Source organism: Ochotona curzoniae, unplaced genomic scaffold (assembly GCF_017591425.1).
Source record: "Ochotona curzoniae isolate NIBS_2020 unplaced genomic scaffold, NIBS_Ocur_1.0 scaffold_2453, whole genome shotgun sequence".
In the NCBI taxonomy this organism is placed as follows: domain Eukaryota; kingdom Metazoa; phylum Chordata; class Mammalia; order Lagomorpha; family Ochotonidae; genus Ochotona; species Ochotona curzoniae.
This window is the reverse complement of record NW_024467094.1, coordinates 19,397,032-19,640,824: the sequence shown is the minus strand read 5'-3', so window position 1 is coordinate 19,640,824 and position 243,793 is coordinate 19,397,032. Positions and strand designations below refer to the sequence as shown.

General features: G+C 49.9%; 7 protein-coding genes, 1 non-coding gene and 3 pseudogenes across 13 annotated transcripts; 7 read left to right on the top strand and 4 right to left on the bottom strand.

The window, feature by feature from the left end:
* Window positions 1-228: 228 nt before the first annotated feature.
* LOC121170040 lies at window positions 229-5,588 on the bottom strand (annotated as a pseudogene).
* A 3,227-nt stretch (window positions 5,589-8,815) lies between these two features.
* Window positions 8,816-11,803, top strand: ZNHIT3 (zinc finger HIT-type containing 3). Of its 2 annotated transcripts, XM_041001881.1 has the most exons (5): window positions 8,816-8,939; window positions 9,204-9,235; window positions 10,223-10,306; window positions 11,223-11,303; window positions 11,546-11,803. In XM_041001881.1, the coding sequence occupies exons 1-5, from the start codon at window positions 8,854-8,856 to the stop codon at window positions 11,725-11,727; spliced, it is 465 nt and encodes a 154-aa protein (XP_040857815.1). In that variant the 5' UTR covers window positions 8,816-8,853; the 3' UTR covers window positions 11,728-11,803. The 2 variants fall into 2 exon arrangements, with proteins under 2 accessions (XP_040857815.1, XP_040857816.1); XM_041001882.1 differs by lacking the exons at window positions 10,223-10,306; window positions 11,223-11,303.
* PIGW (phosphatidylinositol glycan anchor biosynthesis class W) lies at window positions 11,260-49,002 on the top strand. The gene is made up of 2 exons (XM_041001880.1): window positions 11,260-11,303; window positions 47,035-49,002. The coding sequence occupies exon 2, from the start codon at window positions 47,057-47,059 to the stop codon at window positions 48,569-48,571; it is 1,515 nt and encodes a 504-aa protein (XP_040857814.1). The 5' UTR covers window positions 11,260-11,303; window positions 47,035-47,056; the 3' UTR covers window positions 48,572-49,002.
* Window positions 12,472-31,828, bottom strand: LOC121170534 (unconventional myosin-XIX-like). The gene is made up of 17 exons (XM_041001879.1): window positions 31,742-31,828; window positions 30,762-30,858; window positions 28,201-28,291; window positions 27,647-27,818; window positions 25,464-25,537; window positions 24,316-24,437; window positions 23,756-23,869; window positions 23,407-23,583; window positions 22,958-23,113; window positions 22,048-22,155; window positions 21,097-21,167; window positions 18,388-18,491; window positions 16,777-16,943; window positions 16,524-16,653; window positions 14,933-15,018; window positions 13,368-13,670; window positions 12,472-12,655 (listed from the first exon to the last, which is right to left on the bottom strand). The coding sequence occupies exons 2-17, from the start codon at window positions 30,834-30,836 to the stop codon at window positions 12,536-12,538; spliced, it is 2,070 nt and encodes a 689-aa protein (XP_040857813.1). The 5' UTR covers window positions 30,837-30,858; window positions 31,742-31,828; the 3' UTR covers window positions 12,472-12,535.
* On the bottom strand, window positions 31,163-44,581 carry LOC121170039 (unconventional myosin-XIX-like). Its single transcript, XM_041000922.1, has 8 exons — window positions 44,533-44,581; window positions 39,357-39,495; window positions 38,850-38,998; window positions 37,152-37,265; window positions 32,990-33,122; window positions 32,373-32,442; window positions 31,674-31,844; window positions 31,163-31,205 (listed from the first exon to the last, which is right to left on the bottom strand). The coding sequence occupies exons 1-8, from the start codon at window positions 44,533-44,535 to the stop codon at window positions 31,163-31,165; spliced, it is 822 nt and encodes a 273-aa protein (XP_040856856.1). The 5' UTR covers window positions 44,536-44,581.
* A 9,275-nt stretch (window positions 49,003-58,277) lies between the features above and the next one.
* Window positions 58,278-96,189, top strand: GGNBP2 (gametogenetin binding protein 2). Of its 4 annotated transcripts, none has more exons than XM_041000241.1 (14): window positions 58,550-58,732; window positions 68,304-68,384; window positions 70,940-71,193; window positions 73,966-74,064; window positions 77,653-77,778; window positions 77,871-77,984; window positions 86,430-86,639; window positions 87,652-87,826; window positions 90,410-90,604; window positions 92,863-93,010; window positions 93,407-93,532; window positions 93,614-93,762; window positions 94,600-94,848; window positions 95,555-96,189. In XM_041000241.1, the coding sequence occupies exons 1-14, from the start codon at window positions 58,640-58,642 to the stop codon at window positions 95,756-95,758; spliced, it is 2,223 nt and encodes a 740-aa protein (XP_040856175.1). In that variant the 5' UTR covers window positions 58,550-58,639; the 3' UTR covers window positions 95,759-96,189. The 4 variants fall into 4 exon arrangements, with proteins under 4 accessions (XP_040856178.1, XP_040856175.1, XP_040856176.1 ...); XM_041000242.1 differs by having other exon boundaries at window positions 58,551-58,732; window positions 86,430-86,633; XM_041000244.1 differs by lacking the exon at window positions 77,653-77,778 and having other exon boundaries at window positions 58,278-58,732; window positions 86,430-86,633.
* LOC121170612 lies at window positions 83,349-83,448 on the bottom strand (annotated as a pseudogene).
* A 3,362-nt stretch (window positions 96,190-99,551) lies between the features above and the next one.
* On the top strand, window positions 99,552-106,599 carry DHRS11 (dehydrogenase/reductase 11). Of its 2 annotated transcripts, XM_041001130.1 has the most exons (7): window positions 99,552-99,833; window positions 102,109-102,318; window positions 104,202-104,296; window positions 104,818-104,947; window positions 105,540-105,632; window positions 105,822-105,887; window positions 106,003-106,599. In XM_041001130.1, the coding sequence occupies exons 1-7, from the start codon at window positions 99,687-99,689 to the stop codon at window positions 106,042-106,044; spliced, it is 783 nt and encodes a 260-aa protein (XP_040857064.1). In that variant the 5' UTR covers window positions 99,552-99,686; the 3' UTR covers window positions 106,045-106,599. The 2 variants fall into 2 exon arrangements, with proteins under 2 accessions (XP_040857064.1, XP_040857065.1); XM_041001131.1 differs by lacking the exon at window positions 105,540-105,632 and having other exon boundaries at window positions 99,648-99,833.
* A 497-nt stretch (window positions 106,600-107,096) lies between these two features.
* MRM1 (mitochondrial rRNA methyltransferase 1) lies at window positions 107,097-109,929 on the top strand. The gene is made up of 5 exons (XM_041001139.1): window positions 107,097-107,807; window positions 108,021-108,114; window positions 109,277-109,409; window positions 109,516-109,635; window positions 109,826-109,929. Exons 1-5 carry the CDS (start codon window positions 107,278-107,280, stop codon window positions 109,918-109,920), a joined length of 972 nt encoding a protein of 323 aa, XP_040857073.1. The 5' UTR covers window positions 107,097-107,277; the 3' UTR covers window positions 109,921-109,929.
* A 66,630-nt stretch (window positions 109,930-176,559) lies between these two features.
* Window positions 176,560-176,666, top strand: LOC121170539. The gene has a single exon (XR_005885972.1). It is a non-coding gene; the product is annotated as a U6 spliceosomal RNA (small nuclear RNA).
* A 3,824-nt stretch (window positions 176,667-180,490) lies between these two features.
* Window positions 180,491-181,332, top strand: LOC121170359 (annotated as a pseudogene).
* The last annotated feature ends 62,461 nt before the right edge of the window (window positions 181,333-243,793 follow it).

Genomic DNA, 243,793 nt, shown 5'->3' with positions numbered 1-243,793 from the left:
GCACCCTCCCTCCTTTCAGGCCCTGAGCAAATGCTGCCCCAGGAAGGATCGGCTTGTGGGTGGGGAAGAGGGGACTTTTGTAGTGATTTCTCCAATTATTTGGGGGGGTCTTTTATAACAATTGATATCTTTTGTTAGGTTTTTTTTTTTTTTTTTTTTGCTACTCAAAGATGACTTTATTATGCACAATACTGGGGATGTCTATGTACTGGGGAGCCATTGCCAGGCTCAGCAGCGGAGTCCCATGCCAATGGCCATTAAGGTCTCCAATATACCACCGCTCTGCATTGTGGTCTTCCCAATGCCACCCATCAGCTCACGACCCACATTCCAATCCTCGGGCAGGAAAAGGTGCCAAGAGCACCCTGGCTGCCACGCCCATGGCACAGCCCATCACAAAGCACATCTTGATGCAGTTGAAGCAGCTGGGTGGGGCTGTCCATAGGGACCCACAGCTACTGGGATCTCGCTCACGGCCTCGGAAGCTAAATGACGTTGGCTTATTATTGTTTTTAAATTGTCTTTGAATAAACAGGAACTTGATGTTTTTTTAATGAATAGTTTTTCGGGTTTTTTTGAAAGATTTGTTTATTTTTATTGGAAAGGTAGATATACATAGAGAAGGAGAGACAGAGAGGAAGATCCGCTGATTCACTTGCCAAGTGGCCACAGCAGCCGATCCAAAGCCAGGAGCCAGGAGCTTCTTCCAGATCTCCCGTGCAGGTGCAGGGTCCCAAGGCTTTGGACTGTCCTGGACTGCTTTCCCAGGCCACAGACAGGGAGCTGGATGGGAAGTGGAGCTGCCAGAATTAGAATTAGCGTCCATATTGGATCCTGGTCCATACAAGACGAAGACTTTAACCACTAGGCCACTGTGCCGGCCTCCATGCTATTATTTTTATATTTATATACATACACCCTGTCTATGAATCATTTCAACGTATTATATTATGATTCGTATAAGGAAGTTGCATTTTGTAATTGCTTTCCTGTTGCAGGGACTTTTGGTTGAAAACAACTGGCCAGCAGGTGTGGGGCTGGCGCTGCTGGCCCTTTCGTTGTTTACTTCTGCCCTGCGTTGTTTACTTCTGCCCTGCGTTGTTTACTTCTCCCCTGCGTGTCCTAGGTGGAAGGTCTTGAAATTCTCTTGACTTTGTGCTTTTTGAAGACTTGACTGTTTTCCTTTAAAGCTTGTTACAGTCTTGTTTTCAGGTAGGAAGATTAAGATTAGCCAATGTGTGAGAAGGGGATGGAAGAAAAACAAAGTACTTGGGAAAGGAATGGAGCCCCTTGGAAAGCAGCGGGAGCTTTACAGCACAAAGCCCGGTGGCCTCCCGCTGACTGGAGAGGGGGTTCCCAAGGAGCATCCTCCGCCTGGCTCCCGGTAAGCCCAGCAAGTAGATAATATGTCATAACTAAACCTCCCAGGGTTTTCACCCCTAGGAAATGCTCTCTTTGGAAGAGGGTTAGGAAGGGGAAGGGGTAGGAAGAAGTAGCCCCCACGCCCAGTGAACCCCAGGCTGAATCCATAACCTTGTTCTACTTCCTTTCCTCTTGTCATGATTATTTGTTTTTTGTTTGTTTGTTTTTAAGATTTATTTATTTTCATTGAAAAGGCAGATATACAGAGGAGGAGAGACAAAGAAAAAGATCTTCTGTCTGCTGGTTTCATTCTCCAATTGGCCACAATGGCCAGAGATGAGCCAATCTGAAGCCAGGAGTCAGCAGCTTCTTCCAGGTCTCCCACATGGGTGCAGGGTCCCAAGCCTTTGGGCCTTCCTCCATTGCTTTTCCAAGCCACAGGCTGGGAGCTGGATGGGAAAGAGGGACCACCAGAATTAGAACCAGCAACCATATGGGATCCCAGTGTGTGTAAGACGAGGACTTTAGCCACTAGGCTACTGTGCTGAGCCATTTTGTTTTGTTTTGTTTTAAGATTTTGTGTTATTTATATGACAGGCAGAGTTACAAAAAGAGGCACCCGCTGGTTCATTCCCCACATGTCTGTAATGACCAGAGCTCGGCCATTGGAAGCCAGGAACTTTATTCAGGTCTCCGACATGGGTTCAGGGGCTCAAGCACTAGGGTCATCTTTTTCTGCTTTCCCAGGTACATGAAGAGGGAGCTGGGTCAGAAGTGGAGCAGCTGGGATTGGAACTGGTGCCCATATCATATAGGATGCTGGCGCTGCAGACAGAGGCTTAACCACAGTGGTACACCACCAACCACCACCACCACTTTATGTATTTGGATGGCAAGGTGACAGAGAGAGAAAACACTTGGGCATCTTTCACTGCTTTTTCTGGTGCATTAGCAAAGAGCTGGATGGGAAGTGGCGCAGCCAGGACTCTGACATCGCAGGTGGCAGGGCCAGCCACCAGCCCCTTTATTCCTTTCTAAGGTCGGTAACTCACAGTGCACTTGGTACCAAGCATTGTGGGAGAAAATGCATCTTGCTCTGCTTTTCAGCTTTTAATTAACAAAAGTTGACTGGGAGGTGACCAAACAAAAGAGCCCAGATAAGAGGAATTTGTGACAGACTGCAGGGTGCCCAGCCTTTGTCTCATCAGAGGAGTCCCTGTTTAACGAACCCCCATCTCAGCCCTTTTCCCCTGTAGTTAATTTGCAAGGCTAAGAGTGTATCAGAGACGCTGGAGCCCCGTTTCCCTGGCTGGGGCCTCTGATGAATGCAGTGTTTCTTGTAACCATCCACTCTCTGGTGTGCCGTCCACGTCCAGTAGCCTGGGCCTAATTTGGTATAGGAACAAAGTAGATTGAACACACACCTCAGTCATCTGAAAATGTGTGTTTGCTACTTTGCTCACAGCTATTCTCCATCTCACATCTGAAATCCTTCTCTTTCATGGGAAGGCCTCTTCCCACAGCGTCTCTGCTAACATGGCCAGTTTCACCACAAAAGCCTTGTAATATTTTGATAAAGATTGTGTTATTTGGGGTGGGCATTGCGGTGCAGTGGGTTAAGCTGCCACTTGGGAATTCTGGCATTGACTCCTGCCTCAGCTTCCTGAGCCAGTGTGCACCTTGGGACGCAGCAGGTCAAGTACTTGGGTCCCTACCACCCACCTGGGACCCTGGGAGGAGTTCCTGGCTCCTGGCTTTGGTTTATCCCAATGACAGTTGATTTGCTCTCTCTCTCTCCTTCCCTCTCTCTGCTTTCCAAATAAATTAAAATAAATAAGCATTTTTGAAAAGTATGTTGCATTATTTTTTTATTGGAAAGTCAGATACACCGAGAGGAGGAGAGACAGAGAGGAATATCTTCTGTTCACTCCCCACGTGGCTGCAATGATTGGAGCTGAGCTGATCCAAAGCCAGGAGGGAGCTTCCTCCAGGTCTTCCACACGGGTGCAGGGTCCCAAGGCTTAGGGCCGTCCTCGACTGCAGGGAGCTGGATGGGAAGTGGAGCTGCCGGGACTAGAACCAGAGCCCATATGGGATCCTGGTCCATGCAAGGCGAGGACTTTAGCCACTAGGCTATGTGCCTGGCCCTGTTGCATTATTTTATAGCTCATTTTGGAGAAAACATTGACATTACACAAAACTGACTAATCTAATTCGTATGTTTGCTGTGAAATAGGTTCTTGTCTTTACACAAGAAAGAACGCTGGCATGAAACAAGGTAGTGGTAAGCAAGCCGGAAGGTTTTCTAGGGCAGGACGGCTGACAGAACAGGCGGATGGCCCCCCCAGATGCCATATGAAGACAGCCCAGCCATTCCGACTGGGGACAGCCAAGATGTGAGAGAGCTGGCATTGAAGGCTGCCAATGGGCGTCCAGCCTGTTCTCAGTGGGCATTTCCAAAGATTGGGGCCCAGTTCCCCCTGCCCCTCGTTCAGCATCTCCCTCTTCTCCTGCACAGAGGGCGTGCTGGGTGTGCAGCGTACAGAATTTCCCAGCATTGTCAGGCTGGGCAGCCCCCTTGCCACCTGGCAGAGCAGATTCTCCCAGGGTGCCTGTCTTGGTGGGGGGGGATGTCTATGCTCACCTGTAGGGTCATGGGGGTCTGGACAGGACTCTGGTTGGAGCCACTTCCCAGCTGTGCTGCTGCTGTGCATCCACAGCTGTACTGATCTCCAGAGGCCCTCGCACAGCACACACAGGTGATGCCTGACTCCCCCACCCCTCACACACACACACCCCAGATGCCTTTCTCCCCTCCCACAGGCCTCCCCCATCCCTCCTTTCTCATTTTTATCCTTCTTAATCTGGTGGCAGAGTCTCCCACATGGGTTCAGGGCCAGAGGCCTTGGGCCATCCTCTATTGCTTTCCCAGGCCACAGGCAGGGAGCTGGACCTGAAGTGGAGCAGCCGGGACTAGAACCATTGCCTATATGGGAGGCTGGTGCTGCTGGTGCTACTGGTGGAGGGTTAGCCTAAGCCGTGGTGCTGACCCTGTTGTTGTTGTTGTTTACTAGCTGCTTTATAAAGAAGCCTTAACCTCTTATTAGAGACCTTCTAGCACCACATGGATATTGGGGTCTGTTTAATCCCTTGCACTGCAGAGTGCTGCACAGTGTCCCTCTAGTTGCTTGATTTTGTAGCCTTCAGCCACTTGCTGTGACAGCCCCAGGTGTCTTTAGATGTGGCCAGCTGTCCTGGGATTCAGGGAGCAGACCTAGTGGAAAGCCACTGCCGTATCAGACATCTTACTGCTATGAGCTTCAGTTGTGTCCCACATATTTTGACTTCTCATGCAGCTACATTTTGAAGGCAAGTGGTTCAGATGGTGACTAAGACACTTGTATCTAAGCTGTGTAAAGCTGCCAGCTGTGGTGCCAGGATCCTATATGGGCACTGGTTGTAGTCTGAGCTGCTCCACTTCCCACCCAGCTCCCTGTTAATATGCCCGGGATGGCAGCCGAAGGTGGTCCAAGTGCTTGGGCCTCTGTACTCCTGGGGGAGATCCAGAAGAAGCTCCTGGATTTTGCCTGGTCCAGCCCGAGCTGTTACAGTCTTCTGGGGGGCATGAATCAGCAAATGAAAGAGATGTCTCTCTCTCTCTCTCAAAATTCTGCCTTTGAAATAAGTTAAAATGAATAAGTTCCATCCTGCGGCGGAGGACCTGCGATTGGTTCCTGGCCGTGGTTCCTGCCCCAGCTTCCTGCTGGTAAGGGTACTGGTGACAGCTCAGATGCTTGAGTCCCTGCTAACCAGATGGGGGACCTGCACTGCTCTTGGCTGCTGGCTTCAGCCACCGGGGGCATTTGAGGAGTGAACCACTGTATGTCACTCCCTGAGGCCCACTGGGCTTTCACCAGGCACCAGCCCTGAGCAGCCATTCTCATTTTGAGGCCAGCTCAGGCCCTGCTTTCCCGCAGGGAGAGTGTGCACCCAGTCGGGGACCGTGCTCTCCACTGCCTCCCCTGGCCGCCAGCAATGCTCCCAGGGTGAGGGTCAGTGTCTGGGCTCGCTGGGCCCTACCGGGCTGCAGACATCAAAGCTCGCAGCGCCCTCTGGCGGCGCTGGGCGGGTCTGGCCCTCTCTGCGCCTCCGGGCTCGCCGCTGACGCTGCGGACACTGCTGCCCTCTGGTGGAGCCCTGGAAACTGCACCCACGGCTCCTGACATGTAAGGTCTGCCATCTGTCCCCTCCGAGCCCAGCACACCCAGGCCAAAGGCGAAAATACCTGAGTCATGAGGCCTGCTGTGTTGGGGTCAGAATGGAGACCCAGAAGTCAGGCTCTATCTGTGTGTCGCAAATAGCTCTTTGAGTTGACAACTGGCTTCCTCTCTGCCTCCCCACTGCCAGACAAGTGCCCAGCCATTCTTGCTAATTAGATGAAGGTGCCCTGGGGGCCAAGTCACACAGGGGGCAGGTCCTTGTGGGTTCCCAAAAGTGGAACAGCCAACATACAAGGGATTCTTTTTTTTAAATATTTATTTATTTTTATTGGAAAGTCAGATATACAGAGAAGAAGATCTTCCACTTGCTGATTCACTCTCCAAGTGGCCACAACGGCTGGAGCCAATCTGAACCCAAGAGCCCATCAGGAGCTTCTTCTGGGTCTCCCATACAGGTGCAGGGTCCCAGGGCTTTGGGCCATCCTCGACTGCTTTCCCAGGCCACAAGCAGGGAGCTGGGCAGGAAGCAGGGCCACCAGGATTAAAACTTGTGCCCATATAGATCCCAGCACTTACAAGGCGAGGACTTTAGCCATTAGGCTACTGCGCCGGGCCCAAGAAGGTGTTCTTGCAGATGAGGGCACACTGGTGGCCTCGAGATCACCAAGGGTTCACTGTCCAGTAGCGGGGTACTTGGTGCACTGAGTCAGTGATAATCATATGCAGGGACTTCTGACTGATGGTCAACAACCAAAGTTTATTAGCAGCAAAAAACTTTTAAAGAGCGAGGATCACGTAAGCATACAGATAGAGGGTTTGAAACAGGATGTGGCTTATTTGCTAGCATGCAGGGGGGTCAGTCAGTAGACAATGTGCTCTTGTAGCAGGCTACTAATAATTAACAGCTTGGGGAGAAGAAGCACCTCTGATCTGTTATCAAGGTTTGAGGATCAGGGAGTTCCAGCAGTCTAACTGCCTCAGAACCTTTGCCCGAGGCTCCCCATCATCCTCTCCAAACACTTGTCTTGCTACAAGGGAGCTCCTCAGTTTCCCGGAGCTTCCTCCCAAGCTTACAGTTCTTGTGTCCTTCCAAGGGCTGTAAAGAGAAGGAGGCCCTTGACAAACATGATTGCTCATCTCTCCAGATCCGCCTGCTGGGAACCCCCTCCATCAGGCCACCCCGTCCTTGGTCAGTGAAATCCATCAGGGTTAGGGTGAGGGGTGAGGCGGGTGGGGGTTCCTAGAATGTAAGGCTGTAACATTCCAGGAGCTCTCATTCTCTCTCTCTCTTTCAGATTTATTTATTCTTATTGGCAAAGCAGATTTACAGAAAAATGTTCCATCCACTATTTCATTCTTCAAGTGGCTGCAATGGCCACAGCTGAGTTCATCTGAAGCCAGGAGCCTCAAGCCTCCTCCGGGTCTCCCACGCAGGTGCAGGGTCCCAAGGCTTTGGGCCGTCCTTGACTGCTTTCCTAAACCACAGGCAGGGAGCTGGATGGGAAGTGGAGCAGCTAGCACACAAACTGGTGCTCGTATGAGATTCATTGCGGCCATGGCAAGGGCCCTAAGGTGTCATGCTTATACTTGGGATGTGCTAACTAATGCCAACACAGCCCTGAGAGTGAGTCAGTTGTCTCTGCCGCCTTGTCCTGCTCTCACTCCATGCCCTCAGCTCCTGGAGAACAGAGTGTGACTTCCAATCTGAGGGGTCCCCAGAGCCAGGGCCAGGCAGGGCACGTGGCCACTGCTCAGTAGTCATCTGTCAGTACTATAGCAAGGTATGTTACGGTATGGTGTGTCAGGCAGCCTGAGACGGCGGCAGCCCCTGTCATAGTCCCTCATACTCTGCTTCCAAATGGCTTCTGGCCAGTGTGCCTGGAAGGTGACAGATAACAGCCCAAGTGCTTAGGTCCCTACTGCCCACCTGGGGGACCAGGATAGTGCCCCTGGCTTCAGCCTGGCCCAGCCCCAGATGTGACAGGCTTCTGGGGAATGAACCAGCAGCTGCAAATTCTTTCTCTGCCTCTCTCTGTCACCCATTCAAATAGAGTAGCTAAAAATAAGAAAACAGGGCCTGGCATGGTTGCCTAGTGGCTAAAGTCCTTGCTTTGCACGCACTGGGATCCCATATGGGCACCGGTTCTAATCCCGGCAGCCACATTTGCCATCCAGCTCCCTGCTTGTGGCCTGGGGAAAGCACTCAGGGACGGCCCAAAGCCTTGGGACCCTGCACCCGCATGGTAGACCTGGAAGAGGATCCTGGCTCCTGGCTTCGAGTTGGCTCAGCACTGGCTGTTGTGGCCACTTGGGGAGTGAATCATAGGATGGAAGATCTTCCTTTCTGTCTCTCCTACTCTGAGTGTATCTGTCTTTCCAATAAAAAATAAATAATGCATCTTTTTTTTTAAAGATTTATTTTTATTATTTTTTTATTGGAAAGGTGGATATACAGAGAGGAGAGACAGAGAGGAAGATCTTCCGTCCGATGATTCACTCCCCAAGTGAGCGCAACGGGCCGAAACTATGCCGATCCGAAGCCAGGAGCCTCTTCTGGGTCTCCCACGGGGGTGCAGGTTCCCAAGGCTTTTTGGGCCGTCCTCGACTGCTTTCCTGGGCCACAGGCAGGGAGCTGGAAGGGAAGCGGGGCTGCCGGGATTAGAACCGGCGCCCATATGGGATCCCGGGCATGCAAGGCGAGGACCTTTAACCACTTGCGCCACCGCGCCGGGCCCAATAATGCATCTTTAATGAGTAAAAGAAGAACACAACAGCCCACATTTGTGCCATCAGCCCTCATCTCTCTTTCCTCAAGGAAGAATGGCCTAGTGGGGCAGAGCAATTGTCCCTGTAGCTCGTGGCCCTCTGGTTGTGGTCTGCTGGCCCGACTGGCTGGCCTGCTCTCCCTTCAGATAAGCTGAGGAGATGGGCGGGAATATCCAAGGTCCTGGCAAGATTCACAGAGTTCGAGCTGGACTGTGAAGGGAGTGTTGTGCTTGATTCTTTCCGACCTGCTTGCTCCCCGCAGCCAGGCGAGGACCGGGACAGGACTTTTCAAACGTGACCTCACTACGGACAGCCTGAGAATCTGCATTCAAGCGCGAATGGAGTGCATCGGCGCTCGTCTCATCACGACTGGGCTCGCACGCGGACGCAATCTATTGCTTTTGCCTGTGCATGCTGAATGGTGATTGGTCCCGGTTTAGGAAGCGGAAGGAGAAGCGCATGCGGACTCGCGGCGGGAGGAGGCGTCGTCGTCGTCGGGAAGGGAATGGCGTCGCTGCGCTGCAGCTCCGTGGTCTGCGTGGTCTGTCTGGAGAAGCCCAAGTACCGCTGCCCGGCCTGCCGCGCGCCCTAGTGAGCGGGGCCGCCCGGGGGAGGGCGGGCGGCGGGCCCGGGAGGCCGAGGGACCGGGGAGGGCGGCGGGCCCGGGAGGCCGAGGGACCGGGGAGGGCGGCGTGGGGCCCGGGAGGCCGAGGGACCGGGGGAGGGCGGCGGGCCCGGGAGCCCCGGGGGGACCGGGGGAGGGCGGGCGGCGTGGGGCCCGGGAGCCCCGGCGGGAGGGCGGGAGGCTCTGGGTCCGGCGGGGTCCCCGGCTGACGCCTGCCCGTCTCCTTGCAGCTGCTCGCTGGCCTGCTTCCGGACGCACCGAGGTGAGCTCCCCGCGCCACGGGCTCCGCGCTCCGGCTCCCCCGGGTCCGAGCTCCCCTCTCCCGGGTCCGAGCGCCCCTCTAAGCCGTGTGTTGGTGGGAACAACGGGCTCGAGGGAAAGCGCTAGACCTGGTCAGGATAAAGAGAAGCCACGGCCGGATAGTCTGTGAGCGTCCCCGCAGTTAGAGAGGGATGTTTATCTGCATCTGAAGAAGCCCAGACACTTTTTTTTTAAGGTTTATTTTTATTTGAAAGAGTGTGTTGGGGGGGTGGGACGGACGTTCATCTGCTGCTTCCCTCCCCAGTTGCCGCACCGGCCCAGGCTGCGTCGGGCCAAGCCGGGTGCTTTCTCTTGCCTCCCTTCTGGGTGCAAAGGCCCAAGCACCTGGGGCCGCCCTGCGCCGCTTTCCCAGGCCGAAGGGAGGTGGAGCAGCTGGGACCCTGTGCATCTAATTCTTAAAAGTTTTAAGTACTTTAAGAAGGGAAGCTCATTAAACGGAATGAGACGTAGCAAGTTGTAAGATTGATTGGTGCTGTAGCGTGTTAAGCCACTGCTTGCCAGCTGGCATGTTGGATCTGAGCACGTGCACCTGTGCACCTGGTCAGCGCGCAGTTGCTCTCGGCCATGTGCTGTGCCTGACCCAGCCTTTCCAGCCCTGGCCCATTCCCACCGCCAGGAATGCTTCCCTTCCCACGCAGCGCCTCTTGGAGGCCTGCGTGTTGTGTCCTGGCCTCCTTGCGGGACCTAGACCAGCTCTCCTCCCTTACCTCTAGCATGGCTCCGTGGCTTCCATCGGAAGCCCACCTGCAAGTTTGGCTTGATGTTTTTGAAGTCTGTGTGCCACTCGGGACAGCCCTGTCTCCCTAGCTGGCCTGCTAGGTGAGATGGCTCACTCTCCCCAACACACACGTACTCATGTACACGTGCCACAAGGTGCTGCGGCCTCCTAGGCCTGGGAGAGCTGATGCCGGACGTGTGTCTCTTTCAGAGAAGTGCAATCCTGAAACTCGACCCGTTGAGAGAAAACGTTCAGCTCTTGCTGCTAAAACTGTGAAGCCGGTGGAGAACCAGGGTGAGTTGGTGGACTTCACAGACAGGATTTCCAACAGGCTAAGCGGGCCACAAGGTGCACAAGTGGGGGAGAGCGAGCTGCAGAGGATGGCTGTGTGACCAGTGTCAGGTGGGCAGAGGGGCAGGGCAGTGTGCTGGGGATGGGACCCTGTCAGAGTTTTGGGGGGGGGGGGGCGTATGGATTTATTTATTGTTTTTTTGGAAAGTAATTTACAATGAAAGGTAAAAGATTTTCCATCCACTGGTTCACTCCCTAAGTGGCTGCAACTGTCAGAGCTAAGCCAATTTGAAGCCAGGAGCCAGAAGCGTCATCTGGGTCTCCCACACGGGTGTAGGATCCCAAGGCTCTGGGCCGTCCTCAACTGCTTTCCCAGGCCACAAGCAGGGAGCAGGGCAAGAAGCAGGGCCGCCAGAATATGAACTGGCACCCATATGGGATCCTGGCTTGTGCAAGGCAGGATTTTAGTCACTAGACAACAGGGCCAGGCCCCCTATAAGAACCTTTTTAAACAAGGTTTATTCATTTGAAGGTGACAGAGAAGAATGTTTTCTTGACCGGTTCACTCCCCAGATGGCGCAGTGTTCAGTGGTCCGGAGCTCCATCTGGCAGGGGCCCTGCTTTCCCAAGGTGGCTTAGCAGGGAGCTGGGTGGGAAAGAAGCAGAGCAGCTGCGGTGATAGCCTAACCTACTGTCCCATACTGCTGGTCTCGGGCACCGCCCTGAGTCACAGCGGGGGCTCCTCCCAAGCCCCAGCAGCCAGGACTGAGCCAGGCTGAAGCCAGGATATCCATTCTGGCCTGCCACGTGGGTGACAGTGCCTAAATGTTTGGGTCAGAATGTCAGCCCAGGCTTTTCCTATTGGAACTGCTGGTCAGATCTGGCCCATGATAAGCAGTTAACTGTTCTGATTCCATAGGTGATGATGACTCCATAGCTGATTTTCTAAATAGTGATGAAGAGGAAGACAGAGTTTCTTTGCAGAATTTGAAGAATTTAGGTAAGTCTGTTGTGTTTATTTCTCTGTCAGGCCTTGAGATACAAAATCATGCTGCATACAGCAGAGAAATGTAAGTCATTAAACGGGGCCTGGCCCTGTAACCTAGTGGCTGAAGTGTTCCCCTTTTCATCTGTGAAGCACTGCGGTTAATTGTGGGTATAAAGGGGATACAACAGTCAACTTGCAGCCATCCCTCTGGTTCCACTTAAATTTGCATTGGCTTTTTTGGGTTACTTGTTAAGGGGACTCTGCTGCGTTAAGAAGCTTGCTGCTGAACCCGCACCTGAGAGAGCTGATCGTCAACCTTGATCAGGGGGACAACAAAGCCAAGCTCATGAGAGACTACATGCAGGAGCCCCTGTTTGTGGAGTTTGCTGACTGCTGTTTGAAAATTGTGGAACCGTCCCGCAGTGACGAGTCTTGACGTGGGTTGTTACACTGTGCGACTCCCAAGGTGCTGCTCCCGCTCCCGGGACCAGCGAGTGAAGCGCCTGAAACAAGGCAGGGAGCGGCAGGACCCAGGCGCCTGAGGTAGGCCGCTCAGCTGCCAGGGCTCAGGGCTCAGGCACATGGAGTGGACTGCAAATGGCAAACCCTTTATACCGAGTAGATGTGACATTCAGATGGTGGTTTTGACAGTTTTATAGTCAGTATACAGTAATGGTAGACATCAGTGGCAGTGTGGATCAAGTGAAACAACAGTATTAAATAATATCAAGACAGAGTGCTTGTTAAATACGTTCATTGTCCTTGATTCTTAAATGTGTTTGAAATTACATTAAATGAGTACTATCATGAAATACTAAGATTTCATTCCTTTTATAAAAGGAACAAATGCAAAACCATCCCCAGCCACCTTGAGGCTGGCTTAGTTTTCTTCAAAAGTGCCTGTAGGGAATGAGGTGCCCTGGAGGTGACAGTCACTACTCCAGGCTGGTGGTCATGGCTTCTGCCAGTTTGATTTGTGCAGGTAGTGCAATGTCAGGTGTGGGTGGCCCTGCCCCCTCACACCCCCCCCCCCGCCACTGCCCCGCCGCCGGAGCTGCAGCCTGGAGAGGAAGGCCTTGGGGCCCTGGCTTTGCTGGCTGCAGCTGTGAATGGAGCTGCTGTGGGAGTAGTTTGGCAGCTGTCTGTGGTTTCGATGTCTTTGGCAAGGCAGTTGGCAGGAACCCCGCAGAAACAAAAGGCACCTAGGATCACCTGGCCAGGTGAAGGATGAGGCTGAGAAGGGGTCATGGCCTGTGTCTGTCCAGCAGAATCTGATTAAAGCCAGTGACATGGCAGGGCCGAGGCTCGGGGCAGATGTCAGCATGGCGCAGGGGAGACTTCTTGCAGTGAAACTTTATCGGGCCCTGGAGGGGGAGGGGGAGGAGAGAGACAGAGAGCTTAACTGCAGTTCTCAGGCCTGCCAGGGCCTAAAGGCACCTTACTGAGTGGATGCAGGAATGGGGGTAGGGAAGCAAAAGCAAGATTAATGTTCTCTTTATCTAACCTGGGACTCTAAAGCAGTTAGCTTGCAGTTAATATTCTTGCTAATCTGCAAGTTTTCTGGATAGATTGTATCTAAATTTGACCTATATTAATCCCTCTGGGATGGCAATACTGTTTCCTTCACTTCCTTGCAATGACCCCGTGGATAGACTGAATATTAGCCCATTCTGTAGGTAAAGAAGTAGGATATTGAAGAGATGTTGCTCCTTGGGCAGTGTCACCCAATGCCTGGGACACAGGACCCAGTCCCTGGGCTTTGGGCAGAACAGCTTTCTCCTCTCCTGAGGCCTGGCTTGCTGGGCTGACAGAAAGGTCAAGTGTGCTGGCTGAGTCTTCCTTGGCCACTCATACAAGACTCAGAACAGGTGCTGTCATATGTAGGGGCAGTTTTTAAAGGCTCTGCAATATTCTCTGCTAAAGCAGAAGAAATGACCCCCTCCTGCAGTGGGCTGGCTTTCCAGCAGGACTGAGGCCCCTGAGGATGCTGAGCTTGGTCTCGCCTTTCTCAGTGGGGTGGGAAGAGGAAGCCAGAACTATTGGGCCAGGGTGGCCATTTTCTCACATGCAGCTTACCTGAGGCAGTGCTCGGATGGACGTGACCCCAGCCTGGCCTTGTGCTGTTTGGATAGTGTAGCCACGAGGGCTGCCTCTGGGGAGCTGAAGGCAGGCACAGACCACTAGTTTCCTCTGAAGGCCACGGACGCCCACACACGCGTTAGCCAGGACCAGTCCGAGGGGCCAGAGGCGGACAATTGCCCCCTGGAGCTTGGTCTGCTCTGGGCGCAGTGGGGAGACGCTCCAGGACTGGGGAGCCACAGCTGAGTATTTTTCTTCTACACCATCCAGTTCTTCAGACGCAAGAAAGGCCATTCTCATCTTTAAAAGAAAATATCATGTTATTGGTACAACTTAAAGCTTTCTATGTTAAATGGAGTTATGGAAAGGGATCTTCATCTGTTTCACTCTTCAGATGGCCACAATGCCAGCACTGGGCCAGGCTGAAGCCAGGAGCTTTTTCCAGTCTCCCACATGGGTGGCAGAGGCCCAGACACTTGAGCCATCCTTGACTGGGAGTTCATGTGAAACGGCCAAAATTCTTCGAGCTAGTACCCTGGTGTTGCGGATGGCAGCTGTATGTACTATACCACAATCATGACTCCTTATCTCACTTTCAGTGGAGGCTTTTTGTTTTGTTGCAAATTCTTACATATCAGCCTCACAGAGTGAAACCATCTGGCTGCCAAGTGCCTTGGGGCATCCCTGCCAGGGGAATCAGGAAGTTCATGGAAAATGAAATTAAAAGCTTATTTTGGAGCAAGAAATGTTGAAATCCTTGCAGTTTTTTCATAATACTCTCCCTGAATGTTAGAGGTTTTTACATATCCGAGACAGCTGTGTCTAGGCCTTATGTATGTTTTAACCTGAGAAATAATCATGTACTCTCTATAAAATCTGGTTCTTAAATAATATATATTTGAGGTACTCACTCTCTAAATGCCTCCTATGACCAGGTAGAAGCTGGGAATTCAGAAGTGAGTGGCAGGGACCAGTTTATTTGAGTCATCAGTAGCAGGAAGCTGCAGCCAGGTACTGAATGAACACAGACAGGCACTCATATTTCATGTGGCTGCCTTGATGACTAGTTTAAATTTGCTTAACCCAGTGACTGCGCTTCCACGGCTCAGTATAGGCTCTTTCAAACTTCCCAGAAGAGCCAGCACCGTGATAGTGAGTTAAGATGTCGCTTGTAACGGTGGCATCCCTTATCAGAGCACTGGTTCCAGTCCAGCTCCCTGCTAGTGTGCCTGGGAAAGCAGCAAAGGTGGCCCAAGAACCTGGGTCCTGCCCCCCGTGTGGGAGACCTGCCTGGGTTTCCTGAGCTCCTGGCTCAGCTGTGGCTGCTATGGTCATTTAGGCACCAGCAGATGGAAGATCTCTTGGGATCCTTTTAAATAAGCAAAGAAATCGTTAAAAACCAGCCAGAGCTACCTTACAGTGTCAGTGGTGTTTGGTCTGACAGGAACACGAGGCCCAGGTAGCTGAAGGATCTGCCTGAGGCATCACTGCTCCAGATCCAGCCTTCCAGACCCACCTGGCCCCGAATCTCCACCTCCCCACCCTGTGGCTGTCGTACTTACTCTCCACTGCCGCCATGCGTGCTTGATGACTGTGGCAGCTTTGTGCAGCCTCTGGATGTGTTTCCGAGTTAACCAGGAACGAGCAGCTAAGAGGGTCCCCAGGAACATGAAAGAGTAGGTATAGTTAGCTGGTGCTGGAACAGTGCCAGTGTGACTGTGAAGTGTGAAGAAATGTTACTGCAGTGAATGGCCACCTTATGCTACAAGGCCCATGGCAGTGGTGTGGTCTGGCCTTGCCAGGGCATCTACAGGCTTGCTCAGAATTCAGTGAATCCACAGCATGCTAATGCTTAAGCTGATGATTTTATAAGCCCCATGAATGACATTACAGATACCCAATGGCTCTTGGCAGGAAAAAAAGGCTTCCAACTCCTAAGGTTTTAAAGTCAAGCCTAGGAATAGTGTCCAGACACCTGGTGTTTTGGCTGGCGGCAGGCCCAGCAGAGTCTCCTCCCCTCTCAGGCTCTTCAAGGGCAAAGCCCAGAGGGCAGGTGGTCCATATCTTTTATAACTACCTGTCTCTTTTAAAAGGATTTATTTCTGTTGGAAAGGCAAACATACAGAGAAGAAAAAGGGCCGGGGGGATCAGCAGGAATTTCCGTCCACTGGTTCATTCCCCAGGTAGCCACAATGGCTAGATCCAAGATGAAGCCAGGAGCCAGGAGTTTCTTCCAGGTCTCCATGCTGGTACACAATCCCAAGGCTTTGGGCCATCCTCTACTGCTTTCCCAGGCCACAAGCAGGGAGTGGGATGGAAGTGGATCAGCCAAAAACACAAACCGGCATCCACATGGGATCCTGGTACGTGCGAGGCAAGTTTTAGCCACTCACTGAGCCATTATGCCGTCCCTGTTTTTTTAAATGCTCAAATGTCATGCTTATTCAGGAATCCACGGGGCAATGCACCACATACTCAAAGAAGCTCCTGGCTCCTGGCTTCAGATCAGTGCAGCTCCATTTGTTGCAGTCACTTGGGGAGTAAATCAGTGGATGGAATTCCTCTTTGTAAATCTTACTTTGCAACAAAAATAAATCTTCAAAAAAAAAAAAGTTCCCCATTACTTCACCAACTCAGGAGCTTTACAGCATTGTCCAGTTCATCAGTAGGTGCACATACACCTTTCAGAGGCTGTGCCGGCTTTCTAGGTAGTTTTAGCATCCAGCAATTTTCTATTTGTCAAAATCTTTACAGGAATGGCCCATTCCCTAGCCATAACTCCATCACTGACAGGTATCTGGACTGTTTCTCATGTTTTTTTGAGTGAATGGTTCACACGTCTTATTTTGATGATTCTAATTCATTTGGTTTTTGTTTTTTTGGCCTCTTCCCAAACCCTGTGCCATGTAGGTGGTGATGGATTTGTCAGAAAGGAGGGGGAGGCCTGTGAAGAGGGAGCTATAGGCCAATTTTCAGCTCCCACCACCTGTGGAGCAGGTTGCCACAAAACTGGATAGCTTGGGAGGAATGATAATCCCAGGGAGCCACAGGCAGCCACTTGTCCTGCAGGAGGTGGAATCTACACTGTAATGGATGGGCCCTGGTACTGCATGAACAGCCGGTGTGCAGCCGCTGGCCAGTAGCCCTACTCACCTGCCTGAATGCACACAGCGGCCTGCCTTCGCCGCTCCTGCTTTCGGTGCTGGTGGCGCTTCCAGCCACGCTGGATGCAACGAGCACATTGTTCCAGCACCTGGACACGCCTATGTTCCAGAAGCTCCAGCTGCAAGAAAGGGCATCTGCTGAGGCCCTCAGCTCCTTCCCTGCCCAAGGAGCAGTCAGACTGTCCTGTTGAGGAGCGTGTACATCTGCCACTGATAGGCTCCCCATCCCCAGACCAGCTTACCACAGAGTTGGTCATGAAGACCTTGGTCTTGCCGCAGTGCACTGAAGCTGCCATGGTGTCGGCGGGCTGGACAGCTGTGGCTGCCGTCTGAGTTAGAGCTGGCGGGATATGGAGAATGTCCTGGAGCAGAGACAGCAGCATGGCCGAGTCTGCCTGTGGGGTCCGTTCTGGGGATGAGAGGTGGCCCAGTCAGTGGCTAGTCACCTCCACAAGCTGGCTGTGGCCTCCCCAGCACCCTGCAGGCTCCAGTACTGCACTTCTTGCCTCCAACCTAACTCCTTTTTGGGGGAGGCTCAGAGTCTCCTGTTGTCCTTCAAGGCTCTGGTTATGCCAGGGAGCCTTACGACTCCCCCCTTGGGGCTGTGTCCTGCAGCTTCCATTGCCATGGGTTCCTTGGGCAGGCTGAAAAAGGGGACTTGGCCCTGCCAAAGCAACTGCAGGTCCCTGTCCCCCCCACTCCCCTTCATGCATGGGAAAAGGAGACAAATTGCAGCCCTGTAAGGGCCCAGGAGTTCTCGCTGCCTGCTGTCTGCCATCCCACAGCACCGACTCCTTCCGAGGATGCATTACCTGAGGCTCTGCCCACCGTTAGGGCCTGCGCCTCTCTGGCTGTCAGAGAAAGAGGCTGGAGAATGAGGAAGAGTAGCAGTCACCCAGGGGCCAAAGCGGTTTGGTAAGAGACAGGAGAGCCAACCATGGAGAGAAGAGAGAAGGGAGAAAGGTGAAAGGAAACAATGTTTCAGGGGGTCTCCTGGACCCTGGGGAAGGCTGTGAGGTGTGGGGAGTATGTAGCTGGGCTGGGGTCCTTGGGGGTTGTACCTCCTAAGGCTCCTCCCCACGGCCTGTCCTAAGCCTCAGTTATGTGCATCTGCAGTCGGCAACCCTCACGTAAGACCTCAGGCCAGACCTTTTCCCAGGTCTAAAGGTTGCCAGGTGCGTCTCAGACACATCCACCCAACAAGTCCAGGGGCCTGGAGCTCGGCTGGCCTCTGCAGGGCTCATCACTACCTCTTCCTTCGGCTTTCTCCACTGACTGGGCCAACTTACTGCTCCCTCAATCTAGCCAGGCACCTCCCTCCAGTTTTTTCCAAACAGTTCCCAACTGTCCCCACATCCCAGGCCTCTTGAGTGGCTTTCAGCCACACTCCCAGGACATTCCACAAGGCCCTGTGTAGTCTCTAGAAAGTATGAGGCTAAGTCCTCCAGCCATCCCAGTGGCACATCCTCATTTACCCAGAGAATAAAGTCTGGGTTCTTCCACTCCCTCCATCACCATTCCGGCCTCACCTCCCACCACCTCCTGTCCTGAAGAGCAGCACTAAGTGACACTGTCACCTCCTGCCTTCAGGCCTCTGTCAGATGACCTCAGCCACGTGGAGAGCCCTGTGCCCGACTGACAGGCCTCTAGGAAGCCATTCCCTAGCCACACCTCAGCACAGCGCTGCCTTTTGCTTTCCATGCTCTTCTCAGTTTCCTCGCTGAGTCCAGGGCCCCAAGAGCAGGGCTGATTTGTTCATCTTTGAACTCACAGCCCCAATGTCTGGGAGGACTCAGAGTGGGTGCTGGGTGTCCTGTGGTTGAACAAATGGTTCACACATGAGCACCACTCACCAGAGCACCCCTTGGCAGGATCTGGGCTGTGGAGGCCTGAGGATGTATGAGGACAGAGCCTTCTCAGTAACCCATACCTTTCCACAAAGTTCTGGTGAGAGATCCTAGAACCAAAGCAAGAGAATGACTTCAATGTTTGCAGGTGCATGGCTGAGATGAGCAGTAACACTGTCAGGGGCTGTCCTAGCCCCACCACGGGGATCAGGTTATCTTCTGGAGAGGAGACTAGGCTCACTTGGTGGGGAGCTTGTGCAGTATATATTTATTTGAAAGGCAGAGATAGAGGATATATAAAGAGAATGCACACGTTCATCTGTTCATTCAGATCTCACATGGCAGGCCCAGCGCAATAGCCTAGGGGCTGAAGTCCTCGCCTTAAGCGTGCCAAGATCCCATATGGGTGCTATTTCTTTCTTTCTTAGGCAAGGCAAGGACTTTAGCTGCTAGGCTACCGTGCTGGGCCCTGGACACTGGTTGTAATCTCTGTGGCCTCATTTCCCATCCTACTCCCTGCTTGTGGCCTGGGAAGGTAGACCAGGACGGCCCAACGCCTTGGGACCACACAGCTGCATGGGAGACCCGGAAGAGGTTCTCGGTTCCTGGCTTCAGATTGGCTCAGCTCGTTGTTGCGGCCACTTGGGGAATGAATCAGCGGATGAAAGATCTTTTCTGTCTCTCTATCCCTCTGTATATCTTACTTTCCAATTATTAATAATAATAACGTAAATCTTTAAAGAAAGTGAGAGAAAGAGAACTCAAATGGCTGCTCTGGCTGGGGCTCAACCAGTCCAAAGCCAGGAGTAAAGAACTCCATCTGAATCCTGCATACGGGTGGCAGCAGCCCAAGTACTTGAGCCATCCCCTGCTGCCTCCCAGGTACAAGAGGGAGCTGCACTGGAAGTCGAGCAGCCCGGGCTAGAACTGGCATTCCTATATGGGACACTGATAGGGATAACCTCCTATATCCTATACCACAATACAAGCCCCCTCTTTTTATTTTTATTTATTTTGAAAGTGTGAGAAGCAGTTCTACAGAAATCCATCCATTGCTTCACTCTACACAAGCGCACAACAGGTTGAAATCAAGAGCTGGGAATTCAGTCCCTATCGCGTTGTTGGAAAAGACCCAAGTACTGCTGCTTCCCAGGGACCTGAAACTCAAACCCAGGGACACTGATAAGGTTGCGATGACCATCATAACAAATGAGACCATTTGTTCTTATTACCTGGCCCTATCCATTGGTTCACTGGCCAAATGCCTGCAAGCCCCAGACTAAGGTGGGCACTGAAAATTCAATGCAGGTTTCTAGCATGACTCAGAGATCCAAATAATCTGAACTATCACCTGCTGCCTTCTAGAATCCACATTAACAAGAAGATGGAACTGGGAGTGGAGCTAGGACTAAAACTTAGGTACTCTAATATGAGATATAGGCACCTCTTTTTTTGGTTGTTTTTTTTTTCTTTAATGTATTTATTGGAAAAGCAGATTTACAGAGAGAAGAGACAGAATCTTCTATCTGCTCGTTCACTCCTCAAATGCACACAACAGCTGGAGCTGAGCCCATCAGAAGCTTCTTCCAGGTCTCCCACACGGGTGCAGGGTCCCGAGGCTTTGGGCCGTCCTCTACTGCTTTCCCAAGCCATAAGCAGGGAGAGGGATGGGAAGCGGGGCTGCTAGGACACGAATTGGTGCGCATATGGGATCCCGGCAGTTGCAAGGGGTGGATTAGCTAATTGAGCCATTGCTCTAGCCCAAGAGATGCAGGCACCTTAACCCTGAGCCTGTATATCCACTCCCTATCCCCTAAGGAGACCGTGTTAAATACAACAGGACTTCCCACTCTTTTACTGGGGTGTTTGCACCCTGCCTCCTTCCAACAGACTGACTGCTTCTAGCATGCGCACATGCTCGGGCATGTCTCACCTGACTTGTGACCCCCCAAAGCTTTCTCCTGGCTTTTCCGCTCCCTATCATGGTACAGCTGATGACATCTGATGTTGTTAACTCTCCCAGTCACTCCTCAAGACTGGTTTCTATCCCTAACTACACTTACAGGACTCTTGGATCAGATCAATTATGTAACCAAATCCAGGGGCCAGTTCCTAGCCATCTTTTTCTGGCCTCTGAGCAGAAGCTGAACTCATCTCTTTGTAGAGAAAGCATTTTCTTTAATTAAAACAAATCTTAGGGCCTGATGTGGTCGCCCAATGGCTAAAGTCCTCGCCTTGAACATGCCAGGATCCCATATGGGTGCCAGTTCTAATCCCAGCAGCTCCACTTCCCATCCAGCTCCCTGCTTGTGGTCTGGGAAAGCAGTCGAGGACGGCCCAAAGCCTTGGGACCCTGCACCCATGTGGGAGACCTGGAGGAAGCTCCTGGTTCCCGGCTTTGGATGAGCTCAGCTCCAGCCACTGTGGCTACTTGGGGAGTGGAGCAGTAGATGGAAGAGCTTTCCCTTTGTCTCTCCTCTCTGTAGATCCTACTTTCCAATAAAAATAGAAATTAAAGTCTTAAAAATATATATATACAAAAAATAAATGGAAAGAGGAAGCTATACCACCCTAGCATTAAAGACAGCCAAAGCAGTAAATACATGTATATTTGAATAAGAGATCTGTAGGTTCAATCTCCAAGTGCCCACAACAGCGAGGGCTGTGCCAGCTCTGCCCGGCACATCTGTCCCTGCTGTGCCCTACCAAACTCACCGAATGGGAAAGCCGGCAGCACTGATGTGAATGGTCTCCACCAGGCCACACGCCTCCAACTGGCTCAGGACCTGCAGTGTGGAGAGATTGGGTACATTGCAGTGGTATGGGGTCAAGCAGGCCAGAAATGCTCAGGCCCACAGTAGCAGGGAGCTGGAGGCAGTGGGGGGATGTGTTGGGGAGGCAGCAAAAACTTATAGGACCTTGAGAAAATGTCCCTACTTGGAAGGGCCCTGTGGGTCCCACATCCCTGTTTGGTTGCATCGTTTCTGACACAATAGAAGCAGGGGTCCTGGTTCTGTATCCCACCCCCAGTGCATGTGTGACCTCACAGGTGGCCATGCAGTACCCATTCTGAGTGTCTTTATTTTTGCCAGGCAATACAGTTGTTTTCAGGGGCCAGGAAGCCTGCACTATGAAGATCCTGAAAGGATCTGAGTACAGGCAGGCCTTCACTAAACTGCCAAATGTTCCTGACTAGACACCAAGACAAGTCTACCTGGCAATGCTGGGACACTCTTAAACACTGTCCAGCACTCATACCTCCACCATACCCCTCCGAGCTTCAAGATCCAAGGAAAGGACAGCTGCTGACTGTGGTGCTTTTGTGCAAACTGAGAAAATCAGAAGTTGCTACCTGCATATGAATTATTAAAAAGACTTGTAGCTTGCTATGAAAGACACCTATTTGGACTGCTTCAGTCTCTTGTAGGGCACGCTGCTTATTGAGCAGAAAGCAAGATGCACTGAAGGCCTTCTTAGCTAACAACGACCTCCTAGAAGTGCACAGACCACACAACCGTATGTGACTGCCCTCCTAGACAGGAATGCTGTCAGGCCCAGCCTGAGATACCCACTCTGGTCATCCCACTTGGCAGTGTCCTACCCTGATGTCCCCATGGGCCTTGTCCACATGGACTCAATACAGAGTGGCTGGCCCAAGGGAATTACCTCTTCCTGGAGGAAGGTCTGTGCCTGGCCCTGGCTGTTGGGCTTGATACAGCGAATGTAGTGCGGGGTAGTGCTGTGGAGGACCTGCAGGAGCTGCTCCAGGGAGGCCTGCAGATGGAGAGACCCGCAATCAGTCAGGGATGGGGCCTGCCTGGAGCCACAGCTGGGCCCTGGGTAGAGGCTGTGTCAGCATCACCAGGCTCCTCACGTGCCTTGGGGTGAACTGCCAGAGGATGCTCGTGGGCAAAGCACACACTTCTGCTGAGCTCTGCTCACTTCTCTCCCCGGCCTCCAGGGGCTGTGCTGGATGACTGACCCTCACTGGACATGTCAGCCTTCTCCCCACAACAATTATCCTGGAGAAAACAGCCTCAACCCCCACCTTCATTCACACAACAGCTGTCACTGATGGCCATCTCGTGTGAGTGGCCAAAGTTGGGCCACATAAGTGCTAATAGAACCTGGTTCCTCTGGGTGCTACTCACGGAGGTGATGGTGAAGCCGAGACTTGCCAGTCAGGATGGTGGGAGTGAGGAGAGTTCAAAGGACAAGGGTCAAGAGCACCCCAGGAAGGTGGTGCAGCATGCACAAGGGCTGAGCCAGGCTAGAAAGCAGCCCAGCAGGAGAGAAGTGGATCGGCTGTCACTGGAGGTAGCAGTCATATGGGAAGAGGGCAGGTCACAGAGGTTTAGATGACTGGCACCCATGTCAGTATAACTGAGACAACCCTGGGCTTCCTGCGATGGCATCACACCTGACGGACGCCTTCGTATCTGCCCTCCACACTGAGGAATAGACCTCATGGGGACCAGGACTCAGCTTTATTCACCGCTGCTGCCCAGCCAGCAGAACCAATCCTGAGAGACTTGTGAGTGAACTGGGCACTTCCTGTCTGCACCACCAGACCTACCTTGAATTTGGATACCACGGTCAATGCAGGGGCCCTGCTCTGGCCTGAGGGCTCCTCCTCCTGGGTCTTCTCTTCAGTGTCAGGAGGAAACAGTACCCGGAGCAAAAGGTCCTGGGATTGCTGCAGGAGTTCAGTCAGCTCAGGGGGAACAGGGTCCTGTTGGGGAGGCACAAAGGTGGCAGGAAGAGTTGTTCCCAGAGATCCCATGGGCCTGTCCCCCACCCAACCCAGCCCTGGAGGATGGCTTTCAGGGAAGTCAAGAGGAGCTGTTCCACTTGGAAACCAAGATGCAAACCCAGTGTAATGTGAGTCACTGCAAGGTCACACTTGATTAGCAGAGACCTCAGGCACAGGGGCCCAAGCTGGTGATGCTGGACTCTGGCAGGAAGCTCAAGAGGACAGCGCAGGATGGGAAACAGCGTGTGTGGAGTGACTCCAGCCAGGCCTACCTTGTTCTTCTCTACCAGGCCTGCTGTGTGGTACCGCACAGGCCCCGCGTAATGCATCACAATGAAGCTGGGCTCCCGGCTGAGCTTGTCCTGGCCCAGGCAGGGACTTCCTGCCAGGGCACTCTCAATGCGCATCTGGAGTTGGGCCGCACTGCTTGGACGATTCAGGCGGCACTCCTGTGATGGGAGTGGGCAGGCCACCATGGGCTCAGTGCAACCCTCACCATCCCCTCCCACGGAGAGGTAACAGTTACCCCAAGAGCCCATTGGGCAGAGCGAGAGAAAGAGGCCAGAAAGGGTAAAGGAGAGTCATCGGGCCCCAGAAGAGCTCCCTGGCTGGCCCGCCCACCTCATTTATGAGGGAGCAGATGCTGATGGGGCTCCCCTCGATGAGATCCAAACATGTCTGGTTGTCCCGGTAGTTGACAAATGACCACTCCAGTCCCTCCTGTGCATACTCTTCCTAGGGTCAGACAAGGAACAGGCTGGGAGAGGGCACTGTGGCCTGGATGGGCCATCTACAAGGGGCTTAGCCTCATACACTGTCCAGAGTGGTGTGGTAGAGTATCTCACAAATACTATTATTACTAGTCAATTAAAAATAGGGAATAGCAATGGTCTTACCCACTTTCCTGTAGCTCTTGACCCTTTGATCCCTAATCAACTATGTAAAGATCATCAAAATTAAAAAAAATTTAAAATAAAAATTGAGAATAGTGCTATGTCATAGCATGCTAAACCTCCACCTGTAATGCTGCCTTTCCAATAAATAAGTCTTAAAGAGGGGAATAAATAAATCATATTAACAATAATAAAATAAAATGAATCAGAATGCTCTTAGTGAGAAGTGACCAGGACCAGAGGGCAGGGAGAAGGTGTCCCCCCGGACCCCAAGTGTCCATCCCTCACCTGCTGAGCTCTTAGGTAGTGGGCCACAAAGTGCTGCTGCAGCTTCTCATTGGTGTAATTGATGCACAACTGTTCCAGACTGTTGTGAGGAAATGACTCAAACCCGTACACGTCCAGCAGGCCTGGGAGGATGGGGGAGAGCCACGGGGCCGCTCAGGAACCTGGGGGTTGGGGCAGGGCAGGCGCACAGGGCAGCTCACACTTGGCAGCCTGGGGATGAGGCTGCGCGTGAGGCACCAGCAAGTAGCAAAGCGACCTCCCCATCCCTGCCTCCCAACATCTGCTTCTCCAGAGCTCCGAGCAGGCAAAACACCCAAATGGCAGGTGGGTGGCCCATATTTGGGTCTGAAGACAGTCCTGATAGATCCCTCTTGCAGGAAAACCAGGTCCCAGGGAGCATTTTCCTTCTCAAATCTAACTAGGAAGGCCTTGGGCTCACCAGCTTAACTCAGGCCTCTAAGCTTTTCTCCCTTCCCTAACTGCTGGCCACACCGGGGTCACAGCTACTTTAGCCTCAGTCATGCCTCTGTGTCCCTGTTAATCATGTACTCTGAGGCCCGGCGGTGTGGCCTAGCAGCTTAAGTCCTTGCCTTGAACACACTGGGATCCCATATGGGCGCTGGTTCTGATCCCAGCAGCTCCACTTCCCATCCAACTCCCTGCTTGTGGCCTGGGAAAGCAGTTGAGGACGGCCCAAAGCCTTGAAACACTGCACCCACATGGGAGACCTGGAGGAGGTTCCTGGTTCCGGGCTTCGAATTGGCACAGCATCGGCCGTTGCGGTCACTTGGGGAGTGAATCATCGGACGGAGGATCTTCCTCTCTGTCTCTCCTCCTCTCTGTATATCTGACTTTGTAATAATAATAAATAAATCTTTAATAAAAAAAAATCATGCACTCTGATCCTCTCCCCCTCAACAACTGTCTTGCGATGGGAGTTAGGGACCTGGGGGAGAAATGGAGCTCCCATAAATGAGTCTAGACAGCTATGGATGGGTCAGACATGGGCAGTGGACAGCAAAAATCTCATTTGTGGGCAGGGCAGACAGATACAAAGAGGGGAAGAGACACAATGGCCACAGGCTCCTGTCTGCCTGCCCTCAGCTTCCCCTTGCTGGAGTGCGCCCAGCAGGACGAGCACCTGCTACCTATGAAAGTGGTCCAGGAGTCAGGGTCTGCGCAGATGCTGCTGTTGATCACCGACACCAGCCAGTCAAAAAGCCTGTGGGGGAAGAGCAGGGGTGCTGCTGAGGGTGACGGGGTGGGGGGCGGTCAGGGCTGCTCCATCAGCCAGCGTGCTATGCTCTGGAGGGTCCTGTGTGCTGTACCTGGCAGGTCAAAGGTAAAATCCTCTTGTGCTCCTTGCTGATCCTGCCTGACCGACAGAGATGCAGGCTGTAGGCACGCCTGTCTCCAAGTGCACACAAACCTGGCCTGTCCTGGCTCCTGGACAGGCAGGGCTGATGGGCAGGCATGGGTATGGTTTGTAAAGGACTGGTCTCACTCAGCTCTAGACACTCCACCTCTGGAGGCAAGAGCTTAAGGTTCTATTACATTCCCTGGAGCCACCAGTCTCTGGAGGTCGACAATGGCTTGCCCCACTTTGGGACCATCCCAGCCCAGAGAAGGCAAAGAACAAGGTGGAAATGTGCACAGCACCATTCAAGGCTGCTTCTTTACTAAATTCCTCAGAGTAATTATAACTTTTTCAGTTTTATAAAGAAAATGGTTTCTCTTTTTTGCCAGTGATTAGGACAATAAGTATTAGGGTTGGTACTGTGGAAGAGAAGAAGCAGCTGCCACTTGCCACACTCACATCTAGTATGAATGTCAATTCCAAGTCCAGGCTACTTCACCTCCAATCCAGGTGCCTCCTAATGTGCCTGAGAAGTGGCCCAAGTACTTAGGCCCCTGTCACCCATAGGCAAGACCCAGACAGAATTCCTGTCTCCTGACTTTGGCCTGACCCAACCTTGGCTCTTGCAGCCATTTGGGGAGTAGACCAGAGATGGAATATCTTTCTCTCTCATGCTCTCTGATAAATTTAAGTAAATATTAAAAATGAAATGACTTAATGCTATAATGATCTAATGATTTCTGTGTGTAAAACACACACACACACACGCCTGGCAAGGTAGCCTAGCAGATAAAGTCCTCGCCTTGCACACGCCAGGATCCCACAGGGTGCCGGTGGTCTCACTTGCCGGCGGCTGATCCAGCTCCCTGCCTGTGGCCTGGGAAAGCAGTAAAGGATGGCCCAAAGCCTTGGGACCCTGCACCTGCATGGGAGACCCAGAGGAACCAGGCTCCTGGCTTCGGATTGGCACAGCTCCAGCTGTTGGTGCCACTTGGGGACTGAATCAATGGACAGATCTTCCTCTCTGTCTCTCCTCTTCTCCGCATATCTGCCTTTCCAGTAAAAGCAAAATCTTAAAAACAAACAAAACAAAACAAAAAAGCCCACACACTTATGGTTATAGGTTCTCTACCTGTGCTTGTCATATTGTACACACATGCAAAGACTTTACAAATCTTTGATGAGAAGTTAGCCTTGAGGCAGTGATAGCTGAGATGTGGGCTAAAATGCCAACAGTCTGAACTAAGCTGCCATGGGCTCTTTCAGCTCAGAGCGCTTGTTCCCTCAGCAGTACCTCCTCTCAGGTGACTGGTCTTTGGCAGGTCCATAAAGCCAGGCACGCCCTCCCTAGAAGTCTGCCCTAGGTCCCCCAGACATGAACACATCCACACACACTCTGCCTTGTCATTGCTGAGGCTTCTGCACCCTTTGAGGCTCCTGCAAGGTACCCTGCAGGTCTCAAAATCCAAGGTTAGGGACAACCCTTAAACACAGGACCAGAGGGCAGAGTCAGCCATGTAACCACAGGGAAAAGCCAGGACCCCCAGGGGCACAGGGTGGGCTCCTGCCCTGAAGAATGGGGGTGCAGGGAGTCACAGGAGCCAGTCATGCAAGGGTCTGCACTGTGAAGGCCAAGATCACCTTTGGGGCCTGCTTTGTGAGTCAAGAGCAGAGCAGGGTTTCCTTACCAATTTATGGTCAAGGTTAAAGCAGGCTCCTGTATTTTAATAGTGAGCTGGATCTCAGCCAGGAACGTGACAACTTCTCTATTCAGTACTCAGAAGGAGAGGCCAGCTCTGCCCAGGTAAGTCCTGGACACTGTGCCTTGCTGTCCCAGGGGTCTGAAATCTGCTTCATTTGGCACCACCCTTCCACCCCCGTTTGCTGGGCCTGTGCCTGTTGTTTGACAGTGTCTGGTCCAATCCCAAAGCGGGGAAACCGTAGGGGAAGGCAGGGCCCAGATTAACTGCTCACCGGGAGTAGACCAGCTTGGCCAGACAGTCTCTGCGAGTGTCGCACTCGGCTCGGGAGCAGGGCTTCTGGAACACCTGCCTCTGCCTGCCTGCCCTGATGGTCCTAATCCGCAGGGTCTCCAGCAGTGTGTCCTCGGGGAGCCGCAGCAGCAAGGCTGACGTCCTGATGGGGCCTGGGAGGGGTGAGTCCTCCTTAAGCAAACCACCCTGCATCCCAGCAGCCCTCTTCCCGAGGCACTGTGAGGTCATCACAGTGGAGCCAGGGCTGGTAAAGCCGGACAGAGGAAACCAAAGTTCTGATAGGCACGCTGCTGTAAGGTCTCCGTAAGGAGCAGAAGCAGGGACCAGTCACTTCAGAAACTCTCCATTCTTGACTTCTCATGTGTCTCACCAGCGATGGGGAGAGGAGTCAGTCACCCAGGGCAGGGCCTACAGTGCACAGCCTCATCAAGGGAACCTCAAGAGAACGCTGACCCATTGGCCTCCCACCTAATCCCAGCAGTGCTGGCTACTTTCCCGGCAGGTCCTGCCTTGCCCCCCGGCCTTGCCCCTTACATTTGGCACTGTCCATCAGGCGGCAGGGCTGGGCTTCATCCTCTGAGTCAGCAAACAAGATATTGCCAAGGTGCAGCAGCCCAGCTAGGACCTAGGGGCAGAAAAGAGTGATTCAGGAGCAGGATTGGACAGGATGAGGGCTGAGCCCGCAAAGAACGGCTCCCTGCTGAGTGTCCTGAGGACAACAGAACAAGAAGCCCCAGCATGGCCCGGTGCAAATTTTTTTTAAGAACTATTTTATTTTTATAGAAAGGCAGATATACAGAGAGGAGGAAAGACAGAGAGGAAGATCTTTTGTCTGCCGATTCACTCCCCAAGTGGCCACAACAGCTGGAGCTGAGCCAATCCAAAGCAGGAGCCAGGAGACTCTTCCGTGTCTCCCATGCGAGTGCAGGGTCTCAAGGCTTTGGGCCGTCCTCGACTGCTTTCCCAGGCCACAAGCAGGGAGCTGGATGGGAAGCGGGGCTGCCGGAACATGAACCAGTGCCCTGTGGGATCCTGGCGCATGCAAGGCAAGGACTTCACCCACTAGGCCACTGCACTGGGCCCAGCTGGGTGCAATTCTATACCCATCACATGCAACCCCTCAGTATTTTCAACAAGAAGACCTATGCCACAATGATGCCCATAACGCAGACGTGACTGCAGGGGTTAAATTCCAAGCCTGAGGAGACCCTTTTGAGAGGAAGGATTAGAACCAGGCAGTCTATGGGCTTGACACAAAGGCTCAGTGGCTAAATCCGCACCTTGCATATGGACACCAGCTTGTGTCCTGGCTGCTCCATTTCCCATCTAGCTCCCTGCTGGTGGCCTGGGAAAGCAGTAGAGGACGGCCCAAAGCCTTAGGACCTTGCACCTGTGTGGGAGACCCAGAAGAGGCTCAAGGCTGCTGGCTCTGGGTAGGTTCAGCTTAGCTGATGCAGCAGCTTAGGAGCGAAAGAGTGGATGGAAGATCTTTCTATCTCCCTCTCTCTGTACGTCTGCCTTTCCAATAAAAAATAAATAAATTTTAAAACAAAGAGCCAGGCAGTCTAACTTCATATGCTTCCCAGGCCCACGCACCAACTGTCCCTTTACACCTCTCCGGGACCACACCTATTGGCTGTGGCCAGGGTTACCTATGTGGGTCCTAACAGCTCAGTCCTGGCCCCCTCTCTGCATTCATGGGATCCGACGGCCCAGGCCAGAGGGAGCGGTGATCTCAGTACACAGGATGCCTCTAAGCCTTCACACTCAGTATTCCACAAGGGTGAACCCTTGAAGCCTTAGACTGGTACTGAGCAAATAGGACCCCTCCCTATTACCCTGTATGGCAACTGACACGGCACCTCCACCTGCTGCTGGCCTTTTGGCCATAACCACACAGGAGAGGACTGATGTGGCTGTGGCAGAGGTTCCAGTCACCCCTAAAGCAGCATGCCTTGGGCCTGTCCTTACGTGCTGTCCTGGTTAAGCTCTAAGTTAGCAGTACCCACACTGGATATAACTCCTTACTGCCAGAGGCAAAGGAAGTCAGTTTCCACTACACTGTCCCCTCTCTGCAGTGGCCTTGCTGTCCTCGCTGCCAACCTGTGCTATTTCCTCCCATTGCTCTGGGGTTGGGAAGAGAGAAGCGAGGGAAGGCAGTCAGTTGCAGTAGCAAAGAGCAGGAGAAGAGAGGACAGATGAGAAAGTTTCAGCCCACCAAGGTCAGAAAGAGGCAGAGACATGGGGCTGAGGGGGCGAGGAGCACACAGAAGGGGAGCATCAGGGGCCAGCACTGCCTAGGCTGCTGCTTACAGAGCCAACATCCCATACTAGAGAGAAATTTTGACTCCTGGCAGTTCCATTTCTGATCCAATTGCCTGCTAGTGTACCTAGGACGGCAGTGGAAGATGGACATGGGTCCCTGCCAGCCACATGAGAGACCAGGATGGAGTTCCTGGCTTTTGGATCTGTGTTGTAGCCATTTGGGGAATGAACAAGATTCCCTCGTCACCCCTGTTGCTTTTTGTTGCTTTGCCTTTTGAACAAACTAGTCAATCTTAAACAACAAGAGCCAGAAAAACAAAACAACTGGTAGGAATGTGAAGTTACTACAACCAGAACTCTGACTCAAGGGCTTTCTGACTGACATGTGTCACCGCACAATGACCTGTGGCCCAACCAGCACGATGCACTGGATCACTGCCCTTGGTGCTCATCTTGGCCCTGACTCAGGCTCCCTGGAGATTGCACAGCACAGCCCTAAGTCCTGGATGCTCAGTGACGGGCGTCACAAGCCTAAGGAAGGCCCTGGTGCAAGGAGCTCCTGTCATCTCTGCCAAATATAGGTGACACATGCGGGCTTTTTTCTCTGACCTGAAAGATGTTGTTCTGGGTGGAGGTGTTGATGCCCAAATGCAGCATGGCTTCCCGGGTCACCTCGAAGCAATCCTCTGAAAAACAATCCATCACAGCCTGGGGTCAGAGCCCCAGATCAGCAAGGGCTGCGAGGGGTAAGGGAGGCAGTCCTCATGCAGGGCAGGGGTGGGGCGGGGTTCCGTTAAGTCAGGCCAGGATACTGGGTGAGGTTCCCCTACCTTCCAAGGTCCTGTCCAGATTAGGCAGCCAGGAAAAGGCAGCTCCTTTGGGGAGGTGCCAGTGAACCCTCTCATCCTCACTGGCTCCTTTGCAGATCTGAGGGGAGAGACGAGTAGGTGCCTGAGCTAGGCGATGGGGATGTAAGGAAAACTGAGGCCCTGTGAGCCTGGAGGTAGACGGAGGAACAAGGAATGGCAACAATGTCCTAAGGCGGAAGGGTCCCTGGAGAAGCCTAGACAGGCACAAGGGCAGGATACAGAGCTTTGAACTTCTCCAGCTTAGTGCAAGACATCCTACTCCAGGAAAGCCTTCAGTCAAAGTCAGCACAGCCCCTGCTCAGAGCCAAGGCAGCCTGGAGTGGCAGACCTAAGAATGCTCCTAATCTGACAAGCGTGGAGCACTAGGCTAACAGGAAAAAGGATAAGCCTGGGGGAGCCATCATTCTGCAAGACAATGGCCATTACAGGGAAGCCCTTGGTATGGCAACAGTAACAAGGCTTCATCCAGAAACACTCCCAACTCTCAAAGACATGCTGGAGGCAAAGTCTAATGGCAGGCAGAGATGCTGCATACTGGGGCTGGGGATGTAGTACAGCATGTTAAGCAGCCACTTAGGACATTTGTATCCAATATGAGTTTTAGTTCAAATCACAGCTGTTCTGTTTCTGATCTAACTTCCTAATATGTCTGGAAAAGCGTAAGATGGTATGAGTGCTTGGGCCCTTGCCACCCATATACAATCTGAGAGTTCTGAGCTTCTGGCTTCAGCCTAGCCAGTCCTCACCTTTATGGTCGCTTAGGGAGTGGACCAGTGATGAAAGAGTTCTTCCTCTGTCTTTAAAATATTTTTACGTGCTGCATAAAGTTAGAATGAATTAGCAGCATGTAAAATGGACAGACATGGAACATACTCAGGGCTCAGAGGCAAATCCACAGACCCATCCCTGCCCTGTACCTCTGAGTTCTGCCTGGCACAAACCTGATAGAAGATGTGGAAGTTCCTCTCGCTGGAAGCCTGGCAGGACACTCGAGTTTTCTCTAGGAGATAGGTCTGGACTGCAGCTCCAGTCATCTGCTGAGCACTGAGCACATGTGGGCAACAGCCCATTAGCTGCCAATTCATTCCTTTGGCATTTATTTGGCATTCACCGTGTAACAATAGACTGCAACTTAGCAAATCCCCCATGCAGCATGAATCCTCTCCATCATGAGGAGAGTCATGAGGGCTACAGTCTACTCAGAATGACTTTGGCAGCTCTGGGACACCCTCTGTACCCAGCTCAGGTGGTCAGGGCCAACAAGCCTGGACTTTTATCACTTCTGGCCTATCCCAAGGTAGGAGTACCAATCCCAGCTTGAAGCTTGAGGAAATGGCCCAAAGAGGTGGCCATCTAGCCAGAAGTCCCTGGACAGGCTAACAGAAAGGAGGAACACTGTCCCAAGATCCCTACATGCACTCCTCTTGTTAGAAGAAGACCACCCTCAGAGTTCAGGGATCCCAGGGAATCCCACCACAAAGATTTTCCTGCACATAGAGGAGGTTCGGGCAGGAAGCTCCTGAGGCACTTTGACTACCCACCCTCCATTGTCCAGGAGGCAGCAAGCATTACCTGTTCAGCTGGAGCTGGATGAACTTCCCAAAGCGACTGCTGTTGCTGTTCCTCAGTGTGCACGCGTTCCCTGCAGATCACACTTATGTTCATGCCACCCCCCGAGGCTTAGGGTTCTCCTGGCCACAGGTCCACTGGAAGCCATATCCCTATCCTCAAGTCCTTATCTCAGTGTCACAAAGGGCAGGGCCAGGGGATGGGCTGTCAGGCTTCAGCCACAGGAGTTCATGAGAGCTCGTTTCCTGGCAAGGAACTGGAGTGAGTGAGCCCCAGCAGCCAGGGGCTTTCTTCTCTGAAGGGGAAGCTGTCATTGGACAACATCTGGCCATTCAGGCCCCCACATGGGCACCGACAACTCTGCATCACAGAGAAGTCCCCTGGTTCTTTGCACCAGAAAACTGGATGGAAAGAGTATTTGGACCACAGGTACCCCAATGTCCCTCCAGCACCATCTCACACGTGCTTAGAGGGAAGATAATGATCAAACGATCTCTCTTAGGAGGTTGAGAGTCTGAGACAATAGACATTCGCCCTTAACCCCGAGAGGGTATTAGAGCACTCCCTCTCCCTGACTGAATGTAGCAAATCCAGGGATGTGGGACTGAGGTAGAGCTCACCGAAAGCTTCCATAACAGGATTGGAGTTCAGAATCCGCTGTTCGATCCTCTCTGCAATCTTGTGGCTCTCCCAGGATGTGGGTGAGGTGGCTACCACAGCATAGAATTTCATCAGGCAGCGAGATGTCCATGTCTGTGGCAGAAACAGTCCTGTGGGACCGAGTCCACAGGCCCTCCTGCGTTTTTTTTTTTTTCTGCTAAGATTTACTTATTTGAAAGATTTACAGAGAAAGAAAAAAACAGATCTTGTATCCATTGGTTCACTCTTGCAGATGGCTGTGATAGCTAAGGCTGGGCCAGGCCAAAGCCAGGAGCTTCATCTGCATATCTCATATGGGCAGCAAGGCTCCCAATACTTGGGCCATCTTCTGCTTTTCCAGGCCCAGGGAGCTGGATCAGAAGCAAAGCAGCTGGGACAAGAACTGGTATTGCAGGCAGCTAAACCACAACTCCAGCTTCCTACTGCTGGTTGCTTTTTTTTTTTTTTCAAAGATTTATTTATATTGGAAAATTGCATTTACAGAGAGAAGGAAGACAGAGAAAAAGATCTTCCATGCACTGGTTCATTCCCCAAGCCAGAGCTGAGCCGACCCAAAGCCAAAGCCAGAAGCTTTTTTGGATCTCCCATGCAGGTACAAGGTCCCAGAACTCTGGACCATCCTCAACTGCTTTCCCAGGCCACAAGCAGGGAGCTGGATGGGAAGTGGAGCCTCCAGGATTAGAACCAGTGCCTTTATGGGATCCCTACACAGTCAAGGCAAGGACCTTAGCCACAAGGCTACTGCTCTGGGCCCAAAATTCTTTTACTTCTAATCATCTGAAGTGGGCATATGTTTAATTTCTAATTTCTCTTTTTATTTTTTTTTCCTGTTATTTATTCAATTTCTCCTGGAAAGACAACTAAATGCAAGTATTACCTATTGACTTTGTATCCTACTAACCTTGGTAAACTTCTCAGAACTTTTGCTGCTACAGTAGCAAGTGTTGATTTTCTAAGTTCTTTAGGTCTTTCTATGAGATAAAACATGTTCCTCTACTTCTATCTTGTTACTGAATTTGTGTAGAATTAGCAACTTTTATTCTTTCAATGTTTGATAGAATTCACAAGTAAAGCAACCTGGCTGTAGGTCTTTACTTACTTATTTATTTTTTATTTTTTTACATATACAGGTTATATTTCTTCATATAGTAACTTCAGTAGTTGTTACCTGAAAATATTTCTCTATTTCATCTGAATTACAATTTGTTGACAAAATATTTCACAAAATGTCCTATCCAAGTTTATTTTATGTTATGGTTTGACTGCAGGATTATATCATTCATCTTTCCAAGTAATAGCATGGATTTCATTTTTTTCTATTGGTTTTGTTCGCTATTTTATTCATTTCCACTTTATTTCCTTCTGTTTTCTTTGGATATAGTCTTTTCCACCTTAGTTTTGTAAGTCTGCTTTAAGCTGAAATGTTTCCCTCAAGTTTGCATGTTGAAGTCATAACTCAAGAGAACATATGCGGATGTCACACGGAGGTGTCACAGCAAGTAAAGGCATCTACATCCTACATGGAGACCAATCCAAGCCTCAGTGGCTCCACTTCCTATACAGCTCCCTTCAAAAATGACTGGGGAAGCAGAAGCTTAGGCTCCTGTCCCATGTGTGAAACACTGAAAAACCTCCAGGCTTTGGAACAGCCCAGTTCCGGACATTTGGAGTAAAACAGCAGCTAGAAGATCTATCTTTCCATCTCTGAGTAACTCTGCCTTTAAAGTAAAAAAATAAATCTTTTGCGCCCAGCATGGTAGCCTAGCAGCTAAAGTCCTCGCCTTGAACACACTGGGATCCCATATTGGCGCCGGTTCTAATCCCAGCGGCCCCACTTCCCATCCAGCTCCCTACTTGTGGCCTAGGAAAGCACTCGAGGACAGCCCAAAGCCTTGGGACCCTGCACCCGTGTGGGAGACCTGGAAAAAGCTCCTGGCTTCGGATCGGCACAGCTCCAGCCGTTGCGCTCACTTGGGGAGTGAACCAGTGCATGGAAGATACTCCTCTCTGTCTCTCCTCCTCTCTGTATATCTGCCTTTCCAATACAAATAAATAAATCTTTAAAAAAAACAAATAGGGCCCGGCGCGGTGGCGCAAGTGGTTAAAGTCCTCGCCTTGCATGCCCGGGATCCCATATGGGCGCCGGTTCTATCCCAACGGCCCCGCTTCCCTTCCAGCTCCCTGCCTGTGGCCCAGGAAAGCAGTCGAGGACGGCCCAAACCTTTGGGACCCTGCACCCGCGTGGGAGACCCGGAAGAGGCTCCTGGCTTCGGATCGGCATAGCATCAGCCATTGTGCTCACTTGGGGATTGTATCATCGGATGGAAGATCTTCCTCTCTGTCTCTCCTCTCTGTATATCCAACTTTCCAATTAAAAAGTAATAAAAATAAATCTAAAAAAAAAAATAAATAAAATAAATAAATAAATTTAAAACTTTAAGTTTATGGAGTGTTTGTATCAGGACCAGGCCTCCTCAGGTGCTGATGCCTGTGCAGTGGACAGCATGCTCAGATGCACACGGGGGACATTACAGCCAGCTCATGTAGGCCAGAAGAGGACACAGAGTACCTTGTCAGAGGACGGAAAGCAAACAGGCTGGACCTCTCTCCTAGCCAAGCTTTGCAGCATGTTTCTGGGCCTAGGAATACGCTGAGGTGCACCTGGTCAGCCAATAGACCTTGGAAAGATTTTCTTAACCCTAGTGCCCCGAAACTGACAACATCTCAGAACTATTGAAACCACTGAAGTAACACCCTTGGAACACTCTTCATCATAGGACTGTCCTCTATCCCTGGGTGCCAATGCAGTTTGAGAACAAGAAGTGATCCTTTCTCCCTCCCCACAGGAAAGGAAGACACAGGAGAAGAAAAAATTGAAACATGTGTCCCCTCTATCTTCCTCCTTACCTCGACCCTTCCACCCTATTCAGAGACCCATGTAGGTATATGTTTTTCTCAACTATGTAAACTTAAAAGGAAAAGAAAATAAATGCTAAAGAAGGACCAGCCTGATGGCTCAATTAGCTGATCTTCTGCCTGCAAACCCTGGCATCCCAAATGGGTACTAGTTCATGTCCTGGCTGCTAAACTTTCCCTTCCCTGGGAAAGCAGTGGAGGATGGCTCAAGCGCTTGGGCCCCTGCACCCATGTAGGAGACCTGGAGGAGGCTCCTAGCTCTGGGCTTCAGATCAGCTCAGCTCCAGCCATTGCAGTCACTTGGGTGGGAAGTGAACTAGTAGATGGAAGATCTTTCTCTCGGTCCCTCCTTCTCTCTGTAAATCTGCTTTTCCAATAAAAATAAATCTTAAAAAAAATAGAAGATATTAAAGAATACAGTCCCTAAAATAAAGCATGAGGTGCTGGTGCCATGGCAGAGTAGGTTAAGCTTCTATCTGTTCCTCCCTCTGCTACTCCTCACTGTCCACAGCCTAGAATGTAACAGGTATGCAGGGTTCAGCAATTCTCATACACATGAAAGATGGTCCCAAAGAAGCCCTGTTAAATGTGCAAAGACTAACCTGTGCCTGCAGCCCCCTTTGACGAGCTCTTTACTCTTTACTCAATCTCGTCCAATTTTCTGCCTTACTTGCTGCAGTTTTGCCATCTAGGAGGCTGTACCTCTGTCCTGCCCCACAGCCCAAAGGATTCAGATAGGCTAATCTAATAAACCCTTTCCCACAGTGACACTGCTGTGTGCCAGGCGTGCCACCAAGTGCTCTGTGTGCACTCACTCACTGAACTCTGACAGAAATCCTATCACCCTCAACCACTTAAGTGAGAGAGCTGTGCTTTGCAGAAGCTCAGTACCGCTCAGGTATGTTCTTAGTCACCATGCTGCAATCGCTTAGAGCTAACTTCTGTTTTATGATGTCATAGCTGGGACAGACCTTTGATGAGCAAATAAATGAAGGCTCAGGGAAGAAAGCATCTGTCCTCCAGGCAGATGCAGCGGCAGAGCCTGGACCGGAAACCCGCTCAAAATCCAGTCTAGTGCTTGTTCATCACTGCATCCTGATCCCAGGCTCAGGTAGTGACTCCACAACAGATCAGCTCTGCCTCCTGCTCCCTTCCCTTCCCCCCAGCCACTTATAAGTTGATCCAACGAGAAAAAGGTCCCCCTACCTTTCCAGCACCACTCTCTCCACTGACAACAATTGACTGGTTGACGGGCTCAATCAGGCTCTTGACATTCCTGTAGGTCTGTTCACCCACAGTGAAGATGTGAGGCTTTAGCTTCTGAAACATGAAGGGGTTAAAAATCATAGGAGGACATGCCTGAGTACAAGGAGTTGTGACATGATGATGACTGAAAAGAGCAATCAGCTAGATGCAATCAATGCTAGATGCTTCCTCCAGAAAAAAAGTTTGGATAAAACAGTTGCTGAATAAAAATTGTAGGAGGTCATGGATTTGGACAAAGGACCTGCACTGGAACCAACAGACCTCACTTATATAGTTTTGCGCAGTAACTGAGCTTCGGCTAGTTGCCAGTTAAGAAAAGTGTAAACAGCTAACTGGTTAATCTATAACCAACTGACTGGTTGGCAGACTAGCAAGTAATTACTCAAGTTTTCTATACCACACTTCTCTTATTCTATAAATAGCATCTGATGTACATCTTTGCTGGGAGTTCTTTCTGGTCTTGAGCAGGCCCAATCCACAATTCTTTGTTATTTTCCTCACATTCACTATACTAAGTCTAATGGACCAAGCAATTTCCCATGTAAGACAGTCTCAGTCAGGTCCAACTCCGAAGCTCCAAAGATGGTTTCACATATTTGCCTTCTCAGCCTAGAAGCTGGCCCTTGGCTAGTCTCCAATGCCATTAACACTTCCTATACTCATTTTCTCTTGCTAAAGTAACCTCATTTTATTGTTGGTGTATGTTACTATATTTTGAAATTTACAAAAAACTTTTTCTAGAAATCACTAAAAGCTATGTGCATGTGCTGTACAAAGAACTTGATATTACATGGGCACCTGAGGTTCAGGGGAGTTAAATAGCCTTTCCAAAGCCACTCAACAAGTACGTACTTCCAGAGCACCTGTTACTAACAGTCCTCAGTGTGCTAGGCATCCAGCTGTGGAAACTGGTAAAACCATGACTTGGCATCTGCGGTGCAGAGCGGCTCTCAGGACAGCCTTCCTGGATTGCACTTGGACACATCCCAGGGCAGGGACTCCTGGACAGCTGGGCTGTGATCAGCTGTGATCTCTTCCTTGCACCTTCTTGAGGGAATGGGCGTCCTCTAGCTGCCTTTGTCCCACTCTCACCTGGGCTGTTACAAAACTTCCAAACGTTGTGCCTCCTTGTCTCACTTCTCTGAACGCAGCCCCCACTGCCACCGACACAAAGCAGCCCTGTGGTGGTCCTTCAGGCCTTCACAGAGGGCCCAGTGGTCCCACTCAGCACCCTCATCTTCTGCCTTCAGCCTGCCAACATCACCCCTGCCTGGGTCACACGATTTTAACAGACAAGCCCATGCTCTGGCTGCACTACCAACCCCACTCCCATCCCTAAAGAATTTCTCTTCTTAGTAGAAAGGAACATCTTCTAAATGTGTAAGCAAACCTTACTTTTTTTTCTAAAAATGGAATTTGCTATATACACAAATATACCTTTGTAAAGTCTTTCCTATTAATACATCTATAAAAATGCTTTCCTTTTTGCCTCTATTTTAGGTTTCAAACCCAATCAAACCAATATTTGTATCCCATTTTTGCAACTTCTGCTTGCGGTCAGTGCCCAAAATTCTAGGAGCTCCTGTTGGGCAGGGCTGTGGCAGCTGTGGGGAGAAGCAGGAGGCGGCCGAGCCTTACCTGGGGCTGTGGTGCGCTGTGGTACTCTCTCATCAATTGTGGCGTATAGAGCTCAGGGACAGGCTTGAAGGGGTTCAGAGCCACTAGGGTGCAGCCAGCGTTGGTGTAGAATGTGTCTGCTGAGTACCGGGCCTGCAGGCACCTCAGGACTGAGGCAGAGACACCGTTAGCAAGCTCCTGCTCAGCTACAAAACCACAGAGGCACATCTGCCTAACAGCCCTCCCTCTGCAATTAACCAAGTGCCAGCAGATCCAGCAGCTCCCTGGTGAACAGATACAAGATCTAATTAAGATGTGCCCCGAATGTCGAATGTCGAGGAAAGCCTGCCCTGGGGAGGCTGGGAGCAGCTGCTAGGCTCCCTGGAGTAGCAGTCTGGAACAGTCCACCTGGCTCCCAGTCAAGATTCTTGCCTGCCTCAGTCTAAATTTGGGGAAGCTACATTCAACACCCTCATCACAACTGCACACTACTGAAGAAGGCACTCCAGAGCTGAGGGAGGCCTGTACCTGTGTCCAGCGTCACCGGATTCACTTTAGTGAGGTCGTCCAGCTGATGCAGTGGAGCCTCCCCACCCAGGAACTCCCACAGGTCTTCACTGAGGGATTCCATGCCTTGAGCACCAAAGCCTGGACTGCGGCCATTAACCTGGAAGGAAATAACATGCAAGCTGTAACTCACACCATGGGCAGGAGCCTCTACAGCAAAGAGCTTTCCACAGTCCCAGCCTGGTAGAGGGTTCAAATCTCAGTCCCATTAGTGCTTGGCCCAATGAGCCACAGCTTTCTTATTTACAAATAAAGGAAAATAAATGAAACTCACAGGTTATTGGGAAGAAAAGCAGAAGTATACAAAGTATTTTATCAGTGCCTTACACACAGTATGAACTCAATAAATGCTATCCCACTCCTTTGTGACTGTTCACCAGGTCAGGAGTAGGCCCACATGGAGGGCTGCTCTCTAAGTACTGCAGGGAAAAAACCAAGAGTTGGGTCCCTTTCCAAAGAGACCATTCAGCTTGCAATGAAAAACAGCTGTCTCAGTCCCGCTTCCCATCCAGCTTCCTGCTTGTGGCTTGGGAATGCAGTAGAGGATGACCAAAACCTTAGGACCCTGCAGCCATATGGGAAATCCAGAAGAGCGCCTGACTCCTGGCTTCAGATCAGCACAGCACCGACCTTTGTGGTCACTTGGGGAGTGAATCACCAGACAGAAGATATTTCTGTGTCTCCTCCTCGCTCTCTATATATGACTTTGCAATTAAAATAAATAAATCTTAGGAAAAAAAAAAAAAAACAGCTGTCTCGTTGCAGAAAGACCAAACCAGGAACTTTTTCCAGGTCTCCCATGCGGGTGCAGGGTCACAAGGCTTTGGGCCATCCTCAATTGCTTTCCCAGGCCACAAGCAGGGAGCTGGATGGGAAGCGGGGCCGTTGGAATTAGACTCAGTGCCCATATTGGATCTCAGTGTGTTCAAGGCGAGGACTTTAACCACTACACTATTGCAGCAGGTCCTCAGCTGCTCTACTTCTGATCCAGCTCCCTGCTAATGCACCCAAGAAAGCAGCAGATGGCCAAAGTGCTTCAGCTCTGGCAACAACATGAGCGACCCGGATGGAGTTCTAGACTCTGGCTCCTGCCTAGCCCAGCCTTTGCTGCTGTGGTCATTTGCAGAATGAACTATCAGACAGAAGACCTCTCATAACTCAGCCTTTCAAATAAATATTCAAAAAGTATGCCTTTAACTGTTTTAAAATACATCGTGGAGTAGGCATTTAGTCTCCTGGTTGAGATGTCTGTGTCCCAATCAGAGTACCTGGATTTAATTAGTAGCCCAGACTACTAATTTTTGCCAATATGAACCCAGGGAGGCAGCATCAACATCCCTGCCACCCATCAGGGAGACCTGCACTGAGCTGCCAACTCCAGGCTTGGCCCAGGCATTCTCCCAGCCATTGTAGGTATTCAGGGAGTAAACAAATGGATGAAGATTCTGTCTCTAGGATGAAAAATAAATAGGAAGCAGGCATTTGGTGCAGTGGTAGAGATGCTGCTGTGGCACCTGCATGTCCTATTGTAGGGCTGAGTTTGAGTCCTGGCTGTGCTTCAGATAACAACTTCATGCTGATGTGCACTTAGGAAGTAGCTGGTGATGGCTCAAGTATTTGGGTCCCTGACACTCATATGGAAGACCTGCATGAAATTCCAGACTCCTGGCTTTGGCTTGTTACCCCTTGGCTGTTGTAGACATTGGGGAAGTAAATCAATCTCTATTTCTTCCTTTCAGATAAAAATAAATTTTTAATATGTTTGGAAAAATATATCTATAATATTCTCTAAAATGTTGCTTTATCTCTGGGTTATGATCTTTTTTAAAATTATGGATAATTTTAGGGCCCAGCATAACGACTCAGTGGTGCTAGGATCCCATATGGACACTGTTTCTTTTTTTTTTTTTTAAGATTTAATTTATTTTTATTACTAAGTCAGTTATACCAAGAGGAGGAGAGAGAGGAAAAGCTTCCATCTGATGATTCACTCCCCAAGTGGCCTCAATGGCCGGTGCTGTAGCCAATCCAAAGCCAGGAGCCAGGAACTTCCTCCAGGTCTCCCACATGGGTGCAGGGTCCCAAAGCTTTGGACTGTCCTTGACTGCTTTCCCAGGCCACAAGCAGAGAGCTGGATGGGAGTTGCGGTTGTTGGGACCAGAACCAGTGCCCATATGGGATACTGGCACGTTCAAGGTGAGGACTTTAGCCACTAGGCCACACCACCGGGCCCTGGACACTGTCTCTGATCCAGCTGCTCAACTTCCCATCCAGAGCAGACAAGCATGTGGGCTTCTTTTCTCTAACTTTCTAAGGTACTTCCCTATTCAAGACTCCAATAGCCTGAGAGCACCGTAAAAGCAGATAACATAGAGCTGCATCAGCTCAGTGTCTGCCCAAAATTAATAAGAGGAAATCCCAGCAAAGAAAGGTGGGCATTCTGACCTAGTGGGTTAACTCACAGGCTGGAATCCCTATCCCTTAAAGGATCCCTGGTTTGAGTCCTAGTTGCTCTAGTTCTGACCCTACTAACGTGGTGGGAAGGCAACAGGAGATGGTCCAAGTGCTTGGGGTCCCTGTACCCACATGGGAATCCTAGATGGAGTTCTTGGTCTCTGGCTTCACCCTGGCCCAGTCACAGCAATTGTGGCCATTTAGGGAGGGAAAAATAACTCTGCCTTTCAAATAAGTAAATCTTTTAAAGAAATCTAGCAAGCATGCCCTGGCGTTATCTCTAGATAAGGTGCTGCACTTGCAGGTTGCCATGAGGAGGCAGAGCTCCACAGCAAAGGTGACTTGGAATCTAAGAGGCCTGGAATAAAGGAGCTTCCACACAGCCTGCAATTTATTAGCTCCCCTCTCTTTTTCCAAACAAGTGACCTCTGGCAATTTTATATAGACTGACCTCTTGACCTGGGCTGTTTTATTTGTATTCTTGTTTTAAATTACTTAATTTATTACTATGTGAAAGGCAGACTTAGGAGACAGAGAGATCTAACTGCTGGTTCACTCCCCAGATGGTCTCAATGACGGGATCAGAGCCAATCTGAAGCTAGGAGCTTCATATTGGCGCAGGGGACCCCAAGGACTTGAGCCATTCTCCACTGCCTTTCCAGGTCATAAGCAGAAAGCTGAATCATAAGCGCAACAGTTGGGACATGAACCAGTATCCATATGGCATGCTGGTGATGCAGGTAGAGGATTATCCTGTTGAGTCACTGTGCCAGCTCCTTTTTAACGCATACCTCCTTTAGAAATTTGAGGCTTCCACTGAGCCTGAACAATTCCATTGACAGGGATAGGCACCAGGAATCCTTCCTGGAAAGCAGCCTGTGGAGTCCCTTACCCATCTCTAGAAAAAAGAGCTATAAACAACAAGAAGACATTCAAATTAGGCGTCAGGAAGAGCTTCTCGCTGATGAGTAAAAAGCAGTGGAATGACTATCATAAGAGAAAAAAACAGACAGGTCTCCCACGTAAGCCTCAGGTGCTTGAAGGCTAAGACTTGACCTGTTGGAACATCCTGCTTCACTGTGGCCAGCCAGGGTTCTGGGTTGCAGGCACAAGGCCTGCTGTCTACCTGGACATGGGAGCGTGGGCTGGAGCATGGTTTCCACCCAGGACTGGAGAAATCTGAAAGGAGTCATCCCAGAGCCTAAGGGGGGAAAGAGCAGACAAAAACCCACACAGAGGAGGGCTTCTCCTGGATGACTCAGCCAGCCTGCTCCTCCCACTAAGCAAAACTGCAATGAGAACTAGGGCAGGCCTGGGCAGAGTGAAAGTCTGTCCTTGCCAATTAGAGGATGGGAGAAACTTTTATGAGTGCCTCCAGAGGATCCCTGGGCTACTTCTTAATGTTTTCCCTGCAGTGAAATGCAAGGGTGTTTTATTACAGGTTTCTGGTTGGCATGGGATGCAAATCTTCTGAGTTAGTGGAGGATGTAGCATACACTAAGGAAACGGAGAGGTCTCATGCCTTATCCTCTCCTCTGGACAATAATGTGCTTTTGCAGCACAGCCAACAGTTGGCAGGGAGAAGCTGGAATCAACTCTTGATGCTCCAGTAACAGCTGATGAGTGGGAGAGAAATCCCAGCTGAATCCCAAGGTGTTTGACTTGGTTAAGCGATATCACCTGCCTTAATTCCTCACCTTGAAAACAGGGATAGTTGGGTTTAGCACGATGGTTCAACTGGCTAATCCTCCCCTTGCAATTGCTGAGATCCTATATGGGCATCAGCTCATGTCCTGGGTGTTTCACTTTCGATCCAGCTCCCTGTGGCCTGGGAAAGCAGTAGAGGATGGCCCAAAGTCTTAGGACCCTGAACCTTGTAGGAAATCTGGAGGAAGCTCCTGGCTCCTGGCTTCGGATTGGCTCAGCTCAGGCCATTGAGGCCATTTGGGAAGTGAACCAGCAGATGAAAGAGCTTTCTATGTTGCTCCTCTCTGTAAAATCTGCCTTCCCAATAAAAATAAAGCTTTAAAAAAAAGAACCTCTCCCCCCCAAAAAATGAAAATGGGGATTGTTAAATCAGGAGGAATGGTTGTGAAGGTCAATGAGGTCATGGTGTGAAAGCATAGGACAAAAGCAAGTGGGAACACTTAAAGGGTCAACCCAGTTTAGCACTGTAACCAAAGGTTGACAATCCATCAGGTGGGAAAGTCCATGATTTAAGACAGGAGAATCTGAGAGGGAGTGTGGTTGGCAGGGCCTAGCTCTGTCTGAATAGTGGTGCCCATCCCTGCTCCCCTCCCTACCGGCCCCCCCAACAAGAAGGAACATGAGGGGTGTCTGAAATGTGTTCACCCTGCTGACTTTCCCTAAGGCGCTGAAGACCGCTAGTGTTCAGAGAACCCAGGGGTAGGGGCTGCCATGGAAACTGGAAAAGGAGCCAGACACTGCCTATACCCTGTCCAAGAGACAGCCATAGTGAAGGCTCTGGAAACTCAAAAGCAAAGTTCTCTCAAGTGCAAGTTCATCTCAGTCAAGAGCGGAGGGCAGGTTAGACACCAACGTTCTTAGCTCCAACAGACTAGAGTGTAAGAGCTCGCCAGCCTCTCCTTGTTTGAAAGAACAGCTTAATATCGAGACCACATGTGCTAAAATAAGGATCCAATGCGCAAATGTTGGTGATTACCATGCAGTGGCAGTTTCCAGCCGAAGTCAGATGAAAGCAGTTTTCTCCAGTTCTTCCAGCTTCAGCTCCAGCTCCTGTCTGCTTTGCGGTTACCAGCCAAGCATTTCTGGAAAGGGTGTGACCACAGTGGGCAGAGGATTCGGTAATGAACGGGTGGAACACAGGGCAAGTGCCAACCTGATGTACGCTCCGCCTCCCACCCAGACTCAGTTTCTTTCTCCCCTAGGACAAGGTCAGTGGGAGGGCAGACACTGAGATTTGGGAAGGGTCCTGGCAGGACAGCCGATCCCGCCCCTATTCCTGGCACGAAGCTGGGACTCTCTGAACCGGCGTGGCCAGGGCTGTGATGCCGCTCCGGAAGCACCTGGTACGGGAAACCCACGTCCTTCCCGGGAAGGTGGATATGACCCCAGCCAAGGACACGGCGGTTCCTGATGCCTCCCAGGGTCAGCCGGCTCCTCCCAGGCCGAGTAGGGCGAGAGCAGGCGCCCAGCCTCAGCCCGCCCGCAGGGACCCTCCCCTGCCAGCACGCTGGAGAGTGACCAGGAAAGGTCCTTGCTGCGGACTAGAGTCAGGAGCTGGGCTAGCTTCTTTCAGGACACGACAGGGTCCCAAGGAAAGAGGAGAGGCAAACGGCTTTTTTGGAAACCAGTCTCCCCTACACCTTCGGGGTGGCGAAGGGCTTCGGATCTGGACTGCAGGTGGCACTCACCGGTCCCACGGCGCAGGCAGCCGAGCGCACAGCCCACGGGCGGGCCGCGTGAGGCGGCGGGAAGAGGCTGGGCGGCGCTGGGAAGGGGCGGGAGCGCCTGGGAAGGGAGCGCGGGCACCGGCGAGCGGCGGCCAGCCTGCGGCTCAGCCGAGACCCGGGGCCGGCGGCCGGCTCCTCCCCCGGGGCGGGGCGCGAACACGCGGAGCCGGGCGCACGTGGCCCACCCGGGACGCGCCGGAGCCGGCTGGCAGGCTCCGTCCCGGAGGAGACGGCTTCTCTAGCGTTAAGATAAGGGTGGCTCGGCAGCCTCCTGCGTGGTTTGGGGAGCCACAGCGTTGTCCGGGCCACGGGTTCTTTCAGAGGAGCTCATCGCGGCAGAATGTGGTGCATGTCCCTCAGACCCCATTACCCTGACAGGGGAGTGCTGTGAGGCGACAGACGGGCCCTATGAGGGGCCAGCCCGAAGCCGGCTCCCGCAAGAACCCAGGCTTTTTGAGTCCCAAGCCGGACAGCAAAGAGGAAGCGGCGACCTATGGGGAACGGGCGCCTCCTGCGCGGGCGCGCGAAGCTTCCCTGCCCGGAAGAGCCGCGGGCCCCGCCTCCGCCGGAAGTGCTGCTAGCCCAGCCGGAAGCCGCTCGCTTCCGGGTGGTCAGCGCGGCGTCCTGAGCCTCCTGGGCGACCACTTGGAACACGCGAGGCGTCAGGGCCTGGCGGAGCGGTGGCAGACGAAAAGGGCTCTTATTTTTAAAGATCAGCCGGTTACGGTGAGGGCTTGTTGCAGGGCCCAGACAGCCCAAAATGCATGTGTGCATTCATTTTGTAGATTCAGTGTGGTTCGTACTGACTAGCGCATTGCAGAGTACCGCTTTTCTGGCGTTGGCATGGGACAGCGCTGCAGTGTGACGGGTTGAATTACCTGCAGTGCCTGGATGTCGGTTTGAAACCCGGCTGCACCATTTCCCATCCAGTTCCCTGCTAATACTGCTGGGAAAGCAGTGGAAGATGGCTCACTTTAGCTCCTGCACCTGCGTGGGAGACCCGGGAGAGGTTCCTAGCGTCGTCCTGGTCCTTGTGGTCATTTGGGGAGAGAACCAGCGCGTGGAGGACTCCTGTCTCTGCGTGTCTATGTAACTCTGCCGGTCAGATAAATCTTTGAAAGAAAAGCAGCTACACCAGTATGTACCTCCATTTATGCCTCCATTTTATGTACCAGTATCTTAGCCTGAAAAATGTGCCTGGTTGAAAACCAGGAAAGGAGTAAGCTGAGATTCGGGTCACTGAATAACTTGGAATTTGTACCAAACTCGTCTAGCAGACCCCAAAGTGCCGATACTCACGCCTTTCTCCTCTTGCCTACATTTAATTGAAAGGCATGGTGCAGGCTATTTTCATGGCTGAGCTTCACAGCAGTTAGTACTATTGCTGTGTAACAGCAGTCCCTGTCTGGTGCTATTCTCAAGTTTACATTTCAAATTCATCTTTGTGTTTCTACCCTATGTTTCTACCCTATGTGTTTCTACTATACCCGAAGCTTTCTAAACAATAGCAGTCTCGTAGTGTTAGTGTGACGAGCCTCTCCTAAGGCATCAGTGTTAAAGTTCATCCCACAAGCCTTGGAAGGAGGAACAACAGGTCGCAGCTTCTGCTCATGGTGTGAGATCATTAGGGTGTAAAGTTCTGCTCTGGAACTTACGGATGATGGTACAGTCATCAGGTGTGTCAGTATGCCAGTTCCACACAAGTGTGGCTTTCCCCTGGTTCATTTCTTTTTGCTCTTGTTTTTTTACAGGAGGAAAAAAAATAAATAAAACATGTCTCAAAAGCAGATGAAGGAGGCCTTTGTGAGTAACCACAATGGAACCAGCGTGCTTGAAGTCACCCAGGGCTTGTGCTATCCGGCGCTCTGCATCCTCTGCAGGGGGCTCCTCATCATTTTCTTGCAGCTCGTGGGTTCTCCTTCAGATACCCGGAGCATGCGATTCTTCATTGACTTTGTCAGCTTCGTAGTTCCTATGGTGGCCACTTTAACTGTTTTGTCTTCCTTTATCATCCTGGAGAATCTCACTGTAATTCTCCTTGGGGCAGGGCTGTTCTATCAGATATATTGGAAAAGGACTTGCTATCCCAGATTACCTGTCCAGAAAATTCTTGAGAAGTTCTTGAAAATTAGCCTAGAATCAGAATACATTCCAGCCGTGTCTTGTTTCCGTGTAGTTAACAGTGTCTTTACTGCCATTGCCATTTTGGCTGTGGACTTCCCACTTTTTCCTAGAAGGTTTGCTAAAGCTGAGCTCTACGGGACAGGAGCAATGGATTATGGAGTGGGCGCCTTTGTTTTTGGAACTGCAATCGTTTGTCCAGAGGTCAGAAAGAGAAAATATTTGGATGGGTCCAGATTTTACTATTTTACAAAGTCCTTGTACTCTGTTTGGCCATTGCTCTTACTCGGAATGGGACGGTTAGTCATTATAAAATCCATAGGCTATCAGGAACATGTAACGGAGTATGGAGTTCACTGGAACTTTTTCTTCACCTTAATAGTTGTGAAAGTGTTAACATCATTGCTTTTGATTGTTCTCCCTCTAAATAAATCCTGGTTTGCAGCCATTAGCACTATTGTATTGTATCAGCTAGCCCTTGACTTTACTCCACTGAAGAGATTAATTCTATATGGCACTGACGGCAGCGGCTCAAGAGTTGGTTTATTTAATGCCAACCGGGAAGGAATAATCTCTACCTTGGGATATGTGGCGATCCACATGGCTGGCTTGCAGACGGGGTTGTTTGTGCTAAAACGCAGATCAGATACCAAATATTGGATAAAAACAGGATGTTGTCTTCTTCTGGCAGCCATTAGCCTCTTTGTATCTCTTCACATCGTTCAAGTAAACATAGAACCAGTGTCTAGAAGAATGGCCAATTTAGCTTTTTGTATCTGGATAGTTGCTTCTAGCTTGATCCTTCTTGGTTGTTTATTACTGGGTGATATGATTTTGAGTTTTGCAAAATTTCTGATGAAAGCAGCTCTGGTACCCTGTTCTTGGGAACTTATCCAGTCACCGACTACAAATAAGAAGCATGCAGGGTCTCTAGTCCCTGGAGCTGATAGAAAAGAACCCAGTTTTTGTTTAATCACAGCTCTGAACAAAAACCAGCTGACTTTTTTCTTGCTCTCAAATGTAACCACTGGCCTGGTCAATCTGACGGTAGACACATTACACAGCAGTACTTTGGGGGCTTTATTTGTTCTTACCTTCTATATGTTCACCAACTGTTTAATTATATACATACTTTATTTGCAAGATAAGACTATTAAGTTCTGGTGAGCAACAGGATGTATGCTTATTTGAGCAGTATTTTATTGGGAAAGAATAAATGAAAAGGTGCTTTGGAGCCCAGTCTCAACTAAATTTTATTATATATATAAAGTGTCAGGCCTTTAACTTCAGTGAGGCTTTAACTTCAATATATGTCCACAGCGCATAAACCAAATCAATAAAAACAATCATAACCTTGTGATTTGTTGTGATTTATTATGATTTATTAAACTGTTAGAATTTGGAAGATTGGAGAATGGGAAGAAGGAATTTTAGTTTCTATGTTAATATCACCTTTTGCCACTTTGTATATTTTCACGGTATTTTACAATGTTTATATTAAATGAAATGTTTATATTTATTTCAGTGTGAACTGCAGATTGTTAATATTTCTTTTCAGCTCTGTTTGAATCTTAATAAAGCCTGTGAATAAGAAAGAAGTGTTTAAAATCAAATGCTTAACATTTTATGAAGTCAGAAAACAGCATAAACTGGGTTGTATAATGTGGTTTACACACAATACAATGTTTCACTTTGGGACTAATTACAAACTTTTGGTACACTTTGCTTAGGGATACAATGAGAAAGTTTTCCTGCATTGGATAGCTACTTTCCTGCTTTCTTGCAATGTAGCAGGGGAAGCAGACAATAAGCAACTGTTATAAACCCGAAGATAAGGTTGCAGAGTGTCCAATCAACTCACCTAGTCAGAAGTCGAAGTGTTGCCACAGATGAAGCCAGGTCCTCCTGGTCTCCCACACTGCTGCAGGGTCCCCCAAGGCTTTGGGCTGTCCTCTACTATTGTCTGAGGTGGCAAGCAAGGAGCTGGATGTGAATTAGAGCTGCCAGGATTAGAACTGATGCCAATATGGGATCCTGGCATGTTCAAGGTGAGGATTTAGCCATTGAGCCATCATGCTGGGCCCTATTTGGCAGGTTATTAAGCCATTTGTACTTGCAACACTAGCACTGGGCTATCAGCACACTGGTTTGAGTCCTATTGATTCTACTTGTCATTTTTTGCTAATGCACCTGAGAACGTATGTGGACCCAGTCATCCACATGGAAAACCCAGCTTTAGTCTAGTCCACCCCCTGGTTGTTGCCATCTGGGGAGTGAGCCAACAGATGAAAGATCTCTCTTTTTCAGGTTAAATAAATTATTATTTAATTTACTTGAAAAAATTGGTGAGAGAGAGGAAAAGAGATTGTCCATCTGCTGGTTTATTCCCCAAATGAACATAATTGCCAGACCTGCACTGGTTCAAAACTTGGAGCCAAGATCTGCTTCCAGGTCCCCACATGGGTAAAGGGTTCCAAGGATTTGGGCCAACTTCCACTGCTTTCTCAGGCCACTCACGTAGAGCTGGATCTTCTGATGTTTCTGTGAAACAGCTGAGAAACAAACCAGTGCCTAGGGCATACTGCGCCACATATGGAGAATTATGCTAAGCCACTGTGCCAATCCCAAGTAGGTAAGTCTTTATTTATTTTTTAGCTCTGTTTTCCAGTAGAAATCCAGTTACTGAAGAAATGGCCATGAATCAGAGTGTTTAGATTATTTTTGGGAGGACTGGTGCTTTGGCATAATGGGTAAAGCCCCCTTTTAAGATTTATTTTTATTGGAAAGGCAAATATATACAGAGAGGAGGAGAGACAGAGAGGAAGATCTTCTGTCTGATGATTCATTCCCCAAATGACCACAATGGCTGGTGCTGCGCCAATCCAAAGCCAGGAGCTCTTCTGGGTCTCCCACGTGGGTGCAGAGTCCCAAGGCTTTAGGCCGTCCTCGACTGCTTTCCCAGGCCACAAACAGGGAGCTGGTTGGGAAGCAAGGCCACTGGGATTAGAACCAGCGACCATATGGGATCCCAGCGTGTTCAAGGCGAGGACTTTAACCACTACACCATTGTACCAGGCCCGGGTAAAGCCTCAATCTGGAATCCCATATGAGCACCGGTTTCAATCCCAGCTGCTCTTCCCACTGTCGGCTCATAAAAAAGTAGAAATCCTAATTACATATCTCCAGGTAACTGTGGCAATTTAACATGCTGTGGGGCCAGTGCAATAGCTCAGCAAGCTAATCCTCTGCCTACATCATTGACTTCCCATATGGACCCTGGTTTGAGTACCTGCTGATTCATGCTTATAGCCTGTGAAAGCAGTGGAAGATGATTCAAGTCCTTGGGCCCCTGTGCCCACATGGGAGACCCGAAAGAAGCTTCTGCCTCCCGGTTTCAGATCAGCTCAATTCTGGCCATTACAACTATTTGGGGAGTAAAGCAGCAGATTGAAGATTTCTTTTTCTTTTTCTTTTTCTTTCTTTGTAAATCTGCCTCTCAAAAAAGATTAAAAACAAATTTATTTAAAAAAAAAAACACATGCTGTTGGTTTTACTACTACATAAAACAATCCTAATACCCATCGATTTTTTTTTTTGGAAACACATACAGAGAGGAAAACCTTCCATCCACTGATTTACTCCCCAAATGGCCACAACATCCAGAGCTGAGCCAATTTGAAGCCAAGAGCCTGAGGCATCCTCCGGGTCTCCCACATGGGTTCAGGGTCCCAAGGCCTTGGGGCTATGCTTGATTGCCAAGCCACAACAGGGAACTAGACAGGAAGTAGAGCTGCCGAGATACAAACCAGCACACACGCGGGATCCCAACATCTATGCAAGGCTACCACGCTGGGCATGTACCCACCAATTTTGTTTTTTAAATATTTAATTATTTTTATTTTTGATGATTTTGACATAGTTGATTAGGATAAAAAGGGTCAAGGGCTACAGGAAAGTGGGTGAGACCACTATTTCCACATTCTCTTTTTCCTTCCTGCAACTGGCACGAGAGGGGGAGATAGGGGAGAAGCCACTCCCAGTCTCCCTACCGCCTCCATATCCTGGGATGAAACAGCCACCCGATGCCATCCCAGTGTCCCTGAAGTGGAGCACGCTCTGAGGGTCTTGCTCAAGAGGTTTTGATAGGGCCCAGCGCAGTGGCCTAGCAGTTAAAGTCCTTGCCTTGCATGCACAGGAATCCAATATGGATGCTGGTTCTAACGCAAGCAGCCCTGCTTCCCATCCAGCTCCCTGCTTGTGGCCTGAGAAAGCCATCAAGGACGGGCCAAAGCCTAGGGACCCTGCACCCACATGGGAGACCCAGAGGAGGTTTCTGGCTCTTGGCTTAGGATCACAGTGACCCACAATAACCCCCACCAGGCCCGCCCCCTGAATTGGTTCCCGTGCTTGCCAGTATCTACGACAGACTGGTCCAGTGTGTCCCACATTCTGTTCATACATGTCAATAAGCATTGCAGCCTAGTTCAACCCAACCAGCCCCACTATCCAGCTCATATGCCTGCCGGCAGGTACCACTCTCTATCTGGCCATACCTGGTTCTCATGCTCACCAGTCAAAGTGGCAACCCAAGAGGGAGGAGCCCACTATTTCCCTACTGGGCCCACTTCCACTCCTGGATCATGCACTCTCTAGGTGGTTCTACAGTTTAACTTGACAGAATTGCCCCCCATGCCAGCCTATGCCAGCTGATGCCGTGGCAAAGCCCAACCAACCTACATTCACTCTGACTTGTCCACGAACCAGTAGGAACAGTCAACCCAGCCTGGCTTCCTCCTGATTCAATTCACATGCAGGCCAACACAGCCTGCATGTTATAGCCCTGCCCATTCTGGCCTGCCCCTAATCCCAGCTAATGAGTATGAGTTGTGTCCAGCAGAGGAGCCCCATGCAACACCCTCTGTCAGGTTCACCCCCTCCCCCTGGGTCTCACGTGTGCTGGTTGGGTGCTGCATCTCTGTCTCACATGGCCCACTTCACCTCAGCATTTGCCAGTGGGTGCTATAGCCTGGCCCAGCCTCACCTACTTCAATTCCAGCTCACTCTGGTGGGGGCTACAGCCTAGTGCAGCCCAGCCGTCTCCCAGCCCTGGCATTCACGTTAACTGGTTTGTGCTGCAGTCTGACCCACGCTCTATTCTGATGCTCAGATTCACCAGTGCATGATATGAACTGGCCTGGCCTGGTTTGCCACAGACCTATGCCAAATGTATGCTGGTGAGTACCATTACCTGGCCTGGTCTGGGCTGCTCTCTTTTTTTGTTCTTGCACTTACCTGCAGGGACTGTGTGTAAATAGAGGAGGCCCCCAAGCTGCTCCATCAGAATCTCTCCCAATGCCAGATCTTGCGCACACCAGTGGGTCCACAGGCCAGTCCTACTTAGTCTACCTCCTGTCCTAGCCATAACAGTAGCCTTTCCTGACTGGCTCTCACCCATTCCGGTTCTTACTGTTGGGTGCTAAGCCCAGCCAATCTTGGCCCACACCCAGACACAGCTCACACAAGGTTCAGCAGTGGAAGAGACCTAGACCAGGCTGTCCTATACCTACCCTGGTTCTCACAAGCACCAGTGGCTGCTGGAGTCTAGCCAAGTCTGGCACATCCCAGACCCAGTTCACACTTGTGCCAAGGGATACTACAGCCATGTCCAGACGAGACCACATCCCCCACTCTGGCCCCGGCACTCACCAGTGGGAACCACAACCCAGCCAGGGTGTCCCCTTAGCTCCCTCACCAGGCTTGTTCCCAGCCACAGATCTCACATGAGCCAGTGGTTCCTCTGACCCAGCTTGGCATAGTCCCTCACCTGTGTTGGCCTTTGCCTTTGGATGCTGAGGCCTGGCCTGATCTGGCGAGTGATCCAACTCTCACTGGTGGGTGCCAACACCTGGCCCTACTCAGTCTGCTCCCATCCCTGCTCATACAAATCGGCAGATGTGACAGCTTAGTCCAGAATGACCTGTGCTCCAGCCTTGTTTCTGCACTTGCCAGTGAGCTAAGGTTTGCTCGGCTATACCCAATCTGCTCTCTTCCAAGACCAACCCATACACTTGCCAATGAATGCAGCTACCTTGCCCAGCTTGTCTGCCCCCCAGGCCTGGACCACATGCTCACCAGAGGGAGCTATGACCCCACAGAACTCTCCAGGTTCCCCCACTTGGCCCACTACCAGACCCAGATCTCACACATGCCAGTGGGTGTTAGGCCTGCCCCTCCATCCTGGTCTTTGTACAGATAGATGAATGTTGTGGCCTGGCCCACCTCACACCCTGTTTAGGATGCACATGTGGGTGCTGCAGCCTGGACCTAGCTAGTCTTTCTCCATCCCAGTACCTGTGAGTGTTGGTGGGTTCCATGGTCACACCTAGCTCAGCCCATCACTACCCCAACTCTTAAGTTAACCAGGGGATTTGTATTTCCATAGGGTTGATTGATCCTTTCAAATATTTATTTAATTGGAAAGGCAGATTTACAGAGAGAAGGAGAGCTATAGAGAGATCTTCCATCCACTGATTCCCTCCCCAAGTGGCCATAATCCAAAGCCAAGAGCCAGGAGCCTTCTCTGGGTCTCTTACACAGGTGCAGGGTCCCAAGGTTTTGGACCATTCTCCACTGCTTTCCCAGGCCACAAGCAGGGAGCTGGAAGGGAAGCAGGGCTGACGGGATTAGAACGTTATTTATATGGGATGCCGGCCCGTGCAAGGCAAGAACTTTAGCCACAAGGCTACCGCACTGGGCCCTGTACCCATCTATTTTTAAGGGCAGAAAAGAAAGTGATGATTGAGTTTAGGAGGTTGTGAAGTAGGACTTTAGCCCATATATGATCTTAAGAAAGTGACTCATATTTTTTAAAAATTTTATACAGTTATAAACTCAGGATTATCTACCACAAATGTCAAAGACAGCCAGTTTTATTTTTATTGAGCATTATGACCAATTGGTTACCAGAACCACACAGAAACAATTTGCTCCCTACGACCTTACCTTGGCTCTGTGAGAATAAAAATCCATTCTGTTTCTTTTAAATTGAGGTGGCATGAAGAATTATATATCATATAAGCCTGACTTTTCTGGGCCTTAGGAAGAAAAAGAATCGTATTTCTGATGATAATTTTTCATAGTTTTAAAGTTAATATTTTAAGAGTTAATATTTTTCATTTGAAAGGAAGACTTTAAGAGAGCGAGAGCATGCCCCTCCATCTGCTGGTTCACCATCCAAATGGTTGCAATGGCCAGGGCTGGGCCAGGCAGGAGCCAGGAGTTTCATCTGGCCTTCCCACATCAAAGTGCCCAAGCACTTTAGCCATCCTTCACTACTTTCCTAGGAGCATTAGCAGGGAGCCAGTTAGAAGAGGAGTAACCAGGTTCCCAGAGTGGTAGCCTAGTGACTAAAGTCCTTACCTTGCATGCAAGGGTATCCCATATTGGCACCGGCTCTAATCCCAGCAGCCTCACTTCCCAACTAGCTCTCTGAAGCCTGGGAAAGCAGTCAAGGACAGCCCAAAGTCTTGGGATCCTGCACCTGTGTGGGAGACCTCCTGGAAGAGGTTCTGGGCTCCTGGCTTTGGATTGGCTCAGCTCCAGCCATTGCGGTCACTTTGGGGAATAAACCAGTGAATGGAAGATCTTCCTCTCTGTCTCTCCTCTTCTCTATAAAATAGACTTTCCAATAAAAATAAATAAATCTTAAAAAAAAGCACTCTAAAATCTAGCAGGATGAAAAGCTTCTGAAAATTATTATTTTTTAAAGATTTATTTATTTTTATTGCAAAGTCAGATATGCAGAGAGCAGGAGAGACAGAAAGATCTTCCATCAGATGATTCACTCCCCAAGTGACCACAATGGCTGGTGCTGCACTGACCCGAAGCCAGGAGCCAGGAGCTTCCACCGGGTCTTCCTCATAGGTGCAGGGGCTCAAGGTTTTGGGCCATTTTTGACTGCTTTCCCAGGCCATAAGCAGGCAGCTGGATGGGAAGTGGAGTTGTTGGAATTAGAATCGTTGCCCATATGGGATCCGGCATGTTCAAAGTGAGGACTTTAGCCGCTAGACCATGGTGCCAGGCCCTTGAAGATTATTTTTTAGTGCATAATTTTCTAAACATTTCCACTTTATAGTACTGATTTTTAAAAAGATCTATTTTATTTTAATTGTAAAGGTAGATATACAGAGAGGAGAAGAGACAGAGAGGAAGATCTTCCGTCCAATGATTCACTCCCTAAGCAGTTGAATGGTCAGAGCTGAGCTATTCTGAAGCTAGAAGCCCGGAGCCTTTTCCAGGTCCCCCATATGAGTGCAGGGTCACAAGGCTTTGAACCTTTTTTTTTTTTTTTAAGATTTATTTATTTTTATTGGAAAGGTGGATATACAAAGAGGAGGAAAGACAGCGAAGAAGATCTCCCATCCAATGGTTTACTCCCCTATTGGCCACAATGGCTGGAGCTGAGCCAGTTGGAAGCCAGGAGCCAGGAGCTCTTCTGGGTCTTCCACATGGGTGCAGGGTTCCAAAGCTTTGGGCCATCCTCACTGCTTTCCCATGCCACAAGCAGGGAGCTGGATGAGGAAGCAGGACTGCCGGGATTAGAACCGATGCCCCTATGGGATCCTGGTGGGTGCAAGGCAAAGATTTTAGCTGCTAGGCTACCGCGCTGAGCCCTACAGTACTGATTTTTATCCCTGTAGCACTCATGCTACCTCCTTCGGAAAGAGCAAAATAATTAACACACCATTCTCTTTTTAGCCTTACACTATCTATTCCCTGAATGTCTACAGCCTGTGCCGCATTTCTTAACACACCTTAAAGTGTGCTCAGGCAGGGAGAGCAAGCTCAGGTGACTCAAGATTGTTGCAGTTTCATTTTATTGTATCCTGACATCTGGCTTTGACTGCCTTTGCAGTCCTCTAGGTAAACACAACCTTCTTTGCTATTACCTTGGCATGCATTCAGTCATAAAACTAGCACGTATTCTGATCAGCTGAGCCGTATCCTTCTCCATGTTCCTTACCAACTCTAATACAAAGTTTCAAAGGTTTCAGGATAGTCACCAGCTCTCGCACCACCCTCACAGGAGCATCTCTGGATTAGAGAACCATTGCTGCCTCTTTTCTTGAGAAGCTTTACAGGAGACACAAGGTTCTCTAGAAGCCATCAATACTTTGATCAGGTGCTCCCCCGTGCCAGGTGCTGCATGCACGTCCCACGGGCTCACCACCCCGCTGTTGTGCCATCCTACCATGGCCCACAGGCATCCATCCTGGCTGGGTAATCACAGCTCTGGGACTGAACAATGCTTCTTCCAAGCTTTATTATGTCACCTGCTCAACAGTGACCACACAATGTCCTCGGTCAACATGGCTACAATGGCACTCTGGGGTTTTCTGCTGTTGAATTTCTAAGCTTTCCTGTGATGACCAAAACACTTTTTCCAAGGTCAGTGTCACAGCCCTGGCCCACTCTACCAGGAAACATTGCTCCACTGTTAAGATCAATCAATTCCAAGAGCAGTAAATGGATTTATCTTTAAAATCCTCAAGGCGTACATGGGCAGAACTCTTCTCGGCAACCATTTTGGCTTTACAGCGGGCCTCTGAAGCCTTCGAGGTAAGCCCTGCGCACCTAGCAGAGGGCAGCCTTTACAGCCGCGCAGTCTCTCGGGAGATGGCCAGGGGGAAGGCCTTTGGCCTGCAGCAGGACTTTATCAAGTTAATATTAACCAAACCCCCAGAAGCTCCTCTGGCTAGGATATAGGATCCACTTTCCCATTTGCCTCTTAAATTGTCTGTCCCCTTGGCGGGATTGCAACGTCCACGACAGATCGGGAATTACTCAGAGGGTCCACTGCTGGGGCGTGACACGGTTCCAGGGTCCTTGTCGTACATCAGTCCTCCCGCCGGGGAAGGAGGATTAACAGGCCTCTAGTCTTGGACAGCAAGGCTCCAGCTTGCCTCTTACCCCTTGGTGCCGGCCACCGGCGCTCTCCCGGGCCTCCGCTCCCTATCACTTACCCCAGTCCAGCTTGGGGGGCGACCGGCCTGGGGCGGCCCTCAGTCAGCTCGGCTCCCCTCGCCCATCCCATCGCTGGAGCGATGGCTCCCAGCCCCTGGCGCAGGAGCAGCCGGCCGGGGAAGGGAGGTTTCGCTGAGGCAGCCCTATTTCGGATTAATTGGGGTGGCGGTGGGGGGGGGTCCCCAGAACCTAGAGCGTGGCCACTCGGCCGGCCCCAAGGATTTCCAGGGCCCAGTCTCGCGAGAGGAGGCGGGACCCGGCCAGCGTTCTCAGCCTCTCCGTCCTCCCTTCCCTCCTCCCTCCCTCCCCCACGCCCCGTGGCGCGAGCGGCTGACTGAGCCTGGAGAGGAAACGGCATTCGGAGCCGCGCTCCCGCCCAGGCCGGCCCCGACGCGGGCCTCGTCAGCCGGTAACGGGGAGCAGAGGCGGGGGTCAGGGAGGCGACCACGAAAAACGGTGAAGGTCAGAACCGAGCAGGGTGAGGAAAGGGTCTGAGCCTTTCCCACCCCACCACCCTCCAGCCCTCCTCCCGGGGACTCTGCAGAACTGAGGCGGGGTCGACCCCTCCCAGGGGCGGGGTCGCGCTGGGCAACTGCAGCCCTGGGGACTGCCTGGGCGGGGCGCGCCGAGGAAGCAGAGGTGGAGAGGGAGTGGAGAAGGGGGTCAGCTAGCTGTGGGCTGGAGGGCGCCCCGGCGGCCGCGGCGGCGGGAAGCGGGCGGGAGTGGAGGTGCGAGTGGGTGGGTGGGGGGGGTCCCCGGGACTGGGCGTGGGGATGCCTCCCTCCAACCCCCCGACCTTCTTCCGACCCGGGACCACGCTGGGTCCTTCCGCCTCTCCTTTGGACCCTGACTGGAGAGGCCGGTGGACCGGGGTGGGGGTGGGAGAGGGACAGGCGAGGGGGGCGGTCCCGCTGGTGCCCGGCGCGGATTGGCTGCGCGCGTGTAGAATCGGGTGATGGGAAACGCAGCCCGGCTCTCCCGTCCCCTCCGGCTCGGCTCCTTCCCCCCTCCCGTGGCGAATGTGCTGCGCGGCGGCGGGCGCTGACGCTCGCGGGGTTTGGCTGTTGCAGGCTGGAGCTGGGAGGAGGAGGAGGAGGCGGCGGCAGCAGCAGCAGGAGCAGCAGCAGGATCCCCAGCAGCAGCAGCAGCAGCAGCAGCAGCTGGGAGGAGGAGGAGGTGGTGGTGACGGTGGCAACGGCAGCGTCGGGGACGATGGCGCGACTGGTGGCAGTGTGCAGGGACGCGGAGGAGGAGTTCCCCTTCGAGAGGAGGCAGATTCCCCTCTACATAGACGACACCCTCACGGTGAGCGCGGCCCGGGCCGCTCCCCTGGCAGCTGTTTCCCCTCCTTCCCCCTCCCCCAGGCCGAGCGCTCGCTGCGCGCCCGGAGAGTGTGTGTGTTGCAACTCCTAGGCGAGGCCTGCTCTCCGGCGAGGCCCCACGAACACGCCTTTGCAGTGGGGTTAGCTCGGTAACCTCTGCCGGCCCCGATCTTCAGACGCCCCTCTCTGCCCTCTCTTGATCCTTAACAGACCCTCCTCTTGCTTGCCCTCCTCCTCTACTTACTGTCCTTCCCGCTTAGGAGACGCCGTTTCGGCCGGAGCACGCGCCTCGGAGAGGGCTGGAAGGCTCTGTTCAGGGCCTAACCCTAACTGGAGCCACCTCCCCTCCGGGAGGCTCGATTGCCTGGAAATGTCGCAGGAGCCCCGCTGCCCGAGTGTTTGCAGGGTTAATACTAAGGCTCTGGCTGTAGGCAGGGCACAGTGACACGCTCCTGCACGGTAAAGATTCCACTGAAGCGATGGGCGTGCGTTGTCAGTAGGCTCGGTGTCGCGTTGCCTGGGTGCGTTGAAACTCTTGAAATGCTTGTGTTGCTAGGCCATGACTCTTAAAAATGGGCCTCCGTGGCACGAGTTATATTCTGGGTGATGGGGGGGTCTTGGTGTAGAGCTGGTGGCGGTACAATATGACATTTCCTTGAGAAGGAAATGGCAGAAATTTGAATTGAATCTGAACAGGAAATGAGTGTAGTTGCTTGCCACTCTTAAGAAATGAGACGATCCTTTTCTGAAGACTTTCTGGAATCTGTATTTTGATGTCCCGAAGCTTTGGAACATGCATCTGCCTGTTTCGATAAGGTGTAGCTATGTGCATATCTTGTCCCCTTTGAATTTTTTTTTTTTTTTTTTTGCTACTTCAAGGCTGCAGAGCAGTTTTGTTACTAAATTGTTTGCAGATACCTACTGAGGTCTCCCCCCCCCCCCCAATTTTATATAAAATGCAAGTCATTGTGGAGATACCAGTCTATGGCTTTCTACTTGCCAGTCTCAATTAAGACTTGATTGAGCTGCAGCACTTTATTTAAAAACTGCAGGGGCTGTTGAATGACTTGATTCGTTAGAACTTTTCAGGTGAAGCCATCCACAATTATCCTAGTCCTAGTGCATGTTTTTCTTCATATGCTGACATAAAGTATGTAGAATTTTATATTATTGTCTTAGAAATTACTTGTATGTCCTGGTTATAATTTCTGTACATTTTGCACTACAATCTTAATGGGCTTATATTTTAAGTAGTTTTTTTTTTTAAAAAACTCTGATCAAATGATGTGTTTCATGTAGCGCTTGTATGGGAGGACATTCATTGATTGTTATTGTTGTTACTGATTTTTTTCCTTTCTTCTTCCCCTTCCAACATAAACATTTTTCTAAAGGGTATAGATTAATGTGGACCTTTTGTGTTTACTGTCCCAAAATGGGCCTTTTGTTTTTAAACCTGAGTTTGGATATAATCTTTCTCTTGAGTATCAGTACAAAAAGCACTCTAACATAAATGTGAGTACTTAAACATTTTTTTTTCCAGACTTTATTGATTCTCTTGCCCATCTTCGTCTTTAAGGTGACTGTAGCACCTTAGCACCTCTTTGAGTCATTACCACTTTAACATGGCTGACTTTGGGGTGCTCTTATACCCTGTTCTTACCACAGTGCTGTGACTTTCCAAAATTTCCCGCACAGATGTGGCCTTGCACTGTGTCTGATGGTGGTTGAATTTTGCATATACTGTTTTGTGTACTGGGGACCTAGGCAAATAAAATTTCAGTTAATTTTAATTATCTCTAACAGTTCACTTGAGTAAAAATACAGTTTTTCTTTGTTTTGTAGTGGGTTTCCATTGTTAGCCAACGAGTGACAGATTCTATTTGCCTTGGTGCTTCTGCACAGTCATTGGATGTAATGAAAATTCTCGTCATAGCTGCACACAGTGTATCGGGACCATTCTTGCACAAAGCACCTGTTGGAGGAGGGGAGCTCTCTGTGTTCAGTGCTGATGTATTAATGGTTTGGTAGCAGTGTGTGTATGAAGTTAACATTTGTTTTGATTTTCGTTCCAAGGGTCCTGTAGGTATTCATTGAGAAAACCTTGTGGGTTTTTTTGTTGTTGTTGTTTTTTGTAAAGTGCAGAAGCTTGCTAGCAACTAAATGTTACAGTCTATTTACAATGTCTATAGTTTATAGTTACAGATTTTTACCATTTTAGTAACGGATGGGTTGTGGGGAAAACCCTAGTCTTAGTTAAATTGGCAGTTGTAGCTTGGATTTGTAAAATGAAATTAAGAAGCTGGTGTGTGAAGAAAACAGCCTCCTCTTTTATGTAATCTGTTGTATCCATATTAAAAAGATTACTGTGTTAGTTTAGTGGATTTGAATACTTGAGCATGACGCTGATATATTAAAAAAAACCTCTTAAGTAAATAGGTGGACTGTAAAGGAAGGTGTTATACTGTGTGATCAAAATGTTATTTACTGTTCTTAGAAATATAAAATAGGGGAATGGGAGTAGGGAATCCTAGAGCTTGTGAAACTGTATGAAAAAACAATAATAAAAATAATTTTTTTAAAGGTTTATTTTTAAAGGTAGATATACAGAGAGGAGGGAAGACAGAGAGGAAGATCTTCCATCTGATGGTTTACTCCCCAAGCAGCCATAGTGGCTGGAGCTGAACCAATCTGAAGCCAGGAACCAGGAGCCTATTCTAGGTCTCCCACGCGGGTGCAGGGTCCCAAAGCTTTGAGCCGTCCTCGACTGCTTTCCCAGGCCACAGGCGGGGAGCTGGATGGGAATTGGGCTGCCGGGATTAGAACCAGCACCTATATGGGATCCTGGCACGTTTAAGGTGAAGATGTTAACCACTATGCTGTCACACCAGGCCCAATAAAAATAATTTTAAAAATAGATTTTAAAAAAGTAAAATAGAGCCCAATGCAGTAGCCTGTTGGCTAAAGTCTTTGCCTTGAATGCACCAGGATCCCATATATGGGTATCAGTTTGTGCCCTGGCTGATTCTCTTCCCATCCAGCTCCCTGCTTGTGGCCTGGGAAAACAATAGAGGATGGCCCAAAGCCTTGGCACCCTGCACCCGCATGGGAGACCTGGAGGAAGCTTGTGGCTCCTGGCTTCAGAGTGGCTTGGCTCTGGCCATTGCAGACACTTCAGGAATGAACCAGCTGATGGAAGGTCTCCCTAGCTCTCCACTGTATATTTGCTTTTCCAATAAAAATAAGTTTTAGGGGAAAAAAGGAAATATAAGACAGTAGGGCTGATGCCGTGGCCTAGTGGGCTAAGCCAGCAGTGCCAGCATCCCATTGGAGCACTGCTTTGAGTTGAGTGGTTCCAGCTCCCTGCGGACAGCCTGGGAAGGCAGGGGGGTAGGGTCCAAATGGTTGGGCTCCTGCATCCACCACAGAGCCGGAAGACGCTCCAGGCTCCTGGCTTTGCACCTCTGCATTTCTGGCTGCCATGAGCATTTGGGCGGTGACCCAGCAGACGGAAGATCTTTGTTACTTTGTTATTCAAATAAAAGTTTTGAAAATTTAAAAAAGTATAAAACATCAGAGTTCATGTAGATTTTATTTCAGAGACACATTTAAAGAGGTACAGTTTAATTATTACTTTTTTTGAAGACAGGGACAGAGAGATCTTCCCACTGATTTACTCTCAGATGACTGCCACAGTCAGGTTCCGGGTCAGGCTCAAGCCAGGAGCCGGGGGCTTAGCACAGATCTCCCTGTGGCTGACAGGGACCCACATGCCTGTGCTATCGTCTCTACTACCTTCCCAGGCGACATACAAGCAGGAAGCTCATTGGAAGCAGAGCTGGAACTCCAGCCCAGGCCCTGTGATCCGGGAGGTGGTGTCCTCACTAACAATGATTAATCCAAGCATCTATCCTAAGTGTTAGAATCTACTTTATTTTGCATTTTTATAGAGTATTTTTGTTTCTTATTGGAAAGGTAATTTAGAAGAGAAAGAAAAATTTTCCATCTGCTGATTCACTCCCCAAGCGGCCTCAACAGCCTGAGCTGAGCTGATTTGAAGCCAGGAGCCAGGAGCCTCTTCCGGGTCTCCTATTCGGGTACAGGGTCCCAAGGCTGTGGGCCATCCTCTATTGCTTTCCCAGGCCACAACAGGGAGCTGGATGTAAAATGGAATAGCTGGGACATGAACTTATGCCCATATGGCATTCTGGCACTTAAGGGAAGAGGATTAGCCCATTGAACCATCACTCTAGGCCCTACATTTTTTTTCCTAATATTTATTTTTTATTGGGAATGCAGATCTACAGAGAGAAGGAGATACAGAGAGACAGAAAGAGCTTCCATCTGCTCATTCTCCCCAAGTGGATCGGAAGTTGAGTAGCCAGGACTCAAATTGACAATAATTTGGGATGCTGGTGTGGCAGGTGGCGGCTTTACTCTGCTATAGTTTGTTTTGCTTTTATTTTTTTGTTTTTTAAATAATTTAAGTCCATACTCCTGATAATCATAAAACGTAATCACAGATCAAGTTGCTTGGGGCAGCCCTTGTAGCACAGCAGGTAAGCCTTGCTCTGGATACCTGTTCCTCATGCTGGGATGCCTGGTTTGAGTTTTGGTTACCCCATGCTTGTGAGCCAGATTCCTGCTAGTATACCTGAGAGGCAGGAGGTGGAGCTGGGAGCACACGTGTGCCTACTGACCACACGACCACACGGGAAGCAGCCGGAGAGCCTGCCTGGGGACGTCAGCCTGGCCCTGCCCTGGCTCTCGCGCTCTCTGCCATTCGGCCCTTCAAATAAATGGATATATATTTTTAAAAGATTTATTTTATCTTTCTTGGAAAGTCAGATTTGCAGAGAGGAGAGAGGAAAGATCTTTCTGCTGATTTACTCTCAAGTGGCTGCAATGGCCGGGGCTGGAGCTGATCCGAAGCCAGGAGCCAAGAGCTTCTTTCAGGTCTCCTACGCAGGTGCAGAGTCCCAAAGCTTTGGAGTGGAGCAGCTGGGACACACACTGGTGCCCACATAGGATCCCAGCATATGCAAGGCAAGGAATTTTGCCACTTGGCTATCGTGCCGGGCCCAAGGATAAATCTTTAAAAACACATTACAGTTAGTCCTACTTTCTAGAAATTAGCAGAATTTGGTGTAATTCTGCATGGATACACACATAGTTGTGGAGTTGATACATTCTGGAACATTTTATGGCCTGTGGGGCCCAGAGCCGTGGCCTAGCGGCTAAAGTCCTCGCCTTGAACACCCGGGATCTCATATGGGCGCTGGTTCTAATTCCAGTGGCTCCACTTCCCATACAGCTCCTTGCTTGTGGCCTGGGAAAACAGTCAAGGACAGCCCATAGCTTTGGGACCCTGCACCAGTGTGGGAGACCTGGAAGAAGTTCCTGGCTCCTGGGTTCGGATTGGCATAGCATCGGCCGTTGCGGCTCACTTGGGGAGTGAATCATTGGAGGGAAGATCTTTTACTCTGTCTCTCCTCCTCTCTGTATATCTGACTTTCCAATAAATAAATCTTTAAAAATAAAAAAGATTTTATGGCCTGTTATTTTCTACCAGATATATTGAGAACATTTTGTCATCCTTAAATATTTTAATAAGTATGATGTTCTGCTGTATTACATTCCATAATAATTCTTCCATTATTGGACTTAGAGAGATTGTAGCCTTATTTGATTGATTGTTTAAATTTATTTAATTGAAAGGTGAAGTTACAGAGAGAAAAATGATGGAAGATAGATTTTTTTCATCTACTGAGTAAGTCCTTCAGTGGCCACAATGGCCAAGGCTGTGCCAATCGAAATCCAGTAGCCTGGAATTCCATTTGGATATTGTATATGGGTGGCAAGAGTTTAAGCTCTTGGTCTTTTTTTTTTTTTAAGATTTATTTATTATTTTTTATTGGAAAATCAGATATACTGAGAAGAGACAGAGAAGAACATCTTCTATCCGCAGCTGTAATGGCTGGAGCTGAGCCGATCTGAAACCAGGAACCAGGAGCCTCTTCTGGGTCTCTGTCTCCCACGTGGGTGCAGGGTCCCAAGGCTTTGGGCCATCCCCGACTGCTTTCCCAGGCCATAAGCAGGGAATGAATCAGAAGTGGAACAGATAGGATTCGAACTGATTCCCAGATGGCATCCAGGTATCACTGGTCAAAGTTTAGCTTGCACACCACTACACTGGCCCCTCATGTGTAAATCTTAGGTTGCAGTTTGTTTTCTCAGATTTCTGTGTGGAGTTTCTGGATCAGTGGATCAGAGTATAAGAGCCTTTGTTATAACATTGTTGATATGTACCACTGAACTGCAATATTTCTTGACTGCATAGTTCACCCTGTAATTCAAACTAATCTAAAAGGAAGTCGAAACTGATACATTTTAAACTGCGAGTTTATAAAAGGTAATGTATGGCAGCCTATGTATGGGGGCATTCAGTGGTTAACATTTGTTAAAAGTTTAGCATTTAATGTTTTATTTCAGCTCTTGATAATTAATTTTGCTGCACGGATGCTGAGCCCGGATACCTAGCCCCATTGGTTTGTTAATGAAGCCTCAGGAGTGCTTTAAGGTTCTCATTTCTAACGTGGAGGGAAAGAAATGGTTGTTCAAGAAGCGGATGTTGGTGCTGTGGGTTGGAGAAGGAAAGGCTCTAGGACTGCATTCAGTCAAGTGGGATTCTGTTTGTTTTTGCCTCAAAGTGTTCTCTATCCTAGTTTCACTCTGAGTATGTAGGAGTTTCCAGTCTTTATCGTGTAGATATGCCTGTTCTAGCACAGTGTGTTTGCTCTCTAGAACATTGTTTTAGTTAAGATCTGACAATGGTACTTTATTTCGTTGTTCTGAAAGCATGTGTTTTAACACTTAGGAAATTGGGTTTTTATCTTTCCTGGCATTTTATCTGTTGAAGCAGCTCTTTTCTTGATGATATTTAACTATGATACTTCTTAAAATCTGGTGTCACAGATCAGTGATTATGCTAATTTTTGGTTCCCATTATGTGACACCTTGAAACAGTTTTAATTTGAAATCCCATTTCCCTTTACAGTGAATTTTTAAGGTTGTAATCTAAAAAATTTATTTCTCATTTATTATATTTTTATTACTATTGGAAAGTCAGATTTACAGAGAATAGGAAAAACCAGAGAAGATCTTCCATCTGTTGATTACTTCTCAAGTGGCTGGAGTTGAGATTATCCGGAACCAGGATCTTCGGGGTCTCCCACGCGGGTGCAGGGTGCCAAGGCTTTGGGCCGTCCTTTTCTGCTTTCCCAGGCCACAGGCAGGGAGCTGGGTGAAAAGTGGAATAGCTTGGAATGAACCAGTACTCATATGGGAGCCAGCACTTGTAAGACACTAGGCTATTGCACCCAGGCTTGCCTGAATTAAATAAAAGATGTATATATTTATTTGAAAGGCAGAGTTAGAGAGAGAAAGCGATCTTCCACCTACCTTTTCACTCCCCAAATGGCTGCAACATTTGGGGCCGGAATAGGCCTTAGCCAGGAACTTCTTCCTGATCTTCACTGTGCTTCCTTGTGAGTAGTAGGAACCCACGTACTTGGGCCATCTTTTGCTTTCCCAGGCACATTAGCAGGTAGCTGAATTGGCAGTGGAGCACAGAGGATGACTTTGCAGGCAGTGGCTTTGTAATACTGGTCCCATAAGTTTTTAAAATTCTTCCTTCCTTTCTTCCTTCCTTCCTTCCTTCCTTCCTTCCTTCCTTCCTTCCTTCCTTCCTTCCTTCCTTCCTTCCTCTCTCTCTCTTTTTCTTTCTCTCTCTCTCTCTTTCTTTCTTACTTACTTATTTTTTTTACCTTTATTTATGATTATTGGAAAGTCCAATATACAGAAGGAAGGAGAGACAGAGAGAAAGATTTTCTGTCTGCTGATTCACTCCCCAAATGGTCACAACAGCTGGAGCTGCACCGATCTGAAGCCGGGAGCCAGGAGCCTCCTCTGGGTCTCCCACACCTGTGCAGGGTCCCACACGGGCCATCCTCGACTGCTTTCCCAGGTCAGAAGAAGGGAGCTGGATGGGAAGCGTGGTGTCCAGGATTAGAACCAGTGCATATATGGGATCTCGGCCCGTGCAGGGCAAGGACTTTAGCTGCTAGGCTACCTTGCGGGGTCCATCATTTTCTTATATATTTGAAAACAAAGAAAGATCACCTGTTCTTCCTAGATGACTGTAATAGCCAGGTCTGAATCAAGCCCAAGCCCGGAACCTGGATCTAGGCCACACCGCCGGGCCCAGAGGTGTGCATTTTTAAAACAATTGAAGATTTACACGTATTCCATAAGTACAAAGAATGACAGAAAGTAACAGATTATTTTACTTAAAAATGATGTTAGTGGCCATTGTAACAAACACTTGAAAATATAATCCTAAAACAATGTTGTGAGATGCCTACTAAAAAAGTATTACCTAGGGGCCCAGAGCCATGGCCTGGCAGCTAAAGTCCTCGCCTTGAATGTGCTGGGATCCCATATGGGCGCCGGTTCTAATCCCGGCAGCCCATTTCCCATCCAGCTCCCTGCTTGTGGCCTGGGAAAGCGGTCAAGGACGGCTCAAAGCCTTGGGACCCTGCACCCGTGTGGGAGACCTGGAGGAGGAAGTTCCTTGCTCCTGACTTAGGATCGGCATAGCACCAGCCATTGGGGTCACTTGGGGAGTGAATCATTGGACAGAAGATCTTCCTCTCTGTCTCTCCTGCTCTCTGCATATCTGACTTTGCAATAAAAATATAATAAATCTTCAAAAAAAACACTAAAGTATTACCTAATCTCATTGTACAAATAAGGAAGTGGGAAAGACTGAATTATGTATATCAAGTTAAATTTTCTTGTGCTGTGCTGACATCCCATTCTGGCACTGATTAAGTAACCACTGGTTGACTTCCACTCCAGCTCCATGCTGTTGTGCCTGAAAAAGCAGTGGAAGATGGCCTAAATGCTTCGGCCCCTGCTCGCATGTGGCAGACCAGCTTGACTCAGCTCTGACTGTAGCAGTCAGTCATTTAGGGAGGAAACCAACAGATGGGAGATTTCTGTTTCTCTTGCCTCTGCCCCTATAACTCTGCCTTTCAAATAAATAATTTGTTTTTTTAGTTAAAAAGAGAAAAACAGAAAGGGATCTTCCATCTGCCAGTCCCAGGCACCTTAGCAGGAAGCAGGATCAGAATTGGAACAGCTGGGACTCAAACCAATGTCTGTATGGGATGCTAACACCACAGGCAAAGGGTTAACTCACTGTGCCACAGCACTGACTCCATAAAATAGATTTTATGAAGAAAATTCAGGAAACGAGTTAGTTTCCTAGAGTTAGAGAAATTGTTTCAATGTTAGAGCTTGTTTCTGAAGTCTTGTCTAACTTCAGTGTCCTTGTTCCTAATGACTGTATCATTTAGAAACTTGTATGTTTTAGATTTTTTAAAGATAATTCTAGCTTTTGGGGTCTGTTTTTGGCCTATGACTTCATAAAATAGGCTACATCAGATGTTGGAAGAGGATGAAATAGTTTATTTCTGTTCTGTTTACTTTTTCAGATGGTGATGGAATTTCCTGACAATGTGTTAAACCTTGATGGGCATCAGAACAATGGTGCGCAACTAAAGCAGTTCATTCAGGTAATTTTTACAATTGGTGCTTTTGTTGGTGTGTGTGTGTGTGTTAAAGTTCGTTATTAATAATAATTTTTCCGAGTACTACCCAGGTCTGCAGGGTATACTGACACTGCTTTCTCTTTGACTGCTACAGTCAGTACAGTTATGTACCTGACTTTTAGTCCTATTGAGATTGTGCAGTTCTTAATTTCAGCGGGCCATCTTTCCCAGTTCTTTAAAGAGAAGAGTATACAGCTTTTTGTTAAGAATCTGTATGTTAAAAAAAAAAAAAAACTGTAGGTTTTCCTCCATAGTAATTATTTTAAGTTTATAAAATTAATCCATTGGGAGAGGGAAGGGAAAGCCCAGCATCAACTAAATTATATCAAAAAAACAATTAAAAAAAGTTAATTCATTGTGAACTGATTTTTTATGTATCTCATGAGATTTGAAGTATTTTAAAAATATGCTTAAAAATGTGCTTAAGATACAGACGGTAACTTGTTTGTTTATTTCAAAACTGTTGCTTTCTTTAAAGAAAGTAGAATGAAATACAAATAGTAAATATTTTAGTAAATATGACAGTGTTGATTTTAGTACAATTTTTAACTCCCATCAGTTAGAAGCTACTGACTGGAGTTTTACCCATTTTTCTCCAGCCATGATCTTCAGTCACTTTTTAAAAAAATTTTATATAAATTTTATTTTTTATAATGATTACATGTTGGATCAGGGTGGAAAGATCGAGATGTAGGGAAAATTGGGTATATTGATTGCTTCTAAATTTGCTATTTCTTGTTTCTGGGGGGAGGAGAGAGATAAAAGGGGAAACCACTCACTACTTTCCCCACATCCCAGTTCCCAGGGATGAGGAACTGCCACCTCATATCAACCCAGAGTCTCAGTGTTACATGTTCCCAGGGTTCTGTCCAGGTGGTTTGGACAGTTCTGAAATGCTGTCGATTTCACCGACCCGAGGATGATGTCACCCTCCCAATGTCCATTGGCTCCATTCGCTGAGACTTTTTTGCTGTCATTGTTTGGGGTAGTTGTCCAGTTAGTTCTGTTCTTCTGCTACAGCACCGAATGAGCTTCCATATTCTCCTTTTTTTTTTTTTAAGATTTATTTATTTATTGGAAAGTCATATATACAGAGAGGAGGAAAGACAGAGAGGAAGATCTTCCATCCGATGATTCACTCCCCAAGTGAGTGCAACGGTCGATGTTATGCCGATCTGAAGCCAGGATCCAGGAACTTCTTCCAGGTCTCCCACATGGGTGCAGAGTCCCAAAGCTTTGGGCAGTCCTTGACTGCTTTCCCAGGCCACAAGCAGGGAGCTGGATGGGAAGTCAAGCTGCCGGGATTAGAACCAGCGCCCATATGGTATTCCGGCACATTCAAGGGGACTTAAGCCACTAGGCCACGGCTCTGGGCCCCATATTCTCCTTTTACAACAGGGCCTGTTTCCACTGCTCCACCTTTTTCATTAAGTAGGACATGTTCTTGCAGGCGAGTCCAAGGACCCAGGCTAGGCGTGTCAAGTGTTGCTGGATTCCCCACCCCTGAGGCTCATGAACTCAACACCCACCAAGAAGGCAGGCCCCAGGATCTGGGTCCACGACCTAAACCCCACCGGTTCCCCCATCCCTGGGGCTCAGAAACCCAGCCCCAATCATGCAGGTGGACCCCAGGACATGAGCCAAATTATCTGAGCCCTGGGATCCCCCATCCCTGGGACCCACAAACCCAGGCTCCACTGGGCCCAGGCTGGCATGACTTGCCTCGCCTCAGTGTCTGCAATCTTATTGTGCAACCTGGCCTAGTCTAGTCTGCCCCCTGTTCCAGCTCCTGTTGGTGGGTGCTGCAGCCTGTCCAACACTGTCTGATTGCTGTTCTGGTCCTAAGGTGAACTGGCTAGTGTTGTGGCTCCTCCTGCTCCCTGCCCTGGTTTCTCAGTCACTTTCCTGCTTTGTTAAACCAACAGATAACATTCTCACATACCTTCATGTTAGTTACTCACTGTAGGCTCCTGTGTAGGTAAGATAGGCTTTATTCTCTCCCGCTAATCAATAATACAGCTGTCCAGACCTTCAGGTTGAGATTCACTGCTCTGCATGATCACCATCCTGACTTGACTTCTGTGGTTAAACATAGTGTATTGTTGAAAAATAAAGAAGGAAAGGCATAATAAAGCTGAGTTGTGCCTGTATTTTTTTAAATCTTTCTTTACTTCCTCTTTTTTTTTTTTCCAGGTGAGAGTGCTAGAGTTAATACTTGTAATACAAGCCCTGAATTTCTAGATGCAGGCTTCCTTTTGCTGTGCTGGGACATATACTGTTTAATGTTGGCACTCTAAGCAGAATTTCTTACATTCTAAGTTCTGCATTAGGGAAACTTATGAAATCAACTCAGGGTAGTGTGGACAAAGTGTTATTACCTTGCTTTTTAAAATTCAGTTGCAAATATAGGTGTCCAGACTATTTTGCACGGGATAGGAACCAGTATAACAAAGAATAATTTTATGTCTTTCTTAAGGCCTTTTCATTTTTTTCTCTCTCTCTTCTTTTTTTTTTCTCAGCGACATAGTATGCTTAAGCAACAAGACCTAGGTATTGCCATGGTGGTGACATCACGTGAAGTCCTAAGTGCACTTTCTCAGCTCGTGCCATGTGTTGGCTGTCGGCGCAGTGTGGAGCGCCTCTTTTCCCAGCTTGTAGAGTCCGGAAATCCTGCCCTGGAACCACTGACTGTGGGACCCAAGGGGGTCCTATCTGTAACCCGAAGTTGCATGACGGATGCAAAGAAGCTGTATACGTTATTTTATGTACATGGGTACGTATAATCATTGAGTGGAAAATGAGTTTGTTCAATTTTTTAAAACAGCTTGATGACAGTGGTAGCTTTCTCTCTTAAGAGGGGTGGGGAGGGAATTATTTTATGATTTCTATGTGCCAGTGAATATACAGCTTGTGCTTTCGTGTGAGGTGAGAGAGATATAAACAAATGATTTATTAGGTACATTAAGTTAGGAAAAAGTAAACAGTAAAAGGACTAGAGAATGAGTGACAAGCATTCAATTTTGAGGGCAATTAGGAAAGACTCTTCTGATAAAATGACCTTGACTATAACTTGAATGAAGAGAAAGGGAGCCGAATAGTGATCTGGAGGTAGACAGAGAAGAAATTAAGAAGTGATGAGTGAGGTGTTGCTTTTGTGTCCGTGTGGGACACATCTAAGGAAAAGCAGGGGATCTGCTCTGGCTGCAGCCAGATGGATAAAGGGAACAGTAGTAAAAGATGGTCCTGAAGACCTTTGTTTTTCCTTGTAGTGAGACAGGAAACTTTGGTAGAGTCCTGAGCAGGTGCGAGTGATACAGTGTGACTTGAAGTTTGACCGAGAAGAAGGTGATGTGGGACGGAAGTGTACAAAGGCAGGGGTTGGGAGCACAGAAATAGAAGGCATTCAGTGCCCAGTGCCTGCAACGGTGGGGATGGAGACCAGGAGTGGCTGTGAAGGTAGTGAGACATGGTGGAATCGTGGATATAGTTTGAGGAATAAGCCAACAAGGTATTGGGTAGATTAGTTGTGAAGAAAGGCATCGAGAATGATTCGTTGTCTGTAAGGTAGACAGTTTCTGTGTGCTGAGATTAGCAAGACTTAAGGAACAGTTTTTCAGGTCTCACTTTTGAATGTGTTAAGTTTGAGGTACCAGATGGACATTTATGAAAAGTTCAGAGAAGTCTGGCCTAGAGTATAAATTTGTTTTAATTCATAGTTATCATTCAGTGACTATGAATAGGAAAGGAGAAGTGGTCTAGGAACTAAACCTGGAGTAGATAGGAGACACTCTGGATTTTTTTTTTTTTTTTTAGTTTTAAAGCAAGATTTATTAGAAAAGTTGAGAAAGGAAACTCCTGTCCTAGTGACGGGAGGGGGCTCTGAGATAGTTAAGACCCTTATCCCCTGCCATAGTGGCAGGAGGAAAAGTAAAAAGACCCTAGTCCTCTACCATAGTGGCAAGAGGAAAAGTGAAAATGACCCTGGAATTTTAAGATTTATTTGTTTATCTGCTGGTTCATTACCTAAATGGCTGCTCAATAGCCAAGACTGGGCCAAGCAAATGCCAGTAGCTACATCTAGGTCTGCTACGTGCGTAGCAGGTGTCCAAAAGCTTGGTTCATCTTTTGCTGCTTTCCTAGGCAGGGAGCTGGGTCAGAAGTGACACAGCCAGGCCGGGCGTGATGGCTTAGTAGCTAAAGTCCTTGCCTTGAATGTGCTGGGATCCCATATGGGCACCAGTTCTAATCCCGGCAGCTTGACTTCCCATCCAGCTCCCTGCTTGTGGCCTGGGAAAGCAGTTGAGGATGGCCCAAAGCTTTGGGACCCTGCACCTGTGTAGGAGACCCGGAAGAAGTTCCTGGCTCCTGGCTTTGGATTGGCATAGCACTGGCTATTGCGCACACTTGGGGAGTGAATCATCGGACGGAAGATCTTCCTCTCAGTCTCTCCTGCTTTTTGTATATATGACTTTCCAAAAAATAAATAAATCTTAAAAAAAAAAAAAAGTGGCACAGCCAGGACACAAAGCGCCACTGATATGGAATGCTGACATTACAGATGGCAGCTTTACCTGCCCAACACCGGCCCAAGGTTTTGGAGTTTGATTTTGCCTAGGGAAAGAAGCCTAGAAGTTTTTTGTTTTGTTTTGTTTTGTTTTTTAACATTTATTTTTATTGGAAAGTTAGATTTACAGAGAGGAGGAGAGACAGAAAGATCTTCGATCTGCTGGTTTACTCCCCAGATGGCTGCAACAGCTGGAGCCAAACCAGCTTCCTCAGGGTTTCCCATGCGGGTGCAGGGTCCCAAGGCTTTGGTCCATCCTTGACTGCTTTCCCAGGCCACAAACAGGGAGCTGGATGGGAATTCTGGCAGCCGGGACACAAACTCGTGCCCATATGGGATCTTGGTGCTTGAAAGAGGAGGATTAGCCAGTTGAGCCATTGCTGGGCCCACCTTGGAGCTGTCTTAGCAGAGAAATCACATAATCTGTGTTGATGTTTTAAAAGAGACTCACTAGCTGCTAGAATATAAAGGCAAGAGTTAGCACAAGGAGACCCTGTAGGAGGCTGCCAATTACAGTTGGCTAAGCAAGGGGTTGGGAGGTTGGATAAGCATGTTGATGGAGGTGATAAGTGATTAGATTCTAGATTTATTCAAAAGAGTTGGTGGGTTTTGCTAATTGCTTGGATGTAGAGTGTAGATACCAGCAGTAATAGTCCATATTTGTATAAAATTTCCATTGATGGCATATGATTGGTGATATTATGTCTTTAGATAATGATGTCAACTAAGGAAGGGTAGCCAAGAGTTGTGTAGGACGTGGATTCCCGCCGGGGACACTGGGACTGAGAGATAAAGTGTGGAGAAAAAGTGCAGAGAAGAATAGGGTCAGCCTCCAAACTAGTTTGATATTCTGGAAATAGAGAGGAAGGATGAATGTGGAAGTTGCTTGGGTTTAGAATTTCTTTAGTAATAAATATTCAAGGTAGATGTTAATATTTACTTTAAATATACATCAGACCCTTATGTTGTATTTTTAATCAGGTCCAAACTAAATGACATGATAGATGCTATTCCAAAAAGTAAGAAGAACAAAAGATGTCAGTTGCACTCCTTAGATACCCATAAGCCAAAACCTTTGGGGTAAGTAGAATTGAATAATAAGATAGTTTGTCGTCATTAAAATTATAGATGCTCATGTTTTGTTTTAAAAATGCACTGCTAGTTTTAGTTGCTAAATTTATAGTCTGTGACATGGGTTGAAATTATTATGTCCCCCATAACCTGTAGTCCTTTTGGCATTGAAATATAGAGGGTCACCAAACAGTTTTGATCTTAAACTTTTTTTCCTTGTATAAGTTATGTTTAGAGGAAAATGGTTGAAATCTTTGTATTGATATTTATATAAGTAATAGTAAAGTTTTTAAAGTAGTGATATCATTCTTTGATCTGTATTATAGTCATAATATATAAACAATTTTTCTTTCTTTTTTCCTGTCCTTTATAATTGAACAAGGATTTTTTAAAAATCTTGAGTCATTTACAGCTATGTTTCTTTATGTAACAAATTTGCAGTTTTCTTGTTGGTTAGTTGCTACAGTATTTAAGGCCAGTAACAGAATATGCCCTACAAAATTGCGTGGGGAGGGGATGGCAAGGAGAATTCATGGAATTTGAAGGGAGTTTCTAAAAAAAGTAACATTTTTTCCCTAAGAGAATGAGGTGATACAAAACTGTAGTTATGAATTAAAGTTAATTTTTTAATAACTCATTGGTGTCAATGGCAGCCCTGTCACAGGCATTTTCTTCTCTAATATAAAGACTTGGATGTTTAAGTAGTACTGTGTTAATCTTTTAGCCAAGGTTTTTGTTTTTGCTTTGGCTTGTTCTTGAAACAGGAAAACTGTTAGAAAATTTAACTTTAACTACTGACAAACAGAAAATCTAAAGACAAACCAAACTATGTATCTTCACCCAGATTCATTTATATACCTTTTTATTTGTTCAAGTATTTTAAAGCAGATCTGAAGGCTCATGTATTCTACTTGTGTCCATGTTTCTAAATACAGGGACATTTTCTTTCATAACCATACTGTCATTATAACAGTTAATAGGTTTAACTGTAATATTCTAACATATCATTCATATTCCTATTTCCCATGTCTGAAAAAGTCTTTATGGTAGTAAGTGTCCAACAGCCACTCGCTGCACGATCCCTAATTGTAGAAGAACGCTAAGCCAGTAAAGCTCCACACAGCCTAAAGTCGGTTTCTAAGAATACTTGCTGTCTACACACTGGACCTATCAACCTTCAGAGAATTTCTGACTCTCTTAAATGCAAAATTTAGTGTGATTTTTTTTTTTTTTGCTTAGAGAATAACCTATTGGCTTGAAGCACAGGGTGGTGGTATGGTGCAGTGAAAGCTTGCCTTGTACTTGTTGTTGCATTATCCATTGAGGAGCTAAAATGCAGTGGATACCCCCATGTCTTGCACACTGGTACTATTGCTTCCACCCTGTGCAGACCCGTCCTTCCACCTTTGCTCTCAAGTCCATCTCCTGATTTGTCCTCAGCGATTTTGCTGTGTTAGCAGTCTACCTGCTAAATTGATGTTCAGCTGTGCTTGCATATCTCTCAACTTAAAAATTCAGGAAGCAAACCCCCTCGGGTCTTCATAACCTCCTCTGTCTATGATCCTAATACATGGGAAGTTGAATGTTTTAGAAGGTTGTTTGCTGGATATGGAATCAGTATGAGGTTTATTTTAAGCAGTGTCTCTTAATCAAGAGAGGTGCCTTTATTCCCACGAGCTTTGTGGATGGCAGGCCAGGCAGTAGTTTGCTTAACCAAGACTCCTCCAACTTGACTTCCATTACCCTCAGTTTGGTCTGTTTCCATGTTAAATCCTCATCGCCGAGTTTTTTTGTTTAGACTTTTTCCAGGGAAATGATGATAGGGTTGGTAAGTTTTCTGCCTAATAAGTAGCAGCCATCTAGGTCATCATGTATGGGAGTATGTTCATATCCACCCAAGTAAACCTAGGTGGTTGTCATCTGAGAATAAGTTTGAGATCCAAAGGAGAGGGCTAGGCCAAAGTTGTAGGATTAAAGCTGATAATTCTGGATTGTTTTAGAGAGTGATATACAAGACAACCTAGAGGAAAAGAGGAGAATAAAAGGATGAATGTGGAGGAACATTCAAATAGATTGTGGAAGAAAAGCCAGGAAAAGAAACTTGAGAGTGGCCAGGTACAGTTGTGTTCCTAGAAGGTCTGATCAGCAGTATTGAGGACTCAAAAGTGGACATTGGACTTGGCAACACTGTGGTAACTGGTGGTCTTCATGGGCAGAGCTAGTGGTTGAATGGAAGCAGATGCCAGATCAGATGGATGAAAAAGTGAATGCAGTGTAATGTATTGGATTAAGCTGAAAATGGAAAACACTGGCAGGTAGAACAAGGAAGTGGAAGGGAAGGATATGTTTTCAGAAAGCTTTATTTCAAAGGAGTTTCATAAAATCATAAGATTTATAAAGATAATGGATGAAACACTGACTTGAGTAGTGAAACTTTTACAAAGCTTAATTTTACACTGATGCAATCATATTTTGATAAATTTTCCCCAGTTCTGATTGTGCTTGATGAACCTTTTGCTCGAGTACAAGAAACTTGAGTTTGAAAGTTAATTTGGCTCCAGGGTATTACTCCAGCTTTACTAGATAAAGAGGAAGTATGCAAATTGAGAGTAGGAGGGAGTAAAACACAAGATAGAGCAGGAGTTGAGCTTTGAGTTGCCAAAAGTAAGGGAAGCTAAAACTTGGCGTGAGAGGGAGTAGGGAATTGTGTGTGTGACTTTGTGTATTGGGCAGGAGATTGAGAAGGTACCTGCTAAGCTGTACAGAGTAGGGTAATTCAAGGTTTGCAGATTTTTTCCATCTCAAGTATCCAGGATATGGATAGGACTGTAGTGAGATCTGCAGGTGATGAGGCAGGAGGAGCCTGATGTTCAGAATCATGAAAAATCATCTTTTCCTTGAGGAAAATACAAACAGTTCTCTTAAAATGCATATCTGCCAATGAACAAACTATATGACCAGTACCACATTGAAGCCTGTAGGGCAGGGGAGTTGGGGAAGTTTTTACTATTTTTTTAAAAAAGTTATTTGTGTAGTACTTAACTACTAATTTAGGCTCTGTGTTCTTTGTAGTATGCTATCTTCATTTTAGTAAATATAAGATTTATTTGATATGATTAGATTAACCTGTTGTTTTTTTTCCCATCACCATATTTGTAAATGTAAATGAAGATAAGAGTTATGTTGTCTTGTACTAGTTATAAGAATGACAGAAATAAATAATTTCTAATCATATAAATCAATCAAGACCTCTTAGAATTTTCAATTTATGGAAGATTGTTTAGAGATCAAAATATTTTGTCATTTCTTCTAGTGTTTTTGACGTCAGAATATTCTTAGTATATTTACTCGTTAAATACTTAAAAATATATTAAGCAGTTGCTATCTGAATAACTAAAATGTTACTGAATTTTATCAGGTAAACATGCTAGTTAAGTAAACATTTTTATATTAAGATATAAACATGTTTAACATTTAATATGATTAATCAATTCATAAGCTAATATCTTAATGCATTAAATAATTATTTTGATTTAGATTGTAGACATTATTGCTTCAGTTTATCTCAGTGTCACTAAGTTTTGTACTGTGCTGCAGTGAAGGGAGCAGTAGCAGTGTCAGTTCAGAGAAGTTAAGTACAGATAAGAGAAGTAGTGAAGACCACAGGAAGGACAGCAAGTGTAGGATCATTTTCCATTATGGACCTTTCCAGGGAACAGCCAGGTAAAATCAAGCAATCCTTTACTCTTGCCTTTTTTTAAACGTTTTGCCCTTTGATATTTGTTTCCTTTCACTAATACTTGCTCTTCCTGCAGAGGTTGTTGGATGGATGTATGGGAACTAATGTCCCAGGAATGCAGAGATGAAGTAGTTTTAATTGACTCTAGTTGTCTTTTAGAAACTCTAGAAACATACCTGCGGAAGCACAGGTAAGTCTGAAGGCCATTACACTGCAGTATGGAAACTGCTGTCAGTCATCAACAAGTGCCCTCTGACCTCCTTTATATAACAGTATTCTAACCTTTCCATTAATACTTGCTACTAGGCAGAGCTTAATGTAGTGAGTGTAGGCTGTTTCTGTATGGAAAGACTCTCAGTATTTTCTTGAATTAAGCCAGCATATCGCTCTCCTTTTTTTTTTTTTTTTTTTGCAATTTTAACCTGATGTTTCCAGATTATTCTTTCAAGAAACAGAATAACTGAATTGAATAAAGTGTATTTCATTACTTGAGAAACTCTGATGTTACTTGAATCATTTGAAGATGATGTTTTTCAAAGTTAAAATAGGGTTGTTGTGTTTTTTTTCTTTAAGATTTATTTCCTTGTTATTATTTGAAAGCCAGAATTACAGAGAGAGGAGAGACAGATCTTCCATCTGCTAGTTCACTCCCCACCTGACTACAACAGCCAGAGCAGGGCCTATATGAGTTAGCTCCAGAAGCCAGGAGCTTCTTCTGGATCTTCCTCATGATTACAGGGGCCCAAGAACTTGGGCTATTCTCCACTGCTTTCCCAGACACATCATCAGGGTGCTGGACTGGAAGTGGAGCAGCTGCGACATGAACCAGTGCCCCTCTGGGATGTTGACACAGCCATGGTGCTGGCCTCAAAAAGAGCAGTTTTTTTGCTTAGTATTTTGAAGTATTTTATAATTGTCAAAAGATTTATACAGTTGGAAAATATATGCTTCATATACTAAAAAAGTAACTTCAGATTTTTCTTTTTAGAAAACTACTTTTACAAAGGAATTTTCTAAGTGTCATTAACATTTGGAAATTCGTAGGGAGGGAGAGTGCAGTAGGAAAGGAAGCTGGTAAGGGAGCCATCTAGAAATGGCATTCTTGGGGGGAGTTCTGCTGTAAGTTTGTCACATGTTGGATTTGTGGTTATGTGTTTTTTGACTTTGAGACAATTTTCCTTTGGGGGCGTTTCTCAAAAACATAACAGAATGATAGAAACTGTTGTTACTGGGATTGATATTCATTTACATGGCAATGAGCCAATGACTTACTGCATACTAATTTTATTAGATGTTTTTCATTTCTTAATTAAAAACTTCCGAATTGCCTTTTTAGGTGATAGTAGATTACTTGAAGTTTTAGGAGACTTTATAGATGTAAAACAGACTCTTCTTCTGTGTGAATTAATGTTAATGGAAAGATTGACACTGTTGAATGATATTACTACTAATCATAATAATATTATGGAGTTTTTTAGAATTGTTACAGATGTTTTCTTTGTTTTTTTGCGAGTTTTTTTTTTTTTTTTTGTATTTTTAAAGATTCATGTATTTGTTGCAAATACAGACTTATTGAGAGAGGGAGAGTCAGAGATTTTCCATCTTGCGTTTGCTGGTTTACTCCCCAAATTCCTTCAACGGTTGGGGCTGGGCCAGGTCAAAGCCAGAAGCCTGGAACTCTATCCAGGCCTCCTGTGTTGGTTGCAGGGAGCCAAGCATTTGGGCCATCTTCCACTGCTTTTACAGGCACATTAGCAGGGAGCTGAATTGGAAGTGGATCAGCCAGGACCTGAACCAATGCTTGTATGGGATGTCAGTGTCACAGACAGTGGCTTAATACACTGCACCTCAGCACCAGCCCAATGTTTTACATTTTTAAGAAGGTAGAGTCCATTTTATCAATATCATAAGGATGGGAAAACAGTATTATCAAGAGAATAATTAATGGAGATGACATCGAATCTGGATTGTGCTAATTATAGCTTTGTATGAGGTACTTGACTTTTCTGTGTATAAGCACTTGGGCTCTGCTTTCCCAGGCACATTAGTAGGGAACATGGATTGGAAATGAGTCAGCTGTAACTTGAGGCAGTGCACATATGGGATGCTGCCAATGCCAGCATCAATTTAATCAGCTGTTCTACAATACCATTCTGTTGTTATCTCTGTGTTCACTTTTTCATCCCCTAAAATACTTTCTTGTTGTTGTTTCGTTTTCCTTTTAAATATGTATTTTATTTATATGAAAGGCACGGTTACAAAGAGAGAGGGAGAGTCATAGAGATCTTCCAATTTGTTGGTTCATTCCTCAGATGACTGGACCAGGCCAGACCAAAGCCAGGAGCCAGGTCTACCACATGGGTACAGGACCTGAGCTTTAAAGTTATCCTTTGTTTCTTTCCCAACACATTACTAGAGAGCTGGATCAGAAGTTGAACAGGGGCCCAGAGGCGTGGCCTAGTGGCTAAAGTCCTCGCCTTGAACGCACCGGGATCCCATATGGGCACCGGTTCTAATCCTGACAGCTCCACTTCCCATCCAGTTCCCTGCTTGTGGCCTGGGAAAGCAGTTGAGGACGGCCCAATGCTTTGGGATCCTGCACCGTGTGGGAGACCTGGAGGAAGTTCCTGGCTCGTTGGCTCCGGATTGGCACAGCACTGGCCATTGTGCTCACTTGGGGAATGAATCATCGGATGGAAGATCTTCTGTCTCTTCTCCTCTCTGTATATCTGACTTTGTAATAAAAACAAATAAATGTTAAAACAAAAAGAAGTTGAACAGTTGGGACTCAAACCATTGTTCGTGTTGGATGCCAGCATTGGAGGCAGCAGTTTAATTTGCTACATCACAATGCTATTCCGTTGTTCTTTTTTTTTTTTTTCTCAAAATCTTTACTACTTTTTTATTTAAGAAAGGGAGAGAGAGAGATATCCTATTAGCTGGTTTACTCCCCAAATTGCCACAACGGCTGAAGCCAGGGACTTCCTCCAGGTCTCCTATGTGGGTGCAGGAGCTCAAGCACTTGATCTATTCTCCACTGCTTTCCCAGACCAATAACAGGGAGTTGGATTGGAAGTGGAGCAGCTGGGAATTGAACCAGCACCCCTATGGAATGCCAGTGCCACAGACAGTGCCATGACTCTGGCCTCTGCTTTGTTTGTTTGTTTGTGTTAATTTTACTTATTTGAGAAGCTAAAAGAGACATTTCTCATGTATTGGTTCAGGTCCCTCAGGTACTTCCTATCACTAGGCATGGCACAGGCTGATAACTCAGTGTAGGTTTCCCTTGTGAGTAGCAAGGACTCAGCTACTTGAGCCATCACATGCCGCCACATTGGGTGTGTATTTGCAGTAATACAAATAGAATAGAGATCAGGGCCAGGACTTAAATTCAGGTATTTCAATAGGGAACATGAGCATCCCAAGCAGCATCTTAACATTTACACCAAAATCTTGGAAGGCAGCATAGATCAACCATCTGCTGGTTACTCACAAAATGGTCATAATAGTTAAGTCTGGGCTATGCTGAGAACAGGAATCAAGAACTCCATCTAGGTGTGTTAACATGGATGGCAGGAACCCAAGTACTTGGACTAACATCTGCTGCCTGCTAGGAAGCTGGATCAGAAGTGGAGTTGGGCCTGTGCTAGGCACTGATACAAAGATGTCAGTATCCCAAGTGGTTGCTCAACTCCCATGATTATTTTAGATACCTCAATGTAGATAGGATCATACAGTGTTGGAATTTCTGTGATGGCTCATTTCACTGGGTATGATGTACTCAAAGTTCATTTGTGTTGTAACTGTAATGACAGAACTTCCCTGTTTTAAAGGTGAAAAATATTATGTTTTGTCATAATTTCTTAGGCTTGTTAATTATTTGTATGTTATTAGTAGAGAAGTGTCTGTTTAATCCCTGTGCTCACTTTTAAATTGGGTTATTTATTTATTTTGGATACCAAATTGCGGAAGTTTTATATCATTGTTTCTCCCCAGTTCTAGAAGGTTTATGGTTTCATGATTGTCAGTCAATTTTGAGCTTATTTTAAAGTTTCTTTTATTTAGAGACAGAGAGAGAAGGCTCAGATTTGCTGGCATAGTTCCCAAATGCTCTCCACAGCTGGGATGTTTCAGGTCAAGTCTAGAAGTCAGAAACTCAATCAGGACTACCATGTGGGTGGCTGAGATCCAGTCTGTTAGCTTTCACAGTCTGCATTAGTAGGAGTTGGAATTGGAAGAAGAGCCAAGACTCTGACACTCCCATATGGGATTTGGATGTTTGTTTTTTAAGTAAGGTCTATTTATGTATATTGGAAAATCAGATACACAGAGAGAAAGATCTTCCTTATACTGATTCACTCGCTAAGTGGCCGCAATGGCCAGAACTGAGCTGATCTGAAGCTAGGAGACTGGAGCCTCTTCTGATCTCCTATGGGGGTACCCCTAGGGTCCCCAGGCCTTGGACTGTCCTCCACTGCTTTCCCAGGCCACAAACAGCTGGCTGCAAAGTGGAGCAGTCAGGATACAAACCAGCGCCCATGAAGGATCCTGGTGCACATGCAAGGCAAGGATTGGGATGTGGATGTTCTCAGCAGTGGTTTAATCATTAGCCCATAGTTGCCTCTCCTTTTGTCAGTTGTTACAGGTTGATTTATCTGGAAGGTAGAGAGTTGCACAGATACAGAGAAGTAAAGAAATTTTCCATCTGGTGGTTCATTCCCACAATAACCAGGGCTGGGCCAGGCTGAACCTAGGAGCTTCATCTATGTCTCCCATGTGAGTGGCAGGGTCCCAAACACATAGACCATCTTTTGCTGCTTTTCCCAAGCTATTAGCCTGAGACCTGGATTGGAAGTGGAGCAGCCTGGACGCCCAAGTAGAGTGTGTGTGATATGCCACCATCACAGGTAGCAGTGAACGAGCAGATGGAAAAATTGGAAGGAGAGAGATATCTTCCATCCATTGGTTTATTCACCAGATGGCCACAACAGCTGCAGTTGAGCTAGTCAGCAGCCGGGAACAACTTCTGGATTTCTCACGTGGATGCAGGGTACCAAGGGCATGAGCCATCTTCTGCTGTTTTCCTAGGCTGTAGTAGGGACCTAGATTGGAAGTGGAGCAATTAGGACAAGAACTGGTGCCTTACTTGGGCTGCTGCTGCCACAGGCAGAGGCTTAGACCTAATACGCCATGGCGCTGAACCTGGAAACTTAATTTTTCTACTGTTGGATCAAAAAGATGTGCATTACTGATGCATGGCAGTAAAAGGCTAAATGTTGCAGTAAAAAGTAAAAAAAGAAAAAAAAAAAAAGAAAAAGCAGAGTTGGTAGGAATGCAGAGGAGGAATTTTAAGATGGAAAACATAATATACATATTTGCTTTAGAAAAATTACTTGAGTGTGAAAGAAGCATTAATAGTAGGAAGAATTATAAATAAGTCATTTAAGACTTAGACCAAGGTTGTGCGAAGTAATTGATATGAAGAGAGCTACAGGTAATACAGAAACAACAGAAGTGATACAGGTTGACCACACTTCTGCTGTGTGGTCTAGGGAGAGGTTGCAATGAACTGATTTCCAGCCAGGATAATTTTGTGAATAGTATTACCCTAACAGACACTACACTTGATCTTAGCCAAAAGGCCAAGAAGTGATTGTTACTCTGGGAAGAAAGTGAAAGGGAGCATAGAAACATAGAGAATAATGTTGCCCTTCAGCAGTGAGTTTAAGGTGTTGCCTATTTTATCAACAAGTCCAGCCCTCAGTAAAATTAGAGACTAGAGGGGCCAGTGCAATGGCTTAATTGGCTGATCCCCTTCAATCCCATATGCACACTGGTTCCTGGTGCTGACTGCTCCAGTTCCCATCCAGCTCCCTACTTATAGTCTGGGAAAGCAGTGGAGGATGGCTCAAAGCCTTGAGACCCTGAATCGCTGTGGGAGGCCCAGTAAAAGCTCCTGGCTTTGGATCAGCCTAGCTCCAATCATTGCAGCTATTTGGAGAGTAAACCAGTGGATGGAAGATCTTTTTTCTGTCTCTCCTCTCTGTAAATCTGCCTTTCCAATAAAAATAAATAAATCTTTAAAAACAAAATAAAAGGAACAGACTTGAACATAGACTACAGAGTCATCTTAAGAATTAGGGGGTGGACCCGGCATGGTGGCGCAAGTGGTTGAGGTCCTTGCCTTGCACGCCCGGGATCCCATATGGGCGCCAGTTCTAATCCTGGCAGCTCCGCTTCCCTTCCAGCTCCCTGCCTGTGGCCTGGGAAAGCAGTCGAGGACGGCCCAAAGTTTTGGGAACCTGCACCCGCGCGGGAGACCCGGAAGAGGCTCCTGGCTTCGGATCGGCATAGTATCGGCTGTTGTGCTCACTTGGGGAGTGAATCATCGGACGGAAGATCTTCCTCTCTGTCTCTCCTCTCTGTATATCCGCCTTTCCAATAAAAAAAAATAATAATAAAAATAAATCTTAAAAAAAAAAAAAGAATTAGGGGGTGATGGTGCAATAGCCTAGTGGCTAAAGTCCTCATCTTGCACGCAGTGGGATCCCATATTGTGTACCAGTCCTAATCTCGGTGGCCTGGCCTTTCCATCCAGCTCTCTGCTTGTGGCCTGGGAAAGCAGTCGAGGACGGCCCAAAGCCTTGGGACCCTGTACCCACGTGGGAACCCAATGGAAGCTACTGGCTCCTGCCTTTGGATCTGCTCAGCTGCAGCTGTTGTAGCCACTTGGGAGTGAATCATCAGACAGAAGTCTTCTTCTCTGTCTCTCCTCCTCTGTGTATATCTGATTTTCCAATAGAAATAAATAAATCTTAAAAACAAATTTTTAAAAAAATGTATTTATTTTAGGCTTGGTATGGTCGCTTAGTGGCTAAATCCTTACCTTGTAAATGCTGAAATCCATTATGAGCACCAATTCGTGTCCTGGCTACTCCCTTTTCATCAAGCTCCCTGCTTATGGCCTGGGAAAGCAATAGAAAGTGGCCCAAAGCCTTGGGACCCTGCACCCACGTGGGAGACCTGGAAGAATCTCTTGGCTCCTGGCTTCAGATCTGCTCAGCCCTGGCGATTGTGGCCACTTGGGGAGTGAACCAGCAGATGGAGGATTTTTCTGTCTTCTTCTCTCCGTAAATCTTATCTGCCTTTCCTATAAAAATAAATAAATCTTAGGCTGTTCTCCACTGCTTTTCCAGGTATATAACTGGGAAACTGGATTGGAAGTAGAGCTTCCCGGACTCAAGTTGTTCCCATGCGGGATTCCAGCATTACAGCTGGTGACTGTAACCCACTGTACCAGGACTCTGGTCCCTTTGTAAATGTCCTAAAGCTAGGGAAGTGCTGAGCTCATATGGCAGATGTATTTTAGCCAAAGAGATCACAATTTCCTTCCTCTTTTACAACTGATCTCAGAGAGCTAATTGCTCATACTGGTTTTGAGTAGCTCTATCTGAAATGCTTGGGACTAGAATAATTTTGAATTTTAGATTTTTTTCTTTGTTTTGTGATACTTGCATATACATATGAGCCATAATGTGGTAGGACCAAGGTCTAAGTACAAAATGCGTTAGTTTAGTAGAGACCTTACTCACATAACTTGCTTACCTGTCACTTAAGCTCAAGTGCAGTAAGCTGTGGGGTTTTATATATTCCCAAATGAGGAACGCTCAGTCTGTGAGTCTGGTGTTTCACCACATCAGCTTCTTAGGGATTCGAAGTTACAGAAACAATGTTCTTTTTTCTTTATGGCTGATCAGTTTTTGGTTTCTGAAAGAGATGTCTTTTATAGGCTCTTCTTTTGTCATAAGAAAGAAAACACTTTATTTATTTTAAGATTTATTTTTATTGGAAAGTCAGATATACAAAGAGGAGGAGAGACAGAAAGATCTTCTGTCCGTTTATTTACTCCCTAAGTGGCTGCAACAGCTGGAGCTGAACCGATCCAAAGCCAGGAGGCAAGAGCCAGGAGCTTCTTCTGGGTCTCCCATGAGAGAGTAGAGTCCAGGGCTTTGGGCCATCCTCTTCTTTCCCAGCCACGAGCAGGGAACTGGATGAGAAGTAGAGCAGCTGGGACATGAAGTGGCACCCATATGGGATCTTGGTGTGTGCAAGGCAAGAATTTCAGCCACTAGGCTACTGTGCGGGGTCCTCTCTTCACTCTTACAACCCCATTACAAATGCTAAACTAGTGATATATTAAAATGCAGTAAAAATTTGAATCAGGATTCATGGGCTGAAGATAGCAGTTATTTCAGAGACCTGAAGGAGAGGATGCTTTTCTAAGGATCAGTAACTTGTTTCCTTTGCTTTGTACCTGACTTGTGTGAACAGCTCAGCTTGGTAGCTCTTATGTGTTGGGCATGTGTTTCATGAAATAGCAGGTATATACGGCCTCATTCTTTTAGTCCACATGCTCCTCTAGTTTAACAGGCATTTGCCATTGAGGATTTAGCTATAGTGATATGCTACCTGAATTTGTGTTTACCTTAAGTTTATGTGTTTTAATGTGTGTATGGAGGTTTTTAAAATGCTGTAGGTGGGAGGGGCATGCCATTGTCTAGTACACTGTTGCTGTATGTTGCAAGAAATGATTTCATAGCCAGTTCGTTAATTTTGAGACTTTTCTTTTCAATAGGTTTTGTACTGATTGCAAAAACAAAGTCCTCCGAGCCTACAATATCCTTATTGGTGAACTTGATTGCAGCAAAGAGAAAGGCTACTGTGCTGCACTTTATGAAGGCCTACGGTGCTGTCCACACGAGCGTCACATACATGTCTGCTGTGAAACAGACTTCATTGCACATCTTTTGGGTCGTGCTGAGCCAGAGTTCGCAGGAGGGTATGAGTATGTAGTTTGCTAGAATGGGCTATCTAGCGCTTTGCTTCATTTTATTACTGAAAATTCATTTCCATCACCACCTGTAGCAATACATATGACATACGTATAAATTAAGATGTGCCTGTAAATATTTTGCTTTTTGAAGATATGCATTTAATTGAATGCAAATAGGGAACAACTATTTTTATGATGTTGGGTTCAGTCCCCTGCACCTTCTTGCTTGAAGCCAGACAGGTTTTTTTTTTGGCTTTCATTATTATTATTATCATTTTCCCTTGAAAATGATTAAAAGAAACTTTTTTTCTATGTGTGCACTACTATATTTACATCTGTTCACATTGATTTTTGCATAGAAGTGAGATCTTTGCAGCATGGGTTAAGAAATGCCTTATTTATTATAATTCACGAACTGTATTATGTTTGTTGTCTAAGATACCAGCATGGTTGCGAAAATAAAATATTTTAGAAAAAGTTGTTCACAGAATAAAATACCTGTTTACCTTTGTGTTTTATGTTTAAATATCTGCTTTCTGGTCGACATTTTAAAAAACAAAAACTCCTTTCCCATTGAAATTCTGTGAACCCTTGTACAAAAGCTGGCCTGAAGGCTTTTGTCCACAATGGAATCATGCCGACTTTGTCTTTTTCTGTTCCATCTCAAAACAGGCAAGCCAAGCAAGAAAACAAATAGGCATCTTGCTATAATTGAAGATGAAAGCAATTATCATGCCTGTGCATGAGTTCTTGTGCCCTAATCTGCTTAGAACCAGTTCCTGAATTGCCTTGTTTTTAGCAGTATTAGGACTGAATTCTACTTGCATGTGTATTCCTCATGGGTTATATCTGTGTATATATTACTATTTGCATATATATTTAAACTGAGTGTAAATGTATTGTCGTGAAGTTATTATAGGTGATAAAGATGTATTTAAAATCAGAACTTACAGATGGGTTGCCCGTCTTTTACTGCCTACACTTAGGAAGGTTTTAGGAATTAACGTGTGGTTTATTCTTGAAGGCGAAGAGAAAGACATGCTAAGACAATAGATATAGCTCAAGAAGAAGTTCTGACCTGCTTGGGAATACATCTTTACGAACGATTGCATCGAATCTGGCAGAAGCTGCGGGCGGAAGAGCAGACATGGCAGATGCTTTTCTATCTCGGCGTTGATGCTTTACGCAAGAGTTTTGAGGTAAGCGCTCTGCACTGCTAGTTATCGGGATCGCCTCTCAGACGTGTGCCTTGGAAGGCAGCAGGTGGCTGTGCAAGTACTTGAGTGCTGTCACGTGTACAAAAGACTGGAAACAGTGTCTGGGTTCCTGGTTTTGAACTGGCCCAAGTCTGACTGTGGCGGATATTTGGAGAATGAACTAACAGATGGAAAATCTCACTGTCTACTTTTCAAACAACAGTAAATGTAGGGCCCGGCACAGTAGCCCAGCAGCAAAAGTCCTCCCCTTGTGTGCACCAGGATGTACCAGTTCTAATCACAGCAGCCCTGCTTCCCATCCAGTTCCCTGCCTGTGGACTGGGAAAGCGCTCGAGGACGGCCCAAAACCTTGAGACTCTGTATCTGTAGAAGGCCCTATGGAAGATGCTCCTGGTTCTTGGCTTCAGATTGGCGCAGCTCCCGCTGTTGTGGTCACTTATGGAGTGAACCAGGGAATGAAGATCTTCCTCTCTGTTTGTCCTCCTCTTTGTGCACAGACAAAATAAATCTTTAAAAATAAATGCAGATTGGGGCCCGGCGCGATGGCGCAGTGGTTAAGGTCCTCGCCTTGCACGCCCGGGATCCCATACGGATGCCAGTTCTAATCCTGGCGGCCCCGCTTCCCTTCCAGCTCCCTGCCTGTGGCCCGGGAAAGCAGTCGAGGACAGCCCAAAGCTTTGGGACCCTGCACCCATGTGGGAGACCCAGAAGAGGCTCCTGGCTTCGGATCGGCATAGCATCGGCCATTGTGCTCACTTGGGGAGTGAATCATCAGACGGAAGATCTTCCTCTCTGTCTCTCCTCTCTGTATATCCGCCTTTCCAATAAAAAATAAAATAAATCTTTAAAATAAATAAATAAAATAAATGCAGATTGCACAGTCAGGTTATTGGGTTGAATCTTCATGTAAGCCCTGAAATGCTGAGGAGGCTTTAATCTATTAATGTAGTTTTGTGGCTCTGCATAAAATTGTGGAAAACAGATTTGGATTTTTTTTTTAAGACTTATTTATTTTTATTGGAAAATCAGATATACAGAGAGGAGGAGAGACAGAGAAGAAGACTTCTGCCCGATGATTCATTCTCTAAGTGGCCACAACAGTGGAGCTGAGCTGAGCTGATCTGGAGCCAGGAGCCTCTTCCAGGTCTCCCACGTGGGTGCAGGGTCCCAAGGCTTTGGGCCGTCCTCGACTGCTTTCTTAGGCCACAAGCAGGGAGCTGGATGGGAAGCAGGGCTGCCAAGATTAGAACCGGTGTCCACAGGAGATCTCGGCACTTAGAAGGGGAGGACTAGCCACTAGGCTATGGCGCTGGGCCCAAATTTTTCTTTTTGTTTAATTTATTACTCCCCAGCCTTGTTTTTTGGACTTTCTCAGAGTAGAAAACTGAAGTTATTGATTAAAAAGATATTGCTAATGACAATATAGTGGTTGAATGGCTACTTGGGATGCCCACAAGCCATATTGGAATGCCTGGTTTGAATCCTGGCTGTTTGATTTTCACTCCAACTTCCTGATAATGTGCGCCTAGGGAGGCATATGTTGATTACCCAAAGACTTGGATCCATAGTACTCAGAGTGAGCTCCAAGGTCCCGGTAGAAACTTGTTTTTGGAAGCCATAGAGAAGGAGGGGAGGAGAAAGCAAGAATCGATCTTCTTTCTGTCCACTAGTTCTCTCCTCAGATGGCCACAATAGTTAGGGCTGAGTCATGTGGAAGCCAGGAGTTTCATGAGTTTTTATCAAATGGGTGGCAAGAAATCCAAACACTTGGGGCATTTTCTGTTGCTTCCCCAGGCCGTTGAGTGGGCAACTGGGTTGGAAGTGAGCAGCTGGGATCCAAACTCATGCCCATATGGGATGTAAGCATTGCAGGTGCCAGCTTAAACCACTACCAGCACAGTGCCAGCCCCTTTAACATGCTCCTAAAAAGGAGCTTTATGGCCTACAGAAGAAGTGCTTCGTCCCACTGGACATCAGCAGGCATAGAATCAGGAAAGGCTTCTAATCTTGGGTAGTATTGTTTTTAGTGCTTGTATTCTATACTATGAAATAAAGATTTGGCTAGAGAACATTCTGTATATAGCAAGGTATGATTGTAAAGTTTTAACCAGCTCAGCAGTACCTTTTGAAAATGGGCTGTAAGCGGTGAACCTGTTGTGGAGAGGCAGAATAGGGTTTTAGTACCTGAACAGACATCTCCTGCAGGGCCTTCAGAGATTAGATTGTGTAGTCAGGTTAGATATTCTTCGCTGTGTGGTAAATGAAGGATTGTTTCGGTGTGCTGAAATTCTGGTTTTATAACTGGAATGTTGTCTGTTTGGTGTCGTAGTGCATGTCAGTATGTGTGACCCATAGGGATTCATATTACTGGTTGACTTAATACTGTGTCATCATTTAATATATTACAACTTATGCTCTTTATGTGGATTCTCTGGCAAAATTGTAACATGAAGTATTAGTTCTGTATTCGTGGTATCATTTAAGTTTGACCACGAGGCACCGCCATGGAAAAAACAAATTAAGTTTGGTCCAATATTGACTCAGAACTTTTTTTTCCCTTTGCAGATGACTGTGGAAAAAGTGCAGGGTATTAGCCGACTGGAACAGCTCTGTGAAGAATTCTCAGAGGAGGAACGAGTAAGAGAACTCAAGCAAGAGAAGAAACGCCAGAAACGAAAGAACAGACGAAAAAATAAGTGTGTGTGTGATATTCCTGCTCCCTTACAAACAGCAGATGAAAAGGAAGTAAGCCAAGAGAAGGTAGTGTTCCTTAATACCGACTTGTGAATGTGTCACTTCAGATGGAAGTAGTGCCTTGCTGGAGTTGGGCGTTTCACTGGGCTTTTCTAGACCTGAACTCCTACTGCCGACTTCCTGACTTTTTCCCCACTGTAATGTTACTGTATTTGCTTTTTAATGTTTTTTTTTTTTTAAAGATTTATTTATTTGTTGGAAAGTCAGATATACTGAGAGGAGGAGAGACAGAGAACAAGATCTTCCATCCGATGATTCACTCCCCAAGTGAGCCGCAACGGCCAGTGCTATGCCGATCTGAAGCCAGGATCCAGGAGCTTCTTCCAGGTCTCCCACATGCATGCACAGTCCCAAGGCTTTGGGCCGTCCTGGACTGCTTTTCCAGGCCACAAGCAGGGAGCTGGATGGGAAGTGGAGCTTCCGGGACTAGAACTGGCATCCATATGGGATCCTGGCACATTCAAGGCGAGGACTTTAGCCAATAGTCCACACCGCCGGGCCCATGTATTTCCTTTTATAAAGGCTGTGCTGAGTGGTTGCCTGTTCTGTTCACCTGACCTTCTCTTAGATCAAAGACAAAATGTTGTGAAAAGTTAAGTTCTTTGTGACTTAGAGCAGTACCAGATTTCTATCTCAGGATCTGTTTACATTCTTAAAATTTAAAGTGACTAATAAGCTTTTGTTTATTAGGCTTATATTAAGAAGCCTAATTATATTATATTATATTAGAAGTTAAGATGGGGGTCTGGCACAATGGTGTAGTGGTTAAGGTCCTTGCCTTGAACATACCGGGATCCCATATTGGCGCCGGTTCTAATCCTGGCAGCTCCACTTCCCATCTAGTTCCCTGCTTGTGGCCTGGGAAAGCAGTTGAGGACGGCCCAAAGCTTTGGGACCCTGCACCCCCGTGGGAGACCCAGAAGAGGCTCCTGGCTTCGGATCAGCATAGCATCGGCCATTGCGCTCACTTGGGGAGTGAATCATCGGATGGACGATCTTCCTCTTTGTCTCTCCTCTCTGAATATCAGCCTTTCCAATAAAAAAATAATAAAAGTAAATATTTGAAAAAAAAAAAGAAAAAATAAAAAGATCTTCCATTGTGACACAAACCAGGCTATATGGGATACCAGTGGTTGTAGGTGGAGGAATAGCCAGCAGAGCTAGCTCACCAACCCCAAGAAGGAGCTTTTTGTTTGTTTTTTAATATTCTTATTTTTATTGGAAAGGCAGGTAAACAGAAACAGATCTTCATAATTTAAAAAAATCTATTTGTGATTGATATCTAATGAAATTAATGTTTTTACTACTTTTTCAAATACTTTTTTAAATGTTTATTTTTATTGGAAAAGCAGATGTGCAGAGAGGAGGAGAGACAGAGAGGAAGATCATCTGTCCGTTGAATCACTCCCCAAGTAGCCACAACAGCCGGAGATGAGCCAATCCAAAGCCAGGAGCCAGGAACTTCTTCCCAACTGCCGGGATTAGAACCTGTACCCATATGGGATCCTGGTGCATACAAGGCGAGGACTTTAGCCACTAGGCTATTGTGCCAGACCGCAAATAAATTTCTAAATACCATTTTATTTATTTTTGCCAAGAGTGTTTAAATGAAGAATACAGTGATTGTTAGTACACTTTGGTTCCCGTTGCTCTGATTTGTGCCAAGGCATCATCAGCGTTACCCACCATTGCCTTTTTATTATCATCCTGATGAAAAGGTCAAATACTATCTTAGAATTATGATAAAAGGTAGTTTTTGTATAGGCGTTTGGCCTACTGGTTATGCTGTTGCTTGGAACAGCTATGTATTTCATATTGGAGTACCTGGGTTCAATTCCTGGATCTCCATCCCTGTTCCAGCTTCCCCCTAACGCACACCTCCTGGGAGAAACAGGTCCGTGCCACCCGCTCGGGAGAATCAGGTTGAGTTCCTGGTGCTGACTGCTGCTGCTGTGGGCATTTGAGAAATGAACTGGCAGATAAGAGTTTTCTGTCCATTTGTGTCTCCACTCTGACTCGTACCAAAAGAAGAACTAATTTTGATGTAGGAAATGTCTCTTTCTGGGATGAATAGACCAGACTGCTGTCCTTTAACTCTTGCCTTATAGTCTTATATGGGCTTAATGATTTTTCATGAGAATAGTCCCTGAAACTGTTAGCTTTGTAACTTTTATCTAATTTGTTAATATTAAGGAAATTAAAATGTAACCATTCTGGTTAATATATATAAAACTTTTACTCTCTCTTAATATTGATTCTCAAAGGAAACAGACTTTATAGAAAATAGCTGCAAAGCCTGTGGTAGCACTGAAGATGGTAATAGTTGCGTAGAAGTAATTGTTACCAATGAAAATACATCATGTACCTGTCCCAGCAGTGGCAATCTTTTGGGGTCCCCTAAAATAAAGAAAGGTATGTAAAATACTATTTTTTTTTCTTTTACAAATTAACTCTTCACACCCTAATCAACTATGTAGAAATCATCAAAAAATAAAATAAATAAATAAATAACTCTTCAGTCTGTTCTCTTAAATGTAAGATTTTACTAAAGATTATGGAATCTAGAAAACTGCTTTGTAAGCCCCAAAATACCTTGTTATTTAACTAGATGCTTATGTGTGTTCTTTGATTTATTATTTGACAGAAACAATAAAGTATGAATCCCTAATCATACCTTTGTTTAAATTACTTTCTATTTGCAATAAGTCAATAATTTTGAAATTTTTCTGTGGTTCCCAGGTGGTTCTCCCCTTGTCCTAATATATTTACTGGCTTGTTAATTCCACGTCTCCCCTGATCTGTTCTCAGGGTTATCTCCCCACTGTAATGGTAGTGATTGTGGATATTCATCTAGCATGGAAGGAAGTGAGACGGGTTCTCGAGAGGGTTCTGATGTTGCCTGCACTGAAGGCATTTGCAATCACGATGAACATGGTAAGGGCAGGTTTCTGGTCAGGGCGGCGGTTTCTGCGCGGCTGATGGAAACATGCAAATGAGGACTGTTGACCCCTGCAGGTGACGAGTCCTGCGTCCATCACTGCGAAGACAAAGAGGAGGATGGCGATAGTTGTGTTGAATGTTGGGCAAATTCTGAGGAGAACAATACGAAAGGAAAAAATAAAAAGAAGAAAAAGAAAAGCAAGATGTTGAAATGTGATGAACATGTAAGTGTCATGATTTATAGTTTTAAACCTTTGCTGTTAAGAGGAGACCAGCATATTTTCCTTGAAGTGACACATGTGCCACTTAGCTGCTAGGATGTATGGTTTGGGGGTGAATGTTCTGTGTAGTTCCATTGGTTGCTTCTCTTGTAATTGTGGAAAATGGGTAAGGACCGTGAAGAGGGAAAGGAAGGAGAGGAGGTGATCATTTACTTGTTCAACAGTCCATCTAAGTCATACATCCGAATCTTTTCGTCATTTTTTAAACAGTTATTTATTGGAAAGTCAGATATACAGAGAGGAAGCTCTATTCGCTGATTTTACTCCCCAAGTGGCTGCAACGGCCAGAGCTGCGCTGATGCAAAGCCAGGAGCTTCTTCCAGGTCTCCCACGTGGGTGCAGCTTCCCAAGGCTGCTTTCCCAGGCCACGAGCAGGGAGCTGGATGGGAAGTGGAGCTGCTGGGATTAGAACCGGCACCAATATGGGATCCCAGCAGATGCAAGGCAGTGGGCCCCATAATTTTTTTATTTTAAATAGCTGTGTATACTCTGGTTTCTCTTCAGATTGTATGAATCTTTCACCTTTTAATTAGCTGTGTGGGTTTGTACAGTTTCTCTTTCCCATCTATAAAATGGGATAATTGTTCCTATCATATTAGGTTCGATAAAGATGAAGTGTTTCTGTATTGGCAAGTTAGCATAGTTTCTGGCAGATAATAAGTGCCTAGTAAACACTGGTTGCTACTACGTAATATTCCTGCTAATGATTTCACACTCGGTCACCGCAGTCTTCGCAGAATAATCATCGTTAGTTCCTGCTTTTTCGTTCTCTGATTTCAGATCCAAAAGCTTGGAGGCTGTCTTACAGATCCTGGTCATCGAGAGAGCTCAGGAAACACCGTGCACACAGTGTTCCATCGCGACAAGACCAAAGACGCACATCCTGAGAGCTGCTGCAGCTCCGACAAGGCTGGGCAGCCGCTGCCATGGTTTGAGCATAGGAAAAATGTACCCCAGTTTGCAGAACCTCCAGAAACGTCATTTGGTCCTGATTCCGGAAAAGGTGCCAAGAGTTTAGTTGAACTCCTTGTAAGTAATCTGTGATGTGTTACAGGCGATTGCTTGTACGTGGTATGGAAGAGAAGAGCTTGAGAAATGAGAAGTAGTATTTTCTTATTCGTTAGTGACTTCATTTCTGCCCATCCACACGCGGTCTACTCAGAAGCATCTGCTGAGCACATTTTCCTGGCTGCTTCTGTTACAAAGGTGTGGACGAGACTGGTTGGGGGAAGTGATAGCATTATGCCTAAGAATGTGCCTTTCCGAAGGCTGATTTCTGGTCACCTCTTGGGACCAGGAAAGAATGTGGAATCTGAAATAGAGCTTGCTTTCTAGGTTGGAAAACACACTGACTCCAGTTCCTAAGAATTACATGAATTATCTGAGGTACATAGTGCAGTGTGTGATCCTTTGAAGAACAGGAACGGGAAGAGGATGGCGAAGTCTTCTTAAAATTTAGTAACCAGCTATAGCCATCTCCAATCAGTCGTCTTTTCAAGGCAAAAATATAGTGCTAAAATCCATATGTATGTATGTAAAGATAAGTTCAGTTTGGGTTTTATTTTCTATACTTTTGAAGATGGAATGACATGATGTTTATTCTGTGAACACTCCAATTAAAAGCTTTTATGACTGAATTGAACCGGCAAAGCTTCAATTTTTAGCTGTTCTCCATCAGCATAGCATTTTTGCATTCTTAAATCGTAGTCTTAACTATTACCACTTTAATTTGCAGGATGAATCTGAATGTACTTCAGATGAGGAAATCTTTATCTCACAAGATGAAATACAGTCATTTATGGCTAATAACCAGTCGTTCTACAGCAATAGAGAACAATACCGACAGCATCTGAAGGAGAAATTTAATAAATACTGCCGCTTAAATGATCACAAGAGGCCCATCTGTAGTGGCTGGTTGACAACGGCTGGAGCAAATTAAATAAATAAAATAGCTCTGTCTTTCAATGAAACACTCAAGATGACTACTGCGCCTTCTCTTTCAAACAAAACTCTTAATTTAGTGACTTATGGCAAAATTTCATCTTAAATCAATGTGATTCTTTGTTGTTTTGGGAGACGGTGGCGGTACCCTCATTAGTTGGTTCCTTCTTCAGGCTTGTGTCTCTAGTCGCGTGGCTGCACAGGCCGACCATATGATTTAAGCCATCTCTTCTCATTAAATGTTTCTCTTCCTGTGAGACTTACTAAAGCAACTTAGTGGCAAAAAGTAATGTTGTACTTATACTTCTGTACAGAAATGACAATGAGCTGAATATATGGTTTTACAAAGTAGACATCCACTTGAGAAATGTTTGGATGTAATGTTAAAGCGCAATGTGCAAAATTTAAAATAAAGAATATTTATTAATACTCATAGTAGAATTTGGTGTACATGTCTTTGTTTCATGTCTGGCAGTACCTCAGTATTTGCCACTTGTGGACTTGGTGGACTTAGCTAACTAGTGTTGACCCTAGGGCGAAGAACAGATGAATGTAAAGATAACAGGTTGTTGAAGACAGAATCTTTCCCTTAATGAGGATCAGCAACTGAGAAAAGCTGTTTCCAGTCTTTTGAAGCGAATAAAGTTGTTGTGATAACTTTAAATGCTGGCTAGCATCTTTTTACTGGAACTTGAACTGCTAGTATTTAAAGTTCCTAATCATGTGCCTCTAAGCACCTCTTAAATTTAGAAGTTAATATTGACCTAGAAGAGTGAAAAACAACTGAACAGAATTATAGCCAAGGGTTGTATGATAAATGGTCACCCAGTGGATCAGCAGTGGTTACTAAGATGGATCAGAAAGTTGCAGAGAACTGACTACATTGTGGCCTAAGTGCATGAACTTGCACTGAATTGTGAACTGACACTGTTGCCTGCTTGCCAACAGTAGAGTCTCTGGTCTGAGTGAAGTACTGAATGAGATTTCCCTAGGAGGAGATTTGCTGCCATGTGGGTTTCAGTAAACGTGTGTTTCATATTTGGTGTCAGATGATAAGACAGTGAATGCTTCTGGGAAGAGGAGACAGCTTTGATTTTGAAAAGCAGAGTTAGAGAAAGTGACAGAGTGACATTATCCATCTACTGGTTCATTCTCCAAATGGCTGCAGTGGCTGGGGCTGGGCCGGGCCAAAACTATTAGCTGGAACCTTTATCTGGGTTTCTCAAGGGAGTGCAGGGGCACAAAAACCTGGATCCTGTTGTGCTGATTTCCCAGGTGCATTAGCAAGGAGCTGGATCAGAAATGGAATAGCCGGGACTTGAACCAATACCCACAGGGAAATGCCAGCGTGACAGAGTGGCTATACCTGCCACGCCGTTGTAGCATTTCCTTTAATCAGATTTCAAGTAGAAAACCAGCAGAAGTTTAGATTTGATTTTTGTAGTTGTGGCATCTCAAAGTCTTTCAGACACATAAGTGTTGTGTGCGGATTGGGACAGAGGGGAGAATGAGCAGCTCTCCTGGCCCTGTCTGCTTTCATACTGGAATCCATGAAGAGCAGCTGTGGACTTCTGCAGCTATTGGTTCTGAGACCGCTGCAGTCCAGGGTTGGTTTTGTTTTCATTGTTTTCTTTGGGGCCAAAGGGGGTAGGTAAAATGCTGATTGAGTGAGAGGAAAGCCATGTTTTACATCTACTTCATTGCTTTCTGGCAAGAAGTTTTTCAGAAAGATGAGGAGATACTTGAAAAAGTTCCTGGAAGGGTGGGCAGGTAGTATAGCGGTAAGTCACTTGGACTGCCTGGTTCAAGCCTTGGCTGCTGTACCTCTAAGCCTCCTGTGAATGCCTGGGAGTAGCAGGTGATGCAAGTCCTCAAGTCCCTGCCATCCATGCGCAAGATGGATGAAGCTCCTGGTGTCCGGCTTCAGCCTAGCTCAGCCCCAGCTTTCAAGACTACTTGGGGAGTGGACAAGCAAGTAGCAGGTTGTCTCTGCATCTTCCATCTAACTGCCTTTCAAATAAACCTTAAAAATTAAGTCCATGCAGTTTCTTCATGACATTTTTCATAGAATTATTAAAAACCTATTATTGAGGATGGGGCTCTGGCATAGTTGGCTAAGCCCTGAGGTATGAGCATCCCACATGGATGCCTGTTTAAGTCCCAGCTGCTCCACTTATGATCTAGCTCCCTGCTTTATGCTTGCGCAAGTAGAGGATGGTCCCAGTCCTTGGCCCCCTGCACCGTGGTAGGAGACCTAGAAGAAGCTCCTGGCTTCAGGTTGGCCCAGGCTCTGGTCATTGCAGCTGTTGGGGAGTGAACCAGCAGACTGAGGATTCTCTGTCTTTTTACAATTCTGCCTTTCAAAAACAAAACTTTGAGAAGACCTTTTGTTTAAGCTTTCAAGTATTTTGACAGACCACTCCAAATGACCAGAGAGTAAAGTGAGCTGTACTCTGAACAAAAATAACCCTGAGAAGGATGGGAATAAGGACTGGTTAACACATCCTTGGCCTAATCAGACTGTGCTGGGTCCAACTATGCATCATCTTGCTGTCTTAATGTACTTATCTAATTTTTAAAAAGATTTATCATTTTATTAGAAAGTCAGATTTACAGAAAGAAGGAGAGACAGAATAATCTTCCATCTGCTGAATCACTCCCTAAGCGATCCAAAGCCAGGAGCCACGAGCTTCTTCTGGGTCTCCCACATGGGTGTAGGGTCCCAAGGGTTTGGGCCGTCCTCCACTGCCCTCCCAGTCCACAAGCAGGGAGCTGGATAGAAAGTGAAACAGTTGGGTTGAACCAGTGCCCATGTGGGATCCCAGCACATGTAAGGCAAGGACTTTAGCCACTAGGCTTCTATGCCAGGTCCTGTTTTTAATTTTAAAAAAGGTGTGTTTTTTTAAATGATATTAGTATGAAAACAATGGTATTACCCACTTTCCTGTAGCCCTTGACCCTTTGCACCCTAAGTAACTAAGATGATTAAAATAAATAAGTTTTTTTAAAAAAAGGTGTATTTTTGTTAGGAAGGCAAATTTATAGAGGAGAGACAGATTCGCCTACTGGTTCACTCCCCAAATAGCTGGCTGGAGCTAAGCCAATCTGAAGCTAGGATCCAGGAGCTTCTGGGTCTCACCCTCTACTGCTTTCCCAGGACACAAGCAGGGAGCTGGTTGGAAGTGCAGCAGCCGAGACAACAGGAGTCACCCATATTGTACCCTGCTTTTTTGCAAGGGGAGGAATAGCCAGCTGAGCCATTGTGCCAGGCCCTACGTATACATATACTTTAATGTGGAGATGAGTTTTGCCTCACATGTGGCTGTCGGATCATGCATTTAAAATGTCAGAGTAAGCAGTAATGTTAATTATGCATATCCTGATGGCTTTGCTGAGATGTTGGGCCATGTAGGGCCAGAATATTCCAGTATACATGTACCGTATGCTTCCATTTTTAACCATTCAACTCTTTTTGGCAAAGAGATAAGGTGCAGAGTTCTTCCCAATAGTAAATCCAGCCTTTTCTGGGCATAATTCTTGCAGTCACTGACCAGAGTCGCTCTGAGGGTCCCTAATTAATTCCTCGTGCTGACCTCAGGAACAAGGAGGCCTGAGGCGCGCGTCCCCGGGGCTGCAGAGCAGGAGCGCTCAGGCCAGGACGGCCACAAACCGCCGGGACCGGTTCCCTGCGCAGGCCGGGGCGGGCGGGGCCGGAAGGGGCGGAGCGGCCGGCCTCCGGCGGGATGTGGCCGGGCGCCCAGGACCGGAGGGCGGAGGCCGGCCAGCATGGGGGCGGGTCGAGTCGCGGCTCGGACGCGAGCGGGTTGGCGGCGGCCAGGGAGCGGCCGAGCCTCGGTGACCCTGGGCGGAGCTCGGCGGTGCCAGTGCTCGGCTTGCGGAGCGAGGTGGGCGGGCGGCTCGGGACCATGGCCAGGGCCGGCATGGAGCGGTGGCGTGACCGGCTGGCACTGGTGACGGGAGCCTCGGGGGGCATCGGCGCGGCCGTGGCTCGGGCCCTGGTCCAGCAGGGCCTCAAGGTGGTGGGTTGTGCCCGCACCGTGGGCAACATCGAGGTAAGGCCCGGCCCGGGAGGCGGGGGACGTTTCCGCGGGGTCGGGCCCTGGGCCGTGGGGGAGGGGTGGGCCGGAGCCGGGCAGTGACCCTGTCCTCCCTTGCCAGCTGCCCAGGGTCAGCTGCAGCGGGCTCGAGGGCAGGCGGGAGGGATGCCTAGTGGGGAAGGCCTGTTGGATCGCTTAGGGAGGACTTCTTCCTTGGCATCAACTCGTGACTGCCCGTGCACCAGCCAACCAGATCTCTGACCCCTGACCCTGTCCCACACTTCTGCCTGGAACATTGGCCCGAGGAAAAGTGGAGACAGAGCCCATGGCCTTGCTAGGCGGCCAGGGAACGGGGAAAATGCTTTCCATGCTGGGTGATAGGGTCCCAAGCGCTCCCTGAGTTCCCCGGTAGTAGTGGCTAGAGGTTTTGAGTTTGGATCCAGGAGTGGCCCAGGAGCTTCTCTGAGGCTCCCGCTCTCCACTTTCCTCATTGGAGAGCTAACCGTTGAGTGTGAGGGATGTGAGGGATATTCCTTGTGATATTCCTTCCTCAAATTAATTGTCTCAGGTGGCACTTAATAGGTGGAAAGGACAAGGGGCGTGTAGGCCCCAAGGGGTGAAAGCAGTGTGGGTCTGGAGCTCTTGGCTTTTCCCATGGGGTGGGGACCCCAGGGAGCCTCCCCCCCAAAACTATAAGCAGCAAGGGCCCAGAGAACAATGAGGTGAAGTGGGCTCTTTGGGAGCGAGGAGAGCACTTTCCATGCCCGATTATCTTGGGGTTTGCCCTGGCGAGATTACCCTGAGGGTTCTGGGCAGTGCTTAGCAGCAGCGCTGTATCTGCCACAGCTCAAAGTCCCGGGCGGGGAAAGGGTAAGGCCTCTTTGGGTGGGGGCAGGGGCAGAAGGTGTCCAGGAAGGAGGACTGTCCCCTCCCAAGCTACCGGCCAAAGGTACGCTTTATAACCTCCCAGATAATCCCAAGGTCATCTGGCTTCACCAGTGCCCCGCTCTGCCCCTGCCTGTCCCCTGACTCCCGAGGAACTCGGATCCCAGCCCCAGCCAGCCTGGGGTGGGACCTTCAGCTCCCCTCACTGTGGAGGCACTCTGGCCTTCTCTTCTGTCCCCCTGCTCCTTCCCGGCCAGGAGCCCTGAGCCCCGTGATGACTCCCCCATCATGACACCTCTGATGGGAAGGTGCTGAGAGGAGTTCAGATCCTGTGAGGTTGGGTTGGGCGGCAAGGGGAAGATGGGCCAGGTGGCACAGGGTGCAAGAAGGCAAGACGATAACACCTGAGGTGGTTATCGTGAGAGAGGGTTTCCCAGGCCTAGAGGACACACCTTTTGAACTCAGGGAGTTAAAGCAGAAAAGGCACTCCTAGGTCACCTGGTTAGCCTGGGTTTATTCTTAGCTTGATTTGGGAGCAGGAAGGGGAATCTGTGCCAGGACAGCTGGCCAAGCTGGCCTTCCTCTAGGGCGCCCTGCGCCGTCCCCCCTCCCACACACCGAGGCCATCCCCTTCCTGGGGCTCGAGTGCCCAGTCCCTGGAGTCCAAGACCAGGCAGCCGTGTTCTCGCAGCTTCCAAAGGCCAGCTCCCCTGTGGTCAGCTGTCAGTGGAGCTGCTCTCAAAACTCCCTCAGTGAACCGAGGAGGGGGCACAGGAATAGCTCCATGCCACCTGCCATTTGATCTGCTTCGCAGCTTCTCTGGATAAACCTTGGGGTGGAGGGTGGGGTGTCAGGGTTTGGAGGGAGGAAGTCAGGGTCAGGGGGTGGGCAGGGAGAGCAGAGCCTGAAGGTCGTGGCTCTTCTGGAGGGTGTGACTGAGCAGCCCGAGACACCCAGTGTAGCCTGTGAGGGAAGGTGACAGAGCTGAGCCCTTCTGGCAGGGTTGGTTGACACTGTGGGGAAGAGAATGTTGAGCCCTGGAGCTTGGTGGCTCTTGGCACCCACAGGAGAAGCATGAGATCAGGTGACAGGTGCCTCTTTGCCCAAGGGCAGAGGAGGCGCTTGTGCTGTGGAAGAGGTAGAAAAGCTTGCCTGTTGTCAGGGCCGGGGTGCCCTCCTTAGACCCACAGCCGCTGCTCTCCTCACTCTGTTCCCTGCTGCCCTCAGGGGGTGCTCTCATGCCCTGGACTGTGACCAAAGAGGATGAGCTCTGGGCACAGGCAGTCCCGATGCCCTGTGGGGCTGAAAGGTGGCTGAGTGGCAAGGGAGGCGGGAGGTGTGTGTCGGGGTGTGGCGGTGTGGGAGTGAGCAGCTCACCCAGTTAGACCCCTGTTGGGTTTCATAGGAGCTGGCCGCTGAATGTAAGAGTGCAGGCTACCCCGGGACTTTGATCCCCTACAGATGCGACCTGTCCAACGAGGAGGACATCCTGTCTATGTTCTCGGCTATCCGCTCCCAGCACAGCGGCGTGGACATCTGCGTCAACAATGCCGGCCTGGCACGGGCTGACACCCTGCTCTCAGGCAGCACCAGCGGCTGGAAGGAAATGCTCAATGTAAGAGTTCCAGGCCTGGGAAGGAGGACCCCGGGGCTCAGGGGACCTGCAGGGGCTTAGCTGGGGCATCCCCTTGGCTCTTGCTGCTTGCCCAGCAGTCGATAGCTGATTGGCCCCTTGCTTCGGACTTGTCGTTTCCTGGGGTTGGTTCTCAAAGTCTGGGCCAATTTCTTTGTGTTTGAAAAGAGAGCAGTGTGGGGGAGACTGCTGACCATTGAGTGTCCCTACGTGTTGCTCTGTGGGCGTTTGGTTGCGAGGTTTTATGTGAAGACCAGGAACAAAGGCCCACCCGTGAGTGTGACTTCAGGCAGCTTGGCCGTCCCCTCTGAGCCTCAGTCTCATCACACGTCATTGAAGTGGACACTTACATCCACTCTGAGATCAGACAGGTGGCCCGGAGAGGTCTGTAGGGACTGGAAGAACACGCAGCCCCTGCCCAAGGAGCTGCCCATGGCAGTGTGGGCACAGGGCGGCAGGCCAGACCTCAGTACCTCTCCCAGAGGGGTGGCAAGTGTATTGGTTTCACACCTCACCTCTCCCATTCACTGAACGACACTTCCAGAAGGGCAGAATATTTTCGTCTTGCTCTCTGCTTTAGCTCCAGCCTGTATTTCTGAGATGAACAAAGTTTTCTAGTGTGTATTGGGCAGGTATTACAACGCTTCAAAGCTGTGCAGGGGCAAACACAGCCTTCAGGTCACAGGTTTTTTGCCTGTGCGCTGTGGGGTGAGACCAGCACAGAAAGTATCCAGAAAACTTGAAAGCACAGCGTAAACACCATGCTCTCCCTCAGAATCCATTCTATCCGATAGATGCTTGCGATAGATGCTTGCGGCTGGAGAGGAAGCCGTGGGCGGAGAAAGTGAAGCCCTCGTCCAGGAGAGCCTTCTAGGGGTGACCATCATGGTCCCTGCTGTTGTGGGAGCATCTGCAAACCTAGGCCCGCGTTCACCCAGGTGTGACTGCAGACCGTGTAGGGCCCCTTCCAGCAGGAGCACCCTCTGAGTCTGTTGGGGTCCTCAATCCCCTGGACACAGGAGATGCCCCAGTGTGGTCCCGAGGCATCCACTTCTCCTCCCTCCGCCCTCACAGATGGACGTTTATGTCCCACACAGCCACCCCACTAAGAAGATTAGCAGCAGGGCTGAGTAGGCCCCGGTCCCAGGCCTCCTCGTCCTTTCTGCCAAGAGCACTGGGCAGGTTCATACTGCGCATGCCTTGTCCTTCGTGCCCCTGGCTCTGGCACCTGATAAAGCAGATGCATCTAATCTCTCAGGTACCCACGCCCTGCTTCCCCAGAGGAGAGGCCTGAGGACCTGCTGACAGCTTTATCTCTGCTGGCCTCACGGGTGGGGCGGCCCAGGCGCCACCAGCAGGCACTTCTTCAGGCCTCCATGCCAGCAAGGGCAGGGACCTGGAGCTTCTGTGCCTGGGCAGCAGAATACAGGCCCCGGGGAGCAGCTCAGGCTGTCTATGGGCACCTGTGGGCAGTGTGGAGAAGCAGGAGGGGAGCATGGCTGGAGAGCTGAGGAGCTGAAGGGGCTTGTGACCATGCTTGCAGCCGTGTTAGGGAGGATGTCCAGCTTCCCAGGAGGGTGAGGAGCCAGAGCTGGGGTAGAGAGTAGGGACTTGGGGAAGGGAAGATGGTTCCCTGAGGTAGAGGTCCCAGCTGCTCTGCAGAGGAGACAGCTGGGAGTGTCCCAGCTCAGGAAAGAGTGTTTGCTGGAGTGTGGAGCATCAGCCAGGAGAGCAGCTGCTTCTGCTGGCAGTTGTGGGTGGTGGCTGCAGCAGGGCGTGTAGGGTCGGGATGACCCACACCCATCCCCTGCTGCTGCTCAGTGGCCCCCGGCTGGAGACATCCCATTGCCTCCCCTGGTCCACAGGTCAATGTGCTGGCCTTGAGCATCTGCACCCGGGAAGCCTACCAGTCCATGAAGGAGCGCGGGGTGGATGATGGCCACATCATCAACATCAACAGGTGAGGGCAGCTGGCCAGTGTGACCTGCCGCAGCTCACTTAGGATCTTAAAATACCCACGTGGCACAATGCTCGTGGAGGGAAGGTATGACAGGGTCAAGTGTGAGCCGCTGGTTGGCTGGGGTAGGCCGCTCGGCCTGTCCCTCTAGGTGCAGTGTGGTGGCTGTCCTGGGGCTGACAGCCCCAGTGCTCAGGCCATGCCTGAGCCTTACTCCTGCTCAGAGCAAGGCTGGGGGGTTTGAGGGCAGATGTGGCCTGTGTTTGAACCACATCAGTGAACACCCACATAAGGCTAAGAGGCTAAGTGACACGCTGCATCCTGTGGTCACTACAGGATGCCTTCAGGGAGGAAGAGGTGGTCAGGAGCTGCTTGAAGAACAAGTTGGCTGACTGGGCTGGAGCTTGCCCCAGAGAGCCCCTCTAGGTGGCTTCTGCTTGGTGGGGCTGGCCTGATGGGTACACAGGGGACACCGCTGCTCTCCTTGGGGCCTCACCTGCTATCCCTCCCCTCCCTCCACCCAGCATGTCCGGCCACCGAGTGGTACCCCAGTCTGTGACCCACTTCTATAGCGCCACCAAGTACGCTGTCACCGCACTGACAGAGGGACTGAGGCAAGAGCTGCGGGAGGCCCAGAGCCACATCCGGGCCACGGTGAGGGTGTGGCTAGCCCTGATGGGGCCAGGGTGGGCAGAGACCCCTGCCCCATGCTCATGGATGCCTAGCAAGCCCACATCCAGGCCCTGGGTGGAGCCACAGTGGTCCTGGGCAGAGCCTCTGTGCACCTGGCTCTGCACACCTCATTCCTCATTTCCCTCATTTGGAAGTCAGTGGCCAGACTTGGAATCCGGGTAGGAGGGGCTGACCTGAGGGGAACATGGTGGGAGGAACCTAGCAGAAGCAGGGGCCAGAACAGCAGGTGCACAGTAGCTAGAAACCAGGAAGACTGCATGACCCAGGGCAAGTCCCTGAACCTCGCAGAGCCCCACCTTCTCATCCATCAAGTGGAGCTGATATTTACTTGGTTCCAAGGCCTCTAGGGACACGTTTTTGTAGAACATGTACTTGCCACACAGGAAGGGCTCTGTAGCATGCATCTCAGTCACTGTTGCAATGGCCGCATGGTGGGAGGCGGCAGTGGCGGGTCGCCAACTGGCTGCGCTGGCTGTACTCTCCCGCGGTTCCCCGGATTCTTCCCACCTCCCGGTAAAGCTCAGCCCCTGAGCAGCCCCTTCTGCTGGCCCAGTGTATCTCTCCAGGCCTGGTGGAGACACAGTTCGCCTTCAGACTCCATGACAAGGACCCTGAGAAAGCAGCCGCCACCTATGGGCACATCAAGGTGGGGCTTCCCTCTAGGCCTGTTGACACCACCTGATCCCTCATTGCAGGCAAAGGGAACCTGGCCAGTCAGCTTGTCACCCTTCCTTGAGGGCTGGGGTGGGAATACAAGGACCAGGGAAGGGCTTGGGCACCCGAGGGGACGGGGGTCCCCTGCATCTTGGTCTGAACCCCTGCCCGGTGCTCTCAGTGTCTGAAAGCCGAGGATGTGGCTGAGGCTGTTGTCTTCGTCCTCAGTGCCCCTCCGCACGTCCACGTGAGTGTCCTTGGGCGTCTGTCCCTTGGAGGAGACCAGAGGAAGGGACCAGGGAGGTGTGAAGGGGGTGGGGAGCTGGGGGGCCCGGCTGCCCCAAGCCTTGTGCCTTCCACAGATCGGAGACATCCAGATGAGACCCACAGAGCAGGTGACCTAGTGTCCTGCCTGGAGTGCCTCCCGCCCCCACCCTTCAAAGCTTGGCTCCTGCCTCTGGATTTTAGATGTTGATTTCTGCACCCATGGATCTCACTCCTATCCCCACTCCCACCAAGGGCAAAAAATTTTGTTGGAGGTTTTTGTATCATCTTATTGTTTCCATTGCAGATGTGACAAAAATGAACTGGGGCGGGGGATTGACTGATTGACTGTCCCCTTGCTCTTGAGCAGCCTTTGCTGTCCTCCGTCTCTCCCTCTGCTCTGGGGGAGGGGCTGAGGTCCACAGGGGTGCTTCCTGTCCTCTTGCACTCCCCGTGGGGGCAGAGGGAGGCCCTCGCCTTCTCTCTGTTTTATCCTGTGCTCCAGGCTTCCTCTACTCCCTGCCCCACTGCTCCCACTGCACCCCCTCTCCCTCCTTCCCCGCTCTCCCTTCCAATCTTGGCATCTGGGCCACCTGAGGGGGTCATCACTCACTTCTGTCCATGGTGGCAGAGTGCCAGGGCTTGGCTCCCAGTGGATTTCACTGTGATCATTAAAGAAAAATCACACCCACCCATCTTGGTTTCAGAAGTCTCTGTGTTCCGGGAGCCTGGCTGGCAGAATTTCCTCCAGGTGAGGGGAAGCTGGGTGGCTCTGAGGCTTGCCCCCTGCGCGTGGGCAGCCTCAGGGGAGGGGCTGGGCTCCTAGGGTCTTTAGCATGGGTAGGAATTTGCCAAAGACACAGAGTAGACAGCTGAATGTGCAGGCTGCAGTCCAGGATGTGCAGGCGCTGTGCAGACACAGAAGTCCATGTGGGAGCGGGCTGGGCTGGGAGAGACAGCTCCTGCCCGGATCACTCAGGAGGACACTCTGCCGCCAAGGAATAGAAGGTTGTTGTTGGGGTCCTGCCGACTAGTGACAAAAGGTCCCCGGGGAAACCGCCATCCCCTGAAAGTGCCACTTGAACATGAGGAACGTCTCATCCCCTGAAAGTGCCTCCGGCTAGTGTGGGGATCCCGGGGTCTCCAAGGTCACGGAAGAGGGGGACAGCGCTGGGCGCGCGGAGGCTGTCGCCGCTCAGCCAGGCCCGCAGAGGGCGCTGTGGCTTCGCCCGGGAGCCAGGCCTGTGCGAGACGCCGCCGGACGCGGAAGCGGCGGAGGGGCGCGTCTCTGTCGGGCGCCCCGCATCCCGGGGCCTGCGGGCGAGCGCCGGCGGACGTAGCAGGGGCCCCCGTGTGCGCAGGGCCGCAGGGGCATGGCACTGCTCCTAGCCCTCCGGGCTGGCCTGGGCACCCGCCCCTTGTGCCAGGCGGCGCGGCGTGGGCCGCGGCCTGGCGGAGAGGAGCTCGGCCGCCTGCCGATGGATGACCTGGCGCCCGGCCCGCGGCGGGAGCTGCTGTTCGGCCTGTCCCCGTGCCTCCTGGCCCTGCGGGCCGCCCGCCGCCGCGTGGCGCGGCTCCTGCTGCAAGCCGGCCGGGCCGGGCTGCAGGGGGAGCGGGCTGAGCTGCTCCGGGAGGCCGAGGCGCGGGACATCCCGGTACTACGGCCCAGGCGGCAGAAGTTGGACGCCCTGTGCGGCTACCAGGTCCACCAGGGCGTGTGCATGGAAGTGAGCCCTCTGCGGCCCCGGCCCTGGACGGAGACCATGGAGGCGGACCCAGGCGACGTCCCCCAGCAGCTGTGGCTCGTCCTCGAGGGGCTCCAGGACCCCCGGAATCTGGGGGCGGTGCTGCGCTCTGCTCACTTCCTCGGGGTGGATAAGATCGTCACCAGCCGGAGAAACAGGCACGAAGGCCCCTGTTCCCCCCTGGGGGCTCCAATAGGGGCTCAGCCTTAGTTTCTCACCCCGCAGCCCCTTGGCCCCTTCCCCAGCTAGTCCCCCACACCCCCCCACCCCCCGATCCCTAACATTCTCCCCTAATCTTTGGAGCCCGGGGAGGGAAAGGCGCTGGGCCGGAGACCACCCAGCCTAATGTAGGAAAATGGGGACCCTTGCAGCTGCCCGCTCACGCCGGTGGTCAGCAAGGCCAGCGCAGGGGCTGTGGAGGTGATGGACGTGTTCTCTACCGATGACCTAGCCGGTTTTTTACAGGTAATGGCGGGCGACATGGGGAAGGCAGCGAGGTGAGCTGGCGGAGCCCCTGCAAGGGCTTTCGGCCGGCACTGATGGGTTAGAGGACGCAGTAGGGACTTTGCTGTCCCTTTGGGAAGGGGAGCGTCCTAGACACAGGGAGCCCTCTGTGAAGGTGGAGACTTGAGGTGGGATGCAGGACTTCCCTAGGCTCAGGCTCTGCCGCTACCTCAGCCTTCCTGTTCCCTGCCTAGTCTTCAGCAGAGGACAGAAAGTCTGGGACACCCCGAAAGGATCTTTGAGCGAAGGGAGCTCTCCGCCCTCCATCTAGGAAGGCTCCCAGATGTTTTAAACAGCGCGGGTTTGGGGGTGCCTGCACCTGTCCTCAGCTGCGCTCTCCGTGGTGGACACTAGGGGGCAGCGTTGTTCCGCACTGGCAGAACCCCCACCTCCCCCGACAGCCTTGAGGAGGGGAGACCTCGGCCCCGCGCGTGAGCATGTGTGTACCATGCAGCCCTGATTTCAGTTTTTTTTTTTTCTAGTAACAGTTGAAAAAAATAAAAACAGGCAAAATAACTTCAGTCATGTATTTTGACATGTAGCCATCAGGAATATTAACAGATTCTTTTATAGTTCTCTGTAAAGACGTTAACCCACACGTTCCTACTGCTGAGTAACCACCTGCGGCTGCTGGCCACTGCTGTGTCTCTGGCTTTGCCTTCGTGTAGGGGAACCCCCTTCAGGGGAACTCTGGCCAAGCCTGATGGGAGATGGGGTCCACTGTCCTCAGTTCCCTGGGCAAGTGAACAAACAAGCCAAAGACACCTGCCTGAGCCCCCCTGTCTGAGCACCAGGGGCCACACCAGCCCCTTCCCCTGGACATCTGGCCCCTAGGGCCTGGCTCCTCCTGGAGGTACCTGTCCACCTGCCACGGCATGCAGTGTCCCTCCCTCTGTTTATCTCCTCTGAGCCAAAGCCTGTCCTGTCACCAGGCCCTCCCCCTTTGCTGCAGCCCCGGGGGCGGCCTCAGCCCACGCCTTTCCTCTCTCCCAGTCACCTTTGCTGATTTCAGCAGATGCCAGTGGTGGTCTGGTCGGAGCCCTTTGCTGCTCTCTCTTCGTTTCTCTCACATCTCCTGTGTCTGGAGAACCTCAGTGCCACTGTGCCTCCTTCCCCCTCACAGGCCAGAGCGCAGCAGGGCTGGCTTGTGGCTGGCACAGTCAGGTCGCCGGGGCCTGAGACTGCCCACACCCCTGAGAGACCCGTCACCAATTGTCTGGAGTTCCTGTGGGACCAGCCCACACTGCTAGTCCTGGGTAGGTGACTGCCCCGCCCCCCTGTGCTCAGCTGCAAGGGTTCTGGGTTCTGGGTCCCAGGGGGATCCCATTGGAACACCCTAACCCTGTGCCCTGCGCCTCGCAGGGAACGAGGGCTCTGGGCTGTCCCCTGAGGTGCAGGCCTGCTGCCAGGTGCTCCTTACCATCCTGCCCGGCCGCCCGCTGCCCGCTGGGCTCGAGTCGCTTAATGTCTCCGTGGCTGCAGGTGAGTCGGGTTCCACCCCTGCTGGTCACACAGCTACAGCTTCTCTCCCCTGCCCTCAGCAGCCCACCTCACTGTGGCTGGGTTGCTGCGCACACAGTGGAGAACAGCTTCTAGGGCTGAAACAAGGGGCTTCCTGCGTGCCCCTTCCCCTCCCCACCTGCCTTTCTTCCCCGCATCCTCCTATCTCCAGGGATTCTTCTGCACTCCATCTGCAGCCAGAGGAAGATGTTTCCTGCACACAGGGAGAGAGGGCAGCTTCTCACAGAACCCCCCACGCACAGCTGAAGGACCAAGGGCAGCCCGGTGGGCAGGGTTGCCGTCAGGCTCAGGCAAGCCAGGCCCAAGTGGCGGCTGCCCCTGGGCGGTCAGGATGTGTGCTCGCAGCCCCCAATGGCCTGTGTCTCGCCTGGGTGTTGACCACAGGCCCCGGAAGTGCAGTCTCCTGCTTTGGTGTTGGACTTGCCGCTGGAGCTGGGAGTTTATTCATTCCTGGGATGGGCCAGGACAGGGAGTTAAGTGTCCTCCCAAGCATCACTGGACGCCGCAGGGGAGTGGCAGGGGTCAGGGTGATGAAGGTATGAGTGCCATGGAGCCTGAGGTCTTCTGGTGCAGAGGCCACCACACTGTGGCCTTGGGTTCACGTCCTCACATCTGTGTGCCTGGTGGCCTGCACCTACCTCATAGACTGTTCCACCGAACCAATAAAGCTTGGCAGGCAGCTCAGTGAGTGGGTGATTCTCTCTGATCTCCATTAGGTGGCAGCCTCGCTCTGTGGCCCACAGCCTTTGAGGTCACCTGGAGCATGGGTGGCAAGAAGCAAAAGGCCAGCACCATCCACCTCCCGTCCACCAGTTCTGCGGTTCCAGTCCACCTCAGCACAGGGAACCATCCAACGGGCAAAGCCCTGTGCCTGGTGCCTATGAGGACCGTGAGGTACCCAGACCAGTTATCCCACCTCCCTGAGGTGCCACAGACAGGGCAGGAGCACCAGTGTGAGCACTGAAACTCGGGACAACGCCAGAGTGGACGCCAGAGGTGGAATGCGATAGAGCCAGGCCACATCTTGGCATCAGGATTCATCCTGTTTGAAAAGGTAGAGGGAGTGAGATCTGTATCTGTTGGTTCTCTTTGCCCAGACACACTCAGCAGGGCAGAGCCAGGCCAAAGCCAGGAGTGCCACCCTGAGGAGCTGGGACCCAAGTATTTGAGCCACCACCTACTGCCTCCCAGGGTGTAGGACTTGACCAGGCTCCCTGATACGGTATGTAGGCATCCGAAGTGGCATCTTGATGGCCGTGCCCAGTGTCCATCCGACTTCAGCGTGCACCCGAGACCCTGTCACCAGAGATGTCACACCTGCAGCGTCTGGGCTAGCTGCGCTGTGTGCTGGAGGACACCGCCATCGCTGGTGCCACTGCCCTACCCAGGAAGCTGCCTCATTCCCCACCTGTGTATCTGGGTCCATGCCAGGACTGCCTTCCTACACGCCTAAGGGGCTTCCCAGGTGTTTTGCATGGCTTCTCGCTCAACAGGAGACTCAGAAAATAAGAGAACAGTGTCAGAAGTGTTCTGCACACCTCAGGACCAGCACTGATAATCCGAGCCCACTGTGACCATTAATTTTACATACTAGCTGGACTGGGCCACTGGGTGCCCAGATGTTGAGGTAAGGGCCTTGATTCTGGATGGAGATGAACATTGAAATCAGTAGGGTGGGCAAGTGTTGAGAATGCCAATCAAGATGGCTACATCCTGTGTCAGAGTCACCTGGGTCTGAACTGGTTCCAGCTGCTTGCTAACACCCCGGGGAGGCAGTGGTCACGGCTGGAGTAGTGGACTCGCTGCTGTCCACAGGATGTCCAGTAGATGGTTGTTCCCACAGCCCAGCTTCAGGCTGACCCATGCCTGAGTATGGGAGACATTTAGGCAGCTGACCAGCAGATGGAAGCTAGCTGTCTCCCCGCCTCTCACATAAATGTAGGTGTCAACAGACAGAAAAGCAGTGGGTAGCCCTCACACGGGTACGAGAGGGCCTATATTGAAGACAGATGGGAGGGAAGCCTCCCTGTTTTGGGGTCAAGTGCCTTGCTGGGTCCTGAGGCTCCCGGCCCTCCAATGAGACAGACACTGGGTGCACCTTGGCCTTTGGAGTGTCGAGACTCAGACTGGAGCAAGACCTGAGGCTCATCTGCCCTGCCTGCATGGCTCGTCCGGAGGCTTGCCCGCCTGTGTCATGGGCCACTTGCTTCTAGTAAATCTGCATGCACACACACATCCCTGTTGTTTCTCTGAGAACCAAGGCAGATGTTCCAGTGACCCCTCCATGTAGGGGAGCAGCTACTGGGGCTCCAGGGCCCCTACCCTGCCAGTGAACTCCTGTCTCACCTGCCCTGGGCATGATGTTCAGCAGCTTTTTGTGCCTGATGGTTTGGAAGGTCCTGACCCTGGGCTGATGGCCAGTCAGACCTGGGGCTCTTCCCTGGGCAGCAGGCTCACTTCAACCAAAGGGAGTCAACTGAGGCTGTAGATTCACACAGGCTCACACTAAGGCAGGTCATGTGGGCAGTTCATACCCAGGCAGTTCCAAGCTAGGTAAGGGTGAAGGTGGGAGGGGGTCAAGGAGTGGGGAGCAGGGATGAGATTGGAATTCCGTCTGTGGCGTCTGCTGCCAGCTCAGTGCTGGCCTGGAGACATTGTTAGGTAAGGGCAAGTTCATGATCCGGGAGATGGAGTAGCTGGGGCCTTGTCTGCAGGGGCTGGGTGGGAGGTCCATCTGACCCCTGCAGGGCAGGCCCAGGACACAGCCAGAGGAGGGGACAGCAGTGGCTATGGGCAAGCCCTGGTTCTTGCTTGGATTCCCATGAGGTACATGTGGGCACGCCGCTCAAGTTCCAAGCCCGTCTTCTGTGAAATGAGGATAGCCAATGGTGTCCACTTCGGAGTCTGTGCTATAGGTTGTAGGAGACCAGTGCCTCACAGAAAGTCCCCAGGCCCGTGCAGGAGGCTGCTGGCCTTTCCCACCAGCACCAGCACCTACCTGCTGTGCACCTAGAGTTGATGGCGTTGGGCAGTGCTCCCCTGCTCGCCTGGCCCCTTTCACCGGCCACACCCGATGGCTGGTTGACACCTACAGGCGCCCTGAGAGAAGTCTGCCTAAAACACCCTTGCTAGGACTGGATTTTTTTGGCAGGAAACTAAATTGTCAGTTCCCCAACCCCCAGGCTGGGGCTCTAAACCAGCTTCCTTCCCCGCAGAGGCAGGCACCAGGGAGCCCTGCAGTTTGTGAATGTAATCAACCCTGAGGTCTCTCACTTCCACAGGTGCAATTAGCATGCCCATCTGCTAATCCCTGATTAACCATGTTTACAAACAGGGGACTCCACTCAGCAGCTCAGCTCCTCTGCGTCCCGGAGTGAGGAGGCAGGGGTCTTCCAGCCACCTCTCCTGCTTTTTCAGACGCCCCCCACCACACCAAGCAGAAACCCCTCTGCCTGGCTGTGGGCAGAGCTGGGGTGCCCTCCTCCTCTGCTCCCTGGCCCAGTTCTCACTGCACACGCGGGGGAGGGAGATCTATAAAGGGTTAGTCTCCAGGCAGCTGTGGGAGCCCAGATGTCAGTTAGGATCCTCCTTGTTCTTCTGTCTTCCAGAACTTCAGGGCATGTTTAGTGGGCACGCTGTCCACACTCACCATCCCCATGCTGGCTCCAGGACCACACGTGGGTCTCCCGTGTGGAATCCCTGTGCACGAGGAACACTGGCTTCTGAGTAAGTCCTGAGTGTTGGGCCTGCTTTAGGCCAGTTGCTGGATGGCACCTCAGTCTCCCATCTGTAAAATGGAGATGCAAATGGGACTTAGCATGCAGGTTGAAGGTTTCCATCCAGGGGAGGACTGATGGTGGGATGGACACGCAAGATTTCACACAGTGCTGGGCACAGTAGTTGCCCAGTAAATATGAAGTTTTTGTTGCGATGAAAATAACAGAATGAAAGGAGGCTTCTGATTCCCTCCTTCACTTTCCAACCTCAACCTCCTCCACCCCTCCCCCAGGGGGGAGGGCAGGTCCCAGCTCATTACTGGTGGGGCTGGGGTGGAGGTGTCAGATTGGAAGCCTAGGTCTGTTCACAGCTTCTCCGTTTCATTAACACTTCCCCAGGGGGTCTCCAACTCATCCTGCTCGGGGAGCTGCTCCAGAAAGTTCTGCCTCCCACCCAGCCCAGAGCCCCTGGTTCCCAGCCTCCCCATAGAGGTCCCACAGAGGGAAGGGATTTTGTTTCCACTCAAGGACCTGTCACTATCCCCCTTTCCTGAGAGTCATGGTGTCCCAGCTGCCCCTCCCCGACCAGCCTCTACCCTAATGGGTCTCCAACTACCCCCAATCCCCCCATTCAGCCCTATTTTCTCTTCCTTGGGAAACTCCTCTAAATTGCCAGCCAGGTGGCCCCAGCAGGTGCCTCTTCTGTTAGCCAGCACTGCATACTTCCCCAGGGGTCAGCATGGTGCCTGCCAAACGTCAGCTCTCCATAATTGGCAGTCCTTGTTAGAATTTCACCGTGGGCAAGACCGCTGCTCTTGGAATTAACTTTCCAAACGAGGGCTGAACGAGAGCCTTGTTCAGCTGCCTGGGTGAGGGGGGACGGCGACAGGAATGAGCATGGTCTGCTCTCACATCCTTGTTCCAGCCTAGGAGAGCCAGGGGGCTGCCCCTACCAATCAGCACCCCAGAGATTTACTCTCCAAGGGCCTCTGCTAAACGAGCTTCCTGTCTAGCACACTCCAGGGAGGCTTTATGGAAATGCCTGTCCTTGGCCCCTGCCCTGGGCCTCTCGGTCACAAGATTGCATTTCTAAGACCACCCTTCACCAGCTGCTTCCAGCGGCCAAGAAGGGCTGGGCTTCCTGGCTTTCTGCTGAGGCCTTGTTTTATCTGCACCCCTCCCCGCCAAGGCATGCCCCTTTAGAGGGAGGAGTCTTGAGTCCGTGGGCTCAGACCCTTCCTGACAGTGGTCTTCCGTGCCTTGGCACTCTCCGCCAGCTCCCACAAGCTCTGCAGACACATGCCCCACCCCCTGGACTGTCCAGGCAGGAGCTGGCATGGCTCCCGGATCCTAACACAGCTCCAGGTCTCGCTGGTGTCTAAGTGTGATCTTGGACAAACAAGTGAATCCTGAGGCTGCAAACGAATTTCCTCAGCGCCTTTGCAGCCGGCCTGAACCTTCCACGTTCACAGAACACAGGAGGAGAAAGGTCACAACTGACCTCCCTCCCACTCCAAGTTGTAGCTGCTCTCGCTTCTCGGAGACCCAGGGGTCTCTCTGAGGGCTGGAAAAGGGGTGTTGTATGGATCCCTTCCTCTACCCTGACACTCTTCTGGGGCCATTTGCTTCCAGGCCTTGCAGGGATGTCCCACAGGCAGGGACATCTGATCTCATCTAGAGCAGAGCCCCAGCAGCTTCACCGCCTCAGTGGGTGGGTGTGGGGTGTGGGTGCTATGTGCTAAGAGCACACACCATTGCCACTTTTACTTTATAGACAGGAAGCTGAGCCCCTGCAGAGCAGGTGCATAGCTTGCCCAAGACTGTGCCTTGAGGTCAGAAGGTTTGGCAGGTAAGACAGAGCTGGGCTCACTCAGGAAAAGGTCTGCAGCCCAGCTCCAGCTGCAAGGCCAGACCTGGTCTGGACACAACTGACTCCCCCTACCTCCCCTCCTGTCCCCTGCCTCGACCGTACCCTTGGCCCCCCACACAATACCACCCATCTATCTCTAAGTGCAGCGTGCAGGCCAGTGCTCAGGCAGGGCACAGTGCTGCAAAGAGCTTTGACCTCCATGAACACTCGGCCTGGGTTCCAGTGTTTACTCTGCTCCTCATAGTTTCCTCCCTGCGGCACAGAGCCAGGAACCACCCTTCTCCAGGGTGTTGTGGGGCTTCAGAGATGATGCCCTCAGCAGCCCGTCCTCAGGACCTTCTCAGCTGCCGTGGGGGGCCGCCTCCCTCCGGTCTGCCACTTGGTCCATCCTGCCTCAGCATTAGCTGCTTCCTTGTTCCCACCGCTCCCCCTGGGATTAGCTCCAATTTCACTCTTTGTCCTGGTGCCTACCATGGCTGGGTCACCCTGTGACTGCCCCCCTGTTCCCTGTCGCTGGGCTGTAGCTACATACTCTGCCTACCCCGCCCCCTACCCTTCCTGTGACCCCCAATACCCCAGGGGCAGGTCGATGGCAGCCATGGCTTATCAATTGTGGTGGGCAGCCAAGTGTGGCTGCTTGCGGGGGGAGGGGGGCAGGCAGTATTGACAGGCAAAGTTGGTGCTGAGCAACCGCAGCAGCTGGGTGCCTGGGGCTGCAGGGAGGTCCCCCCACAACCCCGCCCTGCTCTACCACTGGGAGTCCTGAAACCTGCAGGCCTCCACCAGGAGAGGAGTGGGCAACAGGGGCAGAGGCCAAAAGGCCAAGGCTAGGCCTTGCTGCCATTTCACAGGTATTTATTGAGCACCTACTATGTGCCAACTTGAGGTTACAGCAGTGTGCAAGTTGTAATGACAACCAATGTGTAAAACTGCATGGTAGGAGCCGGGGGCTTGGCGCTGAGGTCGGGAAGCTCAGTATAGGCTCTAGGGAAGGTGAGCTTCTGCCAGAGGCCTGCAGAGAGGGTTGTCCCAGCCCAGGCTCCTGGAGACCTGGAGCAGGAAAAGGCACAGCAGGTGAAGACACGGCTCTTGCCCGGCCATCCAGGTGCTGCTTGCCAACAGAATGTAGGACACACAGACTTGGGGAGCCTGGCACATGCTTGGTTCAGGTCCCAGCTCTGTGGCTTTGGGTGATTTCTGTAACTTCTCTGATCCTAAATTCTTCAACAAAGCAAGAAATTCCTAGTAGAGTTTTCTAAACTGATCTGAAGCCAGGAACCTGGAGCTTCATCTGGGTCTCCCATGCGGGTGCAGGGTCCCAAAGCTTTGGGGTAAAAACATGCACTATTGCCGCAAGCAGGGAATTGGAAAGCGGGGCTTCTGGGATTAGAACTGGCACCCATATAGGACCCTGGCACATGCAAGGTGAGGACTTCAGCCACTAGGCTACTGTGCTAGGCCCCTGTGGCATCTTGCAGTGTGTTTCTGGGTGCCTGGATCTGTCCACCTCTGTAGGAGTCTGTGTGTATGTGTGTCTGTCTGCAGGGAGAGTGGCTTGCCTGGCATTGAACTCTGCCTGCTGGGGAGCCAGTGAGTCCAGAGGAGGGACTGAACTCAGAATAGACCCAAGGGTTAGTTCCATCCTGGGACCCCAGGTGTGTCTGCCCCCTCCTCCCTGGTCATCTCTATGTCCTCTGATGCTGGTGGGTATTTATTTGGGGTTTGGTTTTTAGGGGTGTTGATAGAAGATTGGGTGTGAATTCTTAGCATGATCTAATGTTCTGCTGAATGATTTATTCATTTGAACAGCAGAGTTACAGAGGGAGAGCTTCTATCAGCTGGTTCACTCCCCAGATGGCCGCAATGGCCAGAGGTGAGCCATGCCCAAGCAGAAGCCTCTTCCTGCATTTGAGCCATTTGCCGCCATTTTCCCAGGCACTGGCAGGGAGCTGGATGGAAAGTAGAACTAGTACTCCGATTTGGGATGCTGGTGTTGCACGCAGCAACTTAACCTGCAGCTCCAGCACCAGCCCTGGTGGGGTGTCCTGGTGGACCTGTTGCAGTCCTAGGGGTGAGGCATGGGCTTTGTGTGTGGACTCCCTGTGGCTGTCCCAGCTAGCGTCGCACGGGTCGCCCTGTGAGTTCACAGACAGACCCACATGCTTCTCCTGCTGCCCTACACAGAGGAGAGGAAGCCGTTCTCCCAGTTCCAGTGACAGGCCAGATTTATGGTGCTGGGAGACATAGTTAGGCCTGAGACACTTTGGTTGTGTTAATTATGGAAATCTAAAGATAATCTATATTTAATGCTGAATTTTGTCAAATTTGCTAAAGAATTAGGGGAGCGTGTGCAAACAGTGACACTTCAATGAAGAACAAGGTGCAATTAAACTCTGAAATTTACAGTGGAATAATTGGAGAGCGTGACAAATACAGTTATCAGCAGCAACTAATTAGGGGTCTGCTCGAGGTTTCTGGGCTTGATTAATCTCGCCTGGATGCTAATAAGTTCTGTGAGGCAGATGGGCTGGGCTGCCACTCGCCTCCTTTCCACCCCTCTCTTGGGGTGACAACGTGAGCCACTTGCTGTCTCTGTACAGCTAGGTCTGAGGGGAGTCTGGTTCCCCACTCCTACCTCAGGACCCCCTGAGCATCCCTGCTCCTCAGGCAAACGGGGCTTACACTGGTTGGTAAGTTCCACCTGGTGTTTCACTTGGGCCTGTCTGGGGTCAGGCGAGAGGGGATGGGAGCTGGGCTTTAGGGTCTTGCCATCTTAGTGCCTTTGCTGCCAAGTAGCTCATTCTGAGCCTTCCTCCTCTCCCCAGATGATGGCCTATGGGAAGGGGTGCAGAGCCTTGCCTGCTCCGGCACAGGACTCCCCAGCCAGGCCTCTACAGATCTTCCTTGCTGTGGACTGGGCTGACATAGGACCCTGCTGGAATGCGACAAGGGTCCTGAGTGCTGCCGGGAAGCCCAGGGTTGAATCTGGCACCACACCGACTGCTTGTCCCTGCCACCCTGTCCTGCAACTGCCCTGGGGAGCCTCCTTTCTACAGCACTTCTTCCAACAACCGGGTGCTCAGTTGGGGCTTCCCTGGGCACGAGATGGGGTCTGCCAGTCCTGTACCTCGGCCCCCTCCTGAGCAGCCCCTGCGTCTGCGCCTGCCTTTGCTGCGATAGGCTGGGGGCTTGCAGCGAGCGCAGGGCGAGCTGCTCCTCCTTTCACCTGGGCCTGCAGGTTCCGGGCAAGAGACCGACTTCCACAAGGAGGCAGGTGGCTTCCATCAGCTCTCAGTTCCCCTTCCCACCTCCTGAGGAGTTTTGGGACCCCTGGTTGTATCCTTACTGGGTCAAGTCTTGTTTATTTCTGGTATAAGAGAGTTGAGACTGGCCTGCACCCTTACATCAAGACCTGGGGGCCAGGCAGGACTGGCTTGAGACTCCAGCTCTCCCTCCACCTCTTTTCCTTTTTTTTTTTTTTTAAAGATTTATTTATTTATTGGAAAGTCAGATATACAGAGAGGAGGAGAGACAGAGAAGATCTTCTGTCCGATGATTCACTCCCCAAGTGAGTGCAACGGCCGATGCTATGCCGATCCGAAGCCAGGATCCAGGAACTTCCTCCAGGTCTCCCACGCAGGTGCAGGGTTCCAAAGCTTTGGGCCGTCCTCGACTGCTTTCCCAGGCCACAAGCAGGGAGCTGGAAGGGAAGTGGAGCTGCCGGGATTAGAACCAGTGCCCATATGGGATTCTGGCACATTCAAGGCGAGGACTTTAGCCGCTAGGCCACGCCTCCGGGCCCCACCTCTTTTCCTTTCTTACAATGAAGGCAAGGTTTATGTATTTTGAAAGGCAGAGGGACACACAGAGAGGAGACAGATAAGCAGATGGAGGTCCCAGCTGCTAGTTCACTCCCCAGACAGCCAGGGTGAAAGCAGGCATTCCTGCATGGCTGACAAGGACACGGCCTGCTGAGCTGCCACGTTGCACATCGCATCAAGGGCCAGGCCAGGACTTGAACCTGGCCATTCCAATATGGGATGCTCTAGGGGCCCCAAACTGCGGTATAGCTCCTGAGCCCTGCCTCCCTGCAATGCTCAGAGTGAAGGAAGGAGGCCCAGGTGAGAGCCAGGGCAGAGGGTTTTACCCACCCCCCACCCCACCATCTGCATTCAGGCAGGGGGACCTGCCAGTTTGAGGCCTGGTAGGCAGGGGTAAGCAAAGGGCTTTGCAAAGTGCCTGGCGAGGCCAGAGGTATTGTTGCTGTTAGTGAGGGACCCGTGCTGGGGTGGAACTGTGTGTGTGGGGTAGGGGGAGATGCTTCCATCAGTCTCCTTGACTATATCCTACTATATCCTCTTGTGGAACAATATGCTTAGCATGGGAACCTGATTGTGGCCTGTCCCTTTTCAGAAACTTTCAATGAGGTGGTGCGGTGGTGCAGTACATGAATCCTCCGCCCACTAAGACTGGCATCCCATACAGGTACTGATTCTTATCCAGGCTGCTCCACTTCCTATCCAGCTCCCTACTTATGGCCTGGAAAAGCAGTGGAGGAAGGCTCAAGTTTTTGGGCCCCTGCACCCGTGTGGGAGATCCGGAAGAAGCTCCTGGTTCCCAGCTTCAGATCAACTCAGCCCTGGCTGTCGCAACCATTTGGGGGTGAACCAGGAAATGGAAGATCTCTCTTCTATTTCAAAAAAATAAACAAATAAATCTCCCTGTTGGCACCAAATGAAGTATAAAATACTTATTGGCCTGGCAGTGAGAGCTATCCACCATCTTCCTGCACCTGGTTCCTATGTGGCTACTTCCTCTTGGCCTTTTGAAACCCCTTTGACCTTGAAGCTCCTTTTAGCACTGTGGGGGCTGGGAGGCAGAAATCCAAGCATCTCCAGGGAGGCCCAGCTCAGGGCTCAGTGCCTTCCAAAGCCTCCAAGCTTGGTGCTCCCAGACACACCTGCCTGTTCTCCCCCAGCCCCATCATTGGCCACTGGCCCTCCTGGCGCCTTGTGTCGGCGTCGGCCACCTCCACCAGAGTGGACCCTATGGTGGGCTGCTCACCTCTCAGGTCCAGCCTGTGCCTGCACTTGGGCAGTGAGGGACCCGGGACAAAGCTGACGGCCTAGAAGTGTGGAGGGAAGTGACAGGAGATCTCCTGTCCACTGTGCTCTCCTCAGATATGCTTTGGCCAGCCCCTCTGAGGTGCCGGGCTCCTTCCTAGGGCGCCTCCGGCTTCTGGAGGTGGCTGGCAGTAATGGCGCCGTTGCCATGGAAACGCTGACTTGCTGCCTGCAGGGCCCCAGCCTGTGCCAGCCACTGCCATTGACCTCACTTAGGATGATTACTTTTCGGCAAATAAAATGATTGTCTTAATAAAGAGGCTGCTTGTCCTCGTCCCTACCCCCAGGCTTGGCCTGTCCCCCATCCCTACCCCTTGAAGTGAGTTATTCACTGAGGCCCTCTCTGTGTTGCTATAAAGCAACTTTCTGTATTTACTGTCTATTTGAAAGCTGGGTATGGACAGAGGTCTTCCATCTGCTGGTTCACTCTTCAAATGCTGGCTGGGAGCTAGAACTCCAGCCAGCCCCTGCTGCCTCCCAGGGTGGGCATTAGGAGGGAGCAGGGACGCAAACCAGGCACTGCCACGTGGGCTGTGAACATCACGAGTGGTGTAACTGCCATGCCACAATGCCCTCTCCCCCTCACACTCAATCCTCGCCTCTTGCTCCCCACCCTTTGTGGATGTGGATGGGGTCTTGCTGGGGTAATGTTATCCATCCTTGGACAGGTGTGTGTGTGTGTGTGAAGATCTATTTATTTATTTGAAAGGAGAGAGAGGAAATTCAGATCTTCCACCTGCTGATTCACTTCCCCAATGGGCCCCTACAGCCAGAGCTGAGCCAGTCCAAAGCCAGGGGCCTCTTTTGGGTCCACCTCGTGGGTGCAGGGTCTCAAGGCTTTGGGCCATCCTCTACTGCTTTCCACACCGCAAGCAGGGAGCTGGTTGGCAAGTGGAGCAGCCAGGACACTAACTGGTGCCTGTATGGGAGGCAAACACAGCAGGTGGAGGCCTCTGGACGTGTGTGTAAACACCCAGGCCTCCCCAGCTGTTATCCGTTCTGTTTGCTGAGGATCTCCTGTGTGTCACACGCAGCAAACCGGGGAAATAAGCCTGAGAGGCTTCGGCTGAATCCCTCAAGATCCCACAGCGGGGCGGAGCCAGGATTCCAGCCAGGATTCCAGCCAGGATTCCAACCATGATTTGCCTGACTTTCTGCCTGGCCCACAGAGAGTGGGCAGAGATTGAGCAGAAGAGGAAGGAGGGAGTGAGCGAGCGAGCCAGTGAGCTATCAGGTGCAAGGCTCAGGCTTCAGACACAGGTGGGGCCTTTCCCAGGGTTAGGGTGTCCCAGCCCCGCTTGGGAGCTGAAATCAGAGCCCTGGGGTGCTCTCATCCTGTGACCCGGCCTGTCCTTCCAAGGGCGGGGGGCGGCCTGCATCACCTCCTCGTTGGATTACAAGTGTCATGGAGACACTGTTGGAAGTCTACCGGTGAAACCCCAGGCTACCGACTCCTCTCCCTATTCCACCCCTCCATGCAGGGCTGGGGACCTTATTGCCATTAAAGGCCATCTGGCTATTTATGTCTTCATGTCCGGGCCATACACAATTACCAACTTCAAACCCTGACTGCTAGAGAGTCACTGAACTTCCAGTGTGTTCCCCATCAGTTCCCCCGGCTCGCCCAGGACGGTGAGTGACCCGGCTGAGGTGTCCAGCAGGCACACTAGGTGGCGCTCTGACACCGGCCAATGCCCCGAGTTCCCTGCAGCCCCGCGGCCAGAGGGCAGGGCGGGAAGGCTCTGAGGGAGAGCCGGCTCCTGGGGCCTGACACCCGGGATCAGAGGGGGCACGGGGATACCCTGCTGCCCCCGCCCCCACTCCTGGTCCCTTCCTGGGACCCCCGCCAGCAAGGGCTGAATTCGTGGCAGTGGGAGCGGCAGGGACCCTGGAGGAGAGGACTGGACGCTCACCCGGGGGGAGCCCCCCATGCCCCACCTCCTGCAGGTGAGAGCGAGGGAGATTTGCCGCCTCGCGCTGGGACTGCAGCAGGCCTTGGCCACACTGACCGGATGGACATAGGGACTCGCACCGGTGTTTGGCTGTGTCTTAGCCGCAGGCCATCGGCCACCTCCTTCAGACCCCGACTTGCTGTTCTGCGGAGCCGGCAGCGCCATCTCTGCCTTCAGAGTGGCAGGCACGTTAAATTGGCTCTTTACCCCTCAGGCGTCACTGTTCCAACTTGCAGCCCTCTCCCCGTGGCTTGCCATCCTGCAGAAGGGGAGCCTTGCCTCTGTCTGGCCTGTGGGCCCAGCTGACACTCAGGGTTGCTGACTGCTGGATGCCCTGGGAGATGGAGGCTGCTGGAGTAGGCTGGGGCTGCTGAGTCTGCCCGGTGTCTCATCTCTCCTGTGTCTGGGCTGGGAGATGGTTCCCCAGCACCCCTTGGAGGTGGGGGGGCAGGTTCAGGGGGCAGGCATGCCCCAATGTCTCTTTATGAACCGTCTGCTGCCCCCCTTTCCCTCTTACCTGATACAGGTGGGGAAACTGAGGCACAGAGGTACCATGGGGATGAACCACAGATCCCTGAGTGCTGGTTGGCTTGGGGGACTGAGTCCCCAGCCCCCATTGGGTGGCCTGAGGGGATCTAGTGCCATGCACCCCAAGAGGAGAGGTCTCCAGGGCTGGCTGAAGGGTGTGCCAGGAGTTAGGAGAGAGGTGATGGGGAGGCCGGGGAGGGGCAAGGGTGGTGTGGCAGGCCTTCCATGGAGGCTCCTCTAGTCTCCTGCTGTGGCTAAGTCCCTGTCTCACCATCTGCATGGCTCCCCAGGGAGTGCTGGAAAGGCCACCTCAGTGGCTGCTGCCCTCTAACGACCATGAACCACTGTGCTGGTGGCATCAGTGCTGTATGGCCCCAAAGCAGCTCTGCTCATCATACTGCAGCTGCGGGCTCCTGGTTGGATAGGTGGGTTCCTCACCCCCACGGCCCCCTTCCTGGTGTCCTGTGTGATTCAAACCCATGCACAGAGCCACTTGCATGCAATGAAGTGGGGGCTATGCATGCCGATGCCTGTGCTGATGTGAGAAACCCCACTGCTGGCCCCAGTCCCTCTCACGGGTCTCCTGAACCCAGGTGAACCCCTGGCAGCTGTGTGGTGGCTGTGCAGCCCCTGTGTCCTTCAGGGCAGGCACCAGGGCACTGGGAGAGGCATGCAGCCAAAGGCCCAGCTCTGGCTGAGAACTGCTTCTCTGCAGAGGCCCTAGGGAAGTGAGGAGCTAAACCTTCCTCTGAGGCTGAGATGGGCCAATCCTTTCTCCACAGCCAGCTCCAAGCGGGGGGCTGGCCGGGGCCATGCTGCAGGGGCTGCAGCCCCATGCCCCTGGGTGCACTGTTCCCCCCATACACTACTCCCCTGCACCCCACGCTGTGTCTGCCCTCACCTGGCCCAATTCCTGCTACCAAGCTACAGAAAAACCCAGGGAGAGCAGCCAGTTGTAGAGTTGGGGTCTGTCCCAGACGTTTGCTCTAAAGCGATCTTAGTGCATAGGTGTAAGGCGTGCCATGGTGTTGCAGGAAATATTCAGGTAGTGCAACTGTCACTCTGCTGAGGCAGATGCACTCATGTAGTTACCCTGCTTTGTGTTGTGGCAAGAGCAGCAGAAATATACTCAACGCTGTGAAAATCCCAAACTCAGAGAAATTTTTTTTGACTTGATAGCCTCAGGTTGTACATTCGGTTTATGGACTTTTTGATTATTATCATTTTATGTTACAGTTTCACAGGCTCTGGGATTTCCCTTACTCCCATCCAATATCCCCTCCCCCCTCTGAGTTCCCCTATATAATTATTATAGTATAGTTCTTTATAAACAATCATATGTCCATCATTGCAGGCACAGACAATGGTAGAGAGTCCAGCATCCTATTGTCAAGATATAGTTAACAGTTTCATTGGGAGTCCATCTTTGGTCTGGAAGTAGAAATGCATACTGTATTATATCCTCACACCTGGATATGATAATCTGGCTTATGGACTTTTATGAATGTTTTTCTTATAATTTTACAGGGAAAGAGAACCGAATAAGTGAGTTTCCAGTCACAAGTTCACTCCCTAAGTGCCTGCAGCGGCTAGGGCTGAGACAGGCTGAAGCCAGGAAGCTGGGAGTACATCTGGTTCTCCCAAATACTAGGGCTGTCACCTCTGCTCCTCCCAGGAGGTATGTAGTAGAAAGTGAGGGACAGGGTTGGAGAGAAAAAGGGAGAGAGAGAGAGATAATTCATTTTCATCCATGTTTTACTTCCCAGATGCTGAAGCTAAGAGCCAGGAACTTGGTCCAGGTTTTCCACATGGGTGGCGGGAACCCCAGTCCTTGGGCCATTACCTGCTACTTCCCAGTGGGTACATCAGTGGGAGCTGGCACCAGGAGTGGAGCTGAGATTTGAGCTCAGGCCTGTGAACTGGGTGGTATCTTAGCAGCCATGAGAAGCTCGTGTCCTCCAGAGACTTGGACTGCAGTGCTCCTGGCTTCCCGAGTCGGTGAGAAGGTGGCTGCTCCCCTCCAGTGGCGCTTGCTGGTTCCTGTGGCTGCCCAGTCCAAGTCCAGTGTGTCTGCCCAATCGGACAGCTGAGTAAGGGAACCAGGCAGGACTCAGCTTGGTCTGACAGGCAGAGAGCCCAAGGGGAAGGCGCCCCGGGGAGGCTTGGGATGAGGGCTCCTGTTCTAAGGAGCTTTTCTTCAGCACGGAGCAGTAGGTGGCAGTGTGGGCCCAATTCCTTGATCCTGGGGTCTCCTGGGTAGGGCCAAGGGGAAGGGAGGAGGGTTTTCCTCTGGGGTTGGGGAACATACCTGTTAGATGAGGAGCTTCCTCTCGGGGCGGGGGGGGGGGGACGGGGACGGACACACCTATCAGAGGTCTCAAACTGAGGATGGCCTGGGGAGGTTTGTGGACTTTACCCCCAGCTGCTTTGAAAACTCATCTGTTTTCAAAGTATGGATTTGTTGATGTAAGAGGCAGAGAGACACAGAGAGAGGGTAAGCTCCCGCTGCGTGCCCACTGCCCAATGCCCATGATGGCCCTGGCTGGGCTAAGGCTAAACATGGGACCTGCAGACCCATTCCAGGTATCCTGTGAGTGGGTGAGTGGCAGGAACTCAATTACTCAAGCTCTGGCAGCTGGGTCTTCTGGGGGCCATTGGATTCCAACTGGGGGGAGGCTGGAGTCAGGAGCCAGAACTGAGAAACAAGCCCAGACCCTCTGGTGTGGACAGCAGGCATCTTCCCCGCCAGGTCCCAGGCCACACATACAGGTCACTGATGGAGCGCTGGGGTGAAGGCAGAAGGGCAGATGAGCAAGACACCTCCGGCCAGGGCACAAGGTTTGACAACCCCAGAGTACAGGCAAGAAAGAAAGCTGGGAAATGTCAGGAAAGCCTTGGGAAAGAGGGAGTGGCATTGAACTAGGGTGCGTGCCTCAGGCATGTGTGTGGAGAAGGGCACACAGTACCTGGAGGGAGGGATGGGCAGAGGCCCTGGGGTGGGCAAGCTGGGGCCACCGCCACCCCAGGCTGCCAGACAAGGCTACCCTCTTGGGGTGGAAGGCAGACTCATGCTGCCTGGAGCTGGCCCAGTGCATGGGCTACACAAGCTGAAGTGGGCTGAGAGTCCCTGGATTGTGCTCCTTCAGGGTGGCAGAGTCCCTTGGGTTTCCCCTGCAGACCCCAGAGCCGCAGCTCAAGCATGCCCTTCCACCCCCACCAGAAACCTTCACTTCTCCTCTCCTCCCCCAGCTCCTTACATAAGGCTCCACAGCCCCACTCATCCCTCCAGAAGACAGGGGCTGCTGGAGGAACACTGGAGGAATGAGGTCCGCAACCTGTCCTAGAAGCGAGAGAGGTAACGTCTAGGGTTGTGGTTCTGCCCTGAGTGCGCAGCAGCAGACGCCCGAGGGAGAGATTCCGTTCCTGCCAGACACAGGTCAAGCGGTGCCCGTGACACCGCGCTCTGGCCAGGAGGTGGTGTCTGGGTAGCAGAGGGGGAGGGGAGAGGGAAGAAGGAGAGAGAGGAGGAGGAGAGGAAGGGGACAAAGAGGAGAAAGTGAGGAGCGTGAGGAAGAAGAGGAAAGGGAGGCAGGGGGGAAGGAGGGGGAGGCGAGAAGGGTCGGCTGTGGCTGTCGTCTCCTGCTGCCTGAGGTGAGGGCTGAGGCGCGGCCGGAGCGATCTGGACCTGTTTCCCACCCTGCTCTGCCTCCCGCTCCTTCTGTGGTCTCTGCTGGCATGAGACAAGCCCCAGGAGCCTCCAGAGGGCGTCTGTGCTTCCCGGGGTCGCCCAGTGTGCCGGTGCTGTCTTCCTCCTTGCTTCACACTGACCTTGGTCCTTCTCTCTCTTCCTCCCTTCATTCCTTCCTTTTCTTAAAAATAGGCACTTTATTATATTCTTAAATATATTCTCATTATTTTTGAAAGGAAGTGGGGAGAGAGAGAGAGATTGAGAGAGATTGTATGTCTGCTTGTTTGCTCCTTTAATACCCACAGCAGCCAGGGCGGACTAGGCCAGGTCCAAGCTAGGAGCCAGGAACTCCACCAAGGTCCTTCAGACGCCATGGGCCCAGCACTGAGGGCCATCCCCTGCTGCCTCCCCACGGACACAGCAGTAGGTGGCTGGAGTCAGAAATGGAGCTGGACTCTGGAGTCAGAGATTTGAGCCCAGTTCTCTGGACTTTCCAAATGGTCTCATGACCACTCTGTGGACAGCTAGCTCTGAGCTCATGCTGCCCACGCCTGTCACTGAGCACCTAGCCCTACCCAGGAGTCTGGGGAGCCCATGTTTATCTCCCTCTGCACTTGCAGAGCTCAGCTGGTCTTCATGCTCCACAGAAAATCAAGGTTCTAGTCTCCCTCCTTACAAACTTTTTTTTTTTTAAGAGTTATTTTTACTTGAAAGTCAGAGTTATGCAGAGAGGAGAGAAGGAGGGAGAGTCAGATCTTCCATTGCTGGCTTACTACCCAAATGGCCACAAAGACCAGAACTGAGCCAGCCCTGAGCCAAGAGCTTTTTTTGAAAATCTTGCCTGGGTAGTTTCCCATGCCATCCTCTGATGATTCCCCATGCCATAAACAGGGAGTTGAATGAGAAGTGAAGCAGCTAGGACTTGAACTGGTGCCTATGTGGGATGCTAGCCCTGCAGGTAGAAGATTAGCTTGCTATGCCTCCACACCAGCCCCACAAACAGCTTTTGCTTATAAGGACTCCAGAGGTGTCCTTATTTTCCACAGATTCCTGTGCTAATCAGTTCTTCCTGGGTCTGTGCTGCTCTCAGGGACTTCCCTGTTAGCAAGCACTGCCAAGTCCATGGCACTGTATAGCACCTTGCACAGCTGTGATTTGGTCCAGGCCGTCACCCTGCCAGCACTGGACACAGGGTGCTGGTCTCCTTTTACAAGTGGGACAACTGGAGGCCCATGTTGTGGCATAGCCAGTTAAGCTGCTCCCTGTGGCACTGGCATTCCAGTTCAAGTCCTGGCTGATCCATTTCCTATGCAGTCTTCTGCTAATGCAGCTGGGAAGGAAGTAGGAAATGATCCATGATGTGCTTGGATCCCTGCATCCATGTGGGAGACCAAGATGGAATTCTGGACTTCTAGCTTGGGCCTGTGCCAACCCTTAACTGCTGTGGCCGTGTGGGAATTGAGCCTGTGAATAGAAGATGTTTGTCTCATTATCACTCTGCCTTTCAAAAGAAAGAGAGAGAGAGGGAAGGGAGAGAGAGAGAGAGAGAGAAAGAAAGAGAAAGAGAAATCTATCTTTAAGACAAACCCACAAATGTGACAATGGAGCACAGATGTCTGGCAGTATTGAAGATGCTGCTATGGATGCCTGTGCCTGACACAGCAACCTGTGTTTAAGTCCTGACTTCACACCCAATTCAACCATTCCTGTCAATGTGTGCCCTGGGCCAGGAGGACTTCTAGGCTCCTGGCTTCTGCCTGGCCCAGCCCTGGCTGTTGTAGGCACTGAGGAGTGGACCAGCAAATTTGAGAATTCTCTCTCTCTTTCTCTGTGTTGCTCAAATAAAGAAACTAAACAAACGAGACAACCAAGGCATTTGAACCCAGCCCTTCTGCCTGAACGGTGTGTCTCAGTGGGTTTGTCCTCCCTGGGTGCCCTGCTTTTGCTGGCTGTGGACACATACGGGCATTCCAAGGTGGCAGGGCTGTTGTCCCATCTGGTGAGTGGCCCTGTGGCATTCCATGACACTGATGGATGGTTGCATTGCTGTGTCACTCTCTTGTTGTTGGGTAGGGGAGAGGTGCCTAATTTCTTGCTATAATAAATGTAACTGCTGTGAGCATTTTGTTCACATGAGTTTGGTTGTCACTCACCCCTGGTGCGTCTTGTGAGCAGGGTCAGGAGTGGAGCCATGGCTCTGCCACTCAGCCTGGGCTGCTACCTGATGTTTTGACCCAAAGCATGGCCACTGCATGGATGGGTGGCAGCCTCTTCTTGTGGCTGATTTAGACTAATTTCTAGCCAAAAGGGGTTACAAGACCCCTGGAAGGGCCAGCACATGGGCCCACTATAAATTTAGCGTGTGCCCATGTGACAAAGTCTGGATCTATGTTACTGACTCGTAGCAGGCTCCTCTCAGCATGCCTCAGGGCTGCCACCTCCAGGACCAGGCCTGAAACGAGGATTTGGGGCGGGCATCTGCCTCGGACCTCAGCCAGAAGACCAGCATTGGTATCAGCTGGTTTAATGTAACCCTGCTAATCCATTTCTGAAAAGAAGCGACAAGACTGAGAGTTTAAACACGAATAAGTAGTATAACCATAGAACACATTCTTCTGCTTGGTGCAAGGCCCACGTTTTCTGAACAAAGCAGGTGATTTAACAGAGGACTCTGCAGCAGATCACTATTTTAATTCCAGTGGAAGGGAGGCTGGTGGTTCAGGTGGCCCTGGCAGTGAGGCTCCTGGGGGACTGGCACAGGAGGGAAGCCCAGGCTCCGGTCAGTGTGGAGGAACAAGGAGGGCTACAGCCTCCTGCTCCAGCGGGGGGAGCGGGGAGGACGGTGAAGGGGGAGCAGGCAGCGCTGTGCTGGGGGTCAGGGAGGGATTCCTGTGGCGTTCCAGGCGCCTGAGCCAGGCTGCCTCCTGGTTTTGCAAAGCCTGGATATTAATAAGGGTGATTAGTAACCATGACGTGTGAATAATAAGGGGATGGTTAATTGTCCTGGTTATGATGAACAGTAGTCACTGGGAGAGGGTGGAGGTGCTGGGACCCCCAGCACACCACACACACCCGTGCACACACACGCACACAAATGGATTGTTTTCAGCTGCCGCTTGTGACACTGCCAAGGCAGTCAGCATGAGTGGGACCCAGGATTCTTAAAAACAAAACCGAGTAAAGCAGAATTTTAAAGTCCGTTGATGATTTCCTCTGATAAAATTATAAGCACATGTTTCCCGCAGACAGTCTGGAAGGTACAGAAGAAAACCCTGTCAACTTTTTGATGTATTTTGTTCTGATCTTTTCTTCAATGCTTCCCTAGGCATCACCATCAAGTGTATTTATGATAAAGCCTAATTAGGACTGCAGTTGGCATGGTATTTGGTACCTTGCTTGTTTTCTTTTTCTATTAGAAGAATCTCAAATGAGGTAATTTTCTTTTTCTTTTAAACTTAGGTACTTCATGTGCACCTCTCCAGGTCATTAAATGGTTTTCAAGAAGGAAACTATCTTCTTGAAAAACAGATGTTTATTTTTCTGACAGTTAATTGAGGGTTTCCAGCAGCTGACTCCCTTCCTGAGCACAGCCAGGGGCCCCTGCCACAGCCAGTCTGTGGTCCTGGAGACATCTTGGAACCCTCCCGGGCCTTGCTATCCCCATGTGTACGAGGACAAGACAGTACCTGCAGCTTGCTCCTCTCTCAGAGGGGCCGAGACACAAGCCCACTCAGGAAGCTGGGAAACACTGACTGCCTTCCAGTGGGCAGTGGAGGGGTCAGGGGACTGGCTTGGCCCATCACTGCCCATGTGACTAGCTTGGTGTGTGTGCTGTGGCATGGCACTTGGCAGTCTCTCATGTCCTTGGAGCTTCCGGTTGTGAGCTCCTGTCACAGGCTGTGGGGGCTTCACTGTGCACATGTAGGACCCCTGTTCGCGCCTCCCAGGCCTCACTCTTGAGGAAAATGTGGTGAGCGGAGCCATGGACCTGTGTCCCTCGGTTGGATCACTCTGGACAGAATAGCTTCTGCCTTGATAAATGCTCAATTGTGAAAGAAACTACAGGACAGGGAATGCTGGCCAGACCTCAGGGTTTTCCCATGGACACCAAGGAGCCTCACACTGCCTTGGACAAAACTCAGCTGTTTGGGACCCCCGCAGCCAACATGCACTGAAGGGGGATGGGCTCCAAGGACCCCTGGAACTTTATGCTTCTCACTTTGTGTCCTTTCTTTTTTAAAAATCTTTTAAAAAATTTATTATTATTATTATTATTTATTTATTTTTGTTGGAAAGTCATATATACAGAGAGGAAGAAGACAGAGAGGAAGATCTTCCATCTGATGATGGAATGGCCAAAACTGAGCTGATCCAAAGCCAGGAGCCAGGAGCTTCTTCCAGGTCTCCCACATGGGTGCAGGGTCCCAAGGTTGCTTTGGGCTGTCCTTGACTGCTTTCCCAGGCCACAAGCAGGGAGCTGGTTGGGAAGTGGGGCTGACAGGACAGAAACCATTGCCAATATGGAATCCTGGCACGAGCAAGGATAGGACTTTAGCCACTATGCTACGGAGCCAGACCCTTGTCACTTTGTTTCTTGTGCTATTTTTTAGATGTTTGTATTTGAAAGGCAGACTTACAGAAAGAAGGAGAGACAGAGAGAGACATCTTCCATCTGCTGGTTCACTCCCCAGATCACTGCAGTGCCTGAAGCTGAGCCAATCCAACTCTGGCTACAAGGAGTTTCTTCCGGGTCTCCCACGTGGGTGCAGGGCCTCAAAGCTTTGGGCCATCTTCCACTGCTTTCCCAGGCTGTAAGCATGGAATGGAATTGGAAGAGGAGCAACTGGGACATGAACTGGCATTCATATGGGATGCTGGTGCCACATGCACAAGATTAGCATGCTATGCTACTGTGCTGGCCCCATGTATTTTTTTATTGTTATCCTTTCCTATTTTTTACTGACATGGAAGATCAGAAAATATCATTGCATTTTATTTATTGTGCTAAAATACATGTATCATAAATGGCTCCATGTATTTTTGTTTTTGTTTGAAGGGCAAAGTGGCGGAGAAAAACAAAGAGAGGGATCTTCTATCCACTGGTTAATTCCCCAAATACCTGCAACAGCCACAACTGGACCAGGCCAAAGCCAGGAGCCAGGAACTCCACTGGGACTCAGTGCTAGGGCCATCACCTACTGCTGCCCCAGGAAGCTGGGTTGGGAGTGGAGGTGGGGCTGGCTCTCAGGCACTCTGATCTGGGTTACAGGCATCCCAAGTGGTGGCTTAACCCCGTTGTGAACAACACCCAATGCTTTTGTATAATTTTCATTCATGAGTTCATTCACCTACATGAAAAATAAGTGGAATTACCCACTATATTCCCTACTAGCTCTGTGACCACGGGTGAGGTGCTTTTCCTTCCTGCCCTCAGTGTGTTGATCTGTGAAATGGATCCCTTACAATGATGCCTGAATATAATGTTGCTGGGAGCTATGAGGTGAAAAGCAGAATGCTTGCAGCCAGTCCTGGGACAGTGAGCACTCAGGATCCATGAGTTCTCATGGTAGGCACCATCACACTTGCGCCCACTCCTATCACGTGCCAACAACAGAACACAGAAGGGAGTACAGGCTCAGCCGCCACTGAGCCCCGTGTGTGGGCCATGTGCCCCGAGGCTCCTCCCTCTGGGTGAGGGGGACAGCCAGTCCTCCATCCATTCTTGCCATCACTGCAGCAGCTCCCCAAGACCCAAAAGCTGGCCAACCCTTCCCATCCCCCCTCTGCTGCGGTAGCACACAGACTGCTTGGAGAGGTGACAAAAAATTAAAATTAAAGCTAAATTAAAAAGAAGATTCCCATTTCCTCTCCCCATCGCACTTTCCACCTTAATTTTATCGCATCTTCCTTCTCGTTTTATTGACTTTTAGAAGCATTGCCATAAGATTTAGTGTGGAGCGCGAGGAGGGGGTAATAAATGTGAAGCTCCTCCTGCCTCCAATTAATTCTATCCAAGGCTGGGGATGAGCAGAGAGGAGGGGCATGCCCTGGGGTGAAGGCCCAGAGGGCAGGAGCTGGGGTCCACTACCTGGAGAGGGAGGAGATCCCTCCCCGGTCGGGCTGCGGGGGTGGGGCTTCTGTCCTCTTCCTGGACTGGTCCCCAGAAGACTGGGATAAGGGACCCAGGTCACATGGGCTGACTCCCCTGGCCAGAAAATGAGAGATTTTCTACTCTTCCCTGGTCCCCTCCCCGAAAGCCCTACCCTTCCTTCCTGGGCTGAAGATTCCCCACCCACCAGATCTTTATTTAATTTTATTTTATTTCATGCTCTGTTGGCACAAAGGCATTTCCTCCCTTCCTTCTTGCTCTGTTTATCTTTCTCCTGCTGCCCCCACCCCATCTCTCATATCATTTTCACCCTCCCATGGTGACGCTGCGTGTTTGTAATTTTCTCCTGACCCTAATGCTTCCAGTTTCCACTCAGTATTTAAGCAGAGCAAGACAGAGGTAAGTGGCAAATAAACAGCAGTTCCTCTTTATGCTGCCAATTCTGGTTGCTGCTGGAGATGCTGCCCCCAAGTGAACTCTGCTTCCGCAGCCAAGGGGAGGGGTGCTTGCCTGCCCACGGCCTCCAATGGAGGGGTCCCCTGCAGGAGTGGGTGGTGAATGTGCAGGGTGTGGAGAGCTGGCCTCTGAAGCATTTTTCCCCTCACCTTAAACAGACCCTTCTCTTCTTCCCTTGCTTTGACCTTTCACCTTTACGGGCAGGGGTTCTGTCATCCCTGGCCAGCACTGGGTCTTGCTAGAAATTCAATTTCTCCAACCAGTCCTGACCAACTGAGTCAGACACTGCGAGTAGAATCCACCAGCCCATGATTTAAAAACACACACACAAAACAACTCTAGTGAGGTACACTTTACATACGTGAAATTCTCCCATCATTAAATCTGCCATAGTATCTTTAGCACAGCGGGTTGAGTTGTGGCAACATCAGGTGTAGGTTGCAGAACATTTTTGTCACCCCAGTAACTGGTAACAGTTTATCTCCTTGTCCCCAGCCTTGTCCCCCTATCACAAAGCTACTTTCTGTCCCTGGGAAATCTGCCTTCTCTGGAGAATCTTTTGAGTTTGGCTTCTTTTACTTAGCACACATTTTGTTTCATTTTGCTGATTTATAGATTATAGAGATGTAATTCACATGCCATTCAATGTACCTCCCTTTTATTTATTTTTATTTAATTTTAGTTATTTGAAAGGCAGTTACCACACACACAGAGAAATGGCTTTTGGTATATTTGTGGAGTTGTGCACTCATCACCACAATCCATTTTTGTAAGAGATTTATTTTTATTGGAAAGGCAGATTACATTTATGGAGAAAAGGAGAGACAGAGAAAAAGATCTTCTGTCTGTCTGCTTGATTATTTCCCAAGTGGCTGCAATGGCCAGAGCCAGGAGCCAGAAACCTCCTCTGGGTCTCCATGTGGGTGCAGGGTCTCAAGGCCTTAGGCCATCCTGCATTGCTTTCCCAGGCCACAGGTAGGCAGCCAGATGGCAAGTGGAGCAGCCAGATCACAAACCAGGGCCCACATGGGGTTCTGGTACCTGCAAGGTGAGGATTTAGCCATTGAGCCATTGTACTGGGCCCACCACAATCCATTCTGTAAAAATTATTGAAAGGCAGACAGAGAGAGAGAAAGAGAGCTTTTCATGTGCTGGCTCTCTCCCCAAATGCTCACAATAGCCAAGGCTGGGCCAGCTTGGAGGTGGAAGCCAGAAACTCCAACAGGGTCCTCCCCCATGGGTGGCAGGGACTCACCTCCTGCCTCTCAGGGTACACATTAGGCGGAAGCTGGAATCACAGGTGGAGCAGGGGGTCGGGGAGGAACTCAGGAGTTCCCATGGGGGATGAAGTGTCCCAAGCAGCAGCCTCACCAGCCAGCCAAACACCCACTCCCACCACAGTTAATTTTAGAACATCTTCGTTACCCATAAAACAAACACTCTACTGGGGTGAGTGCTGTGGTGCAGTGGGTTAAGCCAATGCTCGGTATGCCTACATCCTATAGCAGAGTGCCTGGTGTTGCGTCCTGCCTCTGCTTCTGATCCAGTTTCCTGCACACCCCAGGAGACAACAGGGAGATGGCTCAAGGACCTAGGGCCTGCCACTCACATGGGAGACCTGGATGGAGTTCTGGGCTCCTGGCCTCGGCCTTGGCCCAGTCTCAACTGTGTGGACATTTGGGGAGTGATTCAGCGATATTCTCCAGAAGAGAGAAAGATATTCCATTCTTCTCCTTTTCTTCTCTTACCACTGCCTTAAAAAAATAACTAAATGAAACAATTCTTTAAAAAAAGACAGGAGGCCTGTGCCTCTCAGCTGTGGTCTCCACATTCCTTTCTCTTGCCTCCTGTAGACAGTCCCTCAGCTCCCTGCCGTCTCTGGAGACTGGGAGGGCATAGAAACGGGACTGCACAGATGTTAGCCGCCTTTTGGTCCGGCCTCTTGCACTTGGCCCGTTTTCCAGGTCCATCCACTCCGTCACATTGTTGGGCCTCTTGTATTGCTTCGTGGCAGGTCAGCCATTCTCATTTAGTGGACACTGGGGTGTTCTCACCCTGACCATCACTGACAACACCAACAGAGGGTGCTCAATGTGTTGCTCCCTCACGGCTTTCCACATCAAGTCTCCTCCATCCACCCCATCCTCATGCACCCCTTAGCAAAGGTTCACGGTGCATTGACTGTGTGTGCTGGGCACAGGTCCGGGTGGGCACACTTCCGGCTGTGGAAGATAACGCCCGGGTGGGTCTCCGACTCACTCAGTGTTGACATTTGCACCTCCTGGGTCCCAGGCTCCTGTGGGGGGAATCCATTACCTTATCCGGCCCCCCTGAATAAACCCAGCAGGCTGCAAGCCCATACACACACCAGCCTTGTGGGGCGGAACCTGAAGTGAGGCTGTTCCTTCACTGGCCGGCTTTCTCAGCTGTCCCGGCTGCCCTTCAGAACCACCCGGAACCCGGAGGGTGAGCACATTTCCGCCCTGACTACAGGTCCCCACCTTGCTGCTCTTGTGCTACGGTAGGTCAATCATATTCAGTCTTCTAATTTTTTCCCTCAGCTTCCACACCCTGGCCACCTGTGTCCCTTCATCCCTTCGCAGGCCGGCTCTGCTTTGTTCCCCTCCATACCACCGCAACACTGCCCTGTCCCCCATCGGAGCTCTGTCAGACCTAGGGCACTCGAGCCAAGGGCTCTTTGTAGAAACCCGTGAAAATGCCAGGGTTTTTGGAGCTGCCCTGTCCAGCAGGGCCGGGTCCACGGCGTAGTAGCTGTGCAGGTTGCTTCTCAGCCTGGGGTGCGGCCTGCACCCCCCACTCCCCGGCCTTTTCAGGAGGCTTTGCTCCGCGCCTAGACCCCAACTCCGGAGTATCGCGTTCTCCCTGTCCGCTGTGGCCGAGGTGTCCCTCAGGCTGGGCGCCCCGGTGTGTGTGTTGGGGTGTGGGGGGCGGTGACACCCGCTCGTCCTCCGGCCATGCGCTCTGCAGCAGGGTGGCCTCGGTCGGCTGAGGGAACCGCTCCTTCTCCTGTTGCTCTGTCTTGGCTCCCCTCTCTGCGCCGCCTCCCGGGCAGCGCGCCCCCTCATTCCCGCTCCTCTTCTTTTGCTCAGACCAAAGGGAGGGCCGCCGGGCGCGCCCTTGCCAGCCATGAATATTCACCAGCCCCGGGAGGCCGGCGCACGGCTCCCTGGCAGGCGCGGCCCGCCTCGGGTCCCCGCAGCCCCGCAAGGACAGGGCCGGCTGCGGCGTGTTCTGTTTTCCCTTCTTAAGGACCTCACGGCGTCCCCTGCGGCACCTGGGACTTGGCGTTGCCTTGGTCGCCCTCTGGGTTACTTCTGCCTCTCCCTACCTATCCCTTACCCATACTTTTAGTAGGGACTTCGGGGTCGGGGCGCCGTCACGGGGAGCGAACATGTGCCTTATGAATTAAGAGACTTAGTCACTTGTGGAATGACTTGGTTTTATAGCGACTTCCTCTCTGACTGAGTGATGTTGCATGCATTGGTTGTATTTATAACTTAATAGCTTTTCTCAATTTTATTATACTTTTTATGATACTTGTGGCTTTATGGGACTTCATAATTTTTCTCAGATTCATTAAATTCAGCTGAAGGTGGAGCTAATGAGGGGGTAGCAGGCCCCAGATACCAGGATGGCAGGTAACAGATGGGGTGCTGCTCCTCCCACCCCCCTGCAGCTCCTACCTCCCCCTCCTCTCTGCCACAGGGCCTCTGCAGGTGACCTGGACTTCCTGTTCTCCCCACCCCTATTCTGGGATGGGAAATCCCAGGAGCCCCTGTCTGAGAGAGTCCTGGCTGTTTCCCAGGCAGAAACAGGTGCCATGGCTTCCCCTAGTTTCCCCCTTGTTGGAGAACTGGGTCGGCTCTAGTACTCCTTACCTCCAGGACTCACTCCCAGAAGCCGAAACACTGCCATGCTAGCTAGGCCATGTGCCTCACTACAGATGGGGAGGCCGAGGCTCAGCCAAAGGCCCTTGAGCAACCAGAGGCTGGCAGAGCCCCTTCGGATGCCTCCAGTCAGGGCCTGTTGCTGCTGCCCTCCTCGGACTCCAAGGCCTGAATTCACATTCTGTAGACAGAGCACTGGCATTGACGGACCCCTCGTTGTGTCCTGCTAGAGCAGCTGCTGGCCTTGACCTCATTGTCCAGATGAGGCACAGAGAGAGACGACACCATGTGCCCAGGAAATAGCGGTGCCGCAGGAGAGCGACTCAATGCTCTGGCCACGGCTGAAAATTTGCACTCACAGCCAAATTGGTGCTTTGCAAATGGTCCTGATGATTGCTTTGTCCAGCAGCTCATTTTTTCTGGGAGGAGGTGGGTAGGAAAAGCTAACAATTCAGAGGACAGATCAGTCAAAACAGGGGTTTCCTAGTTCTGGAACTGTGATCTTGCTGAAGGGAGGGGAGCTGGGTTAGCTGTGGGTGGACTGGAAGGAGGGGGTGGGTAGCAGTGCTCTCTGGGTCTCTGCCCCCCTTCACGTGTAAGGGGCCCGGGATGGTAGTGACTGCTTTTGGAGGCTGGTTTTGATCCAGTGCTGGTCCCTGCCCTGCTCGGAGCCTTGTAGGGGCCTGGGCAGTTCTTGTTTCTGAGGCACAGGACATTGAAAAGTGAACATCAGACAGCACTGTGAAAGCATCATCTGATTTACTTGCCGCCTTTAACACTTGTTTTAACTTTTTAATTATTTCAATTTATTTGGAAAACAGAAAGAGATAGATTGGTCTCCCATTATTGGCTTACTCTTCAAATGCCTGCCAGGATGAAGTCAGGAGCTGAGAAGTCAAGCTGTGATCCCCACATGGGTGGCAGAGTCCTAGGTACAGAGCCTTCCCCTGCTGCCTCCCAGGGTGTGCATTAGCAGGGAACTAGATCAGGTTCAGAGCCGGGGCTCAAACCTAGGTACTCTGACAGAGGTTAGGTATCAACTGCTGCATCACATGCCTGCCCCACGTTAACACTTGTAACTCACTAAAGACAATGCCTATATCTGCAGTTCACACAGTCATCTCAGGGTTTAAAAAACGATGAAGTTGGCACCAGTGTGGTGGAACAGTGGGCTGAGGTGCTGCCTGTGACACTGGCATCTAATGAGAGTACTACTTCAGATCCTAGCTGCTCCACTTCCTTTTTAAAAATGTATAAGTACAAATATATATATATATATATATATAGTATAAATACTTCTTTATTGCAGTTAAAAGAGAGAAAGAGGATCTTCCATTCACTGGTTTACTTGCCAAATGGCCACAACAGCCAGAGGTGGCCAGGCCAAAGGAAGTAGCTCTATCCCATATCCTGTGTGGAAGCAGGGGCCCAAGCACTTAGGCCGTACATATTCTGCTGTTTTCCTAGCTAGATTGGGAGTAGAACAACCAGGAACTGAACTGGCACGCATATGTTGGCTTAATCTAGTACACCACAACACTGGCCAATATCTACTCCACTTCTAGTGCAGCTCCCTGCTAATGTACCTGGCACAGAAGTGGTCTTTGCACCTTGGTGGGGCAGGGCCCCTGGAGATCTTGCTGGGCTGAGGGGTGGCATGAGGTAGCTGTGTCCAGAGACCACTGAGACTATTTTAGTTGAGTGTTTTTATTTTTTTTTTCCTCCATGAGTAAAATTAATATTCCTTTAACAGAGTCCCTGGATTGACTTTGGGTTGTTAGTCACTTCCTCAGTCTGTAGGTACTTCTCAGGTCTGGCGCTCATGTGGCATGTGATGACGTGGGGTATGTGTGTGTGACTGGCTCCCAGAAGACAGTGGTGGAAAGGACATGAAGTTGGGCACTGGATTCAGATCCAGAGCCAATCTTGAGCCGTATCACAGTTCGCTCATCTGTGAAAGATGGGAAATAAACTCTGCGCTCTGCAAGCATGGTGATGACAGGAGAGACCTAAGAATAAAATGCCGCCACCCCTCATATCCTTCATGCATGCTGGAGGAACTCTGCCAGGGTGTTGGACAAAGACACAGGATATCCAGGCAAACAGACAATTGTTGGCCGGCTGCCTCGGCCGGCGCCTTTGGCCTGCCCCAGGGTTGGGCCCCAGCTTCTCGTGCCTGGACCCCCTGGCACAGATCTGGAGTACAGGACCCTCAAGATGCATTTGTAATTTTTATTGTTATATCTTTTAATTTTATTTTGCTTTCCCCGCTGTCTTGAGCAGGGGCGATAGGGAGCTGGTATTTATGGCTGTTCCACGACCTACCTCTTGGAATGTATGTATCAGTTAATTTAATCTCCCCTGGTTTTATTTAAACTGTTTTTCCTGATTCACTCTCTTCAGTTCTCCATCTGCAACTCTCCCTCCCCGTTTCCCCCATCCCTGCCCCTCCCCTCTCACCCCAGCCCTTGTTCTGGGCCTGCCCCTTCCTTCCTGGCTCTCTCTCCATCTCCACTTCTCTCTTCCCCCTCCTGCCTGGGGCGTGGACACTGCTCCTGGGTTCTGAGGTTGCCGCTGAGCCTTTCCCAGGCTTCTCTCTCTGCCCCGTTGCCTGATTGACGTTTACAAATTACCCAGCTGAAAGTGTTCAATCCCTGACCCGCCTGTTTCTGTTCAGCAATGAGTGAGATTTGCAAGCATTTTGTCATATAATTACTGCAAATCCCTTGAAAATTTCCACAACAAGGCCAGATGAATGGTAATTTAGGGGGCCTCCAGCCCTTAGTCGCCTTGCCAGATGAATTCGGAGGCCAGAGGTGCAAACCAGCCCCTGAGTCCTTCACATTTATTTATTTATTTGTTTGGTATGAGGACTTGCTTCTTGATCGTTTTGTTTATTTCCCCTAGAGATTTCTGGGAGAAAACTTGACTGGCTCAGACACACACACACATACACACACACTTCTCCACCTCCTCTTTGTGTGTGTGCTGTAAAATATTTGGATTGGGAGATTTATTTGCTTTACACGAGTGTATTTGTGCTGATTTTATTGTATTGACTGGGTGCATTTTTTTCCTGCATTCCACTACAGTTTTATTGTGTGCCAGTTGCTGGCATACATCACCCACATTGTTTTCCGTAAAAATTACGCCCTGTTTCCCTGTGTCCTGATAGGACTTGCTGTGCTGGTACCTAAGTACAGATGAGCTGGAGCAGCCAGATGCCAGGGACTGCTCTGTAGAGGCAGGGTTGGGCACAAAAATGGGTACATGGGGTGTCTGTAAGAACCCTGTTTTTGTGTGGGTTTCCTGCCCGCTTTCACAGAAGTCCAGGCGGGGTTGCTGGGAGCGTTTATAGGCCTTGCAGGATCCACAGTGGACCCTGAGGAACATAGGGGAGGCCAGAAATTACAGGAGGCATGAATTGTGGGGTAGTGACTTGGGGAGCAGGACTACAATGAACCTGGGGAGGGCCTTGGGAAGCCTCTAACCTGTGGCCGTAAACCCATGGAGGACTTGAGGAAGTCAACGGCTGCCCAGAGTCCAGCAGCTGATGGTTAGGTGAGCAGCTGCCTTTTCCTTCTTTTTTTTTTTTTTTAAAGATTTATTTTTTTATTATTTTTTCATTGGAAAGGCGGACATACAGAGAGGAGAGAGAGACAAAGAGGAAGATCTTCCGTCCGATGATTCACTCCCCAAGTGAGCGCAACAGCCGATACTATGCCAATCCGAAGCCAGGAGCCCCCTCCGGGTCTCCCACGCGGGTGCAGGGTCCCAAAGCCCCGGGCCGTCCTCGACTGCTTTCCCAGGCCACAGGCAGGGAGCTGGAAGGGAAGCAGGGCTGCCGGGATTAGAACCGGCACCCATATGGGATCCCGGGCGTGCAAGGCGAGGACCTTTAACCACTTGCGCCACCGTGCCGGGCCCCTTTTCCTTCTTTGCCCAGGGCTAGTTACGAAGCTAGGGTCTGACTTCTGGGCATCGTCTGGCCTGCCTGGCTTCTCCATGATGTGTGACCTGTGTGTCGTCTGAGCCTGTAAGTGTGCATCTGTGTGCATGTGGCAGGTAGATGGCCGTAGGCATATACCATGGACAAGGTGGATCACCTCATGTTGGCCTGGATCCCTGCTCGCTACCAAGCTGATAATGGACTCGGCCTGTGGGCTCCCCATCCAGTTCTCTTGCCTGTTGGCTCCCAAAGCTGCCTCCACTGTGGCCATGTTTGCCGGAGGCTTGCAGGTGGATTTGGGCCTGACCTCTCTCTAGACTTCCTTGGCCATGTACTCACTTGTGTGAGCAGTTGGATTTAGACATTTCAGTCCCATCCCTTCTACACCATGTAGGAGAAGTGGAAGCTTGTATTATTTGCTGGAAACGAGACTGGCAGTAAGATGATTTTACCTATGGCCAGGTCCCCTATCTGAGGGGAGGCTATGCTGTCCTGTCTGGAAATGGTCTCCCATGGATTTTTGCCACCTCCTCTTTCTAGTTCATGGCTTCCGTGTCAGCTCCAGCTCTCCATGTTCCTCTGGAAGGAAGCTGGTCATGGCAGAGGCTGGGACTTGTCTGAGTGTGGGGAATCTGGCCCAGGCCCAGCCCTGGGTGATTGTGTAGACCTGGCAACCTCTGCGGACGTGACTATGGATGCCCCCTGCTGCTCAATAGGCCCCATAGGCAGCAGCCTGTGCTCTGGCCTGCTGCATGCATGTGCTTGCAGGTGTGTCTGAACAGGGCAGCTTGCCAGCCCACAGGCTTGGGTGTTAGAGGGTACAGGGTGTGAAGGCACCTGTGTGTGCTGACATATGCCCCCACTGGGCACACATATGGTGTTACTGCATGGATCTTGGGGTTGGGCAGCCTAATAATATAATCAGTACTGCAGTCAAACTGGAGGCAGCCTGTGTTCCCTCCCACACCTGGAGCTCATATTCCTAAAGCCCGCGTCTGTGCTCAGCATAGGCCCTGTGGCTTAGGCGCCTAACATTGAGTGTCCTGAGCCTAGACTTCTCTTTCCAACTTCCTTAAGAGGAAGGCAGACTGTGGTGGTTTCTAGCTTTCTGCTCCTGCTGTGACTGTGACTTAAGGCAGCTGCTTTCCTTCCAGGAGCTCTGGGTTCTAGTTTCTCTAGCTTAGGGAGCATTCTAGCCCCAACCTAGGGCTATTTGCTGATCCCTAGACCTTGGTCCCAGAAGCCTTCTGCCCAGAGCCCTGTCGTATCCTGAAGAGGACAACCTGGGCCCTCCCCTCTTTACAACTACCAAGGATATGTGCAGAAAGTCTGGAATTCGGGTTTGGCTTGGAAACTTTTTATTTGAGAGGCACAATTATATAGAGAAGAGGAGAGGTCTTCCATCTGCTGTTCATTTCCCAAATGGCTGTAACAGCTGGGGCAGGGCCAGGCCAAAACCAGGAGCTTCTTCTGGGTCTCCCACATGGGTACAAAGCCCAGGCACTTGGGGCTTCTTTGGTTGCCTTTCTAGGCCTTTAGCAGGGAGCTGGATGGAAAATGGAGCATCTGGGTCTTAAAACTGGCATCCATATGGGTTGTTGGCACTGCAGTCATAGCTTAACTGGCTACACTACAGAGCTGGTTCTGACTAGGAAGCTTTAAGGAATCTCCTGGGTATCTCCCCAGCCCTAGTCCTACACATGCACTCCCTGTTGATGTCTACTCGCGATGACCAAGTTGGTTCATCCCAACCAACCCGGAGCAACTGTCTCTGGGGCAGGTGAAGATTGGAGGGGAAGGGTTGGCAGATGAGAAGGCAGGACTGCTGGGTATTCTTGTGGATTCTCTGTTTTTCAAGGTTTATTTATCTATGTGAAAATCAAAGTTATCTATAAAGAGGAAGAAATAAAGGCATCCCATCTGCTAATTCGTTTCCCCATATGGCTAGAGCAGTTAAGCCTGGGCAAGGGTGAAGCCAGCACCCAGGAGCTTCTTCCAGGTCTCAGTGTGTGTAGTAGGTGTCTAAGCATTTGGGTCTTTCTCTGCTGCTTTCCCAGGCCTTTAGCAAGGAGCTGGTTCGGAAGTAAAGCAGCTATACAATGTCTTCACTGCTGGGAATTCTTAAACTGAGATGGGTATGGTTCCTCTGGTGCGAAGCTCTTGATTCCCTATCCCCTGACAAAGAAACAGAAAGAGAAACAGAAGACAATGCTGGGAGGCAAGTATCCATATCTGGGGCCCAGCTTCAGATCCCTCTCACTAAATCGACACCCTCAATGGTGTGGACAGAGCTTGGTGGTAACCAGGGCAACCCTCCTTTCTCCCTCATTTCCAGTTAATGCCCCTGAAGAGCTCTCCAGGGCCAGCGACTCACTACATAATTATCCCTGGAGGTAATGGGCTTGGAGAGGTTGGTTGGTTGCGGCGTGGGTAGGAACCAGGGCAGTGCAGGACCAGGGGTATATCCATATTCAGGGAGCAGAAGGACAGCATGTGGGCTCTGGGCAAGCATGGGTCTCGGCTGCCAACCCATGTCCCACCATTGCACACTTGCTTTTCCCACCATTACACAGACCTGCTAATCCAGAGAGGCCAATTCTGTGATGACAGCAGGCAGGAACTTTACAAAGTTGATGGAAAAGGGATGTTCATATTGGTGCGAAACGTATGGAAAAATGCACATGATGAAAAAGCATCATGTGTGGACTTCAACATATTTTGTGCACCAAAATGAACTACAACTCATGTTTTTTGAGAACTTTTTGAAGTACTGTGTGCTGGAATTTCCTTGCTTGAAGCCTTCTTCCAGGGGTTGGATTTGAGGCCTGGGCTTGTCTCCTAGTTTCTGATTTGGACCCGAGTGTCTGGTGGATGTGTGCCTGTCTGATGTGGGGAGAGGCAGGACATGGTCCTTCTCTGCCTTGTGGAACTTCAGTTCTTCCGTGGAGGCAGGGGCGTGGGGTGGCACAGGGGTGTGCGGTCAGGGCCTTCCCCATCAGGAGGACAGCGCCTTTGGTTTATGGCCTCATCCCCAGTGTCCTGGCTGGAGGGAGCCGGAGAGTATGTGGTGAGTTCAGCCAGATATATGCACAGAGAGGATACCAGGTGGGAGTGGGCTAAGTTAGGTGAGGCATCTTGGAGGATGGAGGTACCTGGTTGCAAAGTGAGGCTGGGGGCAGTGTCCAAAGGCCACCAGCTTTTGGATGCCCCTCTGCCTCCTGCCAACCTATTGCAGCTTCACAAATTTGCATTTAAATAGAGATTTTTTTTTTTAAATGAGAAGGACCCAAGGGAGCCCCCAGACTATTAAGTTTTCTTCTGGGGGGTGTGCAGAGCCTTCTCCATGTGCCCTTCCCCCTGCCAGATGAGACCTGGCTCTGACAAGCTGAGGGCACATGTGGGGGAATAATGGGGCTAGTGTTCCTGGGAGGACAGAGGAATGTGTGGTTCTTGATCCCAGTAGTCCTCCTCCTAGGTCTGCAGCACCACCCTTGACTCCTGTCCCCTCTGTGTGCCTGACTGGCAGGCCCCTTGCAGGTTATGGGCTGCAGACCATGGCAGCAGAACCTATGTGTCCACCGTTGTGGTCGTAGGATATGAATTGTGGCTCTGCCCTGCTCAGGCTTATAGTCACTCAGCTTCTCTGGGCCTCATCCATGGAATGGGGATGATGACTGCATCCTTGGGGGTGGGGCGAAACAAGGTGAGTCCTTGGGAAGCACCACCCTTTTTGCTGGGGGTACCTCAGAGAGTGGGTCTGAACAATGTGGCTGGCTGGCATCAGTCTACAGAATGACGCTGTTGGAGTGAAAGGAGTTGGGTTGCAGGAGATAGGGGTTCCTTTCCTGTGACTTTAGTGACACACTGATGGCTTTCCTGACTGTGGCTTGACTGTCCCTCAACTGGCAGGTGGGGATTCTGCGTGTGCACACTCACCTCAGAGGGCTTTTGTGAACATCAGATGATCCACTAGTTGCTCAGAGACTCACTCCCCTTCTTCCTACCTCGCCCTGTTAGGCAGCTGGAAAATTGGGTTTGGAGCTCGGGGAAGATACAGGTGGTCTAGGAGGCTCCGGAGGAGATCCCTGGGGGGTTCTGAGGGCCATCATCAGGGGCTTTGGGCAGCTGGGAGCCCTCAATAGAAAGGGGGCTGTGTCTACCCTATGCCACCTCCTCCTGGATAGCCCAATGATTGTGATGAGGCCACGGCTGCTGGCTGAGGAGCCTGGGAGGGATGTGGCAGGTGAAGAATCAGATGCAGGTAGCTGTCTCCACCCTCCCTCTCCCCTGGCACCTCTTCACTGGTGCTGGCAGGATAAAATGAGTTGTGACAGGACCCTGCCACTTGGGATGGACCTGGGAGGGTAACTGAATGGGCCTTGGGGTGGGTGGGGATGTGTGGGAGTGGATGTTTGAGAGAGGAACACATGTGGACACAGGCATTGTTGTGCATTTTGATCCACCTGCTCCCTCCCCACCCCCAGCCTCATGCTGGTGGGCCTAGGTCAGTCCTGGCACCTCAGCCACCAGTGTCATTCAAGTGACAAGTTGCTTGAGTAGCAACAGCGTGGGTTGTTTTTTGGCTTCTAGGATATTTCCTTTCTTCCCTTTAAAATATTTATTTATTTGTTTGTTTATTTAAAAGACTGGCACAGAGAGGGAGAGAGAGGAAGCGAGAGAGAGAGCATGTTTTCGTCAGCAGTTCACTTGCCAAATGGCTGCAACAGCTGGGGCTGGACCAGGCTGAAGCCAGAACCAGAACTGCATCAGGATCTCCTATGTAAGGAGACAGGGGTCCAAGCACTTGAACCATATTCTATTGTTTTCCCAGGCACATTAACAGGGAGCTAGGTGGGAAGTGGAGCAGCCTGGACTGGAAGCAGTGACATTGTAAGTGGCAGCTTAAGCCCACCCCTGGATCCCTCCTTCCTTCCATCCTGCCTTCCTTTTTGTTTCTCATCTTCCTTCACAGCTGCCCCAGTTTCTAGTTGCTTTGTTTCCTTTTAGGGAAAGGATGTCTTACAGAATGGAAGAGCGCCTCCTGCAGGCCCTGGCTAGCTCAGAAGGTGACTGTGAGAACTGGGGAAGGACCCTGCTCTGTGGGTATGGGCTGTGGCTACTGAGAGTGTTTCTGTAAACACCAAAAGGATGGGCACAGCCTCCTTCTAGAGCCTGGCTTGGCCAGTAAATCAAAGGCTGACCTTTGACCCTCCCTTGCCCCCTTTTTGCAGTGAACAACCTGTACACCCATACAAGACTGTCCTTCAGCCCTCTTCTGTCTCCCCCTGAGAAGCTACTTGTGTGTACTTCATACCCACATCTCTCTATTTCCCATCTTTTCTCTGCTCCCTCTTCAATGCCTTTCTCCTCTTTCTCTTCCTGCCACTCACCATTACAGATGTTACATACAAGGTTTTCTCCCTGTGTGTCACTGTTGTTGCCTGAAGCAGGTGTACTGTGTCCCTGGTGGTGCTCCTCCTTGTGTGACTGGGGATCTCTCTCAGCTCTTCCGGGCTCCCAGACTGCTCCTGACCCAAGCTTAGAAGCAGCAGAACCCCAAAAGGCTAAGTTCTATAACCCTGTACCCCTCTTAACTTCTGCCTGCCCTATCTGCTGTGACACCATCTCCCCCCAGGGCTGAAAAAGGCAAATCTGGGGCCACCTCATCCGGCCCTGCCTTGCCTTCTGGGCCTTGAGATGAGTTTGCTTCTCTTTCCCTCCTCAGGGCAGAGCTGGGAGGGCAGGGCTGGGGGGGGGGGGGGGGGCAGGGGAGCCTGAGGTACAGGGGCTGGCGGCCCCTGGGAGCCCTTTGCACAAGGACAGAGGCAGCGCCAGCTGCTGCCCGGAGGAAATATTCCCTGCAGCCAGAGTGGCCGTCTTGTATTCTAAGTGGCCCTTATTTATCGCATCCTCCTGGGCTCCGTTCGTGGCAAATGATGATAAAAGACAGCAATGAGGGGGAGGGGAGCCCAGTGGGGGCTGTTCCCGGCTGGCCCTGCAGCTGTCAGAGATGGCAGCGCCAGGGGAGGCTCAGACACACAGTGACCCATGGGCACGGCGACATGCAGGCACAGCAACAGCTATGCACAAGGGTATGTACACCCCCCCTCCCCCAGTGACAGGGACACACGTAGACCCAGCCTCAACAAAGACATGTCCGCAAACATTACATGCCCAGTGATACCCACAACTGTGAACATACAGTTGGACACTTCCAGTGATATACCCACCCAGCATGCATGCTCAGCAGAGTTTACATTATGACATAGCAAGTAAAGCCACCACCTGCAATATCAGCATCCCACAGGGTACTTGTTCAAGAACTGGCTATTCCACTTCTCATTCAGCTTTCTGCTAATGATCTGGGAAAGCAATGGAAGATGGCCAAAGTGCATGTAGCCCTGCTACCCACATGGGAAACTCAGCTGAAGCTCCTAGCTTCGGCTTGGCCCAGTCTTTGGGGGAGTGAACCAGGAGAAAGGAGATCTCCCTCTCTCTCTGTCTCTCTGTAACTCTGCCCTTGAAATATATAAATCATGGGCCCACCACAGAGGCCTAGCAGCTAAAGTCCTGTCCTTTCACACACTGGGATCCCATATAGATGCCGGTTCTAATCCTGGCAGCCCCGCTTCCCATCCAGCTCCCTGCTTGCGCCCTGGGAAAGCAGTCAAGAATGGCCTAAAGCCTTGGGACCCTGCACCTGTGTGGGAGACCCAGAGGAGGAGGCTCCTGGCTCCTGGCTTCAGATTGGCTCAGCTCCAGCTTTTGCAATCACTTGGGGAGTGAATCAATGGATGGAAGATCTTCCTCTCTATTTCTGTTCCTCTTTGTATATCTGACTTTGCAATAAAATATTTAAATATATGTTTATATATATGCAAGTCTTAAAAAAACATGTCCTGTGATTGACACACGTTGCCAGCATGTACATGTGGTAGGAACACATACACTGGTTTGGCTGATGTGCAGTCACATGCCTACCACAGATGCTCACTCTTGCCAGTGTGATACCCCTTGTTCTCATGGGGCCTCCAGCTCCAGTGTGACTCTGTGCTGATGTCTGCCTCAACCCATGTGTGTGTGCCCCCAGATTGGGTCACTCTCTTCATGTGCTCTCCATCCCACATACATGTAACCCAGTATATGAGTGGATGTATGTACTTCATTGCCCAACTTGGGGGAAAGGCATGAAATCTGATCTTACATGCAGAAATAAATGTGGAACAGATTGTAGTCAGAACTGTAAGATGTGGGATGATGACTCTGAGGAAACACAGTGACCTCTATGACCTTGGGCTAGGCATGGCTTTTCTTTCTTTCTTTCTTTCTTTTTTTTTTTTGGAGGGCAGAAATCACAGGGGAGAGATGAGAGAGAGAGCTCTTCTTTTTGCTGGTTCACTCCTCACATGTTGCAATGGCTGGAAAGGCTGGAACTGGACTGGTCCAAAACTAAGAACTTCTTCTGGGTCTCTGGATCAGAAGTGGAGCAGCCAGGACTAGAACCAGTGCTCATATGGGATGCTGCACCACAGGCAGAGGACCAATGTGCTACACCATGGCGCTGGCTCCTGGGTGCGGATTCCTTAGGTGGCCACGGTCTCAGGCTGGAACTGCCTTGCATTTGCCACAGGCTTGGGAGCAGGAAGACCTCTCCCTGACTCTGTCTCCTTGTGTGACCGACTGTGGTCACTTTGGTGAGTCACATATGTTCTGCAGGCTCAGGTACCTTACTGTTTAGCAAAACTGTGTTCCCACCTCCCTCACTGTCTGCCCGTGAAATCCAAAGGACCAGTGGTTGTGAGACACTGTGCCACAGCTCTGGTGAGCCCTGCGCAGGTCTCACAGACTGCAACTACACCTGCGCACATGGAGCCCCCTTTTCCCCCGCCCTGCAGCCTACGCCCCACAGGCTTTCCTTCCTCATGCTCAGGAAGCCAGGGGAACAGCATGTGGGATGCCGTCCCTTGCCCTCATCCCACACCCTGTTCCACATCAGCTGCCCAGTGCCAATCAGACTCCCTGCCTGGCCTCAGCCCATTAGTACAGCTCCCTGGGGGAATCTATTTTTTAAAGGTTATTAGCAGATTATTGGTTCTTTATCAACCTCAGGCCCCAATCTCCAATCTCCCAATGAAACCATTGTCGCCTAATAAGATGCACTTGATAATCTTGGCATGAAGGCAGGGAAGGGCCTCAAGGGGGTGGGGGCAGCTGGAAGGAGGGAAGGGTTAACGGCACCACCCCAGCCCCCACCCCTGGGCCCTCAAATAGCTGAACTACTGTATGTTGTAGTTTTCAACTGCAAATCATCTTTAATAGCAGACATCACGGGATGGCTCATTACATTAAGCTATTTTTCATGCTATCTCCTGTAATATCCTCTAATCCAATGCGTTTCAAATCACCTCGGGCTAAAATAAGAGACATAGCGATGTAATAGCCTAGTGTATTAGTGGGTTAATTGCCCTGTTGTACTCTTTCTAGTAGCTATCTCTGGAATGACTTCTATATTAATTGTAAATTGCTTAATACATTTAACTCCTTGCCACCGCCCCCTTCACCTAACGAAGCAGGCCTCCACCCAGCTGCTTTTTGGGAGGGAGTGGGATCATGTGGGGTTTGTGGGTGCTCAGGTCCAGGTGGGAAGGGCGAGCTTGGAATCTACCTCTTAGTAGTCTAATGAAGGGACAGGTATGAGATCAGCATTTACTGAGCACCTACTATATGCCAGGCCCTGAGCTAGGCCTTTTCAGCAAACACTGCCTCAAGAGAGCCTCGCACAACACTAGGTCAAGTGTGGCCAGCCAGGTCATGGGCAAGCCTGGTCAGCAAGGGAGAGATATGGCCCTCGACCTGAGACAGAGGGAGGTGGGAACAGTGTGGGGCAGGGGAAGTGCTGGTCTGATGCAGGCTCAGCAGTGGGGGCCTGCCCCTCTGAGGCAGGGTCAGCTCTCAACCTTGGGGAGCCCCACGCTGATGAAGAGCTCTTGAACTTTAGGAATGTTGTCCCTGTTCTGGCTGCATGCACTCAATCTTGTGGGATGCCTTGACCTAGGAAATTCCCTGTTGGATTTGAAAAACACAGTTTGTGTCCTGGGGGAAACAGTCAGATGGAGGAGACACTGATGTACGCAGGAAACAGAAATGAGCTGATAGGTAGAGCAAGGAGACCCTGCACGCAGGACCCCGGCCTGCCCTGCGTCACAGCGCAGGGCGCGATGCCTCCCCTCCCTCCCTAGGCTGTTGTCTGCACTGCTTCTCACCCCTCCCTCGCAGCTGGCAGGTGAGAGCACCTCAGGACAGGGCAGGGACATGCTCTTGGTCATGGTTCTAGCTCTCATCCCAGCATCCTTGTCCTGCTTTCCTTTTTCTGAAGAGGCCCCAGAGGCCTGTGGGAAGGACCAGTGCCTCAGGCCTCTCCTGTGTCCTCATTTCCCCTCTTTCCTTTTCTACATAGAAAAGTGGGAATCCTAGGGGGAAAGAGAGATCAAAAAGAGAAGAGGAGGTGAAGGAAGGAAGCAGGCCTGAAGAAGAAAGGCCAGAACAAGGCACCAGTACGGGTTTCTGCAACACAGCACTTGCTGACTTCTATTGCAGAGGAAGGGACTCGGGCAGGGGGGAAATGGACGCATGGCTTATGCTGAATATCCTAAAATGACTGGCAGTCCAGAACTTGATCCAGGTCTCCCAGGTGGATAGCAGGGACCCATTACGTGCTGTCTCCCAGGGGTGCATCAGCTTGAAGCTGGCACAGGAGAGGAGATGGGACTGGAAGCCTGGGCAGTGATGTGACAGGATCTCAGGCCTTCTTAACTGCTGGTCCAAACCGACCCCTCTTGTCCATCCCTATACATGCATGTGCTGGAGGCACCGAGAGAAGCAGTGACAGGGGCGAGGGCTAGGAAAGGCCCATGAGAGTGTAGCCAGGTGAGCTGAGTTGGAGGCTCCTTTCTCTTAGTTGTCACCTCAGCTCTGGGGGCATTGGGGCTGTCATTGCTTGTGCCCTTGGGCAGATATTGCGTTCAGGACAGGGGAAGGAAAGCGGGGAGGGCAGGAGGAAGGCACAGGGGTGCAGTGTGGGCGACAGGGTTCGGCTGCAGCGCTGTGGTTCTCAGCCGGTGCGGCTGCAGCAGGGTGAGCAGTGGTGAGCGGTGGTGCTTTGTTGGCCGCTGCTCGCAACCTTGAGCGGGGCGCGGCGACAGTGATTTAGGTGCTGGCGCTGGAGCGTGAAGGTAAATGGCCACATTTCACCGGCAGGAGGTGAGCCAGAGGCGCCTGCCCGGCCTCCCCCAAGGCCCGGGAGCCGCCCCCTCCCAGAAGAGCCACTGGTTCCCTGCGCCCCTCTGTGCGGACTCCCTCACTCCGGGGCACGCAGTGTCCCCCTCCTGCACAAGCTTCCCGCTGAGGGTTGGGGGCTGTGGGGCTGCTGGCCGCAGGGTCACGTCTTGGCTTCTCTGTGGGCCCCACAAGCAAGAGTGGAAACCGACACTCAGGACATGCTGGACTTGCAACGACCTGGCTGGACTGGGGTGGCAGAAGTTAGGGGTCTGGGTCCCTGAGCTCCCCATGCTGTTTTACCCCCCAGGAGCTTTGGGATCTCGGGGAGACATGGGGGTGGGATGCTGTGAGGTCAGGGGGCTTTGGCTCCAATAAATTCCATCCTCTGTGCCTGGAGGGGCTGATTTGAACAAGTAATATGGGTTCGTCAGTGTCTACTAAGAGAGGCAGTGTTTGGGCCAAAGTTTCCCTCCCCAGAGTCTCACCAAGCGCTGAGCCCCTGGAGTCCATCCAAGGCAGCTAGCTGTGTGTGGGATGTGGGGCCCACTAAAGTCATTCTCTCAGCCGTTTTGCTGATAACAGGGGGAAAGGAAGGGATTCTGTAGGGCAAGTGGGAATCAGGGCCAGAACCTGGCCTGCTGTGGGGCTGCAGGACAAGGCAGGCAACAAGCAGGTCCAGGAGGCAGAGGCCCAGGGCGTGGGGCTGGCAGGACCAGGATACCTCCAGCCCCTGCAAGTCTATATGGTGTGTGTGGGGCGAGGCCCCTGGACTTTGAGTGGTCTTCTACTGCTTCCCTAGGCCACAAGCAGGGAGCTGGATGGGAAGTGGAACAGCCGGAATACAAACTGGTGCCCATATGGGATTCTGGCACATGAAAGGCTAGGACTTTAGCCACTAGACTATTGTGCTGGGCTTTCTCCCCTCCTCTTTTTTTTTTTTTTTAAATATTTATTTTATTTATTTGAAAGGGAGAGATTTTCCAACTGCTGGTTCACTGCCCACATAGACCACAATAGACACGGTGTGGCCTGGGCTGAAGCTAGGAGCTTCATCCTGGTCTTCCATGTGGGTGCCCAAGCACTTAGGGCTAGCCTCTGCTGCTTTCCCAAGAGCATTAGCAGGGAGCAACATCAGGAACTTGGACCTGGTGCCCATATGGAATGGGCTTAACCCACTACACTATAGCTTCTAGTAATGGAACTGAGGCTAAGCTCCCAGGCTGTAGACTCCATTGCTGAGGGGTGGCGGGGCTGGGATGGGATTTAGTTTCAGTGATCCTAGAGAGTCTTCTTGCTGCAACCCAGCACCACTGCCTGTGTTGGAGGGGAGAGCAGGTGGCTGCTGAGAGCACAACAGTGGGATAACTGGCTTTGGCCTGCCTGGTGTAGGCTCCCAGGGACAGTTCCGAGGAGTCTGGGAAGGGTAAGGTTCTTGGCTGGCCTTATGATTTCCAGGAGTCTGTGGGCTCCCCCAGCCTTACACATAGAGGAGGCAGGGCAGACAGATGAGGGCTGCTGTGTGTCCTGTGGTCCCGCAGAGGTAGTCATGGGGCAGGAGGCAGGTGTGGCCATCTGGGGAGTCTGTCCTCCCTGAGTGTGAGCCTAACAGACACAGGGCCAGGGTGCTCAGCAGGCTCGGGTGGTGGGGGAGTGAGGTCGGGAAAAAAAGTGATTTTTATTGATTACTTCTTGTATGCTTATGATAGTGAACCACCTTCTCTTAGCCCCAAAAGCTGCTAGGAGCTGTAGGAACTGCTAACTCCATTTGACAGATGAATAAACAGAAGCTCGGGCTCCCCTCAGCAGAGCCTCTCCTGCTTCCTGGGGAATGAGGGCGTGGCATGAGCATAGGTTCTAGTCCTTTTCATCATAGCTTAGGGCCTGGCACATGGAAGCCTCTGGCAGATAGTGGCTCATGTGGTTGTTCTTGGTTTGAGGGAATAGAAATTTCAGGCTGGACTCCCATTGGAGAGCATGAGCTGGGATGGGACAGACCAGACCAGGCAGGGCTGCAACACCTGTGGGCCTCATGTGAACTGGATCAGGGAAAAGCCAGGCTAGGCTGACTATTCCTCCTGGTGCAAGCATAAATTAGAGTGGGTATGGTTGGTTGGGTTTTGCTGCAGCATCAGCTGGCAGAGGTTGACACTGGGGGCTAAACCTGTCAAGTTAAACCACAAAATCACTTGGAGAGTGCATAATCCGGGGGTGGGAGTGGCCTAGGAGGGAAATAGTGGGCACCTCCCTCTTGGATTGCCACTCCCACTGGAGGGCATGAAAACCAGGATGGGGACAGGAGTGGCTAGACAGAACAGTACTCGCCAGTATAGGTGTGGGCTGGATGATAGGGCAGGTTGGGTTGTACTAGGCTTTAATGTCCATTGATATGTACGAGAGCTAAATGGGATGTGGGATGGACTGAACAAGTCTGGGGTACATACTGCCAAGCATGGGAATAAGGGAAGGGGCAGGCCTGATGGGGGTAATGGGGAGTCACCCCAACTAGGCTGCAACTCCCACTGGTTTGCGTGAGGGCCGAGTATGAAGTTGGCAGAATCGGATTGGACTGCAACACCCATCGATCCGTGTGGAACACAGGGTTGGAAACGGAACTGACCCAGCAATTGCAACCACCAGCATGTGCATGAGCTGATTGGGGCAATGACTGTGCCAGACCCTGTATTGGCAAACACACACAAGAATCAGGTCTGGGATCATCTCAGATGAAGTTTCTCTGGGGATCCCTCCAACTGAACTGCTGATTTCAGAACCCCAATCATAAAGAGACTATGTCAGCCAGTGGATTCTGGAGAGATTTCCTCATGCTTGGAGTGGTGAGACTGGCAGCAATTCAGAACTATTGAACTATCAAAAATACATGAGCAGGACCCTTGGAGAATGCCCCACATCAGGGACCTGGGATGGGTGGGAGGCTGGGTGGGGCTTTTCCCCTTACCCTGGATACAGAAAAAAAAAATAATATTAATGTGGAAACAATGGTTTTATCCACTTTCCTGTAGCTCTTGACCCTTTGTGCCCTAATCAACTATGTAAAGATTACCAAAATAAAATAATTTTAAAAATTAAAAAAAAATTCAAGCTGGAACCCCTTTGCCCTTTCATCCATGGTCTGTTCTGCTGCAAGAGCCAGCAGCCCTGTCTTCATACCTGCAGTCTCAGGGTACACCTCTAATGCACCTGCAGTCTTGGGTACACCTCTAAAGTACCTGCTTTTGAATCAGCTTTGGTGCCTGTGACTTGGCCCTTCGCTTTGGAGAGATGCATGTGGGAGCAAGTGTGTTCCTGTGAACATGGCTGAGGGGAGCAGCTGACTGTGGAAATATATCCTAGGATGGAGAGGGCCAGGCAAATAGCAAGGAAGGGTTCTTGAACAGACTCCCTGGGCCCCAAGAAGGATCCAATCCTACATTCAGGGTTTTCCCAGCCTCTGTCAGAGTGGGGAGCTTTAGGTCTCTACTCCTGCCCCATCATTTTGGGGAAAAGAAATGAAAGGCAGAAAGGAATGCAGGGTGGGGAAGAAAGAGTAAACGAGAAAGAACTCATCCACTGGTTTGCTCCCCCAAATGTGTATCAGCCAGGGCTGGTCCAGGCCATCTAGATCTCCCACTTGAGTAGAGGGCCCATGTACTTGAACCATTATCTATCACCTTCCTTAAGCACATCAGCAGGAAGCTAGACTGAAAGTGGAGCAACTGGGACTCAAACTGGTACTCCAGTATGGGATGTGCGCATCTCAAGTAGCTGCTTAACCCACTGTACCACTATGGCCACCATTTCTGGGTTAATACACTCTTATCAGTGGAGATCAGCCATCCACACTCAACTCTTTCCCTTCCCTTGTCATCATCAAGGTGACACAGCTGGTCTTTTTCCTCTTTCTGAGTCTCCTGAATCTTCACCCTTTCTCCAAGTCACTGACTGACACTGCCACACTTGCTGAACACCTCAGATTCTACTTGGTCCAGCCCCATCTTTTGACAGCTAAGAAAAGGGAGTTCCAGAGGCAGAGTAACTTGCACAAGGTCACACAATGAGTGAGTGGCAGCCTATAGCCCCCAGATGCTGCTGGCAAAAGCAGCTGGTGAGAAGTGAGGGGTGTCCCCTCCTTTTTCCTGGGGTTTCCAGTCCAAGCATGAACCACACCCCAATCCCCCACCTCACACATCAGGTGAAATTGTCTTAATGCAGCAAATTGTGTATACACATGTAAGCAAATATCTTCTCAAATGATCTCTTATCACCAAGCAGGCTGCAACGACCATGATGCTCACCGGCTGGAGGGCCCTGTTTGTCTGTCAATCTGCTGATGAGGGGGAGGGGGCAGGAAAGGGGCCTGGCTGACACCAAAAATAAACCAGCAGAGCGGGGATGGTTGTCGCAAGGGGCAGAGCGGAGTTGTCAGGCGGCGAGAGCTTGTGAGGCGGCAGGACGATAATGTGGCATGACACTTCTGAAATGAGCGGCCCGTTGCCATGGTGAGCAGCCAGGAGGGACCGGCTCTCCCGAGGCTGAAATAAAACACGCTTTAAATGATGTTTGATTAGAATTTAGATCATGTAACCGAATACCTTGGTCCTTCTCTCTCCGAGCTTTTCTGCTTTTCTTCTCCATCCTCCTCGTCTTCCCTCCACTCCCCACCCTGGGTAGACATACTCACACCCTGTGCGGTGTGCAGGGGTGCAGACGGGCTCTCATGCACGCGGAGCTGTGTCCTGATAGATAGCTGTGCACACAGACACATGTGCACACTCGCATGCCCATCCCCTGCTCTCTGCCTAGTTGTTCCCTGCCTCAGTTCCCTTAGCTTGCAGCCATGCTGGGGCACCCCTTGTACGATCACTGCCCTGGGCTGGCATTCTCTGCTTGAGTCTCAGTTCTTCTGCCCCAGTAGCAGCAGTGGTGAAACAATCCAAAGGATACCCGACTCTTGTTTGGGTAGCCTTTTATCCTCTGTGAAGCTCTCTAAGTTGCACCTCATACTGCTGTAGCCTTTGGCCTAGTAGTGATCATACCCATGGATGGGGAAGCTGAGGCTCAGAGAGAATTGTGCTGTTTGAAAACAGCACTGTGTTATGTTGGAGCCCAATTTCTAGGGAGTGCTGCCTGATGGGGGGCACTGCTGCTGGTTCTTTGGTGGTGGTGGTGGGGTTGATCCTGTAGGGCCACCTGATGCCGTATGGAATAGGCAAGCAGAGGCCTTCTCTGGGAGCTCTACTGCCTTTGCTGCCTTGGCAAGGCCATCATTATTCTTAGTAGCCCAGTGACCCAGCCCAACTCTGTCCTCAGCAGTCAAGCCATCCCTACCTTCTGCGTGTTCCTGCTGAGTGCCCTGACTCTCAGTGTAGAACCAGGCCCCAGGTCCACCTTCACCAGGGCAGGTTTGTAGGGTAGGAGGGGTGGAGACAGATAGATGCATGAGCACACACACAAATACGTGTACATGTGCACACACATGCTCACAATCTCCTCCAGTGCCACATGTGAACTGCTCTGAGGGAGGTGGGGACAGAGTGCTCAGGGAGTGTCAGGTCGGGGTCTCCTTGGGGTCAGTGGGGATCAAGAAGACTTTGAGGGGGACATGTTTGAAGACACACTAGGAGTTCTCCAGATTCCAGGGCAAAGGAGGCCCCCCTTTTTCTTACAGGCTGATGGCTGCTCCCTGGGGGCTGGGTGGGTCAAGCCAGGCTTGTGAAAGGCAGCAACTGGACCCATATGTGCGCTTCCCAGATGAGAGCTTCCTGAGGTAGCTTGGTCTCCATTTTTTTAGTCTTTTCTTCACATCTAAGTGTTTATTTCTTTGCATGTCCTGTGTGCCCTGTGACGTCAGGGACCCCCCTCCTGCCTCTTGGCTGCACCGACTGTGTAGCAGAATTAGAGTTGAGGGAGCATTTGCTGTGTGTTTGGCCTTGTGCTCAGTGCTTTATAGGCAGTGAATTCCTGAAATCTTTTCCCCATTCCACAGATGGGAAAACTGAGAGCTTCTAAGGTTCATTGACTTGTTCAATGTCACACGGACCTACAAGGGATGGGACGGGATGCAGATGTAGGCCGTGTGACTCTGAAGACCACGGAGCCCTGGGCTCTTGCTGGTGGACTTCATATGTGAGTTCTGAGGCTCAGCTGCCTCATGGTCTGCAGAGAGAGAGGCAGGGCTGGGCGAGCCCAGGACCTAGGCTTTGAAGAAGCCATCAGGTACCTTCTTCTTCTTTTTTCCTAAAGGTTTATCTATTTTTATTGGAAAGGCATATTTACAAAGAGAAGGAGAGACAAAGATCTTGTGACAGCTGGCTTATTCCCCAAGTGGCCACAATAGCCGGAGTTGGGCCCATCTGAAGCTAGGAGCCAGGAGCTTTCTTCAGGTCTCCCATGCTGGTGCCTTCTAAGGAAGGGGAGAGCGGGTGAAGAGCTGGTTAGGAGTGAAGCCACAGACACGTCCAAGACCCTGAGGGAAGGCTGCAGAAACACACAGGTCTGGCGATTTCATTGGCCAAGGTTAGAGAAGGACATAGGAAGAAGAGGCCAGCTATGGTCAGTGGCAGAGGGGTGAGTGAGGCAGGCGGGGCAGCACGAGGTCCAGCTGCCACCTGAGACAGGCAAGGAGTATTTGTTCTGCCCAGGACCTGATAGGTATTTATGACATCATTGTGGGCCACACAAAACTACCAGCTTCATATGAGCCTGCTCTACATGTGTGAGATATAGACTCCTGCCTGCATTGGCTTTGGTAGGTAGGGCTGGGCCAAATGATGTTGCTGGCTGGACATTCCCCTCAAGCTAGCTCTCCTCCCTCATCCTCTGGTTGCTCCCAGCCCTGGGGTCCTGCCCCTTACTTGGGGCCCCCACATTGCCCGGACCTATGGCAAGGATCTCTCTGGCCAGGTCTCCCGTCTTGTTTGTTTCACCTCTGTCTGCCTGGCCACCATGGACCTTCCAGTAATGTGTTATTTCTATGCCCTCAAACCTTCCATGGGCTAAAGTGTGGACCACTCCCCTCCCAGCTCTAGCTCCTGTGTGGTCTGACCCTGGCCAGCCTTTTTGGCCTTGCCCACATCCTCCTGTATCATATTGGCCAGTTCTTGGCATTTCTCCCCCCCTTTTTATTTTTAAAGAATTATTTATTTAAGAGAGAGATACAGAGGGTGAAGCAGAGATACACAGAGAGATCTGCCATTACTGGTTCACTGCCCAGGGGCCTGCAGCATTGGGACTGGCCAGGCTGAAGCCAAGATCTGGGGATTCCTTTTGTTTCACGCTCATGGGTGGCAGAAACCCGGAGCCATGATTGTTGTCTCCAAGGTGTGCGTTCACAGGAAGCTGGCATTGGAAGCAAAGCTGGGACTCAAATCCCGGCACTGTGATGTGGAACATCAACCCCCCGGTAATGTCTTGACCACTGTACCAAAGGCCTGCTCCATGTGCTTTCTTAGCTGTGTTGTGACACACACAGAAGGATCCCTGCCAGTGTCCTGTCGCAGCCCTCATCGGTGCTAGCTCTAGGCTTCCTGCCGTGGCCTACCCTCCCTGGCACACACGAGTCAGACCTTGGGCATCCCCAGCTCGACTGTCAGCTCCTCTGGGGGCAGATTCTGGGTGGTAAAAGCTGTGGCTTGATTAATCTGAGGCTGGCAGCTAGCTATTATAGCACCCATCAGCCTCCTGTGGTCCTGAAAGTCCCCCAGCCTTAACCCTTCTTTCTTTCCATGGAAGTTTCCTTGTTGGATTTGCTCTTGGCGGTACAGGTATGGGCAGGGAGGAAAAGTAAAGGAAGCCCAAAGATCCTGGATTAATTTTCTTCAGCAAATTGGAGCAGAGGGCTAGGGCTGGGAGGTCCAGGCATCTGCAGGCCAAGTTTGTGGGTACCGCAGGGGAGACTGAGACCCCCAAGGCCATGCCTTTGGAAGCAGGAGGAGATGGGCAGAGAGGACTTTGTCTTCGGAGTGTAATTGCTGTCACTTGAGAGAGAGAAGAGTATATCTGGCCCTGACCTGGACTTTTAACCCTTGTCTTCTGAGCCTAGAGTTATATCTTAGCATGGGGCCACCATAGTCATTGAGCTTCATGTTTGGGGGCTGTAGGAGACTCGCTAGGCTAGAACATAGATCTGTTAACTCCATTCTGTGGAGTCTGGGGTGGCCCCAGCCAAGGTCTCTGGGGCCATGCAAGCCCAACAGTGGTTGGATTCTGTAACATGGGAAGGGCCTTCTGTGAGGCCTGCAGTAGGAGGATGGGATGGACCAGGGTGACTGTACTACCTGTCATGAGGTCCAGTGAGTAGTATGTTCTTGATGGCACAGTTCACGGCACCTGTGAGCTTCGGCCTGTTGGCATGTGTGATCTTGTAGGTGAAGGGGTCGCCTTAGGTGGGCATGCTTCACACTACAAGAGCAGCCTGGGCTTGGGTCCCCAGTCCAAATGGCTGCAGGGGAACCTCTTCATCTTGCTTGATCCCTCATCCAGCCAGCAGCTGTGGGTTCAGGAGTCCCCTTGGATTACTTGAGGGTTTCACAAAAGTGACAGTGATCTGAAGTCCAGTCCAATGTTCACATAGGAGCTGGGGTGGCAAAGGGGTCAGTAAGCCCTGCAGCAAAACAAGTCTGGGAGGAGTGGCCTGTGCAAGACTGGCCCTCGGCCCCAGGCAGCTCCAACCATTTTGCTGAGAGCCTCGCCTGGGGGGCATTGGCCCATGGGCTTGGGTGAGGCCTTGGGCCTGCTGAGACAGCCACCTATAGGACTCAAGATACAGCCTCTCCAAAAATTTTGAATGGTCAGTGAGTGGAGCTCTACGTGACCCTGGGGAGAAAAAAAACCATGCCCCACCCCCACCCCCTGCCCCACCAGCCTATGAAGGATACCACAGCTGACCCCTGCACTGGGGTGGGGAGAAGATGGTCCTGGCAGGCAGGGACAGTCATTCCTGCTTTCCAGGATTCCTTGAGAATGTACTTAGCATCCACATCTCCCAGCACTGAATGGGAATGGTAACAAAAGCAGCAACTCCCACTTACTGAGGTCTTGCCAGCCTCTGTTCCGAGCACTTTATCGGATGTGATCCTGCCCCACAACAGCTCTTTGTTGGGCAGCTAGCTGATGATGTTCCTGAGGTCACAGAGCTAGGCAGCAGTGCTGACCCAGTCCCACCTGGTGCAGCGCTTCCCTGTGTGATGGCTCAGGAAGTAACACTGAGTCCTTCTGGGGAGACCCAGCAGAAGGGATCTGGTTTGTTGCATAGCCGGCTGGGCCAAGGGCCCCTCCCTCCTGTGGACTGGAGATATGAATTTCAGTCCTAGTGTTACTCTGTGGGCAAGTTGGTTCATCTGTAAAATGGGCAGATCAATGTGGCCACATGCCCTGTTTCCTGTAAACCCCAGTTTCCCTTCCGAGTACTAACCAGGCCCAACCCTGCTTAGCTTCTGAGATCAGATGAGATCAGGTGTGTTCAGGGTGGTATGGCCGTAGGCTCCTGTAAACCCCAGTACAGCCTCACATGGCTGGCATTGTCTCCTTCCGTTCATAGTGTCAGGGGGTGGTTGGGTCTCAGAAGAATTAAGTTCATTCCTCATGGCCACACTGGAGGGAGCTAATTCTGGAACTTGTAGTCTCCCTGTACCTCCCCATTGCTCAGAGTGTGGGATGCTAAGCCTCGCTTCTGGGGGTACTCAGAACTGTCGTATAGAAAATAGAGTTCCTGACTTGCCCGTGCTTGGAGATGACCGAATTCAGCAAGGTTACACAGACCCTGTGCTGCAGGCCTTCTCAGAGTGTGTGGGCTACCAGCTCAGACGGAGAACAGGGAGAGCAAAGTTAGTGTGAGCCACTGGGCCTAGGAGATGCTCAAAGGGGAGAGTGTTCCTTGAAAGGCATGCTAAGCCTCATTCTGCTGCTTTCTTGACAGTGGTGGTGAAGATGGAGACTACAGCAGGAACACATGGAGAGATCATCACCATCAAGAGAAGCTGGGTCTTTGTTGAGCTATTACATTTCTACCCATTTTTAAACATTTTTATGTCAGAGAGGGAGAAGGGGAGAAGGAAGGAGGGGGTGACAGAAAGAGGATAAGAGATTAAAAAAAAAAAAGAGAAATAGATAGGTTTCTCACTTGCTGTTTCACTCCCAAAATGCCTGAAGTAGCCAGGGGTGAGCCTGGCAAAACGGGGAGCCCAGGCATCAGTGTGGGTCTTTCACATGAGTAGGAGAGATTCAGCTACCTGGACTGCCAGTGATTGCCTTTCAGGGTGCATGCGCAGGAAGCTGGATTAGAAAAGGAAGAGTTGGGACTCAAACCGCATTCTGATATGGGATGTGGGAGTCTCAAAGAAAATTTGCTTCCCATTCCCTCTCAGTCTAAGTGCTCAGAATCATTTCTTTTTTAAAAAAGGTTTATTTTTATTGGAAAGGCAGCTTTTATGCAGAAAGAAGGAGAGAGAGAGAGGTCTTTCATCCACTGGCTCACTCCCCAAATAGCCACAAGGGCCAGAGCCGAGTTGATCTGAAACTGGGGACCAGGAGCTTCTTCCAGGTCTCCCATGTGTGTGCATGGGGCCAAAGACTTGGACCATCCTTCTCTGCTTTCCCAGACCATAAGTGGGGAGCTGGATCAGAAATACAACAGCTGGGACACAAACCAATACTCATATGGGATGCTGGTGCTAGCAGACAGACGATTAGCCTGTATGCTACCATGTTGGTCCCTGAATCATTTCTTTAAATATATTTTTAAAATGTTATTTGTGAGGCTGGTGTGGTGATATATCAGGCGAAGCCTCTGCCTGCAACACTGGTATCCCATATGGGTGCTGGTTTGAGTCCTGGCAGCTCCCCTTCACCCAGCTCCCTGCTAATGGCTTGGGGAAGCAGCAGAGGATGGCCCAACTCCTCAGGCCCCTTCACCAACTTGGGAGACCTAGAAGAGGCTCCTGGCTTTGTGCTAGCCCGGCTTAGGGATTGAACCAACAGATGCAGGCTTTCTCTGACTCTCCTCTCTCTAACTCTGCTTTTCAAATAAAAATAAATCTCTCAAAAATTTTTTGAAAGCCAAAGAGACATAGACACAGTCAAAGCAATTGACTCGCTGTCAGAATGCCTGCAACAGCAGGAGTTGGGCCAGGCCAAAGCCAGGAGCCAGAACTCAATCTGAGGCTCTCACCAACTGAGCTGTCATTTGCTGCCTGCCAGGATGGGGAGTGAGGCTGTTCCTGCAACAGTGGTGGCAAGGATCCCAGCAGTATCTTGCCTGCTGTGTATTGAATGCCTATCTGCTTGGTTTTCTTTCTTGAGCATAGAGCAGGTCCAGCTTGTAGGTGTCCAATGCCTTCTGCCTGTAGTTCCTTGGTTCTCACCTCCAAGCCTGTGCTGGGGCTGCACCCTCTGGCTGACCCTCACCTCCCAGCTGTCCTGAGGAAAGTGAGAGGGGCTTGATAGGGGGCAGCAGTGGGGCTGGCGTCTGGCAGTACCAGTGTCTCTTGCCTCCACTCCTATAGTGCCTGCCTTCACAGACAGAACCCCAATGCCCTCACCCCAGGGCCCCACCACCCATACAGGCAACCTTGTGGCACTGAGTGTATCATACACTGGGCATTGTGAGGGAAGGGTGTGTTATAATGCACTGCACACCTTTTTTAAAGAGGATACTAGTTTTTTTTTTTTTTTAAAGATTTATTTATTTATTGGAAAGTCAGATATACAGAGAGGAAGAGAGACAGAGAGGAAGATCTTCCGTCCAATGATTCACTCTCCAAGTGAGCGCAATGGCCGATGCTGTGCCGATCCGAAGCCAGGAGCCAGGAACTTCTTCCAGGTATCCCACACGGGTGCAGGGTCCCTAAGCTTTGGGCTATCCTCCACTGCTTTCCCAGGCCACAAGCAGGGAGCTGGAAGGGAAGTGGAGCTGCCGGGATTAGAACCGGTGCCCATATGGGATTCTGGCGCGTTCTAGGCGAGGACTTTAGCCGCTAGGCCATGCTGCCGGGCCCCTAGTTTTTTTTTTTTTTTAAAGATTTATTTATTCTGGGGGTCCAGCACAGTTAAGATTTATTTATTTTTATCGGAAAGGCAAATATACAGAGAGAAGCAGATACAGAGAGAAAGATTTTCCATCTGCTGGTTCACTCCCCAAGTGCCCGCAATGGCCCAAGCTGAGCTGATCCAAAGCAGGAACTTCCTCTGGGCCTCCCACGCAGGCACAGAGTCCCAACGCTTTGGGCCATCCTCAACTACCTTCCCAGGTCACAGGCAGGGAGCTGGAAGGGAAGTGGAGCAGTTGGGATTAGAGCCAGTACCCATATGGGATCCTGGGGCGAGGACTTTAGCCACTAGGCTACCACGCTGGACCTGAGGATACTATTTTTTTTTTTTTAAGAATTTTATTTATTTGAAAGGCAGAGTGATGAAAAGAGGGAGATCTTCCATCTACTAGTTCATTCCCTAAATGCTTGTAATTGTTCAGGCTGAACCAAGCAATGGCAGGAGCCAGGAGCTTCTTCCAAGTCTGCCTGGGTGCAGGGACCTAAGCACTTGGGCCATGTGCTGTTATTTTCCAAAGTGCATTAAAAGGGAGCTGAATGGGAAGTGAAGCAACCGTGGCTCCAATATGGGATCCATGTCACAAATGGCTCAACCTGCTGTGCCAAATGGATTTTTAAAGAAAATTCAACCTTACTTGAGGTATAAATTATATTCCATAAACCCACCTGTTATATTTTTTGAAAATTCTTCATTATAATTTTTCTGCATGAAACATAGAGCGTAACTATGTACAGAAAAATGCCCATATCATCTGTGGTTGCCTAGAACACCCCTGTGTGTGCTGCGTCCAGCCCTGGCTCACTGTCCTGGCTTCTAAAAAATAAAACTAGTGAGATTTCTTTTGCTCCCTTCCTCCCAATCAGTCCTCTCTGCATCTGTCTGCCTGTCTGGCCCTTCCTTGCTGAATCTTTCTCACTCCTCTTTGCTTTCCTATTGGTTCCAATTCCAAATATCAGTTGAGGTTTATAGTGAGAGGCACAGCAAGAGTGAATGGAAAAGCCTTCCCAATATTGCCCTGTGAGGCGGTGAGCAGTGGGCTCAGGAGTCCTGGCTGGGCCACTGTTGGGTGGGTGGGGAGAACAATTTGTGATCACTCCATTCAGTGCCCCTTTTTCCTCACCTGGGACATGAGAGTAACACTGTGAGTTACTTCAGAGATAAGGGGATGAAGAGGTGAGGCAGTGGGCCTGGCGCAGTAGCCCAGCAGCTAAAGTCCTCGCCTTGCACGTGCCGAGATCCCATATGGGCACCAATTTGTGTCCCAGCAGTCTTGTTTACCATCCAGCTCTCTGCTTGTGGCCTGGGAAAGCAGTCAGGCATGGCCCAAAGCCTTGGGACCCTACACCTGTGTGGAGACGCGCAAGAAGCTCCGGGCTCCCGGCTTGCTCCTGGCTTCAGATTGGTTCAGCTCTGGCTGTTGTGGCCCCTTGGGGGAATGAATCAATGGACAGAAGATTTTCCTGTCTTTCCTCTTCTTTGTATATCTGACCTTCCAATAAAAATTAAAAAAAAAATTCTAAAAAAGAAATAAAGAAAAGTGGTAACTTAAAAAAAAAAAAAAGTGAGGTGTTTCACCTGCTGTCTGCGGGCTTGCCTGCCCACAACCAGGGGAACCTGTTTGGACTGACAGGGTAAGGGAGGAGACTCTTAGCCACTTGGTGGGCGCCTACTACCCCTGGAACTTTGCCGAGCCTCTATGTTGCTGGCTAAGGCTGTGCGCAGGGTAAGGCAGGTGGGACCCCAGGGGAGGGAGCCAGGACTGGGTGCTGGGGCCAAGCTGCCCCTTGGATGGGTGCCCAGCACGTCAGCATTGGGAGCCCCCAGCAGAGTCGGGTGGGGCAGTGCCAGGTGTATCCTTTCATAGGTGCCTTGCAGCCTGTCACTTCTGTGTGTCGTGTGGCAGGAGCTCAGACATCCCTTGGCCTGGGATATCCCTACCTTGACCCACGAGTTCCCTGGACCAGCTCAGACATGTGTCTTGGTTTTGTCCCAAACTCTGGAGAGTCTGACAAATTTTCTTTCCTCGCTTCCAGCTATGTTATTTAAAGTAATTAACCTTAATTTATAAATTTTTATATCAAACTGCCTTTTAACTTTTAGAACTGGCAGGAGCAGCCTTATCCCTGGGCTCCTAATAGTTCTCCATTTAATCAAAATTCATCCATCAGGTTCCAGTGTTAAATCATCTTTTAATTGGGAGTTACATTCTGGTTAATAGTTTTATAATTCGCCTCCTCTAATAGTTTTTACCACAGGGATCTTGACTCCATTTTTCCTCACTCTGTTATCGCCAGCGTGTGAGTCTGTGCCCCGCCTCTTTGGCCTCTGCTGGTCGTCTCTTTTGTTCTTGGTGGTCTCATTAATCCCAAGAAGAGTTCGCTTTCTTCCATATTACTGCATTAGAGGGTGCTGTGGCCTCCCAGTGTCCACCATCTTCCAGGCTGTAGCCAGAGCCGGCTCCTCCCTAAGACAGAGCGGAAGTGAAAGAGAGCGAGGCATGGTGACAGAGAGCCAGAATGTAGGAGCAAATATGCTGGAAATCCAGGCTCATGGCACAGGAAGGAAAGCAGAGGGGACTAGGAACAGCTCAGACCTGGCTGTGACTCCCAACACCACCTGCAGCCAGGATTAAAGGGATGGGAAGGCAAGTGGTCCTGCCTGAGACTCCAGAGGGGCCAAGCGAGCGGCTGGGCCGCAGGATACTGCAAGAGGGCCTGCAGGGTTGCTGGAGATCAGTGGGGAAGTCTGTGTCCACTCCTGGATACTCAGGGCTGCTTCCCTGGTGTTATAGTCAAGTGTCATTGGGCCTCTGGGGTGGATGCTTTTGGACCAAAAGAAAGAGGAACCTGAGAGAAAGGAGAGGGAGAGGAAGGGTGGGAAAAGACAAGAGAGGAAAAGAAGGGGGAGAGAGTGGGGAAGGGAAGGATTGGGGCATCCTGTCCAGGGCTTGGTCTGTGAGCCGGCCCAGCCTTTGTGGATGCGTATACATACACAGGCATACACATGTGCTCACACACACTTACGCAGGTGCATACATGCGCAGGCTAGCAAACAAAGAGCAGTGCAGATGGCAGGGGAGGCTGGGCTGTGGCCAGGGCTGAGGCATCCGGGGGTAAGCTGGGTGGACCTGGCCTGAGGTGACTCAGGAGCTAATAGAGAATATTTTAAAACCCTACCTGGCCCTACCTGGCCTCATCTCACATCCTGTACTTGTTTAAACTTATGAGTTCTTTTAAAAAATTACTTAAGGATGTAGACAGACAGGCAGAGTTCCCATCTGCTGCTTTATTCCCCAAATGCCCGCAGTGGTTGAGACTGGGCCAGGCTGAAGCTAGGAATTCAGTTGAGGTTTGCTCTATGGATGGCAGGGACCCAACAACTTGAGCCACTACTGCTGCCTCTTGCGGGGCACATCTGGGAGTTGGAGTCAGGAGCCAGGGCTCAGAAACAAACCCGGGTTCCTCATTGTGAGGCATAGATGTCCTAAGCCTGTGTCTTAACTGCTGGACCAGATGCCTGCCTGCTCACAAGGCCTGTGATATTCCTCCTTCCCAAAGACAGTCTAACCCCTTCCTCTGGAGTGTGGACTCCCTCTAACATGTGTTATTCAGAGGGTAGCATGGACAGGCACTGGGGCTCTTGCTTTGAGCTTTTAGGGATCACAGTTGATCAGAGGGAAGCCAGCTGCCGTTTCACAAGGACATGCCTGCTGTGCTGTGGTGAGACCTGGGTGGCAAGGAACTGGGACATCTGCCTGCACCCTTGGCAAGTGACTCTACTCCTGGTGGATCCTGTAGCCGTGTCTAACACCTGAGTCACACCTGCTACCTAAGGGATCCCGACTCACGCCCCTGGTCAAGCTGCACCCACATCCCTGACCTCAGCAGCTGTGGGAGATGATAAAGGTTTCTTGTTGAAGGTGCTGCAATTCAGGGAGAGGCACATATTTGCTTATGCAGCAACAGAGAAGAATACAGAGGCTGATGCTTGAGACACCTCTTTCCATGTTGGAGTACCTAAGCTTGACACTCAGCTTGGCTCATGACTCCAGCTTGCTGCCAGTGCAGACCCTGGGAGGCAACGGTGATGGCTTGAGTAATTGGGTTCCTGCCACCCATGTTGGAGACCCGGGTGGGGTTCCTGCCTCCCAGCTTTAGCAGCTGCAGTCCCAGATACTACAGGCATTTGAGAAGCGAGCCAGTGGCTAGGAGCTCAATTTCTCTTTGTTTCTCCAAAAAGCTAAAAGCTCCCACGGTGACTCCAGTGGGCATCCATGGGTGGAGAACCACAGCCTTAAGACAGGGATATGTGTGCATTGGATTGTCCTTGCCATGTGTGTGTCTGTGCCTGTACAGGGCAGGTGGCATCATGTCACAGCATTGGCCAGGGTGTCTAAGTTACCAGCACCTCCTCATGTGTGTCCTGTGATGAATAAGTTAGTGAAGTAGCCCCAGGGCCTGTGTCGGGGACAGGCTCAAGGAGGCCAGACCCGTGGTGCTGTTCAGCCCTTCCCTTAGGTGAGCCCCTCTGAGCTTGGCGTTCCCTGCTTGTGCGGTATTTGAGCTGTCTGTCTGCCCCTGGCCTGCCTGCCTTCTTGCATGCCTCTGGCTGTATTTTGGTAGTATTGGAAATGTTGTAATGGTTCTTGGTGATTTCACCTGCAGCAGAGCAATGGAGATAGCAAAATGTGGTTTCCTGAGCAGGAAGGTCTGCCCTGGAGGACAATTTTAGTTACAGCTGCGGTGGGGCTTGGGGTTTGAGGCTGGCAGTCATGGGAGGCATGAGCACCAAGGCCCAGCAGATAGAGCCACATAAACTGTTTTTGAGAGTAGGAGAGACCCAGGCTGCCTCAGCCTCTGTCTTGCCGGGCAGCACTAAGAGCCTGCTCTGAACCTGGCGTCTGGGAGACCTTTAACAAAAGCCACCAAATCTCTACAGAACTCTGTTCCTCCCATTGCTTGGTGAGGGAAGGGAGGGTTGCTTTGAGTCCCTGAACTCACTGGAGCCAGAGATGGAGAATGGCTGGAAAAGTAGTGCTGTGGGTATGAGCAGGCAGAGATTTTCTTGCTCCATTTGGCTGGGTGCTCTCACAGAGCTCCCCAATCAAGATCCTTGTTTCACTAGAATAAACTGGAAGAAATACATACATTAAAAAAAAAAAAACCTGATTTGTCTGCAAGGCGGGAAGGGGGAGGGGGAAGAAAGTTGGGGGAAGGGGAGAGAGAGAGAGAAAGAGAGAGATAGAGAGATCTTTATCTGCCAGTTCCAAATGCCCTCAATAGCCTGAAACTCAGTTTGAATCTCTCCTGTGGGAAGCACGGACCCGAGTCCTTGAGCCATCAATCTTCTGCTTCCCAGGGTGCGCTTCTGTAGGAAGCTGGAGCAGAAGCAGCAGGGCAGCAGGGACACTCTATCCCAGGCATGCGGATATGGGCTGTGGGTATTCCAAGCAGTATAGCCAATGCCTGCCTGCTGTCGCCCCCCCACCCAACATTTATGAACCCTTCTTCAAATGCTAGGTACCATGCCCACACCACAGAAGCGACGAGAAGCACCTTCTGGGCACCAGTACTGGGTGCTGAGTGACTCAGGCTTGTAGGTAGCTGGAGAGACAGAAGTGGTGTCTCCCCACCCCCTGTGCAAGGGGTGGTGCCACAGCTTCTGGCTGTTGAGTAACTTGTTTAAGGTCACACAGGAGGAGAATCATCTGGTCACTGTGCGAACTCACCTGTTTCTGCCACCTTAGCCACATTTCTGTTCCCTCTGTTCCGTCAATTCCTGTTGGAGTCCACAGGCCCTCCTGGGAGCCCAGAGCTGTTACACAGGAGCAGCTGAGATTTCCTTCCTCCTGCAGGTGCCCAACTTCATCTCCACCGTTGCAGGGCTGCCAGAGCAGGCTTCCTCCTGGTTCTGTGACCCCCTCATCCCCACGGGACACAGACACCTTTGGGTCTTACTGTCTGTTTCCCCTTTGCTTTGAGACTTTTGGTGTCCTTTCTTTGAGCCACTGGTCTCTGGGGCTTGCATGGGGGGAAGCTTTGGAAGGTATAGAATTACTGCTAGGAGTGTTCTTGCTCAGGCCCAAAGTCCTGGGGACTGGGGTGTCTGTCCCTGCTAGATAAGGAGTTGCAGTCCCCAGAGTATGGCATTCGACCCTAGCCTTCACCATTGGCAGGTAAACTCCAGCTGAGCCTATTTCATGGATGGAGCAGCTGAGCCTCTGGGAGCTGGAGTTAGACCCTTTCCTTTTGGTCCAGGGGCAATGAGACCAAGTCTGACATGCCCAGTGGGCCTGGCTGGATCTGGTCTCTGGCAGAAAGAGGGAGTTGGGGAAGCAGAGATAGAACCCCCAGTGTGGGCTATGGACCAGAGAGCCTCTGAGTGTTAGTAGGAGTCTGAGACGGGGATGCAGAGCTGGATTGGGGCATGTGGTCACCGTGTTTCAGCTGCTGCAGCAAGCCTGGCATTCATCCCCATGTATTGGCAGGTGGCTGTCCAGCACTGTGCCAGGGCCAGTCTCTGATTAGCCTCCTGCCTTTTCACGAGGCCCTGGCATGATAGAATGGCTGAGAGGAAAACAGAAGGACCTGGTAGCAGAGGGGTGGGTGATGGGGAAATCCCAGGGCTTTCAGGGCTGAAAGAGAGAAGGGGGAGAAGGAGAGGAAGCTCTCAGGAGGCCCCAGGAAGCTTTTGCTGCTTCTGAGAGGGGCCCTACTGTTGTAGCTACTGAGGGGGCAGGCAGAGGCAAAGCTTGGGTCTTCAAGGAAGAGTCAGGGCTCAGGGGAATAATCTGCATGGCTGTGTTGGGGAGGAGGTTCAGCTTCTCCCTTGCTTAGGGAACAGAATATACAGACAGGGCTGCCCCAGGCCTGAGCTCTGCGTCTTTTCCTGCTCCAATGCAGGGCCTCCCTTCTCTCACAAACCCCCCTACTCTCTGACCTTAGCACAGGAGAAGCTGCTGGTCTCTGAAACATGTTAGGGATGCCCTCTGTCGGGGGAAACTGAGGCGTGGGCACAGCTTTGCCTCAGGCTCACGTAGGTAAAGCAGGGTTCATCTCCTTAGCCTAGGTGCCATCATGAGTGATAGTACAAGCCTGGCCCAGTGAGCCAGTCCTGCCTGATGCAGGGCGTCTATTGACCCTGAGAGGGGAGACAGTGGAGCCAGGCGATCCTTGTCTGCCAACACCATGCACATGACTCTCAGGGGGAGAAGTGGGACTTGTAGGCTGTGAGTGAACAGGGTAAAGCTTCCCAGGCCTTCTGACTCATCCTTGTCTGTGAAGCAGGAATGATAATTCCAGTTTGTGTGTGTGTCTGTTTAAGATTTATTTATTGAGAAGGCAGAGTTATATGCAAAGAGGGAGAGGGAGAAACAGATCTTCTGTCTGCTGGTTTATTTCTCAGATGGCTATGATGGCCAGGCCAGAGCCAGGAACTCCATCTGGATCTCCACATGGGTTCAGGGCTCCAAGTACTTGGGCTCTCTTCTGCTGCTTTCCCAGATGCATGAGCAGAGAGCTGGATTGGAAGTGGAACAGCTAGGATTCAACATTCATATGGGATGCCAGCAGCACAGGTGGTGACTTAACACACTGTACCACAACAGCTGTCCCACTTACTCATTTTGTACATGAGGTTTACCCAAAAGTGATGAAATTGCCTGGGATGGCTCAGAAAGAATTCAAGATTGGAATCCAGGTTTGCTTCCAACGTCTAGGCTCTTTCATGTTGTCATGTGCAGGGGGGAGGAGTGGAAGCAGAGGGAGAGAACAGCGTGGGGCAGGGAAGGGGGCTGCTGGAGTGTAGAGGGCAGAATGGGCACCCATGCCGTCATGTCCTGGTGGGGTTTAGCTTTGCCACTTGCTAGTATCTTTGTAATGGTCCGCTCCTCCTCCTCTTTGAGCCACAAGTAAAGCCAGTGGCTTTTGATGAATGAATAAATGACAGAATATGGGGCAGGGAAGAACAAGCCCCTTATTTTCACTGGAGTCGGGGTTGCAGTGTGGAGTCCCTGTGGGGACATGAGCCCTGGATCTCGGCCTCTCTCAGCTTACCTGAGTAAATCCCCTAGCCATCCTTGGGCATCTTGCTGGGGACCAAGAAATCTGCTGATGAGGGTGGTGCATGCACCTGCTGTGGCCCCATTTGGCTCTTTCTCCCCTGAGACGTCACCCTGGGATCTCTCCATCCCAGCCAGGTTAGTTGCTGTTAATTAAACCAATTGTGGACTTGATAGCCATCCCATTAACATGTCTCCTACACCCATTCATCATGGAGCAGGGGAATGAGGGGCTGGGGCTTCACTGGGGGACAGAGGGTCCTGAAACCCTCACTTGGAAGGGAGGGGGACAGAGAGGCTCCAGCCCCTCCCTGTTCCTCCAGGGGAGTTGCATAAGTGTTCTCCCAGCCTCAGAATTTCTACATGCTGCTGTCTTAACTGCCTGGGCTCCTGGTAAAGGCCTTTTGGATGCCTTGACCTTGACCTTGGAGCTGCTGTTACTGGAACCTCAGGAGTAGGGCCAGGAACAGATGGAAGTGGTGGTGGCTGTAGTAGGCAGGAGGTGGAGGTCAGGGGCTCCATAGCAAGAGCAGAATGGCACTGGACTTCAGTCAGGGCTACAGCCAGAGAGCCGGGCTTACCCTGCTCCACCCTCCCACACCTGCCAGTTCTGTCCCCTCTGTAGCTTTATGGGGTCAGGTGGGGCTCCCAGAAGCCTTCCCAGGAGGTGAAGGGACATTGGGGCAGATGCTGGGCCCTGACAGATCTGCTCTGAGGACGCGTGGGCCTCTCCCTGTGCCTTTTCCCCTGTCCCCTTTCTCCCTGCTGGCCCTGGCCCCTCCCCCAGCATCTGGGGCCAGCTGGGGCCTAGAGAGAGCACGCCAGGGTGGGGCCATCTGAAGGTGCATAAATCATTATTGGCCAAGACCTCAGCCCTGAGCACCGGGTGGAGGCTGCTGCTCGTGGTTCAGGCCAGGGCATAAATCATAATTCTCCTACAATAGATCCTTTTGCAGCCGCCATCAGGAAAACTGTGTTGGTTTTATCGATTTTTTGACACGGGGGCCTAGGCAGCGGGCGGCTCCTGAATCATTATGAAATGAAACTGATTAGGAATTCATGGAATACTAAATAAACTTTACGAGCCCGTTGTAAGTTTTTTGATGCATGGGGAGCGGAAAATGAAAACTAATGATATAAAAATTACACAGCGTGCTGAGTATTATTATACTGCTATTGATTTGTTTCAAACTGTACATCAAAATCGAAGAGGGCTGGGGCGACTCCTGCAGACCTGCTGGGGGCTTTGGGCTCACCAGGCCTGCACGGCTTCTTCCCCTCTTGTGCTTTGCTTCCTTTCTTCTCTTTCCTCTTGCTCCCTGCTCTGTAATCTTACTCCCTTTCCAAGAAAGACCCCAGGGACCCCCACAGGGCAGCATCCTGTACAGCCTAGACCTTGGACCCTGTCTCAGGCTGAATACCTTGGCTTGCGCTGGTTTCTCTCTGAAACAGGGTTTTCCACCTGTTTGTTTGTTTTCACCTCTCCCTTCTCCAATATTGTCCCTCCCTCCACTGCCGCTCCTCATCCCTCTAGTGGGAACTGGGACTTGAGGTGTGATGTCCTTGCTGAGAAGAACTTTGGGACACAAGGGGTGCAAAGGCTAGATGAACCAATGCACATTTTATTGAATTTTTCTGGGGCAACTCATACTAATTTTTTGCAGGGCCAGCAGGTAGGTAAGTTACTAGTTAACTAAACAATAGCATACAAGCTACTCTAATAATAGATCACAAGGGATTTGGGGAACAATCACCAGGCTCTGAGCAGTAGGATAAGTAAACATGAGTTACAGGAACTAATAGTGGTAAACAAACAGATCTAACTAGAAATGGAATCTAACAGAACTTTGTACTCAGATACATTCATGGCACAATCACTAAAGGAAGAGGAAGATGATAATGAAGACATCTCACAACTTCCCAGGTAGTCCACAATTCTCAGCAGAAAGTCTTCTTTCTGCTACATTCTTTTTTTTTTTTCCAGATTTATTTATTTTTATTGGAAAGTCAGATAGAGAGGAGGAAAGACAGAGAGGAAGATCCTCTGTCCATTGATTCACTCCCCAAGTGACTGCAACGGCTGATCTGGAGCCAGGAACCTCTTCCAGGTCTCCCACACAGGTGCAGGGTCCCAAGGCTTTAGGCCATCCTTGACTGCTTTCCCAGGCCACAAGCAGGGAGCTGGTTGGGAAGTGGGACTGCTGGGATTAGAACTGGCGCAATATGGGATCTTGGCACGTTCAAGGCAAGGATTTTAGCTGCTAGTACGCCAGGCCCTCTGCTACATTCTTGGGCTGCCGAGAATGTCTTAGATTCAGGGTCTCTTGGGCATCTGGTGGCCTGGTTGGGGGGCAGGTCTCCACAATTAGTAACTCTTTACACCTCACCCCCCACCCCCGGCCTTTGGTGAAGGACACTGACTCTGGGAGAAGCCAGTGGTTTTGTGGTTAGCACTTTGCTGTGTTAAGCTTTAGTGTATCCCTGAGCCCCTCTGGGTGTTGTTTCAGATGGGACTCATTAGACTAGGATTTTTCAGAGTGTTGTTTGTTGACAGTTGGCATGTTATCCTCAGAGTGAGTTAAAAATACGTAGTCTTGGGGCCAGCGGTGTGGTATAATGAGTTGTCACTACTTGCACTGCTGGCGTTCTATATGAGTCTCTGTTCAAACTCTGGTGGCTCCAATTCCCATCCGACTCCCTGTTAATGTGCCTTGGAGAGCAGCAGAAGACAGCCCAAGTCCTTGGGCTCCTGCACCTAGGTAGGAGACCTAGAAGCATCTCCTGGCTTCAGCCTGGCCCAGCCCTGGCTGCTGTGACCCTTTGGGGAGTAAACCAGTGAATGGAAGATTCTGTCTCTCCATATCTCTACATAGCTTTATCTTTCAAATAAATAAAATAAATATTTTAAAAAAATTAGGTCCTAGGTACCTCCTTGGTTGAACTAGCCCCAAATCTCAGGGAGGGGAGATCTTGAAATCTGTATTTTATTTTATATATTTTTCATACTTGAAATATTTTATTATTTATTTATTTATTGGAAATGGAGCAACAGGGACTAGAACCGGCACTCTATTATGGGGACACAGATGGCAGCTTAACTCAATGTATCACAATGCCAGCCCAGGAATCTGTATTTTACTGTGTTCTCCTGTGACTCCTGTGCATGGGACACCTGTGCCCAGAGGAGACACATGGGAGCTACTTGTCCCATTGGGCTATTGGAGACAGTCTTGCCACTGTCTGTGACCAGTGCCTTGTGTATTTGCCGGATTGTGACAATTCCTGATGCCAAAACAAGCTATCTCCACTGAGGTTGGTTGCGTGCTCTTGCTACATATCCACTGGGCTTGACAGTGATTCTGCTGCATACAGCTTCCTTCCAGAACCACTCAGTATGAAACACGTTGATGGTGGGAGAAGATGTTTTGCTGGGACACAACATGCATCATTCCATCTTCCGTTCATTTGCCAAAGCGAGCCGTCTGGGCATATCCCTCATCAGGATAGTGGGAGTGCAGCTCCCTGAGATGCGGTGCCAAATTGACTCTGAGGGGTGCTAGGGCACAAATCTGGCTCTTGGGGGCCTTGCTGTCTCTGGGAAAACAGCAATGCTATGCATCTGCTCTGCCTGCAGCCATTTTTAGAACTGGATATAGTAGTCAGGAGGGACACTATTTTGGGTCTGACATTGTGACATGGTAGGCTAAAGTACCACCTGCATCAGAGGCATCCTATAAGAGCACCAAGGCCTGGCTGGTCCATTTCTGATTCAGTTCACTGCTGATATGCCCAGGAAAGAGCAGAAGATGGCCCAAATACTTGGGTCCCCAGCACTCATGTGGGAGTTCTAGGCACTTGGCTTGTAATTTCTGCCTGGCCCTATCCAGATGCTATGGCCGTTTTGAGAATGATAAAAGATCGTTCTCCCCCTGTCTCTTTGCTACTCTGCATTTCAAATAAATCTTAAAACACTCTTTAAAGTTTATTTATTTGAGAGGCAGAGAGATAGATGGAGGTACAGAGCTCCTATTCATTGGTTCACTCCCCAAAATGTCCACAATGGCTGGGGCTGCTCTGAGGCCAAAGGGGACTGAGCACTCCAATCTCACATGAGTGGCAGGAACCCAATTACTAGAATCATCTTTGCTGCCTCTCAGGGTCTGCATTAGCAAGTCTGGAGTTAGGAGCCTGAGTCGGGTTTCAAACCCAGGTACCAGTGTGGGACTTGGGCGTCTTAACCAGCATCTGAGCTGCTAGGCCAAACGCCCACCACAGGACAAAGAGCCTTAAGGTTTGCATTTGACTCTCAGTTCTGCGCATAGCTGGCAGTGTGGTCTTGGATAAATTACTATGTTTATCTGGGATTCAGTTTCTTCCACTGTCAAAGATAAATTTGGACTCATTTCATCAGTAATTCCTTCCAGGAAGCTAGAATGGGCAGCTTGGGGCCCGGTGCGGTGGCCTAGTAGCAAAAGTCCTTTCCTTGCACATGCTGGAATCCCATATGGGCACCAGGTCTAATCCTGGAAGCTCCACTTCCCATCCAGCTTCCTGCTTGTGGCCTGGAAAAGCAGTCGAGGGTGGCCTAATGCCTTGGACAGAAGATCTTCCTCTCTGTCTCTCCTCTCTGTATATCTGACTTTGTAATAAAAATGAATAAATCTTTTAAAAAAAAAGTTATGGGGTGTGACTGGGCCCCTTCATGGAGTCTGGGGTGCTACCCACATTGAATTTAGATGTGGCTGTGAGTGGGCCATCCGTTCATTCCCGAGCGTATTGACTGCAGAATTGAGTGCTACAAGTAAGAAGGAGTTTAGCTATTATTCTTCTACTGGTTTGATTTAATGTTCGGTTTACTCCTGTTCCTCCTCCTCCTCTCATCAGTCTGGCATTTGCATAGTGCTTCCCTGCAGTTTTTATAAGTTTTCCCTCCTGTAACTCCCTGCCTGGGCCCATGGGTGGCTGCAGGGCATTTTGGTGCCCTGGGTGGGAGGCATCTTCCTCCTTTCCACCCAGACTTCTTGCTCATTTCCCGCCCCCATGGGGCTCCTGGCCCTCTGGGAACCTGGGAGCTTCCTGCTGCCTGGTGGCCTTTGAAGTAGATGGGGTCTCATTGTGCTCATGAAAAAGTCCTCCTACCTCCTTTCCAGGTACCTATGCCCTCCCGTTCAGGGGCTTAAGGCAGTACCTCAAAATCCTTCAGGTTTGTGCTTGATTTAGCAGCACATATACTAAAATTGGAGCAATACAGAGAAGATTATCATGGCCCCTGTGCAAGGATGACACAGAGATTCATGAAAATCCTTCAGGTTCAAGTACTGCTCAGCGGCAAGGCGGTCATGGTTGTCCCCTATGTCCCTTGCTGTCTCTTTTGTTATAGCCTCTTGTTTCCCCCCACCCCCTAGAAGCCCTACAGGCCTCAGGGCATATGGGATACCTGACTTATGTCCCTCAGAAGGCAACCTGAGCAAGGACTGAGTGCAAGTGGCTTATCTGCCCCAGAGGGGCAGGCATGGGTGGTAAAGCTGTGAATGTAGGTGGCAGATGATGGAATGTCACCTGCCCAGGGATGCTAGTGGCAGAAAACTGGGAGCCAGCTTACATGAAGCACCTGCCAAGTACCACCAGCCTTGGAGTGTGTGGGACTAACATGTTTGCTTGCAGTGGCTGATGACCATTTTGTTTGTTTGTTTTGTTTATTATTTTTTCTTTATTTTTAATAATCTTTACATAGTTAATTAGGACACAAAGGTTCAAGGGCTATAGGAGAGTGGGTAAGACTATTATTTCCTCATCATATTTTTTTCTTGTATTGGGGTAAAGGGAGAGATAAAGGGAGAAGCCCTATCCAGTCTCCCACCCATCTCAGGTCCCCAAAGTGGGACATACTCCGGGGATCCTACTCAAGTGGTTTTGATAGTTCAACAGTTCTGAATTGCTGCCAGTCTTGCCATTCCAAGCACAATAAGGTCGCTGAAGAATCCACTGATTGACATAGTCCATCTTAGAGTCTCCATTTGCCCTGTTTTTCACTGCCAACATATGGCTAGGGTAGTTGATTGATTTGTTCTGTCCTCTGTCTTTTCATGGTTAGGTTCTGAGTCTGGCAGTTCGATTGGGGAGATCCCCAAAGAAACTTTGTCTGAGGTGATCCCAGACCAGATACTTACGTGTACTTGGGAAGTACAGGGCTCAGTACAGTCCATCACCCTGATCAGCTGGTGGTTGCAGTTGCTGGGTTGGTTCTGTTCCCAGCCCTGTCTTCCACTGGAACCAATGGGTGTTGCAGCCCAGCCTGATTCTGCCCAGCACACACTCGGCCTTCACATAAACCAGTGGGAGCTGCAGCCTAGTCGGAGCGACCCACAATAGCCCCCATGTTTGTTTGTTTGTTTGTTTTAATTTATTTTTAAAATGATCTTACTTGTTTGTTTTTTAACCTTTCAATTCCTAGTTACCAAGTGCTATACATGTCTCCTGGTTGTAACACCTACAGTTATAGGAAAAAGATCACCTTTCACACTCACCCACTGTCTTTGTTATAGTCAGTTCTTCCAACAGTCTCTCCTCAGGGGGAAGGGTACCAGCATTTCTATTTCACAGATGAAAAAACAGAGGCTCAGTGGGGTTGAAGGACATGCCTGGGGAGGAGGGAGGGCATGTGTCCCCAAGTAGCAAGGCCAGGATTTGAACTCAGGTTTGCTTCTCCCTATTTTTTGGTGGTAAGTCCCTGCATCGGGCGCTGGGTGAAGCTACAGATGTCCTTGGAAGGCTCTCTTGCTTCTGAGGTTCTGTCTCGTTAGCCGCCACTCACCCCACCCCTCCGCCCCCCGACTGCCAAGCAAAGAAGTCCTTTCCTCCTCCTCAGGTGGCTTGTGGCAGATTACTTAGCGCGTGACACGGCGTGTCTGTGTCACTGTTCCCGGGCGGAATTAAATCAGGGCAGGAAAATATTAATTTGGAGTTGGGGATGGAGGCCGCTCCTTTCCAATTACTCTCCACCCCGTCAGGCTTATCCTGGCGCAAACAAGGAAGGAGGCTGGATTAATTGCTTTGGACTCTACCCCACTCCAGTCCCAATTACTGGGCCGGCTTGGCTCCCAGCATTATGAAGCACACTGCTGTGCAGGAAATTGTGTGAAATTTTAACGGATTTCCAGATGCAATAATGGAGCCCAGGATTTGGGGCCGGTGGTTGCTGGGCGCTGGGTCTTGTGTGCCTTGGTGGAGGTTTACACAGTATGGGGTTTCTTTGTGTGTTAAAGGATCATTTGGTTAACCCCCAAGCCCAGGGCCACCAGAACTGTTCAGCTCCCCAATCCTGCAGATGACAAGGAAACCTATTGCTGTGGTAACAACCCCGACCCTGTCCCTGAGCCTTCTATGCAGGAGGTTCAGCTACAGGGTCTGTACAGCTCAGCTTTTCACGTTATCCTGTGACAGAGGACTCGGCAAGCTGCAGCTATCCATGCAGGATTTACCAGCACATTCAAGGCTTGAACCCAGGGCTGTCTCCACAGTTCCCTGCGTTTTCTGACCTCACTCTGCTTCCTTCCTCTCTCCTTCAGGATGTATTGTTCACTGTCTCTTCCCTGCTCACAGCTCAGGGTCCTGTCTTGTTCTGTTGCTGCATCTTCAGCCACTGTCAGGGAACCTGGCACCTTGTAAGCACCTGTGAAATCTTTATTGAGCTGCCTTGAACTTGGCCCAGCATCTGGAGTTCAGGAGGAGTGGGAGTAGGTTGGTGGCTATGGATTGGCAGCAGTGGGTCTTGTGTGAGCCCACGTGGAACCTGCTGGGTGTCAGGACTGTGTGAGTGCTTTGCACGGATGGCTTTCTTGGTCGTGACCCTTGGCTTGCTTATGACTGAGAGCTGCAGGGCAAAGTGCAGCACAAGGAGTGGCCTTGCCTTGGGTCACCCAGGAACCTGGTTTGGTTCTGTTGGTGGGAGCTGGCAAGGCCTGGGGGTGTGGGTTGCATGCCCTTTAAAGCCATATGCCTATAGTTTAACTGTTGCATAAAATCCTGTTCACAGATGTAGTACATCCAGTCAGTAGGTGTGGGATGCTCAGGCCAAGAAGGGACCTTGGGATGCTGCCCTATTTCTTGGCTTGAGCAGCTCTTGCAGGAGCTTCCAGGAGGAAAGTCAGTTAATATCCCTCCCCTAAGTTCAATTTTGTGGAGAAGGAAGCCAAGGCACAGAAAGGACAGTGATTTGCCCTGAGTCACACAGCACATGGATCCAGCCTGGACACCTCTGCCGTAGTAATCACACCAGGGATGTATTGCGGGGCCTTGTCCCCTGGTGCTGGCCTAATTTGTATTTCCAAGCATCTGAGTCTTGTATTACTTCATTACTCCTAACTCTAGTGCAGGGAGCTGGAGACCCTTGGGAGAGGCCCCGAGGGTGTAGTGGTGGAAGTGGACAATGCTGAAGCTGGGGCCTGTCTTACAGTTGTTAACCCTGCACTTCTAGGACAGGAGGGCAGCTTCCTAGCTCATCCCTACCGATCTACCTATCTTTCTTTCTTTCTTTCTTTCTTTCTTTCTTTCTTTCTTTCTTTCTTTCTTTCTTTCTTTCTTTCTTCCTTTCTTCCTTTCTTCCTTTCTTCCTTTCTTCCTTTCTTCCTTTCTTTCAGATTTATTTATTTCTACTTAAAAGTGTTACAGAGAGAGACAGGGAGAGACACAGAGAGATAACCTCCATCTGCTGGTTTACCCTCCAAATGACCAATATGGCTGGAATTGGCTGGTCGGAAATTGTGGGCCAGGAGCTTCAGCTGGGTTTCCTGCATGGGTGAAGGGGCCTATGGACCTGGGCCATCCTCCGCTGACTTCCCAGGACATAAGCTGGGTACTAGATCAGAAGTGAAGAAGCCAGGACACAAACCAGTACCCATATGAGATGCCAGCACTGCAGGTGAAGCATTAGCCTGATATGTCACCACACCAGACAGGTTCCCACTCATCTTTATCCCCAGTGTTTGTAGCAAGCCCAAGAGGACCAAACTGTCCACTCAATTGCCAGCTCTTTATCTGCCCCTCAGCCCTTTCTGGTCTCCTGCCTTTGTCTGCAGTTGTGAACAAAATAGGAGACACCTTTTGGTCAGATCCACCATCTTCCAGTAATTTGCCAAGATGATGAACACAAAAGGAAAGAAAAAAGGTACCTGTTATGTATTCTCCAAGCCTTTTAGGAAACATGGAGCTGTTCTTTTGGCTGCAGACATGTGCATTTACAAAAAAAAAAAAAAAAAAAAAAAAAAAAAAAAAAAGAGAGAAAGAGACATTATAGACCAAGGGAATGGGTACTGTTCAAAAGCCCCATAAATGTTATAATGGCAAAACTGGAAGAGTCTGTAATGTTACCCAGCATGCTGTTGGCATTGTTGTAAACAAACAAGGGCAAGTGCAATAGCTCAACTGGCTAATCTTCTAAGCACAGCGTGCCACATGGGCACTGGTTCATGTCCTGCCTGCTCTGCTTTCCATCTGGCTCCCTGATTATGGCCTGGGAAAGCAGTGGAGGATGGCCCAAGTCATTGGAACTCTGAACCCATATGGAAGACCAGGAGGAAGCTCTTCGCTTCTGGCTTCGAATTGGCTCACCTCCGGCAATTGCAGCCATTTGGGGAGTGAATCAGTGGATGGAAGATCTTTTTGTCTGTAAATCTGCTTTTCAAATAAAAATAAATGTATCTTTAAAAAAGATACTTGTCAAGAGAATAAATATGCGCATTGAACATATTAAACATTCTAAGAGCTGAGACAGTTTCCTGAAATGGGTGGAAGAAAATGATTAGTAAAAGAAGAAAGCCAAAGGGAAAGGCACCTAGGTTCATCTAAAACCTAGTCTGCCCCACCCAGAGTGGGCCACCTTGTCAGAACCCATGGAAAGGAGCCTGAGCTGTTGGAACCATGTATGAATTCATGGCATAATAAGGGAAAGAAAAATAAAAGACCTCAGGACTCTTAAAAAAGAAGAAGAAAAAGAAAAAAAAAAGAAGAGGAGGAGACAAAACCTAACCTGCTTATTATTATTATTTAAAATCGGGTGCCTCAACGTCTCTAATTAAATGCAATATTGAGCTCTGCCATGGCAAAGAGGAAAACATGGTGACTTCATATTTTATACAGTTTACCAAGAGGGTGCCTCATTTCTTCCTGGGCTTATTTTTTAGAAAGTTACTTCATATGGTGAAGAAGGCCTTGGAGTGACACAGGGGCTAGGGCCTCCGTTTTCCCAGGCAGCTCACACAGGGACATCTACCTGGTCAGGGCAGTTATTTGACTGTCTAACAGGGGCAGTTTCTCCCAATGGCAAGAGGTGGCCAGGGGTCTACTGGGCTGTGGGGACTTCAGTCTGTGTGCAGCTGCCTCTAGAGGCTGTGGTGCTATTATAACCCATACTGAGAAAACTCCAAAAAAGCTGCCTGGCAGATATAGGCAGCTGGACAGGAGGCAATAGTAATGGAGTAGGAGACACAGTGGCCAATAGTGGCCAGTGACCATGGAAAATGAGAGTTCCTGTCTCAAGGGCCAACTGCCAAAGGGAGAAAAAGTGAGGTGCTGGAGGGATATGCCATTACAGGAGATTGAATTTGCATCCCAACCTCCCACATCTGGAGGAGTTTCTTGCAGGAGTTTCCTGGGAGGAGCTGTGGCTCCACTACTCCACACCCCAACATAGCAATGGCTCTTATGAGGTCTGGATTGAGAGTTGGGTGGGCACCAGAGGATGGCTGCAGAAGAGTGGAGCGGGGGGGAGGGGGACAGAGCTGAAGCCATGGTTTTGAGACAAGCACAGTAGAGTGGAGCAGGGGCAGGGCACTGTGCAGCTGATGGCCTAGACAGACTTTTGGGGGCGGAGGGGTTGGGGAGCAAAGGAAGGGATCTGGACGTAGGCCAGGTTGCTGGAGGATGGAGCGCTGGTGGGGGGAGGCAGGTAGGGGCCATCATTAGCTGTCTGAGTCCTGCCTGCCCCGTGAGCAAAGAATTCACATGAGCAGGGTATGCCTCCTTAATGGCTGTCATTTGTTTAAGAAACAGGCCCTCTACACCCACCCCACTTCCAGCCAGCAGCACAACCAGGAGCAGCTGTATCCATTAACAACCTCCTCCTGGTTAGGGGAGAGCAGTGTCCCTTAAAATGGAGTTTGTTGTAGAACAATCTGGAAGATTAGTTGGCAAAGCCCCATCCCTAGGTACTGCACAATCATTTGCATTTCTTTCTTTAATATTTGTTTATTTATTTTTATTTGAAAGGTAGAGTTACAGAAAAAAGGAGAAAGAGAGAGAGGAGAGAGAGAGACCTTCTGTCTGTTGGTTCACTCCACAAATGTCTGCAACTGCTGGAGCTGAGCCAATCTAAAGCCAGGAGCCAGTAGCTTCCTTTAGGTCTCCCACATGGTGCAGGAGCCCAAGGACTTGGGTCATCTTTTGCTGCTTTCCTAGGCCATAAGCAGGGAGCTAGATTGGAAGTTGAGCAGCCCATGCTGCTCATGAACCAGCACCCATATGGGATGCTGGTGCCACAGGTAGAAGCTTAGCCTACTAAGCCATGGCACTGACCCCCATTTGCATTTCTAATAAGTGACCAGGTGGATGTTGATGCTACTGGCTTGGTGAAATCCAGTAGCAGAGTCCATGTCCCAAGTAGCTCCATCCCAGCCCTCTTTCTCACCTATCCACTGTCCAAGTCGTCTGTACCAGTGTGGAAGGGGCCTAACCTCCAGAGAGGGCTGGGCAATTCCAGCAGCTTGACTGCTGGACAACCTCTGACCCCTCTGAGCAGGGCACTGAGGGTGTGTGCTTGCCGCATTCTTGGCCCCAAGAGGGGCCCACGGAAACCTGGGCTGTAAGTCTTTTGCTCACACTCCGCCTAGCAAGAGAGGTCATGTGAGTGCTTGGTCCCGGGCAGCTGGGCAGCAGCAGGAGGGGCCCTCAGTACAGGGATCTGGCTCTGCAGCTCTGCCAGGGCCTCCATCCAGAGAGCCTGTTTGCACCTGTGTCACGGCGAGCTCAGGAAACCTAATTAGCTAGTTTGGTGTTTTATAATTAGGTCCTTTAAAAGAATTCATAGGTGGTGATAATAAGCCCATTTAGAAATCTATTAAGCTTTGGAGAAGTTGAAGGGGAACCTTGTAACTGTGCACAGTTGCTTTCCCTGTCTCCACCTTGTCGCTGTTCCCTGGTACTTCTTCCTGTCCCTCTCCTCATGGCATCCACAGAGCTGTGTAGACCCTGTCCCATCTCAGCACCAGGGCTAAGTGCTTGCTGTACACCAGGAAGCGTGGCATAGGAACTGATTCACGTCATTCCCCTGCAGCCATCAGAGAGGTGGGCACCATTGTGGTATCCATTGCATAGGTGAGGAAACTGGATGGCAGAGTCCAAGAACCCATCTGAAGCTACATGCCCTTCAGTAGCTGAGCCAGATGTTGAACCTGGGCTGTCTGACTCCTCACCCTTCACTAAGTCCCATGTTTTTTTTTAAAGATTTATTTTTTTATTATTTTTTTTTATTGGAAAGGTGGATATACAGAGAGGAGAGACAGAGAGGAAGATCTTTCGTCCGATGATTCACTCCCCAAGTGAGTGCAACGGCCGATACTATGCCGATCCGAAGCCAGGAGCAAGAAACCTTCTCCGGGTCTCCCACGTGGGTGCAGGGTCCCAAGGCTTTGGGCCATCCTCGACTGCTTTCCCAGGCCACAGGCAGGGAGCTGGATGGGAAATGGGGCTGCCGGGACAGAACCGGCGACCATATGGGATCCCGGGCGTGCAAGGCGAGGACCTTTAACCACTGCGCCACCGCGCCGGGCCCGTCCCATGTTTTTTAACTTGCAGCCTCCACTCACCCACAGCCAAGCACATTGTTTCTCTGTTTTCTCAGATCTGAGACTTCTGATGAGTGTTGCTTTCCCAGCAACTCTTGCTGTCTAGCTTCCTGACACAGTAGTGAATGATGGCAGGTATAGTGCTTCTTTTCCTCCCCTCCTTCCTCCTCCTCTGGTCCTGCATATCCAAAGGTTCAGTCAGCCAGGGTCCTTGAAGACTCTACTCTCTGCATTAGAGCCCTATCCTCTTTGGTCACCCCGTTTGTTTCCCACCCAGCCCTTGTCAAGTATATCTTCTGGAAGCATGCACACTTGCTTATTATTGCCTGTCTCTTCTCATTAGGATGCAAACACTACCAGGTCCTGCATGGGTTCCCAGTACCACGGAGCAGGGCTCCTGCATGTTGAACCTGACTCAGTTTCCTAAACTGTTAAATGGGGACCATTGCTCCTCTATAGAGTACTGAAGGGCCTGGGATGCAACAGGTGTTATAGCCACTTCTTTCTACTCCTCCAGTCTCCCTGAAGGAAAGTAGTGAAACACCCAGTGATGTTTGACTACACTAACAGTGCAGGATCCTGGGGTGGATCCCCTTGTTTATAGCACCGAGAGTTAGAGTTCTCCTGCAAAGCCAATGAGCCCTCCTAGATTTACTTACTTTGGAAATGTGGTGTTTTTGTTTGTTCTGGGCTCTGTGACTGTGGGCCACGGAGTGTGTTTAACTGTAGGGATATATTAGTATTAGTATCTTCTTAGGGAAGTTTATCATTACAGGATTGGAGTGAGGAAGCATGGCAATGAGGAAGCAGCTGAGTGTGCCCGCTGGCCACAGAGCTGGTTTAGGCTCAGGCACCCTCCACTTGCCAGCTGCATGACTGTCAAGACAAGTTTGGGATCTCTCTAGGACTGGGTTTCTCTGCTGCATACTGGGGAGTGGTGAAGGTGGAAATAGTGTACCTGTTTCATAGCAAAGCAGCCTGTTAAATGATGTTTCAGGCCTGGTGTGATGGCTAAAACTTCACCTTGCAAGCACTGAGCCAGGGTCCCATAGAGGCACTGGTTCATGTCCTGCTGCTCTACTTCTGATCAAGCTCCTTGCTTATGGCCTGGGAAAACAGTAGGGGATGGCCCAAAGACTTGGGACCCTGCACCCGTGTGGGAGACCCAGAAGTAGCTCCTGGCTCCTGGCTTTGAATCAGCTCAGCTCCAGTTGTTGTGGCTATTTGCAGAGTGACCCAGCTGTTGGAAAATCTTTATATCTCCTCTCCGTAACTCTGATCTGCCTTTCCAATAAAAATAAATGAGTCTTAAAAAAATAAATGATGTTTCAATGTCATTTTTTCTATAAAGACCCTTGGACACTTACTGTGTGCCAAGCAGCATTCTGTGTTCTGGTGTTGGATGTTCCAAGGGACTTACATTCTAGGGAAGACACTGCATGTAATACTCTCAAAATAGTGCTCTGTAAGTGCTGGCCAACAAAGGAGCTCTGCACAATGGCATGGCTATGGAGATAGGACCTGCTTCCACAGTCTCATCAGTGGAGAAGATGCACACACATGCACACACAGTGGATACACCTACATGTATGATTTTGATCTAGAGCAGGAGTTGAAGGTGCTCCTTTTTCATGAGCTGGAAATCCAGTGCATATATGGGGGTGTGCGTGTGTGTGTGTGTGTGTGTAGGCTGAGTTACCAGGGTCTGGAGAGAGAAGCTAATTTGTGTGTGTGTGTGTGTGTGTGTGTGTGTTTGTCTGTCTGTCTGTCTGTCTGGGATTTCAGTGTGTGTATGTGATTGGGATTCTGGGGTATGTGTGTGTGTTGGGAATGGATATATGTGTGCTGAGCCCATCTGTAGACAGGTCTCAGCTTCATCATTCCATGCACTCTCTTACATGCACGTTTCCTTTCCACACTCAGCTGTTTCTCACAGCGGTCCCTTCTGGTCTGCTCGCCGCCCCCATCCCCACCTCTGGAAGATCTGCAAATTCTATCCATGCTTCAAGGCAACCCTCACAACTCGAACTGTTCAGTGAGGGGAAAGCAGTCCTCCATTCTCCATATTCCTCCCCTTTCACTGCTGCCCTGTCCCTTCCTCCTTGCAGCCTCTGACCCCCTCATTTGTTTCTCTCCCCCTGCTGAGCCACGGGCCCTTCCAGGCACAGATCTTGTCCACTTCATCCCTGAATCCTCTGGATCACACCCTGCCCCAGAAGCACGTTCTCAACAGGCACTTCTTAAGCACAATTTCTTCTGAATTGTTATATTTTTCTGACAGGGGTCTTGTCTGGAGCTGTGCATGTGCGGTGGCTCCTGTATACATGCTGCCTTCGTGTACTGTCACATGTGTCCACGGGACCCAGTGGACGTTTTGGGTGTGTGTAGGGTACAGTGGCAGCCCAGTGCCCAGTGATGGATGAGGGGGGTGGAGGTGACTTTCCCAGGGGAAGATTAGCGCCTGGCAGCTATGATTTGTCTTGTGCCCTCCTGTCCTTTTGCTGGGCCCCACTGCAGAGTCATTCATTACAGAGACTGCTGTCACAGGCTGGGGGCAGGGACTGAGCAATGTATGTGTGTAGGGTGTGGGGAGGTGTTGGACCCTTCCCCTAGGGGACATGCTCATGTCTGAGACCAGAGCCCACTGTATGCCCAGGCAGCAGGCCTCTGGAGTCAAGTGAAGAGGACCCAGTTGCAACTCATCTTCTATGACAGCCTCACACCCAGGAAGGGGCATTGATTCCCCTGGCAGATGTTGTCACCCAATACCCAATATCCTCCTCTCCCTTGGAGGAGCTCCCATTGCTGGGCAAGGAAACTGCGCAGAGGGAATGGAAGCTAGTGAGATGGCTGCCCTCCATGTGCCACCTTAGGGTAAGTGACAAGCCACAAGGTGGATGGAGAGAACACTGACCTCTGGGGTTGGAAATGGAGGCTTAAGTCCTGGCTGTAGTCCCAATTAGCGTTTTGGCTAATTTAAACCTGCCACAATCTCACTGCCCACATCTGTAGAATGGGGCTGATGATATGTCCTCCAACTGTGGAGCTGGATTTAAAGGTGATGAATCTGTCAGTGTACTTTTTAAACTAGAAGGTGCTGGTTTGATGGGCGGAGACAATGCTTCTTCCATGGTGCTGCAGGTTGGGGTGGGCTGTACAGTCACATGAAACCCCACATTCTATGATCCTTTGTGGTTTACATTGCAGTCATACTCTTTGTACTTCATTTTAAATTATGGTTTTGTAATATTTACTTATTTGAAAGGCAGAGTTAAAGAAAGGAAGGTAGAGAGAGAGAGGAATCTTTCATGTATTCGTTTACCCCCGCCAATGATCCCAATTCGGAACCACAGTGCTGGTCCCCTCTTTCTATTTCTCAACTCTGACAACGACTGCAAGCCAGGTCAAGGCAGACGCTGTTACATTCTGTGTTGCGGGGCTGGAAGAACAGCTCAGAATACTAACGACTTGCCCAAGGTCCCTCAGTTGTAGAAGGCCTAGAATGTGAGTTGGCTTCCTTCTGATACCCAGTCCCATAGGTACCTTCCCTGCAGTTACATTCAGAGGCCCTCCTCTGTTGCTGTGCCCTCCATTGTCTCTGCTGTGGTCTAGGGGACCCTCATCCCCTCAGACTTCCCTCCTGAAAATAAAAGCAGTATCCTCCCCCAGGTATAAATGGGTATAGTAATGACTGAACTGTCTCCCCTACTCCCTGTCCCCACTCTTTCACTGTGCCAACTGTTTTTGAAGGCAATGGTGTCAGGGCAGGAAGAATAAGGAGAGAGAGAGAGAGAATCTGTAGGTTTGAGAGTGTAGAGATGGAGAGGAGAGCAAGTTGAGATTTCCCAGGTGCTCTTATGCAAATCTGGCAGGCTAAAAGCTGAATTCATATGGTAAGAAAAGAAGGAGAAAATAGCAGAATGGGAGAAAAAAGGCAGGAAAGAAAGGAGGGAGGAAAGGAGGAAAAGGAATGGAAGTTGAGATAGAGAATATGGAGAGTGTATAAGGGAAAGGGGAAAGAAAAAGGAATGAAGAATAGGACAGAAGGAACTGGAGAGGTGAGGCAGGAGGAATAAAAAAAGGAGAAGGAGGAGGCTAGAGGCTGGGGAGGACATAGCGGGGGCAGAATGGCGGGGGTGGGAGGAAGCCAGCTCTGCTGTGGCAAGGGGTGGGAGATTGAAGGCTGCATCGCAGCAGGCAGTGGAGGAGAGGAATAAGTCATAAACGCTGTGGGGGCAAAGGTCAAATATAGACTGATGGCTCCATTGTTTCCCAGCCTTCAAGGAGGACCCTGTTGGGGGTTTGCTGAGATGCTTAACTCTTCCCTGCCCAGCCTTTTGATGGTAATGTTGGGGTGGGGAGGCAGAGGGAGAAAATCACGTGTGTGTGTGTGTGTGTGTGTGTGTGTGTGTGTGTTGAGTTCAGGTAGAGGGAAGGAGTGAAGATTAGTGGGTTGCAGTCGGGTTGGACGGGGGACCCTTAAGGTTTGGAACTGAACCCTGGGGGCAGGGGATCAGCATCATCTGCCTGTCACTTCATAGGAGGCAGAAATCACTGAAAAATGTCACATCTCTTTTTCTACCCTCCGTGGTCCCTGTTTACGTCTCCTTGCAACGTGATGGGAATGGGGGTGGGGGTGTTTGGCCTGGAAAGAAGGAAGTTCCTAGATTGTAATTGTTGAGTAACACCTGTCATTGTCAAGAGTGATAATAAATGCTCTTAGTAATCTAAAGCAAATATTTACTAAATAAGGAAAATGAGATGTCAATTAATGCTTATCAACACATTAATATGGCAGTTGGCAGCTGTCTGATTCCTCCACATCTCTCTTTGGAAATAGATACTGGCCAGAAGGATTTGGCTATAAAGTGACTCTTGCTGGCTGAAAAAGCCAGAAGTTGGTTAGAAACCAGGCAAGAGGAAAATATGCAATAATGGGAAAGGCATTCAGAACCATGGACAGTCCCCAGATGGGTTCCCCAGAATCTGCTTTCTGCTGGGGGTGCTGTCACCTTAGATTCTTTAGACCCTACCCAAGAGAGAGCTGGGTATCTGGGGGTGCCAAATGTTGACTTCTCTTGGGCTACAACTCTTCCCCCGACCCTCTATGATGTATAGACTGACAAAGGACTTAATGCTGTGAATACATAAAGCTGTGGAGGCCTGGGCGGTGGAGGGTGACAGCTGCCCTTTAATGCTTGGCTTTTTAAAGATCATGGTAGAGTTCAGAAAGTATAGTCATGAGGTTTAATGATTTAATGGGGACGACTGGGGAGCAAAAATAGTTACTGCGCCCTGGGGAAAAGTGACTCCTCATACATATTACTTTAGCCTAATGGCCTATAACGCCCTCCCCCTGAGCCTGCGGGGGGAGTCACGCTACATAGCCGCTGTAATACCGAATGGCCTGATTAAATGCATATTAAACAATACTAAATTGGGGAAAAAAAGGCGGAGGTGTTGCTCAATGTGTTTATTCACTTCTGTAGGGGGAAGGTAGGGCTCCTTCTCTGGTGGTAGATGGGAGAAGTCCTCTAGCCTGCTCCCCAGAAGATGTGGAGTCCCAATGAGAGAGAGAGGTGGGAAGCCAAGTTCTTTTGGAAGAATATTTGAGAGGGGACACCTCCAAAATGGGAGAAGATGCCAGACCTTAAGAATCTTGAAGCCAGGAATAAGAGTCGTGCCGACTCACTGTCCCAATAGGTCATATGTGTGCCCAGTGGGAGACTTGGCCTTATATATGGATTTGATTCGAATCAGTCCTTTGCTGAGAGGTTGTTTTTCTATAAATCCTGGGGTTGCTCATGGATTCTTGGGCCTACTGGGATGATCTCCTTAACCACTCCCCTCTATCAGTATGGCCCTAGATATCAGTTCTAAGATTCTGGTTAGCTGACAAGATCTTCCACAGACCATGGATGCAAAGCAGGATCATGTGGAAGATGATGTCTTTTTCTCCCCAGTGTCTGTACTGAGTATCCCCAAGAAAGAATATTCTGACTCCATGTCCCCCCCCCTTTAAAAAAAAGAAAAAGAAAACTACCCAAGTAACTCCAGTGGTATTCAAAATTGAAGTTCAGTTCAGTAGACTGTGAGAGCTGAGTTACTTCAGTGTGACCTGGTTTAATTTCTTTACTTCATGAACAAGGAGTTGAGGCCCAGTGAGGCCATGGCTTCTCCATGACCTGTAGAGATGGAATAGGCTCTTGGATCTCAACCTAGTTCTTTTAACATTGCATCCTTACCTTCATTTTGGTGGGATAAATAGGGCCAGTGTCAGAGTTAGTGACAGTGAAGGATGAACATCTGGCCTCTGAAGCTGTGTTCTCCACACACACCAAATCAACAAACGGACCAGGAAGAGGGATTCCTTGGTCAGCTGACTTTGGCTAAGATGCCAGCACCTGTGGTTTTCCATCTCCTCAAAACCTTCCAGACCATGTCTCCGACTGTGGGTTCTATAGGCCCTGGCTCACCCATGGCCTCATCTACTACAGCATTAGGTGGCTGGGTACCAGAGCCCTGGTGCTGGGATTAAAGTCTTGTGCCTGTCATTCTGGGTAAGTTAAGCAGCCTCTAAGTGCTTGAATTTTCTCATTTGTAAAAGGTTATGATATAAGGATTAAATAAGCTAATATATAAATAGTAAAAGCAATGTCTGGTATATAGTGATTGCTATGTAGGTGGTGACTACTGTTGTTTTAATATTTTAAATCTGTCTCATTATGTTTTGCAATGCATTAAATAGCTTGTGTATTTACATCTGATTTTCAATTTGAAGTTCATTAACAACGGATTCTAGGTTCTGTATCTTAAAGATTTGGTTCTCTCAGGGTTTTTTTTAAAAGTATTTTATTTATTTATTTGAAAGATAGAATGACACAGAGATGGAAAGACAGATAGAGAATGGAATCTTCCATTCACTAGTTCACTTCCCAAATGGCTACAACAGTCAGATCTGGGCCAGGTTGAAGTCTGGAGCCAGGAACCAGAGGCCAAGAACTTCATCCGGATCTCCCAAATGGGAGGAATTGGCCTAAGTTCTTGAGCTATCACCTGCTGCCTTCTAGACACATTATTAGGAAGCCAGATTGAAAGCTGTGCAGCCAGGACTCGAACCGGCACTCCATCATGAATGCAGGTGTCACAAGCTGTGACTTAGCCTACCCCATCACTCAGGTTCTGCATGGTCTCAGTTTCTAGTCAAGATTCTTTAAGTCCAAAAGCTGTTACCCCCAAGTGGATGAGGAAGAAGGCTTCTGAAGGGAGGATAAGGATTGTGTCAGGAGGATAGTTATGTAGACTTTCATATCCAGCCAAGGGTCCAACATGAAGATTCTATATGTGTTCCTGTGATTTTGGAACATTTGAGAGTACTTCATTAGGTGGTGATGGATGCTGGACCAGCAAATGCCTCTGATAAGTGAGTGTTAAATAAAAAGGAGTCTATTTTTTAAGAGGCAGAGTAACAGAGAAAGAGAAAAGAGAGGAAGAGGTGTTATCCATTCACTGATTAAGTCCTCAAATGCCCACAACGGCTGGGGCTGGGCCAGGCTAAAGCCAGGAACCGGGAACTCCATCCCAGGCTCCACTGTGAGTGGCAGGAACCCATGTACTTTGGCCATCATCTGCTGCCTGCTAGGCACATTAACAGGATTCGTAGTGGAGACTGGATTTGATCTTAAGCATTTTGCTGTGGGATGCAGGCATTTAAAGCAGTGACTTAATTCTCTGCACTCAGTGTCCACATCTGGAAAGCAGTCTGGCTTCTGCCTTCCTGGTAGACTAATGGGGACACACAAGGAGACATACAGAGTCTGACTTTATTGAGTCACAGTCTGATTTCTAGGGAGGCTTCTGGTTTGTTTGCTATTGATTGGGATATAGTGTTACAGGCCTGGAAACCATATGAGGCATGGGCTGCAGTCCACGAGGCTCTTCCCTGTTCCTGGGAAACACCCAGGGATAATGAGGCAGGAGTGTGGATCTCATGGAAGGCACTGTTTGGTACCTTCCAGACATTCAGGTTTCTGACATACAGGATAGCCTGAGAGTAGCTGTACCCATCTTGTCGTCATGATCTTTCCCAAGCTTTCTGTCCTCAATTCATGCTGCTCCTTAGACGACTTCTGTTTTGTCTTTCTGTCTTCCAGTTCCCAACTCTTTTATTCCATGTCACTTCCTGTTTTTTTTTTTTAATTAAAAAAAATTGCAAAGTCAGATATACAGAGAGGAGGAGAGACAGGAAGATCTCTCATCTGCTGATTCACTCACCAAGTGGCCACATTGGCTGGAGCTGAGCTGATTTGAAGCCAGGAGCCAGGAACTTCTTCCGGGTCTCCCACATGGGTGCAAGGTCCCAAGGCTTTGGGTTGTTCTCCACTGCTTTCCCAAGTCACAAGTAGGGAGCTGGATGGGAAGTGGGGTGCTGGGATTAGAACTGACACACATATGGGATTCCAACACGTGTAAAGTGAGGACTTTAGCCGCTAGGCTACCACGCCGGGCCTGTCACTGCCTTTTAAAAGCACTTCTCCAAGTTTTCCATTTCCTTCCTTCATTAGCCTGATCACAAACTACATGGTACCACTGTTTCTTAGACTCTTCATGGCTTAGCCACCAGACTCGAAGTTCCTGTGGCTCTTTACCAAACCAACTGACGCACATCTCATGCTCTAATACCTAATATCAGGCCTGTCCTGGAATTGGCAAGTATTACAAAACAGGTGGAGGAAAGTTTGAATAAATGCACAAGTGTTCTTATCTATTCTAAAGACCACATGCAGCCAGAAGGCAAGAGTTAGCCTTCCATACACCTGTCCTGAAAGACTTAAAAGAGATGGAAAGCATCCCACGGAGCAAGTTAGTGGCAGGAAGCTCCAGCTCCACACCATTCCCTTGGGGGAAGGAGAAAGAAAAGGAGACTGTATTGGTCCCTCCCTCTTGTCCCACCAGAGACGCCTCCACACACGGTGTCACTCATACAGCCCCAACTGCCTGTTCTCGTCCCCTCTTCCTCCCTCAACTGCATTTAAAATAAATGCCCAATAAATAAATAAAAAAAAGCCCTCCTCTCCCTGTCACTGCACAGGGCAGACCCTCCCACCCCCAGGTCCCTGACGCTCTTAGATTTTTCTGCTGCCACGTTCCACCCTGAGCCATGTCTTCTAGTATTTTGCTTTCAAATTGTGTCTCCTGCCATTTGTGCCACATTTAAAATGCTAACAGTACAGAATGTCATTTACAGAACCGGGGCGTTTGCTCCGGAAAATTAATTTGACTTATTCCTTCTGCCTGTTCCTATCTCCAGGCCAATATTATGCTACTCATTCTACAAGAGTAATACTTAATGAATAGGACTATTAATAATGTCAAGGTCCGCGGGGGCCTGGCGGCTAACGGATAGGCGTAGACGGAAGGAACCCATCACCTGACTCCTGGTTTAATGTCCCATGAAAATATCAGGCACTGCAGTGTAATTATGGAGCAGGGAGAGGCGAGTGGATGACGACCCAGAGTTTCTTAAATATTTTTCAAATTAGTTGATGCTTTTCCTTTTGAGGGAGGAGGGTGTTTATCTCCCCTATCTCCCCCCTCCATTTTAAGTTTGGTCTGGAAGGGGAGTGGGCTTGTTTTTACTAAAAATCTGCACATACAAACAGAGAAGACACTGCATAGTACACAGATTTTAATAGCTGTTGAGATACTGTGTTCCATATGAGAAGGGGCAGAGAAGGGTTTGGGTTTTCATTTAGCAAAACAAAACAGAAACGGAAAGTGGAATCCAAGCATCTGATTTATAGAACATCTCAGTGACGCTCCCTCCCTGCTTTATTCTCCAGCCCCATTGAAGCGCATGGACTCACAGAGCTAGCAGCACTTTTGAGAGAGAGAGAATGAGAACCCCCTTGTCCCAACCCCATCTGCATGCCCAGCCCTCCCCCATTACTCCCTACCCACAATCCTGAGAGATAGGCCCTTGCTAGACAGGTTTTTCTTTGCTGGGAGCCTGATTTCCTTCAAGTCCTAAGATTATGATTCTGGCTTGGCCCATATGACTGCTTTTATAGGACTGGATCAGCAGGGTTGAGCAGGAGAGGAGAGAGGCAACAGAGGGGTCTGAGACTGGGGGCAAGGAAATTGGAGTTGGAATCCTGCATGTCAGTCTCATCTCACATACAGGAAGGGGATAAGGATATCTGCTTTGCAGGGTGGTAGTGAGGCTATGAGATAATGGGTGTGAAGGGCCTCAGGCCATAGCTGGCACACGCAGGGAGATGATAATGTTCATCCCTTTTGTCCAGTTCACAGATGGCGCAGTCAGACACAGTCATGGCAGGGACCAATTGCCTCTTGCTGGTGCAGGGTTGAACAAAGGATATGTACCAAGAGGCCCTGAGGAGTGCATGTTGTGCAGGAACTCCCAGGGCAATGAGGGGGAGACATGTGCTCAAGGAACCCCAAGTCCACTCTAACGACAGAGAATCAGAGCCTCCAGACCAATCAAGGCTTTTAGTCTAGTAATGAAACCCTTCTGTTTGAGGAGCTCCCAGTCTTATGGAAGAAAGATTATGAGATGGTCCCAGCTTCTGATCTGGGAAGCATTGTAGTCTAATGGAGGAAGCCCAATTTCTGGTAAGGACTGGGAGTTTCTCACCTTGTTGGGGAAAAAAGACCATATTCCATAAGGCATCCTAGGTATAGGAGATATCATCCATGTTCTGGGGCTTCCCAGTTTGTCAGATGTCAGTGAACAGTTCGTGCTCACAAAAGCTCCAAATTGCTGAGAGCCATACAAACCTGAACTTAGTAAAATCCCAGTCTAATGGGGAAGATACAGTCTGCCTTGGAGAGACTGTAGTTCAATGAGATAATTAAGGTGGCTTGAAGAAGACCCAGCCAATGGAAGAGACAAGAGCCAGGGCTCAGGAGCCCAAAGGTGGAGGTGAGGAGACAGGCCCTTTGCCCTTGGGGATGGTCAGTGTGAAGAAAATATGGCGCTGGAAACCTTGGTCATTTGATCTGATTGAAGGGACAGGTTCCCACCCTAGTGCAGCTTCTATCTTTCACAGGAATGGCCAGGCAAGTAAAGGTAAGTGAATAGCAGCAGCTCCAAAGGAGGGGGAAGCCCAAGCCACTGGGCTCAGCTGGCAAGAAGTCAGTCCGAGCCCACGCCGAGTGGGAGATGCCGGAGAAGGCTGGACCTGCGGCTGGATCATCCAGGCTAAACTGCAAGCAGGCGGTCCCACCCTTTTTCCTTGGCTTCTGAGGAGCCTCTTTTCAGTACCACGGGCAGCGACCGCCGCATCTCTCAGTCCAGGGCCCTGGCTGGAGGGGCGGGTGCAGGGCTCCAAGTCTCTCTCGGCAAGTATCTGTCTCCCCCATGCGTCCGTAGCTCCGCAAATGAGGCCTCGCTCAGCGTCCGCACTGTCGTCCGCCCCTGCCAAGATGGGGAATTCTTCCCCGAACACTCCTGCCAACTCCAGGGCCTGGAAGGCTGCCAGGGCTTCCTCCTAGCGTCAGATCAGGAGAGCAAGACAAGTGTGTGTGTGTGTGTGTGTGTGTGTGTGTGTGTGTGTGTGTGTGTGTGTGTTGGGGGAGGCAGAGTGTCGGTTTGGGGGAGATGGCAGAGTGAGGCTCATTTTGCTCCTTAGCCCTGGGACACTTGGGACTAGCTGGGGTAAGTCACATCCTGAGCCCCTGCTGTCCAGTTGGCACACCTCCTAGGCTGGTCAGGCCTGAATATGCAGCAGATTTCAAATTCCCCTCCCCCAATCCGGAGCTGCATACCGGAGAGTCTATGCAAGAGGCACCCTCTGTAGGGATCACTGGGGAGCCCCATCGCATGCCACCTCAGGGTCAGGAGACCAGGGGCCCTATGGACAACACAGTGCCCAGCCTCTCCACACCATCTCCCTGGTTAGGGCCCTTGACATCTTCCACAATGGACCTACTCATGGCTCCTGTTCCTTTGTGCACCAGAGCACACGCAGATCCAGCTGATTCCATCAGATCCTACTCCTTCCACTTCTCCTACCCTGGCTGCTCACAAGATAGGGACAGGGGCCAAAGGGGCTGAACACGGACAGCCACCCGCTGTTGCCCCTACCCCATCTTCATAAAAGGCAACAAGGAAATCAGCAAAAAGAGGGGATAAAGGGGCCAAATAAAAAGTAATAAAGTCATCCCATTAATAAGTATTCTGATGGTATCATCAGAATTCACAGCTGGGCCAAGAAAGAGGTGGAGGGAGGGGCTGGGAGAAGCCGACTGTGGGGGCTTCTTGTCCCTCACCCTCAGGTGAGAGAAGAAGGTGCCTCCTGCCAAGTTCCCGTTTTTCTGGCTCGCTTTTTTTTTATGGGGCATCCTGAGTGTAAAAAATATGACTCGCCTTTATAGTGCTCCAACAGCAATGAAGCTATAAAATTATGAACAGTTTTTATGACGGCTATTCGGGGGATGCTTTTATATTGATGGTATACAGCCTGAATCTGTCTTTTTTTGCATCCCACCCCCTTCCCTGGGAGGGGAGGGGAAGTCTGTGTAACTATTTTTCATGCATTTAATATATTAATTATCCGGTAAATGCTCCCCAGGCTGTGCTCGGGACATTGGAGAGTGACAGGTTCTCAGCGAGCCTCCGAAGGCAGCGCATCAGCCTGCAGTGTATTATGTCGGCGAGGTCAGGGTGGGGTTAATGTAACTTTTTATTTGCTGATTTTTCATAGGCAGGAGCAAAGCTGGGATGGAGGGAGGGAGGGAGGGTGAGAGAAGGATGGAGGGAGGAGGGGAGGGAGGAGAAGGTGCCAGGAGAGCAGAGATAATGGCGAGGCAGATCCCTCCACCCCCAACTCACCTCTGTCAATGCCAGGAGGTTTGATTAGGTAAGAAAGGAGCAGTGGCTTCTTCTGCAGGCCCGGGTGCCCCATGTCCCTGGTGGTGTTCTGGGGCACCAAGCTTCCAATACAGCCTGTGCCCTTGAACATGGACACAGCTTCACTCTCTGAAACCAAAATGAGGGTCTTGGGCCTGGGAAAAAGCCCCAAAGGTTACCTGCAGAGCGTCTGGTCATCTTGCTTTTGTACATTCTGTGTGGACATGTGCACACGTGGGCTGTCTTTGTCACTGGGTCTGCATTGTTCCTGCTGCTCTCACTCAGCAGATTCTCTGGTAGATGTCCATTCACAAAGGTTGACTTCTGGTGATTAAACAAGGGGAAAGATGAATGGTTTTCTTTGGCCATGGTGTCTCTGTCAGTGACACCAATGGGCTCTTATGCCTAGAGCTGAGACCCTGCCCACCCTGCAGGAAAGATCTGTCAGACAATCTATCCTTCCCTGAAAACACAGGGTGCCCAGGGGCAAGGTGACTGCTGGGCCAGTGTGTGCTCCAAGAGAGTGAAAGTTGGTGCTTAGATCCAGCTGCAGCTCCTTTGTTCCCTGGCCTCCTGCCCCAGCCCTGCCACCTGCCGGCCCCAGGAGGACAGCACAGCTGGACTTTGTCATTTGTTACTGCTCTATGTTCCCCAATACCTAACTTCTGGCTCCCTAACTTTTGAAGCATCTCTTTGTTGTCTTTGTAGAGTTAGTTTTTAAAAGAAGTATTTTTTTTGAAAGGTACGGTGTGTGTGTATGAGAGAGGGAGAAAGAAAATACGAATCTTCCTTCTGTTGGTTCACTCCCTAAACAACAGCCAGGTGGAAGCCAGGAACCACAAACTCCATTTGGGTTTCCCATGTGGGTGGTAGGTACTTGAGCTGTCATCTGTTGCCTTCTCAATTTCATTAGCAGGAAACAAGTGAATCAGAAATGAAGCAGCTAGGGGCTCAAACCCAAGTTCTGATAATGGGATGCTGGCATCACAAGTGATGGCTTAACTTATTGCACCACAATACTGGCCCCCACTTGTCTTATTTGACTGTAAAATATTTTAATCATTCAGAAAAATAAAAGCATTGTTGTTAGTGCTGCTGTTGTTATTTTATGATCAGTGCAGGCACTTTTGTGTGTTAGGGCAGGACAAGGGCTGCCCCTGCTGAGGCAGGAGTGCAGATGCTGGAGTTCAGGGCATTGGTGCTTCTAAACATGCCGTGTGGTGCGCCCTTTTCCTTCACCAAAGGAGGCCCTGCATGTCTACTCACCTTCACCTCATGAGACAAGTGTGTGTATGTGCATGTGCGTGCATGCACATGTGAGTGTGTGACTTCCCCAAGAAGAGAACAGCTCCAGTTCTAGAAGCAGACAGCCTAGATTCAGGACTTTGCATTGTCAGTCTCTGCTCTGTGACCTTGCAGACCTTCTTTGCTGCTTTCAGACCTTATAAAATTAATTATATGAGGAGAATCTTACAGGAATATTGTAAATATTTAAAAAGTTGAGATGTGTGAAGTGGTTGGTAGAAACACTACTGCTATTGTTATTATTGCTTTTAGATTCTACCCACTCCCACCCATTCACCTTTTGTTTGCATATAAAAAGTGTTTATTTTCATATTATTTGAGAAGCAGAGAGAGAGAGAGAGAGATCATTCATTCACTGATTTACTCCTCAAATGTCCACAAGAGCTAAAAGCCAGGAGTCCAGAACTTCATGAGTCTCCCAGGTGTGTGGCAGAGCCCCAAGTACTACCACCTCGCTGGGTGCACATCAGCAGGAAGTTGGACAGGCAGCAGAAGAACCCAGATACAAGCCAGGCACTGTGATGTGGAAAGCAAGCATTCCAAGTAGCTTCGCTGAATGCCAGTTCCACTGCCCATGTTTGGTGCAGCCTAACCCCTGTGGTATTTCCCTTCCCATAACACTAGCAAATCCTGCATTCCAAGAGGCTGTTTCCGTTAGGCACATGGCCTGACTTATACTGTGCTATGAATAGATGGGCAGTGGTGTATAATTATGGCCTCCAAAGCCAAGGTCAGTAGTATATACCATTGTCATCTTTATCAAGTCAGTGTGCAGAGTAGCAGTATTATTGGGCACTGTCTTAAAGGCTGGAGGCATCACATGCATTGCTTCATTTATCTTTCTCAATGACCCAATAGAGTGTGTAGAGTATTAAACCATGTCACAGGGAGGATTCCAGGATCAGGAACTCAGTCAGTGACAGGCCAGCCTAGGGTCATCTGGGTGGAATGGTTGGAATTTAAGGTCACCTGACTGTGAAGCTCTTATGCTTTCCTTTCCTTGGGTTCTGTTTTTAGGAAAGGGCAGGAGTAGCAGTCTGGCCTGCTGGAGCTGGCCTGCTATCTGCAGGCCCTGAGGAGGGACTGTGGGGTTCACAGGAATGAGAGCTTTGCTGCTCAGGTGGAGACTGGAGAACATTTTAGGGAAATAAGATATTTAGCAATGGCAGACAGAGGGGACCTCAAAAAGTGTGAAGAAAGTGGAATTAAAACATGTTTGGTGCAAAAAAACCCACACTTCTTAAAGAAATGATATATTTATTTTTCAGGCAGTTACAGAGGGAAAAGAGAGAAAGATCTTCCTTCTGCTGGTTCATTGCCCAAATGGTTGCAATGGCCAGGGCCAGGTGCTTCAGCTAGGTCTCCCACATGGGTGCAGGGGCTCAAGCTCTTGAAACATCCTTTGCTGCTTGCTTACCCATATACAACAGCAGGAAGCTGAACTGGAAGTGGAGTTGCTAGAGCTTGAATCAGTGCCAGAATGGGATGCCAGCATTGCAGGTGGTAGCTTAATGTGTTATCTCTCAGTGTTGGTCCCAGGTGCCAAAAATTTTTTGAAGCCTGTGTCTTCGAGGGGTCTTAAAAATTTGAGAAAGATGCATGTAATTTCCCATAAGCTTTATGGAGTTCTCTTGTAGTAGTAGCAGCAGTAGCAGCAGTAGCAGCAGCAGCAGCAGCAGGGGCGATGATGGTACCTCTCCTACCACTGGTGCTATGGTTAACAACATCTATCACATCAACCAGTTAGGTTGCAGGGAACTTACTGGTAGAAGAATTTACCTTGGAACTGAGATGAAAAGGTATGTCCACCATGTGCCTGCTGTTTCACAGTTCTCTCATATATTTGGGATTCTTTGACCATTTCGGTGTATATGAATTCGCTGGCCCTTTAAAAATTTTTAAATTTTACTCAAGTACTTGATAAGAGTCTCTTTTTAAAAATGTATTTATTGGGGCCCAGTGTAATGGCTCAGTGGTTAAATCCTCACCTTGCATGTCCCAGGATCCCATATGGGCACCAGTTTGTGTTCCGGCTGCTCTACTTCTCATCCAGCTCCCTGCTTATAGTCTGGGAAAGCAGTAGAAAAGTCCCAAAACCTTGGGACCCTGCACCTGCCATGAGTTCTTGGCTCCTGGCTGTGGATAGGCTCAGTTCTGGCTATTGCAGCCATTTGGGGAATGAATCAGCAGATGAAAGATCTGTCTCTCTTCTCTGTAAATCTGTTTTTCCAATAAAAATAAATAAATATCTTTAAAAATGTATTTATTTGGAGCTGGCACTGTGACACAGCTAGTAAAGCTGCTATCTGTGGCACCCACATATCATATGAGTGCTGGTTCAAGTCCTGACTGCTCCACTTCCCATGTAGTTCCCTGCTAATGTACCTGGGAAAGCAGCAGAAGATGGCCCAGGTGTTTGGGCCCCTGCACCTGCCTGGGAGACCTGAAAGAAGCTCCTGGCTCCTGACTTCAGATTGGTATAGCTTTGTCCATTGTGAACATTTGGGGAATGAACCAGTAGATGGAAGATCTCTCTCTTCACTTCTCCCTCCCCATCTTTCTCTGTAACTCTACCTTTCAAAAATTTTATTTATTATTTCAGAGAGCAAGAGAAAGAGAGGGAGAGAGAGAGAGAGAGAATGCATAAGACAGCAAGAGAGTCACCATCTATTGACCTACCCTGAACACAGTCAGGACTGGGCCAGGCTGAACCTGACCCAAGTCTCCCATGTAGGTGCCGAGGAACCAACCACATGAGCTGTTACTGTTGCCCCCATGTTCTGCCCAGTTAGGAAGTGGGGCCAGGAATCAGAAGCAGCACTGATCCCAGGTACTCTGATATGGGACATGGGTGTCCAGCTGTCAGGCCAGACACTTGTTGCTGCTGAGAATTTTGTACCTTTCAAATTTCCACAATTCTGCCCTGTCTACCAAGGGGTGGTGAGCTCTCTCTAAAGCATGCGAGAAGGCTCATTTTCTTACACCTGTGCCTTTAATGGCCATTACATATGTATTTTTCCCTTGTGCTGGTGTATGTATTAGTTTCCATGATTACTCCTGAGCTGGGGACCTTTATACTTCCTTGCCGCCTTTTTCCTATCTTCTTTGTTCTTTTTTTTCTCATGGATAGATATGCTTTGCCTGGTTTTGATTGGGTGGGTGGGTTTTTATATTAATTTTCAGATAATAAAACAATTGATGCTAAATAAAGAACATGGGGAGACACAGAGAATAAAGTGCCATTAAATATTCAAAGACAACAGTTGGTATGATTTTTGTTCATTTTTGCCTCTGTATTTTTTCTATGCAAATATGTGTATTTCACACCTGATTCTTAGCATAACATGGAACATATGCTTTTTATTTATTTCTATATTTTAAGGGTTGTTTATTTTCATTGGAAAGGCAGATCAAATCTATGTAGAGAAGTAGAGACAGACAGAAAGGTCTTCTGTCCATTGGTTTACTCCCTAACTGGCTGCAAATGTTGCAGCTAAGCTGATCCAAAGCCAGGAACCAGTAGCTTTTTCCAGGTCACCCACATGGGTGCAGGGTCCCAAGGCCTTGGGCCATTCTCTACTGCTTTCCCAGGCCACAAGCAGGGAGCTGAATGGAAAATGGAACAGCCAGGGCACGAATCTGTGCCCACAAGGCATTCTGGCACTTGCAAGGTGAGAATTTAGTCATTGAGCCATCGCACAGGGCCCACATAGAGTTAAAAAAATAATAATAAATTGACCTTTGGTTTGGCCTTGGTATAATCAGTAAATCTGCCACCTATGATGCCAGCATTCTATGGGAGTGCCAGATCACGACTTAGCTGCTACCTGCTAATAGTATAGGAAAAAGCAGGGGAAGTTGACCTACTTGTTTGGTCCCTTGCTGTGCTTGCTGGAGATGAAGTTCTTGCTCCTGGCTCCAGCCTTGCCTGGTCCTCACCATTGTGGCAAGCTGGGGAGTGAACCAGCAGATTGAAGATCTCTCTCTCCCCACTCTGTACTGTAACACTTTAAAATTAATACATACATAAATATGTCTTTTTAAAAATAAAAAGTCACATAAACTTACCTTTTATTTATTTTGTAAAGAATTATTTGTTTTTATTGGAAAGGCAGATCAGATTTACGGAGAGAAGGAGAGATGGAAAGATTTTCCACCTACTGGTTCACTCCCCAAATGACTGCAATGGCTGGAGCTGAGCCAATCTGTAGCCAGGAGCCAGGACCTTCTTCCTGGTCTCCCACACTGGTGTAGCGTCCGAGGCTTTGGGCCATAAACAGGGAGCTGGATAGGAAGTAGAGCAGCCTGGATTAGAACTGGCACCCATATGGGATCCTGGGACAATGCAAAGTGAGGTTTTAGCCATTGAACCATTGTAACAGGCCCTTACCTTTTATTTATTTTTTTTTTTATTTTTTATTTTTTTAATTTTTTTTTCCATTGGAAAGGCGGATATACACAGAGGAGAGACAGAGAGGAAGATCTTTCATCCGATGATTCACTCCCCAAGTGAGTGCAACGGCCGATGCTATGCCGGTCCGAAGCCAGGAGCCTTTTCCGGGTCTCCCACACGGGTGCAGGGTCCCAAAGCTTTGGGCTGTCCTCGACTGCCTTCCTGGGCCACAGGCAGGGAGCTGGAAGGGAAGCGGGGCTGCCGGGATTAGAACCGGCGCCCATATGGGATCCCGGGGTGCAAGGCGAGGACCTTTAGCCACTTGCGCCACCGCGCCGGGCCCCCTTACCTTTTATTTTTAAAATGATTTATCTACTGGAAAGACAACATGACACACAGAGAAAGAGAGGAGAGGGAAATGTATCTTCGCTCACTGGTTCACTCCCTGGATGGCTGCATTAGTCAGGAGCCAGGAGCTTCATTCTGGTATCCCACATGGTGCCAGGGGTTTAGTACTTGGACTATCATCTGCTGTCTTCTCGGTGCGCTAGTAGGAAATTGGATTGGAAATGGATTGAAGACCAATTGAGACTTGAATCTGCATTCCCTTATGGATTTCAACTTTGCAAACAGTTGTTTAACCTAATGTGCCACAATGTTGGCACCTTAACTTATTCTGTAATTGTTTTTTTTTCTAATAACTTTTAAAAAATGTTACTTTTTAAGATTTATTTATTCAGTTGAATGGAAGGGTGACAAAGACAGAGTGACAAGAGGGAAAAAGAGATCTTTCATCCTCTGGTTCACTCCCTTAATGACTGACAGCTGTGTTTGACACAGACTGGAGCCAGGAACTTAGAGTTCCATCTAGGTATCCCATGTGGGAGATAGGAGCCCAAGTACTTGGACCATCTTCTACTGCTTCTTCAGGTGCCTTAGCAGGACTGCATCAGAAGCAGAACAGCCAGGACTAGAACCAGCACTTACATGGGGTGCCAGCATCACAGGTGGTAGCTTAAACCACTATGCCTCAACACCAGACCCTTTCCAGGAACTGTTCAAAAATATGTATTTATAAAGCCGTCGTTTAAATTATTTAGTTTTAAAGGCAGAGAGACATACAGATTGAGAAGGATGGAAATCTCTCACTCTCTCTGGAGAAGAAATCAGTCATCCATTGGTTCACTCTCTGAATGTCTGCAGCCTCTGGGTCTGGGTCTGGGCCAGGTCAAGGCTAGGACTTCTGCACCTACTCCGCATCTTCCACATGGCTGGCAGGGATCCAAGAACCTGTGCCATCATCTGCTCCCTCCCAGGATGTGCAGTAGTGGGAAGCTGGGATAGAAGCAAAGTGGGGACTTGAGCCTAGTCACTCTGATATGGCATTCAGACTTCCAAAGCAGCGTCTCCACCAGTAGACTACCACACCTGGCCCTGCAGACTCTCCTGCACCTTTTTCCTGTTTGACATTACAAAAGGCACGTTTCCTGTGCTATTATGTGCTATTACATAATTTAAACACAGTTTTTATGTTTGTTTAGTAATGATCAAATTAATATGTCAAAATTTATCTTTTTAATCAGTGCAGGTTGTTTCCAATTTGCCACTATTATAAATAATGCCACAGTGAACATCGTATGTGAATCTCTGTCCTTATCTTTGATCATTTCCTTAGGATAGACTGCCTGAAGTGGACGTACAGGGTCACAATAAAGGTTTTTTTTTTTTTATCTTTCTTGCCAAATTGCTTTCTGGAAGTATTCTATCAATTTATAGCCTCACTAACGATGTATAAGATATACATTTAAGTGTACAATTAAAAAGATAACACATTTCGGTTGGGAAGTAAATATCTTATTATTGCTTTAATCTTTTGTTTAAAAAGATTTGTTTATTTTTATTGGAAAGTCAGATATACAGAGAGGAGAGATAGAGAGGAAGATCTTCCATCTGCTGATTCATTACCAAAGTGGCTGCAACGGCTGGGGCTGAGTTGATATGAAGTCAGGAGCTTCTTTTGGTGCAGGGTCCCAAGGCTTTGGGCTATCCTTGACTGCTTTCCTAGGCCACAAAAAGGGAGCTGGATGGAAGTGGGGCCACTGGGATTTGAACTGGTGCCCATATGGGAACCCAGCACATGTAAGACAAGGGCTTTAGCCACTAGGCTACCACGTCAGGCTCTTGCCTTAATCTCCATGGTTCTTTGCAATGAACTTGACATGGTTTCTACCTTCCTTGGCCATTATAAATTGTTTATTTCCCACACCAGAATATCTAGGTTCATTTCCCAGTTCCAGTTCCTAACTCCAGCTTCCTACTAATGCAGACCCTGGGAGGCAGCCTGTGATTGCCCCACGTAGCTGGTTCTGTCATCCATGTAGGAGGCCTGGATTGAATTCCTGATTCTCAGTTTTGGCCCTGCCTCAACCCAGCCATTGTGGGCATTTGGAGAGTGAGCCAGGATGGGATAGGAGCTCTGTCTGTTTTGTTCCTTCTCTATCTATCTCCTAAGAAATACTGTACTTAAACTATGTGTTGAGTCCATTTTCTGGATGAAGCAGGTAAAGTTAGGTCACAGAACATGACACTGGCCTAAAGTGACAGAGCTTTGCTCCAGACTGATTCAGTCTGAAGGCAGGACTCTGAGTTCTTTACTCTGCAGCCTCCTCCTAAGCCCACGGGGTCCTTTGTCTCTTTATCCAGTATAATGGGTAGCATAGTCTTAAGTGTTCAGCAAGCACTTCTTGGACAGAGATGCTCCCAAGATGTTTCTCCTGTAATGTGAAGGTTTTGAAATGCTTGCTGATTTATTTTTCTTTCCCCTTAGTTTCCCTTCCCCTCCTTCCTCAGTGCCTCTGTTCCAGTGGATTCAGGCAGGTACAAAGTGGACATCGTGGAGATGATTGGATTTTGCTCTTCAAAAGTTTGGATTTTGGGGGAAGTAGATGATGTTTCTAGGATGGGAGTTCTGTCTTGCTGTGCTTCAGAGGATGGGGCTTGAACCCAGAACTCTGAGAGCCAGGAGAACACGTCTGAGGGGTGGTGACCAGATGAGAGGCCCACACCAGCCCGAGGAGGAGGAGAATTGCTAAGGTGCCATCCACCATCATCTAAAAGAACACAGAGTCGAGTGCCACATGGGCAAGAAAGAGGTTCTCTTAGCAGATGTGAGCAATATTCAGCCTGCAGGCCATGTAAGGCTATTGAAATCATGTGGTCTGGCTCTGCCAAGACCACTGTAGGCAGGACTCAAAATTTAGTAAATCTATAGTGGTCTAATGTGTAAGCTAATAATTTTGTATAGTCTTCAAATGATGTGATCATGTTCCAAATGGCCTTCAGCAAACTAAAGGTCCCCCTTCCCTGTGAGATTGCCTAGGCAAGTACCAAGTGAGTGATCCCATGGTTGTCCACCACTTCTCCCCAAATCACAGCACTATATAAGCCCCCTGTAATTTAGATGTAAATGTAGGGGCAGTGCAAGAGCATGGAGGAAACCAGAAATGACCATGACCACTACCGGTGAAATGAGAAATGAAATTGCATTAAAGGAAAAGAATGTTCCATCTTACACCTGGGGCATTCCCCAGGCTCTCCTATCCTAGACACATGTTCAGGGCTGAAGAGGATTCAAGGTTGCATTGTCCTCTGAGTGTGGAGGAGGATACCAGGAACCCCATGTTGCTCAGGGAGGGTGGTGTGGACGTTTGTGTGTTCACATGCTGGAACCAGAAGAGCAGACAAACATCAGAGACCAGAGTTAGAGGGACTGGTGCATGTTTTTCCCACCTTTATGTCTAGGTGGGCTGCAGAGGCCCCTTGTAGGCAGACCTGGGATCTTTCTGGATATATTGTGCATGCAGATAGGAGCTTGACTGAGACCCACAATTCCACTCCATTGGCCATGACAATGATTGTGGCCTGAAAAACTTTCAGAGTAGATATGACTGGTGGCCACATCACTGACTCCCCGAAGGCTGTCTCAGCAGCAGCAGCACTGTTCCCTGGACAGCCTACAAGACGATTGAGCCATGAGACGAGCCCACTGACGAAGGAAAAGGAAGGGGCTCTGCTGGAGGAAATTGCTCATCAGTACCCCTGTCAATCAACCTCTGCCTGTCCAGGACAATAGACTTGGCTTTGCCATGGTAGCCACTGCTGGAGTTTGGCTGTGGGGGAAGATAGATACAGGGCAGCTGCCTGTGCTAAGGACTGAAAAGGCCTGGGTTTCAGTTAGCACTCTCGTCAGTTTGGGCAGACAGCCCAAGTACCTTCCCAGCTCCCGTGTGCTCTCCTAGGAGCCACACGCTTATGACGAGGGCCCTTGGTAACCTCCCATGGCTTTCCCTAAGGATCCCTTATCCTATTTCACTAGCAGCAGCCTCATCCAGTCTGAGCTGCCACCCAATGTCACCCGTGGAAATCCCATTATCCCATGAAAATGATGTGATTCAATGCAATTAGGATAAGGAGAGACTTGGGGGCAGCCGCCAATGGTAGCATGGCATTGCTACCATAAGAAACTAGAGGCTGTTTAACTGTCAGGAAGCCTGGGTGTTCCCCCTCAGCCCAATGGGCTCCATGCTGATTCTAGGCCTGTGGTCAACCCTCCACCTTTCATGAAGCTGAGTAGCCTACATTTCTGGCAAAACTTTCCATGAGGCTTTTCCTTTGAGAGTGAGAAGGTTAGGGCTGGCTATGGGGTGGTTCATAAACCATTGGTTCTGAGGTCAGCATTCTTTTTAGTTATTTTCATTTATGTTTTACTATTTATTTGAGAGGGAGAACGATACAGAGGAACTCTGATCCATAGGGTCATTCCTCAAATGCCTGCCCCACCAGCACCATAGCTGGCAGCTGGGAATGCAATCCTGATCTTCCATGTGACTGACAGAAAACCAACTGCTTGATCCATTGCCTGCACCCTCGTGGGGGTAACATTAGCAAGGAAGCTGGAGTCAGGAGCAGGAGCGAGGGATTGAATCCTGGACCTCTGATAAGGCATGGAGGAATGTCTTGGGGCCAGCATCGTGGTACAGCAGGTTAAGTTGCTACCTGTAAGGATTATCTAGTTCCTGGGAAGGCAGAGATCATGGCCCAAGTGCTTGAGACACTGCCATCTGCTTGCGAGATCCAAATGAAGTTCTGGGTTCCTGGCTTTGGCCTGGCCCAGCTCCAGCTATTGAGGTCATCTGGGGAGCAAACCAGTGGAGAGATATGGGCTTAACTGCTTGGGCCACACATCTGTCCTTTCCTTGTGTTGTGATTGGAATTGTTCCCGTGAAAAATCCCCTGGGTGACAGCCTTCCCTGGACACATTCTTCCTGAGTCTTGAGGACACTGCTGAGGCAGGGGTGGCAGATGTTCTTGTACCTTTTGAATCTCTATCTCATCCCTCTCTCTCACCACTTCCTAGTCCAAGCCTTGGCCAACACTAGGTTTTCCTAAACCCACACTGATTCTAGGCATGCAGTTGGGTGAGTGGATTTTTATACCTGGGGAACCCTGTTGAGGTACAGATGTGGCATGTACCCAGCTATACAGCAGACACTGTGGGGGCCGACAGCTCTCCTGATTGCTGTTCTTATGGATATCTTTTGTTTACTTTTGAATCTCATGTAAATTTACTCATACCATTTGTATCTCCTGTGTGGAGCCTTTTCACATAGTGTGCATCAATAGGTCATACTTCTTCATTGCTGTATAATGTGTGTAAAGTGTGGTTTTTCCATAATTCATTTTCCTGTTCTATAATTGTTGCACATTTGAGTAGTTTCCAGCTGTTAGCTATTACAAATAAAACTTTTGTCTTTGGGTGGACCTTAGGAACTTAGGGTACATTTATGTTTATTTTTAAAAAAACAGGTTACTAAAATTTTTTAAAATATATTTTTGGGAGGTAGACACAGAGCCAGATAGAGAACCCTCATCCACTGGTTTGCTCCCCAAATAAATGCTCGCAATGCCTGAAACTGAAATTGGAAACCAGAAACTCAGGCTAGGTCTCCTGCATGGGTAGCAGGAACCTAATTACTTCAGCCATCACCACTGCCTCTCAGGGTCTGTACCAGTGAATGTCTAGCCAGAGGCAGGAATGGAACCCAGGCACTATGATGTGGGTCGCAGATATCGCACCTGGTATCTGAACCATGGGATCGGACGACTGCCCTGCTCCACTTTTCAGCTTTCATAAATACTACCAAGTGTTTTTTTCCCACAGGGGTTGCAGCAATTTGCCTTCTCATGAGTGGTGCACATGAGTTCCTCTTGCTTCCTACCCTTACTAGCTTTAGGAATTGCAACCTTTTAGATGTCAGCCCCTTGGATGGGTGTGTAGGAGAATGTCATAGTGGTAGTGCTTTTCTTTTCTTTGATGAACAATGATGTTCTTCATTTCTTCATTGCAAGACAGTGTTTATGTTCTCCTGGATGGCTATGAAGGATTCCTACACTCTTGTTTCTGCTTTGGGCCTCTCCAATCGCCTCTGTCCAGTAAACTACAACATAAAGTTGGGTCTGGCCATTCTCTTTCCTAAAACCCAACTTTGGCTATCCTCTGCCCTTTGAGCCAAGGGCCAGAGCCTTGACCTGTCCCCAGCTGACTAGGGGTCCTGTCCACCTCGCCAGCCTCAGCCACAGCCTTTCTTGCTCTCGCATTCCTGCTTTGCTTGTCTTTTTCTCCCAGGGTTTATTTCATTTGTTTCCAGGATTTTGCTATTATAAGTAAATTCACATCTTTCTTTTTCCCAGTCCTTCTCACATTTTATAATTGTATACTAATGTGATTATTTAATTCATGTCTACTGGACCATAGGCACAAATTCTGCTCTTAATTCATTTTATGGTATCTGAAGTTCCTCATGTCATTCCCAACATATAATGTCAGCCCTGACATACAATGATCGGGTGCTTGCGAATGAAAACATGGCTAAGGAAAGTGTCCTCACATTTGAGACCTAGACTAGAAGCCAATGCTTCTAAAAGTTAATGTTCTAAGAAACAAATGCTCTTGGCTGTCATTTTTGCACAATTCTAGTATAAGAATTGCTATGGTGCCAGCAATAGTATCTGTTTCACATACCACTGCATCTCCAGTGCTCAGTCTGATAACTGGATACAGGAGACAGTTGACACTGGTAGGATTCACAGCTAACTATTGGTGGAATTAAAATACTGTTAGCCTAAGCTAGTAGAAAGAAATGTCAGCTCCAAGGAAAAGCAGGGTCTATGGGACTGTCCACGTGTTTTCATTTTGCTGGGATTTTATGGGACTGAGCACTTTTCAGTGAGATGCCTGGTGCCTGGAACTGTGTTACAGGCTAAATGACATTTACTGAAACCTCAGGAGTCCTAACTTGCTCTGGCTACACCTAGGCAGGCCGACTTTGCTTGTCTTCTTGGGGAAGAAGTCAGCTTGGATCATAAGGCACAGAAACCAGAGGATGCTCAAAAGGCCACCAGGAGCCCACCATAGAAAATTAGGACTTTATTCACTATTGGCAGGCAAATTGGTGTTGCTCCTTGCAAATGAATCTTATTTGTCCACCATCAGGTCTTATCTGCTCAGCGAGGCAGGTCCCGCTGCCGCACTGGGGAGCAGGTGGGTTCCAGGGATGGCAGCTCGGTAGAAGTAATAAAGTGGTGCTTCTTTTCCAATTGTTTCTCACGGAGCCCTCTTCGTAATGCAGATGGATTGTCCTCCAACCCTACGCTGGGCCTGATCAAGTAAGGGGGGCTTGTTTGAGCTAGCTCCTGCAATTGTGGCAGGAACACAGGGATATCCACAGCAAAACTGACTGGCCCTCCACTGTCCAGGAATGCTGTCCTGTCCAGGCAGTGGCAAGGCTTGAAGGTGGGTGAGATGAGGGGGCACCAGGCTTCCAGCTGCCTGGTCTGGTGCATTCCGGAGCCACAGGCTTGTCGTATCTCCCTTTGATGGGGAGGTGTTCCCTGTGGCTTCAGGCTTTGTGGCAGGAGGGGTTTGTTGAGCCTCTGAGGTCCACCCACCCAGCCACAGTCCCCAGGAACCCCTCAGGGATGCGGCTTGCCTCCCACCCTTCTTGTGGCCTGACTCAAGTTTTTGGTGCCAGTAGCTCCTTGGCTGTGAGCTCCTTGTGGGCATTGTTTTGACCAGCAGAGAGAGTCCGAGGTTCTGGCTGCTGGTGGAGAAGTTGGCACCCAGGGACCCACCTCAGACTGCCAGGGCCGACAGCCAGAGTCTTGACTCAGCTCACAACCCTCTGCAAAGTCTTGTGTAAAGGGCTAGGCTCCCCTACCCCAGGGAGCCAGGCCAGCCTTATGCACCCCAACCCACACTCTCTTTCCTTTCGATTTCTGCTGTGGTGTTAGTTTTCCTCTTGGCCCCATCTCCTCTCTGCCCCTCTCCTGCATCTCTATCCCCCCAGACCCATCTACCCCTCCACCCCATCTGACTGCCGATTGAAAAGGCCTGAAAATAATGTGAAATAATATAGTTTATCACCCAGAGGCTGCTGACAGGCAGCGCGGCCACCTCTGCAAACAGGCAGGGAGGCAGGGAGGGCTAGGAAATTATAGGCTGCACAAAGGAGAAAAAGTTAAAGTGAGAGCTCCATAAAAGAAAGTGGAACTATTATGGCGCAAAATGCCAACTCATTACAAAGCGGCCAAATCAGAGAGAAATACGGCGCTGCCTGTAATAGCAGTTTACAAGGGAACATTGTACCGCAACACAAGAGACGCTGCTATAATTTGCTCTAACAACTCCAATTATCCCTTTTATTGATTTGGCAACACATTTAATAGGAGTAGCCACACCTCTTCTGTTACAAATCATTAAAGGTGTTGAACGGTGTAATTTTAAAATTGTCCTCCCACAGTTGTCAGTATGACAGCATAATTCCCCCTGATTTCAGCTATGTAAACACCGAGGCACAGTCATTTCCCCCTTACAAGGCCAGAGATGTTGTCAGCCTGGGGTTTTTGTGCAGAAACATCCATTTAATACCTATCTTTTTTCCTCCAGCCGCCTCTCCTAATTGCAGTCAGGTTTGGTTTAGTTGTGATGCGTTTTTTCCTTTTCTCTCTCATTCTTTCCCTTTTCTCTTCCTACTAGGAGATGTGTGTGATGGGGGCAGTCGGGGGAGGGAAATAAACAGGCAGTTGGGCCTGCTCTTTCTTCCCCAGGCAGCCTTAATTGCTACTTAAGCCTTCGCCTCGCACTTAACATCGCGGGCCAGGAGCAGCGTGCCCCCTCCTCGCGCGCGTCCCCGCCCCACCAGGGAGGTCCGGGGCGCGCACGCGCTCTCGGCGGAGCTGGTGTGCAAGCGGCCACGGCAGCGCACCCCGGGGCGGGGAGGACCTGGTGGTCTGCATCTGGAGAGGGCCGGCAGAGAGCAAGAACCAAGGGAACCTGGGCCGGGGCTTACCGCACAGAGCCGGTCTACCCTGAAGATGCCATTGGTGTGGCCGTTTTGTTCTGCATCTGTCGCTTCTGCAGGTTTTGTCTCCCTCAGAAGATGTTGGTTGCTTGGAAGGAGCATTGCATTAGGAGAGAGGCCATAGACAGTGGGTGACACGGTTGCTCAGGTGGTAGGAATGGAAGGCAAGTGACTATGGTGGGGTGTGGTGGGTCCCCGAGCCTGTGCCCTTAGATGGGCGGTGGGGGAGCCTGGAGGGCTGGGGTGGACTCCGCCCTCCCTCTCCCATTCCTTTTCCCAGGCATATACCTAGACCCTCCTCATTCCCTGCTGTGGGCAGGGCTACACTCCTGCTAGGTACAGTGCCAGGTGCTGTGGAGGCCAGGGGTGTAGCTTCTGGAGTCGAGACCTTTTTCCAAACATCTTGTGCAAATTCCCACACCTTTGCTGTTTCCCCCTTTGGTGGCGCTGGGTCCAGGGCCTCTGTGAGGGAACTGCCCCAGGCTGCTTAGTGGGGAAACGGAATGAAGTGGACAGGTGACTGACACTCTTAAGGCCAGGCAGGAACTGTACTCTGCAGGGGGGGCAGCTGAAGGGCTTTTGGTTTGGGGTAGAAGACGCTGACCTAGGCATCATGGTCACTGACCTAGCTGTGGGCTTGCTTGAGACAGTCTGCAAGAGTTGGATCCTCGGCCTTGGCTCTCAGGACCCTTGGCAGCCTGTCCCAGTTTACCTTTCCTTGTTGTCTGCTTACACGTCTGCAGACCTGTTGGCCTTTGGCAGAACCTGCCATGCCAGTCAGGGAGAAAGCTGAACTATCTCCAAGTTTCTCTCTAGCATCCCACAGGGAAAACCTTGGGGTCACCTGAGGGCAGATGTTCTGGAAGGCAGAGGTGGTGATATATGTGCCCAGCTGAGCACTTGCTTGTGTCTCAGAGTTTCCCTTCCTTCCCATAGCACCACTGAGTTTCTCTGGGATTTTTCGCCCTTCCTCTGACTTTGTGTTTCTCTGGGCCTATTTGATGCATCTGTTTTGCTCCCTGTATTTCAGTTGCTGTTTCTATGCTTCCTATCTCCACCAGACCCTGAGCTCCGGGAGGGTGAAGATTGTCTTTGAGCTCCCTGTGCCTGCACACAAACGGGTTCTTCTGCTCCCATCCCTCTGCTGTCAGCCTTTTCTGGGTCTCAGTGACTCTAGCAGCTTGTTCTGAGGCTCAGTGTAGAGCTTTTTCTGATTTGCACGTGTGTGTTTCTTAGGACATTTCTCCTCTGTCCATCTACCTCTGTCTTCAGATTTATTGATCCGCAGTAATGTCTCTGTCCCTTTATCCCCCTCCAGATCCCTCCCTGCCTGCTGGTCCCAGACATGGAGCATGAGGGCTGCTGTGTCGTGAGCAGGTGTCCCCTGCTCTGTCACATTGCAGCTGTTAGGCTTCCAAATCTGTGTGTCTCTCCACACAGGGAAGCTTCTCCCAGACTGCATCACAAGAGGCTGTGAACACATGAAATTGATCACTTCTGCTTCCCAGCCTAGAACAAGAGAGAGCTGTGGTCTTCTAAGTCTCTTCCTGTCATTGTGACCCCAATCACAGCACCTGCCCTTCTCTAATTTGCCCATGTCAGAAGAGGGGGGAAGGGAAGGCTGATGTCCGAAGAAGAAATCCCATTAGGGGAGCCTGAGCCAAGTTATTAGTAGTTAAGATATAATTGGAGTTGGTGAATAATCTCATCCAATTCATCATGCATTTATGGCACACCCAGCTGTGTGACCCTGAGTGAGGTGCTTCACCTCTCTGACAAAGTAAGACCTCAGTGTTTGCCAAGGTCCTCTGGATTTCTGTAGTTTTGAACTTGTTGAAATTGGAAGGAATATTTGTGCACTCAACTCTGATAACTTACTACTGCTTCTCTCTTGGGAGGCATTCATACTTTGTCTCTAAGTTGTAAGCTTGCCTGAATTCCCCACCAAACTCTATACCCCTAGGAATAGGTAATGTAGAGCAACAATTGGGAGGCCACGAGGGTTTGAGTCCTAGCTCTGCTTCTATTCAGCTTCTTGCTCATGTGTACCCTGGAAGGCAGCAGGTGACAGAGACCCAGATGGAGTTTGACGCTCCTGGCTTTGGCCTGTCTCAGCCTTAGCTATTCCATGTATTTGGGAAGTGAACCAGTATATGGAAAACTCTGTTTCTTTGTGTCACCTACCTTTTAAATCTATAACGTTAGAAGATAACAAAGTAAAAATATTACGTAGAAGAAGAATAAAAATACCTTTAAAAAATTAGGGACTAAGGACCAGGTTTATGACACAGTGGGTTAAAATGCCATATGTGATGGCATCCTATATGGGTGCCTGTTTGAGTCTGGGCTGCTCCACTTCTGATCCAGCTCCCTGACAAAAGTAGCTTAGGAGAAGCAGTGGAAGATGGCCTGAGTCCTTGGGCCCCTGCCATCCGTGTAGAAGACCTGGATGAAGCTCCTGGTTCCTGCTTTCAGCCTGGCTCAGACCTGGCCACTGGGGCCATTTGGGGAATGAACAAGTAAATGGAAGACATTGCACTATCTCTTTCTAACTCTTCCAAATAAAATGACAAACAGAGACTTGCACTTGGCGTCTCAGTTAAGTTACTCCTTGGGACACTCCATAACCCATGTCAGAGTCTTCTTTCAATCCAGCTTCCTGCTGGGGCAGCAGGCCTTGGCTCAGATTCTTGGGTCCCTACCACCTGTGTGGGAGATGGAGATTGAGGTCCAGGCTTTTGGGTTTTAACATTTGGGGATTAAGCCAGAAAATGGATTCTCTATCTCTCTGTCCCTCTGTCTTTCAAATAAAAATGAAAGAAATAATTAAAAGAAAAAAAAAGCAAAACTGAGGTACATAGACCAAAAAAGTCCTCTATACTTACCTGTTTGCCATAGTTAGGTGCCATGTGTACAGTAGGCAGATACAGCCGTTTCATGAATGGATGACTGAATGATTAAATCCCAGGCACTGTGATTAATAAAGAAGAAAGAGCATTTATTAGAAAGCCTTGCACCATTTTTTTTTAAGCTGCATTGCACCATTTGAGGCTGGAGGGCATTGCAGTGACTTATAAACTTGAGTTCCTCAGCTTCTTCCTCAGTAATACGCAAATGATAACACCTACCACGTAAGAATAAACAAACAAACAAAAAAAGATTTGTTTGACAAGCAGAGTTACAGAAACAGAGGAATCTTCCATCTACTTGTTTGTTCCTCAAATAGCAGCAACAGCCAGAACAAGGCCAGGCCAAAACCAGCAGCCAGGGACTTGTCAAGGTGTAGGTGTAGAGATCCAAGCACTTGGTTTATCTTTTGCTCTTTTCCCAGGTATATTAGTAGGGAGTTAGATAGGAAGTAGAGTAGCCAGGACTCAAACTGACACCCATATTGCAGGTAGCAGCTTAACGTGCTGTGCCACTATGCCAGATCCCACATTAAGGTTGTCTAAGGGTTAAACGCAGTATGACGTGTAGCTTGATCCTTGTTCAGTGTGTGGCCCAGAGTGGACGCTCACTGTGCATTCCTGCTCTGACAGCAGAGAGTAGGAAGCACGCTCTGAGGGTCTCAGGAGGGGAAGACTCAGGACTGGGTGCTGTTTGGGATTGAGGCCAGGGGATGAGGATCCACATTGCTTGGGTTTGATCCAGCTTTCTTGTTCCCTGTGGCTTTTCAGCATCTTTTCTCTTCCCTATCCTCCCAACACACAAAGGCAAACACCAGGTGCTCAGATAGTACTTGATGAGTTAATGAATACAATGAAGCCTCTTTGTGGCTTGAGACACTGGCTCCCAAACAAGACTGAACCATCGGGGATCTTTCAAAAAATCTGCTTTCCTGCTGCCAAGTGATCAGTCTTTCACATACATTTGAAAATAACCATTATCTGACTGTAAGATAGAAGAACTAAAGGATGGACTGCTATTTAAGCATTACTGACAAAAACCCATGCTCTGGCCGGTGTTCCACTCCTTTGCTCAGCTACAGAGAGCTGCTTTTCAGGCTCACATTGCACACGGGTGAGGAAGGATGGGAGTTCCAGGCAGGCTGGGAAGGGGGAGCTGCAGGCAGGCAGAAAGCGAAGGCTACCTAAAAAAACTGCAGAAATGAGCTGGTGATTGAGGCCCGGCCTCAGCCAAAATGCCAACCCGTGGAAGATCCCCAACTGCCCACTCCCCAGCTTTGAGGAGAGACCCAGGAGCTGACAAAAGAGGCTTTATTTCCATATTCTGGCTCAGCTCAGCCTCAGTTTCCCATAAAAAATAAAGGCATCGGGAGGATGACATTCCTATAATAGCGAGTCAATGAAAGCTACTCTGGGAGCTTTGAGATGTTCTCGGCACGTGGGTTATTGAGTCTGCTATGCTTGTCATTCAGAGGCATAGCTTCAGTTTAAATATGACTGATCCATGCTGAGTCCCTACTCTGTGCCAGCCCCGAACCATTACTCTTTCCATTTGAAAGAGTAATGTGACAAGGGTCTGGCTGGGGTGGCTGAGTGCCCACGCTGTGGGAGTGTAGGGGGCACTCAGGGCACTGGCTGCCCCTGGTATGCCCAGCTGATCATCTGTGTGCCCTGCAGCCTCCCTGGAGTGTAGGATGCCTCTTCCTTGAATCCTTCTCTGGGGCTCCTTGGAAGGCTTTATTCTGGTAAATTCTCACATCTCTCAAAGTGATCTGTTCTTTGCAATGGACTTTGCTTTGCCTCTTCTCAGGCAGTGTGCTTTCCTGGAGTTCTCACCCCACTGTGAGTGTGTGTATGAGAGAGAGAGACAGAGAGAGAGAGCGTGTGCTTGTGACAGAGTTACTGGAGGAGGAATGCATGCCCCTGTTCTCAGGTAGGAGCTGGAAGGCTGAGCCCTCAGCCTGTGCTGCAGCCTTAGCCTGGTCCCAGCCCTGTAGGGAATGCAGTGGGCAGTGCCTGCCCTCAAGGAGCCCACAGCCTGGTGAAGTAAAGGTGTGCTTCTTATGCGTGAGAAGGAGCTAGCAGGAGAGGCAGAAAGAGGAGCGGAGATCTGCTACCTCTAGCCACGTCCCAGGAGTCCAGAACCAATTTCCACTCCCAGGGGCCATGTTCTACCACTCCTGGGTGCTGGCTGCACCAAGGCAGGTGTGGACTTGCATGTCCCCCAGTGGGAACACGGGCAGTCCTGAGGTCCCCAGGGCCAAGAGGGGTTAAGCTGATGGCAGAGAAAAGTTTGTGGTGTCAGCAACCCTTTTCTCTCTCCCTCTCCCTCCTCCCGCATTCCGCCCCCCCTCCAGCCTCCAACCCCATCTTCCTCCTCCTGTCCTGCTCCTCCTCCCTTTTCCATTTGGAAGAAGGAGGCTTGCTGTCTTTGTATTTTAACTGTAGCAAAAAGATTAAATTGTTTACGAGCCGGGAGCCTCGGCTGGCTGGATGAGCCGGAAGAGACAAAGATAGACATTCTAATTCTCCCCTGTTCTCGGCCTCCGTCCCCCTGGCTGCTGCTAATTCTTTTATCTGCCCCCAACACTCCAGGCATTATGTGCATTCATAAAAAAGGGGGGGAGTGCAGAGAGCCCTCGCGAAGCCAGCAAAATTACTGTTCTCGGTGCGCTTTCTCCGATAGCAATCTCTTGAATGCTGATTACTTTCCCCCTCTCCCCTGCCCCCTCCCCCTCCCCAGCACCCAACATAAGTTGGTCTTTAACCCTTTATCTTTAGCAAGCAGAAAGACATGGAAAACATCTCACTCAGTGGGTGGAAAAAAAAAAAGCCAGGTTGGGGGGGGGGGTATGGGAGGGAAAGAGAAAAAAAAAAAAACAGCACAGAGAAGAATTACTGTTATCTCACCACCAGAAGAGGAACAGCAGAGATAAGGGCAGCCTGAAGAATTAAAAGAAACGTAGGGTTGGGGGCTCTAAATTCACGCTGAAGCCGGCTGTATTTGTCTGTCACGGGGGTTCATAATTTTCCGAGGTTGTTGTGATAGACTTATTGTGTGGACTGCATAGAAAACTCATCAGCATTTGTTGCCTCCCAGCATTATTGTCAGAGGTAACTGCGTGTCTATAGACTGGGGGAGATAATGGCTGGAGCAGACAGCAGATAAAGCCTGGGCTCTTCTCATTAAGGACTATCTGCACCTCCGCAGGCTGGCCAGCCAAGCCACCAGGGCGTCAGAGCCGGGTATACGTTAGGCGATGGTGGCTGCGACATTCGGCACTGCTCCCCCCTCCTCCATGGCTCAGCAGGAAGAGGGGGTGTCTGTCAAAGGCGTGCTCCCCACCTTCGCCTGAGCACCTGGAGGGTTCGTGCAATGTGCTTAGCAGCAGAGATGCCACATGGGGTTGGAGGGCGTTCAGGGTCCCAGTCTCAGATTGCACAGACTGGGAAATGGAGGCCTGGAGCAGTGAAAGGCTCTCGACCTGCCGAGGCAGGACAGGGCATGCTCCTGATTCTGGGGTCTTCATTCTGGTCCAGGTCTCACCCGAGAAGTTGCTGAGATAGCACCTTCTGTTAGGAGATACGCAGGAGTGCAGACTCCCAGTGCCTATATTATCTTAGTCCCTCCCTCCCACCCTCTCGCCCTCCTTGTTCTTCTGGAGAGTAATGTGGAGCCACACCAGGCAGGTGCAGGCTGTGTGTGGTACTCCAGTGGTACTCTCCCAGCCCCTTCTTCTCCAGTGGTACTGGTAAAAGGGAGCAGGCCAGTGTGGTAGAGAGGCTCGCAAACGGCCTCAAGCCAGGCTGCCACCAAACCCCATAGTGAGAGTGGAGGCCCTGGGACAGCCAAGCGGTTCTGTGCAGTTTGGGACAAGAACTCTGTTCAGTGGGGATGACATTAATGTAGCCCACTTGGTAGAGTGCTGGTAAGGCCTCCAAGATGATTGATGTCAGAAGGCTCATTAGCACAACGCCCAGACATACTGAGTGCTCGGTGAACCTGCTGTTATTGTGCAGTGACTCTTCTCCGGTGGCCTTGAGAGAGTTCAGTGCAGCTCAGCACTCTTTCATGGGGCCCACAGTGGGGCTCCAAGGAGAGTTATCTGAGCTGGGAGGGCCTCATCTTGGTCTCCTGCTCCCATAAAGGCAAGAGGCTCTGCTGGTGTCTTGAGTCTAGCTCACTTGTGTTGCCAGAGGAGAAACTGGGGCTTGGAGAAGAAAAGGAACTTGTCCGAGGTAAACCACAACAGAACAGGACAGAGGCTGGGGGTCCAGGCCACGGAGGGCTGCTTTCTTTTGCAGCCTCTGCCTCCTCCTGCTTCTGCCTGGGAGGCTGCAGGCCCGAGGGAATCCTGCTGCTTACAGCTGTGTGCAAGGTAGGGCGGGGCCAAGAGGGACCTGGGACCCAAGTCTGTACTGAGGCTATTCCCTTCTGTAACTCCTTCAGAATGAGCAGGGCCAGTATTAGGAGGGTGAACATTTTTAGCAGCTGATCCATCTCTGGCACTGGGTTTGTCTAAGGTCAATGTTATCAGCACAGGGGTTTAATGAGGGTGTTAGGGCTCCTACCAGAACAGGGAGAGGGGTCTCTGTGTACCAGGGGACACAGAGGTTGTATGGATAGCAAGAAGCCACCTTGGGCTCTCTGACTAGTAGAGAAAAAAACAACTACAAATTCTTGCTAACAGCCTACGTCACAGGAGTGAGCTACAGGGGTGGGTGCAGATGGTCCAGGGACCAGTTGTCAAACCTTGAAGATCAGAAGACAGACCAGGCCAGGAAGGACCTTCCATGTGGAACAGCCTGTGCAAAGACCTGGAGGCCAGGAGGAACACTCAAGAGGAAGAGGGAGGAAGGGGTATGTGCTTGGAGGTGGAGGACATGTTGGGGAGTGTCATGGCAGGAACTGAGGCTTCAGCCAGTTCATCATGGCCCACGGCATCCCAAGGAGCTGGAAACGGAAACGTTCACCTCCAGAATCACACCCCACCAAACCGCTGCCTCACCCCTCACTGTCCCTCATCCCTGCTGCTGCTGCTCCAGGGTGGTGATTCCTGAGGGCAGAGTGTACAGGAGGGGCACAACACACAGAGGAGAGAACATGGACTGTGGGATGCCAGCCCTCCCTATGGAATAGTCAGGTCTCCTGCAGCCTGTGTAGCCTGGGCCATCAGGCAGCCACCTCCCTGGTGTCAGCTTTGTCCTCTGCAAAGGGAAGACAATACCTCTCTCAAATGATTGCAAGGATGATATGAGGATGGATGGCATTTGTGGCCTTAAAACCAACACCTTCCCCCACCCCATCTCTCTTTTCCTGCCCTGTGCTTGGCCAGCTTTCTGGGACCTCTGTCCTTGCCCTCAGGTGATGCTCACCTGCAGGTTGTCCCCACCTTTGGGGCCTCAGGCTCAGTTACTTGTGTCTGAATTGAATCTGAGATATTCCCCTCCTCTTGTGTTGGCTCCTGCCAGTAACACCCACCTAGGCAGAACACCTGGCACATGCTAGCCCAACCTGGCTTTGGTCAGCATCCCCCAGGCTTCACATGATCCTGACCTCAAATTGTCCCTGATACTGTCCTGGCCCTCCAGACCAGATATGTCCGTCTCTGGAACATAGCTAGCTATAAGGAGGTCCCAGCTCCTGGAAGGGCTGTACTTGGGTTGGATGGAAGTGGAGACTCTGGCCACCAGTGGATCGCAGGTGCAGCTTGGCTGAGTTAGGGCTGAGTCCCTGGTTAACTGTGTGGCTGTGGGTAAGACACTGTCCCTCTCTGGGCCTCAGGTTCCCAGATCATCAGAGAGGATCCGTTTCTAATGCCCAACTGGACTCCTCCAGCCTTGAATTCTGGGGAGGAGGGGCAGATGGCCCATGGTAAAGGTCTTACGCTCCCTCCTCAGCGGCAATGGCAGCGGCAGTGAAGGGGGCTTGCGGGGGAGCTTCTGCCCGCGCAGCCCCGCCCCCGCCGGCTCCACCAGAACCCCGCTCCCTCCGCCCCCTCCGTGGGATTTACAATGGGCTGAATTCATTTGCATGACAAAATTGGCTCGGGTATCCAAGTGTTGCGGGAAGACAAGTGTAACATTACCCAGAACAAGCAGCCGGGAGGAAGGTTACCGCCGACAAGGAGGGAACACGCCGCCCGCCCACCCGCTGTCTCTGCCAACCTCATCTCCGAGGCGCGCGGGCGGGCGCGGGGGGCTCCCCGAGGGCGGTGGGGTGGTAGGGACTGGAGAGGAGCAGTCGCGGAGAGGAGGGGAGACTGCGGGGCGCAACTGAAGGGCGGTGGTCGGGGTGACTGCACGGCTTCCGTCTCTGTTGTCTTTTTCACTCTTAAAAGGAAGGCTTTCCTTGGTTGTTTCTGGATGCCTCCAGCCTGTACCTGGTCCCACAGATGTCTCTTCATGTAGTGGGCTGGAGAACCCAAGAACCTTCCAAAGTGTATCTCTGCATGCTTCTTTTCATCTGCAGTCACCATCAATCCACCCACCCACCCACCCTCCAGCCAGCCATCATCAGCTCACCACTCCCTACCCAGCCGTTCACCTGTGCGCATACCTGCTCATCTTTCTGCATGTCCACCCACCCCACCCACTCACCCATGCATTCCTCTGTGCACCGGTCCAGCTCCGCACTAGGCACCCTCCCTCCGTCTCCTCACCCACCTGCCAGTGCCCTTTGGCATGCACTCGTGCAACCTCCCATCTGCACGGATGACATGCATTCGGAGGGCCAGGGCCAGGACTGGATGTTTCCCTGAGTCTCTGCTTGCTTGTTGATAAAATAATAATAGCAAGATCCACCTAACAGGCTTGATCCTGGCCCAGAGGAAAGGCCAGATGAGTGCTCTCCATTGTTAATCTTCTTAGGCAACCGGCAATTTAAAGGTAAATAAAACAGGGCTGCTGCTCTGAAAGGAAGCCGGACTATCCTATGGGGAAGGGAGCTGAGAAAGCTGCTGTCAGGGTCCTCTGGGGATGAGTATCTGTGGGGAGACAGCTCAGGCATCCTCTCATCTGAGACTCTGCTTAAGAGGTGGTAGGAAGGGCTGCATTGTGCGTAGAACACCATAAAACCACTACTTGTGATGCTGGCATCCCACTCAGGTGTCGGTCCCTATCCAGCTCTCTGCTAGTGGCCTGGGAAAAGCAGCATAGGATGGCCCAAGTGCTTAGGTCCCTACACCTACATATAAGACCTACATGACACTCCTGGTTTCAGTGCTGCCCAGCTGTGGCCATTGTAGCCATTTGGGTAGTGAACCAGTGGAGGAAACATCTTTCTTTCTTCCTCTCTGTAATTCTGCCTCTCACATGAATAAGTAACTAATTTATTACTTTTTTCTTAAAAAAAAAAAAAAGAAGTTGTAAGGACAAGCAGGCATAGCCTGTCTGTGTACAGACAAGGAAACAGAGGCTAAGTTAGGCTAAAGGACTGTGTATGCCGTAGCACTGCACAGAGACCCTGATCACTGTTGCCTTCTGCTGTGGGGATGTTCTGGAACCTGGGCTTTGCTCCCCTACTGCCTGCAGGTGGCAAGATACTCCACCAGCAGAGCAGAGCTGTCCAGACTTCTAGAAGAAGACAATGGCTTAGCTCGGGGATTCACTCAGCCCTGGGTCTGTTCTCAATCCCTCATTTTCTCATTTATTTATTTATCCATTTATTTTTAATATTTATTTACTTCTATGAAAGACAGAGAGACAGAGATGGGGTGGGATGGGGAGAGGGAGAGAGAGAGAGTCTGCTGGCTCACTCCCCAAATGGCCACAATGGCCAAGGTTGAGCCAAGATGAAGCCATGGGCTTCTTCTGGGTCTCCCACATAGGTTTAGGGCCCTAAGAACTCAGGCTATCCTCTGCTGCTTTGCCAAGCACATTAGCAGGGAGCTAGATCAGAAGTGGACTAGCTGGGACTCCATGCAGGATGTGGGTGTCCCCAGGTGGTGGCTGAATCCAATGCAACTCAACACTTGCTCCTCAGTTTCCCACCTAAGGAAAGACATTGGTGAGTAGGAGCTGGCCAGGTGAGGCGGGCCACTCAGGTGACTGGGGACATCCATTTGGCCTCTGGAACTGAGGCCCGAATGGTCCATTTCTAGCTATGCTGTGGGAAGCAACAGGGACCTCTGGCCTCAGCAGAGAGTGTGGACTGTATTTAGTCCACATGAAGGTCTGGGATGGAGCTGTGCTCCACTTAGTCCCAAGGCATGAGCCTGTGGAAGCTACATTTGATCATTTACATGCATAGTGATCTGTTCCTTGCTCTCACAGCTGTTCTTGGTGAAGCCTTCGATTTCTTGTGATTTAAAGTTCTAAGACAGGGCCCAGTGTGATAGTGTAGTGGCTGAAGTCCTTGCCTTGAGCATGCCGGGATCCCATATAGATGTTGGTTCTAATCCTGGTGGCCCTGCTTCCCATCCAGCTCCCTCCTTGTGGCCTGGAAAGGCAGTCGAGGACAGCCCAAATTCTTGGAACCCTGCGCCCATGTGGGAGACCTGGAAGAGACCTGGAAGAAGTTTCTGGCTCCTGGCTTTGGATTGGCACAGCTCTGACTGTTGTGGCTGCTTGGGGAGTGAACCATCAGACGGAGGATATTCCTCTCTGTCTCTTCCTCTCTGTGTATCTGCCTTTCCAATAAAAATAAATAAATCTTAAAAAAAAAAAAAAGAAAAACAAATAGAGTTCTAGGACAGAGAAGGGATCCCAGGAAGTAGAAGGACTAAGGCCTTTGAGGCTGGGGAGACCCAAGTTCAAAATCCAGGTGTCACCCAGTACCAGCTGCCTGACACTGGGTGCGTCACCAGCAGTCTTTAAGCTCTGTTCAAAAATTGGGACTGACCCCTTTTCCTCACAGTGTGTAAGAATTAAGCATCCACTATCCATTGTACAGCATGTTTGGTCAGCCGGTTTCACAGTACATTCATGAGACAGGTCCTTAAGACCTATTGTTTGAAAGAGGGTTAGAGAGATAGGGAGAGAGAGAAATACAGAGAGATCTTCCATTCTTTAGTTCACCTCTCAAATGGCTGCAATAGCCAAAGCCAGGAGCCTGGAGATTCTTCCTAGTATCCCATGTGAGTATCAAGGGTCCAAGAACTTGGGCCATCCTCGGCTGCTTTCCCAGGAGCATTAGCAGGGAGCTGGATGGGAAGCAGAGCAGCAATGAGTCAAACTGCCATCCATAGGAATGCTGGTGTTGTAGGTGGCAGTCTTACCTATTATGCCACAAAATGGGCATAACTTTTAATTTTTAACTTGTAGAAAAGCTGCAAGCACTAAAAAGTGTTCATGTTAACCTCTTACCCAGTTTCTCCTGTTGTCGCCTTAGGTCCTTTGAGTTGTAATAATTTCCATAGATGGCACTGTGCTGTGACGTACTTACTGACAGCATGGGAATGTCCAAGCTGGGTGTCTTCCCCATACTGGAATGAAGACAGGACAGGCCTAGCTCCTCAATTTCCCTAGCTAAGGAGACATGGTAGGCTCAGCCCCAGTGTCCTACCTCCAGCAGCTTGTGTCTGCCACTGCCAGATGCTCCCAGACATCCTATATGTGCCCAGTGCATGGGAGGCACACAGAAATGCTCTGTTCCCCCGGGACTGGGAAGTCCTGTGCATGCTAGGTATGGCTGCTAGCTGTTTGTGGCCCTGAGTCTCCTCAGCTATAGAGTTAAGAGTGAGTGCAGAATGGGGGGGATGCTGTTGCTAGAAAGTTACTTCTGCAATTGCTATGGGTCTCTCCTCTTCCATGGTTTGGAGAAAATTATATTCCTCAAAAATAGGTGCAGGGGCCAGTACTGAGATGCAGCAAGTTGAACTGCTGCCTCAGATGCCAGTATCCAATTTGAGTATCACTTGAGTTCTGGTTGCTCTGCTTCTAATCCATCTCCCTGATAAGGCACCTGGGAAAGCAGGAGAAGATGGCCCAAGTGCTTGGTTCCTTACCACCCGTGTGGTGACCTGTATGGAATTCTTAGATTGTGGCTTTGGCCTGGCCCAGGCCTAGCCATTGTGGTCATTAGGAGAGTGAACCATCAGATGAAAGATGGATGGAAGATTGCTCTTTCTCTCTAACTCTCCTTTTATTATAAATAAACTTTTTTTTTTTTGTAACTGTGTGAAACCTAAGTGCTAGCACCCATGAACATGACCTTATTAGGGAGTAGTTTCTTGGCAGATATGATTAAGCTTCTTGAGATGAGATCATCCTAAATTTAGCATGCTCTCTGAATCTGATGACCGATGTCCTTATAAGAAAGGGGAGACATACAGAAACCCAGAGAAGTGGGCTGTGTGGAGCAGAGACGGATGGTGGGATGGTTTAACTATAATCCAAGGAAGGTCATGGTTGTCAGCAGCCACCAGAAACTGGGAGAAAGGCATAGAAGACCTCCAGAGGAATCTCCAGGAACCATTCCTGCTCCCACTCTTATGTCAGACTTGAGGCCTCAGGAACTGCAAGAGAGCATGTGCCAGCTGATTACAGCTGCTGAGTTGGCTGTGTACGGCTGTAGCTGGGGTGCCCAATCCCCCCAGTCCCTTCGGATTCTGGCTCACACCCACCTGATGGCAGGACTCTTGGCAGCCTGTTAGGCTGCAAGGACATCGCCCATCTTTGCCCCTCAGCCCAGGGATCACACAGGGACATTTCAGTTGTGGTGGCTGGGCCTGGATCAGGATGGACTGCAACATCCATTGGCTTGTGTAGAAGAAAAGGCTGAAAGCAGAACTGATCCAGCAGTTGCAACCACCAACATGTGCATAAGCTGATTGGAGTGACAGACTGTGCCGGACCCTGTACTGGCATGCACACACAAGAATCAGGCCTGGGATCACCTCAGATGAACATTCTTTGGGGATCTCTCCAACTGAACTGCTGATCTCAGAACCCCAACCATGAAGAGAAGTGCAGGTTCCATGTCTGGCCATGGAGTGCATGTGTCAAAGCTGAGCCTCCCCAGAGGCTCAGACAGCAGTAGACAGCATAACCAGGTGCACATGGAAGCTATGGCAGTCTGTTGGAACCTGAAGAGGACACCTAGTACCACAACAGAGGATGGAGGACAAAACATACAACCAACTACCCAGCCTCATGTTGGCAGTGAAAATCTGGGTTAACAGAGACTCTACTATAGACTGTTATCAGGCAGTGGATTCTGGAGAGATTTCATCATGCTTGGAATGGTGAGACTGGCAGCAATTCAGAACTGTTGAACTATCAAAACCGTTTGAGCAGTGTCCTCGGAGCATGCCCCAGGTTGGGAACCCTGGGATGGGTGGGAGACTGGGTGGGGCATCTCCCTTTATATTTTCCCTTACCCCAGATACAGGAGAGAGAAAAAGAGAAAGAGAGAGAGAGAGAAAGAGAGAGAAAAAGAAAAAAAAAGTCTCCATCAGGAACAGCAGCATCCCACATGGGCATTAGTCTTGGCTGTTCCATTTCCAATCAAGCTCCCTGCTAATTCACTCAAGAAAGCATTAGAAGATGGTTCATGTGGGAGACTAGGAAGACGCTCTTGGGTCCTGGCTTTGGTCTGGCCCAACCCTGGCCATTGCAGTCATTTGGGGAATGAACCAACAGATGGCAGATCTCTCTCTCTCTCACTATCTCTTACTGTAACTTTGCCTTTCAAATAAATAAATCTTTAAAGTACCAACACTGTTAAAAAAAAAAAAAAGAAAGAAAGAATCTGGAATCTGCCTGTTCGGCCTCCACAGCTTGGTGGAGTTGCAGGGAGTAGAGGCGGTGCTAACCTTTACCTGTTCCCATAACCAGGCCCACAGGCAGAGATCTCAGGAAACTCTGTGATCCATCCTGACCCCTAAGCACCCCTGTTGTGATGCCACTTTCGCAGCTACTTGGGTAAATGGGAGTTGAGGACCATAGGAGGAACTGCCTCAGTGTCAGCAGGATGCAGGGCTAGGACAACTGAGATGCCATCCTCGGTTCTGCAAGCCCTGCTTCACCCACCCACACACCACCTCTTCCTCCAAGTCCTATCACCATTCTTCTTGGTCCTCCTGCATGGTAGCTGAGTAATGGCCACCAGTCACACTGTGTGCAGAGGCCTGTTCTGTGTGGTCTGTTTTTGCTCATCTCAGCACGGCTGCTTCTGCAGTGAAGTCACAAGCCCCTGGATATTGGGAAGTGTCCTGGGAAGTTAGCAAGTGTCCATGTCTGGCTCCAGCCTGACCATTGTGATGTGACCATCAGGAGTATGCCCTGGGTGTGGAGGATTCAGGAGATTGTGTTGTAGCCATTGAAGAGGACGCTGATGCATGGGAGAGCAAGACCCCCGTGATGGTGTGTTCCACCCCTGACACCTGCACCACAACCTTCTCAGACAAGAGGCTGTGTGGTCTGTGCAGGGTGTATGGGCATAGGAACATATGTTTGCTTTCTTCCTCTGTTAAACTGGGAGTGGGCTGTGGAGACAGAGAGATGAGTGAGTATAGGAGAGCATGCATTGGACAAAGAAGTATGTGTGAGAGAGATGTGTGTAAGTGTGATTGTATGTGTGAGGTGTGTGTCTGTACTTGTGTATGTGAGATTGTGTTTGTATTAGTGTGTGTGAGAGAGGTACATGTGAGGGATGTGTTTACACTTATGTATGTGAGTGGGCATATTGTGAGAGGTGAACTTACATTTGTGTGTGACAGAGGTGTGTGTGTGTGAGTGTATGTATGAGGGGCATGTCTATTTGTGTGTGAGAGATGAGTATACCTGAAGGATGTGCTTGTACTTGTGTGTGTGAGTGGGTATATTATGAGTGTGTTTGTACTTGTGTGAGAGAGATGAGCTCATGTGTGAAGGGTATGTCTGTACTCTGTATGTGTTTGGTCAGGGCTGGGGCTTTGTCTCCTGGGCTTGATATACAAGAAAGGGCTCTCTGGTGGGGGGTGGGAGTCCCTGGATGGCCTGAGAGGGGAAAGGGGGGGAGGGCAGGGCTGCCCATTAATGCTGCCACCTGGGGGGGTGCAGATAAGTGGCCCCAGGAGGCCGGGCTTGGACCCACTAACTAGCTTGTTGCCATGGGGACGCTGGCTGTGAATACAGCCTGCAAGACCAGCTTGAGACTCCCCTTCCTGGCAGGTGGAGACCCCCAGCCGGGAGTGTTTGTCTGGGGAGGGAACCGAAGGGCTGTTCCCCCCCCCACAGTTTCTTTACTGACAGTTCCTACTCTCCTCAGGGGGGCTCTCCTAAGTTAGGGAAGGAAAGGGTCACCTCTATCTTCCTGATGTGGGGAACAGCGGACCTCCTGGATGGCAGGTGGGTGACCATGGCCACAGCATGGCCACCCATTGGGACCCCAACCTCTTGCTGCCACTGGGGATACTGAGGAGGTGGGACTGTCCCCAGAGGAGTGGCACATTTCTGTGAGGATAATCATTCTTGGTGGGCTACACATGGAATCAGGAGCTTGAGGGCCTTTATCAGAAAAACTTGGGCATGCTTCAAACGAGAAAAAGAGAGAGAAAGAGAGCTATCTTAATGAGCCTGAGGACCTGCTCCAAGGCAGGAATTGTGAGCTGTTCCCATCTAGTTTCACCTGTCCCCTCTGTCTCCTCCACCCCTCCTTCTCCTCTGCCTCATGGGGCCTCAACTTCTTGCTGTGACAAAGATACCTGCTTCTTCCAAGGGCTGTAAGGAGATTCTGGGAGTTCAGTCCTGGGACTCGGTGGGGACTCAGTAAGTGTTGACAATGATCATGGAGTTTTCTATCTCATGTGTGGGGAAACTGAGGCTCAGGAGGGGACTGGGTAGGGACACTTGCCCAAGGTCACAGCAGCAAAGCTAGGATAGAAGAGCAGATTTTCAGGTGTCTGTGCAACATAGCCCCTCTCACTCTCTCCAACCTTGCTCCACACTGCAAATGGAAATGACGTAGGAGGTGACGTCTAGTCTGTTTTTCCCTAGCATCAGTGGCATGGCCTGGGGCCTGCAGCCGAACAGATAATGAACATAGACATCACTGGGCTTGGCTCCAAGCGCTCGTCCCCTCTGGGGCATCAGCTTCCCAATATGTATCATAAAGGCATTAACCTCTACTTTGTCTGCAAGACATTTTCTAAGTCCTGCTTTACTCATACAGGGATCAAGAACCTGGCAATGTAGGGGATCCTTGAGGCCGACAGGTAGTTTCACAGCTGCCCAAGACCCCTGGTTGCAGGATGACATGGGGGTAAAGGCAGTTGTCCCGTAAGTTGTGACTTGTACATTTTTTTTAAAGATTTATTTTATTTTTATTGGAAAGGCTGATATACAGAGAGGAGAAACAGAGAGGAAGATCCTCCACCCGATGATTCACTCCCCAAGTGAGCGCAACGGCCAGTGCCGAACCAATCCAAAACCAGGAGCCTCTTCCAGGTCTCCCACACGGGTGCAGGGTCCCAAAGCTTTGGGCCATCCTCGACTGCCTTCCCAGGCCACAGGAAGGGAGTTCGATGGGAAGTGGGGCTGCCAGGGATCCCGGGAGTGCAAGGCGAGGACCTTAACCACTGCACCATCGTGCCGGGCCCGACTTGTACATTTTTAAAAAGATTTGTTTGTTTTGTTGGAAAGGCAGAGCTACATAGAGAAGGAAAGATACAGATAAAGTTCATTCCCCACGTAGCCTCAACGGCCAGAGCTAAATTGACCTGAAGCCAGGAGCCAGGAACTTCTGCTAGGCCTCCCATATGGATGCAGAATTTCAAGCACTTCCCATCCTCTGCTGCTTTCCCAAGCCACAAGCAGGGATCTGGATGGGAAGTGGAGCATCTAAGACATGAGCTGGCACCTAATGGGATCCCAGCGGTTGCAATGGGGAGGATTAGCTAATTGAGCCACTGTACTGGGTCTGTGACTTATACATTCTAAGTGCCACACAAGTGAAACAAAATTTCACTGACATAGTGAATAGAACAACCAGATAGATCAGTAAGGAACCAGAAGATGTCAAAGTCAATATTAACCAATTCGACCTAACACATACTGCTTTTTAATAGTGATCTATTGAACATTCTACCCTGTATGAGAAGAGTATTCATGGAGATTACTCAGGCACTCAAGGAGCATTCAGGTATGAATCACATCACAATAAATTTAAAAACACGGAAATCATCATAGAGGTCTCCCACATATTTGGTTAACTTAATTCCTAAGTATTTAAGATCCTTCACCACTATTTTAAAGGGGACCGTACTTACAACTTTTTTTTTTCAGCCAGGGAGTTATTTATGTATACTAGTGCCACTGATTTGCATTGATTAAGTTTGTATCCTGTTACCCTGCCAAAATCTCTTATGAGTTCCAATAATAGTCTCTTGACTGAGTCTTTTGATTTTCCTATGTAAAGAATTATGTCATCTGCAAACAGGGATAATTTCAATTCTTCATTTCCAATTTGAATTCTTTTAATTCATTTTCTTGCCTAATAGGTCTGGCAGGACTTCCAATACTAGCATTGGAATAGCATTGATGAAAGTGGACATCCTTGTTTAGTTCTAGATCTTAGTGGAAAAAAGCTTCTAGTCTTTCTCTATTTAGTATGATGCTGGCGTTGGGTTTTTCGTATATTGCTTTGATTGTGTTGTAAAATGTTCCTTCTATGCCTATCTTGCTTAAGGTTTTTAGCACAAAGTGGTTTTGGATTTTATCATATGCCTTCTCTGTATCTATTGAGATGGTCATATGGCTCTTACTTTTCAGTTTGTTGATGTGGTGTATCACATTTATTGATTTGCAAATATTAAAATTTGCAAATATTGCATGCTAGGGATGAATCCAACCTGGTCTGGGTAAATGTTCTGTCTGATGTGCTTTTGGGTCCTGTTGGCTAGCATTTTGTTTGTTTTCTCTTATTAAATTATTCACTGTGTCATAGATCATATGGTAGCATCATTCTCTCCAAGAAAGTTTTTTGTTTTATTTTTCATTTCTTCATTGACATATTGGTCATTTAGTAGCATGTTATTTAACTCCCTGGTGTTGTAAATTTTTAAACATTATTTCTGTTGTTTATTTTGTTTCATGGCTTTTCATTTAAGGTAATGTATAGTAACTGTATAATAGAGATTATCATATTCAGATGTGAAGATGCAATGCAGTTTGCATCTCTACTGCCAAATCAAAGATGGACTCCCAATGAAACTGTTAAATATATCTTGACAATAGCATGCTGGACTATCTGCCATTGATCATACTTGCAGTGTTAGGGTACACTTAAATAGCAGATTGATGGATTTATGACTGCTAATGAAGGACTATAAACTACTGTAATAATATAGGGTAAATTACTGGAGAGGAGAAGGGAATTTGGGGAGGGGATAAGGGAAATCCCAGAGCCTATGGAATTATATCATAAAATAAAAATTAAAAATATTGAAATCATGCAAAGTGTGCTTTCTGAGGATAGTGGAATGAAATTAGAAATTTGGGAGGGGGGCCCAGTACAAAGTCTCAATGGCTAAATCTTTACCTTGTAAGCATCAGGATCCCATATGGGTGCCAGTTTGTGTCCCAGATGCTCTACTTCCCATCCAGCTCCTTGCTTATGGCCTGGGAAAGCAGTAGAGGATGACCCAAAACCTTGGGATCCTGTACCCACATGGGAGAACCTAGAAGAAGTTCCTGGCTTTGTATTGGCTTAGCTCTGGCCATTGTGGCCATTTGGGGAGTAAACCAGTAGATGGAAGATCTTTGTCTCTCCTCTCCATAAATATGATCTGCCTTTTCAATTAAAAATATCTTTTAAAAAGATTTATTTATTTTTATTGGAAAGTCAGATATACAGAGGAGGAGATACAGAGGGGAAGATCTTCCATCCGATGATTCACTCCCCAAGAGACCGCAAAGGCCAGAGCTGTGCCGATCCAAAGTCAGGAGTCAAGAGCTTCTTCCAGGTCTCCCATGCAGGTGCAGGATCCCGAGGTCTTGGGCCATCCTTGACTGCTGCACTGAGCCCCCAAAATAAGCAAATCTTTAAGAAAAAAAAAAAAGACATTGGAAATTTGGGATCTACTCAAATATCAACAAAACCAACAGACAAAAAAAAATTCTCAGCAGAAGTAGAAAATGTTTTGAGATGAATGCAAATGAGTACACAGCATGCCAAAACTTACAGGATGCAGCAAGTGCAGTGCTCAGAGGGAAATTAGTAACTGTTCAGGAGCAGCAGGAACATAGAATGTCTCAACTCAGTCAGTGAACCTCCCACCTGCTTAGGGAAAGGAGAGCAAATTAAATCCAAAAGAAGCAAATAATGAAGATCAGAATAGAGGTAATCGGATAAATTAGAAACTAGGAAGACAGAAAATCAACAAAACCAAAAGCTGGCTCTTTGAAAAGATAAACAGAATTGGCAAACCACTGGCTGTAATCATGAGTGAAAGTGAAGAACTTACTACTGAGTTGATAGAAATAGAAGGGATTATAAAATGTGACTGATAGAGTTGAAAGAAGCTTCATAGTATTCCTAGAGAAATGGAAAGAACCATTAGAAATGGTTACCATGGGTGCCTTTAAGAGAATAGAGCTGGGAGAGTGGAGCTGGGCATATCTTTTGTATTACAGGCACTAACTTTTGTGTGTGTGTGAATGTTTTTATTCCAAAATACAACATTTTGGAGTAAGTAAATTTTAAAAAGTGTGTCTCAGGAGGGTCCCGTGGAGCTGCCAGCCATCAAGAGTTAGAACCTGGGGCCTGGCGCGGTGGCGCAGTGGTTAAGGTCCTCGCCTTGCACGCCCGGGATCCCATATGGGCCCTGGTTCTATCCTGGCAGCCCCGCTTCCCTTCCAGCTCCCTGCCTGTGGCCCGGGAAAGCAGTCAAGGACGGCCCAAAGCTTTGGGACCCTTCACCCACGTGGGAGACCCGAAAGAGGCTCCTGGCTTCGGATCGGCATAGCATCGGCCGTTGTGCTCACTTGGGGAGTGAATCATCGGATGGAAGATCTTCCTCTCTGTCTCTCCTCTCTGTATATCAGCCTTTCCAATAAAAAAATAATAAAAATAAATCTTTAGAAAAAAAAAAAGAGTTAGAACCTGGCGGGGAGGCGATTAGCTTAGTTGTTACAATGAACACCCTCTGCATCAGAGTGCCAGGTTCAGCTCCCAGTTCTGGCTCCCCACTCCAGCTTCCTGCCAGTATATACACGCTGGGAGGCAGATGTGAGGGCTCAAGCTAGTGAATTCCTGCCATTCATTTTGGAAATCCGGATCACATTCCTCGATCCTGGCTTTGGCTCTGGATTTTGCTGATATTTGAGAAATGAACCAGCTGTTGAGAGTTCCTGTCCATCGGACTCCTTTTTCTAAAAAGAAGAAAAAGAAGAAGAAGAAGAAAAATAAGAGTTAAACTAATCTCAGCTTCCCAAAAGTTCCTCTCATGACTTTGATGTCAAATTCATTGCTTTCCTTGAGTTTTGTCGTGTCTAGTCCAGCTTTGGATTTATATAGACAGTCATACAGCAGGACCTCTTTTGGGTCCTGCTTCTTGCATTTCTCATATGAGTGAGATTTCCCCATGTTGCAAAGAAAATGCAACAGTTGGCTCATTTTCTTTATTGTATTGTATTCCGCCTGTGAGCACACCGCTGTTTATGTGTCCTTTCAGCTTTTGATGAAATGGGTTTTTAAAAAGCCCTGCAAATGAAGATAAATTGATAAACAAAATATCTTCCATAAAATGCAAATTACAATTAGAATTCAACAAATGTTACTTTAGCACTTGTTTCTTTCCATATTCTTTTCTAGTCTGTCATGAAGCCAGTTGAGGTCTCAGGAAAAGAAGGCTATGTAAGCTGCATCCCCAAAGGGTCCAAATCTGAGTGCTCTCCGTGCCCCCATGGGATTCTGTCATCCACCCTCCTCTCCCATTTTCAGCCTCAAATGAGGGCGGTCCCACAGATGAAGCCCTCTCCGCACCTTCTGCCCCAGGTCTGCAGCTCCCAGAGTGCGGACAAGTGCACATCCAGGTAGCCAGGTGAGAGCATGCGCCGTGCCCAGACACACATGTGGGCACCTGTGCATGTCCCAGAGGTGGCGGTGCCTGTGGACACTTGACCAGTAGGTGAGGTCTGTGCACAGTGAAGTTGGTGGAAACACAGAAGGGGCGAGGGCTGGGGTAGGGGGGGAATCTCCTCATTTCTGAAGAAATGTCCCAGATTAGATTTGTAAATCAAAAACCAATATATAACATGCAAGAATTGATCTGTTTTATATTCCTCAGTTACATTTTTGTGAAGCACATTTAGAAGATTTAGAACGTATTTGCGCCTGCTGGTTGGGCCATTATATGCTTGAGTTCATACATCTATTTGTGAGGCTATAAAACAGGCATCGACTACCATGTAAATTGTGTTCTCCACAATAAATTATATGCATACTTGCAAAAATACATAACGGCCGTGGCTGGGCCAACGCGGCTGGAATACTAATGAGGGCGAAAGTTGCTTTGTCCCTCTTCTCTGGCCTAATTTAGCCTCTACATCAAAAATTATGTAGGAAAAATCACTTTATCCTCTCACTGAGAAATAAAATAGCACTCATGGGCACCCTCATCTCTTCCCACCCCCCTTCCTTTTAACCGAACACGACCATTTTCATACTAATTTTAGTTGCTGCAGGTTTACGGGGAGGAGGCCTGGCTCAGCTGAAAGTGGGGAGTCACTGGCTGGCTGCATGCCTGAGAGGGCTGTTGAAGCTGACATGTGCACACACAGACACACACATGCACACACACGGCACATACATGCGTGTGCATCCCCTTCCTATCCTCTGAATCCCCTTGTGCCAGTGCATGTCTACCACAGCCCCACATGTCAACATGCAGCCCTGCCCTGCCCTGCCCCAACACATGTTTCACAAGTATTTGCGCATGTGGTATAGATCCATTGCCTCCCTACCCAAGACAAACTTGGACACATGTGAACACCCTGGGGAATTCAGTGCAGTTCAGTTCAATCCAACAAACACTGATTGAGCACTTGCTGTATGCTGTGGATTGTATTTGGCACAGGGAATATTGAGGTTTTTGTTTTTTTTTTTTTTTTTTTAAGGAGTCATGCCAAATTGAGTGAAACTATTTCTTTTTTTTTTTTAAGATTTATTTTATTTTAATTACAAAGTCAGATATACAGAGAGGAGGAGAGATAGATAGGAAGTGGAGCTGCCAGGATTAGAACCGGCAACCTTATGGGATCCCGGTGCATTCAAGGAGAGGCCCTTAGCCACTAGGCCACGCCACCAGGCCCGAATTGTTTTTTTTTTTTTTAAAGATAAGATCTCAGCTCAGCGTTCAGGGCATCATACAGCTTTGTGAATACATGCAGAGAAATCAGGATGCTGAGGGCTGAAGCAAAGGCAGAGCACACACACATACCTGCTCACACGGTGGTCAGCATGCATGTTCTCCAATATTTGCATGTTCTCATACACACACACACCTGTGTGGTTATTCACACAGTAGCCTCCACAGGTTCATTATGCATGCATAACACACACCTCCTGGCTTGGCACACGTGTCCATCAGCGCATTCTGCCATGCTTACCACACTGCACGCTGAGGCCTGCCCTGCCTTTGACTTCCCTGAAAGCCTGAGTCGCCTCATGCCTGCCTGGCTTGCTCAGCTCTCAGCTCTTGTGGCTGTACTTCCTTGTTGGAATTAGAGCTGCTGCCGGTGCTGGGTTGGCTGGTGTTCCTTTCACTTTCTCCAGTGTCTGTGCCCCAAGTTCCATCCTGCTGGGAGCCATCCAGAGGGCTCACAGGAGGAGAAATAGATACAAGGAAGATCTCACGAGATAAGGTGGATGAGTCTCCATCTTTTCCTATGCCCCGGAAGGAGGCACAAGGTGGTAATTACTTATATTTCTCCAATGTTTTTGTTTCAAAACATTTTCTTTGAGGGGGATAGAGCTCCAATCCATTGGTTCACTCCCCAGATCTCCACAGTGGCCCTGGGCTGGGAATGAGACTCAGGTCTTCCATGCAGGTGGCAGAGTCCCAACTACTTGAGCCACCACTGTTGCTTTCCAAGGTCTGTACTAGCAGAAAGCTGGAATCAGGAGCCAGAAATGAGAATCAAATCTAGCTTCTCTGATATGAAATATCGATGTCTCAGTTGGTAGCCCAGTTTACCCTTTTTTACTATTTGATTTTATAAAAGCCTGATTTATTTATTTAAAAAGGCTTTAAATTAAATGATGAAAGAGGAACATACACACACCCTTTTCCTTCTGCTTTTCATTCCCCAGATTCCCTCAACAGCTGGGACTAGGTCAAGCCAAAGCCAGGAGCGCTCTGTCTGGGTCTTTCACGCAGGGGGCAGGAACCCAACCACAATCCCTTCCTTCCAGGCATTTTAGCAAGAAGGTAGATTGGAAGCATGAAGTAGCTGGGCTCAAGCCAGGCACTCTGAAAGAGTATGTGGGTGTCTCAAGAGGAAGCTTAACTCCTGGGCCACAAAGCCCACTCCAACCCGTTTCTAACATGTGGGATTTGGACGGTATCTATGGCCTTCTAATGTCCAGTTTGTTTCTCAAGAAGTTAGGCTTCTGTCCAGGTCAGGGAATACTGGACCACTGCAGAGATGGCCCCCAACTGGACAGGGGCTCAGGCCAGCTCTAAGTTCCAGGCCTAAGGAGAGCCTTAGTCATCGGGGCAGAGACAAGGCAGAGGACTGATGAGAGCAGGCAGGAGTGTCCAGGAAAGGAGGATCAGCGATCTGGGTGGAGGAGCGCAGTCTTGGTAGGAAAGGGACCAGGATCTGATTCAACTCCACTCAGATAGTTACAGGTGCCAGACAAAATCCAAGTGGGGCTTCTGTGTATCCTCAGATATCGGCAGGGTTGCTGTAGGGTGTAGGGTAGGGGTTCCTCTGCATGACCCAGTGGATAGAACTAGGACAGAGAGAAAGTGGGTGAAGCGCCAAGGAGACAGCCAGCCTTTGGTTCAATACAGAGATCAATGCGATTTGCGTATGTGTGTGCAGTGTGTGTGGTGTGATTTCTGCTACTGCATGTTAGGCTCCTTTTATTTCATCTACTTCTTTGTATCTTGTTCTATTGCTCCTTCATGCCACACTATTTCCTCTTTATCTCTTTGAATAGAAAATATTTTCTGTTTTGTTAAAAGAACTCTCATTGAGAAACAAGTACAAAATAAATAAATAAAAATAATTTTTAAAAAGATAAAAAGAATTTAAAAAAAAGGGAGAGAGAGAGAGAGAAACAAGTACTAGAGGCCTGTGATAGTAAATTTGAATTGGTCAAAGGTGTACAAGGAAAAGCAGCTCTCTCTCATTCTTGGACCCTCCTCCAGGTTTGTGGTCATCTGGCTTCTACCTCTGAAAATAACCACAGTGAGCAGTTTTAATGTGTCCATTCAGAAATATACTGTTCAAACAAGTATACCTGTCGGTCAGCCTTCCCTTGTCTGTCGGTATCTCTGTCTGCCTCTCTCTCAAGTTTTATCTCTCTTTCTTTTATTTGAATACAAGTAGGAGCATAACATTCAACCTGATGTATGTGTCCCTTCCCAACCTAACTGTGTAGCTTGAAACAAAAGTTTCTCATTAGGAGGTCCTAGGCAAGGGCCTGGCATGATGGCTCAATGGCTAAATCCTCACCTTGCATGCTCCAGAATCTCATATGGGCACCAATTCATATCCCACCAATTCATAACTCCTCCACCTCCCTGCTTGTGGCCCTGGGAAAGCAAGATGGCCCAAAGCCTTGAGACCCTGCATCTACGTGGGAGACCCAGAAGAGACTCCTGGCTCCTGACTTCAGATCAGCTCAGCTCTAACCATTGCAGCCAGCTGGGGAGTGAACTAATGGATGTAAGATCTTTCTCTCTGTCTTTCCTTCTCTCTGTAACTGTCTTTCTAATAAAAAACAAATCTTAAATTTAAAAAAGGAGGTCCCAGCCAATAGCCTGGGTTGCAGTCCCTGCATTGAAGATGCAGAACCCAGGCTAGCTGAGCAATCTGAATCAGGGAGATGGGCAAGCCAAGCCTGCAGTTAAGAGGGGAGCTCAGATTCCTGCCTTCCAAGGCTCTTGCTATCCATTGGCTTCCTTGACACAAAGAGAGCAACTCTTTGTCCTGCTTCTTTCCCTTTTTTTCCCTACTCTTCCAACACCCACTCCCTCCCCTGCCAGGTCAGGGTCACCAGTGCCTCAAGCTGCCCAGCACTGGCTTCCAGCCTTTCTGTAATTGACAAGAACTCCCCAGTGACAACCCCTCTCAGTGCCAGCCACATGCCGCTAAACTCCAAATTAAGAGGCCCAGCCAAGATTTCTGTCTTATTCCACCTACACCCCTGGGACCAATTGCCCCTCACTGCAGGCTGGGAATGGAACTAGAAGTTTGGATTTGGGAAGGGGGGTGAAAGGGGTGGGCCTCCAAAGCTGGGGCCTCCATGCTCCAGAGAGATGTGCGTGTCCTACCATGCAGCTTAAGACTTCTCCAAAACACCGTTCCCCCAAATCCAATAAAATTGCAAATTTCACTGTATTTCACAATATCCTAAATAAACATGAACAGCATGCGTTGCTCTTCTTCACATCAAATATTAATCTGCCCATGGCCAGCGCCCGCTCCCCCGCGTGTGTGCACACACTGGGTAAACACGGGCGAGATGGTGATGCCAGACCTTCCCTTCTCTTCCTCAAGTCGAGAGCATGACAAATTTTTCTCCTAATTACACCTGCCACTGTTTGCCTTCTAATACTGTAAATCCTCCATCACATAGTTTTTCAGATTCGAGATTAGGTTCTTTCCCTGCTGTACAAATGATTGGCGAGGGCGGGGTGGGGACATGAGGGCTGTGTGACCCAGCTTTCCTTATTGTTCCATGAGGGTCCTGGAGCTGGGGAAGATCAGTATGCCCATGTGCCTAACTGTCCTTTGGGTGGGAAACACATTCTGAGGTGGCAGTGGGGAGGAGGCAGGGAGGCAGTATAGATGCAATAGCTGCTAAGCTGCTTTGTCAGCCCTTTAGACACCCAGGAATCCTGGGGTTGATTTAGATCCTGCACTGGCAAGGAACTGACAAATGGGGTGTTTAGTGCAATATGCAACCCAGAGAAGGTGGACAGACAACTGTGGCTCCCCACCCCTCTGCATGGTCTTCCCTGTCCTGGACCATAAAAGAGGACTTCCTGCTAGTCGCCCATCCCACCACATTCCTCTCCAAGTGGCCACAGCTTGTCCGTCACAGCAGGTTGTACTGCAAACCCTGGAACTTCCCGCCAGGTCTGACCCCAGCCCTCTGCACTAGTCTTCTGCCTTCTGCCCCCCACCCCCTTCTCTGGCCTTGTGTCCAAGCCTGCCCAGGGTCTGTGTCCACCCACTCTAAACTTGGCTCCGGGCCCTAAGCCTCTTCAGATGTGCTTTGCACACTGTCGCCTTTGTTTCTCTGCTGGAGCTGCACCTGAACACCTTCCAAAGTGGCAGCTTTCTGTCCTGGTGTCCCCCTGAGGACACCACTCCTTGAAGCCTTCTGGAGTCCACCAGATGTTCTAAATCCTGCCCTCCCTTATGCTCCCATGGGACTGGTGGCTGTGGGGTTTGGGCTCAGACTGTTGTCTTGAGGTTGTTTTGGAGGGGTCGTGGGGACCTTTGAAGTGGGGTTCAGATCTTCAGCATCTGTCCCCTCAATGTCCCTTAGTTTCCAAACCTTGACACTGCAGGTGAATGATGCTTGCTGGGGCATGTGTGTTTGGAGGCTTTAGGCTGCTCCTAACCTTTGGCCCCAACCACCTGTTCCACTTAAACAAGGTATGCAGCTGCCTAGCCCAGCAGAGAGCACAGAGCTCTGACCAGCACCAGGGGATACACCTCTCAAGGCCACAGCATGGAGGGGAAGATGAGGTGGCATCTCCTACCCTAGCCTGTGCCAGCTGCTTTCCCCGAGACTGCACAGTCAGAGGGAGTTTCCTGCCAGGTGTCTGTGTGTCTAGATGCCCAGGCTGGATGCTTCACCCCCGAATCATTCATGGCGATCCTGGCACCTACATGGTCATTCTTCTCCAGTGATGAGTGCTGGTGGCGGCTTTGTCCTGCCTCTTCTGCTTGGTTCCCACAGGCCTTTTCTTGCCTCTGGGGACACCTCAACCCCTTGGCAAGGGAGAGAACCCCAGCCCTGAGTGGACCTCATGAGGTCTGCATCTTTTCAAAATCCCCCTGGAGTTGTTCTTAAAGTCTTCTTTCAGTCAGCTTTCAGCTTGAATAATAACTGTCCCTGGCCCTGTCCCCTCCCCACACATTTCACCTTCACAGGGCCCAGAGAAATTTCCCTAATTAATTAACTCCTCTGCAGCCTGCCCTCCATGTCATCGGGTGATTAATCGTCCCTATGACTTTAAATCCAGGGGCGGAGGGAAGCTGGCCATGGTGGACGCCAGAGGCAGGAATGTAAGGCAGGGGCACCCCGCAGGCCTTTCCTGAGCTTGGGATACCCTCCCCCGCCACCTCACCCCCATTCTTGCCCTTGCCCAGGGCCTGCCTGAGGGGTCCCAGAGTCTGCTCACAAATGTACCCATCAATAAACGGTCGATGAGTCTCAAATACAAGGCTGTGAGAACTGGGGCATTCCAGGAAGGACCTGGGGTTTGTGCCTATCCTACAGGCTGCACAGCAGGGTCATGGTTAAGAGGTTAGGAAGAGCAGAGTTCTAATTTTGACTGCCTTTTTCTAGCTGCATAACTTGGGGGCTGCTCGCTCAGTCTTCCTGGACCTCACTGTTCTTACCCATCTCATGGGTCCTAGAAGTATCCCTGCCTCTCAGGCTAGCCAGGCCAGGCAGATGAAATAAGACCACACGTGCCAGCTCAGACCAACAGGGCTGGAGAGTGGGGTCCAGACACTGGGTGGCTTTTGAAGAGAGAACTGCCCAGATTTCTGGTTGGGAGGATGGGAGAGAAGACTCAAGGCTGCTGAAGCTGGAGAGCTGAGCTACTTCTGAGCTGGAGGGCAGAAGGAGGGCAGGTTTCTTTTGTACAAGAAGTGCTCAGGTTACCGCCCCAGGTGTTAGCCCCCAGGCCTTTTCTCTCTGCCCACCAGCATTTACTGCAGGCAGTTCTTCACTTGAACCCCACGTGGGACCTGTCAGAGAGGTTCATGTGCATACCCACACACAGGGGTGCAGACCTACATGCGAGGACTCCGTCCTACTGCTGAGGTAGGAAAGACCAAAGAGTCAGAGGCTTCTCCTGTGTCTGATCCCTAATGTACTTAACTGGGAAGTGGGGACCAAAATTTTGGAAGGGTCCTGGGCTGGGTGGAGCTATGTCAGCCGGAGCTGAAATGGCCACATGTTGTAGTGAGGTAGGAAAAGAGTGGACAGTCAGCAGGGTGGGTGTTTGGGCTCCTGGGAGATGGGGTGGGCTGTCGGCGGGGTGGTGTGGTCCAGGGACAGTTGAGGGATAGGTTCAACAGATGCTGGAGGCTGGCAGGCCTTTGGGGGTGCGGGGGAGGTGGGGTGCCGGGTACTTGCAGGTGTGCCCTGGGGTTGTGACGAGCCTTTAGGGTACACTGAGCCCTCTCTGGTAAGCCCTCATCTGACCCTTGCCACCTCCTCTCCAGTCCCTCTCCTCTCATTCCTCAAGGCTCCTGTGCTGTGACAGCCATTGGCCTTCTCACTTTCGCTTCTCTAATCAAAGGCCCTCCCAGTGAAGACACACCTCCACCCCACCCGCTGCATCCTTCGCTTCTCTGGCTTCCTTTCTTCCCATTGTGCTTGTCACCATCCTTCATGTACTCCCCTCGTTTTTGTTTATTGTGTCTTCTTGCATCAGAACTCAAGCTCTGTGAGGGTGGGAACATGTGTTGCTACTCTGTGTTCTGTTGCAGGAGTGCACACACTTCAGAGGCGTGCAGTTCAGTGGCTGTGGTGTGCCATTGTCACCGCCATCTACACCAGAAGCCTAACAAAATGTTTTCCCTTTATTGCCTTGAGAGACAGAGAGACAGTGAGAGCCCCCATCTGCTGGTTCTCTCTCCAGCTGCCTGCATGGGCCAAAGCTGAGATGAAGCCAATGCTAGGAACCAGGAACTTATCTCTGCTCTCCCACATGGGTGGCAGGAACCCAAGGACTTCAGCGGTCACCTGCTGTTACAAGGTCTCTGTTGGCAAGGAATTGGAATAGGGAGCCCAGGCTGGGAGTTAAGCCCAGTGGTATCTGGACATCTTGACTGGTGTCTTAATTGCTGGACCAAACACCCACCCACTTACTCTGTTCCTTTCATCATCCCCAGGAGAAGCTGCATGTCCCTTAAGCCATTACTCATTTTCTCCTCTTCCCAGTAACCTCTCCTATTTTCTGTCTCTGGATTTACCTCTTCTAGCTACCCTCTGTAAGGGGAATTTATATATTTGTCCTTCTGTGCCTGACTTTTTTTATTTAGCACACTGTGTTTTAGGTTTATGCAGAAATCGTGTTTTGTTTAGATCCTCGTGCTTAGCACCAAGCTTGGTGACTCTGTCCATGTGCAATCATACATGTTTGGTGAGTGAGTGAGTGAATGGGAAGTGATGAATTTGGCTTTGCCTTTACTTTGGATCTGCTGTATTTGAACTGCTGGAGGAGCATCACATAGGAAAGACAATGAGGTTCCCGACATTGTGGGTGGGGGGGACTAGAGTCTATTGTTCTGGGGAGAACAGGGATGTGAGGGGGGCTCACTGTCCTGACCCGGAAAGTCCTTTCCTGCTGCTGGCAGTGCACCTTCCCTTCCCTGTGGCGGAGGAGTCCTTTGTAGAAACACAGCATAAGGCTCTTTGACCACTGTTCTCCCTTTGGTGTGCTCAGAACACATGGGGGTGAGGGAGGCAGTGCTGTGAGCCTGTAGAGGTGGTCCCAGGTCTGGCAGGCTGGACACAGTGTCCCTGCTGAGTGACTTTCCTCAGCCCGAGAGGGCTGGGAGGGAATCTCCACACATCCTGGGAGAGTCCAGATGTCCACCCTTGGCCCAGCTAATTGGTGCAATTAATTAACAAGTGGCTGTGTGGCTCTGAGAGGCCTGGGCTCCTTTGGCATGCTGGAACCGCATGGAAAGCAGGTGAGGCAGGGCCCATGGGGGTCATCAAAAGAGACAGGACTCTAGGCTAACCCTTTCCCGGACACAGTTCCTCCCCTAACCCCAGCATGAGTGACTGCAGTGGCCTCTCTGTCTCCTGTCCACCTCAGCTCAGAAGAGCCATGGCAGATGTGGTTCCTGAAGGGAGAAAGGCTCACCCAAGCCCCATCAACAGAGCTGTAGGAGGAGTAGGAGACACAGCCTTTCCTCTTCCACGCTGATGGAGGAGAAGTCTGCTCTGCCAGGAGGATACCCTGGGCCACCTGGAGGAGCTGCAACCTCAAGTGGGGCACAGCCTCCATCCCAGGACATTTCCCCAGGCTGCTCTTGGGGACCCAGCTGCTTCCCTGGGGATGCCCTGATCCAATGAGTGGGTGAAAGGAAACAGGTTGAGGCAAGAGGCATGGGCCCTATGAGCAATGCAGGGGGACGTGCCAAGGAGGGTGCCTAGGTGTGGCCCCTGTCGTTCTAGAAGGGGCCTAGTGGGCAGTCACAGCCAGACACTGGTGGATCTCCTGGGAGCAGTGACCAGTAACACTGAACTGAGCAGATGGGTGGGCTGCCTGAGAGCAGGTGATTCATTTAAAGGGGAAAATGGCCGAGGAGGGATCTGGCAGGCAGCAGCTTTGATGGTTCAAGTTGG

Excerpts from the sequence above, each read along its gene's own strand:
- ZNHIT3 (XM_041001881.1), top strand. The coding sequence starts at position 8,854 with ATGGCGTCGCTGCGCTGCAGCTCCGTGGTCTGCGTGGTCTGTCTGGAG. Across the intron at positions 8,940-9,203 it reads CCGGCCTGCCGCGCGCCCTA|CTGCTCGCTGGCCTGCTTCC; the intron begins GTGAGCGGGGCC and ends GTCTCCTTGCAG. Across the intron at positions 9,236-10,222 it reads CTGCTTCCGGACGCACCGAG|AGAAGTGCAATCCTGAAACT; the intron begins GTGAGCTCCCCG and ends TGTCTCTTTCAG.
- LOC121170534 (XM_041001879.1), bottom strand. The coding sequence starts at position 30,836 with ATGAGAGGGTTCACTGGCACCTCCCCAAAGGAGCTGCCTTTTCCTGGC. Across the intron at positions 28,292-30,761 it reads TCTGGACAGGACCTTGGAAG|GTCCTAGCTGGGCTGCTGCA; the intron begins GTAGGGGAACCT and ends TTCTGCCCCTAG. Across the intron at positions 16,944-18,387 it reads TCCTGCCAAGGGGTGCTCTG|AACGGACCCCACAGGCAGAC; the intron begins GTGAGTGGTGCT and ends TCTCATCCCCAG.
- LOC121170039 (XM_041000922.1), bottom strand. Across the intron at positions 37,266-38,849 it reads ACAGCGCACCACAGCCCCAG|AAGCTAAAGCCTCACATCTT; the intron begins GTAAGGCTCGGC and ends TTCATGTTTCAG. Across the intron at positions 31,206-31,673 it reads GATTTGCCTCTGAGCCCTGA|AATGATGGCTCCCCCAGGCT; the intron begins GTATGTTCCATG and ends ATTGTCTTGCAG.
- PIGW (XM_041001880.1), top strand. The coding sequence starts at position 47,057 with ATGTCTCAAAAGCAGATGAAGGAGGCCTTTGTGAGTAACCACAATGGA.
- GGNBP2 (XM_041000241.1), top strand. The coding sequence starts at position 58,640 with ATGGCGCGACTGGTGGCAGTGTGCAGGGACGCGGAGGAGGAGTTCCCC. Across the intron at positions 87,827-90,409 it reads CTTTACGCAAGAGTTTTGAG|ATGACTGTGGAAAAAGTGCA; the intron begins GTAAGCGCTCTG and ends TTCCCTTTGCAG. Across the intron at positions 90,605-92,862 it reads AGGAAGTAAGCCAAGAGAAG|GAAACAGACTTTATAGAAAA; the intron begins GTAGTGTTCCTT and ends TGATTCTCAAAG.
- DHRS11 (XM_041001130.1), top strand. The coding sequence starts at position 99,687 with ATGGCCAGGGCCGGCATGGAGCGGTGGCGTGACCGGCTGGCACTGGTG. Across the intron at positions 102,319-104,201 it reads GCTGGAAGGAAATGCTCAAT|GTCAATGTGCTGGCCTTGAG; the intron begins GTAAGAGTTCCA and ends CCTGGTCCACAG. Across the intron at positions 105,888-106,002 it reads GTGCCCCTCCGCACGTCCAC|ATCGGAGACATCCAGATGAG; the intron begins GTGAGTGTCCTT and ends TGCCTTCCACAG.
- MRM1 (XM_041001139.1), top strand. The coding sequence starts at position 107,278 with ATGGCACTGCTCCTAGCCCTCCGGGCTGGCCTGGGCACCCGCCCCTTG. Across the intron at positions 107,808-108,020 it reads GTCACCAGCCGGAGAAACAG|CTGCCCGCTCACGCCGGTGG; the intron begins GCACGAAGGCCC and ends GGACCCTTGCAG. Across the intron at positions 109,636-109,825 it reads TAATGTCTCCGTGGCTGCAG|GGATTCTTCTGCACTCCATC; the intron begins GTGAGTCGGGTT and ends TCCTATCTCCAG.